This window comes from Macaca fascicularis, chromosome 10, assembly GCF_037993035.2.
Source record: "Macaca fascicularis isolate 582-1 chromosome 10, T2T-MFA8v1.1".
Lineage (NCBI taxonomy): Eukaryota > Metazoa > Chordata > Mammalia > Primates > Cercopithecidae > Macaca > Macaca fascicularis.
In genome coordinates this window covers 104,386,231-104,674,588 of record NC_088384.1, presented here as the reverse complement: position 1 = coordinate 104,674,588, position 288,358 = coordinate 104,386,231, and the positions used below count along the sequence as shown (strand labels likewise).

Sequence of the window (288,358 nt, the reverse complement as noted above, 5' to 3'; positions counted from 1 at the left end):
AGTCCCCCTTAAGAGAAAATAGCATATACACCAAAACATTGGAAAGATCTTGCTAATTTACATTGGCAGAAACCTGCAGAATATGTGTATAAATAGATGATAAGAGTGTTAGACTAAAGAGGTCAGTATATAACACTGCCTCATAGTAAAGGTATTGACGTGGGTGCACTTACTAGGAATTCTGAATTTCATGGTAAGTTCGTGAGGCTGGAAGTGGCTCTGATTACTTGGTTAATAACTACACTTGGTCTCAGCGGCAGCCCTCATTTAATAAGAGTGGGATAAGAGAATGTTCATTGCACAGTGTAAGGGAAACTATTCAAAGGCTTAGGGAGACAGGAATGTTGGAGTGGCTTTACCATGAATGACTGCACCGTCACTCCCCCAGCCCATTACATGCCCTCACAGGGACTGACAGACGCTCTGTTCACTTAGGCATCAAGAAATCTGCTAAGGAGGGAGCGCCTGCATCCTTAAAAATCTCCGTGATGGCTGCTCTGAATGGGCCAAGCAGGGCAGTGGAGATGCTGGGGGAGACGCCAGATGGGAGGTATCAGTGAGGATGAGGACATGTGACAGCATTTATCCCCTGAAGGCAAGATGGGCATATTTACCATGTTTTCCAGAAGAAAAGAAATGGTAATTACAATGTTTTGACTGTCGGGGAATCTTCAGCAATGGCTTATTCATTATGATGTCCTTAGACATGAAATAGATGGGCAATGTATCAAAACATTATTTGATCTACCTACATAATAGAAAAACTCCAGATCTGGTGGCCATGAATTGTCACTATGGAGTCATGGCCTCTTGCCTGATCTCTTTATAGAAGTCAAGTAATAAGTGGAATTTTGATCCAACTTCAAATCACAGTGGACCCCATAGGCCTGCAGACACGATCTAAAGCTGTTTTCCAGGGCAATGGGAAAGACTCACAGAGTAAAATCTGTTCTAGTGGTAAGACCCAAGTGGAATCCCTAGATAATTTCTCTCCTAGCCAGGATAGCATTTTTAAGGTGCATTGCAGAGATGAGTGCCATCCTCAAAGACTTGAAAGATGCAGAGGTGGTAAACACAATGGTCTCCCATTTAATTTTCCTGTTTGGCCATGTAGAGGCAGATGGTTCTTGGAGAATGGCTGTGGATTACTATCAACCTAATCAGGTGGTGAAGTGAATTGCAGCCCCTATTCTAGACTTGCTATCTTTGCTTAAGCAAATCAATAAACCCTCTGATACCTCAAATGCAGCTATTGACCTGGCAGATACTTTATTTTTTCTAGATCGGTTTGTGAGGACTATAAGAAGCAGTCTGCTTTTACCTATGAGAGCCAACATTACACATTCACAGCCTTGCCTCTGGGCTATGCTAACCTCTTCTGCTTTTGGCCACAGTATACGCTTTGCAGACTCTTGATGATCTTTTCATCGTATAAAACATCGCACTGGTCCACTACATTAATGACACTCTGCTCTTTGAACCTGATGAACAAAAAGTAGCAAGTACATTAAATGACTTATTCAGTAAGACATATGTGAACCATAATTGTGATTCTGATTTCTGAGTAAGGGTCCAGTCAGGGGATTTTATTGTTGTTAAAGGGTCCAGTCAGGGGACTTTTATTGTTGTTATCATAATCCACGCCTCACTGTGAATGAGGTTCCAATGATAAGATGGTTAGTCTGGCGCTCTGTAAATTTTTATACTGTGGTCGGCCGGGCGCGGTGGCTTACGCCTGTAATCCCAGCACTTTGTCCAAGGTGGGCAGATCATGAGGTCAGGCGATCGAGACCATCCTGGCTAACATGGTGAAACCCCGTCTCTACTAAAAAAATACAAAAAATTAGCTGGGCATGATGGTGGGCGCCTGTAGTCCCAGCTACTCAGGAGGCTGAGGCAGGAGCATGGCATGAACCCGGGAGGCGGAGCTTGCAGTTAGCCGAGATGGCACCGCTGCACTCCAACATGGGCGACAAAGCGAGCCTCCATCTCAAAAAAAAAAAAATAAAAAAATAAAAAAATAAAAATAAATTCATACTATGGTTTCTAAACCATACTAGTTATTTTAACAACAAAAATTGTGTGTGTATGTGTGTGCGTGTGTGTATAAACGTTAACTAGGTATTGAAGAATTGAAATGCAAACAGAACACTAAGGCAGGGGTGAGCTGTTTTTATAAACAAAGTTTTGTTGGAACATAGCCGTGCGCATTTGTCTATGTATTGTTTATGACTACAAGAGCAGAGGTACATAGTTGCAACAAAGATCATATGGCTTACAAGACTCAGTGTCACAAAGCAACAAAGGTGCATAGCCAGGCTTCAAAGCCAGCTCTCTCTTACTCTGTTCTTGCTACAACCCTGAGCATCCTGCCTTCCTGCCTTGCCTTCCAGGGGTCTTTCTTTAGACCAATTTACCCCCAGATCAGGATGGGCCAGCCCCAACCCCAGCCCCAGACAGCCCAAGAGTTTGCCCGAGACAGAAATCTGCTCTCCTCTTCATTTTGTTGATCGCACACAGGGTATAAATCTGACAATCTATTTGTGATCAGCAGCCTTATATATTTTTTTTCCTAAGAGGCAAATTTACGGGATGTCCATGCTTGGTTGGGGGGGTTCATTATTTCCTCATAGTTTTTAGTATCAAGGCTTCTTTATTTGCCCCAATAAATCTAATGTATATGGACTGGCAGATCAAACAGTACATTTCCTGGCCTGGGAGTCTGGGAATCACACGGTGCTTTAGGAAACTTGGGGAGATTAAGGTTTTGCATAATGCAAGTCAGGAGGAGAAGATGTTTGCTCTGCCTCGCTGTGGATGCAATTAGAGCAGTGAACACCAGGAGAAATTCACTTGCCTGGGACAGAGAAAGGTCAGGTTGGTATGTGAAAGAGCACACTTATTGGCAACACAGGGGCCCAGGACATGGTTAGCAAAGCACCCAGTGACTGTTTGATTTGCAGCTTTAAAGCATTTAATGATGAATAAAACACTGAATTAATTTTCAAAGATCCGTTGTCCAGTGGCGTAAGTCTGAGCCTCTGGGAGGGAACAAAAGTCAAGACTGTGCCTGTGATATCCCTGCTTTGGGCCCTGGGTTTTGAATCCCTTATGCTCCCTGGAATTTACTCCCACCAACTTTCTGCCTCTCTTAATCCCATTTTCCCTACTCAAGTCCTCTCTTCTAGGAAGTCCTCTCTGCTTACCTGAGTCACATTCTGCTGAGAAAACAGAGAATAAGCAAATAATCAAATAAGGTAATTTCGGAGAGTGATCAGGAGGCATGAGAGAGAGACGTGGAGAGAAGGTGTCTGGGAAATGCAGTCACCACTGGGCTCCAGGCCCATGATGCAGGCAGAATCCTCTCAGGTAACTCTTGTCTTCCCCCAATCCCATTTTGCAGATGAGAAAATGGAGGTTCCTTAGGGTCAGGGATCCTGGTTTCTGCTTTTTGGCCCTCTCCCCATTGATTGTGGAAATTTAGGACAGTAAATTTAACTCTTTTTTTATGAGGCCAGCACGAGGCTCTGGGGAGGTTCTGAGATAGGAAGCATCCTACGGCGTCTCCTACCAGGAGGGCCATGGCAGACGCTGGACCTGTGCTGCTACACGTTGAGGAACAGCTGAATTCTGGGAGTGGAGAATTCCCAGCTTGCAAGGGAACTCCCTAACCCTGACTCCCGGATGCCATCACTCTGGGGGCGAATAGCTTGAGGGCTCTCTGGGGCCCTGAGACCAGGCCTCCTCTCCTGGCGCAAACAGGCTGGTGGGGATGCAAAAGGCTGTGGTGCCTGCTCTGGATTGGCTGGAGCCAGCCTGGTTCAGGGGCCAGGGCAGTGTGGGGAGGGCCTGGCTGCAGAGGCAGAGCAGGGTTGTGTCTGGGCTCTGCCATCCTGGCCCTGACTTCAGGCCCAGAGGAGGCTCCGGGCAGCTGGTCTCTCCTCTGCAGGGGCCTCCTGGACTCCGGCTCCCACCCTCGCTGCCTGGGTTCCACCCTCTGCACAGCTTTAGGGACCTTTGTGGGATGCAGATCTGATTGTACCCTTCCTGCTCAGAACATCCAATGGCTCCCACCACACTCAGAGAGAGCCCAGGCCTGAGCCAACCCCAGCGACTGTGCTCTCTAAGCCAGGCCGTGCCAGGCACTCGCATGAGAAGCTGCATTTGTCCTTCAACAACATTTTTGTTTGTTTGTTTTTTGTTTGAGACAGTGTCTTGTTGTGTCGCCCAGGCTGGAGTGCAGTGGTGCAATCTCGGCTGACTGCAACCTCCACCTCACGGGCTCTAGTGATTCTCCTGCCTCAGCCTCCCGAGTAGCTGGGATTACAGGTGCCCACCACAACACCCAGCAACTTTTTGTATTTTTAGTAGAGATGAGGTTTCATCATCCTGGCCAAAAAGCCAGGCTGGTCTCAAACTCCTGGCCTCAAGTGATCCGCCTGCTTTGGCTTCCCACAGTGCTGGGATTACAGGCATGACCCACCATGCTTGGCCCTCCAACAACCTCTGAGTGGGCTATTGTCATCCCCTCCTTTCTGAGTGGGGAAACCCTGTCAGCATTTGCTGAATGAATGAAGGAAGGAATAAATGAAGAAGCAGTTGGGTGAACGCCAGTCCACTTCTCTTCCTGGAGACCCTGGGCCTTGTGAGGTGCAGAGGAGGGGCGGGGATCTGGGTGTCACTTTAAAATAAAGGGACTGCTTGTGCTCACCAGGCTGCAGGACATTCAGAGGCTGTGCTGACTGTTCCCATCCTGTGGTCGCAGAGCACTGGAGAAGGGGAGATAACATGTGTGATTTCTGTGCAGAGGATGGACAGGGCTCCAGGGACAGAGGATGCAGGAGTGACAGGCGCCATCAGAGGCCATTTGACCAGCGGCTGCTCCAGCCACCTGATGTGGACGTGGCCTGGCGTCCACAATGCCCAGTGCGCCTCTGCCTGGCTGTCCCTCCCATTTTCACGTGAAAGGCAGGTGGGGCAGGACATGGGGACTGGGGGCTGCCATCTGCTCCTGGGGGCTGCACTCTGCTGACAGCTGTGTGTCCCCTGTCAGGGGCTGCAGGGACAGGCCAGGCAGAGGTCAAGGAGAAGGAGGAAGCAACAGAAGGCGGCTCTCAGGGCTGGTCACACAGAGGGTGGATTCTGATGGACAGGGCTGCTGTAGGTGGCTGGCACCATCTATGTCCATCCCTGCTCAGGCAGCTCTGGGCTCCCCCAGCCCAGGCAGGCCCCCTTCTCACCCATGGCCCGGCTGTGGCTGGCAGCAGGCACTCACCCCTTCTCGGATGCTTAGCCGTGGAGCCAGGAGCTGACCCAGATCCTCTGTCCCCAAAGTCTGTGGCCACTAGGCCACCCTTCCCCAAACCCTTGATGGCCAGGGCCTACGGATGGTCCCCAGGCTGTACCTGGTCAGTGGCCAAGAGGCTGCACCTCTAGGAGCCTCCTCTGTCACTCACCCGCCCGGGCCTGGACAGCCTGGACACTCCAGCCAGAGGCAGCCCAGAGGATGCGGGAGGGGCTCTCCAGGGAGAGAGCAGGAGGGGACACTGCTGTGACCCTGTAGCTGCAGACATGTGTCTCCACAAAGGGAAGAGGCTGCCGTCCACTGTTGCTTTCTGCAGTGACATTGTGCCCTGGCCTGGGCTCTCTGCTGGATTCCAGAAGTACCTGGGTCGGGACAGCTTGCTTCCGCCTTTACCGCAGACCCCTCTCTGCAGCCCATCTGGGGCGATGTGGCCTCTGCTGTCCAAGACTCACTTTGAGGGGATCCTTTTCCTTGTTTTAGTCGAAACTTGGGGTCCTCCCTTTGAGCGCTTTTAGGGGCTGGGAAGGAGGTGGCTATCGGGGGGCAGTGCGGGGGCTTCATGCACTGCTTGCGTGCAGCAGAGACCACGGCTTCATCGGTGGGATTTGTCTGGTGACTGGGCAGGGGTGTTGCCTGGACACGTGCTCCCGGCCTTCAGATGTGACAAGGGGGGAACCATTTGTGGGGGTCCTGTGTGCTGGGGATGGAGCAGGAAATGCCAGGCGACACCATTTTTCTCCCTCCCCACCCACCTGTGCTCACTCAGAGGGAGTGTACAGATACTCTGTTTGTAATTAAAAAGTAATTTAATTATCTGCTGAAATGAGGTTTCGGAATTAATATTGAAATGAATTCTAGCTGTGCTGTACGATGTCTTTTCTCCCTGCTCATTAGAACATCGGGAGGGGTGAGGAGAGAAGGCCCCGGGAGGAGGGGCCGTTCTTCCTAGGCAGCTGTCACAGGTCCCCCGGTGAGCTCTCACGGCAGACATAGCCCAGGACACCCAGACCCAGAGTGACCAAGAGCCCTGGCAAAATGCGGAGGAGCAGGTACAACTCGTCAAGAGTTTCAGGTTGAAACTGGGCTCTGCCATGCAGTAGCTGTGTGGCCTCGGGGAAGTTACTGAACCCCTCTGAGCCTCCTGTGGAAAATAAGGATGATGATCATGCCCCTCACAGGGAGGATTTGGTGTCCTCCTTCTGGTCATGACCCAGATGTTGCTTCTCAGTGAGGTCATCCTTGGTCACCCCATTTCAAGTCCAGACCCGGCCCCTGCCACTTCCGTCCCCTCTGTCCCTCTGTCCTCTTCCTGGCTCCTGTCACCATCAAACTCTTCTCTTCCCTGTCTCAGCAGGGCCCTTGTCACTCTGGGTCTGGGGGTGTCCTGGACTGTGTCTGCCATGACAGCTTGCCGGGATCTATGACAGCTGCCTAGGAAGGAAGCCCCTTCCTCTCGGGGCCTTCTCTCCTCACCCCTCCCAATTGAGGTGACAGGGGCCAGGTAAACAACTTCTACCATGGAACTTTAAAGTCTTTGCAGGAATTTTGATTTGTTTTGCTCATTGCTTTACTCACAGAACCCATAGTAGCTGCTGGCACAGAGCAGGTGTTCAGCAAAGGCCTGTTTGGGTAAAATAATAAATGAATGAATGGGTGGTGAATGAATGAAGGCACAAGACACAGAGCCCTGGGAGCGGTGACTTTGCTATAAGGTTCCCTCAGTGTCCCAAGGCCAGTGCTGCCGTCAGCCCGTGCCTCCCTTTCCAGGCCTTTTCTTTCCATCTGTTTCCCCAACACTCATCCATGAGCACCTGTAAGTTCCTGGTGCCACATCCAAGCGGCCTGAGAACGTAGCAGTAGAAAAAAGTGCCACAAATTTCTGCCTTTCTGGAGTTGATATTTCAAGACAGGAGACAGACATTGAGGAATTGAATGGTTAAATATAAACTATAATGTCAGATTGGGATAAGTCTTAGGAAGAAACAATGGAGGGGGGCACGGATGGACTGAGAGTCTCAGGTGTTAGGTCAACAAGGGAGGTCCCAGGGGACTGCTGCAGAAGGAGGCCTGAGACCTGGAGGAGGTGAGGGAGCCTAGAAGAATTAGGGGGGTACAGTGGGCTCCAGCACAGGGAACAGCAAGGCCAAGCCTGGGTGAATGTGGCCTGGAGAGTTTAGGGGGCTGCAAATGGGGGATCGGCAGTGGGGAGTGACCCCGCCCCATGTGTCTGCAGCCTCAGCAGCAGGAGGTCCATGACACACCTGGGCCTGTGGTCCTTAAAATGGGGACAGTGCCCTGGGGAGACTGGGAAGAAGAAGAGGGCACTGTGAGCTGAGGGCTGGGTGCAAGATGGGTACAGAATCGCCATCAGGATGCCGTTGGGGGTCCATGGCAAGAGCAGGGCTAGAATTGAGGCCAGAGCCCTATAGGGCCTCCAGGTATTTGTAAGTCAGGGAGACTAAAAAGGCTGGTCTGTTCATTGCCTGTAATAAAGCGTGGAAAATAAGAATGCCTACTTTAGGGCCAAGATGATGGCAGAGCACAGCCCTGGGTCCTGACTTGCCCTGGGGTCTTCTGTGTGTGCCCTGAACCCGCCCTCCTGCCTCCTACGGAAGCCCCCGGGATGCTCTGCCCCACCCTGGGAGGGGAGGACGGGCTCCTGGAACCGAGGATCACTGAGTCTTGGAGGAACCTGGGCAGCTCATGGCCCCCATCGACCAATGGGCTGATCAATACTTTGTCAGCTGAAGCTTCCTGGAAGGCCAGAAGTGGGCTTTTAGAACTAGGGCTGTGACTGGCTTCCTGGATGTCCTGGCTGTTGGGTGGACACAGGCCTCCTCAAGTGACTCTGACAAGAGCCTCATCAATCATAGCAGGTGGGTGCCAGGATCTGCAGCAGACAAATGAGGGCAGGACCACCGGGCATAGCCACAGGGCACATGCCCAGGGCAGGCATTTACACAGCGAGCACCCACGGGGCGTTGCTGGTGTCTGTCCTGAGTTACTGAGTGTTGGGTGTGTGGAACATGCCTGGCCTTGCACACGCCCGTGGGCTGCATTTGAGTCTGGGATGTCCAGTTTTGACTCCTGCGGTGGGCCCTCCATAAATAGCTGTGGATTTGGTGGTGGAAGCCGAGCCTGGGGAGGCCCCTCTGGGTGCACCGTGGGCCCTCACAGCTGCTACAGGGGCGGATCTCCCAGGGATGCCAAGTATTTCCTTTTCCCTTGTCTCCTCCTCTGTCTCACTTCACCCCTCCTCCTCCCTCCTTCTCTGATCAGGCACAACTGACACTCGAGGAGGTCTGGGGATTATGGAATCTGGGCAGACACATGCTGGGGGCTGAGGAATTACCCAGCAGCTGTTGGGCCCCAGACTAGGGGGGGCAGGGGGAGGGGGCAGGAGTCTGTTCCAGCTCCCAGTGCCAGGGAAGGATGCAACCTCCTGACCCCCTACCTGGCAGAGGCCACACAGAGGCAGTTTACGTCCACCCGTGGGTGCTGGGGATGCAGGGAGGGAAGGGGCCCTGTTCCCTCCCTCAGGGACATCCCAAGCCTGCAACTATGAGCATTAGTCAGACTGTGGACTGACTCTGGTCCTCATACTCAGGTGAGTGGGAAACTCATCATCCCCGTCCTCCATGCCCGATTTAACTTTCTTATTCTAAGCCATTTTCCACTGGAGGTGCGGGAGTTTTATAGTTTTGCGTTGTACATTTAGATCTATGATACATTTTGAGTTAATTTTTGCATCAGGTGTGAGATACAGGTTGAGGTTCAGTTTTGTTTTTGTTTTTCGCATATAGATGACCAGTTGTTCAAACACCATTTGTTGAATATACTACCTGTTCTCCATTGATTTACTTTTTTTGCTCCTTTGTTAAAAGTCAACTGCCCATATTTGTGTAGGTTTGTTTCTGGGCTCTTTGTTCTGTGTGTGAATTCCTTCATCAATACCACAGTCTTGATACTATAGCTTTACTGTTAGTCTTAAAGTAGGGTAGTGATGCTTCTGACATTATTGTTCTTTTTGTATTCTAGTTTCCTTGCTTTTTTGTGTATATTTTACAATTAAGTTTGTATGTATAAAAATTCCTGCTGGCATTTTTATTAACACTGCACTAAATCTGAAGATCAGCTTGGGGAGAACTGACATTTTGAGTACTTTTGTCCTCCATCTTTACTACTACAATCCATGGACATGGTATGTATTTCCATTTATTTAGGTCTTCCTTGATTTCTTTCATCAATATTTTATAGTTTAATGCATACAAATCCTGTACATGTTTGTTAGATTTATACTTAACTATTTCATTTTTGGGAATCTTTTGTAAGTGGTATTAATTTTTTCTAATTATATGTGACTATCGTACAGAAATATGATTGATTTTTCTTTGTTGACCTTGCTAATCTCACTATTAGTTCTAATGGTTCTAGGAGGAGTTTGTTTTGTTTTTGTTTTTGAGATTTGCTGGAATTATCTATATAGACGAGTATGTCAAATACAAATAGGGACAGTTTTATTCCTTTCCAATATGTTTGCCTTCACATGATGCTTTGAAAATTTTTCTGCCAGTATTTTTTAAAAAAACAGGTTATTTCACATGAAAGACTCTGGCTTCTCTAAAAACAGAAAAGTAAGCTCCACAGGGTCTGCCTTCCCTCATACAACTGCTTGGCAGAGCTGAGGAGTGGCCACCCTTATACATAGGGCTCTTCTGCAGCCCCACTAGCCCGTCTACCCACTTAAGTCACTTGCCCACCCCTTTAGAAATCTGCACTTGTAACTCCTGCATTGGCAGTCGGGTCCTGAGGGTGGCAGAGTGCCTGCCCTTCACCTCCCTCCCCTGGTGCAGGATCTATGAGGTGTTTTACATGTGCCTCAAGTGGCATTGAAGTAGTAGAGATTGGCAGGAAGGACCATCAGTCAGCCCCAAGGAGTACCTCCATGGCAGCCACTTGAGCTGACACTCATGATCCAGGCTGAAGAATGGATGTCCCAGCAAGTGCTGGCTCTGGGAGGCAGTGCCTGAGGACCATGTTGGTCCCTGATGTCACCTGGTACCAGGTAAAGACTCAGAAAAGGGAAGCATCAATCCCAAATTGTCTAAGATTACATTTCCACCGCCTGTGCCGAATATTGACTCAAATAGAAATAATAAGATCTGTCACTGCAGGCATTGATCTAAGCACTTTTATGGGAAAGTGTTTTTAATCTCAGCCACACTAAGAAAAGATTCTGTTATCCCCACAACATGGATGAGGAAACTGAGGCACAGCATGCTCAATGGAGGCATAGTGTGTTCCAGTTAACTTGGCCAAGGTCACACTGCTGGGAGGAATTGGATGCAAACCAGGCATTCTAGATCCAGAATCTATGCTCAACCAGCTTGCTCTAATGCTGCCAAGATTAAGTGAAGTTTTAGAAAATAATGAAAGGTGCATTTCCCCCGACTTGAGTGGTGGACTGAGATTGGCCTCATCTGGTCTCTAAATAGGACCCGTCTGCACCAGCTGCTTTCTTGACATCTCTGACGCCCAGGCTGGAGTGCAGTGGCACAGTCTGAGCCGACTGCAACCTGCGCCTCCTGGGTTCAAGTGATTCTCCTGCCTCAGCCTCAAAGGTGGGTGATCAAACTTGCACCAACTTCCTGGGGCTATGGAGATTGAATGAGCTCAGGCACCTCAAGCACCCAGGCGCCAGCTGCCCACAGTGAACGCATCGATAAGCAGCAGCTGCACATGTGTTAGCGCTATTGTTCCTCAGCACTCCCTACCTCACCCAAGTCCCCACGAACTTTGGATGCCACTTCAGGTCTTCCTGTTCCAGAAGACTCTCCCTGACCATCACAGGCTATGAGCACCTCACGTAAACATGCTTCTGATCTTGATCAGTGCCCAGATCTCCCCAAGTCAGCATGTCAGGCGTGCGTCTCCACAACCCATAACAATCACAATGGTGACGATGGCAATGATGACCACATGGATGGTTATTGAGTCCTGAAAACAGGCCAGGAGTTGCATTTCATTCTCTGATCCACTTTATTTAATTGACCAAGGGCAGATGTGGACTCAGTTGTCATTCCTGCACCCACCAGGCCTCTTGGCAGGTGGGGAAAACCAGGACGCACATTGCAAGCACCTGCCGTGTACCATGCACTTTCACACATGTCCACTCCCTTAAGCCCCCCTAATCTAACCATTAATGGTAATAACGTTACCATTACCCCCATTCCACAGACCAGGAAACCGAGGCTGGGAGGGTGAGGTGACCGGCCTGGGGTCACACAGCCAGTGAGTGACGGAGGGTATCACGCACTCAGGTGTGTTTGGTGCCAAATACCAGGCTCTGCGCATATCTCCATGAGGCGTTTCCTCCAGGTGTGAGTGGGAAGAAGATTCTGCAAGGCTGCTGCCCTGGGTAGGCTGTTGGCACAGAGAACAGGACAACAGTTGGAGGCAGACATCTGGGTCCTCTCCCTGCCCTCTCATAAGCTCCCCTGGACACACTCCACATCAGGACCCTGGCTCCCCTGGGAGGACGTCTGCTCACCTCTGGGAGGGGAGGGTAGGGGAGCTGATGAGAATGGAGGGCCCTCCCTGCAGTACCCGGATCCCCGTCCCAGCTCCTCATGTCACAGATGGTGGAATCCCAGCACCTTGAGGATGTGGGTGAGAAGTGCATGGAGCCCTCATCTCTCTCCTCTACTCACCACCACGGCTCACCTCTAGGCTACCCCCAGCTGAGTGTTGGAATTAACGCTGACCTATGGTGTACCAGGTGTTTTCTTGTATTATTTTTTTATCTTTTGGCTGCAAGTGGCAGAATCCAAATCAAGGACTGCAACAAAACCAAGAACAAAGACACAGGAATGCCTGGTTTGCTGTTCCCCATTCACAAGGTGGCTTCAGGCACAGCTGCATCCAGGGGCTCTTACAGGGTCACTAGGGTGCCTCCTTTCTGTCTCTCAGTCCTGCTTCCTCTGTGTCAGGGGAGTTCTGAGACTGGCCCTTCAGGTAGTGGCAAGGTGGGTCCCCAGCGGCCAGGCTTCCATCCTCCAACTTAGCACCCTGAGCAGAAACTCAGCTCTTGCCCAGTGAGTCTGGCACAGTCTTGGGGTGACGTTCATTGGCCCAGACAGAGTCTATGGATGTTACTGGCCAGACCCAGGTCACATGACACCCCTGTGCAGAGAAGGGGCTTGAACCGTCTGGACTGAGTGGGAAGGAGTTTGCACTGTGACCCCTGGGTGGGTGTCAGGGTGCAGGTTGCAGTGTCTGTGGCCACAGCAGCAATGCTGGGTCCCCAGGGATCAGTCCTGCCAGGGATCCTATGTCCTGCTGCCTGCATAGCCCCCACACCCGTCTCTGTCCTCGCAGAAGTTCCAGAGCCCCTGACAACCCTTTAATCTATTCCTTTCTCTGCTCAAACCAGCTGGAGTGGAGCCTCTGGTTGCAAGAGGAGCACTGATGCTCTCATGGTAAAGCCTCATTTTACAGATGGGGAGGCTGCGCCCCAGGGAGGGGAAGTGACTCCCAGCATCACAGGTCCCATGAGTGGTGGAGACGGGATTTGAACTGGGGACTTAAGACAGCTGTGCCTGCTCCACTCCAGGCTGATGTGGTCTCCTTTCTGCAAGGCCAGGGCCAGACCCTCAGCAAGGCTGCCGGGAGGTCTTGGGGACAGAGCAGCTGCCCTGGCTGGGGTGGCCTTGCAAGAGGAACGGGCCAGCCTGCTGTCCTTCCTGGGTAGGCTGAGTCTTGCTCTGTCCTGGCCAGTTTTAATAGCCTGAGGGCAGAGGGGAGGCAAAGGTGAACTCTAATGAGCCATTGATTTCTCAGCGGGAAGCCGGCTCTGGCCCCAGCACGTTTCCTCCTAATGGATGGGAAGAAAACGTGAGGACAGCAGTGCCCTGGCACCGCTAGGTTTTTGTCTGGCTGTTTGTCTGGTTCCAGCTCTCACCCGCACCGTCCAGCAGGACCTGGATCCCCCCATTTGCTCAGACGTTCAGGCTGCTTCTGTCCAGGGACGGGGCCGTCACTCTGCTGTGCTGTTCAAGGCAGACCTGAGAGCCACCTGGAGTCCCTCAGTGTGGCTTTTCCACTCTGACCCCAGGCAGGCCGCCTCTGCACACCTGCCCTGTCCACACTTAGGCAGAGCCCCTGTCACTTCTCCCTGGGTTACCGCAGATGCCTCCACCCGGGGCCTCTGCAGTTTACTCTCCCCATGGCAATGACAGGACTCTTTAAACCTGCAAGTTGGGCCTTATCTCTCTGCCCGATATCCCCCATGGCTCCCCACCTGACTCAGAATGAATGCCAGTGCCCCAGCCTGTGCCACATGACTGCCCTTTGTCCTCCGGGTCCTCTCCCCACCTCCCCCTGCTCTGTGACCTGCAGGCTGACTGGGTGGCGCACACCACAAGGCTCCCTTGCTTCTGGCTCTGGATATGTCCCCTGCTGGATGAGTCCCAGCGGGAGGTCAGCAGGATGATGTTGGGGTTCACCTGGCTCCTTCCTTTCAGGGTCGCCTGGGGCTGGCTGCGCCCTGGCCTCCTTTCTATCCTCACTACAGGATGGTCTTTCCTGCCCCAGGGCCTTTGCACTGCTGCTCCCTCTGCCTGGCCTGCTCCTTACCCTGCCCCTCCAGCATTCAGTACACAGTGCAGCCATGGGCTGTGTGAGGCAGCCTGGGGGAGGGAGGGGCAGGTGGTGCAAGAGAAACAGGAGCTTCCCTCAGGCCATGTGGACCTGGGGCAGAATGGACTTTGGTGGCATCTGGAGCTCAGCACCTGGAGCTCGGAGAAGGGGACTGAGCTGGAAACAGATGCCTGGTGGTACCTGGGCCGATGGGTTTTCTTCAATGTCACCTCCTCAGGGACACCCTCCACAACCCTCCTGTCTGTCGTGGGTGCACCCTGTTCTCCCCATCGATCCCTAAAGTGCCACACTGTTTATTTTCTTTATCACACAAATATCATGATGGTATTATCTTACTTGGTTATTCGTGTACTTGGGTTTTGTCCATCTCTTCCAATAGACTAAATTTCATGAGGTCGGTGACTTTGACTGCCATGTTACCACGCTGAATCACAAGTGTGTGGCACAGTCGCAGACACACAGTAGGTGCTCAGGAAATACTAACTGAGTAAATAAGCGAATTAGGGAATACCTATGTGAGCATGAACATACACAATTACACTTACACCCATATCTGTTCATATACATATATTTATTTCCATAGAACCCATGGCCCATATGCATTTATTATTAATGCATTTTCTCAGCAGGATTTCTTGAGTGGATGCTTAATAACTGATGGTCAGCAATGCTTACAGCACAGGCATGGACACATTCCCACAGCACACTTAGGGCAAACATTCATGCATAGAATGGAAGAGACTGTTGACTTTTCCTCCAATTTTGTTCTCCCTTTCCTCTTTAGAGAAGAAAGAATTCAGCTGGCACATAGCTACCCAAAATAATGACTACATTTCTCAGCCTCCCTTGCAATTATATATGTGACTGTGTAATTAAGGTGTTGTCAATGGAACAGGAACAGAAGGGCCATGTGTAATTTCTAGAAAGTGTCTTCAGGGAACAGGAACACATGTTTCTGCACCTCCCTCCTCACTGCTAAGTGGAATGTGAGTGTGATGGCTGGAGCTCAAGCAGCCATTTTGGATTATGAGGTGTGCAATGCATTGTGCTTGACAGAATAACAGGTTTGTGCCTGAATCCTCTTTCCAAGTGAAACTATTCCATCAGCCCTGGTTACTTACTTCTGGGCTTTGCTTACCACAGAGGGAAATCATCCTATGCTTTCCCTAAGGTGCATTTATAATGGGTTTACTGTCACTTGCAGCTGACTCTGCTGCTAATTTACACACATACAGCCTTTAGTCTCCTTTCCTCACTGTGGAAACCGTTGAGAGGTGGGAGGGGCCTTTTTCAATGGGATCACTCAGATCCTTTGGAGAGAGCTGTGTGTTGGTCCCACCCATGTCACCAGTGCCTACCTACAGCTCCTGCTTACAACCATGCAACCAGAACTAGACATTGACCTAGACTCTCCCTCCAGAATAAGGATTGTCCAATTTCTGTGGATTTATGCTTTGTCTTTCTTTGTCTGGGGAAGATTTATGGAGAAACAACAGCGTGAAACCTGAGTGATGTAGAGCTTGGGGACATCGACCACAGTATCACGTGGTTTCTCTTGGCAAGCCCCGCCCCCCAGCTGCTCCCTTCCCAAGGCCCCACCTGCCTTTCCAGGCTCAGCTCAGTCCTGCCTCTTCCCTGGCGTCTCCTTTGAGCTTCTGGGTCACAGGGAAGGGTCTCCTCTGAGCCCTGAGACAGACCTGCCCACCCACCCACTGGGGTTCATTTCTGCTCAGAGCTCCTCCTCCTCCCCAGGGCCTCCTGTGGGGTCCTCAGAGAGCCGCTTGTCCCCAAAAAGCCCAGGACTGTCCTCAGGGTTTCTCTAAATGAAGACTGAGTATTAAACACATCACAGACAGGACCACAGTATCCCACACTACGCCATAAAAGGAAAGTTACAACTTTCAGCCTCTGTAAATATTTAAAAGTAATGAAATTATACTCCAAGTCTTATAAAGATGGCCATAAATCTCTAGTCCACGTTGATTATATGTGGGTGCGCCAGTGCTGTAAACATGCACACATCATATGTTATAAATGTACTGCTCCAGGCCCATAAACTTGATGTAAAACTAACCTAAGAGCTACAACAGGCATTATACATCTCATTAACACCGGCTTTGCTTGTCTTTTTAGAATTTAGGTGGTCTATTCTATTTTGGAATACTTTGGGTGGCCCGATACTGTGATGAAAAGCTGATGTGGGAATGTGTGTGAGTTTAGCGAGGAGGTAAGGCTCCTGTTGTTGACCTTGGAATGTGAATTTGAGAAATAGCCTGCAGCTCCCTTCCTTTTTCTGGCTGGCAAGCTCATGCCTGGGTCCTCCTAGGGGACTGAAATGTGAGTGACAGGTACGGAGACACTGCTGTGTGCTGTGTTCTCACATTTAGTTAGTTACACCATTTGTCCATGAAGAAATGTGGAGATTGTGATTTGTTTCAGTGTTGTAGTCTCTGTGTTAAACAGAAGGGTTGTTTTCATTGCAAAGGATGTAAGCCCAGTTCCACTGACTTAAGCCAAATGGGACATTGTTGGCCCGGCAGTGGGAAAGTCTAGGGGTTTCAGGAGAGGCTGGATCTAGGAGCTCTAGTGATACTATAAAGCATTTGTCTCCCTTTCTCATCTGTGATTCTTGCTGTTGGCTTCATCCCCTGGAAAGCTCTTCCCTCACAGGGATGGTGATGGCCTCCATCAACTCTGGTCTGCTATCCTACCGGCTCAGCAAAGCCCAGTGGAAGACACTTTCTCCCTTGTGAGAGTTCCAGCAATATCCCAGTGACTCTCAGTAGACTAGAGTGAGGCCCACTGACTGTTGGCTCCTCTGATTGGCCTGGCTTAGGTGGCATGCCCACCCTGAAGTAGACTGTAGGAGTCATTCCCCAACAGAACACCTGCACTGAGTGTGTGGAGGAGCTATCCAGTGGGGTTCTTTGGTTTCCAGCAACAGAAACTGGATCTGGCTCACTGAGGCCGATGGGGTTTACTGGATGCAGAAAGGAGGCTCAGATGATCAGCTAAGTCTGAGAAGCAGACTTGGGACAGGTGGGAACCAGGAGAGCTCCAGATGGCCCTGTGGCAGAGACTGCATAAGTGGTGACCCTGAGCCCAGCGTACAATGAAATGAGCCTAGCAAATATTTGTTTTGTGGGGTGTTTTCGGTCTGTTTGTTTTGGAGACTGGGTCTCACTCTCACCCAGGCTGGAGTGCATTGGCGCTGTCTCAGCTCACAGCAACCTCTACCTCCTGGGCTCAAGTAATCCTCCCACCTTAGCCTCCCAAATAACTGGGACTACAGGCATATGCCACTGTGCCCAGCTAATTTTTGTAGAGATGAGGTTTTGCCACGTTGGCCAGGCTGGTCTTGAACTGCTGGACTCAAGTGATACACCCACCTCGGCCTCCCAAAGTGTTGAGATTACAGGCATGAGCCACCACTCCAGGCCCAGTAAGTATTTGTTGGTTGAAAGAATGCATGGATGAATGAACAAATGAATGGAGGAAAAGGATGGGGCTTAGAAACTGCTCAGACAAAAGCACAGATACCAATTTTCTTTCTTTCCCCCAAAACCTTTCTCCACAACTCAGGCCCTGGAAATAACCTCCAGCTTCCGGATGCCCATCATTCCCTTTGCTTTCAAGATCCCAAGGCCAGGATGCGCCTCCTTTCTCACCACCTGTGCTAACTGTCTCCCTCCTAGGGTCCTCAGTGGCTCATGTCCTGGGACCTCTGCCTCCTCATCTCTCCTCATCTGCTTTCTTGTGCAGTCCCTCTTTGCTCGAAGCTTCAGGTGTCACCTTATTTCTGGTCCTAATCTCTCTCTCAGATTCTCTTCTGAGGTCTCCCAAATCTAATACCCAGATGCTATTTGTTAAACACCTTCTATCTGCTGAACCCTTTGCTAAGCACATGTGATGCCTCGTGTAATCCCCATGACAATCCAGAAAAGATGCCAGTTATTCTGTCCATTGTATGGATGGGGAACAAGAGGTTCAGCCAGGTAAAGGGTCACTGTGCCTCTAGGATCCAAACCCCAAAGCCTGTAATCCTATCCCAGCCTTAGCACCTGCAACTAAGTTGGCTGAGACTCAATTCTTCACCCATCCCCCTTCAGATGACCAAACCATCTTTTTACATGCCAGGATCCAAATTTGGGAAACTTCCTAATTGCCTCTCTCTGTCCACCATTTCCAAGCAAATACCTAGGGATACTATGTTCATCTTCATGGACCCCTTCTTCCTAAAAAGGAATAAACTTATATTTTATGACAATGTTGACATAAAAGCAAATGTAATCCAGGCTAGAGTATAGTCATTTTTTTTAGGTGGAGTCTCGCTGTCACCCAGGCTAGAGTGCAGTGGTGCTACCTCGGCTCACTACAACCTCTGCCTCCAGGATTCAAATGATTCTCCTGTCTCAGCCTCCCAAGTAGCTGGGACTACAGGTACCCACCACTACGCCCAGCTAATTTTTGTATTTTTAGTAGAGATGGGGCTTCACCATGTTGGCCAGGTTGGTCTCAAACTCCTAACCTCAAGTGATCTGCCCACCTTGGCCTCTCAAACTGCTGAGATTATAGGCGTGAGCCACCGCACCTGGCCCTGATTTTCAAAGAAATGAAAATATTTGTGTGGGCTCCTACAAGTGCCATGAGCCCTAAGTACTGCTCCCTCTGTGCCTAATGGAGAAGTTGCCCCCACCTTGTTCCTTTCTTGACTGGCCAGTGACAGTGGCTGACCTCTCATCTGCAGCCCATCCTGAACACACTGGCAGAGTCCTTCCACATCTGGGATAGGTGCCCATCAAGCATCTGTCTCTCCTCTGTCTTCTGGTGATGGTAGCCTGGTTTCCCTTGGAGAATCTTTTGTCCCCCACTCTCAGGCTGATTCTAATTCTGGCTCCAGGGGAGGACACATGACCCAGGCCTAGTCAGTCAGATCAGGGGTCCCCAGCCCCTGGGCCACAAGTCAGTACTGATCCGTGGTCTGATGGGAACTGGGCCACCCAGCAGGAGGTGAGTGGCCATCAGATCAGCAGCGGCATTAGATTCTCATAGGAGCGAGAACCCTGTTGTGAACTCCACACGTGAGAGCTCTAGGTTTCGTGCTCCTTGTTAGAATCTAAGTCATGCCTGATGGTCTGAGGTTGAACAGTTCATCCCAAAACCATCCCTCCCCCTGCCCCCCGGTGTATGGAAAAATTGTCTTCTACGAAACCGGTCCCTGATACCTAAAAGGATAGAGAATTGCCGTTGGGGGAAGCTGGGCAAAGGGGGACTCTACGTGGGATTCTTTGTAATATTTTTTGTAGTTTCCTATGAGTCTATACTTGTTTTAAAATGGAAAGTTAAAAAATTCCAATGAAATATGGCCACTTCTCTAACTGGCTCAGGTCTGGCTGCTCCCCGTTCAGAGACAGAAAACGCGAGAAGCGAGGTGTGGTGGAAGGAAGGCACTTTTATGGACCCAGTGCAAGCAGCTGGAAGACAGCCAGGCTTCTGCCTCAAAGAAGCCATCTCTGCCTTTAGGGCTGAGTGAGGGGTTTAAGAAGGAAACCTTGGGCCCAGCGCGGTGGCTCACATCTGTAATCCCAACACTTTGGGAGGCCGAGGTGGGTGGATCACCTGAGGTCAGGAGTTGGAGACCAGCCTTGCCAACACAGTGAAGCCCCGTCTCTACTAAAAATACAAAAATTAGCTGGGCGTAATGGCGCATGCCTGTAATCCTAGGTATTCAGGAGGCTGAGGCAGGAGAATCGCTTGAACCTGGGAGGCAGAGGTTGCGGTGAGCTGAGATTGCACCATTGCACTCCAGCCTGGGCAACAGAGTGAGACTGTGTCTCAAAAAAAAAAAAAAAAAAAAAAAAAAAAAAAAAAAAAAAGAAGAAGAAAGGAAAACTTGGTGCAGGAAGACTGCAGGAGTGGAGCAGGGGTGGAAAAGGAGTGGAACAGGGGTGGAGCAGGGGTGGAGCAGCAGTGGAGCAGGAGTGGAGCAGGGATGGAGTAGGAGTGGAGCAGGGGTGGAGCAGGAGGGTGCGGGGCTGTGGGTCTTGTTCTGATGGTCATCTCAAAGAAGTGCCCATCCCGAGGTCTGGTTTGGGTCGCCCTGGCTTCTGCCTGGTAATGGTGGGCTAATGGTTCATAACTCCTCCTAAGCAGGATGGTTCTACAGCTCAGTATCTCTGCCCGGTTTGTTTCAAAATGAGCCCCTGATACTTCTTAGGAAGCACACAGTTAGAGAAGAGAGCCCTGTGCCTAGGAGCACCTGGTGCAAAAAGGAGACCAGAGTGTGTTTCAAGGCTGAAAACAAGAAAGGAAAAACGTTTCAAAATGCATTTTGAGACTGAGATGCTCGGTTACAGCCCCACTCCTCAAGCATACCCTTCCCTTTCTCAGGTTTTTGTCCCTCTGTGTGAGTTTACACTGCCTGGGAAAACTTCACCACTGCCTTCTACACTTTCCCACCGAGGCTCAACCGTGTGGTTCAAAGCATGGGTCTTGCACAGGGTCAATAACAGTTGACCTGGATCTTCACGGGTTTCCATTTGTGGGACTGTACGTTTTCAAACAGACGGTCCCAGATAAACCAGGGTGAGTTGGGCACACTAGCTTTTGATCAGTCAGGGTGGACCTGGGTTTAAGTATTTTTTTTTTTTTTTGAGACAGAGTTTTGTTTTTGTTGCCCAGGCTGGAGTGCAATGGCACAATCTCAGCTCACCGCAACCTCTGCCTCGGGGTTCAAGCGATTCTCCTGCTTCAGCCTCCTGAATAGCTGGGATTACAGGGATGTGCCACCATGCCTAGCTAATTTTGGATTTTTAGTAGAGACAGGATTTTTCCATGTTGATCAGGCTGGTGTCAAACTTCCGACCTCAGGTCATCCTCCCGCCTCAGCCTCCCAAGGTGCTGGGATTATGGGCGTGAGCCACTGCGCCCAGCCGGGTTTAAGTCTTTACTCTGCAACTTAGAACTGTGTGTCCTGGGGAAAAACACTAGACCCCTCTGTTCTGCAGTGCTGTCATCTGTAAAATGAAAATAGTCTAGGACTCTCCCTCAAGAGCTGCCTGAGGATTCAGTGAAATCACACATGTGAACGGCTGACACATGGCCTGGAAACTGCACATTAAATCAGAAGCCTTCATTGTCACTCTGCTACACGGCTGTCCCTCTTCCCCCAGGGAGTCTCCCCGAGGCTCCAGGCTCTGCTGATCTCCCGGCACAGAGTCTCCGAGCTACCCCTCCATCAACAGTTAAAACAATGAACATACGCCTTGAGACTGAATAGCGCATATTGATTACACAAGTGGCCCCAGTGCGATAACACGTGTACACACAGTGCTTTGCAATACGACTCTCTCTGGCCCATAAATTTGACCTACAGCTTACACATGAGCTGGAGCAGACATCAAACATTTCATGAACGCATATTTGTTTGCCCTCTTGGAATTGAGAACAAGGCCTGGGACGCGTGTCACTTTCTGCTGGGTGATTCGGTTCTCGGCAGACACATCTATCCTCCCTGCTTGGATCTGCATTTCTGGAATTTGGCATTTACTCCAGTCTCCAACCAACCCTGACCCTGACAAGATGTTTTCCGTCTGCTCAGGACTCGAGGGGATTCACCCATTTGATGGACATTTATGGAGCACCCACTCTGTGCCAAGCAAGGTCTTGGGCCCTGGAAATAGGGCAGTAAGCATCATAGATCCAAGTCACGGTCCTCATAGAACTTAACAGTTTAATGACAGAAAAGGAAGGCAGGAAAGAAGGAAAGGAAGGAAGGAAGGAAAGGAAAGAGGAAGGAAGGAAGGTGGAAGGAAAGAGGAAGGAAGGAAGAAGGAAGGAAGGCAGAAGGAAGAAGGAAGGAAGGTGGAAGGAAAGAATGTGGAAGAAGGAAGAAGAAAAAAGGAAGAAGCAAGGAAGAAAGAAAGAGAAAGGGGGAAGGAAGGAGAAGGAGAAGAAGGAAGGAAGCAGGATAAAAGGAAGAAGGAAGTGGTACTGTTTGACTCCCATTGTTCATCTGAGACAACCTAAGCCCAGAGAAGTTAAGGTATTTGGTCAAAGTCACCCAGCTAGGAAGTGGTGGAACTGGTCATTGAACCCAGCTTTATCTGTCTCCAAAATCTCCGCTAGATCTGAAGTGAATGAATGAAAAAATGTAAGCAGAGACCCCAAGAGAGCCCTTTGGAGCCCCCAGGGAGAGTCAAAACCTCTCCTCTTTTTCTCCACTGTATGATTCTCAAGAGTCATTCAGAATCAAAGATAAGAAACATGGCCCTCTTTCGGCAACCCTCCTCCATAGTCATCATTGCTCCTGAACCAGTGCTTGCCTGGGCCCTGATGGTTGATGTCCTTACAGAGGGATTCTCTTGAAACATCTTCTTCTCCAGACCTTCCCTCAGCTCCCACCTCACTCAAAGCAAAAGCCAGAGTCCACCCATAGCCTCCACCCCCTGGTCTCCACCTCATCTCCCCTCCCCTACTCACTCTGCCCCAGCCACAGTGGCCTCCTCCAGGCTTCTCAAATACAACAGGCATAGGCTAGCCCCAGGGCCTTTGCACCTGCTTTTCCCTCTGCCTGGAGCACTCTTCTCCCTGACACCTGCACGGAGTCCTTCCTCTCTCTAAGGTCGTCATTCGTGTGTCACCTCCTCTGTGAAGCCCACCCTGACCACCTGATTTCCAAGTACAGCTTTGCCTCCCTTCCCTTCTTCATTTTCCTCTTAGCACTTTTCATTGTTTGGCATCTTTTTTTGTCTTCTTTACCCAGCTGGCAGTTTTTGTACACTTCTCCCACCATCTGGACCAGGATATAACTCCATGAAACAGGATTTTTGTCCATCTTGTTTGCTGCCATATCCCTAGGGCCTTAACTGTGGCTGGAACACAAAAGGTGTTTACCAGGTATCTGTGGATTGAAGGCATGTGAAGGGGATACATGGCAGCCGAGGACAGTGACATTCCCCTGAGTGGGGGAGTCACGTTTGAGTCAAGGCAAGAAAGATAAAATTGAGCAGCCAGGAAAAGATGTGGCAAACAGCATGTGCAAAGGGCCTAGGGCAGGAATGAGCAAGGCAAGGTGAAGGAACAGCAAGGAGGCCCATGTCGTTGCAATGGAGGGAGCCAGAGGAGAGGCTGGGAGGTCAGTAGAATCCAGGCCACGTGGGGCGCTGAAGGCCATGATGAGGAGTTTAGATTTTATTCTAACAGCAATAGTTTCAGCACCTGAGGGTGACATGATTTGATTTGCATTTTAAAAGCTCAATCTGGCTGGGCATGGTGGCTGGTACCTATAATCCCAGCACTTTGGGAGGCTGACGTGGGAGGATCACTTGAGGTCAGGAGTTTGAGACCAGACTGGTCAACATAGCAAAACCCCATCTCTACTAAAAATAATGAACATTAGCCAGGCGTGGTGGCAGGCGTCTGTAGTACCAGCTACTTGGGAGGCTGAGGCAGGAGAATTGCATGAACCCAGGAGACAGAGGTTGCAGTGAACTGAGATTGCACCACTACACTCCAGCCTAGGCAACAGAGCGAGACTCTGTCTCAAAACTAAGTACATACATACATTTGTACGTACATAAAGGAAGATTAAGAAAAAAAAAGCTCAATCTGACTGCAGTGTGCATTGCATGAATGCGAGTGTGGGGTGAAGGGGGCCAGAGTGGAAGCCTGGAGACAGAGAGGCGCTGTTATCATTACCCAGGGGGCCATGATGGATGATGGGACTCCACTCAGGGAGGCAGTGGCAGTAGGGAAATGTGGGCGGACTCAGGACACACGTTGGAGATAGACTTGGCATTGGAGGTTGCTGTGGGGAGTCTGTGTTGAAATTTGAGAACAGTGAAGCATGGCTTTGCCTGGTAAGTCTCTTGATTCCAGGGACCTTGTAGGAGGGAGAGGGGACAAAATGCAATCCTGATAGTGTGCCCAAAGCATCGCTTCCTTCAGGAGGCCCCAGGGGGTCCCTCCCAGGCTTCCCTCCTGGGCTTCCTGTCTCTGAGATCATTCTTCATTGCAAGTTTGCACAAAGCTCATTTTTGCTAATTGATATAAATGACTTGCTTTTCGCTTCCGCACATCAGCGCTGTGCACTTTCATATTAATTGGGTTGGAGGAGGAAAATTAAGCGCTCCAATTTGCCATCTTTCAAGATGACAAAATAGGAAGGGAGAAAATCACTCAGCTGAGAGAGAGGAGCTGTGAGCGCTGAAACCTTCTTTGAGGAGGGGGCGGAGGCTGCACTGGGGAGGCGAACAGACTCCTGTGAGGAGCAGCCCTGGGCAGAGGAAGGAGATGATGAAGTCAGAGGCTGCCAGCATCCCCAGCAGCCCTTCATATGCCTCAAGAGTTGAAAAAGGACACAGTACTTTTCAAGAGCAGGGTCTAATTTAGCTACAGGGCTACACTGCAAGGTGTCATTACTTCACCTCCTGGGTCAGACAAGGATCCAGTGGTTGTTCGTGACGGAAACTAAACCCCAGCAGACTTAGACAAAAATGGAGTGGATGGGCTCGTAGAACTGAAAGTCCCGGCCCGGCCTGGTGGCTCACCCCTGTCATCCCGGCACTTTTTGAGGCCAAGGCGGGCGGATCTTGAGATCAGGAGTTCGAGACCAGCCTGGCCAACATGGTGAAACCCCATCTCTACTAGACATACAAAATTTAGCCGGGTGTGATGGTGGGCACCTATAATCCCAGCTACTCAGGAGGCTAAGGCAGGAGAATTGCTTGAACCCAGGAGGCAGAGGTTGCAGTAAGCCGAGATCGCACCACTACACTCCAGCCTGGGTGACAGAGCAAGACTGTTTTAAAAAAAAAAGGGCCCAGAAATGGTTCCAGTCTCAGGGCTGGATCCAGAGACCCAGTTAGTTTCTTCCAGCCATGCAGTGGCGCTCCCGCCTCTTTCCTTGCTGGTCGGGGATGCCACCGACCAGCACAACAACCCTAGAAGAAAGACCTTCTCTTCCTGGTGGCCCCTGAGGACTTCACAGGATTCACCTGATTGAACATCCCTGCGTGTGCCAGCCTGGCCACGTGTCTGTCCCTGATTCAAACTCCGCAGTCAAGGTGATGGGATTTGTTCATGGTCAGGGCTATCCCTGAGTGCCTCGGTGTGAGTTAGAAAAAGGGTGCCCCTTCCTCTCAGGAGAAACAGCCCTGTGCCAGGACACAAGGCTTGGTGTGAAGGGTTTCAGTTCCTTGTGCAGGGCACAGCCTGCCCAGCTGTACCCACTGGTCTCAAATATGCCAATTGCCAGGGCTAGATCTTGTCCTTGAATGGAGCTGCACATGAACTGAGAGTGAAGGACAAAGGCTCCCCAAGGGGCAATCCGGGCACTGGGCCCAGAAGGCAGAGCTCATTCATTCATTTCCCATTTAGAAAATTATCATTATGAACATAGGAGAAAGTGGACCAAGGTCCCTGCCCTCATGGTACTGAGAGGCACTAGTTTGGGGATATAAACAAAAAAATCAATGCACATATTAGTTATATAATAATAGTGACTGACAGAGCTATGGAGAAAAAGAGAGCAGGAGGAGAGAGGATGGGGTGTGCAGTGTGGATGGGGCGGCTCGGGAGGGCCTCACTAACAAGGTGACATTTGAATAAAAATGAGAGGAGGTGAGTCATGTGGATGTCTTAGGGTAGAGAATTCCTATAAGATGGAAGGAAGTGCAAAGACCCTGAGGTGAAAGTTGATAGGGCAGTGGGGTGAGACCAGTGGATTAAGGCCTCATGGGCCATTGTGAGGACTTTGGCTTTTTTTTTTTTTAAGACGGAGTTTCACTCTTGTCGCCCAGGCTGGAGTGCAATGGCGCAACTTTGGCTCACTGAAACCTCTGCCTCCCGGGTTCAAGTGATTCTCCTGCCTCAGCCTCCACCTAGCTAATTTTTTTGTATTGTTAGGGTTAGTATGTTGGCCAGGCTGGTCTCGAACTCCTGACCTCAGGTGATCTACCCACCTCAGCCTCCCAAAGTGCTGGGATTACAGGCGTGAGCCACCGTGCCTGGCCCCTGACTTTGGCTTTTGTTCTGAGTGAGTTGGGAGCCACTGCAGGGCTTGAGCAGAGGAGGGATAGGATCTGAGATGGATTCTGGGAGACCACACCCCTAGAGGGGGTGAATGGCAGGTGCACCCACCCTGCCTTTAGGAACATCCAGGTCAGGGAAGGGGAGGGGAGGGGAGGGGGATGGACATTGGACAAATGACTCATATTCAATTTTTTTTTAGACAGGGTCTCTGTTGCCCAGGTTGGAGTGCAATGGCACAACCATGGCTCACTGAAGCCTTGGCCTCCCAGGCTCAAGCAATCCTCCCACCTCAGCCTCCCATGTAGCTGGGACTGCAGTGTGCACCACCACGCCCTCATATTCCATTTTTTCAAGCATGGTATGTGCTTTGCATACCTCTTCCTTCCCTCATCTGACTCCTGCCCTCTCCAGGGAGCCACCACCAATTACAGACACATCTGACTGGGGCCAGCTGAGTTCATTGGTCAGACCCTGCATGATGATTGGGAAGAGGGGCTGAGAGCCGGGCACTGAGACTCCCCATCATGACCTGAGCCCGAGGCCATCCTGGAGGTGGGAGGTGGGATTCAGCACAGCCCTGCCCCTCCTGGAGAAACTGCTCAGCCACCTCTGGTCCCCAGATAGGCAGGATACAGCCTTTGTGAAGCAGCAGTTTCTTCCATGGGTCTGCCTGTTCCCATCATTTAGGTGACCCCAGGAATAACTCCGAGCTCTCTTAGTCAAGATTCCTCTGGTCGCAAGGGACAGAAGCTCAGTTCAAACAGAAATAAGTGCAACAAGAAAACCTCCAAGCCCATGTAATGAAGTCAGGCATATTGGGCTTCTGACCCAGCTGGTTCCAGGGCTCCAACAATCTGGCCATGACGCAGTCCGTCTCCATCTCGGGGCTCTCCTGTCCTCTGTGTTGGCTTCACTCCCAAGTAGGTAGTCTCCATGGGGGACCATGATGACTGCAGGCAGCTCCCGGCTTCCATCCCCCAGCTCAGCAGCCCTCGGGCATAGAGAATGTCTCTTTCCCAACAGATCGGCAGAAGCCCCAGGGCAGGCTCCCACTGGCCCATTGTGGTCACGTGTCTGTGACAGGCCACAGAACAGCCACCAGGAAAGATGTCCACATCAAATACCTGGAACCTGTGGTGCCCACTTATTTGGAAAAGAGATCTTTGCAGATGTGGCTAAGCTAAGGATCTTGAGATGAGGAAATGATTCTGGATTATTTTGAGTGGGCCTTAAATACTGTCACAGGTCCTTATTAGAGGGAAGACAATAAGACAGAGGAGGAGGCAATGTGACCACGGTGGCGGAGACTGGAGCGTATGCACACACGCAGAGCCTTTCCTGACACGGGTCACATCACTGATTCTGAGACCAGACAGCCAGCCTGGGTCCAACCCTAGCTTCACCACGTCTGAACCTGTGATTTGGGTCACATGGTTTAACCCTTCTGAGTCTGTTTCCTCCAATCTAAAAAATAATCTCAAATAAAGCCGTCATGGGGCATGCGTGAGTTAATGCATGGAAAGTGCTTAGAAGAATGGCTGGCAAGCAACAGGCATGAAATAAATGTGAGCCGCAACCACACAGTCCCAGTGCACATCCACAGGCTCCCACTTATGCACACGTGCACCCACATGCATGCACCTGCATGGATACCTGGCCCAGGCACTGCACACGGAGATGAACATTCACATGTGTACAAACAGGCCAAGCCCCCAGAGACCACACCGTGCTGCGCCACACCTGTGCATAGTACTCATGCATCAGCATCCTCCCCAATCGCAGAATGTACATGCAGCTGTGCACACACAAATGTGTGTCCATGTGTATATGCCCCCCACCCCGCGCACACATCCCTCCTCTTCTCAGTGGGGCCAGCTGTTCTATCCCCACTGTCTTGGCCCGAAAATGGTGCCCTACAGACCTGGGCCTCATCAGGAGCTCCAGGCAGAGGGAGGTGGCTGCCCCTGGTTAAGTTCCATGGAACTTTCTTGGATTCTCTTTGTGGACTCAGACTCATGGAACATTTGTGCTGGAAGGGCCTTAACCTGATCAGGTCTCAAGTTGTAAAGATGGGGAGACTGAGGCCCAGGGAGGGGGCACCCCCTTGTCCATAGTCACCCATGGAGCAAATGCCTAGACCAGGAGCCAGTGCCCAGAACCCACCTGGCAGCCACTGGGCCAGGTCCACAGAAGGGAGAGGTGCGACGGTGATGCTGGGAGGGTGGCAGGGTGAGAGGCTGGGGCATTATGCTGAGATGGCCACACCACAGGGCTAGGGTGAGAGCCCCAAGGGGGCCTCAAACCCAGACCCAGGAGCCTGGATGACAGCAGGGCTTCCCCAGGGCTGGGGTAGGGTGAAGGCGTTTGTATATATTCAAGCGATGTTCAACAGAGGTACAAGGTAATTCAGTTGGGAAAAGCAAGTCTTTTCAACAAACGGTTCAGAAGTAAATGAATATTCAAAAAAGGTAAAAAATGAACTTCAACCTCTAACTCATGCCATACAAAAATTAACTTTAAATAGATCGCAGACTTAAACATAGAAGCTGAAACTCTAAAACTTCTAGAAGGGAACACAAGCATTCCTTAGATAGGACGTAAATAGCACCAGTCATCAAAAAAGATGAATTGGGTTGCATCAAAATTAAAAACTGCTGCTTTTTCTTTTATTTATTTAAACATATGTTCGACAAAAGGCTTGCAGTGCAGAGGCTGGCAGAGCTGTTTCTCTTCCCCAGGCCTTGCTCATGCCGGGCGGTGGATCCTCTCCTGCAAATGCAGCACTTGCTGGTTTCATCATCTTCCCTGGTGGCTTCAGGCCTGAGGTCCTAATGGCTTCCTTCCCTCTGAGGCTAGTCCTGGGGGCCGTCACCATCTCCTTTAGGGTCCTTTAACCTGGTATCTCTTTGTAAACACTCCCTCCATTATACACTCCTCAGTTTCCCTCTGCAGATCTGCCATCTGCCTCCTGCTGGGATCCTGCCTGGGACAGACCTGTCGCAGTTGCAGATACGAAGTTTGTCTGGAGGCTCAAACACAGATATGTCAGCAGAATAAATGTCAACTTCCTACACTGTGGGAGCAGGAGCAAGGGTCAAGGGAAAAGGGTTACCTTGGAAGCATTGGCTTTCAGACCTTGGGCCTCCTTCCCTCCCTCCCTCCCTCCCTCCCTCCCTCCCTCCCTCCCTCCCTCCCTTCCTTCCTTCCTTCCTTCCTTCCTTCCTTCCTTCCTTCCTTCCTTCCTTCCTTCCTTCCTTCCTTCCTTCCTTCCTTCCTTCTTCCCTCCCTCCCTTCTTCCTTCCCTTCCTCTATTTCTCTTTCTTTCTTCTAGGGTTTTGCTCTGTCACCCCAGCTGAAGTGCAGTGGCAAGATCATAGCTCACTACAGCCTTGAACTCCTGGGCTCAAGTGATCCGCCTACCTCAACCTCCTGAGTAGCTGGAACTATAGGTATGTGACACCATGCCTGGCTAATTTATTTTTAATTTTTTGTGGAGAGGGGTGTCTCACCACGTTGCCCAGGCTGATTTTGAACTCCTGGACTCAAGTGATCCTCCCACCTTGGCCTCCTAAAGTGCTGGGATTGCAGGCATGAGCTACCACGCCCAGCCCTCCTCTGCCTTTTTGTTCTATTCAGGCCCTTGAGGGATTGGAGAATGCCTCCCAGTACTGCGGAGGCCCACCCGCTTTTCTCAGTGTGCAGATTCAAATGCTCATCCTTCCGAGAAGCACCCTCACAGACACACCCAGAAATCATATTAGACATCTGGGCATCCTTTGGCCCAGTCAAGTTGACACATAAAATTAACCATAACAGTCAGTGTCACACTAAAGCTTGCAACTCAGCTTAGTCACATTAAATAAAGCAATATAGACAGTGAATGGCAAGTACTAGGTGATTAATATTGGTTCCTCCCCTTTTCCTGTCTTCTGCTTGGAGCCTTAGTTGTATCACCTGTCAAATGGGGCACTAGTCTTTGCTCTACAGTAGCTAGAGGTTACTTGTAACTACAAGTGGTAGGAGGCCCAACTTGCTGAAAGGGAACTTACTGGCTCATAGAAAGCTCAGCTCAATCCTGATGCTGACACTATTTTCTGAACTCTCATATTATCTCCATGGTGGCTTTATGCTAAGGCAGATTTTCCCCTGGGAGCAACAGGGACAATCTCTCAGCAGCTCTGGATTAATATCCCAGCTCAGCCACCCCAGCAGAGGCAGGCACCTCTTTCCCAACAGAGATGAAAAGTCCTTGGTCCAGCTGCTTTTGGAGTGACTTGGTTCACATGCGCAACCCTGAGAGCCAATCACCACAGCTAGGGAAATGGGACGCTCTGATTGGTCAGATCTTGATCCCATGATAACCTGGGTCCACTATTGACCCCGCTCCACTCCCAGGAGTCAGCACTGCCAACAAGTAGGTTGCTTAGCAACCAGCTCCTGTCTTGTTTCTGTCATCCAGGACTGGAAACGCCCTGCCAAGTTCCAAATATTGAATTTTAGGGCTGGTTATCTGGCTTTTAGCCACGGCAGCTCCCTGGAGGAAAGGATGGCAGAGTGATTAAAACAGAGACTGTGAAGTTCAACAAACTATGGTTCAAATTCTGGCTGTTTCATTTATTCATTGGGTTGAATTTCTTTACATGACTCAGTTTCCTTGTCTATGAAATGGAGTAATACTATGCACCACGTGGAGTTGTAAAGATTAAATAATATGTTTTAACCAGATGGCTTAGGGCTGGGCATGGTGTCTCATGCTTGTAATCCCAGCACTTTGGGAGGCCGAGGTGGGTGGATCACCTGGGGTTAGAAGTTCAAGACCAGCCTGACCAACATGGTGAAACCCCATCTCTACTAAAAATACAAAAAGTAGCCGAGTGTGATGGCACACGCCTGTAATCCCAGCTACTGGGGAGGCTGAGGCAGGAGAATCACTTGAACCCGGGAGGTGGAGGTTGCAAAGAGCCAAGATCATGCCATGCCATTGCACTCCAGCCTGGGTGACAAAGTGAGTGAGATAGTCTTAAAAAAAAAAAAAAAGGGAAGAAAAGATGGCTTAGAACCACACTTCATCCTCTGGAAGAGCCATGTGAGCTCACTAAAAGTGAGCTAAAAATCAGAAACTGGCTGGAGGTGGCAGCAGTCACACAAACCAGCCAGAGCCACCTCACCATTTCCACTCTACCCCTCCATCTCCCAGGGAGCAGCCTGCAGCCACGCGGTATTTCAGTTCATGTTATTTCTATACCAAAAGCCCTTTGGTATCTTGGTCAAGTATAGTGCCTGGCACGTAGGAGGTAAAAATATTTGTTGAAAGAATGAAACCAGGGCAGTCCAAGCAGAATCAACGCTTTGCCTGCTCTTCTCAAACCAGGATGAGGCAGCTGGTGATGAGAACTTGTCTTCTCTGGGCTGCAGATTCTGCCTTAGAAGCAAAAGGAGCAAAGCCTGGCAGCCTACCCGACCTGCCAGACTCTTCTGCGTGAATGCAGGGGAAGCTGCCACCTGGTGCATAATTCACCTGCTGTAGTCAGCAGCCCTGAATGCTGTGTTGGCAAAAAGAAGCCGACTGCGGAATGGTGTCTTTTTTTTTTCTGAGACGGAGTCTCGCTCTGTTGCCAGGCTGGAGGGCAGTGGCATGATCTTGGCTCACTGTAACCTCCGTCTCCTGAGTTCAGGCAATTCTCCTGCCTCAGCCTCCCAAAGTGCTCTCTCGATCTCCTGACCTCGTGATCCGCCCGCCTCGGCCTCCCCAAGTGCTGGGATTACCGATGTGAGCCACTGCGCCTGCCCAGAATGGTGTCTTATTTTTACCAGGCATAAAACCACTGTCTTGAGTGCTTATGTTTCCATGGCACTAATTTCAGAGGCAGTTCGCTGGGGGGGAGCTTGTGTCTGTAGCTCCCTTACGCATCTACTTGTTGGGTGCATTCACCCCTGTCCAAATAAGCCATTGAAGATTTATATCAACTCGCTATTAAAGTACAATTTTAACAATTCTTTTAAGTGACAGCAGCATCAATGCATCAGTGGCATTACATGTTAAGCCTCCCCTTGGGGACAGTAACCTGCTTCATTAAAACAGCCATAATAAAGAGGTTCTATAAATCAGCATCTTTTACACAAAAACAGGATCTACACTCCTTTGGCAGCTCAGCCCTAATGCAGACAGACAGCTCAGATGGGAGGTAAGAACCTGGGAGATATTGCTGTGAAGGGCAAAAGAAGCCAGTTTTAAATATTTTAAGCGAAGCTGGGTCAGCCAACCAAAACTTGTTTTCTCCATATTAACCCTGGGGACATGTGGAGAAAAACAGATCCAGTTTCTTTCCATGACTAAACCTTCCCACCAGCTCTGGGCCGGGGGTAAGGTCACCCTGACACCTCTTTCTGTGACTCCAATGGGCTGGAAGATCCTCTGCTTGCCTTGACCAAAGGAAATTAAATACCCAGGCCCAAACCACCCAGCTTGGCAGGAACTCCCCGTTTCTCAATGTCTTCCATTTGCACACCCCCTCATGAGTGCTGTTCGGGCCATCTCAGGGCACACCCTGTACGACTATGGAATATTTCTCTTGAAATGGACTTGCTCTTCTAAGTTCAACTTCGGCCCATTGAATTATGGCTGAGTCATCATGGATCTCATATCCTTGTTTTCTTTTTTTTTCTCCGAGACGGAGTCTCACTCCGTCCCCCAGGCTGGAGTGCAGTGGTGCGATCTCAGCTCACTGCAAGCTCCGCCTCCCGGGTTCACACCATTCTCCTGCTTCAGCCTCCTGAGTAGCTGGAACTACAGGCGCCCACCACCATGCCCGGCTAATTTTTTGTATTTTTAGTACAGATGGGGTTTCACCGTGTTAGCCAGGATGGTCTCGATCTCCTGACCTCGTGATCCGCCCGCCTCGGCCTCCCAAAGTGCTGGGATTACAGGTGTGAGCCACCGTGCCCGGCCTCTATTTTTTTTTAAATAAGATTGGTGCAAAAGTCATTGTGGTTTTTGTCATTGGGTGGCAAAACCTAGTAATATATATTGAAATAAATACATAATGTAAAAGAGGGCCTTTATCATATGGCATGTAATATTATCTCATCTGCTCTAGCGTCACTGCTCGTAGCCACTCATTTTTGGAAATGGTGAGTTCACTCAGCATTGTAAAGGACCAGGTCCAAACCACCACTGTTTTTGGGGGACTTGCCATTTCCCAGATACTTTGAATGTTTAGGCCTAATTTGCCAGTCTAGAGACTTCTACCCAAGAGAAGTCTGAGTAGCAGATGCCCACAGCACCCCCTCCAGATCTATTCCTGGGACACCTGACTCAGGTGACACAGGAGCACAGGGTGTGACAGATGACTAGCATGGCTATGTTTTTAAATGATAGATATAGCTAGAGTATGTGAGGTCAGGAACTCTTTGGGAAGGTAGAGGGAGGGAGGGTGGGGCAGGGAGAAGAACAAAGCTGGGGTCAGTCAAGCCAGGATCTGGACTTGACTGTATCTCACCATTGTCATCTCTTGCCTAGGCTAGTGTCCAAGTCTCCTAGTTGGGTTCCTGGCTCCGCCCCCAGCCACTGCCTTGTGTTCTTCATTCAGAGCCAGGGTGGGCCTTTCATCCTATTAGGTCACCTCATCAGAGTCCTCTAGGGACCCACCCTCTCACACAGAATAAAAGCCAAAGTCTTCCCCATGGCCTGCAAGGCCCTCCATGGCCTGGCCCCTCATCCTTTCTTCAACCTCTGCCCCTGCCATTCCCCACTTCACTCCTCTGCTCCAGTCACATGGGCCCCTGTGCTGCTCCCCCAGCCCCTTGAAAACCCTCCTGCCTCGGGGCCTTTGCACTTGCAGGTCCCTCTGCCAAGGCTGCGCTTCCCCAGATACCTGCCTGGCTTGTCCTCTCACTCCAGGCTCTGCAGATGTCACCTCCTCCGAGAGGCCCTCTCTGGAGTCACCCTCTAGGGAGCACCCTGTTGCTCTTTACCTTGGCCCCAAAACCCGTGTGTGTGTGTGTGTGTGTGTGTGTGTGTGTATTCTTACAGGACACACATCACATTGAGTAGGATACTGGTCTGGGGTGATGAGTGTGAAAACTGGGTAGGAAGTGAGGAACTACTTTTGCTTTGTCTTCTTTGAATTTTTAAAATTGCAGTTTATTATTTATGTAATAAAGATCACTTAGGAAGGGGTTGTAGAAAGAAGAAAAGCACCTGGAAACCCCAGTCCTTTGCAATTCCTTGATCCACATTCCTAACTACATGGAAATTGGATCCAAGAGGGAACATGTCTGTCCTGGCTCAGGTTGGAAAATTGTCCAGAAGCAGAAGTAAGTGGGGAACTGAGCTGGGAGCCTCATATGGTCTTTGTCCTGTTCTCCTGAGTGACTCCTGCTTCCCCTGGGGGCCCTGGGAGTTGCAGACACACCCTTGCCCATAGCTGAGTTAGTCGGCACCCCCAGGAATGGGCTCACATTGCAGCCCTGTGCTTCAGCAATCACTTTTCTTCCCAGATGTCACAGAGATGTTGCAAAATCATGAGACTGTAGGCAGATGGCTATTTTTTTGGGGACCTGAGCTAGATAATTTGCTCCCCAAGTCAGAGACCACACTCATCAGGGTGCCCCAGTGCCTGGCTGAGCCCTGGCACCCAAAGAGGCTTGTCAAAGGTCGTCTGAATTGAATTAAGCCAGTAACACCCTTGCAGGACCCACAACTGCCATGGCCTCCTTGACCAAAGGAAACCACACAACAAGGTCTCAGCTTCTAGACTTTTCTCTTCTTTCTTAACCTCCTGGTGACAAAAGCCTAAAGGTCTTTGAACATCATCCCCACAGATTTTCCTAATCGATTTGAAAATCTGATGACGATTTCGACCACTTTCTGACCAGTAAGCTCATAAAACCAGTTCCGCTGAGCTTTTGATACTTCCAAGAGGCAGCACAGGAAGGAGTGACCACTTCACATAGGGAAAGGAAAACCCATTCTCAGTAAAAACCTGTACACTCGACCCCCAAAATAGGAAACAGAATGAGCCCTTCATCTTGCATGTACGGCTTCATCCTCCTAACCAGACCCTAATGAGGATGGACGGCTGTTCTCTGTCCTGGAACTGGATGGAATCCTGGGATTATCTCAGTGGAGAAGTCTCTGGTCCTGAGGACTGTCAGAACTGCCTCACGGATGAGCAGAAAATAGCAAATGATAAATTTTTCAAGAGCCCGCCTGCTTGTTGGCTGTAGTCAGCTATGAGATAATGTGTTGGACTTTAAGGGATGAGCCTTGTTGACCTGGGTCTATTTAGAGGTTCAGGAGTCTTATCCTCCCTCCCCACCCCCCACCTCCTGGAAGGAGCTTGGCCACCTTCCAAGGCCAGTTCAGCTGTTGGGCAGTGGGCCCTGGCTCATTCGTAGAAAGGACTTTCAGGCACAGATGTGAGAGTGGAAGGCTGCTGGGTGGAAGCTGACAGACTCCACAGAACATGAGGGACTCTAAAACCACTGTCTCCACTCCCTAGAGAGTTTGTCTTCAGAAACACTTGCTCAAGGAGGCAAAGATACATGTATAAAGACATTCCCAGTCGCACTGTGTATTACAATGAAAAATAAACTTTCAAATTGGAGCAACTCAATATCCTCTGCCTGGAGACTGGTTAAATAGTGCAGTGATTAAAAAACATGGCTCTAGGGCTGGACTCAGTGGCTTACACCTGTAATCCCAGAACTTTGGAAGGCCGAGGTGGGCGGATCACTTGAGCCCAGGAGTTCAAGAGTAGCCTGGGCAACATAGGGAGACCCTCATCTCTACAAAAAGTACAAAAATTATCTGGGTGTGGTGGTACATTCCTGTAGTCCCAGCTACTTGAGAAGCTGAGGTGGGAGGATTGCTTGAGCCCAGGAGGTTGAGGCTGCAGTGAGCTGTGATCACGCTACTGCACTCAAGCCTGGGCGAAAGAGTGAGATCTTGTCTCAAAAAAAAAAAAAATAAATAAATAAAAATAAAAATAAGTAAGTAAATAAAAACATAGCACTAGGTTTAAATCTTGGCTTACTGCCTTCTGGCTGTGTGACCTGGAGCAAGTTTCTTAACCTCTCTGTGCCATAGTTGTTCCATCTTTATAATGGTGAGAAAAAATATACATCTATGTTGAGGCTTCCATGGTTTTCTTTGTGCCGCTCTCCTGTGTCCTCATCAGACTTTCTTACACCAGGATATTTTCTTGGTTTTCATCAAGAGTCACTGATACAAAGTTATAATCTGAGCTTAATACTAAGCTTATTTGATTCACAGATCCTGTAGCAAATGTTTATCGCTCCCAGGAGAGAAGAGCTGGGGCTCAATCATCAGCCTAGTGGCTCAGCTTAAAATGCAGGTGTCCTTCCTCTTCTCTTTGCCTCAACCCCACCTCCAGTCCCCCGAATACATACAGGGTCTGACTGCATTTCACCATCTGCACTAGGCACCCCGGTCCAAGCATCACAGTTCCTGCCTGACAATCAGAGTGGCTTCTCCTGTGGTATCTCTGCTTCCACCCTCCCCCTGACAATCTGTTCTCCCCACACTCAGCCAGAAGGATCCTGTTAGAATCTATGTCCAGTCATGTCCCTTCTCCATCTAAGCCCCCTAACCCATTTTCATTTTATGGGAATGTAATCCAAGCTCCTCACCATGGCCTTGGACAGTCTCCCCTGTTTGTCCATCTAACGTAGCCCCCTACCCCCCTTGCTGTCTGGCCCGTTGCCTCCCTTTGTTCTCAGCATTTATTTCTCTTTGAAATGACTGCGTGTATTAATTTGCTAGCATCATCACCTCCGCTTCCTGAGAGAAGGGATCGTGTCTGTCTTCATTACTGTAGCCCCAGGCTGTGGAATAGTGCCCGACATAGGGAGTACTCAAAAGATACTGGGTGGAAACATGATTTGGTCTGACCCTTTCTTCTTCAGGCTTTGGGGGAAACCCTTCTCCTTGTGAATCCAACTCGAATTCCATTCTGTGTCTATATGTGTCGTCTTGCACCAGGAACCCTAGGCTAGGCATGGCGACTCTGGGCAGGCGCAGCTTGTGATGTGAGCGGAAGAAGCTGGATTCTCTGAGCCTTGTGCCTCTGTTTCCACATTTGTCAAAAACAAAGAAACACAAAAATGGGTCTAACAGAAGGCTTTTCCTTCAAAGGCCTTTCTGGCTCTGGGGTCTTTGATGTGAAGTTAAGGGGGTCCGGGAGCTGCAGCCTGTGTCTGGGGCCCTGAAGCAGGTGGGACAAAGCCAGGAAGTGGGGCACTGCGGACTCTGTCCTCAGTGCCCTAGTGCTTGTGCTGGTTCCTTGAGAGCGCTCCAGGCACTAATGATCCCTCTGCGGGTTTCTCCGGGGTCAGCTGGGGCTTCAGCTCTGTGGGCAGCAGCTGGAGTGAAACCCGAGTGCCGTTCTGAGTAGCATGATAAAATTTTGCACCATGCAGCTCTGTCCCGCTCCATTCACTTGGGAAGTGAATCATCCCTTTGTTCAGTGAATTCATGCTGCGTGCGCCACCTGCCCGTTGGTCACTTGGCAGCTATCCCAGTTACCAGATATCAGATAGTTTCAGTATCATAGTGCCTGTGTCCAAGTTACCCTTATTTTACTTAATAACGGCTCCAAACACAAGTGTAGTGATGCCAGCCATTTGGATATGCCAAAGTGAAGCCATAAAGGGCTTCCTTTAAATGAAAAGGTGAAAGTTTTTAAATGAATAAAAGAAATAAAAATGGTATGCTGAGGTTGCTAAGATCTTCGGTAAAAATGAATCTTCTATCCGTGATATTGAGAAGGAAAAAGAAACTCATGCTAGTTTTGCCGCTGCACCTCAAACTGCAAAAGATATGGACACAGGGCACAAGTGCTTAGTTAAGAAGGAAAAAAACCATTAAATTTGTGGATAGGAGACATGACCAGAAACGTGTTCAGTCACGTTCTGTATTAGCTGTGGTTTCAGGGTCCACTGGGAGTCCTGGAATGTATCCCTCCATGGATAAGGGCTGATGACTGTCTGTGCCAATCATGTTTCTCCACCCAACACCCGGGGGAAGCCAGTTAAAATCCCACCTGACCCCAGGGCCTTTGCACTTGCTGTGCTCTGTGCCAGATGTCTTTGTGGCTTCCTCCCTCAGCTACCTCAGCTGTCTCTTCAAATGTCACCTTCTCAGTAAGGCCCTCCCTGGCTGCTCCATTTGAAATTGCAGCCTCTTAACGATTCCTGCCCGTTCTCTGTCCTCCTTGCCAACACCCAACACTATCTGACATGACACATATTTTGCGTGTGCTCATTTATCTTACTTCACTAGAATGTCTGTTTCAGGAGCATTGTGTGGCCTTCGTTCATGGGGCTGTATCCCACCACTGAAGCAATGTCTGGCATACTAGTAGGTGCTTGAATACATTTATTTGAAAAAATGCTTCCCCTCTGTTTTAAAGTACAATGGATTGATGGAAAATTCAAGGTATAGGAAGGCCAACAGGTCAGGAAAGGGGGGTTTGTTACAGGTCCCGACAGGAGGGGACACACCACATCATGGGGACCACCCAGGGAAGCGCTGGGATTGGCAGAGGCAGAAGGAGAGGGAGTGAATATGGGAAAGAGCCTTGATTGTGGCTTTGGAGGGAAGAATAAGGAAGGCGAGGTAAGCAGGTTTTGGAATTGGCTAGTTTGAATAATTTCAGGGGGCCCTGGGGCATAGGGACTGCCCCTAGCTATCTGGCACCTGGCCCTGGGGTGACTAGGGAATGGAATAGGAGGGTCCAATAGAGGAGGGGTTGGAGCATCGGCTCTGGGTTGGTTGGTTTGTATTTGAAAAGCATGCTTTATCAGGAACCGGCTAACCCTCAGATAGGCAGGCCAGGGTCAGCATGGTCCCAGATATCAAAGTGTCAGAATACAGAAAATAAAATACCTGGTTAGTGAACCCTCCTCCTGGTTATAGCCTTTCTCCTGGATAAGGAAGGTAACTCCTTCTCCCTTATCCACCTTATATATTTGACTGTAGGATGGAGCATGTGACCCAGGCTAAGCCAATCAGCACATTCCATTCCTGTAGCCAGCGATTGGCCCAGAGACAAACGTGACCCAGGTCTGGCTGAAAGAGAGAGGAACTCAGGCTCAGCTAAGGATGGGTTAGTTAGAGAGTGGGCTGGAGGCTAAATCAAGTGTGATCATCCTAGTTTCCTTTGTCAATGATTGGTATATGGGTGGATGTATTAAATATTACTAGGGCCAGATGAAGCATAGCCATGCCTAGTTACATTCAGATTTCAGACAAACAATGAATAATTGTTTAGCATAAGCTTGTCTCAATTTAAATTTAGAACATTTATTTGCTGAATATGGCAACCGTATATATAACCCACCCTGGGCAAAAAGACAAAGGGATGTCTGCTGTGGGAGTGGAGGGGCTGGGTTCCATGAAAGACTTTGATCCCTGCTTAAGAGAGAGACAGCAAAGTGTCCTCCCATTTCTTCCTACCCTGTGGGTGGATGTGATGTCTGGAACTCTGCAGCCATCTTGAGACCATGAGCCGTTAATGTTGAAGACATGATGAGGATGGTGGAACACAAGGACAGAAAGATTCTGGCTCTTAATTCCACCATGGTGCTGCCAAACCAGCCTGGAAAACGCCTTCTTCTGGACTTCTTGTTCTGTGCAGTAAGGAAAAGTCTCTATTGCTTAAGTCAGTGGTTCTTGCCTTCGCTGCACACTAGAAGCACTTGGGGAGATTTAAAATTGGCCAATTCCCAGACCACACCCACACCAACTAAATTGGAATTCTGGAGGATTCCAATTAAATTGGAAGCTCCCTATTAGTTGCAATGTACACCCCTCTGCTACTCAAAGCATAGTGCCTGGACCAAAAGCGTGGGCTTTACTTGGGAGCTTATTATAGGCGTCATTCCATACCTAATGGATTAGAAGCTGCTGTTTAACAAGGAACCCAGGTGAGTTGTATGCACATGAAAGTTTGAGAAGCACTGACTAAGCAACTGTTCATTTACTCTACTCCTTGCAGCTGAACAAATCCTGATTCACATTCAAATAGTCAGCACTCCAAGGCACTAAGAATCCCAGCCCATCAAGGGTTCCCTTTTTCAGAAAGAGCCAGCTGATCTGCATTCTCCTGGGAAAAAGGGTTCCCTTTTTCAGAAAGAGCCAGCTGATCTGCGTGGTGTCTCCTGGCTACTGTCCATCTCTACGGCAGGTCACACACAATTCTTTGGATGATCTGATTTTCACCAGAGCGTGAATCTCCTCTGGACTTCTGTGTGTGAACAGTTTTCTCAAACTTTTAGCCAAAAAGCTTCTCTCTTCCAGCCACTGGGGTGGGTCAAGTCACTCCTGGGGCCCTGAATGGGAGCCAGTGAGAAAGGCTGTTGGCAACTTTCTTCCCCTAACACACTTGGCTTCCACTTGGTCAGACGCTTCTTGGGTAGTGGTTATGGTCTCCAGGGATGGACCTGTCCATCAACCCACACGAGAAAGCTGCCCAAAACGACCCTGCAGTTGGGAAAGAGATTATCTAAGTCTCCAGCAGGGCCTAGGTGTACAAAACGGGGGGCTAGGTTTCTCATAAGATGAAGCCACGGGTCAGAGGCCAGGACCACTGGGCAACGCAGACTCAAAGTCATAAGATATGGGTTTCAAAATCATAAGCGAGCATGAAGAACTCAAGAGGAAGTGGTCTCTGGGTGGAGAGAATTCCCTGCTTCTGAGGGATATGATGTCTAAGAACTGGTAGTCTCTATCATTGGACAGGATGGGCTGAGAATATTCCCCATTCAGCCTAAATCAGGAGACTAGAACCATCCCTGTGATGCTGGTCTCAACACTTCAGTTCACCAATTCCAGACCAATGGAGAGAAAAATCACCCCTGAATCAAAGGGGAATGAGCTCCAAATGCCAGTAGTGTTCTCTGTGTGATTGTATTGCCTTTGCAAATACATTAACCAGGTGTTCAAGATCATTGCATGGGAACCATATTCTAGGCAACAGACACCCGCAGGTTCGTGTGGATGCACACTCGTGCACGCACACCCGGTAGCACGTTGTCATCCTCCAACCCGGTGTTTTATAGTCAACTCATCATTCAACTGATAAGTTTGGAAACGTAACATGTTATTAATGCTTCAGGAGAAGTAATATATTTAAAAAAAACTCCAAAAACAAAAAACCAAACCAGCAAGTATCACCAAAGCCTGAACCTCATATCCACCTCCTAAGCCATGGCGTGTATTTAAACTTGGCCTAGGGAAGGAAGGACCTTCATGAACAAATGTCCTATGTGCCACCAACCTAGCCCACCACCATTAATTACTCTTTGAGTTGCTTATGAGGACACTAAAGCACACGTCTTGTGGGCTGCCTTGAGTTTTCTCTCCTCCACGATGCTGCACAAGCAACAGGCCAGGGGTCTTCAGTCGGTCCTCTCCACCCCCTTTCTATATTTAATGAATGACTTTTTTTGGATATGGAGTCTCATTCTGTTGCCCAGGCTGGAGTGCAGTGGCACGATCTCAGCTCATTGTAACCTCTGCCTCCCGGCAGCTGGGATTACAGGTGCACGCCACAGTGCCCTGCTAATTTTCGTAGTTTTAGTAGAGACAGGGTTTCACCATGTTGGCCAGGCTGGTCTTGAACTTCTGATCTTAAGTGATCTGCCCACCTTGGCCTCTCAAGTTCTGAGATTACAGGCATGAGTCACTGTGCCCAGCCATTAATGACTTTAAGTTAATTAGAACCCTCCGGTGACTGTGTAACAGGAGGTGGAGATGCAGTAAGAAATCCCCTTCACAATTCACTACAAGGTGAACAAATCGGGGCGTGTCCTCTAGGGAAAGTCTGTCTCACCTGCTCTCTGTCTTCCCTGAGAACCTGCTTTAGAGCAGCCTCCTCTTCTCTTCCCCAGTGACAGGGAGCCTGGTGGGAAAGAGGGGCAACAAGAGGGGCGAGAGGACAGTGTCCCAACACGCACAGATGAGCAAATACCCAGATTCAAACATAAACCTAAGTTTATGGGAAAATTAATGCTCAAATACGTAAAGGGTCTTGCCCAAGGTCACGAGGCTGGCAAGTGGGGTTTGAACCAGGCGGAACTGTATCTTGCTGTGGAACTCATACCCTTTCCACCGTACCAGTGCTTTTTTTTGAGACGGAGTTTTGCTCTTGTTGCCCAGGCTGGAGTGCAGTGGCATGATCTCGGCTCACTGCAACCTCCAGCTCCCAGGTTCAAGCGATTCTCCTGCCTCAGCCTCTAGAGTAGCTGGAATTACAGGTGTGCACCACCACACCAAGTTAATTTTTTTATATTTAGAGATGGACTTTCACCATGTTGGCAAGGCTGGTGTTGAACTCCTAACCTCAGGTGATCCACCCACCTCGGCCTCCTAAAGTGCTGGAATTACAGGCATGAGCCACCATGGCCAGCTGCACCAGTGATTTTCTAATTGGACCCTTAGAGTCCAAGAAGGTGCCATCAGGGTCTAGGGGCTGGGGCAGGGAGGCCCAGGGGTAGGACCTGCCTTTTAGCTGCTTTTTATGTTGAGTCCTAGATAAGATGTGTAAGAGTGTGTCCGTGTGTGTGTGTGTGTGTGTGTGTGTGTGTTGCCAAATAAAATACAGGATTCTTGGTTAAATCTGAATTTTTGATAATCAAGAAATTAATTTTTTAGTATAACCATGTCCTATGTGATATTTGGTGCCTACTTATATGAAAAATTATTCTTTGCTTTTCTGAAATACATTTTTTTGTGTGCTGAATCTGGTGAACCCGGTTGTGTGTAGGTTTAGAGGAAAAATAGTTTTGGAAGCCACTGTGCCACCACGCATTACCTTCCCTCAGGCCTTGTGTTTTTGAGGCCTCTCTTCCCCACACTGGGCCCTGCCTATAATTTTCTACTCTATCCCTTTCCCGCCATCAAGGAAACACTGTGAAGGGGATGTGGCAAATTGTACTTAGCATAGCAGAGGGGGCTGTGGCTGGGCTGGTGGTATCGCTTGTGTACTTGCGTTTTCTTTCCATTGTCACTGTTCAAAGGCCGAATGTGGTGATGTCTGCATTTTGCCCCTTCTCTAGGGGAGAGGGGAGAGACTTTGTTTGTGACTGTGTGTGTGTGTATGCATGTGTGTATTTGCCTGTGCCTCTGTAAGTGTGTGCATGTCTGTGTGTGTGTGCGTGTGTGTGTGTGTTCATTGTAGGCAGGTGCTGTAGGTCGGGTGTTTTGAGCTGGACTTAACTCACCAGCTCAGACACCCATGAGCTCAGAGGGTCTGCAAAGCTCCTTCAGCCATGTTTCTTCCCCATAATTCCCAGCAAACTCCCTAGTCCTCTGGGTTCAAGGCCTCAGCCTGTTTTCCAGGTCCTTCCAGGCAGGTGGGGACTGCTAGCCACATTCTGGAGCTGGGTGTCTACCTGGGAGACTTAGGGGCCTCAGGGTCTCAGATGTCCCTGGCCTGGGAGGTCGCTCAGCTGTGACTCAACCAGGCCTGGGTGAGGCTCAGCAGAATCCTCGGGGCCCCCACGGCCTCCCGCTGCTCCAGCCCCTGCCGCCTCCACCCACAGTGTCTGGGACAGCCTTTCTCCTCCCATGTCTCTCGCCCCCCATGACATCTTTCACTGGTATCGTCCTGGATGGACAATTGGGACTTTCAGACTCTTCATGCCACCCTGACTCTCCCCCAACCCCCTCGAGGGGATCTTTCTTTTGATGTGTGTAAGGCATGCTATTCCTTCTACTGCTTTCTTGGCAGCATTTTGTGAAGAATGCCTGACTTATGTTTAATGACAGATGGAGAGAGAGAGAGAGAGAGAAAATTGCCGTTGCTCTGTGTGTCCTTCCGTTGAGAGGCTGAAATACAATCCGAACAGTTTGTCCGAGCATGCTCTGGCTGAGTTTGGGTTGGAGCTTGGAGCAGATGGGATTTTAGGAGGGTTGTAAAAGTCAAGCTTTTAATGTATCTCAACCAAATCAATGTGTAAAGGAGAAATGTTAAAAGTAGGGAAAATGACTGGGGTCTGAAGCACAAGGACACTAAACTGGGGCACAGGTGGCTTTAATAGCTCACGAAATTTGGCTGAAACTCTTCCACGAGAGCAGAAGAGGCTGCAGAGTCACCCTCGTGGGGTGGGGATAAACGTCTCAGCTCCTGAGTGGGGACAGTTGTGCACGGGGCTTTATAACAAAATTCTAGCATCATCCATATAAATACACTCTTGTGGTTAATTCTGCCTGAGTTTTCATTTAAACCCAGGCCATCTCATTGGTAGAATGCAATTACATTAGAGAAAAACTGTTTCTATGTCTTGAGATATTATGATTATGAAAAATAGCAACATAAACAACTATTAAGTGAGAAGAAATTTAATTATATTTTATGCCGCCTCTCTGGACTGGCACGCCGCTATAGATATGATTCACATCAACAAAGCACGGCTAATTTTTGCAGTACAGTACACGTTTTCTCCCTTAATTACAAATAATTGTGTAGTGTAGTTTATACTTATGCCCGAGGCCTCAAAGTGCACGTTCAGGAATAAAGGGTTAGTTTGGGGGTGGATTCTAAACAGGTGTAACTGTGGTCTCCTGGGGGCTGCGTGCCTTTAACCTTGGAAAGCAATGAGGTTTAATCAGAATTCCTACCAGTGAAAGACAGCAGGGCTGCCTCCAATTAGGAGGACAGTTTGCAGAGAGCTGTGACAATTTGTCTAGCTGCTTAACCATCCACCCATAGTTCTTTTTTGGATAAGCAGGGAAGGAAGATTAAACACGTGGATTTCACTGTGTGTTGAAACCGAGGCACATAAGCCTTGTTTAAGTAGCATTAATACACATGTAAGTGAATATTAAAATATTAAAATAAGGCGTCTCCAGGCAGCACAGCTTCAGATCTCTGTGGAAAAGTTAGAGTTCATGGATCTTTGGTGGACAAAAGTTCTTTAAAGGGGAAAAACAGGATCCATTTGACCATAAACGCAATTCAATTTAGGGCTCTCTCTAAGACAGCACACCGGGTTTGGCAATCCCCATCCAGAAAAACCACTTATGAACTGATATATTATGTTAGTGATTTAATAAAAGAGCAGTACAGCCCCAAGGCCAATGTTCTAACTAACCTGGGCTCTGCCTCCACCGGCTGGCCCCTCCTTCCTCCTTAGCTGACCTCCCTGGGCCTCAGTTTCCTCATCTTAAGAATGAGGTTACTATCAAGGACACTGCAGGCCGTCAAGTGGATTAAGATTAATGAAAGTAAAATGCATACTCGGTGACTAGTTTAGGGCGGTGCACAATGAGATTCATGGAATCAGAAATGTGCTGTCATATGGGGCCTTGGGATATTCTTCCATTGCCTGCAAAACTGGACTGTGAAAATCCAGGGCAGTGGGTCCTCATGAATCCAATTTCCACCATCAACCCTCTAAAGGGTTCCCCTGTGGATAAAACAATTTTTATAGCCTGTTTGCAGCTGCAGTCACTGAGATTCATAAAGAGTCATAAGCTGGGCTCTAGGAGTTAACAGCTGGTGTTGTCTGTTTAGATTATTAGTGAATTAAGGGCTTTTTTCTTTGACTTCTACGGGGACCATACTCCAGTGGGCCATTAACAGACACTATTTGGGACTGATGGCCACAGGGTCTCTGTCTCAGCAGCAAGGACCGCCCCCAACAAATAGGCATTGTTCTTGGGTTACTCGAAGGCTGAGTTCTGACCCTGCAGTGTCACTGCAGAGCAGGCAGCTGGCCTTCCCTGGAGGAAGGGCGGGGAAAGGGAAGATATCTGAGCTGCTTTGCAGGGCATCTGCTGCCGTCATGGAGCCCAGGAAGCAAAGGGCTGCTTTGTGGTTTGGAGGCTACCTGCTTGGGCTCCAGGAAGGTGTTTTGACCAAGGTGACCGGAGCGTGTAGCAGCCTTGGACATCTTTGGTGAGATCCTCATTTTTTCATTCAATCTTTAACAAATGTGCGTTAGGTTGTTAAGCCCTGGACCACAGCAAACATTGGGGTATAGAGTCTGACCCTGTTCTAGGGTTGCCAGATCAAACACAGGACACCCTGTTAAATGTGAATTTCAAATAAACAAGGAGTAGTATTTTAGTGTAAATACAAGTACAGGTCGGGCGCAGTGGCTCATGCCTGTAATCCTAGCACTTTGGGAAGCAGAGGTGGGCAGATTGCCTGAGCTCAGGAGTTTGAGACCAGCCTGGGCAACACGGTGAAACCCCATCTGTACTAAAATACAAAAAATTAGCCGGGCATGGTGGCGGGCGCATGTAATCCCGGCTACTCGGAAGGCTGAGGCAGGAGAATCACTGGAACCCAGGAGGTGGAATTTGCAGTGAGCTGAGATCGTGCCACTGCACTCCAGCCTGGACGACAGAGGAAGACTCTGTCTCCCAAAAAAGAAAAAAAAAAGTACGCTTCTTGGTAAACCCCTATCCTGCTCCCAGGGGATTAGATCAGAGTTTCTTAAGCTCAGCACTGTTGACATTTGCAATCGTGTCATTCTTCATTGTGGGGCTGTCGTGTGCATTGTAGAATGATTGACTGTCCCTGGCCCTCTCTCTACCCTTAGATGCCAGTAGAAACATCCCCCGCGATACGACACCAAATATGTCTCCAGATATTGCGACATGTTCCTATGACATAAAATCACCCCTGACTGAGAACTGGGTTAAGCCTAATAGGCTACCCCAAGTAAGCTTACAAAGAGTTTGTGGCTGCAACTACTGGTTGCTTACCCAGTATCTAGTCTCTCTTGTTAATAGAATTCTGCTTTTTTTTGGGAACACACGATGAACTTTCAGAAACTCTTGCTGAGATTCACACTGCCAAGGAATGGCTCTTGCCACTCCCCTAAGGAAGTGTCTCCCAAAACTTGGGGAACAAGAGGGCTTAGATGAGAAGGAACCAAAATGGTCAGAGTGCCGTCCACAAGTCTGGTGGCTCTGATCAGGCAGGTGTTGCAATCTTGCAGAAAGGAGCTTTCTTTGTGACTTGTCCACTGTGTCCATCATGTCCTGTTGTCAGAATGGTTGACTCAGAGAAGCAATTTGGAGGAAGTGGATTAATCTCTCAGGACCTGGGAACCTGGAATAGAGCTCAGAGCAGAATGTTATACTCTCCCCTCAGGCAGGAACCTGTCCCTCAATGGGGAGGAATCAACACTGCTCTGAGTGAACCAGTGCAGTACCAGAGTTAGCCTATGATCGATTCTGGCCAATGAGATGTAAAAGGAAGTGTCCTGGGCTTTGCAGGAATAATTGTTCTCTTCATTAAATCTAGAAGTCCTGAGCATCTGGAGGCCCCTGACTCCTGTGCCCTTTATCCTGCTTTAGACACTGTCACGTGAGGTGCTGAGGCTTGGAGTTATAGCGGTCATGTAGTGATTGTGGGCAGAGACTACCAACCTGAAGGCTGAGCAAAAGGATGGAGAGTCTGAGTGGCTGAACCAGCCCCAAGACCTCTTGTTAAGTCAGCAGGAAATGTCCTCAGAGTATTGTTACTTACAGTCAGAGCCCCACAAGGATCCAGGTTTATGTGGTCAATAATAATGTGAGTTCAGCCGTGTTAGATTTCTGTGGCCGCTTTAACTAATTGCTACAAACTTAGTGGCTTAAAAGAACACATATTCACACTCTTGTAGCTCTAGAGGTCAGAAGTCAGAAATGAGTCTTATGGGGCTCACATTGAGGTGTCAGCAGTGGTTCCTCCTAGATCTCCGTGAAGAATGTGCTCCTCATGTCTTCCAGCTTCCGGGGGCTGCCTTCCTTGGCTTCCTTGCTCCAATCTCTGCTTCTCTCATCATATCATCTTCTCCTCTAACAGAGACTCGTTGTGATTACATTGAACCCACCTGGATTGTCCTGAATCCGGGATAATCTCCCCAGCTCAAGATGCTTAATTTAATCACCTCTGCAGAGCCCCCTTCTAGCATGTAAGGTAAGATCTTGGCAAGTTCCGGGGATTAGGATGTGGACATCTTTGGGGGGTCATTACTGAGCCCTCCACAATGACGATTGACACGTTCCAGGGATTAGGATGTGGACACCTTTGGAGGGTCATTACTGAGCCCACCACATGACAATACTATGCTGCTAGGCTACTGAGGCTGTCAATCTTGTTCGATCTCTTTCCTGCTCTATGCCTTTGTTTCCTGATCCGTAATTAAAGATTCTCTTCCTTCCTTTACCATCTCCAGGCAGGTGGTCTTTATAGCTCATGTCTCTCTGAGTTCCAGACCCCTGTACCTACCTGGCTTCCTGGAATCTCCACTGGGATGTTTCAAAGGCACCCAAAACTAAGCGCATCTAAGAATGAAGCCAGGATCTCCCATCCCGGTCCTTTGCCTGCTCCCCTCCTAGGCTTGTCTTCTCAGACAATGGCACCTTCACCTGTCTGCTTGCTAATCCCCACCATGCACTCCATTATCCAGGCCTGTGGATTTCACCTGCCATGTATCTCCCAGATCTGGTCCCTCCATCTGCACTAACCACCACCCTTGTCTAAGCTGCCATCATCTCCTGTCTGAGTCTTTGCAATGACCTCCTGATCAGCTTCACATGTCCTTGCTGACGTTGCTCAAGTTCCTTCTCTACAGCAGCAGCCAGAGTGATCGTCTCTAATTGCAAATCTGATCAACTCTATTCCTGTTCTTGATATGAAAATATATAATGAACAGCAGCCTGCCCCTCCCAGTAGAAATCTCTAGGCAGCCCCTTCCTGAGCTGACTCCACTCCTGGTTGTCACAGTCAAGACGCCTCCAGGATTTTTCTGGACTGAATGTCACAGGTCTGAGGTTGGTAATAGGGCGTGGCATAGGGAGAAAAGCTGGGGAGACCCCTCAGCCAGTTTGGGAAAAAATGTTCTTTTTGGGGACAGTGAGATTCTGACCAATTTCCTAATCCCACTCTCTGTAAAAGATGTGCTTTTCTAGACTTTACAAGGTAGATTTGAAAGTTCTGATGTCAGGTAAAAGCAGTGGATCAGACCAAGAACCTCCCAGAGGAGGGAGGTCACGCAGGGCTCTTGGCTCCCCATATCTTATGAGAGGTGGTGCAGTCCATAGCATGTGTTACCGCCCATGGTGCCAGGTAAGTTAGTTTGGGCTCCCCAGAAGCAGACTCTGAGATAAGAAATTTTAAAAAATTGAGGTGAAATTCACATAACATAAAATTAACCTTTTAAAAAAAATTTTTTTTGAGACGGAATCTTGCTCTTCTGCCCAGGCTGGAGTGCAGTGGTGCCATCTCAGCTCACTGCAACCTCCGCCTCCTGGGTTCAAGCCATTCTCCTGTCTCAGCTTGCCGAGTAGCTGAGATTACAGGCACGCACCACCACACCTGGTTAATTTTTGTATTTTTAGTAGAGATGGGGTTTTGCTCGTTGGCCAGGCTGGTCTTGAACTCCTGACCTCAAGTGATCTGCCCGCCTCGGCTTCCCAAAGTGCTGGGATTACAGGCGTGAGCCACCGTGCCTGGCCTAAAATTAACCATTTAAAGTGAACAAAATGGCATTTAGTACATTCACAATGTTGTACAACCACCTCTATCTAGTGTCAAAATATTTTGTATCACCTATAACCGTTAAACCCAAACCCATTGCTCCCATTTCCCATCCTCGAGCCCCTGAGCTGCATTCTGTCTCTATGAATTGACCTATTCTGAACCTTTTGTATGAATGGGATCATGTGAGCTTTTATGTGTGGCTCCTTTCAAGCACTTAACATCATGTTTTCAAAGTTCATCCGTGTTGCAGCCTGGATCAGAACCCCATTCATTTTTAGGGCCAAATAACATTTCATCCCGTGGATAGATCATAGTTTGGTTCTCCATTCATCTGCTGATGGACGCCTGGGCTGTTTCTACTTTTTGGCTATTGTGAGTCATGCTGCTATGAACATGTGTATACATGTGTTTGGGTCCCTGAGATAAGGATTTGAGTGCAAATGATTCTTTTACCAGAAGTTGGGAAAGAGGGGAAATGCGACAGGAAGCAAAGAACCAAGAGGGTGCGAGAGGGTGTGTTACTAAGTGGGCTACTGCAGAGGGCTGTGGGAGCTTCATCCTACGGAGAAGGGCTGCGGAGAGCACGAGCCACAGGGCAGAGTGGCCCCACCTGCAGGTCAGGAGGCCTGGGTTATTTATGCTCCAACTCTCAGGACTCATTGGGTGGAAGTTGGTGGTGGTGATAGTGGTGGAGTGTTTTATTCCCTGTGATTTCCAGCTTGCCATGTGCGTGTGTGTGTGTGCATGTGTGTGCTGGAAGAATGGCCACCTTGTGTTCTGGAAGAAGCTCTCAAGCAAGAGATGCAGACATCAGCAGGCATGAGGGGGCCTGAGCCCAGTGAAGTGTTTGAGGATGTGGGTAGGGCAGGTCTTCCACGATTAAGGATGACACAGAACATCACTCCAGCAATCACACAGACACTCAGTGTGTAACGTGGAGACACATCGTGAGGAAGCTGGCCCTTCAAAACCCTCCTTTCTTTCAACTCTCCTTCCTTAAGGGAAGTCTCAAGTTCACGCGCTATGTCTTTAACATTTCTCCGAAACGTGGTCTTTCTTTTTAACCGGCCTCTGGCTCAGGGCCTTCAGAGGAAAATAGCGCCTAGCAGGGATTTATAACATTACTTTATTTTCCAGTTTATATTCCAATTGAGTAGGTAAGAGTTACCGTGGCCGGGCGCGGTGGCTCAAGCCTGTAATCCCAGCACTTTGGGAGGCCGAGACGGGCGGATCACGAGGTCAGGAGATCGAGACCATCCTGGCTAACACAATGAAACCCCGTCTCTACTAAAAATACAAAAAAAAAATTAGCCGGGCGAGGTGGCGGGCGCCTGTAGTCCCAGCTACTCGGGAGGCTGAGGCAGGAGAATGGCGTAAACCCGGGAGGCGGAGCTTGCAGTGAGCCGAGATAGCGCCACTGCACTCCAGCCTGGGCAACAGAGCGAGATTCCGTCTCAAAAAAAAAAAAAAAAAAAAAAAAAAAAAAAAAAAAAGAGTTACCGTTAAAATAAGTATATATATAATTATAAATAATAACTTGATCTTTAAAGTGTTTAATGCCGTCACAGGCTGCGCTCTGTGATCAGGTGGCAGGCGATGCCTAAATCAAGGGGACAGAGTCCATGCTCTGCTGGGGCGTCAGCGAATCCTGGCAGTGCGGGAACTGGGTATTCGGGCAGGGATGGGGGCTTGGAGGAGGCCCAGTGTGGAGCTTCCAACGTTGGATTCAGAGCCTTAGGTTTAGAGCTTTGGTTTGCACTCACCCCAGGGGCTTTATGTGTGTGTCTGCGTGAGTGTGTATGTGTGTGAGTGTTTGTTTCTGACTATGTCTGTTCATGTGTGAGGGTGTGTAACTGTGTATACATGTGAATGAGTGTGTGAGTATATGAGTGTGAGTCTGTACATGTGTGAATGTGCGTGATGTGTGGGAGCCTGTGTGTATGATTGTGTGTGTGAGTGTGTATGTGTGTGTGTGAGCCTATGTGTGTGTGGCAGACAGGGTGTCTGGAGGAGGTAGGCGGTGGGATATGGGAGTAGAGAGAGTAAGGTGACCTCTGAGAAGAAATGACATCCAAGCGGCCCCACGAGCCTGAAACGTGGCCCGGGGGTTACCATGGATGGGAGGGAAGCAGGAGGGTCGAGACGACTCGTGCTCTGGTCCTTGTCACTAAAAGCATCACTTACATCAGACATTGGCCTAAGCACTATGTGTGTGTTCTCTATATTTTTATTTAACAAATACTTGTATTGTGCTTGCTGTGTGGAGGCACTGCTCTAGTTGTTTTCCAAAACAAAACAAGAAGCATTGAAAGAAACATTGAAAGCAATGAAACATTACCATCGTTCTCACAACTGCCTTGTGCCAGAGGTGCTGCCATTATCTCCATCTGCAAAGGGGTCGGGGGAGCCTCAGAGCCTGCGGGCAGAGGGGCAGGTGGGCTGGAACTGGCATCTGCCTCCAGGGTTGGGCTCCTCCCATTGGTGATGCCTGGGTTTCATTAGGCTCGTAAAAGCCACAGGTCAATTACACTTATTACCAGTTCTATAGATGGAGAAACTGAGGCACATGGGGTGAGCAATTTGCTCAGCTTGGAAGTGGCAGAACCAGGACCTAGCCCAGGCCACGGCTCAGGGCCCACTCTGTAACCATCTTGCTGGGACCCCACAATGATGTGCTCTTTGAAGAAAGGTGAGTCACTGACTTTGGCTGTGCCTCCGCTTCTTTGTTTGCCAAGTGGGGCTCTGCTGCCCCTGCCTCTGCCCTGCTGACTTGCAAGAAGGGTGAGAGAATGGAATTGGGTAAAGGCTCCCAGAATCTTCCATCAAGAAAGTGCTCTGGGGTGGGAGAAAGCTGGTCTTGCTGGCTCTGCCTGCAACGCCCTCAGTGGCCAGTCATGTCCCACGTTGGCCTGCAGGTTCCTCACTGGAGTGGGGGTGGCCCAAGATGAGCCCTCAGACTCACCATGTCCACACCCTAATTGTCCAGCTCTGTTCTGATGGACAGGGGAGCTGCCTGCGGTGGCTGTCCAGGAACTGGGTTGCTGGAGACGGGCAGATCCGATGATCTGAGGCTCGTTCTAGGAGAGCGTGTTCACCAAGGCCAAGCTTGGTGACTAGCTTGTGGAATGGTTCCCATGGTCAGAAAATTGCAAAAAGATCCTCTGTGCTGAGAAGAAAAACACAAATGCAACCTTAACTCTTATCCTGAAGGGACACTGGACAAGGAGTTCAGCCCCTGGGTTCAGATACCCGGGCCAGGCAGCTTCTGTCTGTCTCCCTGAGTTCCCCATGGAGGCAGCACTTTCAGAAGAGTGCACCGTTCGTTCATTTGCCTGCTCTTTACAGAGCAGCTCCTATGTGCCAGGCACGCTCTAGGCACCAGCGATGCAGCTGTGGATGAAACAGACCAAGGCCCAGTCTTCCGGGAGGTGATGTTCCAGGGGGGCTCGGGGGCAGTGAACGATAGGCACAGCCCACCCCACCACAGATACAGTCACATAGACGTACATGTGCATGCATACACATATGCCACACACAAACATGCACATACATATATGAGTATGTGTGTTATTCTAGGTAGTAATAGATGCCATATAAAACAAGCAATCAAGCAGGGCTTTTCAATCAAGTGTCTGAGGCCTACTTTAGATCACGGGGTCATGGAAATCCTCTCTGAAGTATGCCATTTGAGCACAGGCTTGGAGGAATGAAAGGAGTCTCTCAGGTGCATATCTGGGGGAAGCACGCTCCAGATGGAGGGAACAGCCGGTGCAGAAGCCCTGTGGTAGGAGTGTGCCTGGCATGTTCTAGAATGAACAAGAATGCCTTTGTGGCCACTGTAGTGGAGTGAGCAAGGGGGAGGATGGTCTGAGTTATGTGGTGATCATGTCATGATCCTGGGGTGACCAATCCTCCTGGTTTGCCTGGACTGAGGTTTGCCAGGATACAGGAGTTTGAGCGATACAACTGGGATAGACTCCAGAAAGCTGGGACAAGTCGTTCACTGTATACAATATGGAATTTTGGATTGTGTTTGGCTGAGATGGCACATGACCAGGGGTTTTGGACAGAGGATTTGGTAGCGAGTGCCTCTGGCTGTGTGTGAAGAATGAACTGCATGGAGAATAGGAGTGGAGTTGGGGAGATGAGAGAGGAGGCACTGCCACAGTCCAGTGAAAGGCGATGGATGCCTGGGCCCCAGTATTAGTGGTGGAGGTGAAAGGGGTGGCTAGACCATGGGAAGGGCTGAGTTGCCATTTACTATTGAGGTAGGAGACAGGACTCAACTCCAGAGGCAGGGCTGAGACACCAGATCAAATTGGGGACTAGCTGAAAAAGGTCAAGGGCAGAAATAGCTTTCTATCAGACACACCCACTGGTGTGCCATGTCAACTTACCATTGCCATGATCACACTGGGAGTTACTGCCTCTTTCCATGGCAATGACTCGATCCAAAAGTTACTACCCCTTCCCCCAAAATTTCTACGTAAACTGCCCCTTAATCTGCATGCAATTAAAATTGGGTATCAATGTGACTGCAAAACTGCCCTGAGCTGCTACTCTCTGCCTGTGGGGCAGCCCTGCTCTGCGGAGGCAGTCACAGAGCTGTAAAACTTCAGCTGTAACACTGCTGCTTCAGTGAAGCTGTTTTCTTCTACCTCTGGCTTGCCCTTGAATTCTTTCCTGGGCAAAGCCAAGAACCCTCCCAGGCTAAGCTCCACTTTGGGGCTTGCCTGGCCTACATCATTGTGATAAGTAAGACTGTGGGAGGTGTAGGCTTTGGGGGAGATGAGATTTCAGAAATGTGTAGGGATGTGCCATGGAGATTGGGGGTTCCTGCTCTTGGTTTCCACGGCCTCCGTAAGATCAGGTCTACTCTGATCTTACAGCATGACCAGCAGTCCCCTTCCTGAAATCCTATTCTAAGGTCACCCAAGGGAGTCTGTATTTCCTCTTTGCAAGGCCCAGCCTGAGTTGTATCCTGGAGGTCAAGGTTTATTTGTGATAAGGATGGGTGGCCCTCACGGTTCATGGGGGGATGAATTGTGGAAAATCTCACTGGTGGCCCCGAGTCCCATTTTGGACCTATTTTGAAGATTTATCTTGGCAACCACCTGTCCAGATGTGCTTACTGGAATTTCTACATCTGTTCAAGAGAATGTGAACTTTAAAGAGGGACATCATTTGCTGGAAGAAAGTTACTGAGTCTTCAAATGCCGTTGACTGGGGAAAAAGAGGGATAGGGCGTTTATGGACATGCAGTTTATTACAACAAAACATCTTAACATTCGTCTCTACTAACATAAAAATACTTCCATGCAGTCAGAAAGAGCAGTTGAAGTAACAGTAATGTGTTTCTTTACATAAATCTAAAGTGGAGATACCTGGCTTCTAAATTATTCATTCATTTGTGCCAATACATCCACAAAGCCCCTATTAAGTATAAGGCCCTGGGCTCAGGAGGAGAGAAATGACTTAGATCTTACTCTCCATGGGCCCATGGCTCATGGGGGCGATGCACACAGACATAAATGGCGCACAGGATACAGCGGGTTAGTCTGGTGAGAAAAGACCCTGAGGTTCCGAGAAGGGGGTGTTTGCTGGTTACTGGGGGCTTCAGAGAAGAATTTTTGGAAAAGATGCTGTGTCAATTAGCTTGCTTTTTGCCTGCAAGTAACTGAAACCTCTAATGACTCTGACTAACATGGTAAGGGAACTTGTTATCTCCCAGTTCAAAGACCAGCCAGAAGCTGGACCTCCGGGAAGGTTGATTCAGCAGCTCTACAATGTCCGCAGACATCCAAGGTTAATTGGCCTCTGCTTTGCCGCTCACTTTATTGGCTTTGCTCTGAGGTTGGTTCACCTCATCACAAGACCGCTGCTACCAGCATCTGAGGCCACGTGGCACCACGTGCGAGTCCACTGGGTAAAGACAGGAGAAAAACTCCCTCAAAGCATGCAGTACAAGTCCTTTCCTTTAGTATATTTGGCCTGTTTTGGCATACCTGCCCCCAGCCCTGGACAAATGCCAATCAGCAGGGGCATATACCATACGCGAACAGGCTCAGACTGAACAGAATCACCCTGGAGTGGAGGATCCTAGGCCACAGGGGTTGCATGGAAACAGGTGAACCCCTTGACAACACTGAAGTTACCTTAGGAAAGGAGAATGCGAGCTTGTCTGCCCTTTTTGCCCTACAAGGATGTAGCAAGAAGGCGCCATAAGTGAGCCAGGAAGCAGCCCACACCAGGCATTGAATCTGCTGGTGCCTCGTTCTTGGGCTTCCCAGCCTTTAGAGCAATGGAACACAACTTTTTGTTGTTGAAGTCACCTGGTCAATAATACTTTGTTATAGCAGCCCAAACTGATTAAGACTCTGTCTTCGTTCATTTATGCTGCTATAAAGGAATACCTGAAGCTGGGTAATTCATAAAGAAAAGAGGTTTGTTTGGTTCATGGTTCTACAGGCTGTACAGGAAGCATGGTGCCAGTGTCTGCTTCTGGTGAAGCCTCGGGCTGCTTCCACTCATGGCATGGGAAGGGAGGTGGTGTATGCAGATCACGTGGTGAGAGAGGAAGCAAGAGAGAGAGGAGAGAGGTCCCAGGCTTTTTTAGCTAATCAGTTCTCACAGGACCTCATAGAGCAAGAACTCATTACCATGGGGAAGGTACCAAGCCCTTCATGAGGGAGCTGCCCCCATGACCCAAACACCTCCCTTTAGGCCCCAATTCCAACTTTGGGATCCCATTTCAACATGGGATTTGGAGGGGTCCAATATCCAAACTCTATCACACACCCTCCCAGGAATCGCCTTTCCGCCGTCCCTCTCTGTTGGAGTGGTGGCCAGGGGCTCGTGTGGATGTTTGCACGCTCTCTTTGAAGCTGTGGGACTGCAGCCACAATTCTGAGAGCTCTGGAAAAGTCTGTTCACTGTCCTGTTACGCTGGATTCCCTGTCTCAGAAGAGGACTATTTCCTGGAAAGAGGCACCTGGAGCAATAGTGGTATCTGGGGCTGTCACTGAGGCCCCTCTTCCATCAAGGAGTGCCGTCAGTGGTCAGTGGTGTGGACCTGGTGCTGGCCGGGGGTCCTGGAAGTGGCTCTGCTGTCCTGCAGCCATGGGCCTAGGAAGCATTGATTCTGCCCAGCCTGGCTCTGTTCATCTGTGAGCTGGATCCCAATAGCGTTGTCGAGTTCAGTGAGGATTAAGCAAGTTCACGCACCCGGAGAGCTCAGAACTGCAGTCCCTGGTCTGCAGTAAGCGCTGTGTTGTGTCAGCCCATTGTCATCTGCTGGTGCCGTCAGGGTCACAGATGAGTCGGGTCAATAGGCAGCCTGGAATCAAGGCTTTGGGCTTAGGAAGTGATTTCTGTAGGAGCGCTTTGCGATTTAGCTTGTAATGGGCAGCTTTGCTTCTAATCGCTCTTGAGAGAAACCATAAAATATTGGTTATCCCTAAACTGAGAGCAGAAAGGACTATGGGGAGGAACGGTGGCCCTGGCTCCCCCTGATGCACCCACTCTGACAGATGCAGACAGATGGAGGACGTTCCAAAGTCGAGGCTCAGGGCTGCTGCCTTTTCTCCTTCTGCTGCTTAATTTAAAAGAATTTATCCCAGAGTCTTCTTACTACAGATTCCCTGACACTCTGCTGTGGGCTAATTTTTGGAGAAAGCATCATGTTTTTTGAGTGCTTTTCTCCTCTGGGTATCCTCTTTTATCTTGAAGCCAGGAAGAAACATATGCTCTTGCTCATTTTTAAGCCTTTCCGTTTTCCCTTCATTTTCTGGCTAAACGTCTGGATTTGTGTTTATCTTTCTCTTTCGGGCAGGGCAGGTGCTTAAGTTCTGCGGGTCGTGAAGCTGGCTGTAAACACAGGTGACGTTAGTATTAACCCCCACGCTGCCGAGGGGGCGCTGCTCCTGCCCGCGGTCCTGGGCCACTTTGATTCATCACGTGCCCCACAAATGTCACTGAGCACCCACTGGGTCCTGGGCACTGGGGATGCAGCGGTGGCCAGCACTGCCAGCATCCCTGTCCTCTTGGGACTTACATTCCAGGAAGGGAGAGTGACCCGACAGATGGGAGGGGGTAGCTGATGTTGGACTGGGGTGTCGGGAGGGCTTTTGAGGCGGTGCCGCTTGATCTATCTGTGTAACGAGGAGGAGCCAGTTGAGGGTGGGCATATTCAGGGACCGTCACTCTTGATAGAAGGACCTGAGGTGGGACAAGCTGAGGTGGGGAGTAGGACACTGTGGTGAGGCTGGAGTGACCAAGGTCTAGTGTGAGGGGAGCCTGGGCAGAGATGGGAGCTGAGAGGAAGCAGGACCTGATCAGTCTGTCCCGTGATGGGGGCACTGGAGGGTTGCGGTCAGAGAGGTGCCTGGGGCTGATTCAGCATGAGAAGGATTCCTCTAACTGCTGTGTGGGGAAGGGGATGCTCGTGAGCAGGAGAGGAGGCCAGGGCAAGGCTGGGCAGCCATCCAGGGTCAGCAGATGCTGGAAGGGGGAAGGAGAAGCACGTGTTCTGTAGAGCATAGAGTGCAACCTGAGGGAAGATGGGCCAGCACCTGCCCTGGGCTCAGGGACATCTGTGGCTACTGATTGTGATAAAGATGGGGGATGACCTCAGAGCTCCCTTCCCAGCCTGCGTTTCTACAGGGAAAGGTCAGATCCAGGGAATGGAATTGATCCCATTTTAAGAGACATATGACACTGTAGGGCCAGGAATGAAAGTCATGAGAATGTTATCAGATGCCATATAATACTCAATATAAAACCAATCAGTAATAATCAGAATTAGTCAATATAACGGCAATAATCAATATAAAACTAATCAGTAATAATCAGTAATAATCAATATAAAGCCAATAATCAATATAAAATTCAATGCAACCATAATGAGGGTGATGATGCCTAACATTTTAAACCCTCGCTTCCCATGGGCAGACAGTGCACTGAGTGCTTTGCTGATATTTTTTGCCTTAACTTGTCCAATAATCCTATGTAACAGGAACTATCATTCTCAATTTACAGATGAGGACACTGAGCCACAGAGAGGTTAAATAACCTGCCCAAGGTCACACAGCTAGTAAGCAGGGGGCTGAGATTTGAACCCAGAGAATCTGCCTCCAGAGGCTGTGTTCTAGAAAGCTCAGGGTTCTAACCTGTTCACATCCGTGGAAAACTGTGAAAACGTTCTCACTGTGTTACTGTGAGTAGAATTTCTTCGCATTCCAACATCTGGTTTCTGAAATGACAAAATGTGAATAGCTTCTCCCAGGTGTTTCCTCTCCCCAGACGCCATCTTCCCCTCGGTGACCTCCCACTCTGTACTGCAGACTCCAGTCCCCGGCCCATCAGGAACAGGCAGAGGCACCTGATTTCCCCGCACCTGTGGAGCTGCAGGGGGTGTCTGGGCCTCCAACTCCAGTGGGGAATGATGTTCAACTTCCTGTTGTGCTGGGACCCACCTGCGGGTGAGAATGAGGGGCTTGGAGCCTTGACCCTGGATGGAGACATGTCTCCCCTTTCACAGATCATAAAACTAGAACTGACAGCAAAGATGGTCCTTCTTGAGGGTAGATATTAGGTGAATTCAAGCCAAACATCCCGTGCTGTGGAGACGGATCCCTCCCAGCTGGGCTCGAGCAGCCTTCTGAGGCCATCACCTGACTGGCTCACCAGAGGCAAATGCCAGTGATACGAGAAACTCCACAGCAATTCAGCCGTGAGTGATAAAGATGGAAACACCATTTCCAGGAGCAGGCAAATGAGGATTCATGTCGGGTGAACTTTGCATTTGGTGACTTTCTGCAGCATCCTGCTGTGTGGACTTCGCAGGTTGGGGGTGCGATGTCTACACAGCATGTCTGCCTGCACAGCAGGGTACCCCCTTCTGACCACATAGAATCCAGCAGCAGCCTCAAGACTCAGCTTGCAGGGGAACTGGGCCCTCTTTGAAGCTTTGAGGAATTTGTAACTGGGGGAGCCCTCTTCTGACCCTCCATTTAGGGTGTCATCGATTCTAGTTCAGACCCTTCTAAAGCCTGAGTGCTGGCTGTGACCTTCCTCCTGTGGGCTCATTCACAGGTGATACCCCAGGGGTCATTGCACATGGGGGCAAAGGCCAGTTTCTCTGGTCTGGGGCATCTCTGCAGGGGTAGGAGGAGCCGGTCTGAGTGGGTGCAGGGGCCTCTGGCACCATGGCCCATTCTTAGCACTGGTGGACTCTGGCCTCCCTGGGAAGGGGGTGTTGTCCTTTGCACAGGATCATGGGAGTAGGCAGAGGAAACCTTGTATTTGGAAGTTCAGGAGTGGGTGGAGGGGTGAGCCTGGATGGTGAGTAGCAGGGGCAGTCCCACCTGGCCGGCCGCCTGCTCCTCTGCCCTCCTTTCTTTGCTTCCCAAGTAGAACCTGGATGTTAAAAATGGCATTTCCCAAAATCTCGCGCATCTTAGGTCTATGTGTGAATTTGGCTCTGCCAACTGGATCCTCTTATCTAGATCTGGGAGGTAGAAGTGAGGCGAGGCTTCCCCTGCTGTCTGGCTTGCTTAGACCCTGTGGTCATGTCCCCGGAGTGAGGGGGATATCAGGGCTGAGGGTGCTGGTTTGAACCTTCGAAGGGCACAAGAGATAAACCCAGCAGCAGATGTGGCCAGGTGGGAAAGCTGACACCTCCTGGACCTGGAAGGCTGAACTGGAGACCCAGGGACAAGGATGGGAGGGTCCCATGGGAGTCCCCAACTCTTGTCATCCTTTCCTTGTTCATTTGTGATATGGTTTGGCTATGTCCCTACCCAAATCTTATCTTGAATAGTAACTCCCACAATTCCCCTGTGTTGTGGGAGGAACCTGGTGGGAGGTGGCTGAATTATGGGGCAGGTCTTTCCTGCACTGTTCCTGTGAGAGTGAATGGGTTTCATGAACTCCGATGGTTTTAAAAATGGAAGTTTCCCTGCACAAGCTCTCTCTTTTGCTTGCTGCCATCCATGTAAGATGTGACTTGCTCCTCCTTGCCCTCCACCATGATCATGAGGCCTCCCCAGCCACGTGGAACTGTAAGTCCATGAAACCCTTTTTCTGGTTCAGGTTACCCAATCTCGGGTATGTCTTTATCAGCAGCACGAAAACGGACATATACAATTTGTTCTTGGGAAAGGAACATCAGCCTCTCCCTCCCTAATTAGAATTCGAGCTCCAAGAGGGAGGGGTTTTTCTTTACTGTGTGTCTCTAGTGCCTGGGTCAGTTCCTGACTCCATATATGTTGAAATATTTTAATAAATGAGGGCAGCTACCTTATCTATCACTTTAACCCAGAACTTAGCAGAGTGCCTGGTGCATAGTAGGACTCAATAAATATTTGTAGAATAAATGAATGAATGAATGACATCTCAATCCTTCCCCATACCTGCCTCCTCTACTCTCTTCAGGACCTTCTCCTCCCCATCTTATTTCAGCATCCTTGTTTTCGGGCTTTCTTGGGTGGATTGGGGGCCCCATTGCACTCCCTCAGTGCCTGTTTTAAGTCTCCCTCTTGCCATTATGATGAATGTCTGTCAGCCCTGGAAGCTGAGGCTGCCTCCACTGTGAGGCTGAGCCTGGAACATGCTTCCTCCCACAGTTAGCTCTGCTCTGCTGTGCCCCTGGGGTTGCAGCACTTCCTCTGACTGGCACTTCACATTGGTCACACTCCTGGAAACAAGTTCCCAGACAGACAGACACGCTGTCCCCAAGAGTCTAGGATTCAGTTATCTGCTTGTACCCATGCTAAAAACAGCATTGTTTCCCCCAACTCGACCGCAGCTGCAGAGACTAGAATAAGACAGCATATTTTTAGCAGGTAACAGACTGTACATGGAGGCTATAATTAGCATTTCATTCAAAGGTGGGAGTTTCCCATCCAATGCAAGAGTGACTGACCATGAGGTCCTCTCACCGCAGCCTCTGTCTCAGATGTCTGGTGTGGGAAGGAGCCAGCAGCACCGAGGGAGACCCTGGGGTTCCCTGGTCACCCAGGAAGGAGGTGGGGCCTTTGGATATTGCTCCCTTCACTGCTTATGCCTTTCCCCTCTGGCCTGTCCAGAGCCTTGGTCCTGCCCAGACCCCAGTGCTGTCCTCCTATGAGGATGACCTGGCCAGGTCGTGTGATTAAGGTGCCCTGTCAGGTTGGTGTGGGGCTTGCGGGTCCTCTGTCCTACACTCAAGGCTGCCCATGGGGGACAGGGACAGGGTGGGGGTTACCCAGCTGTGGCAGAGACTGCTGGATGACCTCAGTATCCCTCCTGGTAGCAGGGAGCCCAGCTGCCCGGAATAAAGACTACATGTCCCAGTCCTCCCTGTGACAAAAACATGGCCAATGGGGTGTGAGCATTATCTCTTCTTCTCTTTTCTTTGGCTGGGAGAGAACAGAGGTGGGCAACCCAGGCATGGCAGGGTGTAAGGTGGAAGTACCCTCAGTGTCTTTATCTGTACAATGGGTGAGATGGAGCAGGGACCCCTTTTAGAGGTCTGCCAGGCTCCCCCCCAACCCCCACCCACATAAAGATAAAGGAAAAATGTTGAGTCCCTTCAAGGGAGATTCCAAGCACCTAGCTAGCTCTGCAGCCAGCAATTAGGGAAGTAAATGAATAACCTGCTGTATTAGTCCATTCTTGCATTGCTGTATAGAAATGCCTGAGACTGGGCAATTTATAAAGAAAAGAGGTTTAGTTGGCTCATGCTTCCACAGACTGTACAGGAAGCATGGCAGCATCTGCTTCTGAGGAGGCCTTAGGGGCTCACAATCATGGCGGAAGGCAAAGGGGGAGCCAGCACTTCACATGGTTGAGCAGGAGAAAGAGAAGGGGGAGTGGGTGCTACACACTTTTAAACAACCGGATTTCACGAGCACTCACTCACTATCACAAGAGCAGCACCAAGAGGACGCTGCTAACCCATCCAGGAGAAACCGCTCCCATGATCCATTCACCTCCCTCCAGGCCTCACTTCCAACATCAGGGGTTACAATTCCACGTGAGATTTGGACAGGGACACAGATCCAAACCATATCACCTGCTAAGCGAGAAGGTAATAACTTAAAAGCCGCCCAAGTAAGCCAGAGTCACAAGATGTTAGGTACCTGTATTAGTCAGGGTTCCCTAGAGGGACAGAACCAATAGGATCGATGTATATATGAAAGGGAGTTTATTAAGGAGTATTGACTCACACGATCACAAGGTGAAGTCCCACAATATGTTGTCTGCAAGCTGAGGAGCAAGGAAGCTAGTCCAAGTCCCAAAACCTCAAAAGCAGGGAAGCCGACATTGCAGCCTTCAGTCTGTGGCTGAAGGCCCCAGAGCCCTTGGCAAACTGCTGGTGTAAGTCCAAGAGTGCAAAGAAAGCTGAAGAACTTGGAGTCCGATGTTTGAGTGCAGGAAGCATCCAGCAGAAAGATGAAGGCTGGAAGACTCATCAAGACTAGTCCGTCCATGTTCTTCTGCCTGCTTATATTCTAGCTGCACTGGCAGCTGATCAGATGGTGTCCAGCCAGATTGAGGGTGGGTCTGCCTCTCCCAGTCCACGGACTCAAATGTTAATCTCCTTTGGCAACACCCTCACAGACACACCCAGAAACAATACTTTGTATCCTTTAATCCAATCAAGTTGACACTCAATATTAACCATCCCAGTTCCCTATAGAAAGTAAAAGAGAACATCTTGACCTATGTCCTTGAGTGAGTTGTTTTTCAGGAACTAGGACCCCACTAGGTGGAAAACCTGACTGTTCTCATGTAGACCTCAGATAAAGGGGAACTGAGGACTGAACCTGACCCCCATTTTTGTTCTAAATCTCTTCCTGAGGGGCCTGTAGAGAGTCACAACTATAGGCCAAAACTTAACATTCCTTTCAGCTGACCCTAAGTAGTTTAGACAAACCTTGTTTTTTTTAACCAATTGCAAATCAAAGAATCTCTGAATCCACCTGTGACCTTCAAGCCCCCAATCCAAAATATCCTGCCTTTTAAAGGCAGACCAATGTGTAACATTCATGTATTGGTTTATGATTTTGCCTGCGACTTCTTTCCTGAAATTTACCCCTGCCTTTAAAAACCCTGACTTAAAAGCCACTAGGGAGCTTGTGTCTCAAGCATTAGCTGCCTGATTCTCCTTGCTGGTGCCCTACCTTAAAGCCTTCTTTCTCTTGCTACAAACCTCAGTGTCAGTGCTTGACTTTGCTGCACCAGGTGAGCAGACCCAGCTTTGGTTCAGTAACGTTGGGAGGGTAATTGTACCTACCTCCTCTGGTTTCCATAAATTAGGAATTGTTCATTTGCTGAACGATGGAAAACCCAACCCCACAGTCCGAGGGAAAAAGGGATTTATTGGTGCAGATAACTGGAGGGTTCCAGAAAGGGACTGCTTCAGGCATCACTCAGGAAGAAGTGGGGACCAAAGGGAGGAATTTGTTAACAAGGTAAATATTTACCCCAAACCCAGGTTCCAAATAATAGTCTTTTGCTTTTGTGGCATATCCAGGTGAAATGAAATGATGGTAACACTGACAAATACAGGCGTAATCTCAGCAAAAGCTCAAGGAAAAAGCAGATTTGTGGAGAGATGAACAGCTGAGGTCAGAGCCTCTGTGTTCTTGGAATGCAGGACACATCCCCCTGTCTGTGTGTCTATGGCCTGAGGGTCCTGAGTGGCTTACCTGATCCTGTTATTTTCACAATAAATTCGTTTAGGTCACCAACAATTCCGGCTTGAAAGGACCACAGAATCTCATCATAACCCAGGTGTTTGAATCCCAAATGTAGACTGTCCAGATGTCCAAAGCTATCCTCAAGATTTCTGCAGCATGAAGCTGACATTTTTTCCTGCTCCTTCCAGCTCTCATTTCTGGCCTCTGCCGAGCTCCTACTCTCCCCATTATTTCTTGTAGCTGCCCCTTCTTGTTTCTGCAGAGTCCATTCATCTTAGGAAAAACAATAGCCCAGAGAAATCTGAGCTATGTTAGGTATGCAGAATTTATCAGGTCCAGGGAGACATGAGTATGAAACCTCAGTCACGCCTCTGGCCCCATGCCCAGAAGCAATAGTTTAAAGGCATTTTGGTCCTGACTAGCTACCTCACCTATTATCTTGATGTTCCTGGAGTCTGTGATACAAAGAAGAATGTATAGCCAGTCAATGGTTTATGTTATTTTAATGCAAATTCTTGGTGAACAACTTAGAAAGTGCCTCTTCTTTTTTCCTTAAAAACCCACTTGTAACTCTGGCTAATTATCGTGCACGTTCAGGGCAACTTGGATCTATGGTTCCGGGTGATCATCCTCAAGCTTTGAGCTCAAACGAACACTATAGTTAGTCATAATTTCTGAATCTCATTATTTAAGGTTGACACATCCAAGCATAGTGTGGGCTCCTTCTAGTATTTTTTTGTTTTTGTCTCCTTAGAGTCAGGGTCTTGCTGTCACCCAGGCTGGAGTGCAGTGGTGCCATCACAGCTCGCTGCAGCCTCGAACTCCTGGGCTCAAGTGATCCTCCCACTTCAGCCTCCTGAGTAGCTGAGACTACAGGTGTGTGCCACCGTACCCTGTTATTAAATATTTCTTTTTTTTTTTTTTTTTGTAGAGACAGAGTCTCACTATGTTGCCCAGACTGGTGTAAACCAAAAATAAAATTCTAAGGTCCCCAACCAAGTGAATGGACCCCTCCTCTCAGCAAAGGGCATTCCAAAATAAACCTGGAACGAGAGTTCAGGGCATGATGGAAATGGGTTATACCCTCCTCTTGTTGGAATTGAGGCACAGCTGACCAGCATTAACATTAAAGCAGAGACCTAAAGGCTGACAAATGACTCTTTGTAGCAATGTGACACATCACAAAATGACAGCAGGCTCTGAAAAAAATTCAAGTATTTTACCCCAAAATATGTTTATTGGACCTATTTTGAAATGGCCCTGCAAAGCTGTCTCTTGTAGGAATAATCTACATTCTGTAGAGAATCTCTTTCCCTTTCCAGGTCTATTTCCTGACCCAGGAGAGAATTAACTAAGAGTCTAGCACCTTTTTAGGTCTGATTAGAACTCTGAAGGCTGCTAGCCGGAAGCTTCATCTGTATGATAAAACTTTGGTCTCCACAACCCCTTATCTTAACCCAGACACTCCCTTCTATTGATTCCAGGGCTTTAGGTAATAAGTTAGCACTTTCAACCAATTGCCAATCAGAAAATCTTTGAATCCACCTATGACCTGGAAGCCCCACCCCCCATCCCCTTTGAGTTGTCCCACCTTTCCTGACCAAACCATTATATATCTTACCTGTATTGACTGATGTCTTATGTCTCCCTTAAACATATAAAACCAAGCCATAGCCCAACACCTTGCGCACATGTTCTAGGACCTCCTGGGGCTGTGTCATGAACCCCTAATATGGTCACTCATATTTGGCTCAGAATAAATATCTTTAAATATTTTACAGAGTTTGAATCCTTTTGTTGTCACTGGTCTTGAACTCCTGGCCTCAAGCTATCATCTCACCTTGGCCTCTTGAAGCTCTGTAGGCAGGAACCACCACTCCTGGCCTTTCCTTGTTATTAGTTTTCTCAGATTCCATGTTCTTGGCAGATGTGATGGAAAGATTTTACTGGTGACGTTGAAGCAACACAGGTGGGTAATTTTATCTGTGCCCCGGTCCCTTGGCCATTTCTGCCACCTCCAGCATCTGGATGTGTTGCTTAGCAACCCCATCCTCGTCTACCTCCTCCCTCTGACCTCACCTCCACATCCCCACTCAAGTCTGAATAGTTCTTCTCTGGGCAACTCTCATCTCAGCTGGTGATAAATGGATTTTCTCACCTCCTGCCCTGGTAATACTCAAAGTGGCCACTTACTGGCTGTCTACCTTGCAGCAGGCACAGACCTATGCCTTGCACGCAGTATCTCACCAGTCTGCACAAGAGCCTCATGTGGGGCCTGTTTTCCCATTTTACAGATGAGAGAGCCTAGGATCCTCCAGGAGAAGGGACTCAATGGTCTATAGGGGAGTTGGTCTATACAGCCTTATATTAAGGGACTTAATGGTCTATACAGCCTTGTGCTGTCTCACCCTGAGGTCCAAGCTCTTAACCAGGGCTCCCTGTTTGCTCAATTTAAATAATTCTCCTGCCACTGTCTCCACTTTCCCCAGGATGATCCTTTGCTCCTGGGGTGGCCAAACATTTTCTGGTAAGGGCCAGCGAGTGAATATTTTGGGCTTTGCGGGGCACATGGCCTCTGTTGCAAGTGCCCTGCTTTGCCGTCATAATGCCAGACAGCCATAGCCAGAGACGATTTATACACAGATCAGCACTGCGGTGTCCCAGGAAAACTTGATTTACAAAAACAGGCAGTTGGCCTCAGTGCTGTACTTTGCTGATCTCTGATAGCTTTCTTTAAATAAATCTGTTTTTTTTTTTTTTTTCACTAAGCAACTTTTATTTGAAAGAAACACTTATATCATCCAGAGTAAATGTGAAACCATCATCTCTTGCTGGAAAGGAAGGTAACTGTAAAAATAAAAACAATAAACTGAAGCAGAGGTGCCACATTCTGCAGTAAACCTGGGGGCTTCTCCTTCTTTGTTGGAAAGGATGAAAAGCTGGACTTGGAGAGGTGGGAGAGGCACATCAGCACCAGATCAATGTTTTCTTTGAGGTAACTGGAAGAACCAAGAGAGACTCTGTATAGGATGTAATGTTACCTAGTACCATGTTTCTTTTGTGCAAAGATTTCATACTCTGGGATTTGTGAAGCTCTGAGTAGGAGAAGGGAGCAGGGAGCGGTTTTGGAATGTATTATACTCACCCTGGAGTGGGGATTTGGGGGCATCTGTGCAGGCAGTGAGGATGTAGGATTTACAGGACAAAGGATGGGCAATGTGGCCTCACAGGACAAAGGATGGGCACTGTGGCCTTAGTGTGGCCTCACAAGACAAAGGATGGGCAATGTGGCCCTGGCTCCCTGTCAGCTCTAAGGGGCTGCTGTGGTTCCTGCAAAGCCTGGGACCTGGAATTGTGAGGTAGGAGGCGGGACTCAACTCCAGAGGTGGGGCTCAGACACTGGAGCAAATTACAGACCAGCTAAAACGGGCTTGGGTGGAAGCAGCTTTCCATCAGACATGCCCACCAGTGTGCCATGTCAGTTTACCATTGCCATGACAACACCCAGGAGTTCCTACCCCTTTCCATGGCAATGACCTGAATACCCAAAAGTTACTATCCCTTCCCTAGAAATTTCTGCATAAAACACTCTTTAATCTGAATATTTTTAAAAGTAGGTATAAGGCTGGGCATGGTGGCTCACACCTGTAATCTCGGCACTTTGGGAGGCCGAGGCGGGTGGATCACTTGAGGCCAGGAGCCTAAGACCAGCCTAGCCAACATGGCAAAACCCCATCTCTACTAAAAGTATAAAAATGAGCTGAGTGTGGTGGTGCATGCCTGTAATCCCAGCTACTTGGGAGGCTGAGGCAGGAGAATCACTTGAACCCAGTAGGCAGAGGTTGCAGTGAGCTGAGATGGCCCACTGCACTGCAGCCTGGGCACCAGAGTGAGACTCTGTCTCAAACAAAAACAAACAAACAAAAAAAAATAAAAGTGGGTATAAATATGACTGCAAAACTGCCCTGAGTTGCTCCTGTCTGCCTACGGGGTAGCCCTGCTCTGCAGGAGTAATCACAGAGCTGTAACACTGGCTCTTCAATAAAGCTGTTTTCTTCTACCTCCGGTTTGCCCTTGAATTCTTTCTTGCACAAAGCCAAGAACCCCCCTGAACTAAGTCCCACTATGGGGCTTACCTGCCGTGCATCAGGTAAGTATCAGCTATGGCTCAAAAGGAAGGTCAAAGGTGGCTTTTCAAGTGTATTTGTGTCACAGAAACTCCCACTGTAAGATCAAAAAATGAATACTTTTTTCAATTCCCTTTATTAGGGTTTCTTTCCCTGCACCCCTCATTTCTCCACTTCTTTATTTCTCTTGCTCTTCTCTCTGTGTCTATATAGTTATACTTCCCCCTCACACACACTCATTTTGCGTATGTTAAAAAATATTTTGGTTATCTTTTATTTCTGGCAACTGGTTCTTCATCCTCCCGCATGAGCAGCCAAGAAAAGAATTAATTTAGACTTTCTGCAATGTCAGGGCCTCTCTCATTCAATTACTCTCCCTGTCTCTTAGAAGCTCTGGTAACTTAGTTTAATGATCTCTCACACCTTACATCCCTAAAAAATGCCCCATGTGTCTCCTGGCTCAGGCAATCTTAATTATGTTGGCAGCTTTAGGTTTCCTTATCATTATCCGCACTCCAGGACCTCATCCCCGCCCCTTCCCCATCCTCATCTTCACCCAGAGCTTCCCATCTCCCCACCTCCCTTATCTCCCGTTTCTGTCTGTACTTTATCCACGGCATTCCCATGTTTTCTGCTCTTACTAGAAACCTTATTTTACCCAGCACTGCATTTTTAAACTGAAAGAAGATGGTGATTATTATGCTCTTATCAAAACCCATTACTTGAAAAGCTCGAGGTGGGGTTTGGGGAGGACTGTGGACTCCCATGCAGTTGGAGCAACAGATATGCAGCCGTTTAATTCCCTAAGACAGGCGCAGAGGGAAGGGACGTTATCTCCTTAGTATGGGCACTCCATAAACTGTGACGGAGATAAGAATTACACACATCCCCACAGCAGGCTGGTAAATAAAATTGAAGGAAGGGGTTTAAATCCTTTCACATCAAGCTGGAAGAAGCTCTAGATGAACAATTCCATGTGATTAAGCCTTGGGAATGTTGCCTCTGCAAATCCCCAAGGGCTCTTTCTTATGTACATTTCCATTTTGTTTCCGTAAGACTTTGGCTCCCAGGTGTCTGAGACTGCAGGAAAGTTAACCAGCAACAGCACTGGGGCTGGGGAAGGGCAAAGCTCACAGAAACCTTGAGAGTGAAGCTTGGAAGTCCCCACCTTCAGTCGAGCCTCTGGCTCAGGCTGGGAGAGAAGATGGAGTTGGTCCTGGAAGGTTCAGTGGTGAAAGAGGATGACAGAACATTTCTAAATTGTCATAGGAAGGTGGTTAAGTGCTCTACCATGGCTCAGTGTGCTGTGTGCCAGGGTTACACCCCAAGAAACAGGAGTGCTCATGGAGGACTGGATGTTATTTTATCCAAAAAGTATCTCTTGAGCCCCTACCATGAGCCAAACATTGGGATGCAACAGGGAAGAAATCAGACAACATCCCTGCCCTCAGGGAGCTTACACTCCCAGGGAGGAGGTAGACAAAAAGCACAATTCATAATATATTTTGTTGATTTGGAAATGCACCATTTGTTGTCACATTTTAATATTTAAAATTGGAGTGCATCTTATTAGTGACGTTGTGTCGTAGTTTATCAGTGTTTTTCCTTTCTCAGCAGTGTGTAAAATAATGGTGCATCTTATAGTTGTTGGCATCTTAGATTTGATGACATTCTCTAGTACTTCAGGTCTTAATAATGACTATGAAAGGAAACAAATAGCCAGGTGTACCTGTCAGAGAACAAATGGCAGGACACAAATGGCTCAATCACCAAGGTGTGGTTGAAGAGTTTATTTATTTGCTTTTATAAATCCAAGGGGCAGGAGTCCAGTTTTGTTATGTGGGTATGCCACATAGTGGTGAAGCTTGGGCTTTTAGTGTCACTATCGTTCCACTAATGTACATTGTACCCATTAAGGAATTTCTCAGCCCTCACCCTGCTCTAGCCCTCCCACCCCTTGGAGTCTCCAATGTGTATTATTCCACACTCTATGTCCGCATGTACACATTATTTACGTCCCACTTGCAAGTGAGAACATGCGGTTTTGACTTTCTGTTTCTGAGTTATTTAACTTAAGGTAAATGGCCTCTAGTTTCATCCATGTTGCTGCAAAATACATGTTTTTTGTTTTGTTTTGTTTTTTTTTTTTTTTGAGACAGAATCTCGCCCTGTCACCCAGGCTGGAGTGCAATGGCTTTATCTCAGCTCACTGCAACCTCCGCCTCACGGGTTCAAGCGATTCTCCCCCCTCAGCCTCCCGAGTTGCTGGGATTACAGGTGCCCACCACCATGCCCAGCTAATTTTTTGTATCTTTAGTAGAGATGGGGTTTCACCATGTTGGCCAGGCTGGTCTCGAACTCCTGACCTCATGATTTGCCTCCCTTGGCCTCTCAAAGTACTGGGATTACAGGTATGAGCCACTGCACCCAGCCGATTTCATTCTTTTTTATGGCAGAATAGTATTCTTATTCTATTGAATGCTATATATATGTATTTCACATTTAGGAATACTATGGCAGAAAGTATATATGCCACATTTTCATTATCCAGTCATCTGTTGATGAATGTTTGGGTTGATTTCATATCACTATTGTGAACAGTGCTGAAGTAAGCATACAAGTGCAGGTATCTTTGACACAGTGATTTCTTTTCCTTTGGGTAGACATCCAGCAGTGGGATAACTGGATTGAATACATCTCCATACTGTTTTTCATGGAGGTTGCAGTAATTTACATTCCCACCAACAGTGGAGAAGGGTTCCCTGTTCTCCACATCCTCACCAACATCTGTTCTTTCTTGATTTTTTAGTGGCCATTCTGATTGGTGTAATATGGTATCTCGCCGTGGTTTGAATTTGCATTTCTCTGATGATTAGTGATGTTGGGCATTGTTCCATATGTTTGCTGGCCTTTCGTATGTCTTCTTTTGAAACCTCGAAGAAAATTTAAGGAAGAGATGGCTGATGGGGTGGGACAGGGTTACAAGAACCCATGGGGGTGGTGCTGCCCCCAGGAGCAAGCCCTGGTTGCCTGAGGCCTGAAGGGGATGGGGCAGCATTCTTAAAAACGGGTTGAACTGAAACCTTAGAAAAAGGACACCCAAGCGCAGCCATGGGTATCAGGCAATGCGGCCACTGCAGGAACTGCCGTCCAGCAGTGTGGGAGCACAGGAAATCGACGTCTCGCCCTAACTACTTCTTGCTCTCTCCCATTAGCCAAATTCCTGGTGAGGCCAGAGGCCAGGAGCCTGGCTGAGGCAGTCCCTTGAGGCCAGCCCTCAGGGGCCCAAGGCAGGGTTGAGCGGGCTGGACATGGACCTGCAAACAGAAGTAAGTAGCACACAGCTTAGGGAAGAGACCAGGTGGTGATCAGTAGTTCTGTTCTGGTTTGCACAGGGCTGAGGGCTTTCCCGGAATGCGAGCTTTGGCTGAAACTGGGAAAGTCCTGGGTAAACTGGGGTGACTCTCACCCTAATAGACAGTTGCAGGGAAAGTCAGGAAAGGCTACTCTGCAAAGATGTGGGCCATGGGGACGTCTAGGGGAGAGCGTTCCAAAGAGAGCGGGACCTGAGTGGGCTGAGCATGGGGTGCAGGAATGTCACTGAGGAGCCGGTGGGCCTGGGTAAGAGGGCAGAGGGAAGTGAGGCTGGGGATGAGGTCCAAGAGTTAGGAAGATTCTGGATCGTGTGCAAGGCCTCGTGCCACGGTAGGGAGTGTGGATTTGACTCAAGCATGACAGAGCCGCTGGGGGGTTTTGAGCAGAGGGAGGACGTGATTCGATGGGTTTAACAGGAGCCCTGTGGCTGTCATGGAAGAAATGGCCCCATAGAGCGTGAGAAGGAGGTGGGGGCAGTGAGGAGGCTCCGGAATATTCCAGGCGAGAGAGGAGGGTGGCCTGGTGGTCCAGGGTGGGACGGTGGAGGTGGGGGGAAGTGGTGGGAGTCAGGCCTGATTTTGAAAATAGAGCCAGCAGGATTTTCTGATCAGTTGGAAGTGATGTGAGGGAGAAAGGAGTCGAGAGCAAATCCAAGGTCACTTCGCACTGTTCCTATGGAGATGCTCCAAACGTAGCACTTATGAGCTGTGATGAATTTATAATTAAGAGTATGTTGGCAGATGCCGCAAGCTTCCAGGCCTTCTCTAGAATGTTCTCATGGTGAAAAACAAAGCTTGAGCGAGACCCACACTCATGATGTTCACCCCTCAACCCATGAAATGTGTGCTGCAATAGCCCACAGGTATCAGTGGAGTCATCCTGTGGCCGTGTATGTGCTGGGAGGTGATCAAGCTGCTTGCTACAAACCCAAAGACATTGGTGTCAGGGGAAATAGAATTTCAGACAGAAAGATGGGGCCTATGGGGCCAAATGAGCCTAAGCAGCGTGTCTAGCACCCCGTCTAGAGAGGGAGGAGAGACTTATGGTCCCCCAGCCCCCAGCTGGGTGAGGTGACCCACCCAGACCCTGCTGTGGTGGGTCTGTTCAGGAGGAGGCAGGGCCGCATGTGTGCCTGCCCAGGGGAGCAGGTGCCATGCAGCCCATAGAAGAAAGGTCAGGGAGGTCTCCCAGGAGGAGCTGACATGTGAGCCAGGCTGGGCAGAGAAGGTGGGAGAGGGAGGAAGGGGGCCCAGGAGGAGAGAGGAAGACCAGGACATACAAAGGTACAGCCAGCCGACAAGGTCAGAGGGACAGGATCTGAGACACGATCCAGGATGATGGGACCATCTAGATCCATTTATATCCGTTAGGGCCCTTTGGCTGCAAGAGGCTGCTGTATAATTCAATCCAAACAGGAATGTAGTGGCTGCCTCTGTGTGGAGTTCTCAGACACAGGAGGGGCTGGGGACCAGGAGGAAAGAGGACAAGTCCAGGGTCTTACCAGGAGGTCTCAGCAGCAGGAACTGGGAGGCATCTTATGTAGGCCCCACCCTGGCATCCATGACCCGACTGATCTTTGCCTTTGAGGGAGAGGAGCCCACATAGCCATGGCAGCCTCATGATGTTACAAACGAGGAGCTGGAGTCCAAGGTCATACAGTGCCTCCACTGCCACACAGCCAGCAGGTGCAGAGGGAGGGTGCCTATCCCAGCCCACAGGCTCCCAGCCTCAGATTTTCCTACCGCAGCAGAGCTCTCAACCCCAGACATTCCCAAGCTACCTTCATGACTTTCGTCATTTGCATATGCTGCCTCCAATATTATGAAAACATTTTTTTAAAAAATCAGTTTACTTATCAATTCTTCTTAGGCAATAGTGTCAGTGAAATCATGTATTTGATGAGCTACTTTTTGTTTCTAATGCTCATCAAATTGTTTTATACAATTGAAACAGACAATAGGACAATGGTCATCTATTAAGAGCCCCAATCATCTTTGTGGAGACCTTTCCACAGTTTGGGAAACTGTGTAATATAACTTAGCAGTTTTTCTATTGGAGGATGAGGCAGATGGGTTATGTTCAAACATCTTTTTAGCCCCCAAATGCTCACTGTTAAAGAGAATCTTATATTGAGCTCTAATTTGCAAAACCAAGAAAAGGGGAGCCTTTGGGCTTGGAATGGAAGTTGGGGGGAAAGGAATCCAGCCCACCTGTCTTTCCCCTGGCCATGTGGAAGACCTCAAGACACCTCCTTGGAATCTAAGAAAGATCCTAGTTTGAAGACATTGGTGCTGATTACAGTACATGCTCTAGTGGTTGTAGGGCCAGGAACGGGGCATGAGTGATTTGGGCCTGTGCTAAGGAAAACAGACTCTAGTCCAAGGTGTAAGCGTGTGCTGAGCGTGGTGGGTGGGCACCTCCAACCCACAGGCTTCCTGGGCTGCAGAGGTGGGAAAGCTGAAACCTGCCTTTCCCAGGCTCCTCTGGGCATGGAGTGGGGTGAGGTCATCTGCTGCTGATGCAGAGACTCTGACTGTTGCATATGCTAACAGTTGGGGCATTAGCATGGCGGAAGGTTCTGAAAGTGTGTCCTAGATTCTGGCAGCCTTGAAATGCACTCTCATCCCAGATTCCAGGATTCCAGGGAGAGTGCTACCGAGATGTTCCCAGCAAACTGCTGAAACCGGAGGTGTTTTATGTCAGTAACAACTAAGTGTGACTGTGACTGAGGAGCAGGGACCGGCTGGCTTCCTTTCCTCCTCTGGGCTGAGGGGGTAAGTCTTAAGCGAGTTAGCAAGTTTCAGAGTCAGGAACTTGAACCCTGCAGAAGGCGGGGCAGGGTGTCGGCGACCCCTTTCTCGCCTCAGGAAGGACCTCTGGGGGCAAGGATGTCCCCTCTGCACAGTTCCCAGAGTGCCTGGGTGGATTAGCTGGGCAGCGAGATCACAGAGCAACCAGGCCACAAATTGCTCCAACGAGGAGGCAAGACTTTTCCTCCCTGCCCTTTTCAAACTTGCTGTGGTGGATTCCTTTTTTTAGTTCGGGGAAGATTGATGATTTCATTATTTGTGGCACTCAGCAACAAATCTCAGAGTTGCAGCTAAAGTGAGCTCTTTTCCCTCGCTGTAGCTTCTGCTCTGTTATTCATCATGTTTAATCATTCGCTTACTTCAGACCACCGCAGGCATTGGGAGGGCAGCGTATCATGGACTTGGGACAGTTTTTATTCTTTAAAGGCTGGAGTGGGGACCTTGTAGGAAGGGACAGGGCTGGGGTGAGACTGTCACAGAGTCATGGCTAGAGATGGGCTGGAGCAAGTAAAGCATCAACAAAGGCCACAGAATGACCAATAAAGGGAAGTGACAGCAGAACCCTCCTGGGACCTCAAAGGCTGGCCCTGTTTGCCAAGAAAATCTCTCATGGAAAAGGAAAGACTTAACACCAAAAAGAAAAGAAACAGCTGAAGGGTTCTCTGCCAAAGGAATGTCAAATACTTTAATTCGAGATGAAATGTGCTCTTGTTTGTGTACAATTAATTTTCCTCCCAAATGAAGGGTTTTGTCTATTACTTGAGTATTTCAACAGCAGCCGTTTGATTACGGTAGCATGTGCCTCTTCAGTTTGCGAAGCGGCTGTTTGTGTTGACGTGTTGGAAAAGCACACATTGCTTGGGTTACTTCCTGGGTCTAAGAAGGAAAAAACAAAGAGTCAATGAAAACACCTCCAAATAGAGACTTGGCTCCCGCGAGGATGATGTCATCTGGAAAATGTGAGCAGGACCGTTCCCCAAGAATGAAGGGGCTGCAGGAACTCTGCTCTGGCTGTGGGGAGCTGTGGTTAGGAGGATGGAGACTACACCTACAAACTGTGGGCAGCAGGGTCCTAATTCAAATGCCTCGAGAGGCCAGGTGGGACATGTGTATGAGGGAAGCCTGCTGAGTGTATTTTTTTTTCAACACAAATATATTTGTTTGCATAGTAAATACCCCAGGGGATTCATTTTCACAAAGAAATGTATGCTCCTACATTTCTTGAAACACGTGGCTCTCCATCTATTTTTTTTTTTATATATATAATGGAGAGGTGGGTAGAGAGATTTGTTTTCATGATGAAAATAAAGGCCAGCAGCCTGAGAGGTAATAAGTAGTGATGACTCTCACCTTCTCTGTTGAGGGACAGCAGGTGGTGAGGACTGTGGCAAGTCTAGGCTCACTGGCCAGTTCAATGAGGCGGCCATGACATCCTCAGGCCAGTAAAAAGGGCATCCAGTTTGTGTGTCTTTGATTTTTCAGAGGAAGGTGGAAATCTATATTTTAATATTAAAAAAATGTATTTTTGAGACAAGGTCTCACTCTGTCACCCAGGCTGGAGTACAGTGACGCGATCACCGCTCACCACAGCCTTGACCTTCCGGGCTCAAGCGATCCTCCCACCTCAGCATCCCGAGTAGCAGCTGGAACTATAGGCACACGCCACGATTCCCAGATCATTTTTTATTTTATTTTTTGTAGAGACAGGGCCTCACCATGTTGCCCAGGCTGGTCTCGAACTCCTGGGCTCAGGTGTTTCTCCCACCTTGGCCTCCCAAAGTATTGAGATTATGGCATGAGCCACTGCAGCTGGCCTCATTTTTTAAATGTTGAAAACAAACTGTACAGACCCGAGCGTTGTGGGCTGATCACATCCTCTAGCCAGATATGGCCTGTGGTCCTTCACTTTGTTTGGGATAGACCATTAATATGCAAATTGTAGGAAACATGCTTCTAATTTTGGTGAGTAATTCATTCCATCTGTTTAGGACTCATTTTTTCCACCCACCAAATCAGCTCCTTCTATTTCTGGCCCAGTTTATGTTTAACGGCTCTAAAACCTGCATATTTATCCTCAATTGAGTTTGATTGTGTAGAAAATACCCAGAGAAACCCAATCTCCACAGACCAGATCACAATATCCATAGGTCATCACTTGGTGTCTCTGGGCTCCAGATCCACTGGGATTTAGCTTTGGCTGCTGTGGTAGAGACAGTGGCTTTTACAAGCTGGAAGTGTATTTCTCACTCATGTCAACAGCTGAGCTGGTGTGCCAGTTCTAGTTTGTGAAGTTTTGAGGGACCCAGTTTCCCTCTCTTTTTGCTCGCTATCCCTAGGCCATTGGCTTCCTTCACTTGGTCCAGATGCCCCACCCATGTCTGCATTTCAGCCGGTGAGAAGAGAGAAAAGAAGAGCTGGGCACACCCTTTCCTCCTTGGGCACAACCTGGCAGGGGCGCCATGCCTGTACTCACATTCCACTGGGCAGCACTTACTCACTTGACCACACCTCCCTGCAAGGAAGGCTGGAAATGGCGGTCCTTCTCCTGGGCTGCTATGCACCAGCTAAAGTGCTGATTAACAGGGGTTCTATTACTAAAAGAAAGCTGTACAGATAATGGAGGACACCCAGTCATTGTGAGCACATAAGGTGGACAATTCCAAGTAAAGCACACAAACAAAATACCAGAATCTCAACTGGGATTCTCAGTGAGCTTTCAGTTTCACTCTTTACAGATAGAACATATTTTTTAACCTCTTTAACCAGTTTTGAAGTAAAATGGCTCTTTCAACTAATGTCACAATATCAGGTTACAAACCCTAGTAACTTCTGTTTTTCTTTTGTAGAGACAGGGTCTCACCATGTTGCCCAGGCTGGTCTCGAACTCCTGGGCTCAAACGATGCTCTCACCTCGGCTAAGGAGGGAGGATCTTTTGACTAAATGTGTGCACCATTTGAACTATGGTTTGCTTCATATTTTGTTCCAGTGTTTTGTTCAAATGAATTTATTTTGAAAGGGAATTTTGCCAAATGATAATGAAGATACAACATCAAAATTTGGGGGCTGCAGCTAAAGCAGTGCAGAGGGAAATAATTATAGCTTTCAATGCAATGTAATGTACTATAACAAAAAAGAAAGGTAAAAAATCAGTGACCTAAGATTCTACCTCAAGACACTAGAAAATAATCAAAGTAAACCAGAAGTATGTAGAATTAACGTGTAGGTACGTATCTACGAAATGTGTAAGTAAAGAGAAGAGCGGAGGTAAATGAAATAGTACATGAAAGTTAATAGATAAGATTAACAAAGGTAAAAGTTAGTTTCTTAAAGAAATCACCAGAATTGATAGACCCATAACTAACATTTTTCTACATCTTGATTTTATCACTTAGCTCCTTGTTGATATACCTTCAAGACATCTTATATAGCTCTAAATCAAAGTTATTCTTTACAATCGCTGTGGAAATTCCATTGGGTGGCTATACTTGCAAAATGCTCAGCCATTCTTCTCGTAATAGGAATGTGTTTTGTTTCCAGTTCTGGGAAGCTATAAACAACACTTGCAGTAAACGTCTGTGCATTTTAGGATAAGGTATGGGTACTTTTATTTTTACAGGATGCATTTCTAGCAGATCAAGAGCAGAAATATGCTCTTCTGTGAATTACCTCTTTATAGCTATCACCTCTTTTTCTTGTCAATTTGTAAGAATTTGTATATTACAGAAATTAGCTCATTGTCTAGTATTCACTTATAAATACTTGTACAGGTTTATATCATTTGTTTACATAATCATTTCATGTACAAAATTTTCAAATTTTTGTATTTTCAATTTTTAAAATATCAGGATTATCCATCTTGGTTTGTAAAGTCTTATCAATCGCTCTAGATTATAATTGTAATATCTTAGATTTTCTTGCACATTTTTTAAATGTAAGGGATAAAGCTCTAGAAAGCCCTCCTGTCCATGGTCATGACCTTTCCAGGACAGCCCACTCCTGGTGGCTGGGGCAGTCAGGGAATAAAAGCCTGGAAATTTGGGCCCAACATAGGTTGACTCCCACAAGCAATATTTGTTTCAGAACCTCTGCAAGTTTGCAGAGGGGATGTCAGGCCTGCCTTGAAGATCAACTTCTCCCCTGCCCAGCCTGCCCTTTCCCACCAAGTACCTTTCACAAGTGTTGGTCCTTAGAAATATTTTGAACTAAAAACTCCACTTCAGTCTCTGCTTCTGGAGACCCCATCCTGGGGCAAGAGCAATGGGTTGGTGTGGGGGCTACGGTGGAGGATCCATGGAGTCCAGCTCCAACAGCACAAGTCCCCATCTGGTTCCTAGTTTGCATCACAAGTCTATGTATTCCACAGATGGAGGGTTCCAAGATGGAGAAAAAGTATCTTGTGACATAGTTTGGGGATTTTGACCTGATTTGACTTTTATTTTTATTTTTAAATATTTACTTCTCTGTCCAGCCCAGACCTTTAACTGATGTCCAGGTTCATGCGTTCAGCTGTGGTTGGGCTCTCTCCAACTCAGATAGTAGTGGGTTTTCCTCTCCACTTCTCCAATTCACCCCCCACCTCCGTGATGGAGGCTCTTCCTGCCCAGGTGCTCAGGCCGACATGGCCAGCTCTGCTCCTCTCCTGGCACCCACCCTCTGACCACTCAGCACCTCCATCCCTCTGCTGTCCACATGAACTGATTCCTGCATTCCGCCCACCTGCCTGCTCCTGCCTGGCTGCTCTCGGAGGATGATCACACCATGGGCCTCCCTGGTCTCCCTGCCTAGCCTCCACCACAGTCTATTCTATTCAACAATTCAGATCAGCCACGCCCTGCACCAAGCCCGGGTCTCCAGCCTCACTTTCTGCAGCCACAGTGTTTCCCCAGTCGACAGGGCCCTGAGCCTCTGGTGCCTTCCACCTGCTGGTCTCTTTCCTGCTTCTCTCCCGTGTCCCCTCACTCTGGTCACATGGCCTCTTGGTCTTCCTAGGACAGGCCAGGAGCTCCCCACCTTGGGGTCTTACCCTCTGTCCTGGCTGCCCTGGGATGCTCCTCTCCGGGACATCCACCCGCTGAGCCCTCACCGCCTGGGCACCTGCTGCAAGGCCCCCTTCTTTGGGGGCTCCTCTGATGTCCATGAGCAATCATAGCCCCCCACCGCCACCCCCTCCCTTCCCAGCTTTGTCTTTCTCCAGTGCACTTCCCACCATCTGACATAGTTTGCGTGTTACACATGGCCTTCAGCTGGATTCTTCCGGAAGCTGACCCTGAGACTGGGCATGACTCAGTTCATCTGGAGAAGTCCCCAGGAAGCTCGGGCAAGACGGCGGGGAGGGAAAGGGGAAGGAAAAAATGCCCATTCTGGTGGCATAAGGAGCAGGTGCCCACTGTGGGCTGTTGGTGCTCAGCTGCACTGGAGACCTCAGGGAGACGCTGAGGAGCAGCGTCAGAGGAGTGCACTGGAGAGTCGAGGAAGCCAGGTCTGCTCCCCACCAGCTTCTGTTCACCCAGAGCAGCTTCCCAGGACTCCACTCCCAGGCCACAAGGCTCCTGCAGCCCGAGGAGGCCCCGCAGGAGAGCAGGGGCAGCAAGAACCCATTGCAGGGCAAATATGGTGAGGCCTGCGGGACCCAGGCAGCGCCGCAAGTGTCTGCTTTGCACACTCTCTTGGGCTGTCACCTGCTTGTCCTCTGTCTCCCTCTGAGGGTCGTGAGCTCCCTGAAGCCAGCGGTCCTTGTCCGTTTTGTTCTTTGCTGTGGCCAGAGACTACAACTGTGCCTGGTGCACAGTTGGCCCTGCTTAAATATGCCCTGAGTGAGTGACACCTCCTTGGTCTGCCTCTGCAGGCTTCTGAGATGAATATTTGGCACCTTTAAAGAACCCAGATTCCAGGCAAAGTCACCCCTGATTTGGCTGATGCAGACTCCACCTCCTGCTGCTTCTGGGCTGACTCCGAAGCCTGTTGCTACTATCTGCAGCCAAATTGGCTTTTCCAACAGCAGCAGCAATGGAGAGGGGCTCAGAATACTGATAAAAGCTCCCTTTACACCGGGTGCTTTTCCAGTGCTTCTACAACTGCCCTTTGATGTTGCAGTCATGAATCCTGATGGCAGAGTGACGATACTGGTCCCTATTTCATCCAATGTCTCACTTGATAGGATGACCAAGAGCCCACAAATCGTTCTTGAGTGCACCTCTAACAACAGATTTTTTTTCTAAACGGTTCCACCTGGTTTGATCAGGAGAAGAAACAACAGATATGTGCATTTTCATTCCTTCCTTTAGTAGAGGAGTCACAGTTGTTTTGGAAGCTGTCCAAGTGCCTGAGACCCCGGACACAGATTCCTGAGCATCCTTCCCATCCTTGAAGGCAAATCATCCCTCTCTGTATCTGCAGCTCCAGCACAGGGCCAGACAGGGGACAGAGCTGAAAGCAAGGAGTATCTGTGGACCACCCAGGTGAGGTGAGACAAGAGCCCATGTTGCTGGCCTGAAGAAGGGCCACAGTCTGCCCGAGTCTGCTTCTTCCCTGGGGAGGTGCAGGCCGAATGCCTTGGCCAGGATTGCTACAGAGAGAGGCTCTGCCCAGTTCATCGCAGCCAGAGCGAGGCTTGTGATGTCTGTTCACTCCTCGTGTTGAGCTTGAGCACTCGGTTAAAGTGCTGGCCATCAGATTTCTCTATTGCAAAGGATCCTTTTCCCTTGTGTATTTGCCAAGCAACATATGTGGTGATGCTTTGGGACCTTGTGGATATCCTGTTCTTCAAAATCTGTCCCCCAATGGTTTTGGCATCCACAGATGGTCCTCACATGAGTCAACTGTAACATTTTCAAATTCCGTCATTCCTCATACATATCAGCTGGTGTTATTCTGTAAAGAATTCTTCCTGGCTCCAATCAGCTTTTTTTAGTATCACTATGAACTCATAGATTCTTTTTTAAAAAATTCAGTGAGTTCATTCTTCCATATATTTTTTATGCTCAAATACTTCTACATTTGTCCATTGAAAGTCCTCTGACTATAGCTTCTGTTTCCTTTTGACCAATTTCCGTCATCTTTTGAGCACTTCTTGGCTTTCTGGTACAATCCAACTGGCTGGAATCTTCAAAAATGTCAACATCCCAGGAGGTGAAATGATGGACTCACTGTCCTACATTGCCGGGAATGAAAGAATCATGGCAAGCCATGCAGTGTGGTCCTAGATGGATGCTGAATTGAAAACAAAAGCTCTCACTTTGGACTGTATTTTACATTATATTCCTGCATCAATATTAAATGTTTTGGGTGGGAAAATAGCATTGAGATTATGTAAGAAATTGTGTTTTTCTTTAGGAGATATACACTGAAGTGTTTAGGGGAGAAATATTGACCTCTGCACCATACTTTCCAATAGTTCTGCCAGAAAAGGAAAAATACACACACAATTGTGCACACACATGCATGCACACACACACAATTTTCTTTAAATAATGCTCATGGAAATAGGTGACCCACACATATGGTGTTATCAGTTAATGAAGCTATGTGAAGGGTACGTGATGTTCACTGTACTACTCTGTACGTTTCTGAATAGCTGACATTTTTTAAAGCTAAGAAGTTGGGAAAATAAGATGAAAAAAACATCAGAAGGGACAGGTATTGTGGTCAGGACTGTGGGCAGCTGGGCTTAGCCTGCCCTGAGAAAACTCATCCTTTTACTGCAATTAATGCTATTGTTACCAGATGGAAAGTCCTGACTGTGAGTTGTCCAGGTTCTTGGCACACTGAACAAAGAATTGGACAAAATGCACAGACAAAGCAACAGAAAAAACAAGTCAATGAAAGAAATAAAAAAGCGCAGATTTATTGATGTGAAAGTACACTCCACAGAGTGGGAGTGGGCTTAAGCAAGTTGCTCAACAGCACCAATTACAATGTTCTTTATGGGTTTGTATTAAGCTAAAAGAATTTGGTAACTCCTCTAGGTGCTTTTTTAGAGGCCTCTGATTGGATACACCCTATGAAGGATTCGCCCATGACCAATCAGAGGCTGAAGTGGAACCTTCTGTCTCATTATTGCAGAAGTGAGGGTGTGGACTGTGTGCTGCCTAATCTTGCCTAAAATTGGCTGCACCTGCTGTTCTTTATGTCTTAACCCTTGGTTACCCCAATTCCCTATTCTTCTGCCTCACTATGACATGGGTAACTGACCAATGTTTTTGAACTTCCAAAGGATAAAATCTAGACAGCTTTGAAGAAAAGTTGTCTCTTTACAAGAGAAAGAGATAATGCAGAAAACAGGGAGAGAGGAGGACAGACTGAAGGCAGGTAGCTGCTGATAGAATATCTGAACCAGGCACTGTACTAGGTACTTCCTGCTATATTATTGATCTGTTTCCAATGGTGACCTTTAAGAGACAAGGAAGGCAAGGCTCATTGAAGTCACAAACCTGCCCCAGTAAAAAACTGCTCATCTCAGATAATGACTTCCAGTAAAGAAATATGATTAAACCAATTCACCAAAGATTGGCCAAAAGCTACCTGAATATAAAGATTTTAGAAGTCCTGGCCAGAGTTTATCTGTTTGTAAAAGGAAGCTTTGTAGCAGGAAGGGTTGTGTCCCTTGAGCTGAAGTTTCAACATGGGTAGGGACAGCCTGGCCCTCTCACCTAAGCTGAACCTTGGCCCATTGGGCAGGCCTTGGAAAGCAGGTGCTATCTCCTTTGCTTCTTACACAGTTTGTGGGACATGACCCTGGCAGGGCCATTCGCCATCAGGGTGCTCCACTCCTTGCTTCACAGTGAGTACTGGAGACCCCTGGGGGACTTGGGGTAAGCCCTGGGTAGAAGATGCTCCCGAGGAAGACTCTCACCCTCATGGACAGTTCTGGACTAGGGAGGAATGGCTGGCTGTCACGTCACAGTGGGGGCAGAAGAGATAAGGTCTGGGGTGGAGTGGACGGTCCAGGGAATTAAGGAGTGTCAGTGGAGGAGGGGAGAAAGGGGGTGAATGGGGAAGAGGGTGGGGCCAGCTTCCTGCCAGCTGAGGGGGGTTTTGTGGTTCTCCCTGACAGCTTGGGACCAAGGTGCATTCCCATGGATGAGCTTGGGAGGCAAGTGGCCAGAGAACTCCTATCCCACTTTGTTCCTGTGTCACAGTGAGGATACCACATGGGTTGGGATGTGTTGCTTGAATCTGGGTGAAGTACTGACTGTTCACTGTTGCTTCTTTGTAAGTGTCCCTGGATGACAAAGGAGAGGCCTATTTTATTGCAAACTGTTGCACTTCTTTCCTTCTCCAATAAGTGCATTCAGCCGGTCAAATGTCTGAGATTCCTGGACTAGGCAGCCTCTTGATTGCGCCTGATGAAATCATTTCAGCACCTAGGACAGCTCAGTGCTCAGTGCACATCTATGTAACTGCTGAATCCCTGTCTTAGAACAAAGGCCGGTGTGCTGTTAGTGAGCAGTGCTGATGCCTAGAAGTGGTTTCAGCACAATGGTTTTGAGACTCACAATCCAAAGTGGGTGAAGAGAGAAAGAGAAAGCTGGGATCTTGGATATGGGAGCTACTGGGAAGGGACCCCAAATAGGATAACGGTGGTTTCCATTCAAAAGTCAGGGCTGTACGTGTGGTATAACCTCAGTGCTGGGTTGATAAACCAGCACTTTAGGGTCAAGAAAAGCCCAGTTTTCCTGGTGTAAATACTCCCAACATGGCTGATTTCAAACTATCAGAGGTTTAACAACTAATTAGCAAAATTTCTGAACATTTCACCATTGGTTCTCAGAGCTGGCTGCCTGCACACCACTGGATGTGAATGACCGGTCCGGTCCCTACTCGGGGTTTCACAGCAGATATGGGATGGGTTCACCAAGGGGCTGTGGGTAAGCCTGTATATCCTGCCATGCAATAGGAAGCATTCCTTGAGTCATCCACAGAGTCCAACAGTGAGGACCTGGAACATGTAGACTGATGAACACTGAAGAAGTAGAACCAGCAGGGGTGAGGATCTCCTCAAATCCAGCAGGATCTCCCAAAGGGAATGGAGACCATGCCAGGGGGAAGAGAGGCCCCAGTGGAGGCTCTGGAGCCCCTGAGGGTTTTTGAAAATGACTCCTTTGATCAGGCTGCAAAACTCAAACCTGGGGGGAAAGAGGTTGACTGTGGCTACAGTTTTATCAGAAAAAAATACGCAAAAAGATTAGTATTTGATTCATTCTTTGATTGCTTAAGAATTGGGGTACATCTGCCACTATAACCCAAACGTTAGACAGGAAATAAAAACTTATTTTCATCACATTTAACTTTACTTTTCTAGAGAAAACCCTCATTGGGCCTTTTTTTGTTTGTTTGTTTTGTTTTGTTTTGTTTTTTAGAAGAAGTGGCAAGTATATGGCTGAGAGGAGGGGCCCTGGTGCAGGGTGACCTGATCCAGTCCTGATGATGCCAAGTCTACATGGGCAACCACCTTTCTGCGCCTCTGTGTTTTCCTCTGGAAAATGGGGCGGTGATGCAGTAGTGCCTGTGTTTTCCTCTGGAAAACGGGGCGGTGATGCAGTAGTGCCTGTGTTTTCCTCTGGAAAACGGGGCGGTGATGCAGTAGTGCCTGTGTTTTCATCTGGAAAACGGGGCGGTGATGCAGTAGTGCCTGTGTTTTCCTCTGGAAAACGGGGCGGTGATGCAGTAGTGCCTGTGTTTTCCTCTGGAAAACGGGGCGGTGATGCAGTAGTGCCTGTGTTTTCCTCTGGAAAACGGGGCGGTGATGCAGTAGTGCCTGTGTTTTCCTCTGGAAAATGGGGCGGTGATGCAGTAGTGCCTGTGTTTTCCTCTGGAAAATGGGGCGGTGATGCAGTAGTGCCTGTGTTTTCCTCTGGAAAATGGGGCGGTGATGCAGTAGTGCCTGTGTTTTCCTCTGGAAAACGGGGCGGTGATGCAGTAGTGCCTGTGTTTTCATCTGGAAAATGGGGCGGTGATGCAGTAGTGCCTGTGTTTTCCTCTGGAAAACGGGGCGGTGATGCAGTAGTGCCTGTGTTTTCCTCTGGAAAATGGGGCGGTGATGCAGTAGTGCCTGTGTTTTCCTCTGGAAAATGGGGCGGTGATGCAGTAGTGCCTGTGTTTTGGAGAGTACATGATTTAATACACATGGAGTACGGGAAACAGCGCCTGGCCTAAAGTGAATCCAAGGTAAATATTTGTTAAGTAAATCACAAAGCATTGGTTGTGAAACTTTGGTACTCAATTTAATTGAATTTATCTTGAATGGGCTTTTTAGTTGTATGGGTTGTCCTCAGATAACAATGGCCTTGTTTCATTACACGTGGTCCTGGCTGGGAAGAAAAGACACAACAGTGTGATAAGAGGGGCCTTGGGGGACCTGACCTGGGCCCTGGGCCAGGGTGAGGAGGTGTTGAGGACACAGGAGAATTCCCCAAGGAGGTGACATCCATCTGAGACCTAATAGGTGACGAGGCTCCTGGAGGTAACTGGGTGGGGATCAGGGTGGGGGTGGGGAACATATCAGGAGGAGGGGACAACATGTGCCAAGGCCCTGAGGTTCCAGGAAGCCTGGTCTGTCCAAGGCCAGCGGAGAGGCCAGTGTGGCCATGACTGAGTGGACACAGGGATGAGTGGTGGAAGGTGCGACTGGAGGGGGGCAGGGACCCGTGGGGGTTTGGACGTCATCCTGAGGGCCAAGGGCAGCCTCTGTGGTGTGATGGGTCTGATCTTTCTCTTTGGACGTCCCCATGGGAGGGCCTCTTTGTCTAGGGCTGACCCTTTCCTCCCCATTCCCACCATGGCCTGTATCACAGGTAAGAACCTGGGTGGGAGGGGAGACCTCTGTTTTACGGCCTTGGCCACACTTCAGAAGAAAATCTGAGAAGACTGATTTTCAGGAAATGCTTGGCTGGGAAGTCTGCCATGGGAAGCGGGCATCTGAGAGCCAGGTCAGGACCCTCCTGAAACACGTGGGCCTATCCAGGGAAGTGCCAGGGGTTCAGAATGAACGCATCTGGCTTTGGGAGCATCCAGTAGGAAGCAGCCCACGCTGGGAAGTGCAGATTTTACTGGAGCTGTAGGTTTTCATGAGGAACTTGGGGGGTCACTCAGGCATCTCCCTGCAAACAGCTGCCTGCCCATGGTGAACATCTAGGGACCGTGTCCCGGGGCTTCTCCTGGCTGCCCTGCCTCTGGTTCAGTCCCAAGAACAAGATGGTGTCGCTGACCTTGCTCTCAGACACCTGCTTCCCACGGCAGAGTTCCTGGCCTGCCTGCAAAGTGCTAACCACACTGTTGGAATTCCTCAGGGGTGAGCACGAACCTCTCCGTTTCATCTGTGCCTATTATGGACGCATTAACTATTTCATGAAGTAACACAAATAACATTTGGAGTAAAAAAAATTAACTAAAAATAGGCGAAGCAGTGAAATTTAGTGACAAGGATGCTCATGAATAATTAAGAGGCCGACACAGGACCGCATTTCAAGGAGATTCTCACTCCTAAGCCTGTCGCTTTTCCCTGCACGGCACAGGCAAGACCGGATTTTCCAGCAGGAAGGTTGTCTTAGTTAAATCTTGTTTGTCAAGAAGGCAAGATGTATTTGTGTTTCCTCGGGCTCCCGTTGTTACAAACTTTGCAGTTTTTCTCTGAAAAACGCTCCTTTTCTGCTCAAAAGAACTGACTGTTGCTGTTTTTCTCTCTTCCATTGTGAGGAGGAAATGCTACAAGTTCTTTGTCAGGTAATCAATTATCCTCCTTAAAGGATCCCCAAAGTCATCATTTGAAAATTATGGCTCCTGAAAAATAATAAAATGCCCACTTTAACATACTGTTGCATGTCAGAGTGAGTTTCTCTCCCCTGCAGAGTCATAGAGCCTGTAAATTGCCCGTGGTAATGACCTCTGGCTCCAAATGCAGTCACTGGTCTCTGCACAGATAGACACTGTCTGTTACTTCTGGGGTTTCACTATTGACACTGTGTCTCTTTTAGCTTCTAGGAAGCCCTGTAATGATGCTGCAATTAGCAAAGCATCCTTCCTTCTCTCCCAACTCCAATTGCTCTAATTTATGTCCCTCGACAATACTCACACCAAGCACACCATCTGTACCACTGTGTGGGGAAGGAAGTTCTCAAGTTCAAGGTCTCAGGGAGATAAACACAATTTCAAGTTCACAGATGTCCTCAGCAATCAAGATCAACTACCCCACCAAGAAAGCAAGACCTTGGTGTTGTTGGCGAGTAGCAGGTAATTGATGAGCTTGTCAACATGATCTATGGTCCCTGATCTGTATCAATATGAAATGAGAAACAATTTAAGAGGTGTGAGGAAAACATGGCAGGCCCCCACCTTCTCCTCCTACCCTTTGACAATGACTCATTCACATATGAAATTGAGTCTTTGTGATGGTGAAGTGTTAAATATCCTGTGTAGTCATTACTATCATGGAACCAACAAGTGGAAACAGGTTGTTAAATGTCCCTGGTTCCTCCTTATTCAAATGGGTAGAAGAAAACAAACAGAAAGCTTAGATGCAAATGTGACTTCATGCCCAAGTGTTTGGGAGAACCAATATACATCAAGAAAGGGAAAGCTGGGTGGTGCCCCAGATAATTCAGGTTAAACAGACTCTTATCAGAAGATCAAAGACATCCAGGCACAGCTTGAAGATGCAATCATGGTCCATCCATCATGTCTTCTTGCGAATAAGCTTCAAGTTTCTTGCCAATACAAGGACATGTTTAATGTCCCTGTGACATTTGGTGGGAATGCTAAAGCATCACTGAAATTCCTCGAGCCAAGGTGCACCTGTTCAGGTCCCAAGACCTTTTCTGAGAGCTGGGCAGACGATCTTCCCTTTCTGGGCCTCAGTTACCTCATTTATAAATGACTTGGTGTTGCCCAATGCAAGATAAGAGAGACAGAAGCATAAGAAAACCTGCTTTTGCAGATGTTCTCAGAAGGGCATTTTGATGGGCATCTCAAGTGTATCCTGGGGAGAATGGATCCTGATGTTATGTAGGAATCATGGCTCTAATGAAAATTCAAACTTTCAGACTTGTCAAAAATTCCAAAAAGAGGGCTCTGAAGTGTATATGGAATATTTATATATCTTTTTGCAAGTGCGTTACTCATTCATTCCCAAGGCATTGGGCTGTTCCACTGTAATTTACAGTTAGTTGGTTAATTGCTGCTGTAGACCCCAACATTCGGATATCCTACTTCCTTGCAAGAAGAGCCCTGATTTTCCTCAGATGTTGGGAAGCAATGTGCTCTCTGGCACTGGGGAATGGATTACCATTGGTCTGTGACAGAAGCCCTGCCCCGAGGGAACAGAGCTAGGTCCACTCCACCTGTGAACAGAGAGCTGGGGAGGGGTGGCTTTTGCAAAGGGGGCTCGGGACCCAGAAGAAGCAGCAGGTGCTGGTTGGGTAAACCAGGGGTGTCCTCCAACTCATGTCAGTCTCTCCTCCGGCTCATGGGGCATGGCCTGTGGCACCCCCTCTGTCCTGGAGAACTCAGCACTGGCCCTGCCTGCTCACTGGGGACCACATGGCTGGAGCACAAGATACCCATTTCCTGAGAATATTTTTTTCCCAACACTCCCATTGCTTCATTTTTAGACACCACACTTAATTCATGTATAAATCTGAAATCACATTGAACGAGAATGTGAGTTTTCCGAGTTCACTGAAATGGATCTGGGTTAGCAGCAGTAGCGAGGGGGCCTGGCCTTGCAGGAGGGAAGGTGAAGGTGACTGTGAACTCAGCTCCCCTCCTGCAGTGTCTCCTGCATTTCCCGGCACCGACGGTTGAAGAAGAGCAATAAACAACCAAATCTCTTTAGAAAGGCATTTGACAACATTTAAACTCCATCAGGCAGCCTAAGGAACATTGTGAATACAAAATTCATCTTGAGTTAAAGTTTCTGCCTTATTAAATTCATCTTTTCTGTAGTGGGTGGTTGTCCCTGCTACAGATAACTGTGACCCTGGATGGCAGGACCTGTGTTCACTGTGAACCAACTTTTCCTTCGAGAGCCCCAAAGACCCTGGGTGTGAATCGCCCGAGTGGGTGGGGTCTCTCACCTGTGAGTCCTCCCACCAGGGTCCCCATCCTTCCACCCACCTTCCCCCAGGTCTATTTCCCTTGAGGTCTGAGCTGGGCTGCCCAGTGAGGGGTCATCCCTGCTGTGAGATGAAACTGAGGCGTGACTCCCCACCCCTATGCAGGGCCCTAGAGGGCATGCGCAGCTTCAACCGTCTGATCAAGGGCGGATCCGACTCCCTGCTCGGGGCAGCAGGTTGTGGTTCATTCAGCCCCAGCGGCATCTCGATGGGGTGATGTGAGGGGCACAGAGAACCGAGGATTGGGTCTGATGGGATTAAACTCCCAACTGGTGTCCCCGCGTCTTCTCTTTCCTGACAGCAGACACCAAGAAGAAACAGCCCCAGACACACCGGTGAGTGCATTCTGAAGGGTGAGTGGGGGCCAGGCGGCCTCTGAAGGCTCCATGCGGGTTTTGAGCCTTCGCTTTTTGCAGCAGCAAACCCACTGCTCTGGGCTGGGAATTGGTGTTTGCTAAACACACAGGTGGTCTGGAGTGATGTTTTCCTTCCTTAGCAAAGTAACACATGCTCCTTACAGAGAGTCAGACATGCAAAGAGGCATATTTGTTAAAGATAAGTGAAACCTTCAGCAGGTTCACAGGGACTGAGTGAAAGGTCTCCCCGCAGGTCAACCCCTCAGCCTCCCAGTTTCTTCTTGGAGAAGCCAGTGCAGGGCCCCGCGGTGGGGGCGGTGGGTGGGAGGCGATCTCAAGATACCAGGACGTGATTAGAGGGTCTCAGTTCATTTTGATACCTGTGCTTGGGAGTCGCTGGCTGGGACTGGACTCCTGGCAGCACCCAGTGAGAAGGGGACAAACCAGGCTGTGACTCTGGCCGTTTTCTCCTCTGTGATTATGATTCCCTTGCTGCACCCCCTCTTTCTGGCCCATCCACAGAGCACAGACCTGTCCTTGCTGGCTGACATTTCTTTGCTCCCTGAGGCCGGGTGTGCACCCTGGGGATGCTCAGAGAGTGTCCCTGGATTGATTTCAGGGCCCTCACTTCTCGGAGGAGATGCCATTCCCTGCAGAGCTCCATTCACCTGCTCTGAGCACTCCTCGTCCTGCCCAAGGACATGCTCTCTGGTTTGGCTGTAATGAATGACCCCACCATGCCAACTCTGGGATTCAGGCAAATCAGAGCTGCTGGGCCCGGGCTGTGTTGTCCAGCTGGCCCAGGTGTTTGTACTAAAACACAGCTGTGTCCTCACTGGTTGGTGCAGAGATACTGTCTCTATCCCTGTGGAGACCCTGTGCTGGCACCCCAAGATACAGCAGCCCAAGGGGCACAATTGCTGGCCCAGCAGGAACTTGGGGACCCTACCCTCGAGCTACGGTCAGTGTCTAAGATGACTGGTCAGCTGCCAAGTGAACAAGAACATGAGGCTTTTTTTTTTTTCGAGACAGAGTGTCACTTTGTCACCCAGGCTGGAGTGCAGTGGTGCAATAGCAGCTCACTGTGGCCTCTGCCTCCTGGGTTCAAGTGATTCTTGTGCCTTACGCCCAGCTGATTTGTGTATTTTTAGAAGAGACAAGGGTTTCTCCATGTGGGCCAGGCTGGTCTTGAACTCCTGACCTCAGGTGATCTGCCCGCCTCGGCATCCCAAAGTGCTGGGATTACAGGAGTGAGCCACTGTGCCCAGTCTTGTCTGTTTTCTCTTAACAAGTGCATGATGTCAATGGGAGAAGAAACCCAGGCCTGAGCCTCTAAGTCAAACATCTAGGTGCACCTGGGGACAGTCAACATGGACCCGGTTATTGTGGCCCTGATGGTAGATCGTGGTCCTGGTTGGCACAGGTGGGTCATCACGGTTTTACTTACAGCTGGTTTATGGAAGGTCTGAACTGGATACGAGCAAGAAATGGCTTCATTTTTCTCCAGTCGCTGCCTTCCAGCAGCTTCTGTGGGGCAGGGCTGGGTTAGGGTGAGTGAGTGAGGCCAAATCATGCAAACGCAGGGTTGAATAGTATCTTAGTTGAAATGTAGATAACTTTTCCCACTAGGGTTTTTTTTGCATTAGATTTGATTTTTTTAAAAAAATCTGCATTAAAATATTATTTATTTTGATCAATGAATTTTTTGTTTGTTTGTTTGTTTGTTTTTGAGATGGAGTCTCACTCTGTCGTCCAGGCTGGAGTGCAGTGGCGCGATCTCGGCTTACTAGAGCCTCTGCTCCTGGGTTCAAGCCATTCTCTTTCCTCAGCTTCCCGAGTAGCTGGGACTACAGGCGCACGCCACCACACCCGGCTGATTTTTTGTATTCTTAGTAGAGATGGGGTTTCAACATGTTAGCCAGGAGGGTCTTGATTTCCTGACCTCATGATCTGCCTGCCTCAGCGTCTCAAAGTGCTGGGATTACAGGCGTGAGGCAGCACGTCCGGTCTGATCAGTGAATTTTTGGTGCCCCCTTAAATTTTATGACTCTCTTGCTGGACCGTGCCTCCCTCCCCTGCCTCATCCTAGTCCCCATCCTGCTGATAGGCCTCTGGTATCTGCTTCTTGATGACATCTGGGGAAGTTTCCCTAGGATTTTGGTCACTTTGGTTTATAATAACAGACTAGTTAATAATGAATAGAATATGGCAGGGCCTGGTGGCTCATGGTTGTAATCCCAGCACTTTGGGAAGCTGAGGTGGGCAGATTACTTGAGGTCAGGAGTTCGAGACCAGCCTGATCAACATGGAGAAACACTGTCTCTACTGAAAATAGAAAAATTACCTGGGCGTGCTGACACATGCCTATAATCCCAGCTACTCAGGAGGCTGAGGCAGGAGAATCGCTTGAACCTGGGAGGCAGAGGTTGCAGTAAGGATCACACCATTGCACTCCAGTCTGGGAGACAGAACAAGACTCTGTCTCAAAAAAACAAAAACAAAAATGAATGGAATAACTCATGTTTAGGTGTTACAAAATCTAGGCCAGACAAATCTAAACTTTTATCTCACACTCAGTTCCTAGATTACTCCTTTCTCCAGCTCAAGTTCAGCCTAAGCCTCAGGGGCCCTTAGTTGCAGGGGGAACCACCCCCTCTTTTCCCTACCTTTGTTCCTGTTTTTTCTCTGCTGGTTCCTGTGGGGTTGGGTGCATTCAGAGGTCAGGACAAGCTAAAGGTCTTTGGCTTTTTGGTTCTGTTGATGGGTGAGTTCCAAATACTAGCTTTCTCTTGTAGGATATCTCATTTATTTATTCGTTAAAAATATTTATTTAGAACACACCATTCATGTGCCAGACACTATTCCAGCCACTGGGGATAGGGTGATAAATGAGATAAACAAAAATACCTGCCCACATTAAGCTCCATGACATTGTCCATGACATTGACTTTCAAAGGGGTGCGTCATGTTATGTGGTTCATCCCAGAAACAATGAAGATATTTCTCTATCAGTCGGTCGTTAAATAATTATTGACAATGTGCTAGGAAGGTGGAGTGATTAGAGTAGATTTGGTCCCTATTCTCATGGAGCTTACTTTCTAGAGGGGAAGACAGATGATGGATGAATAAATATAAATTATTCTATTGGGTTGGTGCAGCAGTAATCCCGGTTTTTACCATTAAAGGTAATGGCAATCAAAAGTGGGGAGGAGCCGGCACCGCAGTTCATTAAAACTAATGGCAAAAACTGCGATGACTTCTGCACCAACCTAATAGAATAATTAGAAGTGTGCAAAATGCTGTAATGAGAAAGTTCCCATTACAAGTGATGGGGGCGGGCTGGGGGTGAAATTTCAGTGGAGACTCCAAGGATGAATGGTAGTTAGAAAAGTGAACCCAGATGGTTGGGGGGAAGTGTTTCAGGCACAGAGAACAGCATGTGCAAAGGCCTATGGTGGGAGGACATCCTGTGCTCATCGACCTGAGGGGCGAGCAGCAGGCTGGAGCGGAGCGGGTTGAGAGGAGGATGGAGAGCCGGGGAAAGGCACTCCACGCAGAGGGCACAGCAGGGGGAAAGGCCTGGAGTCAGGCCTGAGCCCATGTGGTTTGAGGAAGTGACAGAGGCCTGTCTGGCAGGAAAGAAACCGCAGAGGGGAGACCATAAGGCCAGGGCAGAGGGCAGGGCCGTGCTGGGCACTGTGGGCTGTGGATGGGACCTGGCATTTATTCTTGGGTGAGGGGAACATGTTAGAAGATTTTAAGGAGGGCAGGAACATTTGGGGATAATGTGTATTCTAGGAATCTCAACCAAGTAAATTCATAGTTCAAATATTCCCAAGACTTCTGCACAGGCAAAGTGAAAGATGGTTTCTAGAGCTGTGAGATAAGATCATGGTAAAAAAGAACAACTAAGTTTTTAAAGGTCATTTCAAATGGTGGATTTCCATCTTACAATTGAATATAAGTAGATTGCAAAGTTGATGGAAAGTAGAAAATTTCCTGACTTGCGTGAACAGAAAAGAAACATCAATTTGAAAGGAAAACATTTATTTATTTACTTCCTCTGCAGTTTTCCTGACTGCTACATTTCAGGAGAAGGGATGGTTTATGAGGGTCAAGGAGCCGGAGGCATGGGGAGGAGCTGGTGTTTTTGTTCCAGTCTGAGGGTCCTGGAGCTGGAGCCCACGGGAGGAGCCGGTGCTGCCACAGATGTCTTTGGGTCAAGGAGTTGAAGATCCCAGAGGATCTGGTGCTGCTGTTCCAGTTTGAGGATCGTAGAGCTGGAGACCCAGGGAGAAGATGGTGCTGCTGTTCTAATTTAAGGATAATGAAGCGGAAGAGCCAGACAGGAGCTGGTGCTGCCACTGCTCAAATCTGATTGGAGCTGGAGCCGGGGAGTGGAGCCGGTTCTGCCTTTGAAGTCTGAGAGTCATTGAGCAGGAGGTCCAGGAAGGAGCTGGTGCTGCTGTTCTAGGGTAAGGGTCATGGAGCTGTAGACCCAGGGAGGAGCAATGATGTTTTAGTTCGAGTAGGGAACCTGGTGACCCAGGAAGGAGAGGTCCTGTTCTAGTTTGAGGATCGTGGAGCTGCAGACCCAGGCAGGAGCAATGTTGTTGTAGTAAGAGAGTCTGGAAGATGTCCACCCAGGGAGGAGAGGTCTTCTTCTAGTTTGAGGGTCATGGAGCTGCAGACCCAGGGAGGAGCAATGTTGTAGTTCGAGGGTCTGGAACCTGGCGACCCAGGGAGGAGAAGTCGTGTTCTAGCTTGAGGGTCGTGGAGCTACAGAGCCTGGCAGGAGCAATGTTGTTGAAGTTCGAGGGTCTGGAGGCTGTCGACCCAGGGAGAAGAGGTCATGTTGTAGTTTGAGGGTCGTGGAGCTGCAGACCCAGGGAGGAGCAATGTTGTTGAAGTTCGAGGGTCTGGAGGCTGGCGACCCAGGGAGAAGAGGTCATGTTGTATTTTGAGGGTCATGGAGCTGCAGACCCAGGCAGGAGCAATGTTGTTGAAGTTCGAGGGTCTGGAACCTGGTGACCCAGGGAGGAGAGGTCATGTTGTAGTTTGAGGGTCGTGGAGCTGCAGACCCAGGCAGGAGCAATGTTGTTGAAGTTCGAGGATCTGGAACCTGGCGACCCAGGGAGGAGAGGTCTTGTTCTAGTTTGAGGGTAGGGGAACTGCAGATCCAGGGAGGAGCAATGTTGTTGTAGTAGGAGGGTCTGGAACCTGGCGACCCAGGGAGGAGAGATCTTGTTCTTGTTTGAGGGTCGTGGAGCTGCAGACCCAGGGAGGAGCAATGTTGTTGTAGTAAGAGAGTCTGGAAGCTGTCGACCCAGGGAGGAGAGATCTTGTTCTTGTTTGAGGGTTGTGGAGTTGCAGACCCAGGGAGGAACAATGTTGTTGAAGTTTGAGGGTTGGGAAGCTGGAGACCCAGGGAGGAGAAGTCTTCTTCTAGTTTCAGGGTCGTGGAGCTCCAGACCCAGGCAGGAGCAATGTTGTTGAAGTTTGAGGGTCTGGAACCTGGCGACCCAGGGAGGAGAGGTCATGTTCTAGTTTGAGGGTCGTGGAGCTGCAGACCCAGGCAGGAGCAATGTTGTTGAAGTTCGAGGGTCTGGAGGCTGGCGACCCACGGAGGAGAGGTCATGTTGTATTTCGAGGGTCATGGACCTGCAGACCCAGGGAGGAGCAATGTTGTTGAAGGTCGAGGTTCTGGAAGCTGACGACCCAGGGAGGAGAGGTCATGTTCTAGTTTGAGGGTCGTGGAGCTGCAGACTCAGGTAGGAGCAATGTTGTTGAAGTTTGAGGGTCTAGAAGCTGGCGACTCAGGGCAGAGAGGTCATGTTCTAGCTTGAGGGTCGTGGAGCTACAGACCCAGGGAGGAGCAATGTTGTTGTAGTAAGAGGGTCTGGGAGCTGGCGACCCAGGGAGGAGAGATCTTGTTCTTGTTTGAGGGTTGTGGAGTTGCAGACCCAGGGAGGAACAATGTTGTTGAAGTTTGAGGGTTGGGAAGCTGGAGACCCAGGGAGGAGAAGTCTTCTTCTAGTTTCAGGGTCGTGGAGCTCCAGACCCAGGCAGGAGCAATGTTGTTGAAGTTTGTGGGTCTGGAACCTGGCGACCCAGGGAGGAGAGGTCATGTTCTAGTTTGAGAGTCGTGGAGCTGCAGACCCAGGGAGGAGCAATGTTGTTGTAGTAGGAGGGTCTGGAACCTGGTGACCCAGGGAGGAGAGGTCATGTTCTAGTTTGAGGGTCGTGGAGCTCCAGACCCAGGCAGGAGCAATGTTGTTGAAGTTTGTGGGTCTGGAACCTGGCGACCCAGGGAGGAGAGGTCATGTTCTAGTTTGAGAGTCGTGGAGCTGCAGACCCAGGGAGGAGCAATGTTGTTGTAGTAGGAGGGTCTGGAACCTGGTGACCCAGGGAGGAGAGGTCATGTTCTAGTTTGAGGGTCGTGGAGCTGCAGACCCAGGCAGGAGCAATGTTGTTGAAGTTCGAGGGTCTGGAGGCTGGCGACCCAGGGAGGAGAGGTCATGTTGTGTTTCGAGGGTCATGGAGCTGCAGACCCAGGGAGGAGCAATGTTGTAGTTTGAGGGTCTGGAAGCTGGCGACTCAGGGCAGAGAGGTCTTGTTCTAGTTTGAGGGTAGGGGAGCTGTAGACCCAAGCAGGAGCAATGTTGTTGAAGTTCGAGGATCTGGAACCTGGCAACCCAGGGAGGAGAGGTCTTGTTCTAGTTTGAGGGTCGTGGAGCTGCAGACCCAGGCAGGAGCAATGTTGTTGTAGTAAGAGAGTCTGGAAGATGTCCACCCAGGGAGGAGAGGTCTTCTAGTTTGAGGGTCATGGAGCTGCAGACCCAGGGAGGAGCAATGTTGTAGTTCGAGGGTCTGGAACCTGACGACCCAGGGAGGAGAGGTCATGTTCTAGCTTGAGGGTCGTGGAGCTACAGAGCCTGGCAGGAGCAATGTTGTTGAAGTTCGAGGGTCTGGAGGCTGTCGACCCAGGGAGAAGAGGTCATGTTGTAGTTTGAGGGTCGTGGAGCTACAGACCCAGGGAGGAGCAATGTTGTTGAAGTTCGAGGGTCTGGAGGCTGGCGACCCAGGGAGGAGAGGTCATGTTGTATTTCGAGGGTCATGGAGCTGCAGACCCAGGGAGGAGCAATGTTGTTGAAGTTCGAGGGTCTGGAACCTGGTGACCCAGGGAGGAGAGGTCATGTTGTAGTTTGAGGGTCGTGGAGCTGCAGACCCAGGCAGGAGCAATGTTGTTGAAGTTCGAGGATCTGGAACCTGGCGACCCAGGGAGGAGAGGTCTTGTTCTAATTTGAGGGTAGGGGAACTGCAGACCCAGGGAGGAGCAATGTTGTTGTAGTAGGAGGGTCTGGAACCTGGCGACCCAGGGAGGAGAGGTCTTGTTCTAGCTTGAGGGTCGTGGAGGTACAGACCCAGGCAGGAGCAATGTTGTTGAAGCTGGAGGGTCTGGAGGCTGTTGACGCAGGGAGGAGAGGTCATGTTCTAGTGTGAGGGTCGTGGAGGTTCAGCGCCAGGCAGGAGCAATGTTGTAGTTCAAGGGTCTGGAAGCTGTCGATCCAGGGAGGAGAAGTCTTGTTCTAGTCTGAGGGTCGTGGAGCTGCAGACCCAGGCAGGAGCAATGATGTTGAAGTTCGAGGGTCTGGAACCTGGCGACCCAGGGAGGAGAGGTCTTGTTTTAGTTTGAGGGTCGTGGAGCTGCGGACCCAGGGAGGAGCAATGTTGTTGAAGTTCGAGGGTCCAGAGGCTGGTGACCCAGGGAGGAGAGGTCATGTTGTATTTCGAGGGTCGTGGAGCTGCAGACTCAGGTAGGAGCAATGTTGTTGAAGTTTGAGGGTCTAGAAGCTGGCGACTCAGGGCAGAGAGGTCTTGTTCTAGTTTGAGGGTCGTGGAGCTGCGGACCCAGGGAGGAGCAATGTTGTTGTAGTAAGAGAGTCTGGAAGCTGGAGACCCAGGGAGGAGAAGTCTTCTTCTAGTTTCAGGGTCGTGGAGCTCCAGACCCAGGCAGGAACAATGTTGTTGAAGTTCGAGGGTCTGGAACCTGGCGACCCAGGGAGGAGAGGTCATGTTCTAGTTTGAGGGTCGTGGAGCTGCAGACCCAGGGAGGAGCAATGTTGTAGTTCAAGGGTCTGGAACCTGGCGACCCAGGGAGGAGAGGTCATGTTCTAGTTTGAGGGTCGTGGAGCTGCAGACCCAGGCAGGAGCAATGTTGTTGAAGTTCGAGGGTCTGGAGGCTGGCGACCCAGGGAGGAGAGGTCATGTTGTATTTCGAGGGTCATGGAGCTGCAGACCCAGGCAGGAGCAATGTTGTTGAAGTTCGAGGGTCTGGAACCTGGTGACCCAGGGAGGAGAGGTCATGTTCTAGTTTGAGGGTCGTGGAGTTGCAGACCCAGGGAGAAGCAATGTTGTTGAAGTTCGAGGGTTGGGAAGCTGGAGACCCAGGGAGGAGAAGTCTTGTTCTAGTTTCAGGGTCGTGGAGCTGCAGACCCAGGCAGGAGCAATGTTGTTGTAGTAAGGCAGTCTGGAACCTGGCGACCCAGGGAGGAGAGGTCTTGTTCTCATTTGAGGGTCATGGAGCTGCAGACCCAGGGAGGAGCAATGTTGTAGTTCGAGGGTCTGGAAGCTGGTGACTCAGGGCAGAGAGGTCTTGTTCGAATCTGAGGGTCGTGGAACTGCAGACCCAGGGAGGAGCAATGTTGTTGAAGTTCGAGGTTCTGGAAGCTGATGACCGAGGGAGGAGAAATCATTCTGGTTTGAGGGTCATGGAGCTGCAGAACCAGGGAGGAGCAACGTTGTTGTAGTAAGAGAGTCTGGAAGCTGTCGACCCAGGGAGGAGAGGTCTTCTTCTAGTTTGAGGGTCGTGGAGCTGCAGACCCAGGGAGGAGCAATGTTGTTGTAGTAGGAGGGTCTGGAACCTGGCAACCCAGGGAGGAGAGGTCATGTTCTAGCTTGAGGTTCGTGGAGCTACAGACCCAGGCAGGAGCAATGTTGTTGAAGCTTGAGGGTCTGGGAGCTGGCGACCCAGGGAGGAGAGGTCATGTTGTAGTTTGAGGGTCGTGGAGCTGCAGACCCAGGGAGGAGCAATGTTGTTGAAGTTCAAGGGTTGGGAACACGGTGACCCAGGGAGGAGAGGTCATGTTCTAGTTTGAGGGTCGTGGAGCTACAGACCCAGGGAGGAGCAATGTTGTTGTAGTAAGAGGGTCTGGGAGCTGGCGACCCAGGGAGGAGAGGTCATGTTGTAGTTTGAGGGTCGTGGAGCTCCAGACCCAGGCAAGAGCAATGTTGTTGAAGTTTGAGGGCCTGGAACCTGGCGACCCAGGGAGGAGAGGTCATGTTCTAGCTTGAGGGTCGTGGAGCTACAGACCCAGGCAGGAGCGATGTTGTTGCAGCTCAAGGGTCTGGAGGCTGTCGACCCAGGGAGGAGAGGTCTTGTTCTCATTTGAGGGTCACGGACCTGCAGACCCAGGGAGGAACAATGTTGTTGAAGTTCAAGGGTTGGGAACCTGGTGACCCAGGGAGGAGAGGTCATGTTCTAGTTTGAGGGTCGTGGAGCTACAGACCCAGGGAGAAGCAATGTTGTAGTTCAAGTGTCTGCAAGCTGTCGACCCAGGGAGGAGAGGTCATGTTGTAGTTTGAGGGTCATCTAAATGAAGACCCAGGCAGAAGCAATGTTGTAGTAAGAGAGTCTGGAAGCTGTCGACCCAAGGAGGAGAGGTCTTGTTCTCATTTGAGGGTCATGGAGCTGCAGACCCAGGGAGGAGCAATGTTGCAATTTGAGGGTCTGGAAGCTGTCGACCCAGGGAGAAGTCTTGTTCTAGTTTGAGGGTCGTGGAGCCACAGACCCAGGCAAAAGCAATGTTGTTGAAGGTCGAGGGTCTGGAACCTGGTGACACAAGGTGGGGAGGTCTTGTTCTCGTTTGAGGGTCGTGGAGTTGCAGACCCAGGGAGAAGCAATATTGTTGAAGTTCGAGGGTTGGGAAGCTGGCCACCCAGGGAGGAGAAGTCTTGTTCTAGTTTCAGGGTTGTGGAACTGCAGACCCAGGCAGGAGCAATGTTGAAGTTTGAGGGTCTGGAACCTGGCGACCCAGGGAGGAGAGGTCATGTTCTAGTTTGAGGGTCGTGGAACTGCAGACCCAGGCAGGGGCAATGTTGTTGTAGTACGAGGGTCTGGAACCTGGCGACCCAGGGAGGAGAGGTCTTGTTCTGGTTTGAGGGTCGTGGAGCTGCAGACCCAGGGAGGAGCAATGTTGTTGAAGGTCGAGGGTCTGGAAGCTGGTGATCCAGGGCGGAGAGGTTTTGTTCTGGTTTGAGGGTCGTGGAGTTGCAGACCCAGGGAGAAGCAATATTGTTGAAGTTCAAGGGTTGGGAAGCTGGAGACTGAGGGAGGAGAGGTCTTGTTCTAGTGTCAGGGTCGTGGAGCTGCAGACCGAGGAAGGAGCAATGTTGTTGTAGTAAGAGAGTCTGGAAGGTGTCGACCCGGGGAGGAGAGGTCTTTTTCTCGTTTGAGTGTCATGGACCTGCAGACCCAGGGAGGAGCAATGTTATAGTTTGAGGGTCTGGAAGCTGGCTACCCAGGGAGGAGAGATCTTGTTCCACTTTCAGGGTCGTGGAGCTGCAGACCCAGGGAGGAGCAATGTTGTTGTAGTAAGAGGGTCTGGAAGGTGGCGACCTCGGGAGGAAGGGTCTTGTTCTAGTTTGAAGGTGGTGGAGCTGCAGACCCAGGGAGGATCCGTGTTGTTTTGAGTGTCGTGGTTCCGGAGACCCACGGAGGAGCTGGTGCTTCCTTTCAAGTCTGAGAGTCATTGAGCTGGTGATCCAGGGAGGAACCGGTGTTGCTGTTCTAGTCAGGGCAGTGAATATGGAGACCCAGGGAGGAGCGGATGCTGTTGTTCATGCCTGAGGCTTGTGGAGGTGGAGAACCAGAGAGGAGCTGGTGCTGGTGTTTAAGGCTGAGGGTTGTGGAGCTGGAGACACCGGAGGGAGCTGTTATTGCTATTGTTCAGGTCTGAGGGTCACGGGGCTTGAGGTACAGGGAGGAGCTGCTGCTGCTGTTCAAGTCTGAGGGTCGTGTAGCTGGAGAGCAGGGAGGAGGTAGTCTCGGTGTCTAGTGTGAGGATGGTGGAGCTGTAGACCTGGGGAGGAGCCGGTGCTGCTATGTAGTTTTGAGGGTCGTGGAACTGGAGACTTAGGGAGGAGCTGGTGTTACCGCCATTTAAGTCAGGGGGTCGTGGATCTGGAGCTTTGGTGAACAGCCCGTGTTGCTGTTTAACTGTGGGGAGGATCTGGTGTGTCAGTTGAAGTTTGAGGGTTTGGGAGCTGGAGACCCAGGAAGGAGCCGGTCATGCCATTGTATTTTGAGGGTTGTGTATCTGGAGACCTGGGGAGAGGCCGGTACTGCTGTTGTAGTTTGAGGTTCAGGGAACTGGAGACAGGGGGAGGAGCCGGTGTTGCTGCTGTTCATGTCTGAGGGCTGTAGAGCTGGAGACCCAAGGTGAAGCCCGTACTATGGCTTTTTAAGTCTGAGGGTCATGGAGCCTGAGACCCGGGGAGGAGCCGGCGCTGCTGTTCAAATGGCTCCTCCCTGGTTCTCCAGCTCCATGACCTTCAAACTAGGACAGCAGCAGCAGCTCCTCCCGCGGTCTTCCAGCTCCATGACCCTCACACTAGAACAGCAGCACCGGCTCCACCCTGGGTCTCCAGATCCACGACCCTCACACTAGAACAGCAGCACTGACTCCTCCCTGGGTCTCCAGCTCTACAACCCTCAGACTTGAGGAGCTGGAGACTCGGGCAAGAGTCAGGGCTGCTCTTCTACTTTGAGGGTTGTGGAGCTGGAGACCCAAGGACAGCAGCTGCTGCTATTCTAGTTTGAGGGTCTTGGAGCCAGAACCTTTGTGAGGAGCCGGTGCTGCCTTTCAAGTCTGAGAGTCATTGAGCTGGAGATCCAGGGAGGAACCGGTGTTACTGTTCTAGTGTGAGGGTCGTGGAGCTGGAGACCCAAGGAGGAGCCGGCGCTGCTATTCTAGTTTGAGGGTAGTGGAGCTGGAGGTCTCAGGAAGAGCCGGTGCTGCTGTTTAAATCTGTGGATCCTGAAGCTGGAGCCCTGGGGGGGAGCTGGTGTTGCTCTTGTTCAGGTCTGAGGGTCATGGGGCTTGAGGTACAGGGAGGAGCTGCTGCTGCTGTTCAAGTCTGAGGGTTGTGTACCTGGAGAGCGGGGAGGAGGTAGTCTCGGTGTCTAGTGTGAGGGTGGTGGAGCTGTAGACCTGGGGAGGAGCCGGCGCTGCTGCGTAGTTTGATTGTCGTGGAACTGGAGACCTTGGGAGGAGTTGGTGCTACTGCCATTTAAGTCAGAGGGTCATGGATCTGGAGTTTTGGGGAACAGCCCATGCTGCTGTTTAACTGTCGGGAGGGTTCAGTGTGTCAATTGAAGTTTGAGGGTTTGGGAGCTGGAGAACCAGGGAGGAGCCGGTGATGCCATTCTATTTTGAGGATCGTGGATCTGGAGACCTGGGGAGAGGCCGGTACTGCTATTGTAGTTTGAGGTTTGTGCAACTGGAGACAGGGGGAGGAGCTGGTGCTGCTGCTGTTCATGTCTCAGGGTTGTAGAGCTGGATACCCAAGGAGAAGCCCACACTACGGCTTTTTAAGTCTGAGGGTCATGGAGCCTGAGACTTGGGGAAGAGCCAGTGCTGCTGTGTAGTTTGATTGTCGTGGAACTGGAGACCTAGGGAGGAGCCGGTGCTACCAGCATTTAAGTCAGAGGGTCGTGGATCTGGAGCTTTAGGGAAGAGCCTGTGCTGCTGTTTAACTGTGGGGAGGGTCCGGTGTGTCACTTGAAGTTTGAGGGTTTGGGAGCAGGAGACCAAGGGAGGAGCCGGTCATGCCATTGTATTTTGAGGGTCGTGGATCTGGAGACCTGGGGAGAGGCTGGTACTGCTGTTGTAGTTTGAGGTTGGTGGAACTGGAGACGGGGGAGGAGCTGGTGCTGCTTCTGTTCATGTCTGAGGGTTGTAGAGCTGGACACCCAGGGAGGAGCCGGTGCTATTGTTCATGTCTGAGGATTGTGGAGCTGAAGGGAGACCCAGGGAGGAGCTGGTACTGCTGATCTAGTCTGAGGGCCGTGGAGCTGGAGATCCCGGGAAGAGCCAGGGCTGCCGTTCAAATCTGTGGGTCTTGGAGCTGGAGCCCTGGGGGTGACCTGGTTCTGTCATTCATGTCTTAGGGTCATGGAGCTGGAAACCCAGGGAAGCGACGGTGCTGCTGTTCTTGTTTAAGGATAGTGAAGCTGGAGACCTGGACAAGAGGTGGTGCTACCACTGTTCAAATCTGAGGGTCGTGGAGCTGGAGCCTTGGAGGTGCCGGTGCTGCCTCTCAAGTCTGAGAGTTGTTGAGCTGGAGAGCACCGGTGTTGCTATTGTTGTTTGAGGATTGTGGAGCTGGAGGCCGAAGAGGAGCTGGTGTTGCAGTTCAAGTTTGATGGTTGTGGAGCTGGAGACTGAGGGAGGAGCTGATGCTACCACCGTGTAAGTTGGGGGTTGTGGAGCTGGTGGTCCCGGGGAAGAGCCAGTGCTATCGTTGAAGTTTGAGGGAGCTGGAGAGCCAGGGAGTAGCCGGTGCTGCTGTTCTAGTTTGAGTGTTGTGGAGCTGGAGCCTTGGTGGGGAGCCGGTGCTGCCTCCCAAGTCTGAGAGTCATTGAGCTGGAGATCCACGCGGGAGCTGGTTCTGCTGTTGGAGTTTGAGGATGGTGGAGCTGGAGACCCGGGCGGGGCTGGTGCTGGAGTTGGAGTTTGAGGGTCAGGGAGCTGGAGATCTGGGGAGGAGCCAGTGCTGCTGTTTAAGTCTGAGGGTCGTGGAGCTAAACATGGAGCCAAAGTTGGGGAAGTAGAGAGAGAGAGTTACAGGATGACCCTGGAAACTGTAGATGTAGCTGTACCCCAAGCAAGCTGAGCTTGGGAACTTCTAAATGCTAGTGATAAGTGTCTTCTTTTTCCTCTTACACAGTTTGGATTTGTTTTCTGTCTCATGAGGCAGAAAGATCCTGATTGATAGCCTTAGGAATTGAAAAGCTTAAAAAAACTAAAGGATGTTGGTAATAATAATAGGAATTAAACTATGACTATCCTGACTGGCAGAGACAAAATCACACACACATAATATATATATATATATCTTTTAATCAGTTAATAAAATAAGAAATACATTGAAAAATAGACCCAAGCAAAGCTATAAAATGTTGTTTCATGGAGAAGTGATGGAGGACAGAGATTCATCTGAGAGGTGCTATTAATGGAGAAACTGAGAACTTACCATTTTTCCCGTGAGGTTTTGGTGCAGAATGATATTGTGTGAGTTCTGGCAGCTGAGTCACTTCCCACAGCCCGGTGATGCCGTCGGTGTCACAGAAGGACCCTCTCCCAGCTGGTCCTGCTTCTCTGCTACGATGAGTGTGGCCTCTGATCCCCAACAGCTGACTGCGTCTTGAGACCAGGCCCATGAGCACAAGGGTTTCCATGGTGAAGGTTCCTGGATGGAACACCGTGGATGTTCCTAATGTTCCTTCCTGATGTTCATCTGCCATCTTGCTATTTAATGCAATGTCTTCTAAATATTGAATAGAAAAAAGTATTTGTACAATACGGGTAAGGTATAAAGAATATCCACACACTGGACACATGGACAGGGAGGGGCACCCACAGCAAACTCCCTTCGCCTGGGAGCAGGTGTGGTCCTTGAGTCCTGTGTCGCCTGTTTCTTCCTCCGCCTTGGTCTACAGTTCCGATATGATCTACCTCTCCCTGCCTCTCCGACTCCATCTCCCCTCCCGCTCCTGTTCTTTCTAACAATTATGTTACAGCCTCAGTGAATGTGACAAGGACCCTGAATCACGGTGGCTTTACTGAGACAGAGGTTCATTCCTTTCACATGAAAGTCCAAGCCAGTCGGGTGATTCTTCTCTGTGCATTTTTCAGGGTCTTGGCTACTTCCATCTTGCTGCTCTGGCTTCCTTAGGGTGTAGCTTCCCCACAGTGTCCATCCTATCTGCTGTCAGCCAGCAGGGAGGGGAGAAGAGAACAAGAGGACACAAACCTCCCTTCCTGTAAAGGCAGTTGCTGTGCACTGGCCTCATGTGCATTGGCCACTGCCTGGTCACATGGCCACTGCTTGCTGCAAGGGATGCTGGGAAGTTTTCATCCTGGATGCCAGTGCCCACCTGGGTGACTCCTGAGGTCGAGGGGAGAGAGGACATGAAAGAGAGTCACTGACTCTTCCCACCATCATGCATGTTGCTCCAGTCTAGGGCGACCCACTGCCTCAGCTTTCTCAGGACTGAGGGGGTTTGTGAGGCACAGACCTTTCAGTTTTATAACAAGGGCAGTTCCAGGCAAGTCATCCCAGCTTGGCTGAGACTCAGAAGTTTCCTGGAATGTGGGATTTCTAGTGTTAAAACCAGGAAAGTTTTGGGCAAACCTGGACAAGTTGGTCCCCTCTACTCCAGACACACTGGTTCCTTTCTGCTCCTCCAGCAGGCCAAGCCAGGGCCTGCCGTGGGGCCTTTGCATCTACTGTTACCCCTGTCTGGGATTCCGTTTCCGCAACTCTGTGCAGTGCTCACTCCTCTTCTGTTGAGGAAACGCTGCTCTCTGGGTGCCCCTGGGAGCCTGGTCTGCTGTACTCAGTCAGCACTACATGCGCTGTGAAAATCCCTCCATGCTCTTCATAGCATGAGATCAGTTCTTTCCACCCTTTCCTGCCCACTTCAGTTTCAAAGTCTCTGAGGATTATTAATTTGTATTCTCTTCACCGCTGAAAGGTACATCCCTTTCCCTGAAGCTGTGGCTGGGTTCATGCATAGTCAGATAAATCTGATATCAGTAATAACCTGAACGAAAAATGTGTATTAAATCCCAAGATTATGATGTAGGAAGCAGGGATTCTGAAGAGATGTGTAAGCCTAATAAAGGCCAAAGGGTGTGGATTAAAAGGAAACGTGGAGTGGAGAAACATTTCATGCAATAGAACCCCACCTCTTGGGGAGTTCATTGGTATAACCTATCTAGAGGACAATTTGGCAACTGACCAATGAAAGTGCATAACTTTTGGTCCCAAATTTCATTTATAGGCATTTATCCCTAGGAAATAGTCAGAAAAATATGGAAAGATGGATCACTAAGGATTTTTATAAAAAGAAAGAAGTTGGAAGCATGAATGCCCACTGGTGGTCTCGCACCCTGGCACCAGTGCTCCCCTCTCACACAGGCTACATTTTCCCAGGCTTCCTTGCAGTTGAGTTGTGGTCATGTGACCAGGTTCTGGCCAATGGGAGGTAATAAAAGCTTTGGGTGGTATTTTTGGAAACCCCCTTCTATAACCTCTGTCTTGATATGGTTTGGATGTTGGTCCCCTCCAAATCTCATGTTGAAATGTGATCCCTGATGTTGGAGGTGGGGCCTGGAGGGAGGCATTTTGGTAATGTGGGCAGATCCCTCTCACAATGGCTTGGTGCTGTCCCAATGGCAATGACTAAGTTCTTGCTCTGAGTTTATGGGAGATCTGGTTGTTTAAAGGGCCTGGCATGTCCTCCTCCCTCTCTTGCTCTTTCTCTCGCCATGTGATGTACCTGCTTCCCTTTCACCTTCTGCCATGATTGGAAGCTTCCTGAGGCCTCCCCAGGAGCAGATGCTGGTGTCATACTTGTACAGCATGCAGAACTCTGAGCCAATTAAACCTCTCTTCTATAAAGAACCCAGCCTCAGGAATTCCTTTATAGCAACACAGATGGACTGACACATATCTTTACTGTCATTTCTTAGTTGTTCCATCCTTTGACCTGTTTCCTGGAATAAGCATATGATGGTTGGAGCTATTCTTGTCACCTTGAACCTTGAGGATTAGGCTTCTACCCTGTGGATAGCAGAATGTCTTCTGGAAGGAAATGAAAGTCCTTTACGCCAGCCCTAGACTGACAACCTCCAGTTTTGTTTTTACTTTTTTTGTTTTTTGAGACAGAGTCTTGTTCTGTTGCTCAGGCTGGAGTGCATTGCAGCTCATTGCAATACACTCCAGAGGTTGCATCTCAGCTCATTGCAACCTCTACCTCCTGGGTTCAAGTGATTCTCATGCCTCAGCCTCCCGAGTAGGTGTGATTACAGGTGTGTGCCACCATGTTCTGCTAATTTTTTTTATTTTTGGTAGAGACAGGGTTTCACCATGTTGACCACGCTGGTCTCCAACTCATGACTTCAAGTGAAACACTCGCCTCAGCCTCCCAAAGTGTGGGGATTACTGGCATGAGTCACTGTGCCCAGCCCAGTCTTGATTTTTATGAGATAAACTTCTGTCTTGGCTGAAGTTACATCACTGATAGGTGATATAACCGTAACTGGATAAAAAGGAAATTCATTTAATAATTATATCTATATATGCCCACACCAAAAATGATAGTGATCTGTTGTTATCAATGTGTAAATATGGACACAAAATATATTTAGTGTAAATAAACCTTTTTTGTTTTTGTTTTTGTTTTACACTGTCTCACTCTGTTGCCTAGGCTGGAGTGCGATGGTGCAATCTTGGCTCACTGCAACCTCCGCCTCCTAGGTTCAAAGAATTCTCCTGCCTCAGCCTTGCAAGTAGCTGAGATTACAGACGCATGCACCACACCCGGCTAATTTTTGTATTTTTAGTTGAGACGGGGTTTCACCATGTTGCCCAAGCTGGTCTCAAACTTCCAGCCTTCAGTGACCCACCCATATCGGACTCCCAAAGTGCTGGGATTACAGGCATGAGCCACTGCGCCTGGCCCAGTAAAGCTTTATTCTATTTTAATAAAGCAAAAACACAGAAGTGCATAAGTGTGATAATATGCGTGTATTGTCTAACAGGAGCACTACATAGCAAAATGCAAATGCTGCTTATCTTTGGTGTTGGAGTCACTCATGATTTAAAAGCTTGTTTTCTTCTATTTTTAAAAACCTTTGAAATGAGTTACGACTTTATTAGAAAAAAATACTATAATAATTGGGAGGAAAGAAAACCTCACCTCTTGTTGAAACTGACTGGAGCTGGGAGAAATGAGAGATTCCTTTGCAGGTGTCACCTCCCTGCCAGAAAAGCAGCCTTGCAGGACCATCCTACAAGCCCCATGTGCCTCTTTCCCTCGTCCCTGTACCTGGTGTGAGGTCACACAGACAGTGAGTGTCCTTCACAGAGTCTGACCTGCCAAGGTTGGGAGGAAGCGGGGATCTAGTGACATTCAGCTGTGACTGTGCCTTGGGAGGGTGACCTCTCCCCTCAAAGAGCAACAAATAACTCTCCTGCAATTTCTAAACATTTACAAGAGAGAATTTTTAAACTTTTCACTCCTTTATTCCAACTAGCACATTTGGAAGCGTAAAGTGCACAAAGAAGACCTGCTGTTTACAATCCCTTTCCCCAAGCCAGCGTTAGATTCAAAAGCAGCAGATAAAGCTCACGGCTTTGATGAAAGGGGAACTTTTTTCACTGGAAACAATAATACTGCTCCCCGTTCTGGGAAGAATTTAAACAAAATAATTCGGAAGGACTTTTGGTTTGCTATGAAGCAAACAATTGATTTCAGATCACAAATGTAATCATTTGATCTTGCTTTAAAACCAAACCTTTCACAGAACAATCTAGCATCACATTCTCTTCTGAGTCTGTGAAACTCTGAATTCTGGGTGAGTCTGAATTCCCAAGGCAGGACTGAGGATAGAAAAGATTTGATGGCAGAACCCTGGTACTGTGGTTATCACATGGTTAAAGACGTAGGCTTGGTTAACTCACTGCACCTGCTTATCTATGAGGCTCACCTGAGAAGGTGATACTGACAAGCCCCTCCTGTGGGTCTGAGGGCTCTTCACCAGGAGTGGAGCAAGGAGGATGGCCTCAGTGTCCCGTCTCTGAACACGTTTCGGGGGAGGGCTGTAGAGCCTGGACAGATCACCACTGGCTCCATGGGGAAAATTTCAGCAGCACTCATTGCCTGTGTCTGTTCTGTGCCAGGCTGTGCTCAGGGCTGGGATTTGGGATTCGCCAGGACACAAGGCGATGTGCCTCTGTCCTCACGGAGCCTCAGTGCTGGTGGAGACGGACAGTGCAGATGTCAACCGCAAATGACAAGGCACTCGCAGGTAGGAGTCACCGCCAAGAAGGAAATGAAGGGTGCGTGTCGCTGACTGTGGCTCTGGTGGGGGCTACTTAAATAGGGCCATGGGGGAGGGCCTCTCTGAGGAGGTGACCTTTGAGCTGAGGCTTCACCAATCAGAAGGAAAAAGCTGTAAAGGGTCTGGGATAAATGCAACCTGAGGACTTTTAAAATAATGGAAGCTGTTCCAGCTCTTTCAGAATTTGTCCAGCACGTTTTCCGGTTGTCACTCCCAGGTGGGCTCGGGAAGAGGCATCTGTGCCCAGGTCGTGGCCTGTTTGTTGCACTTGGTTGGGGGATTCCCCATCTCCCACAGCCGTCTCCCCGGGGCCTGCTCCCAGGTGGGGTCACGTTTTCACCAGAAAGCCCTCCATGCAAACAATAATAATAATAATAATCTGAACTAGTTGCCAACATTTACATTTTAGTTATAAAAATCTGTATTTTCGACTTCGTTGGAAAGTCAGACTATCTGACCAGGGCGGGCTGGGATCTGGTGGATTTCGGTTTCTGGTTAGGGAGGGTATTTGTGGGTTTGGCCCTCTAGCATCTGTCCCAGTGTGGAGTGGGGGTGGCCAGGCTCAGGTGGGAGAAGTGCAGTGGCCGAGGTCCTTGGCTGTCTCCAGACGGCGGAGGGATCCTGCCGCCTCCTGCTTGGGGTGGGCTGGGTTCTCTGCTGCCCCCCCTCCCAGCCCACACCCTCTTGAACTCCACTGAGACCACCCCCATGTGAGGCTGGGAAGGGAAACCTGCCTTCATAAGTGAAATCAGGTGAAATCGGGCTATGACTGTGTCGGAAACTAAAAGGCCCTGTCACACTTGCGGCTAGGAAGACCGTCATCACGGTGGCGTGCAAATGACAGAGACATGTGGGACAGCGTCTGCCAAGAGACCAGCCAGGTGAGGGCAGGTCGTCGTGGAGGGAGGAGGGGCCCTCCCCGCAGCAGCAGCGCCATCCCGCAGAGAAACAGTCCCTTGGGGAGGGACGCGTTCTGAGGAAGCCCCGTGCTGTGCGGAGTGGTGGTTTGAGGCCTGAATGCCGGGCACACGGAGCCGTCAGTGTCCCCATGGGAGCAGGGGTGCTCTCAGCCAGGTGATTGGGGTCCTTGGATGCTCAGCCCCTGTGTGTGTGTGAGGGGGTGGTCCTCTGCTCTGTCCCTTCTGAAGGCAGCCGTAAGGGAGGGAGGCCAAAGAGCTCAGCGTCAGACAAGACTGGGTGCAGGTCCCACTTCCTGCCAGACCAGTGCCCCTGAGCCTCAGTTTTCTCATCTGTATAGTGGGGCTAATCCCAGCCATCTATACTGCCTGCCTGCCATGTGCCAGGCCCTTCTTACACATCTTTGATTCCTTGAGGGCAGGGACTTTATTATCCTCTTTTAGAGTTGAGAAAGAAGAGGCACAGAAAGGTTAAACCACTTACCTGGGGTCACACAGCTGCTATCGCAGAGTAAAGTCTCCAGACTCAAATGGAGCAGTAAGCCCCGCCCTGGGCGCCAACAGGTGCTCCAGGAATGTCCGGTGCCATTTATCACCCTCATCACCTGCTGCGAGGGCTCGTCCCATCATGCAAACCCTGTGAGTGTGAAGTGAGGGGACATGTGCAGGATCGAGTGTACTGGTGGGTGACGTAACTAAAGTAATAACCACAGGATGATATTAACAACCCATATTAGTGCTACCAGCAGCCTCATCTGTCTGCTTCTCTGGGCCCAGGATTGTCTGCAAACTCCCAGGAGCTGGTCCTGAGTGGGTCAGAAGAAAGGTCTGAGGTTATGGGAAGGAGCAGCTTGCCCAGCTCATGGCCCGTTCTGTGCATTGGGAGTCCCTGTCCCCACAGCTGTCCCCCAGGGCCTGCTCCCAGGTAGACTCAAGAGGCCACAGGGCTAAGTGGCTTCAGGCCAGGGTTCTGCTGTGTGCTGTGTGCCTGTGGGAGTGACACCCCCACCCCCAAACTTCCCACCTTGCCAGCTGCTGGACATACAGCAGCTACAGGGCACAAACCCTGAGACCACGACCTCTGCGGGTCCCATGGCACAGAGCCATCCCCGCAGCGCCCGACTGAGAAGGAGGAGACGCGCCTCAGGGTGAATCCTGCTCTGAGGTCGCTGCAGGATAAATGGCCTCTAGGTCGAACACCTCACAACAGGATGTGTCTTAGCGTGGAGTTTATGAAATCGCAGGCTGTGATGCATTAGTGGGTCTTGAAATCAATTTAGAGGGTTGAGCCCGGCATTGAAAATTTGCAACAGATCAGAATAGACTAGGTCAGGAGACATCAGAGTGCGTTGTGTGCAGTGAGGGTGAGTGTCGTTTGGGGAAACGTGTTGCGTTTCTGTATAAATGGATGTGCGTGTGTGCTGGGTGGCAGTTTGCAATGGGTTTCTTACGGGGGGTTGCACTAAAAACGTTAAGAGAATCTCTGTCTTACGGCCTGACGGTAACACAAAGGGGAATCACCTAGTGGTGACCATTTTCCTCAGAACCTTACATGTCCCTGATTTGAGACCGGTTTATAAGACTGAGAAACAGGTCTAAGCTGCTGCCAAGAGTTTTGGTTACGTCAGGGATAAGGCTGTGGCTGTCTCATCCCACAGTCCACGATGAGGGGTGGAGGGGAATTGAACCGCAGGACGAAGTGATGAACGTGTGAGAAATGAGACCGGGAAAGGCAGAGGCTTGGAAAGCAAACAGAGAGGGGGAGAGGAAGGGACGTGGGGAGGGGCAGGTGACTGTGAGGGAGAGAAAGTAGGGGTCATTCCTGGAACTCCAGGAGCTGCCTTCCTGCATTGCTGAGTCAGCGCTGCCTGGACTCAGAAATATTCATTGTCCATTCATTGACCTTTGGAGCCTAAGAGCTCTGTTAGGATCTGAAATGTGTCCAGCAGATCTTTAGAGCTATTCAATTTTCATTCCATGTGGGACCTGGACACCTGTGCATGCAAACTAGCATGCTTACACATACGCATACACAGATACACATGCCCACACACATTCACGCATCCATGTGCTCATCAAACATATACACACATGCACATGTGTACAAACATGCCCATGCACATATGTGCACTCATACATACACAGACACACTCATATGCACACACTAACACACATAGCCACACTTACATGTGCACTCACACACGTGCTCACTCCCACACCCACACACGCCCACGCACTCACAGACACGGTGAGTCGGGTGTATTTAATATGCAGTTCGTGCCTGTGCCTCCCCCCAGATCCCCATGTGACCTGCTCATCAGAGGAGACCCAGAGTCCTGGGGGGAGCCCTGGTGTCCCTCCCCCTGATCTCCATGACAACCCAGCCGGACGCCGGTTTGTGAGTGTGAAAGCTTCAGGGCCCACACAACCTCCCACATGAATTCATGCACATCAGCTGTTCACTACTCAATGCGCCCATGTTATGTGAGGCAGTGAGGCACAAAACTGGCATCTGTTGTGGGGCGTGTGTGTGTGTGTGTGGTGAGCTTGGCACACAGGATGAGGTTTGGGGCAAAAGAGCATGAAAGATGCAGCCAATAGTAATTGCATTACAGCTGTTGATTGCTTTCAAAGGACTTAACATAGAATATGAATCCCAAAGACACATGACATCTGGTGAATTAGAGCATCTCACGGACAGAGTGGGGGTAAAAGGAGAAACAACACACTTGCAAATTTGATGAAATTTCCCACATGGTCCTGAAATTGCTGGTGGAATGGGGGATTGCAGTCCGGGTATGAGGCGTTCGAGAGAATCTGAAAGTGTCCCCCAAAAAGGGCTCCCCAGAAACTAGCACCGATCAGGCCATGGAAAGCCCAAGGGCCCACACGACAGGTTCTGGGCTCTGCCTTCCTTGAACACAGGGGTGGAGGGGCTGGGGAGAGAGGCAGAGGCTAAGAATGGCTGGAGACAAATGGTCGAATTCAGTTCTTTTATCTGTAGCAGGGACTCAAACCCAGGTTGTCCTGGCTGCTGGAAGGTTGAGCAATGCTGGGCCGTATTTCGACACATGGCTTCACTGGCTGAAGCAGGGCTGGTCCTGTGGCCGAGATACCCTCTTCCAGCCCTGCACAGGTCCCCTGACCCCTAGGCCTGCAGGCATTCACACACCCCCATGCAAAGCCCCCAACCCTCCTTGGACAAGGACAGGCATAGCTTCAGGACATCGTCCTCCTGCCCTACGTGGGCAGAGTTGAGCCCCCAGAGCTGAGAGGGAGGCTCCCCAATACCCATCTCCTGACAATGGCCACTGCTCCTCAAAGGGTCACTTCCAAAGAATGCCAGGTGGCAGGCACCAGGTTTTGGCGTCTGATACGCTCCCATCCGCTCCCTGGGTCCAAAGCAATCATCCTTTGTAATCTCTGACAGGGAACAACTGGCCGCTGTCCTTTAATTAGCAGGGGACGCACTGCAGGTCTCCTGCAGGCTCTGTAAACGTCCGTGAAATCAGCCTGGTGACTCCAAGCTCCATGCAGACTGTGGGGCGCATAGAGGCCAAGGGGGAGCCCCCGCCCCCGGGCTCTGAGAACAGCCTCCAGGAGAAAATGCCAAGTCACCACCACTCATGGCAGCTGCTCAACCCAGCAAGTTCTTTCTTGCAAATTGAGATCCAGGCTGTGATCTGGGCTGGCTCTGCACATTCTGGGTGCCCGTTACCTGCTGGTTGGAGCTGCCTTGGTACCTCTGAGGGCTGCTTGTGCATGAGTAGGGGCTGCTTTTGAACACATGGCGGCCCCATCAGCTGCGCCTTCTCCACTTCTTCTGGCCTTATTAAATGATGGTTATTGCAGGGAGGATGCAGCACCAAGCATCCTCTTAGGCAACACCTTGAGATGCGGGGTTTCCAGTGTCCCAGGAGAAATTCAAGCCTCATGTCCCTCTGAGACACTGGGATGGGGCCACATGCAGAGTCTCAGTGCCTGGATCCCGGGTGCGTCGTCCGAGGCTGTGCATGAGGTGCCAGGGCCTGGCCCTGGGCTGTGTGGGACGGGATTGAAGCATGTCTGATGAGAGGGCCCAGGTCACACCCACCAGGGGCCAGGAGTACCAGATGTAGATGCCAGTGCCTGCCCAAGTCACCCAAAACAGAGAAAGGGAGGGGCTGGGAAGCCCTCGGGCCAGAGGCTGATGATGTGGAGTCCTCGAGGGGACTGCCTGCTGCTCAGGGCAGAAGGGGACATCCTGATGCGGCACCCGTGACAGCCCCCCAGTGTTCCTGTCCCCTGGACCCACTGTCCCCGGAGACCTGCGGAGGGAACCACTGCTGACGAGAAGGCGTCTCTGTCACTTGCTTTGTCTCCCCTCGGTCACCTCAAACACATGCTCACAGCCCTCGGGGGACAAGCCTCTGTTTCTGCCCCCTTCTGATGCCCCTGCCCCATGGGTGTGGCCACTGCTCCTGGCTTGCAGTGTCTGTGCGGCTATGACAACCCGGGTTCCTCTCAGGGCGGGTGTCCCTCCTGCAGAAAGCTCCCCCTGTCTTCTGGGCCCTGGCCCTGCTCCTGGACAGAGGAGGGAGGACTGGGGTGGTGGCCGATGGATTCTCATGTCACCTCTTTCCCGTATTCCCCTGGGCTCTTCCTTCAGAGCCTCCACCCTGCACCCTGATGACTCACTGCGTCTCGTGTAGGAAGCCCCCGGTGACATCTCATGCCCTGTACACAGGTCCCTGCAGCCCGGGCCCTTCCCCAGCTCTGCTGCCTCTGGGGGAAACCCCACTTTCACCCCTGCCTCCCTCCTTACATCTGGCGGGGAGTGCAGGGGACTTGCTGGGGGGAAGCCACATGTGAGACCCACACGATGCACCAACCCCCACCCCATCTATTTCCTTCCGTCTCTTCTGCAGTCAACACAGCCTTGGCTCTGCATTCGGCCCTCTCTTTACGGGGCTGTGTCTGGGCAGATGGGGCTGGAGAACAACTCACTGGGCCGAGCTGGGGTGTGTTGTGGATGTCACAGCCTGGAATGTACAATAGGAGGCTCCAGGATCCCTTTAGGGGTAGGGTGGGGGGCAGGAGAGTGCAGGTTAAATGGGATGGGCAGGGGCAGGCAGGTAGCAGGGGTGATTAATTTTTCTCAAAGCGTTGCCAGGCTACGTTTTAATTCCTCATCTATGGCTCAGGCACGAAGAAAGCTGATGTTCTGCTGCCAACCTGGCTTATCTTTTAATCACACCCTTTGCTTGTCAGTTAAGACACCCTGGTATACTCTCGTTGCTTTTTAACAATCTTTGCAACTTGCTGGACTTTTCCACCCAAATAGGAACAGGAGACCATGTGTACCGTGTGCCAGGCACTGTGCTAAATGCATTAGCTGTTTCAATCCTCACAATCCTTATTCTATAGATGTTTCAATCCTCACAATCCTTATTCTATAGATGAGGAAATTGGCACAGAGAGGTTAATTAACTAGCCCAGAGTCACTCAGCTAGTGAGTGGCAGAGCTGAGATTTGAACCTAGGCAGCCTGGCTTCAGGGTCTATGCTCTTAATGTCTCACTGTAGGGCTCTTAAGTGAGTTCCCAGCTTCCGTGACTTCAGTTGAAGGGAATTCTCTGTGGAGGCCGGGCTAGATGGAAGTTTATCCATGGGTCCTACAGCGGCCATCTGGAAGGATGGGATTGACTGTGACTCAGACTCTACCCTTGCCGCTGCCTCCGCTGGGAGCTCTGTCCCCTGGCTCACCCCAGGATCTGCTCCTCCTCCCTCCTCAGGACTCAGGTGCAGCATTGCAGAGGGTGTTTGCTGAGCATCTGCTATCTGCCAGCCACTGTGCTAGGTGCAGGGGATCTCACAACAAACAAAATTCCTGCTTTTATGAAGCAGACATTCAGTAAGTGAAGAGGGATAAACAAATCAGTGAAAGGTACGCATGTCAGCTGCTAATCCCCGCTATGGGGAGACATTCAGCAGGCTTGGGGATAGGAAGCTCCAGGTATGTGGGAGGGTGCGTTAGCTTCCTGTGGTTGCTGTGACAAATCACCTCCAACTTGATAACTTCAAACAACACAGATGGACTCTCTCCTAGCTCTGGAGGTCAGGAGTCTGCCCTCAATTTCACTGGGCTAAGTCAAGGGGTCAGCAGGGTTGGCTCCTGCTGGAAGCGCTGAGGGCAGGATTCTTTGCATTTTCAGTGTCTGTATTTTTCCCTCCCCTCCCTTCCCCTCCCCTCCCTTCCCCTCCCCTCCCTTCCCCTCCCCTCCCCTCCCCTCCCCTCCCCTCCCCTCCCCTCCCCTCCCTTCCCCTCCCCTCCCCTCCCTTCCCTTCCCTTCCCTTCCCTTCCTTTCCTTCTGTCCTTCCTTTCTTCCTTCTTTTCTCTCTCTCTTTCTCTCCCCTCCCCCCCCAACAACCTATCCTGCTCTCTTTCTTTGTCTCTCTCCTTTTTTAAAAGGTGGAATCCCACTCTGTCGCCCAGGCTGGAGTGCAGTGGTGCGATCTTGGCTCACAGAAACCTCTGCCTCTTGGGTTCAAGCGATTCTCCTGCCTTAACTTCCCAACTAGCTGGGACTACACGTGTGCGCCACCATGTCCAGCTAAATTTTTTGTATTATTATTAGAGATGGGGTTTCACCGTGTTTGCCCGGGGGTTGTCTTGAACTCCTGACCTCAAGTGATCCCCCTGCCTCAGCCTCCCAAAGTGCTTGTCCGGCCTGTATTTTCTTTTAAGCCCCTCATATTCCTGGGCTCATGGCCCCTTCCTCCATCCTCAAGCACATGATTCCAGTCTCTGCCTTGTCACAGCTCCTCTGACTCAGACCCTCCTGCCCCACTCCTATAAGGAACCCTGTGATTACACTGGGCCCACCCAGGTCATCCAGAGTCAGTTTCTATCTCAAGATCCTTTACTTAACTACATCAGCAAAGCCTCTTTGCAATGGACATACCCACAGGTCCCAGGTGTTTGAATGTGGACACATATGGGGGGCCCTTGTTCAGCCCCCTATGGAGGGTGGTTGGTGATTTTCAGTAGGATGGTCAGGGAAGACCCCGCTGAAAAGCCACCATTTGAGCCAAGACCGGAGGAGCTGAGGCTGTGGGCCAGGATGACATTGAGGGTAGGGCCTTCCAGGCAAAAGCGCAGTGAGTCCAAAGCCGGCCACAGGTGCGCTGGCGTGTTCCAGGAACACCGGGGAGGGAGCCACAGCTGCGGCCGAGCGAGGAGAGGAGCAGCGGGAGGTGAGGCCAGAGAAGCTTTGGGGGCAGAAGTTGGGGTCTCATGGTTGTCATGAAGCTCGGGGTTTTATTCTGAGTACGTGGGAGCCATGGAGGGTTCTGAGCAGAGGAAGCACAGGACCCGACCTCGGTTTCACAGGCTTCCTCTGGCTGCTGTGTGGAAAATAGGGAAATGGGGCAAGAGTGGAAGACGGGAGGCCTGTGGGGAAGCTTTTGCACAATGGCCTCGGTGAGAAAGACTCATGACTTGGGCCAGATGCTGGGATGTGTCCCCCACATCCCCTTTCAGGAGCAGGCATGCATGCCCCACTGCCAGGGGGTTGCCTGCTGTGAGCTCACAGCTGAGACCCACCCCAGAAAATGCCCCTGGCCAACAGGAGCTGCTGGGGTCACCCTGGGGTCCATCCATCTCCAAAGACTGGTAATAAACACAGGGGTGTAAAGGTCCAGCCCCTTGACTCAATTCATCGCAGTTCTGAAGGGCTGTCTTCACTGCAGACTTCCTCGAAGGATGGATTGCAAAGTCATGCATAGAGCGTGCAGGGCCCAGGCGACTATCTATATGTCTCTCTATATTTTAGGATCCCTGTCTACATTAGCAATTTCTTTAAAAATATATTTCAAAATTCCTGCACCCACATGAGGTCTAGTGATTTATCCATGAAGGTATAGAGTAACGGATAGAGAAGGGGTACTTATGTGGTTTATTGTCCAACAGATTGTGTGAAAGTTTTTTGTCATGTCCAAGCAGCATCTCTCTCTGGTCAGGCCCATGTTATATACGAGAACAATGGAACAAGTCCAAGGCAAAGCAACACATCCCCCTGTAAAAACTATCAGTGTAACCATCCACTTCCGTATCTGTCCAGTCACTTAACAAATATTGACAGACCGCCTTTAAACACAGGCCGCTGTGCTGGTATCTGGGACACAGCGGTAAGAGCCATCTGATCTCATGACGCTCTCAGGAAGTTCCAGTCTCTGAGGATGGACAGCATACAGGTCAGCACATAAACATCATTCAGATTGTGAAAAATAGAATACAGGACACAGATTGGGAGATGGGATAAAGAGTCGTGGGGGTGGAGCTACTGTCTCGTTTTGGGTGGTCTGGGAGGGCCTCTCTGAGCAGGTGACATATGGGCTGAGTCCTGAAGGACAAGATGGGGCTGCCGTGGGTGATTTGAGGGAACAGCATGCTAGGTGGAAGGAACAGCAAGTGCAAAGGCCAGAGATCAGGAGGATCAGATATGGGGTCAGAGTATCTAAGAAGTCGGGAGAGTGGTAAGAGATGGGGATGCAGAGACACTGTCAGGTGAGATAGAAAGAGAAGGGAGCCAGGCGTGGTGGCTGACTCCTGTAATCCCAGCACTTTGGGAGGCAGAGGTGGGCAGATTGTTTGAGCCCAGGAGTTTGAGATCAGCCTGGGCAATGTGGCGAGACCTCATGTCTACAAAAAGAAAAAAAATAAAAGCCAGATGTGGTAGCACATGGCTGTGGTCCCAGCTACTGAGGAGGCAGGAGGATCACTTGAGCCTGGAAGGTTGAGGCTGCAGTGAGTCAAGATCATGCCCCTGTAATCCAGCCTGGGTGGGTGACAGAACAAGAAACTGTGTCCAAAAAAAAAAAAAAAAAAAAAAGAAAAGAAAAGGGAAGAGAATGGTCACATTTTATTGCAATGACAGTGTTTTGTTTCATTTAAACAATTTTCTCTCCGCTTTGAGTCCAGCCTGACTCAGGAGACGGGTAGAGCCTTCCTCTCATTCCACTTCACGAGGAGCTCGAACCTGCTCCCTGAAATCCCCATCAGCTCTGGCAAGTCCTCGGGCTCTGCTGCCTGTAACACAGCTCCCTGCTTACCAGAGGCTTTTGCAGGCACGTTAAACGTTCACTCAGACCCTGAACTAGATCGAGCCACAGAAAGCTTTGACTCACGGAGCTGCCGGTCCCCATTACCCCAAGATACGCATTCTTTCTCTTCCTTAAGGAATTAAGGTGCCATATTGAAACTTTAATCTTTAAATACAGGTAAATAAAACATGATTACAGAAATCATTTTCACTAAAAAATTTATCATGAGCTAAAATTTCTGCCTTACAGCATTCATCTTTTGGGAGTGGGTGGTTGTCCCTGCTGCAGATAATTGTGACCCTGAATAGCTGGACCTGTGTTCACTGTGAACCAACATTTCCTTCGAGGGCCCCTAAAGACCCCGAGTGTGAATCGCCTGAGTGGGTGGAGTCTCTCACCCTGTGAGTCCTTCCACCAGGGGCCCTGTCCTTCCACCCACCTTCCCCCAGGCCTGTTTCCCTTAAGGTCTGAGCTGGGCTGCCCAGTGAGGGGTCATCCTCGTGGATCTGACTCACTGCTCAGGGCAGCAGCTCATGGTTCATTCAGTCCCAGCGACATCTCGATGGGGTGACGTGAGGGGCACAGAGAACCGAGGTTTGGGTCTGATGGGATTAAACCCCCAACTGGTGTCCCCGTGTCTTCTCTTTCCTGACACCAGACACCAAGAAGAAACAGCCCCAGACACACCGGTGAGTGAATTCCGAAGGGTGAGCGGGGGCCAGGCGGCCTCTGAAGGCTCCACATGGGTTTTGAGCTTTAGCTTTTTGCAGCAGCAGCAAACCCACTGCTCTGGGCTGGTAATTGGTGTTTGCTAAACACACAGGTGGTCTGGAGTGATGTTTTCCTTCTTTAGGAAAGTAACACATGTTCCTTATGACAGACATGCAAAGAGGCAGGCATGCTTTTTAAGGATAAGTGAAACCTTCAGCAGGTCCACGGGGACTGAGTGAAAGGTCTCCCCCCAGGTCAGCCCCTCAGCCTCCCAGTTTCTTCTTGGAGAAGCCAGTGCAGGGCCCCGCGGTGGGGGCGGTGGGTGGGAGGCAGTCTCAAGACACCAGGACACGATTAGAGGGTCTCATTTCGACCCCTGTGCACGGGTGTCACTGGCTTGGACCAGCCTTCTGGAGGCCTCCAGTGAGAAGGGGACAAACCAGGCTGTGACCCTGGCCATTTTCTCCTATGTGATTACCATTCCCTCACTGCACACCCTCTTTCTGGCCCATCCACAGAGCACGGACCTGTCCTTGTAAGCTGGCAGTTCTTGCTCCCTGGGGCTTATGTGGGAGAAACCTGACCATGTTGATGGGCGGTCTGTACTTTCCCCTCCAAATAGAACCCTAGCAACTGCTGCTCTTTTATTACAGAAATGCCAGGCTCATGGTCAGAGATGACATAACAGAGAAAGTGAGTAAAGATGGAAATAAGAATCATTCCCCTTCTTGGCCGGGCACGGTGGCTCATGCCTGTAATCCCTGCACTTTGGGAGACCAAGGTGGGTGGATCACGAGGACAGGAGGTTGAGACCATCCTGGCTAACATGGTGAAACCCCGTCTTTACTAGCCGGGCGTGGAGGGGGGCACCTGTAGTCCCAGCTACTTGGGAGGCTGAGGCAGGAGAATGGTGTGAACCCGGGAGGCGGAGATTGCGGTGAGCGGAGCTCACACCACCGCACTCCAGTCCAGGCGACAGAGTGAGGCTCCATCGCAAAAAAAAAAAAAAAAAAAAAAAAATTCATTCCCCTTCCTACTCCCACACGGGGCTGCATTTTAAATAAATAAACTCCTTGATTGCATCCCTTGGGAAGATCTGACTTCCTATAACTGAGACTTACTTCTCTTAACAAGTTCTTGATGTCAATGAGAGAAGCAACCCTGGCCTGAGCCTTTAAGTCAAAGTGTCTGAGCGCAGCTGGGAACGGGCAACACGGACCTGGTTATTGTGGTCCTGATGGTAGATTTCAGTCCTGTTTGGCCCAGGTGGTTCATCACTGTCTCACCTGTAGCTGGTTTATGGAAGGTCTGAACTGAATGCAAGCAGGAAACAGCTTCACTTTTCTCCAGCAGCTGCCTTCCAGTAGCTTCTGTGAGGCAAGGCTGGGTTAGGGTGAGCAAGTGAGGCCAAATTGTGGAAGTGCTGCATTGAATACTGTCTCCTTTCCCCCTCCTCCTCTCCTTCCTCCCCCTTTCCTCCTCCCCCTTCTCCTCCCTCTCCTCCTCCCCCTCCTCCCCCTCTTCATCCTCCTCTTCCTCCTCCTTTTTTCTTCTTCTTCCTCCTTCTCCTTCTTTCTCACAAAGGATCCTGTCTTTACATTTTTAATATTTTGTTAATCACAGATTTTTTTGCATGAAGTTTGAGTTTTAAAAAGTACTGTGTTAACGATGTTATTTATCATGATTATTGAATTTTTTGGTGCCCATTTAGATTTTACACCTGGGGTGAGTGTCTCCCTTGCCTCACCCTAATCCCTGCCCTATTGTTAGGTCTCAGGCCCCTGCTTCTGGATGACATTTTGGGAAGATCCCTTGGGTTTTTGTTCACTTTTATTTATAAGAACAAGTTCATTAATCATTATCACTCTCATCTAGATAGTAAAAGCCTTGGCTGGTCCAAATCTAAATTTTAATATCACATTTAATTCCAAGCTTTTCCTCTCCCCCTACCCACCTCTCACTAAGGCTTGGGGTCCCCTTCTCCGCTGTTCCTTCTGGTGGTTCCAGGGCTGGGACAGGTACAGAGATGAATGTCATACAGGAGAAAGGGTCTTTTCCTTTTGGATGCCATCAGTGACTGATGTGTAGCAGGTGAACAGATGCTGGTGCTCTTGTGTGGTACATTTCATTCCTTCATGTATTCATGTAGTCTTGTTCCCCCAATTCGCACCCCAGCATAGGGAGGCAGCTGGAGGCTTCTCTGTACTCTACAGGGACTGTCATTTCACTAAACCTGCAGGTAGCATGACAAAGGAAATTCCACTCAGGTAAAGTGGTTTCATATACAAGCAAAGAATGATTCCAGCACAGGGCACAAAGGCCTAAATGCTGTGCAAATCCACCAGTCATTCAGTTAATCTTTGTTAACAGACAACCTTCCTGGGGTGAGCGCATGACTTTCATTCTCTGCCCTCATGGAGTTACCAGAAGAGAAGCCAACTATTCAAAGACTCAATAAAAATATCATCCAGTAACTGAATGTGCAAAATGCTGCAAAGGAAACATTTGGGGGATTATAGAGTTTGATCCTGGGTCAGGGGATAGGAGCTTAGGGCATAGGGAATGGAGAGAAAGTCTGTCAAAGGGAAGCGGGAATTAACCAAGTAACTGCAGGCGATGGGAGGGGAAGAATGTTTCAGCAAAGGGAACAACGTGTGCAAAGGACTGGGGGTAAGGAGGATGCCGTGTCTTCTTGGGACTAAGGAACATCCCACAGGCTGCAGCTGAGCGAGGCAAGAACTGGATGGGAGCTCTGCAAAGCACAGCAAGTGCCAAGTGCTGGGTTGGGCTGAGCCTGTTCGGTTTGAGGAACTGTGATAAGGCCAGGGGTAGCAGAGAGGGCAAGGTGGCCAGATGCTGCTGGGAATGTAAGCTGGTGAGGAATCGGGTCGTCCTAGAGCAAAGGGATGATATGAAAGGACTTGAGGGAGGAAAGTAACATTTGGGGATGATGCATGTCTTGGGAATCTTGGTAAAGTGAACTCATCGCTTGAATGTTAATAAGTCATTTGCATGTGCGGAGACAAATGGGCCTGTTTCTATTGCTGTGATCAAATCCTCTAAAAGCACTCAATAATGATTTCACAAAGGTTATTCAAATGATAGATGGATTTCAGAAATTTGTGGTAATTAAGCACTTTAAGGTTGGCAGGGAGCAGATAGGTTACTGAAGTCACATGAAGGTGTTAGAGATAGCAATTTAAAACGAAACCAACAATTTTTAGGCTTTCCAAAGTAATTTGACTCTCTGTGTCTTTCTCAAACATGAATAGAAGATGATAATGAATACTTTGAATGTTTCTTTCCTTATTTTACATCAGAATTTGTATTGAAAATTTCAAGATATCACTTATTAAAGGACCTGTATATGTTATGAAGGATCCTGTATTTTGCAGAAATTGCTAAAGAATATTGTCCTTTTCACCTGGTAGCAACTGGCAACTTTAGTTTTTTTCTTGTGATTTTAAAAGACCTGATCATGCTTGAAAATTTGAAAACATACAACTACTATAAAAAAGAAAATGAAAACCATTTATAATGTTACCACCGACATGTTACTACTGTTGGTACCCTGATTTGTCTCTTATTTAACTATTTCCTCTGAATATGGATGCATGTGTGATAAGAGTGTAAAGTCCATGTTTTTGTATCCATTTTTTTCACTTCACATGAAATCACGAGCGCTTTCTACACTATTGAAAATTTCAGGTAAGCATATGATCAAATCATCCTTCAATATTTCCCTGTTTGGAAAACCTGTGCACCCTTCTCCATTCCTATATTATTGGACATTTGTACTGCTTCCAATTTTTGCTGTTGCAGTTTATGTGGCAATGATTGTATTACTACATAATCTTAGTTTGCATTTATGAACAGCTCCTTAAGATAATATCTTATGTGTGTGATAACTGCATCAAGGATTAAGTGCTTTTTAAATTTAAGCTCTTGATACATCCAGCAAATTGCTTTTGGAGACATCGGGCCTGGTGGTCCCCCACTGATGGGCATTCTGTGCTCATGTTTCTGTTGCCTCACAGGCACTGTGTTGAAGAGTGTTTGTGTTAATCCTATTTGATATGCTTTGTTATTCTTTTAATTTTCAGAGAATTCACGGCTGGGACCAGCTAGTCCATGGCTCCACCTTCTTGGGAGCAGATTAGATCCGCTTTCAAGCCAGTGAGGTGATCTGAGTCCCAGCAGCCTCATCTGCCAAGTCAACCCCTGCACTGCATTGAGAAAGCTGCGGTCAGAGATTCAGAGTGAAGACAAGCGCTGTCCCACGCCAGAGCCCAAACCTGTCCCCGGGTTGGGAAGCTGAGGAGTGATTATTTGGTTCTCGGATGCTTCGAGGGTGCCTCATGTGGTATGCGATCAGTGCACACATCCCAGGTATGTCAGCTGCGCCCCGACCAGCCTCCCGAGTTTGGGGTGCTACCGACACAGGATGCATCTGTGGCACATCGTGATAGGCCTCCCCAAGTACCCTGTCCTGCTGGTGCCCTGTCTTCTGACCCCCCCATCAGATCTTGGCGCCAAGCCCTGACAACCACTTCACCCTGGAGGCCGTTCCCAGAGCCTATTTCACGGCTCATTCAGAAGGAAGATGAGGGGCCTTTTCCATTTCCAGTATTAAATGATTTAATTCACAAGGGACTTGGTCAACACAAGTATCCCAACAGAGCCCAGGCCCTGTATCATTTGCAATTTACCATTCTGATTAAACCCAACCCAACCCCATCAAGCTCCGCATGGGGTGAACCAACCGAAACTGCACCACAGGCCCCAGGGGGGCATCCGGCCCAGGGAACTGAGGCTGGAGAGGGGAGGGGGAGCTGGGAGTACATCTGCCTCGTTTCAGGAAATCCAGTAACCTCTTAAGATGGATGTTTCTGTAGAAATACATCTGATAAATGTTTAATTACATGTTAAGAGGGACCATTATTCACGGAGCAGTCATTAGCCCCAGAGAACTTCAAGCCCCTCACCTTGTTAAGAGTCACGTTCATATGCAGATCAGCCCCAAATTCCAACATTCCCTGCTCCAGGAGGAGAGCAGGTGGGAGAGCCTGGTGAGGTCTCCATCAAAACAGTGTAACACAGGGCATCAGTGGGGTGGCCAGCGGCTTGGCTGTGGGTGGGAGATTTCAGAGAGGTGGGACCTAAGCCAGGAACCTGAATCAAGGCGCCAAGACCTCAGCCTCACCCCGACCTACCTGTTCTAAGGGTCCCTGCAGGGCTCCGTAATCCCTACCTGTGAGGGGCTCCCCTCCTGAAGCTCTTGATGCTTCCCAGGCCCCCCGAAGTCCTGCGGTTCCCTGGAGATGCTGTCGGCTCACAAGGTGCCAGGAAGGACTCTCCTGGGATGGAAGACTTGGGTGGACCCGTCCTGGGTGACAGGCAGTGGGTGTATCGCTCAGGGTTCTGAGGAGGCAGGTGACAGAATCCATTTAGCTCCTGAAGCAAGGAAAAGCAGAACCAACCAGAAGGCCCCAGGAGCAGGAGTCCCAGGTCTTGGAGGGGCAGGAACTAGGGCATCCTGGGGCTCTTGGTGGCAGGGGCAAGGGAGAAGAGCTTGCTGAGGGCCGCTTAGTATAAGCCCAGGTGACTTAAGTCCCAGAAAAAAAAGCAGTGGACCCTTACCCATAGAAGGCAGCAGAGCCAGGCCATCCCCCTGCACTCCAGGAGCCCCAGACACCACACTGCCTCTCAGCCCTGCCAGGGAACTTCTCCCTTCCTCCTTTCCCTCCCCCTCCTCTACAGGCGGAATTAATTAGCAAAAAATCACAAACACAAAAACACACTCTCAATGCCTAAATAGCATTGTTTATTTGTCACTGACTTGGCCTTGTATTTGTCTGTCTTTTTGCCTCAGTCTCTAAAATGAGCACAAAATCAACATTCAAGGGAGAAGTGTGCACTGGCGTGGGGAGTGGGGGGAGACAGCTTCAATCTGTCAACCAGCCTTTTCCATGTGAGAAATGTCAGCAGGTAGAAATGGATTAAGTCTGCCACTGAGTTGGTTACAATCCAGAGGTGAGGGTCTTTGGAGTGACCTTTATTTAAGAAATATCACGGCAGAGGCTGTTGGAAAGACGCTTTGGTGAATGATGGAGCCTGATGCATGGTGTGTTCACTGGGCTCTCCAGAAAAAGAGCCGGCAGGAGGTGTCCATATCCTACATACAGAGAAAGAGGCTGAGTTTAAGGAATTGGCTAATGTGATCCTGAAGGCTAGCAAGTCTGAAATCTGCAGGCTGGGCAGGTTCAAGACCCAGGGAGGAGTTGGTGCCACCGTTCAAGTCTGAAGGTCATGGAGCTGGAGACCCAGGGAGGAACTGGGGCTGCTGTTCAAGTCTGAAGGTCGTGGAGCTGGAGACCCAGAAAGGAAATGGTGCTACTCTTCAAGTTTGAGGGTCATGGAGCTATAGACTAGGGGAGGAGCTACCGTTCAAGTGGCACTTCCCTGGGTCTCCAGTTCCAAGATGCTCAAACTTGAACAGTGGTAGCACTAGCTCCTCCCCAGGTCTCTGGTTCCATGACCCTCAGACTTGAAGAGTAGCACCGTTTCTTTTCCGGTTCTCCAGCTCCACGACCCTCAGACTTGAGGGGCTGGAGACCCAGGGAGGAGCTGGTGCTGCTGTCCTAGTTTGAGGGTCGTGGAGCTGGAGACCTGGGGAGAAGCTGGTGCTGCTGTGCAAGTCTGAAGATGGTGGAGCTGGAGACCCAGAAAGCAGCAGGTGCTGCTGTTCGTTTGAGAGTCATGGAGCTGGAGACCTGGGGAGAAGCTGGTGCTGCTGTTCAAGTCTGAAAATAGTGGAGTGGGAGACCCAGAAAGGAGCTGGTGCTGCTGTTCAAGTCTGAGGGTCGTAGAGCTGGAGACCCAGAAAGGAAATGGTGCTACTCTTCAAGCGTGATGGTCATGGAGCTGGAGATATGGGAGGAGTCAGTGCTGCTCTTCTAGTTTGAGGGTCTGGGATCTGGTGACCCGAGGAGGAGCCGGTGCGGCGGTTCAGGTTTGAGGGTCGTGGAGGTGCTGACCCAGGGAGGAGCTGGCACTGCTTTTTAAAATTGAGGGTCGTGGAGCTGGGGACCTGGGGAAAAGCCAGTGCTGCTGCTGTATTTTCAGGGTCATGGAGCTGAAGACCCGGGAAGTAGCTGGTACTGCAGTTCAAGTTTGAGGTTTGTGGAGCTGGATATCTGGGCAGGAGTCAGTGCTGCTGTTCTAGTTTGAGGATCTGTAGCTGGGGACCTGCAGAGGAATTGGTGCTGCTGTTTTAGTTTAAGGTTTGTGGAGCTGGAGACCTGGGCGGAACTGTTGCTGTAGTTCAAGTATGAGGGTCGTGGAGCTGGAGACCTGGCGAGAAGTCAGTGCTGCTCTTCTAGTTTAAGAGTCTGGGAGCTGGTGATCTGGGTAGGAGCCGGTCTGCTGTTCTAGTTTTAGGGTCTTGGAGCTGGCGACCCGGGGAGGAGCAACAGTTTGAGGGACGAGTAGCTGGAAACCTGGGGAGGAGCTGGTGCTGCGGTTCAAGTTTGAGGGGTGTGGAGTTGGATACCTGGCAAGTCAAGTTTGAGAGTCTTGGAGCTGGTGACCTGGGTAGAAGCCGGATTGCTGTTGTAGTTTGAGGGTCTTGGAGCTGTTGACCCCGGAGGAGCGGGTGGTGCTGTTATAGTTAGGGTCGTGAAGCTGAAGACCAGGGGAGGAGCCGCTACTGCTGTTTTATTTTGAGAGTCGTGGCTATTGAGACTTGGGGAGGAGCTGGTGCTGCAGTTCTAGTTTGAGGTGGGGAGCTGGAGGCTGTGGGTGGAGCTGGTGCTGCTGTTGTAGTTTGAGGGTCTGTTGCTGGGGACCTCGGGAGGAGCTGGTGCTGCTGTTTTAGCTTAAGGTCAATGGAGCTGGAGACCCAGAGAGGAGATGGTGCTGCTGTTCTAGTTTGAGGGTCAGGGAGCTGGAGACTCGGGGAGGAGCCAGTGCTGAAGTTCAAGTTTGAGTTTTGTGGATCTGTAAACCTGGACAGGAGTCAGGGCTGCTGTTGTAGTTTGAGGGTCTTGGAGCTGTTGACCCGAGGAGGAGCTGGTGCTGCTGTGCTAGTTTTAGGGTCGTGGAGCTGGAGACCTGGAGAGGAGCTGGAGCTGCTGTTCTAGTTTTAGGGTCATGGTGCTGGAGACCCGGAGAGGAGATGGTGCTGCTGTTGTAGTTTGTGGGTCTGCAGCTGGAGACCTGGGGAGAAGCGGGTACTGCTGTTTTTGTTTAAGGTCCGTGGAGCTGGAGACCTGGGGAGGAGCGCGTGCTGCAGTTCAAGTTTCAGGGTCATGGAGCTGGAGACCTGGCGAGAAGTCAGTGCTGCTGTTCTTGTTTGAGTCTTGGAGCTGGTGTTTTGGGTAGACACTGGTCTGCTGTTCTAGTTTTAGCGTCTTGGAGCTGTTGACCACAGAGAAGCAAGTAGTTACTATTATAGTTAGGGTCGTGAAGCTGAAGACTAGGGGAGGAGCCGGTGCTGCTGTTTTGAGGGTCGCGGATATTGAGACTCGGAAAAGAGCGGGTGCTGGAGTTCTAGTTTGAGGTGTGGAGCTGGAGACTTTGGGTGGTACCAGTGTACTGTTCTAGTTTGAGGGTCTGTAGCTGGGGATTGGGGAGGAGACAATACTGCCATTTTAGTTTCAGGTCTGTGGAGCTGGAGACCCAGGGAGGAGCCAGTGCTGCTGCTGTTTAAGTCTGAGGGTTATGTAGCTGGAGACCTGGGAGGAGCCTGTCGTGCTGTTTAAGTCTGAGGTTCGTGATGCTAAACATGGTGCCGGTGTTGGGGAAGGAGAGAGAGAAGAGAGGAGAAGAGAGAGAGAAAATGAATCACAGGATGCCACTTGAAACCACAGGTGTAACTGTTTCTCAAGCAGGTTAAACCTGGGAACTTGTGAGTCCTGGTGATCAATGCATTCTTTTCTCTCTTAAACAGTTTGGATTTCTCTTCTATCTCACACGTCAGAAAGACCCTGATTAATGCCCTTAGAATTTGAGAAGCTTAAGAAAACTAAATGATGATTGTAATAATAATAATAATAATAATAATAATAGGAATTATACCATAATTATCCTTACTGAGAGAGACAAAAATCACACACACACAATATGTCTTTTCCATCAGTTAGTAAAATAAAAAATAAATGGATAAATAAACCCAAGCAAAGCTATAAAATGTTGTTTTGTGGAGAACGGATGGAGGACAGAGATTAGTCTGAGAATTGCTACTAATGGAGAAACTTCACACTTACCATTTTTCCTGTGAGGTTTTGGTGCAGAATGATACTGTGTGAGTTCTGGCAGCTGAGTCACTTCCCACGGCCCGGTGATGCCGTCAGTGTCACAGAAGGACCCTCTCCCAGCTGGTCCTGCCTTTCTGCTACGATGAGTGTGGCTTCTGATCCCCATCAACTGACTGTGTCTTAAGACCAGGCCCATGAGCACAAGGGTTTCCATGGTGAAGGTTCCTGGATGGAACACTGTGGATGTTCCTAATGTTCCTTCCTGATGTTCATCTGCCATCTTGCTATTTAATGCATCTTGTGTATAACTGTCTTCTAAATATTAAATAGAAAAAAGCATTTATACCATGTGGGTAAGGTATAAAGAATATTGACACACTGGACACACAGGACCTCCACCAAGTTTAGGGAATAGAATCTGAAGAGACATAACTTTGGATGCTCCCTCAAGGCCCCTCCTGAATCCCAGTCCCTTCCCTTCTACAGAGAGAATCACTTTCTGCTTTAGTCTTTATTATTCCCATACTTTACTTCATAGTACGTTTCTTTCACCAAGTATGTATACATCCCTAAACAATATGCCATTTAGTTTTTGAACTTTCTGTTGTCTTTTTGAGACAAGGTCTTGCTCTGTTGCCTCGGCTGTAGTTTTGAACTTTGATGTGAAGAAATTCTCCTGTGTGGCTGCTCCTATGCTGCATTGGGTCTGAGCATTTGCTCAATGTCTATTTTTGTCCTCCATTCTCTTCCTGAGACCCATACACATTGATATGGTTCATTTTCATTGCTGCGTGATCTCCCGTAGCATGAGGGGAACATGGGAAATGTCTTCATTTTCCTGTGGATGAGGGTTTGGCCAGGTTGGGGCCCTTAGGACTGTGTTGCTAGAACATTCTTGGGCATTTCTTTTATATACAAGTGCAAGTTTCTTCTGATCAGTAGCTTTCAATTTTCAAAATTTCATCCCAGTTAAGAAATGTAATTTTCCTCATAACCCACAACACATATCCTTTCATATGCAAGCATAACAACAACAACAACAAAAATTCACAACCTTTCTTAGCAGTGGCTGAGTGTTCTTGTTGCTCTCCATTCTCCCCAACCCTTGCATTTCTTGGGTTGTGGGAGTTTTGCCAGTCTGGTGGGTGTCACATGATACCTCATCCTGTTAGGTTGTGACCCTCTTCATGTTTTTATTGGCCAGTCCTTCACATTTCCTCTTCTGTGAAGGGATGGTTCAAATCTTTTGTCCAGTTTCTGTTTAGCTGTTTGAATTTTTGTCTTTTTCTTTTTAAATTATTATTATTTTTTGAGACAGAGTCTTGCTTGGTCAACCAGGTTGGAGTGAAGTGGCGTGATCTCACCTCCTTCAACCTGTACCTTCCAGGTTCAAAGGATTCTCCTGCCTCAGCCTCCAGAGTAGCTGGGACTACAGGTGCGTGCCACCAATGCCCGGCTAATTTTCATGGTTTTAGTAGAGACGGGGTTCTACCATGTTGGCCAGGCTGGTCTCAAACTCCTGACCTCAGATGATCCACCCTCCTCGGCCTCCTAAAGTGCTGGGATTACAGGCATGAGCCACTGAGCCCGGCCTGCCTTTCTCTTTTTCAAGAGGGCTGTTTGTAAGGTTTATGCACATTCATTTGGTGACTGTGTAACAAAGTTTGAATCCACCAGGATGAACCTGCAGGATCCCTTCTTTGTGGTGGGAGGGGAGACAGAGAAGAGTAGAGGGGCACGGAGAATCAGAGCTGAGAGGCGGCCGAGTCAGGTGGGGGTTGCAGGCTGCTGTGAGGACTTGGCTCCTCCTCTGAGCCAGATGGAATTAGCAGGGGATTTAACTAGGGGAGTCATCGTCTCCCTTATGTATTTCTGCCATGTTTGGCTCAGTTGAACTCACCTGTTGAATAAGACTTGGCCTTGGCCACCCAGAGGCCCATGGCTAGGGCTTAACTCCCGGCATGGCCACTGACACATCCACGTTTGGCACACACATGGCTGGGCAGCCCTGAGACCTGCTCTGCCTGGGCCTTTCATTTATACAATATGGGTAAGGTATAAAGAATACCTTAAAGTTTCTTGCATTTGTCCCCTCTCAAGTCTGGCCTATTTATGAGTCTGATTACACCTCGGCATGAAGAAGGAGGTTTGGCAAATGACTCATAAAGCATATTTTTAAAGGTCACTACTGGGAGGAGAAGAAAGGGCCACTGAACATGGATGCTCTCTTTGCTGATGTGTTTTTTTCAATTAAGTGAAAATAAAGAGTCATGCCTCTTTGCACATACCTGGTCTGATTACCAAGCATCCAAGGAGGTCTCAGGTGTCTTGGAAGCTGGAACCATCAGCCCTGTATGAACTACATGTGCTTTTATATAAGGCGATCCCAAGCTCTGCTTCCTGCTTGGCATGAGTGAGCTGTGTATGAGGAGGTGGTTGTGGAGGAATCCCATGGTCTGACCAGACCAGACAGTCACCTGCAGGAGGGCAGGGGTGATGCTGTTCTCACATTCATCATCCACAGTGCCTGGCACCTGCTCCAGGCTATGGCAGGTGTACAGGTGTCCAGCTGATCTTAGATAATGTGGGCCCTGCTCAGCAACCCCAGGGGCTAGGAGGGAAATCAGCTTGAGAGCTTTCCTGGATTATGCCTTACCTAACTTACATGGCATTTCCAGGAGAGAGGGCTACTGGTTGTGTCTGTGTATCAGTCAGGATGAGTAACAGCAGCCGCTACAACAACAGCTCCCAACGCTCAGAGGGCATGCACACAAGTGTTCTGTCCTGCTCTTGTTACAGTCTCACTGTTGGGGCAGCTCACCTGAAAGGTCCCTTAGGAGACAAGTACCTGTGACTGTGATGTGCATCTTGCAAAGTCCTAAGGGAAGTGGGTAAAATTCGCTTACTCCAGCAGACAGGGAGGGGCACCCACGGCAAACTCCCTTCACCTGGGAGCAGGTGGGGTCCTTGAGTCCTATATCACCTGTTTTTCCTCTGCCTTGGCCCGATGTGATCTGACTTCTGCCTGCCTCTCCGACTCCATCTCCCCTCCTCTTCCTTTCTTTCTACCAATTAGGTTACAGCCTCAATGAATGTGACCAAGGACCCTGAATCACAGTGGCTTAACCAAGATGGAGGTTCACTCCTGTTTCACAAGAAAGTCAAAGCCAGTCAGGTGGTTCTTCTCTACAATTTTCAGGGGCTCAGCCTCCTTCCATCTTGTTGGTCTGACTTCCTTAGAGTGTGGCTTCCCTGCCAGTATCCATCCTGTCTCCTGCCAGCCAGCAGGGAGAGGAGAAGAGAACAAGAGGACACAAACCTTCCTTCTTCTAAAGGCAGCCACTGTGCATGGGCCTCACCTCCCCATGATCACAGCCTGGTCACATGACCTCTGTTTGCTGCAAGGGATGCTGGGAAATGTAGTCTTCATCCTGGATGTCAACGCCCAGATTTGTCACTCCTGAGGCCAAGGGGAGAGAGGACATAGGAGAGAGTCACTTGTTCTGCCCACCCTTGCACACATTCCTCCAGCATAGCATGACCCACTGCCTCAGCTCGTGTAGGACTGAGGGGGTTTGTGGGACACAGACCTTTCAATTTTAAAACAAGGCAGTTCCAAACAAATCATTCCAGCTTGGCTGTAACTCAGAAGTTTCCCTGGATGTAAGATTTCTAGTGTTAAAACCAGGAAAGTTCTGGACAAACCTGGACAAGTTGGTCCCCTCTACTCTAGACACACTGGCTTCCTTTCTGCTCCTCCAGCAGGCCAAGCCAGTGCCTGCCTGTAGGGCCTTTGTATCTGCTGTTACCCCTGTCTGGTATTCCCTTTCTGCAACTCTATGCAGTGCTCACTCCTCTTCTGTTGAGAAAAGGCTGCTCTCTGGGTGCCCCGGGGAGCCTGGTCTGCTGTACTCAGCACTACAGGCTCTGTGAAAATCCCTCCATGCTCTTCATAGAATGAGATCTGTTCTTTCCACCCTTCTCTGCCCACTTCACTTTCAAAGTCCCTGAGGAGTTTTGATTTTTATTCTCTTCACCACTGAAAGATACATCTCTTTCCCTGAGGCTGTGGCTGGGCTCACACATAGCCAGATAAATCTGATATTAATAATAACCTAAATGAAAAACACGTATTAAATCCCAAGATTATGATGTAGGAAGCAAGCATTCTGAAGAGATGTGTAAGCCTAATAAAGGCCAAAGGATGTGGAGTAAAAGGAAATGTGGGATGGAGAAACATTTCATGCAACAGAACCCCACCTCTTGGTGAGTTCATTGGTACAAACTTTCTAGAAGGCAATTGGCAATTGCCCAATGAAAACGCCACTCATCTTTTAGTCCCAAATTCCATTTATAGGCATTTATCCCTAGGAAGTAGAAAAATATGTAAAGATGAATCTCTAAGGATGTTTATAAGAAGAAAGTAGGAAGCCTAAATGCTTGCTGGTGGCCCCCTGCCCTTCCTCTGGCGCTCCTCTCTCCCCAGTGGCTGGACACTTGCTACGTTTTCCCAGCCTCCCTTGCAGCGAACTGTGACCATGTGACCAGATTCTGACCAATGCAAAGTAATGAAAGTGTTGTGTGGCATGTTTTGAAGCCTCCTTACGTCTGTCATCTGCCTCATTTCTTAGTTTTTTGTTTCCTCTCTCCTCCTTGGCCTATGGATGTGATGGTTGGTGCTCTTCCCATCAGTTTGGTCTGTGAAGGTGAGATTCACATCCTAGGAAGTACAAAACACTTCACTGAACAAAAACAGGGTCCGTCAAATTTTGCATAAACACTAGACTGTCAAGCTCCAGCTTTGGTTTCTGTGAAAAATACACTTTTGTCTTAGTTGAAGTTAGAGCTCTGCTAGATGCAGCTGAATCACATCCTAACTTGATTAAAACACAAAATTCATTGAATACATTGTGGAACGTCCATAAATACCAGTGCTAAAAAACAATAATGTTGATATGTAGAGTTCTCATTGTCAAAATAAGTCCATAAAATATTGTTGAGTGCACATGAGGCGGGTTTACATCTGTATGTATTAAAACCACAATTCCAGTTTCATAAGACAAAAAGCACGTATGTGTATCGTGTGATATGTTTTTATTAGGTTGCTCTATCCATCCATTCATCCATCCATCCATCCATCCATCTGTCCATCCACCTATCCATCCATCCATCTAGCCATCATTCATCCATCCTTCCATCTGTCCATTCGTCCATCCATCCATCCATTCATCCACCGATCTATCCAACCATCCAGGTAAGTTGTACACCAAAATAATGTTGGTCATCTTTAGTTGATTGTGTCAATGGTGATGTTAAAATTTTTTCTTTAAGTTTTACTTTATATTTGAACCTCTAAGATACCCTCCAAATTCTCCCTCTTCTGGTATTCATGCCTGTGTGTGATCCCTTCCCCTTGAGTGTACATGAGGCCTGTGACTTGATCCTAAGCAATAGAATATGGAAAATCAAATGGGATGCCGCTCCCATTTGACAGATGGTTATGTCACAGAAGGTTGTGACTTCTATCTTGCTGCTAGCTGACTCCTTCCTTTGCTTCAATGAAGAAGTTGTCATATTGGAAATGTGCTTGTGGGCAGGAACTGAGGGTGACCTCTGGCCAACAGCCTGCAAGTGAGTAAAGCCCCCATTCTGAGGCCTACCAGAACCTGACTCTTGCCCAGAGACATGTGAGCCTGGGAGCAGACCCTTCCCTGGTGGTTTCCTCAGCTGAGCCTCCACCCTTGGCCAACACCTTGATGATCGCCTGCAAGACCCCCTGGGGCAGAGGACCCGGTCGAACCATGCCCAGACTCCTGACCCCTAGAAACTGTGAGATAATAAACGTGTGTTTCTGTAAGCTGCTAAGTTTGTGGTAATTTGTGAGGCAGCAATAAAAAAAGCATACACCTACTTAATCCCAGTCACTGAGCTGGGCCTTATAAAAACGTTCCACTAAAGAAAACAGCTTTGGAAATGCTCTGACATTTGTCACACGTAGGCAATTTCAACCGAACACCTCTTATAACCTCTTTCCATGTTTGGGTGGAAAAACAGTGATTAACAAAGACTGGGAAAGTGTGAGGCATTTAAATGTATGTGCAATTTCAAGCCTTTCAGAGCCGGCTGAGAGCTGCTGCACTGATTAAACGGCTGATGATAACTTCTCAGCAGAAAGGTTAACGGGTGTGTGTGATTTTATCTGCAGTAGAGACTGAGGAGGTGGAGGGGAGGGGCTTCAGAATGGTCTTCAAGTTGATGATGGGTTGTTCAAAAGTGCTTTAGGGGCAGAACAAGAGAAGGAATGACATGGGGCTCAGAGGAGGCAAATTAGTCACTAGAAAGCTCCAAAGATCAGCCTTCTCTGTCTGCCATTCCCACGTGGCCACCTGGTCTGGCCTCTTTTCTGGTGGATGCCAACAGCCTGAAGGGGCCTCTGGATTCCTCTCTCGTACTCTGTTGTAAATTCTCAGTACTGTAGCTAAATGGATGTTTTAAGTTTCTCAAGCTACACATCCTCCCATTATGCTTTGGATGAAATCTCAGACCTGACCATGGGCACTGTGGCGCTGGGTCATGGGGTCCTGCTGGCTCCTCAGGCCCCGTCATGACCCGCTTTCCGCTGGGCTTGCGACAGTGTCCACACAGCCTGCTCTTTATCCACAGACGTGGCACTCTCATACCAGTTCCAGCCTGAGTCGCTTTCCCTTTTTCGCCTTCTCATCTTTCACATCTCCCATCCAAACCCCCACCCTCAGGAACCTTTCCCAGTTGCTTGCACTGACACATGCAACCCCATGACACTTTGGATCACATGAATGTGCTTCATTCTGCTGCTGTTGGAAATGACTTCTCTGCTTTCTATCGTCACTTGCCTAGCAACAGTCTTCCCCAGTGACCTGCTGAGCTCAGGGGTGCAGGGAGCTTGTTTTGTGTCCACATCCCCCCTATGCTGAGGGCACAGCCTGGCACAGAGTAGTCACCAGTCAGCATTTGCCAGATTAATTGTCTGTCTTCAGGATGGGTGGTGGGAGAAGTGAAGGAATCTTTTAAGATGACCTTTATACCTAATAAGGAGAGACTCCTGGCGTCGAGGCTGGTTTCAACATGGAGTCTGTAGAAGGTGACGTGAAGGCCTGCAGGACCCCTTCCGGCCCTGCTCAGGCTGATTTTTGGATTAGGAGTGATTGCTGTTTTCCAGACCCGCTGACATCTGACAAGTCGCCATCCCTGGGAGATTTGCTTGCTCTTTGCCAAAGGATTTCGTTCAAATCTCCACCTGGCTGCGACCCAGATGAAGGGCACCAGCTGCCCAGCTCATTCCCTTCTGCAGTGATTCATAGCCGTGAACACCTCCCAGAGGGGCCTCCTGAGACTTCCCTGTCCTGTGGGTCTGGCCTCTGATGACCAGGAGGGGAGCAGTTGGGATGACCCAGTGTCCCTGTCTCTGAACGTCATTCATTTGGGTGGGAAGGGAAGGTTAGGGAACCTGGACAGACCATCGCTGGCCCCATTCCCTGAGGTGCATATGTAAGAAGCACTGCCTAAGTGTCTGCTCCATGCCAGGCATGGTGGCCGTGCTGGGCTTCATCAGGGCACAGGCAGACGTGTTCCCATCTCATGGCACTGGTAGAGGGTGACAGCGAAGACACAAACTCGCAGATGAATTAGACCCTGACCTGCAGCGCTCGGTGCTGTAAAGGAGATAAATGAGGGCTGGGGCTGACAGTGACTCAGCGGGGGGCCACATCGATGAAGTGACCAGGAGGACCTCTCTGAAGAGGTGGTATCTGAGGCCTGGATCAGAAAAAGACAGCCGTGTAAAACTCGGGGGCAGTGTTCCCGGCAGGGGGAAGAGATAGTGCGAACGCCCTGAGGTAGAAAAGGGTTCAGCAAGTTCAAAGGTCAGAGAGAAGGTCTGTTTGGGGCGCACTGAGGTTGGAGCAGGCCAGAGAGGCTGGCAGGGAGCAGCCTTGAGTGCCATGATGAGGAAGGAGGGTTTTGTGCGATGTCATGAGCATCGTGGATGTCTGAGCAGGGGGCACTGCGACCTTCACACTCCACAATGACCTCTCTGGCTGCCACATGGACAACAGGCTGGAAGGGGCAGGAGTGGACCCGGGAGAAAGAATGAGGCTGGTGCAGTAGCAATTATGCCCATCAGGATGGTCAGGGGAAAGAAAAGTAGTCCAAAAACGTCTCTGCTTCTCCTGTAGCCCACGGTTATCTCTTAAACAACTATGCAGAAGGTAAACACTCCAACAGAACCCAAAACCCAAACCAAAGCAACATCCCTATGGCTTCTGAAGGTAAGGGGTAGAGATGAATATCTGTGAAGCATTTACCACCACGTGTTTCAGGAGGAAAAGATAAACATCTTATGATGTTGTTCCCTTGAGGACCTTAAATATCGAATTGAAAATATACTGTATTTCAAAATGATGTTTGCCCGAAGAGTGGAGGGGTGCCCACCAAAGATACATGAGATAGGCCGGGCATGGTGGCTCTCACCTGTAATCCTAGCACTTTGGGATTCTGAGGCAGGTAGATCACCTGAGGCCAGGAGTTCAAGACCAGCCTGGCCAACATGGCAAAACTCTGTCTCTACTAAAAATACAAAAATTAGTTGGGCATGGTGGCGGGTGCCTATAACACCAGCTACTCAGGAGGCTGAGGCAGGAGGATCGCTTGAACCCAAGAGATGGAGGTTGCAGGGAGCTGAGATCGCGCCACTGCACTCCAGCCTATGTCAAAGAGCGAAACTCCGTCTCAAAAAAAAAAAAAAAAAGATATGTGAGATAATTTTGGGTGGTCCCTGAACCAGCATGAAACACTGTGGAATCCCGCCGTGTGGAATGTATTCTCTTACCCAGTGTCTTTCAGCCGATAGGCATGGAGACAGTTTCAGTTCAGTGCTCATGTGACTGGAGTGCCTCTCTCGTGCTTGAGAGACAGAGGTGAAACTGCCTTTGCAAAAATTATAACTGAGGAAATTATGACAGTCAAAGGCATCGCACCTAACTGACTCTGTCTTGCTTTAACCTTTAAACTGCCCTTGTTCCTTCCTGGGCACAGGCCAAACTAACTCTGGGAAAGAATTCAGTTCATGATTTGACTCTGGAACAAAATTGGTTATAGCCTTTTCCCGAAAAGACTCCCTTCTTGCCTGGGGACCAGTCTGCCTTTGCAGGACTAACAAATTGCAGCCTCTGGCTGCAAGAGTCTGAACCTTCCCAAATTGCTCCTGGGGATAACATCACTAAGGTCAGTGCTTGAGATATTTTGCAGACCCTGCACTGGATGGATCTGCTGACACCACCCAGATTGGTAATCTGCCTCAACCAGTTCTGCCATCCAACCCAGGAACAGAAGACAGCATGAAAACCTCACTTCAACCCCCTAGGATTCCATCTCCAACCTGACCAATCAGCTCTCCCCACATTCGGAGCGCCTACTTACCAAATTATCCTTAAAAACTCTGATCCCTGAATGCTCAGGGAGACTGATTTGAGTAATTATAAAGCTCCAGTCTCCCGCACAGCCAGCTCTGCATGGATTACTTTCTCCATTGCAATTCCCCTGTCTTGATAAACTGGCTCAGTCTAGGCAGTGGGCAAGGTCAACCCCGTGGGTGGTTACAAAGGGAGCACAGGTTTCAGGTTCATGTCTTTAGCAGCCTCTGGCTAGAAAGTAATAACATGGCTTTGTTTTTGTTGTATGTGTTTTCATGGATACTCTTCTATTTATGGCAAATGATACTGATTTTTCATTTGCAGTAGTGGAATATCAAATTTCCTTTTAAAAATTCTAAAAATGTAACTGATTTAAAGATAAATTCTGACTAGATCAGAATATAGATGAGATGCAGCTATTTCAAAAGTCATGATGGAAGCAGACGCAAATCAGATCATGTCACTCACATCTCGGCTCACTGCCCAGAACCTTCCAATGGCTTCTTCCCCCACTCAGAAGCAGATCCACACTCCTGGCTGTGGCCTGGAGAGCCCCACATGATCTGGGCCTCATGTAGCTCTCAGACCTCCTGTCCTCCCTCACTCTGTCACTCCACTGTGGTCACACTGACCTTTCTCCGCGCAGGGCCTCTGCACTTGCTATTTTCTCTACTTGCAGTCTCTTCCTCTAGAAACGTGTGTTGCTCGTCACACAGTCCATCCAGCTCTCTGCACAGGTCTCCTCCTCCTAGCAGCCCTCCTGGACCACCACATCTAATATAATTCCTCCCCTGACTTTCAGGCCCATGGTGTCCTCTCATCCAGGGGTTCCCAACTTTATCCAGAGCCTGAAGTGGGGGCATGTGTGCAGGATCAAGTGGCTGGGGTAAAGTAAGTAAAGTAATAATAACCACCAGGTGATATTCACAACCCATATTAGTGCTACCAACAGCCGCATTTGCCTGCTTTTCTAGGCCCGGGATTGTCTGCAAGCTCCCTGTCCGAGGAGCGTCAGCAGAAGGGTCTGAGGTTATGGGAAGGAGCAGCTTGCCCAGCTCATGGCCTCTTCTGTGCACTGGGAGTCCCTGTCTTGCCAAGACCAGCTTGGTCAGGGAGACCCTAACCCAGCTGTGCTAGAGGAATTAAAGACACACACTTGGAAATACAGAGGTGTGAAGTGGGAAATCAGGGGTCTCACAGCCTTCCAAGCTGAGAACCCTGAACAGAGATTTACCCACATATTTATTAACAGCAAACCAGTCATTAGCATTGTTTCTATAGATATTAAATTAACTAAAAGTATCCCTTGTGGAAATGAAGGAATGGGCCGGATTAAATGAATAGGTTGGGTTAGTTAACTGCAGCAGGAACATGCCCTTAAGGCATAAATCGCTTATGCTATTGTTTGTGGCTTAAGAATGCCTTTAAGCAGTTTTCCACCCTGGGCTGGCCAGGTGTTCCTTGCCCTCATTCCTGTAAACCCACAACCTTCAAGCTTGGGTGTTAGGGCCATTATGAACATGTCACAGTGCTGCAAAGATTTCGTTTATGGCCAGTTTTGGGACCAGTTTATGGCTGGATTTTGGGGGACTTGCTCCCAACACCTGTCCCCCACAGCTGTCCCCCAGGGCCTGCTCCCAGGTGGGATCGGGAGATCCTAGGGCTGAGCAGCTTCTGGCCAGGGTTCTGCCCTGTGCTGTGTGTCTGTGGGGGTGACACCCCCACCCCCAACCCTCCTGCCCTGCCAGCTGCTGGACACACAGCAGCTACAGGGCACGAACTCTGAGACCAGGACCTCTGCAGGTCCCATATCACAGAGCCTCCTCCTCCCCACCCGACTGAGAAGGAGGAGGCACACCTCAGAGTTAATCCTGCCCCCCGCTCGCTGCAGGATAAATGGCCTCTGGGTTGAACACCTCACCACGGGATGTGCCTTAGCGTGGAGTTTATCAAATCGCAGGCTGTGATGCATTAGTGGGTCTTGAAATCAGTTTAGAGGGTCCAGCCCGGCATTGAAAATCTGCAATAGACCGGAATAGACTAGATCAGAAAACATCGGAGCGCGTTGTGTGCAGCGAGGGTGAGTGTCGTTTGGGGAAACGTGTTGCTTTTCTATATAAATGGATGTGCATGTGTGTGTGCTGGGTGGCAGTTTGCAATGGGTTTTGTGCAAGGGGCTGCACTAAAAATGTTAGAGAATCTCTGTCTCATGACCTTAGGGTAACACCAAGCAAAACCACCTGGGGGCCCGGCAGGTCTGGGCTCTGTTATTCTGGGGAGGAGATTGTAAAGCCTGAAAAACAAAGGTGAAGAGAGCAAGATGGCAGGTTAGAGGTCCAGCGACATGTTGCCATGGCTGGTATGTGGACGGCGGGCTCCCTGGGCCTCTCCCCTTGTTTCCTCCCTGGTCAACCTGCTCTGGCTTCCACTGTCACTCTCTTTATCCCATGTGCCTGCTCTACCCTGTTCATAGCTGGTCACCATCTGACGTTACCTTCGTGATTTTGGATTTCTCTGCCTCTTGCCTGCCTGCCCTACTGTTATGTCTGCCCAGCCAAGGGAAGGAGGCTTGTCTCTAGATCTCTGATGTGCTCTTGTGCAAGGACAGTGCTGGCATAGAGCTGTGCTCAAGGGCAGAGGAGCCCGGACTTACCCCTGGGAAATGGAGCTCGAGCCATTTGCAGGGAAGTCCAGAGTGGCTGGTGGGTGGAGACGGGTCCAACTCAGGAACTGAGCAAGGCGAGCTTTCCCCAGAGAGGGGGCCTCCCTCAGCTGAGCTGAGACATGTGGCAGACCCTGTCGAGGTCCCCACGTCCCCTGGGCCTTCCCCTGCTGTGCCCCTGCCCCCTGACTTGGACTGCAAGCATCTGCATCTCCTGCTGCCAGGGTCGGGGCTGCATGGGCTGGAGAGACTGAGGTGCTGGGAAATTAATGCTTCCAGGGTATCGCCCAGTAGCGCCTGATGGAGTTGGGGGTGGGCTCCAGCCCCCTGTGGCCCTTGGATCGATACCTCTGAGGTGCGTGTTTATGCTGCAGGGCCCTGAAAGACTGTGCTCTGTTTACCACGTTGGTAACTTACCTGTGGTGGGCATGGCAGCCTCTGCCCCAGGCCCATCTCCTGGCTGGCACTGCAAGGCCAGGCTCTATGGGCTTGCAGACCAGGCCTGGGCCATTTCCCAGAGAAACAAGCAGAATGCCTTATTGGCTTCCGCCTTGCCGACCTCCCTGCCCCACACCCCAACTGGTATTGCTTATGATGACTTCCCAGATAGAGAAACGACTTGAACTTGAAAGCTTGCCTCAGAGTCTGCTTTGGGGGAAACCAAAACTAAAACATTGGGTGCAGGGCTTGATCGTGGCCTGTTTCAACATTCCTTGTATATGATTCATGTATTATGTACAAATGTATGTATGAATGTGATTATTTTCCCTGAGTTGGGGTGGGCTCCCAAGACTGAGAAATGAGTACAAACCAGTGTCAAGCATCTTCCATGGCCAGGTTGCAAGGCTGTGGCTCTCTCATCCCACAGTCCACGATGAGGGGTGGAGGGGAATTGCACTGCAGGACAAAGAGGTGATGAACGTGCAAGAAATGAGACCAGGAAGGGGAGAGGCATGGAAGGCACACAGAGAGGTAGAGGAAGGGACGTGGGGAGGGGCAGGTGACTGTGAGGGAGAGAAAGGGGGAGGGGGGTTATTTCTGAAGCTCTAGGAGCTGCCTTCCTGCATTGCTGAGTCAGCGCTGCCTGGACTCAGAAATGCTCGTTGTCCATTCAATGACCCCTTGGAGCTTAAGAGCTCTGTCAGGATCTGAAATGTGTCCAGCAGATCTTCAGAGCCATTCAGTTTTCATCCCATGTGGGACCTGGACACATGTGCATGCAAACGAACATGCTTACACATACATACACACATACACATACCCCCACATGCCACGCACATGCATACATGCACTCACAGAGGCAGTCTCATATGTATACACACACACATGCACACGCATACGTACACATGCCCGTGCAAATATGCACACACATACATGCACAAAGACACACTGATATACACATGCTCACACACGTAGACACACTCATACATACACTTATACACATGCCCACACACTCATGCATACACACACTCACACAGATACACTCTTACATATGCACATGTGCCCATGCATACATACATGTGCTCTTACACCGACACACTCTTGTGCACACACTGAACACACGCAGACACCCTCATACATATACTCTTGCACACACACTACACACAGTCATACAAACACACTTATATGTGCACTCACACACGTGCTCACTCCCACACCCACACACGCCCACACACTCACAGACACGGTGAGTCGGGTGTATTTAATATGCAGTTCGTGCCTGTGCCTCCCCTCAGATCCCCATGTGACCTGCTCATCAGAGGAGACCCAGAGTCCTGGGGGAAGCCCTGGTGTCCCTCCCCATGATCTCTATGACAACCCAGCCGGACGCCGGTTTGTGAGTGTGAAAGCTTCAGGGCCCACACGACCTCCCACGTTAATTCATGCACATCAGCTGTTCACTACTCAACGCGCCCATGTTATGTGAGGCAGCGAGGCACAAAACTGGCATCTGCCGTGCGGGGTGTGTGTGTGTGTGTGTGTGTGTGTGTGTATGTTTGTGTGTGTGTGTGGATAGTGAGCTTGGCTTGAGGTTTGGGGCAAAATAGCGTGAAAGATACAGCCAATAGTAATTGGATTACAGTTGTTGATTGCTTTCAAAGGATTTAACATGGAATATTAATCCCAAAGGTATATTACATCTGGTAAATTTTAAAGCATCTCACACACAGAGTGGGGTAAAAAGAGAAACAAACCACTTGAAAATTGGACGAACCCTCCCCCACAGTCCTGAAATTGCTGGTGGATGGCGGATTGCAGTCCGGGTATGAGACGTTTGTGAGAATCTGAATGTGTCCCACAAAGGGCTCTCCAGAGACTGGCACTGATCAGGCCGTGGAAAGCCCAAGGCCCCACACGACAGGTTCTGGGCTCTGCCTTCCTTGAACACAGCGGGTGGAAGGGCAGGGGAGAGAAGTGGAGGCTGAGAATGGCTGGAAGCAGATGTTTGGATTTGGTTCTTTGATGTGTAGCAGGGACTCAAACCCAGGCTGTCCTGGCTGCCAGGACAGTCAAGCAATGCTGGGCGGTACTTCCACACATAGCTACACGGACTGAAGCAGGGCTGGTCCTGTGGCCGAGACCCCCTCTTCCAGCCCTACACGGGTCCCCTGACCCCCAAGCCTGCAGGCATTCACATCCCACCGTGCAAAGACCCCAATCCCCTTTGTTTGAGGACAGGCATAGTTTCAGGCATCATCCTCCTGCCATATGTGGGCAGAGCTGAGCCCCTGAGAGCCAGGAGGGAGGCCCCCCAATACCCATCTCTCCCACAATGGCCGATGCTTCTCAAAGGGTCACTTCCAAAGAATGCCAGGTGGCAGGAACCAGGCTTTGGCATCTGACGTGCTCCTGTCCGCTTCCTGGGACACTCCAGATAACAAAGCAATCATCCTTTGTAAGCTCTGACCAAGAACAACTGGCTGCTGTCCTCTAATTAGCAGGGGGACACGCTAAGCTATGGCCTCCTGTAAGCTCTGTAAATGTCCGTGAAATCAGCCTGGTGAATCTATGCCCGGTGCAGACTGCGGGGCCCACAGAGGCCAAGGGGGAGCCCCCGACCCCAGTCTGGCTCTGAAAACAGCCTCCAGGAGAAAATGCCAAGTCACTGGGACTCATGGCAGCTGCTCAGTCCAACAAGTTCTTTCTTGCAAATCGCTTATCCCTGCTGAGATCTGGGCTGGCTCTGCACATTCTGGACACCCATTATCTGCTGGTTGGAGCTGCCTGGGCACCTCTGAGGGGTGCTCCTGTGTAGGCAGGGGCTGCTTCTAAACACGTGGCTGCTCTGTTAGTGGCACCTTCTCCTCCACTTCTCCTGGCCCTATTAGGTGATGGTTATTGCAAGGAGGTCACCGCGCCAAGCATCCTCTCACACGGCGCTGTGAGACACCGGGTGTGCGGTGTCTCATGAGAAATTCAAGCCCCATTTCCTCCCGAGACACCGGGATAGGGCCACATTTCTGAGCCCGGGCTGTGTGAGACAGGACTGAAATGTGTCTAAGGGGAGGGCCTACTTTATGTCACTCAGGGGTCAGGAGTGCACAGATGGAGATGCTGGTGCCCACCCAAGTCCCCCAAAACAGAGAAAGGGAGAGGCTGGGAAGCCTCCAACTGGAGGCTGATGACGTGGAATCCTCAGAGAGTGCCTGCTGCTCATGGCGGAAGGGGCTAGATCTCGATGTAGCACCCATAAGAGGCCCCCACTGCTTCCTGCCCCCAGACCCACTGTCCCCAGAGACCTCTCGGGCTTGCTGAGGAGCGTGCGTCTCTGTCACTTGCTTTGGGTCCCCTCGCTCACCTCAAAGACAGATGCTTACAGCCCGTGGGTGACCTGCTGTTTCCACCCCCTCCTGATGCCCCTGCCTCATGGGCATGGCCACTGCTCCTGGATTGCAATGTCTGTGCGGCTATGACAGCCCGAGTTCCTCTCAGGGCGGTGTCCCTCCTGCAGAAAGCCCGCCCTGTCTCCCAGGCCCCAGCTCTGGTCCTGGGCAGAGGAGAGAAGGACTGGGGTGGTGGCTGATGGATTCTCATGTTGCCTCTTTCCCGTGTTCCCCTGGGCTTTTCTCTCAGAGCCTCCACCCTGAATCCTGACTGCTCACTGTGTCTCATGTAGGAAGCCCCCAGTGACATCTCATGCCCTGTACACAAGTCCCTGCAACCTGGGCCCCTCCCCAGCTCTGCTGCCTCACTTTCACCCCTTTTTCCTTCCCTCCCCACATCTGGCAAAGAAGGCAGAGTGCTTGTTGGAGGGAAACCACATGTGAAACCCACACAATGCACCAACCCCCGACTGCCCAGACCCCCACCCCATCATCTTCTGTCCTTTCTGCAGTCCACAGCCCAGACTGCCACACTGGGCTCTTCAGGGGCTACATCTGAGCAGACGGGCCAGGGAGACAACTCTCTCAGAGCCCTGGAGGGGCTGGGCTGAGCTGGGATGTGTTGTGAATGTCGCAGCCTGGCCTGTGACAGGAACCTCTAGGACCCCTCTGGGAAGGAGAGTGGAGGGCAGGAGAGTACAGGTTAAACAGGGACAGGCAGGAGCAGGCAGCAGGGGTGATTAATTTTTCTCAAAGGTTAATCTTAATTTCCATGTTGCATGCAAAAATGTAGGCACAGGCTCAATTAAAAGTGATGTTCTGGTGCCAGCCACGCTTCTCTGTCAATTGCACCCTCTGCATGCTGATTTTGACATCTTGGTTGAATCACAGCCTATTGTGCTGCTGTTGTGGAATCCTTGTGTAATTTCCAGAGCTCCCCTACATCTCCAGGCCTTTGGGGAAGAATTGAGACAGGAGTCACCCGGCGGCACCCCTCCCCTGCAGTGCTTCTGAACAGTGAGAATGTGATGATCTCGCCTTTGCTGGGTTACTTTCTAAGGAATGCAGGTGACAGACACAGTTCGAGGTTTCCAGAGGATCTTGCACTGAGGTGTTTGAAATGAAGAATCCATCAAGACAGGAGCAAAGGAGCTCACAATGCAGGGAAATGTGGACAAGGCTAGAGGCCTGGAAGGTGGCAGTTCCTGGGGTCTGTCACTTGTGTAATCAAACAGCGACGGGGAGGAGCCCAACAAAGTCCTGTGGCACCAGAACACAGGAACGTGGGCCCCTTCTTAGCTGTGGCTGGCAGATCAAGGCTGAAGAGGTCTCAGTGGTTTATCTCCCGGCCCCAGTGATGACCGTGATGAACGCGGGTGGGTCTCCCTCCTTCACTTGTGAGGTTCTGCCTGCAAACCTCACCAGTCTCAAGGATTTCAGGCTGTCCTTGTCCGGGGTGATGACAATAAGTTGAACGATGATGACTCACATTCATGTGATGCTATGTTACATGAATATATGGATGGATGGACTCAGGAAATGTATTCCTTACAGTTACTCTATGATGACTATCGCCATTCTACAAATGAGGAAACTGAGGCCTAGACAGGTTAAGAAACTTGCTCAAGGTCACACAACAGGTAAGGGGTTGGGGTGCCTGTGTGGCAGTGCCACTGGGTGGTCATGAGCACAGCCTCGGGGGCCACCTCCTGCCCCCTCGTCCTGTGGCTTTCTGTGTCTAGTGTGCAGGTTGGATGGGGCCGCCTTGGCGGTTTCTTCCAGCATCTTCCAGGGGCAGCACCTTCCACTCATCCTGCAGGTGTTTGTTGAGCAATGCTTTGTGCCAGACATGGTTCCAGGTACTAGGGATGCAGCTGTGCCCAGTTCCTGCCCCCATGGACCTGACACTCACAGTCAAAGACATGCAACAAGCAAGAAGTCAAAGTGACACCCAAGATGACTTCGGACAGTGAAATGTGCTGGAAAGAAATTTAACCAGGCTGAGGTGGTGGAGTGACAACCGGTGGGGACTCAGTGAATGGAGCGGGGGCGGCATTTGACCTGAGTCCTGAAGGAGGAGGTGGAGGAGATCTTGAGACGGGTCTTGGGGGGTGACTTCCAGCAAAGACAGCAGCAAAGCTGAAATCTGAATCACAGCCGACCTCACCCTTCCCGATGGGCACTGCAGGACCCAAGGAAAAACTGACTCCTAGCCCTGCCCCCGTAAAGATGTCAGGGACAGGCAGGAGCAGGCAGCAGGGGTGATTAATTTTTCTCAGTTGGAGCCTGGGACACATTTCAAGGGCCACATGGTGTAGTGAAGTGTGTGGACCTCCTCAGCACCAGGCTGCCTGGGTTCAAATCTCAGCTCTATCACTGACACATTAACTCAATTAGCCTCTCTGAGCCCATTTCTGGGTTTATGAATGGGGATGATTATGGAACTATTGTGAGGAACAGATGAATAAATTCTCATGCAGCGCTTAAGCACACAGCGGCGTGGAGCGTGAGTGGCTGCACACCACGTTAGCTGATGTCCTTGGAGGTCAGAGCAGGCACTTTTAAACCAACCCACAATTACACTGGACCTCCAGGGCATCTCTGATGATTAAATGGCTTCTTTTCAGAAGGAACAGAGAAATGACTGCTCAGACATGGAAACATCTGTGTTCTGTCCTGACAATAAATGATATTCCAGAAAAACCGAGGCTTGCTCTACCTACTTGGACTGGGGATGGCAAATGCCTGACTTGTCTCCCTTGTACACTTAAACCTAAGTAAGCTGGGGCTACGGGTGAGATGCTGAGATTGGGTCTGTGAACCACAGGCTCTGATATGGTTTGGCTGTGTCCCCACTCAAATCTTATCTCGAATTGTAGCTGCCGTAATTCCCATGAAATTGTGGGAGGGACCCAGTGGGAGATAATTGAATCATGGGGGTGGTTCTCGTGGTAGTGAATAAGTCTCAAGAGAGCTGATGGTTTTACAAGGGCTTTCCCCTTTTGCAGCTCTCAGTCTCTCTTGTCTGCCACCATGTAAGACATGCCTTTCACCCTCCGCCATGATTGTGAGGCTCCCCGTCAGCCATGTGGAACTGTGAGTTCATTAAACCTCCTTTTCTTTATAAATTAGTCTCAGGTATGTCTTTATCAGCAGTGTGAAATGGACTAATACAGGCTCTAAGAACAGGAAGGACTCTGGGGACTGTTGTCACGGTTATGTGTCAGGGCCCTGAGGCCAGTCAGTCTGGGTTCAAATCCCAAGCCCAACAGAGACCCTGGTTTGTGACTTTGAACAAGTTTCTTTGTCTAAGCTTCAGTTCTTGCTGGAAGGTCATGGATTTCGTAGTGTAATGAATACACATGACACGGGTCATCGTGGATGCTTCTGACCTCCCAGCAAAAGAGAAGCCATCTGTGCCCAAGACTTGGCTCAGTCTCCACTAAGTCCACTTCATGCAGACACCCTGAAATCAGCAAACCAGGGCGCTGTGCCCCTCAGACAGACACTGAGATGGAAAGGACCCTCTTTCACACACTCCTGTGGGAGGGATGGAGCGCGGAACATAGACAGGGGTGGAGGGGATGTTTGCCGACCCCTGGACAGGACAGTGTCTCAATCCATAGCGCCTGGCACGGAGTAAGTGCTCCAAGAACGTCTGCTGGCTGGGTACCATGAATCCCTCTCTCCTTTTCTCACATTTTGTTAGAACTGTCTCAGTTTAGGATGCTGAATGCTCAGTAAATAGCCTTCCCTTCTCTTTGCAGAAATAGTGAGGATTTACTGAGATTCTTTGACAGGTGTGAGAGCTTAGAACTAAATGGGTTGGCACCCTGTGGAGAACCCTGCCCAGCTAGTAATGCTGTTGGGAGCATGTCTGCCCCTTCCCCCACTTAGTTTTAAAGGCATTTTTGAGTGTCAGATTTGCATGCAAACCCATGTGAGTGGGAAGGGGTGAGGGTGTTTTATGCTGTTACAGTGGTTAGGGAAAGAAGTGATCTACTGACCTCTATTGAGCATGAGCCAGGACATGAAATGTTCTGCAGTATCTCAGACAGTTCCACACAATGAAAATGGCCCTGCAGGAAATGCCAAAGGCACCCACTATTGAGACGCTCTGAGTGGGACTCAAAGTGTCAGAGTCAACTTTAGAGTAGAAGAGGCCACAGGAGAGTTTGCTTCATCTCCTCCCGCTCCTATTTTATTTCTTTGCAAATACTGGAATCAGTAAGGTTTACATCCAGGGAGGCTGGACCTGGGACAACTGGTGGGAATGTTTTGGAGAACTGCCTGGCCCTGATATACCAGCCAGATTCGGCTCCCAGAGGGGCACATCCCGACAGATTCAAGCTCCTCGGTCCCGGTGGATAGAATGCACTGTAGCTCTAACTACCGTGGAGGGAGGGAGCCACGCTCCTTCGGCTGCAGTCACGCCTCAGCATGCCTTTCTAAGTTCTAATCACTCCCCTGCCACAGCAAATGCATCCCTTCCCTGTGCACAGTTTTGGGGGCTCTGAGCTTCCTGGGAACCATCTCCCAGGAATGAGGGAATGCAAAGCTCAGACTCTGCTACCCTCTTCCTACCATGGGCTGGGCTATGAGGGCAGGTAGATTGGCTCCTCCTTTCAGAGGCAAAGCCAGGAAGTCCCAGGCAAACCAGGGCCACTTGGTCACCCTGTTCTGCACAAAGCCCCTTGAGCTGGGGTGTGGCTGAGTGGAGTGAGGCAGCTGGACTTTCATAGCCAGAGTAAAGAATTTCATTCCAGGGCCGGGCACGGTGGCTCACGCCTGTAATCCCAGCACTTTGAGAGGCTGAGGCGGGAGGATCACCTGAGGTCAGGAGTTCGAGACCAGCCAGGCCAATGTGGTGAAACCCCATCTCTACTAAAAACACAAAAATTAGCCGGGCGTGGTGGTGCACGCTTGTAGTCCCTACTACTCCGGAGGCTGAGGCAGAAGAATCGCTTGAACCCAAGAGGTGGAGGTTGCCGTGAGCCGAGAACATGCCACTGCATTCCAGCATGGGCAAAAGAGCGAAACTTTGTCTCAAACAATAATAATAATAATAATAAAGATTAAAAAAAATAAAACTTCAATTCCAGGCAGGATGGGGAGACACTGAAGGAACGGAGCAGGGTGTCATGCATGTGACTTGCTCTCTTAAACAGCCCCTGGCATCAGTATGGTGAACCAATCCTAATGAAGACAGAGTGAGAACCTGGAGACCAGTGGGGCTTGTTGCAGTCATCCAGGTGAACAAGGCTGGTGGCTTGGATGAGGGAAGTTGTAGGGGATGTTGTGGTTGCCACCAGATCTTCCCTTTGGAACCTGGTGCCCATTGCCCCAGGAGCTAGGAGTGTTGGCTGCAGACAGCTCACAGCAGCGTCCCTTGCCAGGAGTTGCCAACCTGTGAAGGAAGCTGCCATGCCCTAGGCGGCGACCTCTCCCTAAAGGCAGCCAGCATCCCACAACTGGGTGACTCAGGAGTGCAAAGATTCAGCCCCTGTCCTCAACCACGCGTAAGGCTGAAGGGCCATCCCAGTGCCAGGTCCAGTGGATTTGCTGAGGCCTTAGTTGTAACTTCTGCCTCTCCCTCCACCCTCCTCTGCCTCCTTAGCATCCTCACATGTGCTATGCTGGAGACACCTCAGTAAACCATCCACTCACCAATTCCATATCAACCTCTGAGTCCTGGTAAACCTCATCTGCAGGGAAAGCTGTGAGAACACACACACACACACATACACACACACACACACACACACACACACTCACTCACTGAAGTACAATCTACATAGACCTAAATGCACAAATCTTAAACACACAGCTTGCTGAATTTTAAAATACACATTCATCTTTGTAATTCAGAAGATTTTTTTGCTACTAGAAAATCCCCTTGTGGCCTTTTGCAGTAAATAATACCCCCAAGATAACTACACTCCTACTTCCCTAATACTTGATGATTGTAGGTTAATTTTCTGTTCATTCTTGAGCTTCATATACATTTCATCATAAGAAGGCACTCTTTTGCCCTCCCATGCTTTGAGATTCCTCCGTGTTGCTGGGTTCATGGACTGTTTGTTCTTTTTCACTTCTGTTTCAAGTCTGTTTCTTGTGAACAGCTTGTAGCTGGGTTTAGCTCTTCGTTGGTTTTCTTATTTTAACCTTCTGTGATGATCTCTGCCTGTTAAGTGAAGGATTTAGTTCATCTCACCTACTCTTTGTTCTTTTGGTCTTCCTTTCCTGTCTCTGATTAATCAAGCGTTTTTCATTACTCCAATGTATCTCCTCTGCTGTCTTTGCACCCATACGTTCCTAATTTATTGCAATTAATCTTCAATTAGTACCATACTTATTCATGTGCCTAATAAGAACTTTACAACAGTACAATTCCATTTTCCACTCTTGTCTGTTCTATTATTAATGTCATATGTTTTCCTCTACGTATGTAATAAAACTTACAATACATTGTCATTACTGTTACTTTAGATCAGTGCTTTTCAATGTAGTAGTGTTTTCTATTCAGCCACATAGTTATCCTCTTGCTGTTCTTCATTCCTTCTATGGATGTGTGCTTTCGTCTGAGATCATTTTGCCTGGGTCTGAAGAACTTTCTTTACAATTTCTTATAGAGTAGATCTGTTGGTAACAAATTCTCTCAGATTTTATTTGTTTGAAAAATGTCTTTGTTTCAACTTCCTTTTTTTTTCCTTTTCTTTTTTATTAATTTTTTATTTTTTTGAGATGGAGTGTTGCTCTTGTTGCCCAGGCTAGAGTGCAATGGTGCGATCTCGGCTCACTGCAACCTCCGCCTCCTGGATTCAAGTGATTCTCCTGTCTCAGCCTCCCAAGTAGCTGGGATTACAGGCATATGCCACCATGCCCAGCTAATTTTGTATTTTTTAGTAGAGATGGGATTTCTCCATGTTGGTCAGGCTGGTGTCAAACTCCTGACCTCAGGTGATCCGCCTGCCTCAGCCTCCCAAAGTGCTGGGATTATAGGTGTGAGCCACCGCGCCCGGCCTCAACTTCATTTTTGAAGATTTTTTATACCGGGTATAGAAATCCAAGTTGGCAATATGTTTTTATTAATCCCCTAGCACTTTTGTTACTTTAGTAAAAGGAGCTTGTTGCCTGATGCATTAGAAGTCAATATTATGACACCAGGTTTTTGAGAAAATGGAGGTTTTATATTGCAAGTCAACTCCCAAGAAGATGGGAGTTGGATTAAAATCTGTCTTCTTCTGCCAGCTTCAAGGCAGTATTTTCATTAGGAAATGCATGCGGTGGATTTCAAGATTAGTAAGCGTTGGCGGAAGAAAAGGGGAGGTCTGGAAAATCCTTGGGCATGTGTAGTTTTCTTTTATGTTAACTCATGGGTAGCACGTGTAAATTTGGGGAAGAGTTAGTATGAAACGTGGTAGAAAGTTAGGCTGTGACATCAGCAAGCGTGTCGTGCAAACTCTAGTTGGCCATCTTGGTTCTAACTGATATTAGCCAGTTTTTACATTTTATAAGTTGAGGGAGTTTCAGCATTTCTGAAAGTTGTTTTTTCTTCTTATCTGTTATCTTGTAAACTCAATTTTCTTTTTCTTTTTTTTTGAGACTGAGTCTCGCACCCTGTTGTCCTGGCTGGAATGTAGTGGCGTAATCTCTGCTCACTGCAACCTCCACCTCCTGGGTTCAAGCGATTCTTCTGCCTCAGCCTCCTGAGTAGCTGGGTTTATAGGCGTGTGCCACCACACCCGGCTAATTTTTGTACTTTTTGGTAGAGATAGGGTTTTGCTATGTTGGCCAGGCTGGTCTCGAACTCCTGGCATCAAGTGACCTGCCTTCCTCAGTCTCCCGAAGTGCTGGTATTACAGGCGTGAGCCACTGCACCCAGCCAAGAATTTTTGTTAGTTACTTGTTACTTATTCTTTAGGAGCACAGTTTCAGTTTTTTGTTTTTTTTTGTTTTTTAAATCTGTTTTAAAAATTAGATATTTTGTTTGTTTGTTTTAAAAATCTGTTATCCTGTAAGCCCAAGAGTTTAGCCACTGGTTTCTTTAACCCTTTGGGACACAGTTTTACTTTGAAAATACAATTTTTATCCTTATGATTTCCATGATTTCTGAGAGAAGTCACCTATCATTCTGATTGTTCTGATGTATAGGATATATTTTCTTTGGCTGTCTTAAAGATTTTTTCTCTTTATCTTTGATTTTTAGAAGTTTGATTATAATGTACCTAAATGTAACTTTCTTTGTATTTGTCCTACTCAGCATTCACAGACCTTCTTCTTACTGTTTTAAATTGTTTTGTTTTAGACAAGGTCTTGCTTTGTCACCCAGGTTGGAGTGCAGTGCCACAATCTTGGTTCACTGCAGCCTCGGCCTCCTGGGTTCAAGTGATTCTCCTGCTTTAGCCTCCTGAGTAGTTGGGCTTACAAGCATGCACCACCACCCTTGGTTAATTTTGGTATTTTTTGTAGAGATGGGGTTTTGCCATGTTGGCCAAGCTGGTCTCAAACTCCCGACCTCAAGTGATCCACCCACCTCAGCCTTCAAAAATGCTGGGATTACAGGCACGAGCCACCATGCCAGGCCACAGAGCTTCTTGAATCTGTGGCTTAATGTCTTTCATAAATTCTGGGGAAATTTCAGCCATTTTAACTGTCAAAATTGTTTCTTCTCTATTGCCTCTTTTCTTTCCTTCTGAATCTCCAATTATACATATGTTTGACTGTTTGATGTTGCTCTACACTTCTTTCTTTTTCCACTTCAGTTAGATAATTATTATCAATTTGACTTTGGATTTACTGACTCTTCTTTTATGTCTGGTCTACTATTATGTTCACCCAAGAGATTCTAATTTCAGATACTGAATTTTTTAGTTCTAGAATTTCCTTTTGGTTTTATTTCAGAGTTCTCAATTTTTTGTTGTTGAAATTCTCCATCTTTATATTTATTCTGTCTTTTCCTCTAAATTCTTTTTTTTTTGTTTTTTATTTTTTATTTTTTATTTTTTTGCGACAGAGTCTCGCTGTGTTGCCCAGACCTATCTCAAACTCTGGGGCTCAAGCAATCCTCCCACCTTGGCCTCCTGAGTAGCCGGGATTATAGGCATGCACCACCATGCCCAGCTCTTCTATATTCTTTAAAACGGTTATGATTTTGATGTTAAAAAGTCCTTTTGGTATTTTCAGACCCTTTATAACTCTGGTTAAGAGCACAGATTTTGTTGCGGACTGCCTAGGTTCAAATTCTGGCTCTGGAATTTACTAGGTGAGTGATTTAGGAAAAGCGAATTCTCTGATCATCGGTTTTCTCATCAGTAAGAAATAGATGATGATGATAATAATAGCTACCCAACAGATTTTCTGTGGAGATTAAGGGAGTCATGGGAAATAAGTAATTGTCAAAACAATATACTGAACAAATACATATTTTAGTGTTAGCTGCTATTATTACTAACATTTATTTATTGAGCTTGCCCAGGGATTTATATGGACTTCTAGAGTACCAGAATCCAACCAAAGTGGACACACTTTCTTCATTTCCAACATTTCCAGAGGAATTTATTGTTGCTTTCACTTACATTTCTTGAGTTTGTAGTGACATTGAATATCTTTTCTCACTGAGGGTTCACCATTGGTTTCCCCCAAAACCAGTCTGGGCCCTGATTTACTTCCAGATTCCCTGATGGAGCCAACTTACTCATCTCTCTCTTTAGAATAAAAACAGGCCCCCCATGCAATACCTACAGAGCCACCAGGATTGTCATTTTCTTTTGGTGTTTCAATCCCTGCTCCTCCTGGAGGTCTTTCAGTGGCTTTCTTGAGTGGCTCCTGTGGGCCAGGACATGCTCTTTGCTCTGGAGTGTGGCTGGAACAAAACAGAGCTTCTGCTTTATGAAGCCCCTGCCCTTCCAGCCTGACCGTCCGCTTCCTCGGTGCTGCCCTAACCTCCATCGTGTCCTTCACGGTAGGACCTGTCAAGCCTGATGTTTTTTGTTCATTTCCCCTGATAGATATGAGTTCTTTGAGTCCAGGACTGGGTCATGCTGTTGCGGATCTTCAGTGCCCCGAACAGGGGCCTGTATTTCACAAGTACTCATCAAGTCCTTGATGAGTGAACTGAAGCACTAGCAAAGGTGCAATATTTTAGGAGAGTGATGGTCTGAAATCCTCAAGGCAGATAAAACCGAAGAGCGCTTTCTCATCCAACAAGGGTACATTGAGCACTCACTTGGTGCTTATTATGACACTAGTTTAATACAAGGATTCTCTACCAATGACAATTGTAGAACCTAGGGAACATCAGCAATATTTACAGACATTTTTGGTTGTAACAATGGTGTGTGTCTGTGTGTGTGTGTGTGCGCGCGCACATGCATCCATGCCTGCTACTGGCATCCGGTGGATGAAGTCCAAGGATGCTAGTTAATGTTCTGCAGTGTAAAAGCCACCTCCCAGCAGCAAAGAATTATCTGGATAAAAACGTCAGTAGTGCTGAGGCTGAGAAGCTCTGGGGTTATTCCAGTGGTTGAACCCCTCAACCTCATCATTTTGCTAGAGATCAGAAACACACAAAAGAAATGGAACAAAACAACACATCCCTAAAAAGATGTGTGATACCACATTTCATTGATGAGGGAGTACATTCATTCAACAAATATCTATTGAATGTCTCTTTCACATCAGCTACTGGGTTAGGTGCTATGGCCTGAATGTTTGTGTTCCTGCAAAACTCATGTGATGAAGCCTAATTAGCGATGTGATGGTATTACAGGTGGGGCCTTTGAGGGGTGATTACATCAAGAGGGCAGAGCCCTCAAGAATGGGATTAGTGCTCTTGTAAAAGAGGCCCTGGAAAATTGCCTTGCCCCTTCTGCCGTTTGAAGACACAGGAAGAAGGTGCCATCTGTGAATCAGAAAGCAGGCCCTCACGAGACACCAAATCTGCTACTGCCTAGATCGTAGGACTTCTCAGCCTCCAGAACTGTGGGAAATGAATTCCTATTGCGTATAAGGTGCCCGGTTCATGGGATTCTGTTACAGCGGCCTAAATGGACTAAGAGACTAGGTTATAAGCAAACAGCAGTGAACAACGTAGATGAGGTTCATCTGTTTCAAGGAATTTCAATCTACTAGGACCGGAATCTTCGAAGGACCAGAACTGAGGCCAGTGTTTCTGGGGTATATGGAGTGAGGAGTGTGGTGGGAACATGGAGAAATTTCACGAATTGTTGATTGGGACAGAAAGAGAGGGGAACAGAAAGAGAGGGGAATAGTGATATTTGGCTCCTGCAGCCACACTGAGGTTTTTGCTTCTTAATCCTTTCTCTCCTTTTTTGATCCACTCTTATTATCAGGGGATAGGATAATTTTCTCATGGACACCCCAAGGAGCCTGTTCTCTGTAGCCAGTTTCCGTCTGTGGCACCGTTCTTTACTTAACAGAGGCTAAGTGCAGACACATGAGCAAAGCCCTGAGTCAGATACAAGATTTAGAGAGAGCTTTAGCTTTAGATCAAATGGAGCTGATGATCCACATTATATAAAGACACACATTCTTTCTCTCAGTTAAAGAACTAAGCTACAAAACTGAAAGTTTAATATTTAAAACAGGTAAACAAAGCCTAATCTCTCTATAGAAACCAGAGATCCCGAGGGAATAAGGATTGAGTATCTTCAGTCTTCAGCGGTAATTTCCACATTGCCTTTTGTTTGCATAATACATTACACCTCACAAAACACTTTCGTCCTTTTCAAAGCATTGACGTGTTACACATCTTTACAATTCTTTTCTCAAACAATAACAAAATACCCACAAATACCAGCCCCACTCACTTTCTCATAATCGTATTTTTTCCCTGCCTCTGATTTCATCGTCTTCTTTCCCGTAGTGCAGCAGTCCTCAACTTTTTTGGCACCAAGGATCAGTTTCACGGAAGACAATTTTTCCATGGACTGGCGTCGGGGGGATGGTTTCAGGATGAAATGGTTCCACCTCAGATTATCAGGCATTAGATTTTATAAGGAGCACACAACCCACATCCCTCGCTTGCACAGTTCACAATAGGGTTCACGTCCCTATGAGAATTTAATGCTGCCGCTGATCTGACAGGAGGCAGAGGTCAGGTGGTAACGCTCACTGGCCTGCCACTCACCTCCTGCTGTGTGGCCCTGTTCCTGACAGGCCATAGACTGCTACTGGTCCGTGGCCCAGGGGTTGGGGACCCCTGCTATAGTGTGTTGAATACACAAGTTTCCTACCTGTTTCATTCACAGAATGTCATGGGGTCAGCTGTTGCTTCTGTCTGCAGGGCGTCCGTTCCTTCTTCTCCCGGAAGCCCAGTCCTGATTTTATTTTTGGCGACCTCTCCTATTGCCCCTTCACTTTATATGGAAGAATCGGCCCTACTCCTCTCCAGTTCCAGATATAGGCTCGTGATCCAATGACCCAGGCCTGGCCAATCAGTATATTCTACTCCCCACTTCTCCTTGGCCAGAGTGACTCACTGACCATCACATGATCCAATCAGGTCAATAAAAGCTAGTGGGAAAGATAACCCAGGATCTGTTACTGTCAGGATGTAAAACTGGACCAGCAAACAGAGAGGGACTGGCCTGTGTGTGTGGAGAACGCAGAAAACAGTGCAAGTAATGGAGCCTTGAAGACATGATTTGAGCTACCGGATCCAGCCATGCCTGAAACCCCTCACCCCAAACTTTTTTTTTTTTTTTGAGCTGGAGTCTTGCTCTGTCACCCACACGGGAGTGCAGTGGCGCGATCTCAGCTCACTGCAACCTCCACCTCCTGGGTTCAAGCAGTTCTTCTGCCTCAGCCTCCCAAGTAGCTGGGATTACAGGCACATGCCACCATGCCCAGCTAATTTTTATATTTTTAGTAGTGACGGGGTTTCACCATGTTGGCCAGGCTGGTCTTGTACTTAGCCCACCTCGGCCTCCCAAAGTGTTGGGATCATAGGCGTGACCCACCTCACCGGGCCACCAAACGATTAATTATGCAGACCACATATATATTTTTTGCCTATGCCTGTTTGAGATGGATTTCAGTGACCTGCTGTTCTTAAGGGGCTTTTTGCCCAAAAAAGAATTTGCACCTTTAGGATGAGTAGGGGGTATCTTTGCAACTAGAATCCCGGGCCTTCCAAAAAAAAAACGCTGCCCCTCTGATGGTCTATGGTGAGAGGCAGTGTCTATGTTTTAGGGACATCACTCAGGGAGAAAGGCACCAGATGGGTTATGGAGAAAGCACAAAGGAGACATTCAAGCAGTAGGCACCATAGGCAGCCAGGAAAGGAAAAGATCTCAGAGGAGTTGGCAAGTAGGGAAGGCTTCCTTGAGGAGGTAAGGCATGAGCTAAGTCTCAAAGGATTCGTACAAGCAAGATGGAGGGGTGGGGGACATGGCAGGTGGGAGAAACCCATGAGCATGAGGTGCTTAGTTCAGGGGATGCTAAGAAAACATCTGGCAAAAATATGGTTGTTTTAGATAGTAGTCATGTTGGGAGCAAGACTAGCTCAGAGAGTCAATATTCTTTTTTCCAAACTAATTTAGAATTTATCCTGTGTGTCAGGACTTTTCAGACTTTAATAATCCGTTTACTACTACCATCATTTGTCCCTACCTGCCTTCCATTTGGATATTAATTTACTTATTATATTTATTTGAATGGATTCCATATTCTTTACTTCACCTACAGCTGCATCCTAAGCATACATATTTGTGAAGACATGAGTTTCATTTTCCGACTACTCTTTACCCTGAAACTCATTAAAATAAACATGGGTCTTTCAAAAGATGTTCATCTGGGTTATCCTGGAAATCATCTTGTGTATTCTCAGGAGTCTGCTTTGGGCCAGATCGCTGGGGTGAGGAGGGGCATGTAAGGCTTTTGATCAAGGGAAGGAACATGCTGGAAAAGGCTGTTGTTTTAGTGAACTCCATAGCAGAAGAGCAAACCTCATGGGGGTGTGGCAGAGGAGACAGAGTTAGGGTTGCAATAGTCAGGTGGGGTTTGCAGTAGTCAGCAAGGAGAGGCAAGGAATGAGCTTTAGCAGAGGTGTGGAAATGTGGAATGGGAGGAGAATCCAACTGGATAGGAAAGAAGAATTGTTGGGATCATTACTGCTTGGACGGACAGAAAGCCAGAACGTGGTGAGAGGAATATGCCAAGAAAAAACAGCGTTGCTGAATTTGTGGTAATTTTTTAGTTCATTAACTTTTTTTGAGACAGGATCTCCCTCTGTCACCCAGGCTGGAGTGCAGTGGTGTGATCTCTACTCACTGCAACCTCTGCCACCCAGTTTCAAGCAATTCTCCTGTCTCAGTCTCCCGAGTTGCTGGGATTACAGGTGCATGCCACCATGCCTGGTCATGCTGGTCTCGAACTCCTGACCTCAGGTGATCCATCCACCTCAACCTCCCAACGTCCTGAGACTGTAAGTGTGAGCCACTGTGCCTCTCCCTGCAGTAATTTATTATGACAGCAAATAGGAAACTAACAGAACACTCCAGATCGTCCCCCTCTACAAAGGAAATCCTTTTTCACCATCTCAAAAGAGGAAAAGAGTGAGGACCTTGCTGTGACTTCAGCAGTAGCCCCTAAAAAGACATGTCCACATCCTAATGCTTAGAGCCCAAAATACGACCTTGTATGGCAAAAGAGTGACCATTACCTTATGTTGCAAATAGTGTCATTAAGTTAAGAATCTTGGGGAGTTGATTCTTTTTTTTTTTTTTTTCCTGAGATGGAGTCTTGCTCAGTCACCCAGGCTGGAGTGCAGTGGCGTGATCTAGGCTCACTGCAAGCTCCGCCTCCCAGGTTCATGCCATTCTCCTGCCTCAGCCTCCTGAGTAGCTGGGACTACAGGCACTTGCCACCACGCCCAGCTAATTGTTTTGTATTCTTAGTAGAGACAGGGTTTCACCATGTTAGCCAGGATGGTCTCGATCTCCTGACCTTGTGATCCACCTGCCTCGGGGAGTTGATTCTGAATTATCCAGGCCGGCTCTAAGTGCTAGCACACATGTCCTTACAAGAGAAAGACAGAGGGTGATCAGACAGCTGGTCACAAGAGGAGGAGGCAATGTGACCACAAAGGTAGAGATTGAAGGGATGTGGCCACAAGCCAAGGAATGCCAGCAGCCACCTGAAGCTAGAGGAAGCAAGGAATGCATTTTCCCCTAGAGTCTCTGAGGACTGGAGAGACTTGCACTAGGAACTCAAATTTAGGATTAATTTATTATTTTCTTGATGTCAAATCTCATTTTAAAATGTACAACCATGTAAACCCTGGCTTATTAAAAGAATTCTGGCCAAGTGTGGTGGCTCATGCCTGTAATCCCAGCACTTTGGGAGGCTGAGGTGGGAGGATCACTTGAGCTCAGGAGTTTGAGACTAGCATAGGCCAACATAACAAAACCTCATCTCCACAAAAAATACAAAAATTAGCTGGGCATGGTGGTATGCACCTGTCATCCCAGCTACTCAGGAGGCTGAGGTGGGAGGATTGCCTGAGCCCAGGAGGTGGAGGCTGCAGTGAGGTCTGATTGTGCCACTGCACTTTGACCTGGGCAACACAGTAAGATCTTGTCTCAAAAAAAAAAAAAAAAAAAATTCTAACAAGCCAATTTAAATAACAAATCAGCACAATTTGCATATAGCCACTGAGCCATACTATCACAATATTCTTGCATCTGAATAGTTGTCTCACCTGGGCTGGGTCACTGATGGGAAAGTACAACCAAGCCAGCTGACCACAGGAACAATCAAACCCTAATTCCAGGTACAAACCTGTTTGGGGTTCATAAATCCAGCCACCAAAATTCTTGTAAATTTCCCTCTTTGGAGCCATGCCAGCTCATCTGTCAATTTCATTAGTTCAGTTAATCAGACTCATCCTCTGTCCCAAAGGACCCTCCCCTGTGTCTTGCAATACATTCCAGAAGAGAAGAGTATTTCTCAGGTCTTCAGAAACCAAGAGAAGAAAACTCATTTTATGATCTGAGAGATGAAAAGCATATTTTAGCAGGGCATTGCAAATCCATTCCGTGCTCATCACAGAAGCATCTACAATACCTACATTATTTAGAATGCTGCAGGAGACAGAATAATGAATGTAGAATATGTGAACGATTCATTTTGATCTTTAAAAATGCAACCAAGCTAGAGAAAGCGTTGCAAGGTATCTGAAGACAAAATAAAATTTCTGCTGTTTGTAAAGCTACAAAATTAAAAAGATGATTAAACGAAAGCAAACCTGAGATTTAACCTTAAAGGAATCGGGCATTTTAATTTTTGAAAAGGTGGCAAAAAGTGCTGTAAAGAGTGTCTGAAGGTTAAGGAAACTGTTATTAAAATGAGAATTATGTGCTCTGAGCTGTTCGCAGCTCTGTCCCTGGAGTGTGAAATTAGTGACTGAAGGCAGATTTCACAGGCACTTTGTTGGAACGTGTTGGTGCGGCAGTGGATTTGTGACGGGGCCTCTCCGCCAAGTCCTGCCCACTTGCAAGCTGCTGTCGTTATTCATGCACAGCACAGATAATGATGAATGTCTGGAGCATTTTGCATTTATATTGAACGCAGCCTCTCTCCTTCCCAGCCGGAGTGATTCTAGGGCTGTGTGCATGGGTGGAATACATGGGAGGAAGCAGCTGCAAGACCAGCATTCCTACCAAGGCCATATTTTCTTAAAAAGAAAAAGAACTACATAAATTACATTAGGAATTATATTGAGAAATTATACTGAGGAATGTAGTTAAAATCTGAAGCATCAAAATCTCTCCAAGGAATTCCCTGTTTGTGTGGGTCTCAGGACTAAGCCATTGATGACATTGTCTCCATCACATCACAGTACTTGGGAGGGGGTCAGAGGAAATTTAATAGATTAAAAAAAATGTGGGAGGTAATGTTTTTGGACGAGTGAGCTGTACTTTTCTCACTCTCTCTGTCTCTCCACGTGACCATCACTCATTCGTGTTGTAAACACACAATGATCAAATGCAAAATGTAGGCTGGGCGTGGTGGCTCACACCTGGAATCTCAGCACTTTGGGAGGCCGAGGGCTCAACTCCCTTGAGCCCAGGAGTTCGAAACCAGCCTGAGCTGGTTTCGATAGGGCCACCCCGTTTCTACCAAAAAAAAAAAAAAAAAAAAAGCCTGGTTTCGTAGCTTGTGCCTATAGTCTCATCTACTCTGGAGGCTGAGTTGGAAGGATCTCGAGTCCAGGAATTCGAGGCTGCAGTGAGCTATGATCATGCCACTGCGCTTCACTCTGGAAGACAGAGCAGGACCCTGCCTCTGGGAAAAAAAAAAAAAGGAATGGAGGAAAAGAAAATAACATTTTAGAGATATTGGTGAATCGAGCTGCCCTGGCAGAGGTGCATGCTGAAGATGACTGAGTGGACTGGAGACTGTCCCCTGGGCCACTGTGAGAGGCCTGTGCTGTAGATGAGAGGCCCACAGGTGGGAAGAAGCCTGGTCACTGTGTCACCCTGGGGGAGAGGGGGTTGTGCTCCTTCTGTTCCATTTTTGTGTAAACCTAAACACAGCTCTAAAAATATTAAGCCTTTTAAAAATTCCGAAACAAAAATGTCCCAGAAAAAAAGATACTTTTAAGTAACTTAGTTGCCCATAGAGCCAGAGGAAGTTCCGGTCTTAGTTACAAATCATCTTAGTTCGTTTACCACCTGAGGAAGCACTTGTGAGTTTTAAAATTCATCAATTAATAATCATGTTATGTTTCAAACTCCAATCCACTGGTGATCATTAAAAAATCACCTCTATTTTAAAATCTAGTGTTTCCCTTATACAACATTCATGGTTATAACGATGGTCTGAATATTCTTGGTAAAATAATATTTCAACCATGGTCTGAGGGTAAAAAGCAGAGAGTAAGAAAATGAACAATGATAACCACAACAAAATGTAAAACATCAGCTCAAAGCCCTCTGTCAACACTGTAAATGGGATGAATTATGAATCAAGATAGCTTTGCCTGCACTCACAGAGCCCACATTTCACAGAGGCTCCATCTGTAATGTAGTGTGCTGGCTCGTGTATCTCCACCAGTAAGGTAGGGCGGGCTGCAGGCTTGGTTCATTCAGCTACCTGAAGATGTCCCTGAGGGCCCAGATGTTTTCCATCTTTCTGGTCTGCTGCCCACAGTCTGTGCCTGGTTCCTGTTTGACCTCTGTTCCCATCCAGCAGGAGTAACAGAGTCATTTCTGGAATGTCTTCCAGAAGTGCGAGGAAGGCACTGCTTGCAAGGCTCCAGCAGACGCCTCCTAGAACACCCGTGGCTCAGGTGGGTCTCCTGTCCACCCTTGACTCAATCAGTCCAGGAAGACGGGATTAACTTTGAGCAGCTCCACAGCTAGAGTGCAGTCAGCATCTCAGAGGCCCATGAGATGCAGAGGGGAGCAGGAGGCTCCTGAGCAAGTTCAGGACTCTTGGGAATGAGGACGGGGTGGGGCGATGGATGCTGGCTGCGCCATCTACGACACCCCACTCCTGTGCAGTCACAGAGAGGTCTTGGGCAGCATGTAAGTGCATTTCATGTGTGTGTTGGGCTGAACTGGTCAGGATGTCAAATGAATTTAATGTAGTGTTGAATGGATCTTTCCTCCTCCAAGACAGAGTTCCTCAAAGAATGTGCAAAGGATGAAAACTACACAAACTAGAACTTAGAACAGCGTATGACATGTGGTACCTTGTAAGTGTTGACTATCATTATTTTCTCCACTAGGATGTAAATTCTGTGGTGCTTAGTTTCTATACTTGATGCATAGCAGGTGCTCAATAAATACTTGTTGAATGAGTGAATTGCGGTTAGACCAAATGACATTCAAAGTCTGGGCTGGGCCAAGTGTAGGGGCTCATGCCTATAATCCCAGTACTTTGGGAGGCCGAAGAGGGCAGATTACTTGAGGTCAGGAGCTTGAGACCAGCCTGGCCAACATGCGGAAACCCCATTTCTACTAAAAATACAAAAATTAACCAGGTGTGGTGGTGGGCGCCTGTGATCGCAACTACTCTGGAGGCTGAGGCAGGAGAATCTCTTGAACCCGGGAGGCGGAGGTTGCAGTAAGCTGAGATTGTGCCACTGCACTCCAGCCTGCAGGAGGCAAGAGTGAAACTCTAGCTCAAAAAAAAAAAAAAAAAAAAAAAATCTGAAAGTAAGTTATCCCCTGCTGAAATGGTAATTTCTTTTCCTCATTTATCAATTTTGGAGGGCTAAATATTTGGCATATGAGGTTTATTTATTTTCAAGGGAGCATGTAGCAGACATTAAATTCTCCAAGGGAGGCCCTGTTGAGATGAAGTGCCCCTTCATCCCCACTCCGCCTCGAGAGCCTTATTGCTCTGCGTGGGAGAGAATTCCCTGTTCTTATTTGTGAAGGGAAAAACAAAGGGTGGTAGGCGGGGGCAACCTTCAAAGAAATGCCTGGAGTTTTGGTGACTTTTAAAACTTTCCTTAAATAAAACTATCTTCTATTAGCGTTGATGAAAAGAGTCAACCGCTGTCAAGTATTTGGAGAGATTTATTCTGATGTGAGTGACCACGATCCGTGGTCACATTCAGATTTGAGTGACCATGACCCATGACAAAGCCCCAGAAGAGCCTGAGAACATGTGCCCAAGGGGGCCAGACTACAGCTCGTTTTTATACATTTTAGGGAGACGTAAGACATCGATCGATACATGTAAGATGGACACTGGTTTGGTTCAGAAAAGCTGAATGACTCAAAGTGGGGTGCTTCTAGGATTCAAAGATTTTCTGATTGGCAATTGGTTGAAAGAGTTATCACCTAAAGTCTTGGAATCAATAGAGAGGAGTGTCTGGGTTAAGATAAGGGACTGTGGTGACCGAGGATCTTATTACGCAGATGAAGCCTCCAAGTAGTAGGCTTCAGAGAGAATAGATCATGTTACTTTTAATAGCATTACAATTACTTTTAATGCCATTACTTTAAATGGCAAAAACTGTAATTACTTTTGCACCAACCTAATACATGTTTCTTATCAGGGCCATTTCACAATATGTCAAAGAAATATATTTTGGGGTAAAATACTTTGCTTTCTTTCAGAGCCTGCTATCTGTCATGTTGGTATCTTATTGCTATAAAAAGTTTATTGTCAGTCTTTAGGACTCTGTTTTAATGTTAATGCTGGTCAGCTGTGCCTGAATTGCAAAGGCATGAGGTGTAATGAGGCCTGTCCAGCCACCTGTTCCCATTGTGGCTTGAACTAGTGTTTCAGGTTGATTTAGGATACTCTTGGTTGAGAGGAGGGTCCGTTCAGTCGCTTGGGGGTTTAGAATTTTATTTTTGGTTTACAATTCAGAAGAATAGAAGAAATCCTTCATTTTTTTTCAGGTGGGAAATCCTGCAGACTCATGCTAATTGCCACTTGGACTTGGCATTTCCACGAACCTTCAACAAATGGCAACTCAGACATTTTAGGGGCCATTCAGTCACTGCAGCCCCTACTGAACCCACCCGCTGAAAAATTCCTCCTACCCTCCAAGGGTTAAAAAAAAAAAACCTCCAAAGATGGATTCATCCATTTAGTCAGCAGACACACTGGGAATGTGGAGGTGAAAATAAAGCCAAGCCTGGTTTTGTAGGAAGCACGTAAACCAGAGTAGCTCCATCTTAAACAGGAGCTGGGTAAAACGAGACGGAGGTCTACTGGGTTGCATTCCCAGACAGGCATTCTAAGTCACAGGATGAGACAGAAGGTTGGCACGAGATACAGGTCACAAAGGCCTTGCTGATAAAACAGGCTGTAGTAAAGAAGCCAGCCAAAACCCACCAAAACCAAAATGGCCATGAGAGTGACTTCTGGTTGTCCTCACTGCTACACTCCCCCCAGCACCCTGACAGTTTACAAATGCCATGGCAACGTCAGGAAGTTACCCTATATGGTCTAAAAAGGGGAGGCATGAGTAATCCACCCCTTGTTTGGCATATCACCAAGAAATAACCATAAAAATGGGCAGCCAGCAACCCTCAGGGCTGCTCTGTCTATGGACTAGCCATTCTTTTATTCCTTTACTTTTCTAATAAACTTACTTTCAGTTTATGGACTTGCCCTGAATTCTTTCTTGTGTGAGATCCAAGAACCCTCTCTTGGGGTCTGGATTGGTACTCCTTCCTGTAACAGTTTTAACTACTCGCAGACTCACCCCAGCTGCAGGGACGGTGTGACAGAGGCTTTTGTGCCTGGTCCTTAGGCTCCTGGTTTGCATCTATGCAATGGCTTCCTATAACCATCCCCTCCAACTCTGGGCCAGGGGCTTTCTCTGGCTGGTGGGGCATGCTCAGCCCATGTAGGGGGAAGGATCAGGCAGTTATGACCCTAGGAACCTTCCACAACCAGTGAGAGACAGGAGTCAGTCGACAAATAGCCCAGCTCTTCAAGAGGCCCCCAGTGGGAGGAAGCCCTAGTGGCCCAGACCAGAACCTCCTTGGGTCCTCACTCTGTACTGACTTCCTTCCTTCTCCTCGGATGCTCACTCTGTACTGACTTCCTTCCTTCTCCTGGAGTACTCACTCTGTACTGACTTCCTTCTCGGATACTCACTCTGTACTGACTTCCTTCCTTCTCCTCAGATACTCACTCTGTACTGACTTCCTTCTCAAATACTCACTCTGTACTGACTTCCTTTCTTCTCTTGCTTCAATTCCCCTCCTGGTGCTTCCTGACATCGCCTCCCAAATCAACCCAACTATATTCAAATTCTTTCTTTTTTTTTTGAGGCGGAGTCTCGCTCTGTTGCCCAGGCTGGAGTGCAGTGGCCGGATCTCAGCTCACTGCAAGCTCCACCTCCCGGGTTTACACCATTCTCCTGCCTCAGCCTCCCGAGTAGCTGGGACTACAGGCGCCCGCCACCTTGCCCGGCTAGTTTTTTGTATTTTTTAGTAGAGAAGGGGTTTCACTGTGTTAGCCAGGATGGTCTCGATCTCCTGACCTCGTGATCCCAAAGTGCTGGGATTACAGGCTTGAGCCACCGCACCCGGCCTCAAATTCTTTCTTAGGGATGCTTCTGGGAGATCTGCATTCAGGCCATGACTGTTTCTACTGCAAGTGACAGAAACCCTAGGTTGGAGTTGTTTCAACAAATGAGGCATTTAATGACATACTAAAATATAGGGGTGGGAAGTAAATCTGAGTAAAGGCATGGCTCAATCTAGGGACTCAACTAGTGCCTTTAGCCCTAGGTTTCTTCTTTGTTCTCAGAAACTCTGGAAACTTCCGGTTTTCCCCTCAGCCTTAATCAAGCTGCCTCAGGATCAGCCTGATCCTCCTCTCCCGCCTCTCAAAGTCTTTCCTGACATCTTCCATAAAAGTCATAAGACTCACCCTGATTGCACCAGCTTGGGTAATGTGACAGCCACTGACTCAATCACTGTGGCCCAGAGAATATGACACAGAATAGGCTTTAAAATTTTTTTTTTTAAATTTGTTAGAGATGGGGTCTTTGTCACCCAAGCTGGAGTGCAGTGGCATGATCTTGGTTCACTGCAGCCTGGAATTCCTGGCTTCAAGTGATTCTTCCACTTCAGCCTCGTAAAGTGCTAGAATCATAGGCATGAGCTACTGTGTTTGCCCAGGACAGGCTTTTACTTCTAACAGTTAGGAAAAAGGCACCTCTTGATCACATGAATTGGGAAACAGGGAGAGAAGGAGCCCCAAATGTTATTGTCAGAAGAAGGAAGAATGGATGTTGGGAAAGAAAACACAGTGTCCGCAACATGTCTGTAGATGTTGACAACGTAATGAAAGACATTGAATAATGCACGTAGCATCATTGGTCCCTCGGGGGACCAGGGGAGGCAGCTCAGAGGAGCTATCGTGCACAGAAGTGGAAGAACAGAGGCCAAAGAGGAAAGGTGAGGGGTCAAAGAGGTCACAGAGTACTTTCCACCTGAGCTCGTCATTTCCTTCCACACGTGACTTTATAGCCTGAGTTCAGTCTTCTTTTCATGTTGCTTTTGCTGTATCAAGAACCATGTCATTTAAAAATATGGTAAGAAAAGAAAGAAATAAATGAAACCTCAGTTGAGACAAGCTGGGATGATTACATCAGCTCCCTTCTTAGTCCCATATATTGAAAAGCGAACAGCAAAGCTCTTTGGCTCTGCAGACACAGACTGTTTTCTTATTTCATTCTGTGGCCTCTTGGTGCATTTGACATCTCTTATGATTGATGAGAAACAGATTAAAATTAAAATATTTGTAGGATTACATTCTGCTGTGAGTGACCCAGGCCCAAGATAACAAGAGGTTGAGCACAGTATAAATTTATTTTTGTCTCCTGTGTGACAGGCTGAGGTAGGCAATCCAAGGTTGGGTGGGGGATTGTGCTCTACCAAGCCCTCGTGGTGCCACATTTATTTATTTTTGTTCCTCTGCCATGAGTGGCCTCCATTCCCTGGGACACCTCATGGTACAAAATGGTAGCCCCAGCTCCAGCCATTACACCCACTGCCCAGCCAGCAGGAAAGAGGAAGAGATAAAATCGAAGGGGCACAAGGGATACACAACAGCCTTTTTCTAAGTTACTTAAACTTTTTCTAAGTTTCCTTCGGTTACAAACCACACCTGGCTGCAACATTTTTTCTGATGGGTTCAATATTTAAAAAATTGATTTATGAACACTACATAACAATAATGATAATCATAATATTAATTATTAATGCCTAATTAATGATTACATAGGTGCCAGGAGTGCTTGTAAATGCTCAACATATTTAATCTTCATAACAATTCCATGACGGTGGGTTAAATAATGTTCCCTCAAATATGTCTAGATCCTCATTCCCAAAACTTGTGGAATATGTTATTTCACATGGCAAAGAAACTTTGCATGTGTGATTAAATTAAGGCTCTTTAGGCAGGGAGATTCTCCTCACTTAGCTGGATGGACCCAAGGTAACCTCAAGGGATTTTATATGAGTGGGTGGTAGGAGGTCAAAGTAAAGAGAAGAGTCTATGCTGCTGGCTTTGAGGATGGAAAGAGGGACCATAAGCCAAGAAATGCAGTCTGTCTCTAGAAGATGGAAAGTATAAGAAAACAGAGAGGACCTCTAGAAGGAACACAATTCTCTAGACTAGGGGTCCCCAACCTCCGGTTCATGGACTGGTACCGGTTGGTGGCCTTTTAGTAACCATGCTGCACAGCAGGAGGTGAGCGGCGGGCAAGCAAGTGAAGCTTCCTCTGTGTTTACAGCCACTCACCATTGCTCACGTTGCTGCCTGAGCTCCACCCTGTCAGATCAACAGAACATTAGATTCTCACAGAAGCGCAGACCCTGTTGTGAACTGTGCAGGCGGGGGATCTAGGTGGCGGCCTCCTTATGAGAATCTAATGCCTGATGATCTGATACTGTCTCCCATCACCCCCAGATGGGACTGTCTAGTTGCAGGAAAACAAGCTCAGGCTCCCACTGATTTCTACATGATGGTGCGTTGTATAATTATTTCATTGTATGTTACAATGTAATCATAATAGAAATAAAGTACACCACAAATGTAATGCGCTTGAATCATCCCGAAAACATCCCCCTCCCTGGTCTGTGAAAAAATTGTCTTCCACGAAACCAGTCCCTGGTTCCAAAAAGGCTGGGGACTGATGCTCTAGACCCATTTTGACTTCTGACTTCCAGAATTGTAAGATCATAAATATGCATAGCTTTAAGCCACAGAGTTAATGGCAGCCTGTCAAAGCAGCCATAGAGAAGGAGTACCCCAACTCCACTGTGTAGATATAGTATTCTTATCCCCACTCACGAAGGAGGGAACTGCAGCACAGAGGGTTACATAACTCTCACAGGGTCACACAGCTTACAGGTGAGGGGCAATGTCTGGATCTGTACCCAGGCTGTCCCACTCTGGAGTCCACCATTATAACCATACAACCTGCCACACTGGTCACATATGCCGTCTGTTTGGGGTTTGATTTGGTTTTGTCTATGATTTTTTAATGTAGTAAATTTCTCCAGTCTTTTCAAAATTTTATTTCAGATTTTAGAAAGTTTCAAATGCAAAAGTAAAAGGAATGATGGAATGAACCTTATATACCCATCACCCAGCCTCAGCCCCCGCAGCCAAACTGGTTTCAGCTACAGCCATCCCTCTTTGTTTTTTTTTTTTTTGTCCCCTCGTTCTATTATTTTGAAGCAAATCTCAAATACATCTGTCCATCTGTAAATATTTCTAAAAGATGAGAACATTTTTTGTAATATAATTATCACACTTAAAAATAATTAATAATGTTTCTTTCATAGCCTCCAACACCCTGTTTTCAAATTTCCCCAGTGGTCTCAATTTTTTTCAGTTGGTTTCTTTGGACTGTCGGTCAGTTCCACAACAGTACCATGTGAGCCACATGCATCATTTAAAATTTTCCAGGAGCCAACTTAAAAAAAGGTAAAAAGAAATAGGTAAAATTAATTTTGATAATTTAACCCAATATATCCAAAGTACCATTTTAACATGTAACAATAAAATTATTAAACAAGATACTTTACAATCTTTTTGCATGCAAAGTCTTCAGAACCAGGTGTGTATTTTATACTTAGAGAACATCTCAGTTTGGACCAGCCCGTAGTTCAAGTGCTCAGCGGACACATGTGGCTTGTGGCTGCCGGATCGGACAGCACGAATCTATAACATCCTCCCTTTCTAAAAATAATTACTTTTTGAAACAACCAGGTCATCTCTTGCGTTGTGGGTTTTGCTTACTGCATTTCCAGAGTCATAGGAATTTTTCATTGAACAGAATCTATTATTTCTTGATGCTGCGAAGCGAGGCTTCCAGAGGAAAAGTGTCCAGCTTGTCTCCAGGGATCTCATCAAGTGAGATACCTGGTGGGGCTTGGCTTTCCATGATGAAAGGACAATGCCATCATACAGCACCGTTTCCAAACCACGCCTGCCACCTCTTAATGGATCATGAAATCAATTCAATTGGTCTAGTCAGCATTAAAAAAAAATGAAATTGAATGAAATATACCAGAAAAAAAAGTAAAAAGGGATAGGTAAAATTAATTTTGATAATTTGATAGCATAGAATGCAATCGAAGAGAAAATGCCCTGTGCCTATGTGTGATAAGGGTAACTGTTGTTTCCTGTGCTAACTCTCACTTTTTCTCTCTCTCTGTCTCTCTGCAAGTGCACAAGTGTATTTACACCATGTCTGATAAAACATGTATCTCTAACTGAGGGTCACAGTAAAAGTGAGAAGCCCCGATCTAGAGAATTTGCACACTCATCTTTTCCACAGATGGTAGCATCACCCTCCCTTGCAAGCTCCTCTGTCGGACTGAGCTGTCATGTGATCTCGGCCAAGGCATCCTGTCTGACTCTCAGGGACCAAAAGGTATTTCCCCGCTGGGGAAAATGCAGGAAACACGGGTCTTGTGCATTTTTTTAAAAGGCAAATGCTTGTAGAGAATATACTACAGGTCTTCCCCTCCCCTCAAGTGACTCAACATGCTGGTGACCCCAATTTTAGAGGCAGAAATAATTACATAAAGGGGCGTAGATCTTTTTGCATTTTTAAAGCCAGATTCGTGTCTGGGAAAGCCAAGGTCTGCCATATCTGTAATAACCACCTTAAAAATGCAGGAGGGAGAAGGGACGTGCATGGAGTTGAAAAGTGTCGAATGCAGAGCAAGTCAGTAATTATGGCACAGAGTGAGGGCAGAAAATGTGCCTGATTATGCAAATCCAGGTGGAATGTGGATGCCAGTGGTGTTCTCATCTCCAGCTAAGAGGGCGGCTGTCAGGACGAGAGCCCTGAACTGAGGGAACAAGAGGGAGGGGGCAGGCCAGAAGGGGCAGGAGCCCCGGAAGCTGGTTGTGGTCCTGGGTGGGCACAGCTTTAGGCAGTGAGGGGCCTTGTTTGCAGGAACAGCCAGATATGAAGTGTGTGCAGGGGCCCCAGGTGGAAATAAGGGTCCACCAGCATCGGGCAGGTCCACTAAGGTGAGCAGACCGGGGCCCCGAGGTAGAAAGCACCTGAGGCTGGATCGATGCTTCCAAAATTGTGATCCTGCTGCCACTGGTGGCTCATGGAATGAGTTAGGCAGCACGCGGAGAAGTCTTGCTATCTGGAGTTCCATTTGTGACTGTGTTGCATGACAACAGGATCCAGGGAGCAAGCAGCTGGATCCCTTCACTCATTTACTCACCCATGCTTGCTGCGTTTCTATGTGCGCCAGCTCTGTTGGAGCCATGGGGGCTTCGTAATGAGCAAACCAGACCCATTTCCTGCCCTCATGCAGCTTTCATCCAGTGCAGGGGGCAGGCAACAAAGATTTAACTAACATTCCTAATATAGGGTCCAAAAGGGATAGGGCTTTAAGAACAATTAAGGAGGGCAACAGGTTGGAAAGTGATGGTGTAGTCTGCTATTAGAGTCTATCTGATTAGGTGACATTTGAGCAGACTCCTGAAGGGGAGAAGGAGTGAGCTATTTTCCTTCCTTCCTCCCCTCCCCTCCCCTCCCCTCCCCTCTCCTTTCCTTTCGAGATGGAGTCTCGCTCTGTTGCCCAGGCTGGAGTGCAGTGGCACGATCTCGGCTCACTGCAAGCTCTACCTCCTGGGTTCACGCCATTCTCCTGCCTCAGCCTCCTGAGTAGCTGGGACTACAGGCGTCCGCCACCATGCCTGGTTAGTTTTTTTGTATTTTTAGTAGAGACGGGGTTTCACCGTGTTAGCTGGGATGGTCTCTATCTCCTGACCTCGTGATCCGCCCACCTCGGCCTCCCAAAGTGCGGGGATTACAGGCGTGAGCCACCGCACCCGGCCTCTTCCTTCCTTCCTTCCTTCCTTCCTTCCTTCCTTCCTTCCTTCCTTCCTTCCTTCCTTCCTTCCTTCCTTCCTTCCTTCCTCCCTCCCTCCCTCCCTCCCTCCCTTCCTCCCTCCCTTCCTTCCTTCCTTTCTTCTTTCTTTTCTTTCTCTCCCTTTCCTTTCTTTCTCTTTCTTTCTTTCTTTCTTTCTTTCTTTCTTTCTTTCTTTCTTTCTTTCTTTTCTTTCTCTCTCTTTCCTTTCTTTCTTTCTTTCTTCTTTCTTTCTTTCTTTCTTTCTTTCTTTCTTTCTTTCTTTCTTTCTTTCTTTCTTTCTTTCTTTCTTTCTTTCTTTCTTTCTTTCTTTCTTTCTTTCTCCCTCTCTCTCTCTTTGTTCCTTCCTTCCTATCTTCCTTCCTTCCTTCCTTCCTTTCTCTCTCTCTCTTTCTCTCTTTCACTCTTTCTTTCCTTGCTTCTTGTCTTGCTCTTGTTGCCCAGGCTGGAGTGCAATGACACGATCTCGACTCACTGCAACCTCCACCTCCCAGGTTCAGGTGACGCTCAGCCTCCTTAGTAGCTGGGATTACAGGCGCCCGCCACCATGCCCGACTAATTTTTTTTTTTTGTATTTTTAGTAGAGATGGGGTTTCACCATGTTGGCCAGGCTGGCCTCAAACTCCTGACCTCGTGATCCACTTGCCTTGGCCTCCCAAAGTGCTGGGATTACAGGCGTGAGCCACCACGCCTGACCGGAGTGAGATACTTTCTTATAGGCAGGAATAGCATTCCAGGTGGAGGGACAGCAGGCACAGAGCCCATGAGGACAGGTGTGCCTGGATTGTGCAGGAATAGCAGGAACTCTGTGTGGCTGCCTTGGAGTGACAGAGTGAGGGGGAGTGGTAAGGGGTGTGCTAGGGGGCAGTGGGAGGAGAAATGGTAGGTAGAATGGTATGGGAGTGGAAAGCAATGCGCCAGAGGGGCTCCCGGGCTCAGGGATAAGCGCCCTGTGGATCATTACAAGAACGCTGGCATGTACTTTGGCTGTTGTGATAATTCAGGTGAGAGATGACCAGGACTTGGCTGGCACCTGTGGAAGGGGTAGGAAGTGACCGGATTTGAGATGCATTCCGAAGATGAAGCCAGCAGGATTCCTGATGGAGTGCATGTGATGAATGAAAGGGAGAAGTCCAAGATAACTCTCTGGTTTGGGGCCTGAGCGACTGGAGGATGCAGTTGCCAATTATGTGAAATTAATGTTTATGTCAAATTCTCAGAACAGAAATTGACATAAAGTAGGTGCTATGTACATTTATAGTATTATCATCTGGTAACTGGGGAACCAAAGAATAATGTCCATAGATGGATGAAGAAATAAGATTTTCAAGTTTGACTGGTCACAGTGACTCATGCCTGTTATCTTAGCACTTTAGGGGGCCAAGGCAGGAGGATTTCTTGAGCCCAGGAGTTCGACACCAGCCTGGGAAACATAAGGAGACCTTGTCTCTACACATAATTTTAAAAATTAGTAGTCCTAGCTACTTGGGAGGCTGAGCTGGGAGGATCACTCAAGCCTAGGATGTCAAGGCTGCAGTGAGCCATGATTATGCCATTACACTCCAACCTGGGCAACACAGCAAGACCCTGTCTCAAAAAAAAAAAAAAAAAGATATTCAAGTGTTACTTAAAATGTCAAAGAAAAACAAAGAAATCATCATGTATGAACTGTTCCCTATATACAAGAAGCTCTTCAAATTGGTTTTGCATGAATTAACACACGCAACCTTCTCAAGGACACTATGAGACCGTTTCTGTTATTGTTCCGTATTACAGATATAAAAACAGAGGGACCAAAGAAGTAAAATAACTTATTTACCAGAAAGTGTTAGTATTGGAATTTCAAATCCAGACCGTTTAGCTTCAGAGAAGTGAACTAATAAGCTCCACTACTTCTAAAGCAGAATATAAAAATTATATCATTGGCAAGATGTCAGCCTTCTTAGTCAGTAGCCACTGTCTCAAGTTGACAAGTCTAGAGCTAGAACTTGAAGGCTAATATTTAGAGTTCCAGAAGCACCAAAAATTTTGAAATTATCAAAAGGGGCCAACCCTAGGCGTGGACTGAAGGTGAACAGATGGGAGCAGGAGACTGTCGCTTTTTGTTTCCAATCCGATTTATTTTAATAAAGTATAAAACCTTAAAAAGCGTGTTTTTCTTTTCTTTCTATTGACTCTGAGCCAAATGTCCATTAAAGAACTAGAAACTCCATCTACTCAAGTTCATTTCAAGATGCAGAGTAAGGAGGAGCCAGAGGTCACATTTACAGAATGGCTCAAACCAGAGCAATTAGACAAAGCCAAGGAAGTTAATTATCTAGGTCAGTAGTTGACAAACGTTTCCTAAAAAGAACCAGAGCATAAAACAGAAAATATTTTGGCTGGCTGTGGTGGTTCACACCGGTAATCCCAGCACTTTGAGAGGCCGAGGCAGGCGGATCCCTTGAGGTCAGGAGCTCAGCCTGACCAACATAGTGAAACCCCGTCTCCACTAAAACAAATACAAAATTAGCCAGGCATGGTGGTGCATGCCTGTAGTACCAGCTACTCAGGAGGCTGAGGCAGGAGAATTGCTTGAACGTGGTAGGTGGAGGCTACCTTGAGCCAAGATCATGCCACTGCACTCCAGTCTGGGCAATAGAGCGAGACTCCATCTCAGAAAAAAAAAGAAAATATTTTAGGTTCTGTAGGCCATTCCGCCCTCAATTCTCCCCGTTGTATTGCAAAAGCAGCCACAGTCAATACATAAATGAATGAGTGTGTCGTGTTGCAATAAAACTTTGTTTACAAAATCAAGTGTAATCAGGTTTGGCCCACCGGCCATAGTTTGTCGACTTCTGAGCTAGAAATTCAGAATGCAATGGTGTAGGCCAATGGATGACTCTGCAGGACGTACCTTCCTGGAGAAACCTACCAGAAGGGATGAGTTGGGAATATCTGGGAGTTCACCTAGTCTCACCATGAGAATGGAGACCCCCATATCTGCAGGTCATTTGTGCACACCTGAAGGATGCCACCAAGCTTGACAGACTCCCGGCCAGAGCCTCAAAATAAACTAAAACAGAGTGGAAAGTGAATTTGCTGTTTTGCATAAATTACTGATGCGTTGAGAAGATGGTTTTTCATGCTGATTGGCAATGGGTCTCTGGCGGATTTAAAATGTCAATGTAAACAACCTTTGCTGAACCAGAGTGCACTGCCTTTAGAAAACCAGACAAAGAATCCAGAACTTACAGAAGATGAGGCAAGAAAAATTGGGGATTTGTTGCTTATATTATGAAAGCATTCATCATTTTACACCAAGAAAGATTTCTAAAGCAGCAAATAAAATTATATCATTGGCAGGAAGTCAGAATGTGATTTGTTTCACAAAAATTGGATTAACACACCTCCTTCCATAAAAATCCCTGCAGTACTGACCTGTCCACTGTCTGTCCCCCTCATATGCTCCAGGAGAGCAGGGACCCTACAGGTTCCTTTTCCATTCTAACGCCACTGTGCTCAAGTTGGAGCTCAATGGGTATTTGCTGTGCAAATGGATGACTGACAGGTTTCTTTCTACCAATTAATTTATGAATATTTTATGCAGAAATTTCAGAAAGACCTAGATCTTTTTCTTTTGTGTGCTCAGGGCTCTTTGATTAGGATGTAGATACCTGGGACAGAAACTCGAATTAATTAAGGTCATACAAGGTATCCAACAAACTCCAAAATGTCAGTGGCTTTACATCAAATAAAGGTTTGTTTCTTGTTCCTCTAATTGTCCAAGTGAATGCTCTTGGTTGTGTATAGGGAGGGTCCCCCTGTGGTCTGGGGACCCAGGATCCTTCTCTTCTATGGCACTGCCACCTTCAGCTTGTGGCTCTCAAGGTAGCTCTGTGGGGCGTTCATCTTTGTTCTGGATGCCCTGAAGTGTTCACCACGAAAGCTTACGCTCCATAGCCGCACCTGAGGCAGAGGACGCTGGAAATGTGGTCTCTATGTGAATCCAGGAAGACGAAATGGGTTTGTGATGAGCACACCCTTTGCCACATGCAAAAATATCAGTATGTTCAGATAGAAGTTTATTTCTCTAGCACACAATAGTCAAAAGCAATGGTCCAGGTCTGCTGTGGCAGCTCCATAGTCAGGGACCCCAGCTCCTCCTGTCTTCCTGTTTTGCCATCGCTAGGCTGTGACCTTTGGCAGCAAGCTCCAAGATGCTTCCTTTCTGTACCCAGAGTCCTGGCAGCAGGACTCTTATCTCTAAGGGCACATACAGCCTGCATTCCTCGCTTCTCACATCCCTTTGGCCAGATCATGGTCAGATGGCACATCAGCAGCAGGGGGACTGGGAACTGCAATCTTTAGCCTAGGTGACCAAGCATCCAACTAAAAATCACTGTCTGAAAGAAGGGAAGGATACTGGGGTACAAGGAGCCGTCTCCACCCGGGAATTAAACAGAAAAGACCTTTCTGGAGGAATGGAAAGAGCTGGAAGGAGAACTGAGAAATGAACTAAAACAGAATAGAAGGGGAATGTGCTGTTTTGCATAAATTACTGATGCTTCGAGAAGATGACTTCTCATGCTGATTGGCACTGGGTCTCTGGGAGATTACAAATGTCAACGCAAACAACCTTTGCCGAACCAAGACTGGCCATCAAGGCCATCAAGACTGGGTCCAGTAGGGAAATATTCCCCACAGCAAAATCAGGATGCTCTTACTGGAAAAGTCCGATTCTGGGCCTCTTAGCAAATGTCCACAGCAGAGTTCCACGGGAACAGCGATCCTCAGCCCTATTAGACAGAACTGTATTTTATGATATTATCTTATGATGACTCTTTACTATTCTAAAATGAAATTCATTAATAATAGGAAGTACTTGTATGCATAACTTAAAAACAAATCAGGATGATGCCTTAATTGTAATATAAAAGGGGGAAAAGGAAACAAGCTTGTTATAAAATAATACTCATAATACAAAATAATAAATTCTATAAAATGAACTTATCATAAATATGTGAAAATGATTGGGCGTAGCTACACTGGACAAACCCCAGAAGCAGCGAGACGTCTGCACCTCCAGTGATGAGTACGCCAATCAAAGAGCAGCAAGTCACACCGCTCAGCAGCACTCTGCACAGGCAGTTAGGGAAAAAGGAACAGTGGTGTCTGTGGGCAGAGAGTACAAACTCTGTGTTCGATGTCCTTTGAAAGGTGCCACCAATACCTAGAGTTCTGGGTAAAATGGAGTGAGTTTCTAGGCTCATGAATTATTCTAAGGGACATGGATTAGTCATGGGACTTTGTTGTATCTGTCCTGAATGTGGCAGAATTCCAGTGTCCCTGGATTCCTATTGAATAATTGAATACATGTCAGTGTCCCCGATGAAAACACAACAAAAACCATCCCCACAATATCCAAAATACTCCCAGGAGGGTATGATGTCCGTGGTAGATCAATACACTGAAGGGCTGGGTGTGGTTGCTCAAGCCTGTAATCTCAACAATTTGGGAGGCCGAGGTGGAAAGATCACTTGAGCCTGGACAATATCTTTGTTCCATCTTTACTAAAAAAAAAAAAAAAAAAAAAAAAAAATTAGCCAGGTGTGGTGGTGCATGTCTATAGTCCCAGTTACGTGGAAAGCTAAGGTAGGAGGATCACTTGAGCCCAGGAGAGCCACCACTGCCTGCATGACAAAGCAAGACCTTGTCTCAAAAAAAAAAAAACAAAAACAAAAACAAAAAAACTGGAATTTACAAACCTAAAAAGACTCAGTCCTGTTTTCTCAAATGCAGCTATGTAGTGCAGTACTTGGCCAAACAAATTATTCTTGTTTTTCAAATGGTCCCTTTGGGAGCTTAGGATTTGAAGCCTCAACCCCAAGGAGGAGTCCTTAAGTCTACACTCTACTTACATGTGGCCTACTCTGTGTCTCTATTTAAACAAAGCTTCATTTTTCAGCTTCTTGCAGCAAAGTCATAGCTCCAGGGGTGACACTCTTCAGTGTTTATGTGAAAGGGAATTACATCCTGTGTAATTGTAGTCTTTTCAGTCATGGTTGTTTCTTTGGTGTCATGGGGGTATGTTTAAGCATCAAAAGGAAAAAGAAGGAGAAAATCCAAAGAGGCCACCACTAAGTCTGAAATCCTGTTAAACCTTAAACAAAACCAAACCCAACAGGCCTTGACAGAAAAAGCTCATAAACAGCACAGACCACAGTCTCAGCAGTGAGACCCTGTGGGGTCCTTTGTAAGCCCAATTCCTTCCATCTGGACAGGGGGAAGCTAGGGTTTCCTAGTTCCTAGATATTCTTGTCAGGCTACTTGGAATGGAAGGGACCAGTCTTTGATCTTTGGTTTCTTTTTTTTCTCATTTTAAGGTTACTTACATAATAAAACGTATTTTTTTGTTTGTTTTTTTTAAGTTTGGAGATACAAGTGCAGGTTTGTTACATAGGTAAACTTGTGTCATGGGGGTTTGTTGTCCAGATTATTTCATCACCCAGGTATTATGCCTAGTACCCATTAGTTTTTTTTCCTGATCCTCTCCTTCCTCACACCCTCCAACCTCTGAAAGGCCCCAGTGTGTGTTTTTCCTCACTATGTGTCCACGTGTTTTCATCATTCAGCTCCTACCTATAAGTGAGAACATGTGGTGTTTGGTTTTCTCTTCCTGTGTTAGTTTGCTGAGGATAATGGCCTCCAGCTCCATCCATGTCCCTGCAAAGGACATGATCTTGTTATTGATTTATTTTGTTTATGGCTGCGTAGTATTTGTGATGTGTATGTACCACATTTTCTTTATCCAGTCAATCACTGATGGACATTTAGATTGATTCCATGTTTTTGTTACAAGGAAAAAAAAAACATTAAAAAGTGGGCAAAAGACATGAACAGACACTTTCCAAAAGAAGACTTACATGAGAAATGTATTGTTCTAGGCTGGGTGCGGCGGCTCACGCCTGTAATCCCAGCACTTTGGGAGGCCAAGGCGGGTGGATCACAAGGTAAGGAGTTCAAGACCAGCCTGGCCAAGATGGTGAAACCCATCTCTACTAAAAATACAAAAATTAGCTGGGCGTGGTGGTGGGCGCCTGTAATCCCAGCTACTCAGGAGGCTGAGGCAGAGAGTTGCTTGAACCCAGGAGGCAGAGTTTGCAGTGAGCCGAGATTGTACCACTGCACTCCAGCCTGGGCTACGGAGCAGGACTCTGTCTCAAAAAAAAAAGGGGAGAAAAATGTATTATTTTTAAAAATAGTTCTGGTTTGTTTAAAAGGAAAGGGCAGAAACTATTACCTCGCTCATGTAGTAGAGCTAGAAACAAGGCTCAGAAATACGCTGTTTTAAGTGAACATCCTGACAAATTCGGGGTCTGCCATCAGGAGATGGGGAAGGGGAGAGAATCTCCTCCCTAAAATCCCTATATGCTAATCAGTGAAGGACATATTCCGAACACGGAGCAGAACTTCCGTCTAAAGCACGTTTCTTAAAGTCATTACCATATCTAGAGTGTAATTGCTGTGAAATTCTCAAAAATAACCCGAAGACACAAAAATCGAGAAGCTTGAAACAGCCCTAATGTTCTCCAACAATGAGTGAAAGGATAAATAAACTGGGATGCCCGTACTCCTCAATGACGCTCAGCTGTGGAAAAGAACGAACTGTTACCACATTGCAGCCATGGGCCTGAGTCTCAAAGGCATTATGCTGAGGGGCAGAGCCAGTGTCCTAAAATTATGTACTTTATGATTCTATTTATTTGGCATCCTCAGAAAAACAAAGGTATAGTGATGGAGACAGATCAGCAGTTTGCAGGGGTTCACTATAGGGATGGCACCGGACGATTGTTGGGGGGTTGAAACTGTTTTGGATCCTGATGTTGCTGGTGGTTATATGAATTTCTACATGGGTAAAAAATCCTTAGTAATCGACTGGGCGCAGTGGCTCCCACCTGTAATCCCAGCAGTTTGGGAGGCTGAGGCGGGTGGATCACTTGAGGTCAGGAGTTCGAGACCAGCCTGGCCTACATGGCGAAACCCCGCCTCTACTAAAAATACGAAAATTAGCTAGGTGTGGTGATAGGCACCTGTAATTCCAGCTACTTGGGAGACTGAGGTAGGAGGATCGCTTGAGCCCAGGAGGACGAGTTTGCAGTGAGCCAAGATTGTGCCACTGCATTTCAGCCTGGGCGATGGAACAAGACTAAGTCTCAAAAAAAAAAATAAAAATAAAAATAAAAATAAAAATCCACAGAAATCTATACCAAAAATGTCAACTTTCCTATATGATAATTTCTTTAAATTAGGAAAATAATCATCTCAGGGAGTAAAATTTGAATTCACAGTGGCATCTAACCCGCGCGTCAGCTTCCATATACTGTGCGCATACCTGCCCATACTCCCCAGTGGACTCGAGCTGCCTCTGCTTCCCTCCCCACCCTCCTCGCCACGCTCAGCCTCAGGGGCCCTTCTTCTTCTAACAGGCCAAACTCACTCCATCACAAGTCCCTTCCACTCCGTGTTTCTCACGCTTGACATTCTTTCCCTGGGTACCCTGGTTCGCCTGAGATTGAGGAGCTTTTCAGGACCCAAGACTTTCAGTGTTCGGAAAGTCACCAGAAAGCTGGGACGGGTTGGTCGTCCTTTGCCAGATTTATACCCTCACTGCATCCAGATCTCTGCTCAAATGTCTCCTTCTCAAATAGCACTTCCCTGAGCACTCCCCCTAAATTACTCCCCCATCTCCCCGCCATCCTTGTACCCCACTTCATTCCCCTCCCTCCTACTTGTCACGTCCTGTCATGATACAGCCTGTCTGCTTTTATTTGGTTATTCCCTATACATCCAGTGAGTGTGTTATAGGAGTTAAGTTTGAATAAGAAAGCAAGCTGTTGAAAGTGGCAAGCCGTTTGTGTATGGTTTAAACACATCAACTGGACAGTGTAACGTTTATGGGCACATATGTTTGGCAAAGCATAAAGCCCTGCAGAGGAACAAGGAGCACCAAGTGTGGATCTGTGGGCAGTGGGAGAAGGGACTGGGTAGAAGGGGCACCAGGGACATTAATCATTCCATGTGTTTTATTTTGGAAAAACAATCTGAAGCAAATATAGCATGATAAACTTTCACCGAGCTGGTCGATGGGATCACTGATATTCATTACATTCTTCTTTATATTTTTCTGCAGGCTTGAACTATTTCCTAACAACCTGGGCCTAGCAGCTCATGCCTGTAATCCCAGCACTTTGGGAGGCTGAGGTGGGAGGATCCCTTGAGGCTAGGAGTTCAAGACCAGCCTGGATAAGTTAGTGAAACTTTCTCTCTACGAAAAATTTAGAAAGTAGCCAGGTGCCTGTGCCTGTAGTACCGAGCTACTCAGGAGACTGAGGGGGAGGAGTGCTTGAGCCCAGGAGGTTGTGGCTGCAGTGAGCCACGATCATGCCACTACACTCCATCTAGCCTGGTTGAAAGCAAGATCCTGTCTCAAAGAAAAAAAAAAAAAAAAAACAAGAAAAGAAAAGAAAAAAGTATTTTATAACAACAAAAAAGTAAGACTAGAGATCTGCTGCTAAAGAAAAACTGATTGCGCTGACGTCACACCTGAGATGTCATCTGAGCTCCTGCTTCATGAAAGGGAGACATGAAGATGCATACAACACAACCCTTGCCTTCATGGAACTCTCAGTCTAGCAATGGCTCCAAAAAGAAGCCAGAATCAAACATCTGTGTTCACGGCATCAATAGGTGATCGCTGAGCACATGTGCATGGAATTTGCTGCCCAATTGATTTGGCAAAGAAAAGTAGAAAGTATCATTAGGGCCTTTCTAGGCAACAGAAATGGTGCCGGGAAAAGTTTTTGACTTCCCTGGCGTGTTCCCACGGCTGCCTCCTGTGGCTTCACACTGGCAGGCCCAGGGCTGCCAGGACGTGGGGTGGAGAATGGACAGTACTCATTGCTGTGGGGCTTTGCTGTTGCCAATTAGGTCACATAGCCTGCAAGATGGGGGTTCACATGGGCCTCAAGGAAGAGCACTCAGCAGTTCTAGGCAAATGACTCAGTTACAGAGGTTTACTTGGCTCTGGAGAGAGAGCAACCAGGATGTTCATTCATCCATTTGCTCATTCACCAAACAAGGATGTATGGAGTACCTATACTATGTGCCTGGTATGCTCTAGGTGTCTGGGAGAGAGAGGCAAGCAGGAAAGATGAGATCCCTGCCCTTCTGGAGCCCACATTGAGAATACATCCAAAATAGAATAGTGATGAGGGCTGTGAGGAAAATGCAACAGGGCCATGGACTAGCGGAGGGTGGGGACAGCAGAGTGGGGACAGAGAATCTTAGATACAGAGTGGGGGCAGAGAGCCCCTCTGACTCCTGTGAGGGCTAAGCCCTGAATGTGGGGGATGAGGCAGACATGCAAAGGTCCCGGCAGAGGAACAGCAAGTTCAAGTCTGGGAGGTGGGGACAGCCGTGCGGATGTGCTTGGGGAACAGCAGCACCAGTGTGGCCAAGGAACGAGAGGAGACTGGAGTTACCATGGGAGAGACAGGCAGGGGCCACCTTGTTGGTCTTGGGGATGCAGAGAATGAAATTCATCCTTTTCAATTCACTGCTTGGAGGGGCCCGTTCTTTCTCTAACTGGAAACTTGTGGCATGAAGAAAGCACTGACAAGTTTTAATTTAACTTAGATTATTAAAGCCCATCACATTATTCTATTTCCATCCCCTGGGCCCTTCTGTTTCCTGCCCTTGAATCTCATGCTTCCACGCGGTCTGTTGACAGGGACGACTCACTCTTTTGACGCAGAGTCCCTAAGCCATCCAATTTCCTGTGCGTTATTAAAATTATTAAAACACAACACCCAGGTACAGTTGTTATCCTTTTTTGTTGTTGTTGTTGATCCATACAGGAAAGAAACAGGCAAAGAAAAGAAAGAAGAAATCATGTGACCTTGGATCCTATGGACCCAGCACAGCAAAACAAAGGCTGGGAGGATTTTCTGGTTGATGTGCAACTGTTCAATGGGGCATTGGGAAAAATGATGCTTAGAAACCATGATTTCAGCCATAGCTTTTATTTATGGAGGGCACACAGGGTCTGTCTCGTGCTGGGGAGTTAGGAAGTAAACCACTTATGCATGGGGCATTTATGATATCAGCAAACCTTTATTGAGCACTTACTGTGTGCCAGGCATGCCTCTAAGCACTTCACACAGGTTATCTCGTCCTCCAAACAGCCCTTGCAGAGGGCTGACCTCATCAGCTCCGTTTTACAGATGAGGAGCGTGCAGCAGGCAAACACCACTGTGGGAGGAGTGCTGACCTCCAGGCTGTGCAGGTCAGTGAGACCTGTGAAGGTGTTCTGCGCTAATTGTGAGTGAATTTCAGCTCTTTGGTTTACAATCACATGCAAGTAGGGACTAGGTAGCATGAAATCCTGAACTCTGTAATTTCAAAACTTGATCATCTGCTTTATTCCCTTCCAAATGGAGGCTCCACAATAAGCTGACTGTGATCAAATCCTGGTACTGTCTCTTACAAACCATGTGACCAGTAGAAAAATTCTTCTCTCCGCCGGGCGCGGTGGCTTACGCCTGTAATCCCAGCACTTTGGGAGGCTGAGACGGGCGGATCACGAGGTCAGGAGATCGAGACCATCCTGGCTAACACGGTGAAACCCTGTCTCTACTAAAAACATACAAAAAAACTAGCCGGGCGAGGTGGTGGGCGCTTGTAGTCCCACTTACTCGGGAGGCTGAGGCAGGAGAATGGTGTAAACCCGGGAGGCGGAACTTGCAGTGAGCTGAGATCTGGCCACTGCACTCCAGCCTGGGCAACAGAGCAAGACTCCGTCTCAGAAAAAAAAAAATTCTTCTCGGGGCTTAAATTCCCATATCTTATGCGTGCATGCACGTGCATGTGTGTGCACACATGCATTCATGTATGTACTTACAGGCCAACATGTGTGTGCATGCTTACAGTATTTATGAGTGGGGCTCTGGCGTCAAATAACCTGGATTTGAATTCTGGCTCAGCCACTCACCGGCCCACAACCTCAGGCTAATGACTTAACCTCTAGGTGCCTCAGTTTCTTCCTCTGTCACATGGTGACAATCAGCCCTCACCTCATAGGGTTGATGTAAGAATTAGATGAATTGGTCCATTTAAAACTCTTAGAAGGGAGCCTGGAACAGGGTTAGTGCTGGATGAATGTCCCTGTTATTACTGCTCATGGTTCTGCAGTGTGTCCGTGTGCAGCTCTGTGCAGGGCACAGTAGGCATCAGGGGTGAGTGCATTATGAGCCCTACCTCCCCCACCCGACACTGCCATCATCAGTGGAGGGGGTAACATCTTGGTCCCACCACTAGCCAGGTAACTTTGGGCCAGGTGCGTCATCTCCCTGTGCTTTGGTTTCCTCCCCCAGAAAATGAGGACAATGATCACACTTGTCTCCTGAGCTGCTGGGAGGATGTGCATCAAGTCCCTAGAGCAGTGCCATGCCTGCAGTCAGTGCTGTGCCTGCAGTCGGTGCTGTACATGGATTAGCTACTATTCCTATGCTTATTAATACTATTAGTGCTTGTCCCATTTAGATTCATCCTAGAGGCGTATTGGCCAGTATGCTAAGCTCATTTCTGATTTGGGGCCTTGCCATTTCCTCAGCTTGGAATACCCTTCCCCTGCATCTTCACCCAGCAGCTCCTGTTCCTAGGTTGCCTCCTCAGGGAGGCCTCCTGGACTGCCCTCTCTGACACTGTACACTCTCTATCATGTTATCCCATGTTCCCATTTGCTTTCCACACGGCTTTGGTTTCCCAGAAGCAGATCCCAAGACAAAGAGTTTAGTGCAAGTATTAGGTAGCTGCAAAAGTAATTACCATTATGCAAACACCGCAATGACTTTTGCAGCAACCTAATATATCAGTTGATGTGGGAGGTGGTTCCAGGAAATACCAACAGGGGAGTGGGGAAGTGAGACAGGGTGTTGCCACTGTGGGCAACTGGAGCTTAGTCCTCTACCAGCTGAATGTTTAGCCTCCAATTTATTTGTCCCATTAGCCGAGGGCTTGTCCCAGGGACGTCAACTGTCAGCACTTCTGGCCACAGGCTAAGAGAAAGCTCTCAGGGAGACAGTCTCAGGATGCCCATGACGGTGGGACTGTGTCTATTTTTTCACTGCTGCTTCTAGGACATTGCTTCACATTTAGAAGATGACCTCTAAATGCATGTGGAAGGAAGAGAAAAGAAGACAGGAAGGAAGGAAGGGACAGAAGATGGACTTTGCCCTTCTGTAACGCCTTAAGAAGAAAGAAAGAAGGAACGAAGGGAGGAAAGGAGGAAGGGAGGGAGGGAAGGAGGAAAGGAAGTAAGGGAGGGAGGGAAGTAGGAAAGGAAGGAAGGGAGGGAGGGAAGATAGACTTCTGCCCTTCTACAACACCCTAAGAAAAAAGAAAGAAGGAAGGAAGAAAGGGAGGGAGGGAGGGACACCTTTGTTTCTTGTGGTACAGGTTAATCCCAAAATTGGAGCTCAGCCTGGGAGGGTTCCTGGTGTTGCGGAGGAGGGAACTGAAGAGTGAGCCGGGAGTGAGAAAAAGCAGGTTTATTAGAGCAGCAGTGTGCAGCAGAAGGACGGCTCCATAAACTGAGCAGGGCTACCTCTTAGGCAGAGCAGCGCAGAGCAGCAGTCCCTGCAGACCAGGGCTAGCTGTATTTATACCACTCTTAATTATATGCTAATTAAGGGATGGGTTATTTAGAATTTTCTAGAAAAGGGGCAGAGGGTTCCCGGAACCATATAAGGTAACTTCCGGGTAGTTTCCACGGCATTCGTAAACTGTCCTGGCGCTGGTGGGGAGGTGGGAGTGTCTTTATGCTAATGAGCAGTGAGGGCAACTAGAGGTCACTTTCGCCACCATCTGCTGGTTTTGGCCAGTTGCTTTACTGCATCCTGCTTCGATCAGCAGGATCACGATCTGTGCTTGGAAAACAAGCCCTGCTGATCGCCTACCTCACTTGCAATATTAAGGGAGCCATTCTCTGCCCATTCCCCATCACGGGTGGGATCTGGATCGTCAAGGCTCTGAGGTTGAGCCTATAACCCTTTTTGAGGCACCACCACTTAGATTCCAAGTGTGACTCCCGTCAACTTGACTGGACCATGAAGTGCCCAAATATTTTGCTTAAACATTATTCTGAGTGATGCTATGAGGGTGTTTTTGGTGAGGTTAACATTTAAATCAGTGGGCTGAGTGAAGCCAGTTGCCTCTCTCAGGAGGGTGGGCCTCATGCAATCAGTTAAAGGCCTGAATAGAACAAAAAGGTGACCCTCCCTGAGTGAGAGGAAACTCCATCAGCCTGTCTGCCTGTGAACTGGAACTCAGCTGTTTCCTGCTTTTGGACTAGAACTGAAACACTGTCTTTTCTTTGGTCATGAGCCTGCTGGCCTTTGGGCTAGAACACTCTTGGTTCTCCTAGGTCTCCAGCTTGCAACTCACCCGGCAGATCTTGGGATTTATCAGCCTCCATAATCATGTGAGCTAACTCCTTATAAGAAATCTCTCTCTCTCTCTCTCCCTCCTTCACCCCTCCCCCTCTCTCTCTTCTCTGTCTCCCTTCACACACACACACCCTGGTGTTTCTGTTTCTCTAGAGAACCTTGACTCAGACAGAAGGTAACTGAGATAACTAGGGATGGTTCAGCACAGCCCTCTGGTGTGATGAGCACAGTGGCTAGGAGGACACAATGGCTCCCTGTGATCATTTGCCTAAAGAGTTTAGTGGACATTTGTTCTTCCTTTTTGCCACCCCCTGATGGGTGATTTCTATGGAAGGAGCTACAGTTAGTCCCACAGGGGGCAGTTGCAGGATTCTGGACGCATCTTCACTATCTCATACCTGTGCTGTTGGCAGCATGAGCTGGGGTGTCTGTGCCCCGTGAAGGCACCAGAGACATCAAGGGACCAGTTATGATTGGGGAGTGTGTAATTTGGGGGCCATGTTTCCTGGCTGTGTGGCCTGCAAGTCTAATTCTTTGGTAGGCATGAGCTCAAGCTACCCAACAGGATTTCATGAATAAATCCCCTTCCTAATTGAACTGGCTGGAGTAGGTTCCATTAGCAACTAAAAGCCCTGATCCATATGTGGTACAAGTTTATGAAACATTTTAATCAGTACAAAAGAAATATATAGTAAGGAATGTGTGACTTGGCTCTGGATTTAACTGGAAAGGCAGGGCCAGCAGGTGGGAAAGAGATGAGAGAACAGGCCAACAAGTAAGGTTGTCTACAGCTGATCCATTTCCTCAGTGTATTAGTTCAACCAGTAACCACTGAGCTCCTCCTATTCCAGGCATTGTGCTCCGTGCACAGGATTCAGTGATGTTCAAGGCAGATGAAACCCCTGCCTTCATGCAGCTTCTGTTCTAGTGGGGAGACGGCAAGAGACAAGCACACAGTGAATAACTAAGACGATTTCAGATTGCAGTGAGTGCTTTGAAGAAAACAAATCAGAGCGGGAATAGAGAGTCCTCTCCTTCGGACAGGGCGGTTGTGAAAAGCTTCTCAGAGGAGGTGACACTTGAGCTGTGACCTGGAGGGTGAGAAGCAGACATCTGGGCTAAGTGTCCCAGGCAGAAAAAAAGTATGTGTAGAAGCCTTGAGACTAGAAAGAACTTAACATGTTTCAGAAGCAGCAAGGAACCCATCATGCATGGCCTTGTGGCCACAGTAAGGAGACTGGATTTTACTCTAAAAGCTTGGGGAAACCACTGAGAGTCTTAGGCAAGGGAACAACACAGTCTCATTTTCCTTTTACAAATAGACTTTGACTGCTGAGTGCAGGATGGATTATGAGGGGTTGGTAGACCAGGTGACCAGCGAGGGTTGTTGCAGTTGTCCTGAGGTTGGGGGTGGGAGATGATGGCAGCTTGGGTACAGGTGGGGGTGGCAGAGGGTAGAGAAGAGGAAAGTGGGCAGATTCAGAATCTACTTGGGAAGCAGAGCTGTTAGGATGTGCTTATGGGACTGGGTGTGGGGTGTGAGAAAAAGGAAAGTGTTGGACATAATCAAATGGACATAGATGATCATAAGAAGAATCTATTACCATCTACCAAACAAATCATAGCATTAAACACTTTAGAGTTCAGAAAGCCCCATCATATACATTGTTCTCATTTAATTGTACAAAGTTCACAGGGAAGAGGTCTTAAGGATCATCTAATGCAGCTGCTTAATTTGAAGAGAGGAGGAAACTAGAGCCAGAGAGGGGAAGTGACTCACCCAAGGTCACCTGGAGAGAGAATTCCAGACCCCAAGTCAGAGTCTAGACCTTCCAATTTCCAAATCATTACTTTTTACACTGGAATTTGGTTAGGAAGACTTCCTTTCCGTCGGTTTCTTTCTCTTAATCTACACTGTTGACTGCCTTAGGGATCACTCTTGGGAGCACCTTTCTCGGCCCATGCATTCTCCTTGCCCTTCACAAACTCAGATGGCTCCTCCAGCAAGAATCAAGTCCTGTCTTGCCCTAGGCGGAGTTCATCACTCCAGTGCCTGTAGTTTCAACATATGCATATTCTTCCACCCAACAAATCCTATATTTAGAAACGTATCCCATAGAAACCAAAGTTCTATAGTACAAGAATACATATTCAAAGATATTTATTCCAGTGCTGATCATACTTAGTTGATTATAGTTGAATCATTGAATCTGAAAACACTCTGAATATCCATCAGTAGGGGAATGGTTGATTAATGTAAAGTGTATTCATATTATTGAATATTAGATGGTTATTTTGAAATACTAAGATGGATCCTGATATATCAATTGAGATGATGTCTGTACCATATTGAGGATTAAGAAAACACAGTGTGAAGTATTTATGTAGTCAAATTATATTTTGCAAAAGAAACCCAAACCCTTATAAAGAGAGGTCAGGGAATCCTTGTCAGTATGTATATGTGTGTGTATGAACCTGTGAGTGTATAGAAAGTTGTGGAAGGAGACACATTTGGGAGTGGGGTTGGGAAGGAGGAGACAGGCAAGGGGCAGGGAAATTGGAGAAGGATTGAAAAGGAAGTATGGTAGAATCCTGGGAGAAAATGTAGACAGAGTCTGCCTGTGTGTGAAAATTGACCATGTACATAGAAATGCACCAAGTTGACGAGATATGGCTGCATTGGCCATTTTTATCCTGACTTATGTGATTATCTTGACATATTTCGGTAACAAAGATAATACACAAGTGAATGAACAAACTGATCAATAGGAAAGAGCTGCTTGGTGGAGGCCCTCAAGACCCACACAGAAGGTACAGTTAGCTTTGAGGGATTTCCCAAGACAGAGCTATAGGAGTGAGGGTGTCAGGCCCCGGGGGAACCGGGAACAAATGTGTGTGCAGCCCTCAGACCCAGGAGACTGATTCAGTCTGTAGGGACAGCGTTTCAGGACTCTATTCTTCTCTGCCTGGGGAGGGGGAGAGGGTGGGTGAGACCTGAGGTAGCTGAGATGTCCTTGGATTCCCTGCCTCATTCTAGGCAGGGTGGAGAGCCAGCCAGGGAAAGGTTACAGGACAAGAAAAACTTTAGGTGGGGACAACAGTAGGTTTCAGCCTCTGTGAGCACATGTGGCTGTGCAAGGGGTGGTGGTTATCAATGGCGGTCTCGCCCCTAAAGAGGTGCCTTGGGTGCACGATGCTGAGAGGAGCGTGATGTCGGCATTGGGGTGTGAGCTGAGGATACTACACGGCGGTAATACACAGGACAATCCCATGCCATGGAGAATTTATCTTGTATCTTGCACTAATTTTGAATGTTTCACTGGACACTCATGTAAGCAAACCCTCTTTACAATGATCTGAGCCTCCAGCGAAAAGTCCGGTTTACATAGAAACGATCATAATGTTTTAATAATCACTGACTTTCCTGGGACAGCAACTCTGGTGTAAATCAAGGGAAGCTTGTGTTTGTTTTTTTCAAAAGTTCACCAACAGCGGGTCAGCATCCTGAGCTCTCTCCTCACTAGCGGCAATATGCATGACATTTGAGGTGGCAACTCAACAGGCTTGTCACCAGTCTGCATTTACAGCTTCGTCACTTGTAGTGCAGTCGGTCAGAGCATTTGCATGTTGAAATATGCATTAATTTCTTACAAATTACTTTACATAAATTACTTTTCTTACACTTCTGTCTTTATATTATAGTTAGGGCATTATGTTGAACTTTTAAAAAGACGTAGATAGGCTGTATGACCTTTGAAGTATATTTCAAGATATGAAGGTGAAAATTATAAAATATTGGTTTAAAGAAAGGTGGCATAGGTTCGGACACAGCTGAGAACCACATTTCTAAAACTCAGCAGTACCTTCTCTTTCCCCAGGGAAACTGCAGCCTCATTTGGAGAGGCTTTTGAGCTTTTCTGTTACATTGAGCCAGATCTTTTACCATGAAAGAGGATCTTTTCTTTTCTTCTTACCCATCAAGTCTTCCTTTGCCAAGATTCCCCTTAATGAGTCTGCTGGAGGCCAGTGTAATTTTGATCATTACAACCTTGGGCCATATAAATTCTCCTGGAATTGTCCCTACAAATACAAGTATAACTGTCTGGCTCGTTTGCTGCAGACATGGTTGGAGCTTCTGCCAAATTTAGGCCACTGCCTGGTGGGCGAACGATTTGTCCCTCCATAGGGGACAGATCAATAATCAACAAACAAACACATTAAAAAGATAAAAAGGCAGAAAGCTTAGTTATGCAAATCAGGGTGGAAGAGAGAGAGGGTAAAGAAAAGGGCCTTATTCATATTCTGCAGCTTCAGCAGGCCCTGGCCCATTGGCCGATTTCTATTAAAACACTCGGCCCAGGGCAGCCAACACTCCGGCTCATTAATAAAGGTTTGTCCCAACCGGAGTAAACACCACCCGTTCCCAGGACACCCAGAAGCAGAAAATTAACAAGAGGTGAACTGGGTCATTAGCTGCGGCACAATATGGGTCATCCTAGATTAATTTAGTCCCCTTCAAGTGGAGGCTCAAAGAGAGTGACCGGTTCTCATGGAGGGGAACAGTGACTTAGCAGCGTGTTGAGGTTTCTTGGATACCAGGCCAGGAGCTGTCATTATGATTCATGGCGCCTCTGACATCACTCGGTGGTTTTTGTGATGCAAAGTTTCATGTTGTCTAAACACACACTAGGGAACCGGTGAGTTTGTGTGAGGTTGTTGTGTGCACACCCACAGAATGGGACACACAGAGACACACAAACAGAGGCCTAAATGACCCACCGGGTTCCTACAAGTGTCATCATGCCACATTCCCTGAGTAGCCTGTTATACAGTGGTGTTCTTGAACTATGTGAATATTTGGGCGATTGCAGGGATAAAGTTAAACAAATCCAAGCGTTATAATTCTGCATTATGCCTATGTTTTGACTTTTCATCTTTTATTTGGAGAATAAGAAAGCCAAATAAAGAAAAGGAAGCCCAGCCAACCAGCCCAGTTTCACGTGGCCAGAACCAGGAGAAAATTCAAAGGGGAGGGAATCCCCCTCGCCAGAGTCGCCTCCGCGTGCACCAGGAAGCCCACCGCAGGCCACCATCTGGGCTGGGAGATTCGTCAACAGACATTGGCCTGTGACAGTCACACTTCCTGCTCCTCAGTCTGAGATGTCCCAACCAGATGGCGGAGGCCCGATGGGGAAGGAGCAACCTTGGCGGGGGCCCGCCTGGTTTTCCAGCCCTGGACTTGCAGCCGGGACATCAGGGCTCCCTCCTGCTCCCCCACCCCTCCTGCTCGTGAAGCAAGCCCCTCCTGCCCAGAGTGGAGGCTTCTCTGCCCTGGAAAGATGCTTGGAAACTTGGCGATGCTTCCAGACGTGCAGGCGCCGGGGGCCTGCCCACTCCTCCTCCTCTTCTCCTAGACTCGCTGACCTTCCTTCTGTGCCACAAACGGCCAGGTTCATTCCCCTGTGTGGCCGTGCTCCTGTCCCCAGCCCTGTGCATGGTTGTACCTTCTCACCTTTCAGGGCTCTGTCATTTGTTACCTCCTGAGCACCTCCCTGACCACCCTGTCTCCAGGAGCCCCCTCCACCCAGGCACTTCCTAGCATGTCACCCCATTTCGTCTTCTCAGGACCCCTCACTACCATCTGAAATGAACTTGAGCGCATGACGAGTTGGGGAGCATCTCTCGCCCTCCTTACCTGTGTGTGAGCTCAAGGAGGCAGGGACTGACCTGACTTAAGAACCTGTGTGCCCAGCACCTATGGCAGCACCCGGCATGGAGGCACTGGCTGCCCACCACGCTGATGACTCATGGGAGAGCAGGACATCCGAGTCTTGCTGTGGCTGTTCACAGGCACCTGACTGTGGGAGGGACCCTTCCTCTAGGGGTCAAGGTTTTTTCCTTGGTAAAATAGAGCTAATTCCTAATATTCATCACTCATGACTGCTGGCTCAAAGACTGAGGTGACATATGTCAAAATGCTTGGCCAACTCAGAGAGCTAAGGAAAGAGAAGCGGCCATGTTAATTTGCTGGCCCACACCTGAGTAGAATTCAGGGCGTGGGCTAAGGGAGAGCAGTGATGGGCAGTCTGGTGGCAGTCAGCCATGTGTGTGCTGAACACTGGTTAATATTGACCACCGGGGAGAGGGGAAGACAATACTGGCTACCCTCTCCCTACGAACATTAATTCATGCCTACTGCATGCTGGGCTCTGTTCTGAGAGTTTCATAGGAATTCCCTTGTTAAATTCTCACCACTATACTTGAGATTATTATCATCTCCATTGCACAGATAAGTAAACTGAGGCACAGGGAGGTTAGGGTACCTTCCTGTGGCCATGCAACAAGCAAATGGTGGAGCTGGGACTTGAACCCAAGCAGCTGAGCTCCGAAATCCATACTCTAAACCACTGTGTTGCGCTCCCTCTCCAGAAAAAAATGCATGGAATAACAGATTAAATTCTGTTAAAGTCAAGGGAGAATGGAAATGCGTCTCCTTAGCTTATTAATCAAATAAGGACTTCAGTGTCAGATGGGATCTTGACAGATTCTCTAAATGCATTTTTTTTGAGCAGCACTTCTTTTCGCCAAGAGGAAGTACGTGACTCTGGTGGACACAGGTGGCATGGCCCCCAGTGTGTGTGACTCAGGGTGTTTCAGCAGGGTTTCAAGGACCCAGCTTCTGCATGGGCCCCAGTAAGAGGCAAATGTGGAAATGGCTGAACCATTTCTACAGATGTGGAAATTCTTTGTTTTAATTTTTCCTTGAGCTTGGCAAGGCCTAGGTGGCCCGGCAGTAAGATAATTTATCTAGCCACATGTCTCTGTGCAGAAACATCTAACTGTGGCTCAATGCCCCTGATCTCTTCTTTGATACCAACAGAACCTCAGGCTGCCCAGAATGAAGTCCACCTTCTCTGGCATCCCTCATCCTGGGGTGGGCCCGTGACTCAGTTCTGGTCAATAGGATGGAAAGAGAAGGGATGGGTCTGACTTCTAGGCTGCGCCCTGCAACACAAGTGTCTCCTTCCTTCCGCCACCCACCGGCTGGAATGCAGACTGGGTGGCAAGCCATCCTGGGCCACCTGGAGGAGAGTGACCCCCCAGGAAGCGTGGCCACAAGGCGGGCAGAGGCTGGGCCCCAGACCCTGGCAGCTGCCTGTTTTCAGGTAGGGGCGGATTCAGGGATGATATGGGGTCAGGGAGGGCACAGGTTAGGGTTTTAAGTTTGGTCTCGCCCATCGGGACCCAAGGCTCTTCTCTCCCTCCTCCCACAAAGAAACCTCCTCTGTCCCTCCAGGGTTAGAACCCCTGCCCCCTGACTTCCTGCCCCACCTTCCACCCCCTTGTCTTCCAAATCACCCGATGGTTCCTGCTCCAGGGCAGTGATGAACCTGCAACCCATTGCCTCGAGAGCTCAAAAGCAGCCCAGGGTCTCCCTCCTTGTCCCTTCCCTGGCCTTGCCTGTGGCTCTAACACTGGACAGAAATATCGAAAAAACCCTGGTTCTAATCTGCAGGAGCCCTGCCCTTGCCTCTGGGGATGAGGGATTAGGGAGGCTGAGCAATCACGAAAGGCCCAGACAGCTCCTAACTGGCTTGAGCTCCAGGGACCACATCCCCAAAGACAGGCTGTCAGGCCCCCTGGAGGGGTGTGTTTGCAATGGAAGGTGTGCACTCTGATGAACGCAGGGTTCATGAGCCATGCACCAGGCCGAGCTGCTGAAAACCACCCAGTGACCCCGAGTCAGAAAGAAGCCCAGCTGCCTGTAATGGGTGGAGGAGAGACACCCGAAGGACAGACACAGCCTGTATGTGGAAGAGGAAGGCACTGCGAAGGAAGCTTAGGGCTCGACACCTCTCTGCACTCTGAGCTACAGGCCAACCTTGTATCCATCACTAAAGACTGTCCGGAGGCCCCTTGGACCCTGCTAGGCAAGGCTGCTCTAGCATCCTAGATAAAGGAGAAGGGATGCTATGATCAGGAGAGGCTGGATTGTAGCTCAAGATAGTCTACACCCACCAGAGGGTTGCAGTTCTCAAAGCCCCAAATGATGGCTGGAAGTTTCAGGCAGTGTGGATGCCAAACTTTCTCTACTGGGGCTCAGGGGGACAGTCCCACTGGAGGGGGCTCCAGAGGGTCGTGGAAGCTCTCTTTGTATTAAGCACTCTTGTTGGAGATAGATTCTAGGATTATCTGGGGTAGCTTGGGGAGGGAAATGGAAATCATAGTTAGGTCTAAAACCTCCCTTAGCACCCCTCAGCCCCTGCCTAGTTGTAGGGACCTGGATTTCTTTTCAACACAAGGAAGAACTTTCTAACTGAACTCTCTAATGATCATCGGAGCTCCCTGGGAAGAAAGTGAGCTCACTGTCACTGGTGGTAATCAAGAGGTGAATGACGCTTGGTGGGATGTGTGGAGGAATTCCTGCATCACTGAATAACTAGAAGGAAGAACTTTGAGGTTTGTGATCATTTTTGCAGTGCCGTGAACTATACAATGGTAAAGCCCCAGAAAGATCTATTTCCCATTCATTTTGCTCACCACACAGGGCTTAGTGCGATGCATGGCTCAGAGCACCCATGGGATAAATGCTTGTGGAAGGACAGAGCCGTATCCCATTTATCCCATCGGATGCCACTGCTCACGGTGATCTCTGGGGAGTGGGGTCAGTGGGGGTGGAAAACAGGATCCCCAGAGAGTACGACTACCCACTTCATGTACTTTTGTACATATTTTATGTAAATTGTGCACATTTACTTAGAGCATTATTACTTCTAGTTTGTTTTTCAATTATAAAACTAACAAATACATGCTTACTTTAAAAAATCACACAAGCCGGGCATGGTGGCTCACGCCTGTAATCTCAGCACTTTGGGAAGCCGAGGTGGGCAGATCACCTGAGGTCAGGAGTTCAAGACCAGCCTGGCCAACATGGTGAAACCCCATCTCTACTAAAAATACAAAAATTAGCCGGATGCGGTGGCACATGCCTGTAATCCCAGCTACTTGGGAGGCTGAGGCATGAGAATCACTTAAACCCTGGAGGCGGAAGTTGCAGTGAGCCGAGACCGCACCACTGCCTGTACTCCAGCCTGGGTGACAGAAGGAGACTCGGTCTCTAAAAAAAAAAAAAAAAAAGTCACACAGAGAAGCATGGCAATCAATGAAAAGTGAAATTCTTCCTCTTTCCCAGGCATTGATTCCCTTGTAACTTTTAGTTTTAGCCTTTCTGGTGGTCACTGCCAATATTCTAGATAACCTATTCTCAGACAGTCTAGTTCTAGCTTTGTCATCTTTAGATAACATATATCAGTGCTCTCATGATGAAAAATGAACATTTTAGCTCCTTTGTGGCATCTCACCTTTCTTTCCCCATTCTGAGATGTATTAAGGACATACCATTTGAAATTCTTCTGTTGGTCAACTTGACAGTTTTAATAACTTGAGTCTCTCTTTCCCCTTCCACTCAGCTTAGACAAGAGTGCTGTACACCCACAGCACTTGAGGAGGAAATTGGCTTCTCAACACTATTCTGCATCTTTCCCGGAAATCCCCCTTCCCTGTCCCCATGCTCTACAGTCCTGACCGTAGTCTATTATAGCACTACCTGTAGTCATCAAGGTTTATAAGATCCAGCTTCTTGTCTACAGCCAAGTGAGGTCTTCTGGGCTTTGACCATTGGGGGATTCTACCAGGGGAAAAGCAGTAAGTGCACTTATAGCATCAGGATCACCTGGGTAGATGGTCCCTTAATTGCCTCCCTCCTCAACTGTGAGCCTTGTGAGGACAAGGGCTGTGCCCATCCCAGGCACTCCCCCATCTCTGGCACCAACACAGGCCTGGCACTTGGTAGATATTCCATAAATATCCACTGCAGGAGTGAGTGAAGTCGGAAGTGTTTTTCGAAGAGTCAGGAGACAATATTAGGAGGACCATGTAAAGTTGCTCATATTGAACTATTATGACCTATAAAATCAATTTCATTTGATTCAACTTAATGTCAGCGAAGCCCTGAGCACAGAACGTGGCCCCTGGGAGGTCTGTGATAGGTGCTAAAACTCCTTCTTTCCACTTTTTCCATTTGACTGTGAATTTGACCTGGGGCTTCGGGATTGGTTTTGACATACAGATGCTGGCCTTAGAGAGCTGTTAGGCTCTGACAGTCTTTCTCCCAACAAGTGACAAAACAGGAGGCAAACGGTTTGCAGAAATGACTTTCGGGTGGAAACATACTCCTTGCATGTTCTGGGGTCTGCAGAATGACAACAGGGGTGCACAGCAGGGGGAGTAGCGGGTGCAGGGGGTGACGGAGAGGGTGATGAGAAATTCACGGAACATCTGATCTCAGACCAGATATTGGAGCTTCCCAGGACTGTCCGATCTCATTGTTAAAGCAGCTGGGGCAGAGGCTGTGGGTCCTGTTCACTCCCACGCAGGAGGGAAGCGATAAACACCCGGAAAGGCCCTCAGGGATGTCAGGCGGTGCCCGGCCTCCTGGCAGAGGCTCAGAGGGGATGCCCTGTGGGACTAGACCCCAGCAGGTGGAGGCCCAGGGCGACCCCTCCACATGTAATGGGCAGTTTTGCCAGAGATGGGAATGCTAGCAGGGAAATGCAGGGCCCGCCCTCCGAGCCCAAGGCCCAGGTTCCTTCTCCTCAGAGGAAGGGAAGAGGAGGTGAGAGTGAGGGGCTAGCAGGCCAGGCCACGGAGGACGGGGACCGGAGGCTCCTGGGTGACCTGCAGCTGGGCTTGCTTGGTGCTGCTTCTGTGACGTGCTCCGTGCTGCGTGTTCCTTGCTCTCTGCTCTCCCTGAGCTGTTCTTGGAGCAAGGCTAGGGGTTCAGAGCCCAAGACTGCTTCGAGGCCACCCCCAGGTGTTGCCGGAGTAGCCACAGAGGGGAACCGTCTGCTGGGTCACCTGGCCATGCCTATTTGAACACCTCCTCCCTCTCTGCAGCCTCTCGGGCTGTCTGGAAAAAGCAAAGGCAAGCTGAGGTAGGACATCTACAGTTCCCTAGCAGAGCCGGTCACTCCTCCAGACCTCGGGGGAGGCCCTTCCCCTGGGGACCCATGGCCAGCGTTCCTCCTGCTGGCTCATTCTGGAGTGGCCTTCCCGGACCTGCACTGGGCACAGTCGCGCTCCCCAGCAGACACCCCTGAACCCTGACAGCCATCCTCAGCTCTGCCTGCTCTGGTCTGTTCTGTAGGCCCCTGCCAGGCTCCCTTGGCCTGTGGCTTTGGATCGGTTTCAGTCAGTGGGAGACACCAGCAGGAGGAGAGGGGGCAGAGAAGCGACAAAGGGGGGCTCTTTCTTCCCTGGCCCCCTGCTTCAGTGTCCTGTCTCTCGGGGCCCCTCTGTCCTTCCCTGATGATTGGTCGGGTGAGTGGCTGCTTCTGCTTGTCCCATCCTCCCCGGGGACGGTAATAGCTTCCAGCAGCTGCTAATCTCTGTGTGTCTCAACTTCCCAATTCATTCTCTAGCCCTGATTGCCCCTCTGCAAAGGGTCCCTTCATTAATATCTGATTTGAACCATCAGGGTAAACTCTGCCTCCTCTTCAGACCTTAACCCTGATGTCTCTGAAGGATTTGGGATCCTCTGGTGTGAACCTAGTCCTGTGCCAACAATTGATAAAGCTGGCAGGAAAATATGGGATTAGAGTACTAATTATCAAATTCATACTTAATCCAAGGTTAGAGTAATAATTATTAATATGACTACTAACAAAGCACATATATATGTAATTTTGCTTATTCTTGCAACACCACCTCCAAAAACTATGCGGGACACATGTGATTATGTCCATAATGAAAGTGAGTGTATTTATTAATCAGTGTTCTTCAGAGAAACAGAACTAAAGGGAAATGTATGTATATGCATGCGTGTGTGTGTGTGTGTGCGCGCGCGCGCACGCACAGAGAGAGAAAGAAAAGAGAGAGAGAGAAATGTAAGGAATTGGCTCACGATTGTAGAGGCTTGGTAAGTCTAAAATCTGCAGGTTAGGCCAGCAGGCTGGAGACAGACCCAGGGCAGAATTGCTGTTGAGTTCAAAGGTCATCTGCTAGGAGAATTCCTTCTTGCTTGGGGGCCCTCAAAGCAGCTGCAGCAACAGAGTCTGACCTCCCAGCAAGGAGCTCCTGCTGGAGGTTTGTTTACTTTGAACAAAAGCTCACAAAGATGCCTACGATTCCCTCTGCACATAGGAACTTTCCATTTCTGCATTACGCAGGGCATACGTGTGTTATTTAGGTGTTAAAACAGACCAAAATGTGTTCTCCTGTCCAGAAGCAAGCAAAGCCAACTCCAGCTGCGTTCCCTGACAGCCCAGTTAATTAGGCCAAAGGAAACGGCCCCACTGGAGGTGGGCGAGGCCCACAGAGGACGGTCGCGGTGGGAAACTCAGCAGGCGGAAATGTTCTCTTGGTTTCTGGGAGGCTGGAGATTTCCCAAGGGGCCAGTGAAGTTTCAGTCCCCACTGGTGGCAGCAGCCTCTCCAGATGGCCTCCCACTGCCATCACACCAGCCGTAGCAGGGAGGTGTAGCAGGGATGTACAGCCGGTGTTGCCCGCTTCATGGAGTTGACGGGAGCTGGGGACCTTGCCCCTTCCAAGCTGCGGCAGGAGCTCCCCAGGTGCTGCTGCAGCTATTCATACCATGGCTGCAGGCCTGGGCTTCCCACTCGAAGGAGCACACAAGAGCCCCACCCTCCTGTGAGGTGTTGCACCAGCCCAAGTCATGGCTGCAGAACTGAGCCTCCCTGTGCTCTTGGGGGTCCGGGAGCAGGCAGGAGCCCTGCTTTCCAGGTGCATCTGCAGCCGCCCAAACTCTCACTGCAAACGCGGGCCTGCTGCTCCATGCAGCGGGCAGGAGCCTCACCACTGGCAACCCCCGCAACCCGCCGCCCTCTCCGGGTATAGCTGCAGCCACCCAAACCCTGGCTGCAGACTCAGGTATCCCTGCACTCTTGGAGACCCAGGGAGGCCCCCTGACGTCGCAGGCTCAGAAGTGCCTGCTCCTGCTGCCTGGCTTCTCCCTGCTGTGGGTGCCAGCTTCATTCTTGGAGCAAAGTCTGGGCTTAGCCCGGGTGCCATGAAAGGCAGCAGGAGGCAGACAGATTCCTGGGTGGAAGGGGATAGGTCTCCGGTGATTCCCAGCCACATTTTCAAAGAATCTGGAAGGAATAGGATGGCTGGTGCAGAAAAAGGCTTGTGAATTATGGATTTAGCTTTGAGGGCTTCAGCCGACCTGGAACGTATACCTGTGCAGGTGGTTGCTGGGTAGGGTGACCACTATCGTCTCTCTCCATCACCCAGGGCTGTGCTCAGCTCAAAGCCACAGAAGCCCAGGCACGGTGGCATCTCCGGGGGGAAGTTGCCTTATTCCAGATTCACAGGTCCAGGGGCAGAGGGGCCAGGGCAGGTGTGGGGCCGCAGGATATCACCCAGGGCCTGGCTCCTTCTGCCTTTCTGCTGCCATCTTCAGCTGGTGCCTTCACCTTGAGGCCTCTTGTGGTTGCTGGTGCTGCTGCGCTTGGCCTCCTGTCTGCCTCCAACCGGGCGAGGAGAAAGGAGGAGGTAAGAGGAGGGAGGGGCTTAAGTAGAAGGCCACACTTACCCAGAATCCCTAGTAGCCGCCTGTTCCGCAACCCCCCTCCTCATACTGCCTCCACTGGGCTAGAGCTGTGTCACACAGGCTGAGTGGCCAGGGAGCTGGGCACCATCCAGGAGCGTGTGATCGTCAGGGTCCTGCTGGTAAGAAAAGGGCATGTGGGTAGACATCTGGAGTGCCTGTCATGGTCCAATTAACTGGCTAAAGGGATTTGTGGGTATGCAGCTGTTTTCAATCAAAAGTACGTAATTCACATCTTCCCAAACACAGATTCCTGCTTTTGAGTAATGAAGGCGACCAAACCACGTGACCCTGCCTGCAAAGATCCCACCTGGACTCCCGGTTCCTCCAAGGAGCCATCGTGTGGTTCAAATCCATCAGAAATTCTCCAAATCTCCACCCTCCTCAGGGTGCAGAGTTGGCTGCTTTTCTGTGTCCCCTGCTGATCACCGCAACCACTGGGCACCTTGGCCTGCGAAGCCTCAGCTGTCCTCCGTCTGCAGACGAGCCGAGGTATGAAAGCCTCCTTGCTGGCCCGGGAGCCTGTCATTGTCCTCCAGCAGCTCTAGCCTGGATGCGGTCCCAGAGATAAATCATATCCCTTTAAAATGCCATGGTGGCCCATTATTTTTGCTTGAAAATACCCCTGGCTGTCTGTTGGCGAGCTGGGTGACAGGCCCCAGCTGTTGTGCTCAGCGCTGCATAGAGTCACGTCAGTCTGTCGACTTGTGTAGTGAGCAAGCCGGTAGCTTTGGATGGCATGCACATGAAATCCAGTCCTGGCATGCAGGACTTGGCCGGGGGTCGCAGGGAGCCATGTCTACTGAACAGCTAGTAATACTTGACAGTCCCGGCCTCATGCCCATGTGAAACGCCCTGTTCATACCCGGCTACATGGGCAATAGCAAAAAATGACACAATGGCAATCCCTGGGCTACGTTTCGCAATATTCAACAACACTTGCTCAAAGAAATTGCAATCTTGAAAAATGAACTGAATACAATTAAAGAATTACTCTGGATATCTCAACCAGAAGAACACAGTGAACCAGCATATACCCATCACATAGGCTCAACGGTTATCAGGGTTTGCTCCTTCCTTCAAGCTCTCTCCCCTCTTCCTGCCAACTTATTTTAAGGCAAATCCCAGACCTTACATGGATGTTTTCTAACATAGCTGCAATATCTTTATCACCTCCAACAAAATTAAAAATAATTCCCTATAATTGTCTAACATTCAGTCCATGTTAGAATTTCTCCAGTTGTCTCCCAAATGTCTTTTTCCTGTTGCTTTTTGGCAATCAAGATTCAAGAATGGCCACATGGCATCTGGTTGTTAAGTCTCCAGTGTCTCTTTGGTTGACAGTGATCCCCTGTTCCTCATTTTACTCTTCATTCTTGTTGAATTTTACTCTTCATTCTTGTTGAATTCCCAGGAGCAGTTGCCTCTGGGGTGCCACAGTTGCCCAGAATCCCTGGCAGCCACCTGTTCAAAGAATCTTGAAGCAATCAGATGGTTGATGCAGAAGAAGGTTCGTGAATTCTGGATTTAGCTTTGAATGCTTCAGCCGGCCTGGAATTTGTCTGTATTTGTCTGCCTGCTGCCTCATGGTGGCCCATTTTATTTCCTCTACCTGAAGGACAAGTGGATACCTCTGAGCAATCTGGGGGAAGAGAATCATGGTTTCCATTAAACCCAGCCTGGGGTTTGAAAACTCTGGGCAAGGGAAGGTATGTGCTTCAAGAAAATTTCCTGGATTCTTGCTGAACTAACAAGGCAAGGGTTTGCTCTTAAGCCTTACCACCTCATTCCCTAACAGCTCTGTTCTGGGTTAAGTCACTTTAATGAACTGCCCTGCCATTCCCAGGTGAGATGTAAATTAGAACCTGCAGTCCCAATACCAGAGCCATGTTCTCAGTATGTGAAGAAACCCTAACAGCCGAGACAGAATGAATGCCGGACTGATAAAGGGGCCAGGTCTACACAAGCACACCCATGGGACAACCCGAGGGCACGTTATTTTGGTCGGAGTTATCTCCTGGGTCACGGGCATGAGACTAGGAAGGTCAAGGTTCGCTTGTTATCGTTGTGTGCTGGGCTCTGCTGTGGGCGCCTTCTTATTACATCCTCAGAACAGCCTCAGGATGACTCATGATTTCCTCACTCACAGACGAGGACCTGAGGCTCAGGAAAGATACATTTGCACGAGGTCTCGCATCTTGTAGGTCTGGGTTCAGCCTGGACCCACGGTTTCCATTCTTGCCCCAATCCTCCATTCCCTCCATTCCCTCCCAGCAGCCAATCAGTGGCTGTCCAGACATGCACGCCAGCTGTGTTGCGCCCCCACCATATAAACTTCTCCAATCACTTCCCACTGCTCCCCATGTGAACCCCAGGGGGTTCACCCTGTTCCAGGAGGCTCTGCCTGATCCATACCCCACACCCCTTCCTGCATCCCTGCAACGTGCTTTCTCCAGCTCCCCAGTCCTGGCTTCCTCTCTGTTCCCTGCACTTGTCCAGTCCAGTTCCGCCTCCAGGCATTGGCACCTGCTGTGCGCTTGACCTGGCGTGCTCTCCTGATGGCCTTTACTGGGCTAGAATCTTCTCAGTGCTCAGCCTGAGCTCAAAGCTCACCTCTTCAGAGAGGCCGTCCTCACCTCCCCATCCAATGTGGCCTTTCTTCCCTTCGCTCTTTCAATTCCCAGTTTATTTCCTGTAGAGCAGTTTCACCCTCTTCACCAATCTTGTTTTGTATTTCCTTGTTTATTGTGCCTCCTTTACCAGAACGCCCACCCTCTGAGGGCCCGGGCCAGGTCTGTGCTGGTCAGAGCTGTATTCTAGGACCTAGAAAAGTGCCTGGCATGATATCTGCTCAGAAAATGAAGGAATGGATGGATGGATGGAAGCCTGTCTTTGCTGAAGGCCCACTTACTGAGCCTTCAAAGTGAATCTAGGCCCTTGGCTGTTTCTATCTCTTTTGTGGTTAAATTCCAAAGGGCCTTGACAAACCCTTGTTTTGTTTTATGTTTTTCTTCTGTCTCAGTAGCCTTCTCTGCCCATCGGTCCACCTCGAGGAGTTGTAAGACACCGAGGGCTCTGAGCGGCAAAGCCGTTCCTCAGCAACAAGGAAATGATGTGTGGGATTTCTCTTCCTGCCTCATCCATGAGTTAGGCTGAATAAAGGCAGCTTCTTCTCCCCACTGTTGTATCAGCTTCCTAGGGCTGCCATAACAAGTTCCCACTCAGTTGGCGCCTTAAAACCATAGAAATTCGTTCTCCCACAGTTCTGAAGGACAGAAATCCAAAATCCCAGGGCTGTGTTCCCTCCAGGGGCTCCCCAGGAGACTCGGTCCCTCACCTCCTGCCACTTCTCCGGCTTGTGGCTGCTTCGCTCCAGTCTCTGCCCCCCCTCCTCTGTGGATCTGTGTCATCTCCCTCTGCCTGTCTCCTGTAAGGACTCTTGCGATAGCGTTTAGCATAATCCTTCCATGTCAACGTCCTTAACTTTATGACATTTGCAAACCCTTTTGACAAGCAAGGTTGCATGTACAGGTTGCAAGGATGAGGACTTGTGTCTCTGGGTGGCCATTATTTAACCTCTGGTGCGGCTCTACCTTCTCCCGTGACCCTCCTGGAAGTTGGGCTCACTGGCTGCTCTTTCTCTGGGACTCCACATTCTATTCATGATGTTTTAATCTCTAACCACCTCAGCACCTGAGGGAAAAGGACCTTGCTATAAAAAAGAAACACTTCTCTTAATTACCCTTGTACCTGGAATACACTCTGGGCAGGGAGTGGCGGGGCCTGGGGCCATCCATCACCCGGTCCTGTCTCTGGCTCCGAGCTGCCTTCCGCAGACCCCATCACCACTCTCCTCCGTGGCATTTAATCAATGGCCTGTCTGGGGGTTCTGAGTGATGCTGCCTCTTGTGAGATGAGAAGTTGCAGCTGCCTCTGGAAAGACTGTTTCAGAAGAGGGGGATCCCAGGTTCTCCCTCTGCTGGGTGGGGGGCAGGTCACAGGAGATTCTTTGGCCCCTGGGCAGCCCTTGGGGCTCCTGAAACTTCACAGAGGCAGCAACACCATGGAACGTGCTGCGGCCCAGGCTCCTCTAGGCCTGGCCCAGGGACGGGACAGAAGAGATGCCAGAGCTCTGCGCCCCTGCAAGACCCAGCTCCCTGGTTTGCTCACAGCCCCAGCCCTACCATCACTTCTCTGGGGACCGGCAGGCTGTTCCCATCTCCCCTTTATCCCCGGGCAGCCAAGAAGGCCCAGGACCCAAGCCCTCCCTCATCCCCACTCCAGTCTTCCCCAGCTCTACGGCATGAGGATCCCCTACTCTCCCTGAGCCCCTTGACCCCTCCCACTCCCTGAACCCAAGCCCCTTCCGGTCCTCCACCCCCTCCCTGCCTGCTTTGTCCCACAACCCAGCCACCCCTGCACATACTCAATTTCTCAGTCATTTACTTGTTTTGAGTTCTAGAACACATGCTCTGGGCAGCGAGAGCTTTTGTCTCCAGAGTTTTGAGCTCACGTAAAACAGGCAGTGGCTCTGGAGAGGGGGAAGCCCCATGGCTGCCCATCAGGGAAGCAGCTCAGGGCAGCAGGCACCTGCGTGGGGATGGCAAAGGGCACAGTCCACTTGGTCTTGGCCAGTCCTTGGTGACCAGGGACAGAGAATGGTGAGGGGCACTAAGACCAGGGCTCTCCAGGGCCTCCTATGGCTGTGGGAGAGGCCTAGCAGGGCTCGTGCTTGGAGGTGATTATGAGGCATCAAAGTCATGGAGGTGAGACCAGTCCCTCCTCCGGTTGCATCCTGTGTTCCCTGCATCTTTGTGCCTGTACTTGGTGGGGTAATTGTCTCCAGAACCAGCCCAATTGTCACATAGAACTGATGTTTATGGTTTCTTTTGAGTAAACATAGAAATTGACCCTCCCAGTCTTGCAACTTGAGAAAGTTACATTTGTCTTATCTGAGCTCCTTTCTTAAAAAAGCAGCTATCAGTCCTCCCACATGGCATCAAGAAACTGAAACTCACCAGATCACTGCATCTGGACAATGAGAGCCGCCAGATCCCTCACCCATCAGGACTGCTGACCACCTGCCTCTTGTTGACCGACTCTTCTTCCCTAATTCCTGTTTTCCCACACATGGTTACATTTATTCCCTGCTGTATAAACCCCTAACTGTAGTCAGTCAGGAAGACAGATTTGAGACTGATCTTTCACTTTCTTGGCTACAGCACTGATGAAAGGTTTCCTTTCTGGTAATACTTGTCTCAGTGATTGACTTTCTGTGTGGTGAGCAGGAAGGTCTAGACCAAACTCCTGGGGTTTCAGTAACATCCCCCCATTACTGTCTACTGGATGCAGATAGGTAGCTGGTTTGGTCCCGTAATTTACAATATGATTAGAGAAGACATTCAACCTCTCCAAATTTAAAGGGACATAGACATGATTTTTTTTTCCTTTTTCTCTTCTTTCTTTTTATTTATTTATTTATTTATTTATTTATTATTATTATACTTTAAGTTGTAGGGTACATGTGCATAACGTGCAGGTTTGTTACATATGTATACTTGTGCCATGTTGCTGTGCTGCACCCATCAACTCGTCATTTACATCAGGTATAACTCCCAGTGCAATCCCTCCCCCCTCCCCCCTCCCCATGATAGGCCCCGGTGTGTGATGTTCCCCTTCCTATTTGTTTGCTTTTCATTTGTTTTTCCCTTCAGAAGGAGAGCTGTATTTAGAAGCATACTCACTAACATGCTATTTTCTAGTAGCAAAATTCTGGAAACGAGAGGGAATAGGAGAATAAAGTATGGTATGACTGAAACCAACCCGATTGCCGCATAGACACTTCTTTTTGATAAACATAGACATTGGCCCTCTGGTCTTAAGAGGCTTGAAACATACTTGTTTCATCGGAGTTCCTTCCTCAGGAAATGACCTTTGGGCCTGTCACAAAAAGTTTCAAAGAACTGAAACCAGATCACTGCGGGACTCCTCATCCACCATGATTGCTTCCTTGCCCCTTCCAAGTTCCTGTTTTCTTGCACATTGTTACATTTCTTGCCTGCTATATAAACACCTGATTTTAGTCAGTCGGGGAGATGGATTTGAGGCTAAGCTCCCATCTTCTTGGGGGCGGCACCTGATTAAAGCCTTCTTCCTTGGCAATAGTTTTCATCTCAGTGATTGGCTTTCTGTGTGATGAGCAGCAGGACCTAGTCCAACCCCCTGATGTTTTGGTAGCATAACTGCTCAGTGGACTATTATGCAGGCAATTCAAAGTAACTCCATGTCAAATGTGAAGTAGTGTGAATTATGAAAACTAAGACCACACAAAAACATTTTAAAGGAGAAATAACCAATAGGAGATGAATATACATAAAATAAAAAATTGGTTTGCACAATTATGGAGACCGAGAAGTCCTACAATCTGTCATCTGCAAGCTGGAGACCTAGGAAAGCCAGTGATGGTGTTCAACAGACTGAGCCAGAGCAATTGGTAGATGGCAGTTCAAGTCTGAAGGCAGGAGACTCATGTTTCAGCTCAAGCAGTCAGGCAGAGAGGCAGAGAGAACCCAACCCTTCCTTCCTTCCTTCCTTCCTTCCTTCCTTCTTTCCTTCCTTCCTTCCTTCCTTCCTTCCTTCCTTCCTTCCTTCCTTCCTTCCTTCCTCCCTCCCTCCCTCCCTCCCTCCCTCCCCTCCCTTACCCTCCCTCCTTTCCTCCTTCCTCTCCTCTCCCCTACCCCCTCCTTCCTTCCTTTTCCCTCCTTCCTTCCTCCCTCCCCCCTCCCCTTCCCACCTCCTTTCCTCCTTCCCCCCTCTCCCCTACCCTCCCTCCCTCCCTTCCTTCCTTCCTTCCTTCCTTCCTTCCTTCCTTCCTTCCTTCCCTCTTCTCTCCCTTTTCTTTCTTGTTTAGAGATGGGGTCTTGCTCTTTTGCCCAGGTTGGAGTGTAGTGATGTGATCATAGCTCACTGTAGTCTCAAATTTCTGGTCTCAATTGATCCTCCCACTTCAGCTTCCCAAGCAGCTGAGACTGTATGTGTGCATCACCACACTTGGCTAATTTGTTTTTTAAGTTCATTTTTTGTAGAAATGGGGTCTCCCTATGTTGCCCAGGCTGGTCCCATAGTCCTGGCCTCAAGTGGTCCTCCTGCCTTCGCCTGCCAAAGTCCTGGAATTACAAGCATGAGCCCCTGCACCCAGCCAGAATTCGACCTTTCTAAGCCCTTTCATTCTATTCAGTCATCCTCAATGGGTTGAATGATGCTCCCCCACACTGGGGAGGGTCTGCTTCTATGCTCAGTCTACTAATTCAAATGCTAATTTCTCTCAGAAAAATCCTCAGAAACATACCCAGAAATAATGTTTAATCAGATATCTGGGCATCCCCTGGCTCAGTCAACTTGACACAAAATTAGCCATCACACACAGTAAGAACCTATACCAATAGCCAGACTCTGTCAAGTCCCTGCCAGTCACCTAGCAACAGGCAAAGTGTTTAAGGCAGTGCTTCTCACACTTCGATTTGCTCACAAACCACCTGGGGGTCTTGCTAAACTCGAATTCCCATTCAGTAGGATTTGGGTGGAACCCCAAACTCTGCATTTTTGATACGCTTCTAGGTGATGAAGAGGCTGCTGGTTTACAGACTGTACATTGAGAAGCAAGGTCTTAAGATATACTGACCTTGAGCTTTCCCAACAATCCTTGAAAAGAGAGGGTTCTGCGAAGGGAAGCGACCTGTCAGGTAAGGGACCTCTTCAGTTACCCTACATTGTCAAGTGAGTGATGTCCTTAGGTAAGTACCCTCCCTAGGGTCACACGAGTAGGTACATGGTAGAGCCAGGATTTGAACACCCATATCCCCCATTCCAAAACTCCCATTATTCTCAAATCTGCTATAACTGCAACCACATGGGTGATTTCTCTAACATTTTTCTTAAAGTGTGTTTTGCATCATTATCTTATTAGGTAAAAATTGATTAACAAGATGACTTCTCTTCTCCCAATCACCAGACTTTAAAAATTGCTTTTGTGTTAAACTCTTCTGATGGGATTGTGGGAAGTAAGTGAATGTGAAAATTCCTTGGAAGGATGGCAGATAATGAGCATCTATCACACAAGCTCTTACTGTCTGTAGCTCAGCACAAGCCAAAGACGTTTTACAGTGGCCTAAAATTGCAGTCATTTTTACCATAAAAATTTGTCACTGCAAGAGTAACACAGTCTTGACGGGTCTGCTATTACCTTGATAAACATTTTCCACCGGGCGAAACTCTGAGCGCCTGTTCTCACTTGCACACTGACACTGTGCTCAACAAAGCTGTAGTATGTCTGGCTCCTGCCTTCTTCACCCTTGGACACGACCATGTAGAGAAAAATTCCAATTTAGGATGCGTCTTTCCTGGTCATGCTTTAGAAAACCGGGAGAATATATATCTCAGTCTATGTGTTCTTATTTTAGGAAAAGTTGGGAAAGAAGAAATTATTAAAATAAGTAAAATGAAAACCAAACCTCAGCATAGTCAGAGAGTCCATAGGGAGTGGGGGCAGAATGAAATGGATATTATTTCACATTTCTTCTTTGCTCTGTTTTAAGATTTTGTATTTTTATTTTTTGATGAAAATATGCACCTAAGGTGACACTGAAAATCTATACCCAAGGAACAGTATCAATTACAAAAAAGGCCCTGTCATCTAATTTTTCAAGGAAAAGCAAAAGTACGTTTATATCCAGATACTTGGGACAGAGAGGTTTTATTGCTGATTGATCTACAACGGCCACTGTTTGCCACTTCATTCTGGGTGTGCAGACACAGACTTTGCATTGACAGACGAAGCTCAGGTTGTCTTGTCACAGGTGGTCTCTTAGATCATGTTAACCTAAGAACAGGAGCAATCAGGGGTAGAAAGTCCAGCCCTGTGATCTGGGCTCACGACTTCTTCCCAGGCCTCGCTTTGCTCAGGGGTTACACTAATGGGCTTCACGAGGTGACCTCTAGGATCTTTTGTGTGACTGAAGTTTAGAAGTAAAGAACCAGGTTGGCTGTGAGAAGATGTGTCTTGCACACAAAAAGCCAGCCAGGGAAGGCCTTGGTTTAATAATCTACCCCTTACTATCGTGTGACACCAGGGTCAGAATCAGATAGAGAGCTATGGCTGCAAGGAACAGAAAATTTAGTGGGAACAGGTGTGACCAACAGGGAAATTTGTGAGCTCAAGCCTTCAAAAATCCCAGAGATAAACAGCATCAGGAATGATTGGATCAGGCTGTGGCTCAGTTTCCCTCAAGTTCTCTCAGTTCTTTTCTCTCTTATGGGTCATGATTTCAGGCTGTCTTCTCTCACGGCAGCAGAGAAGGCTGCAGTGGTTCTAAGAGCTGCATCCTGTCCAACTTATCCAGAGGAAACCATGGAAAAGCCAGGAGCCCAGGCAACATCTTACCTTTCACTGGCCCACCTGGGCCAGGTGCCCATTCTTGAATCAGTCAAGGTCAGAGAGTGGGAAGAGCTGGCTGCATCAGGCCAATCATAGCCCACTGCTGGAGCTGGGGGCAGGGTCGGGGCTACGGGCTACTGGGCTGCGAGATTTGGGGTTGGGTGAAGAAGGGCCTGGTGAATTGTTGCTGTAATCTTCGAACAGGGGCCCAGCGCAGGGAGAAAGTCACTCCACCTCCTTCCACAAAAGATAAACAGTCATAATCTTCTTCCAACCTTGCCGCGTTGTTGTAAGGACCGAAAGAGGTCGTGAGAGGCAAAGCTTTGGTATGAGCAAAGCCCTGCATAACTGTTAGCAGGAGGAGCAGGCACTGCAGCTGCTGCTGATCTTGTTATCAAGGTACCCAAATTTGTTTACTGTGAAGTTGGTTCTTTCTGAATGACGAAGTGCCTGGTGTCAAATATCTCAATCAAGGAAACTAAAAAATTCTATTTCTTTATTGTGAAATCGATATTGCATGAAATTGATTTTTTAATTAAAATTAGTTTTCATGACACAATTAATACATAAGTGTATTTCCCTGTAAGAAAACCAAGACATTAAAGACAAGCTCAGGTCTCCATTGATCTCCCCCAGGCTACCAGCCTGCCCACAGTCATTGCTGGGTTGGGCGTGAGCCCTCTCAGGGGCTTTTCCTAAGCAGTCGTCTATATGGTTACTCAGACAAGATATAGAAATAAATTCAACAAATGCTTATTAAGTACCCACTGTGTGCCAACCATCACCTCCATGGAGCGTACATTCTGCTGAATGAGGCAGATGAAAAATAAAATACAGAGCAGAGTCAGAAATGGAAGGAACCCGGGTGGGGACTGGTGGTTATGGCCAGGGGAGGCCTCTGGGAGGAGGTGGCATCTGAGCAGAAGGAGGTGGTCATGGGTCACCTGGAGGAGGACTGGTCCCCCAGAGGGGACAGCAGGAGCAGCAGCCTGAAGCGGGAACATGCTGCATTTCCAGGGCATGGTGGCTGGTGGGTGGCATTTGGGGAATGGCAGGAGCAGGGCAGAGAGGACAGGAGAGGTGGGGAGCAGAGAACAGCTGGGCAGGGCCAGGTCTGTGCAGCCTGGGCTTGGAGTGGACTCTAGAGGCTTTTGGGCAGTTGATATATTTATGTAAGTGTGTCCCAGTCCATCTCATGTATTATATAGAATGCTCTTGAGGGGTTCTGAAACACATGTATATCTGTGTCCATATGTGTGTGTGTTTATATGGGTGAATTTATGCCTGTGTCCGTGTGTGTGTTTATATGGGGTGAATTTATGTCTATGTCCATATGTGTGTGTGTTTATGTGGGTGAATTTATACATTGTTTGCATCCTCCTACATTTTTCCTTTTCACGCAGGGCAGCCCAGACCCCGTTGATGTGAGGGTTGCACGAGGTTCTGCCTCATTCCTCACTGTGCCTAGTGTTCCTTGGGGAGGCTCCACCAGGGCTGGCTTTGGCCCTTCTGTGTTGATGGGAGTTCCAGTGGGTTCCAATTTTCTGCCATTACAAACAGCCCTGCAGGTCCACGTCTCCTCATGGACGTGGGAGGATCCTCCAGGGCACAGCTGGAGAGGTGGAGGTGCTGGACCCAGGGCATAGGCATTTGAAATCTTTCTTGTTCCTGCCACTATCTCTTCTGAAAGGGACATTTGACCTGAGATCGTTCCCTCTGGGGTGCTCATCAGTGGGGACCCAGCAGACACCCTCTCGGGGCTAAAATTCCTTTAGATATGAACCAAGTTGGGTTCACCCTGAGAATGACCCCTGAAGGCCAGGCCGAAGTCAGGTGCATGCAGGTCCCCCAGAGAATAGCAGATTCTTTCTATCCATGTCCATGCAGGGGCTGTTGGGTATGAGTTGGCTGTGGGGAGGCAGGACATGCCCTCTTTGCAGAGTGGTGGGAGCTGGCACACACCAGGCACTATTCCCCATGCCCTTATGGGGAATAAGGGCTCACTTAGTCCTCACACCAACCCCACGAGACACGGCACTATTACTAAGCTCCCCATGCTACAGATGGGAAAGCTGAGGTAGAGTGGTCGAGGCACCTGCTTAGGGGGGCAGTTTGGCTCCAGAGACCATGTTCTTAACCGCTAGGCCATTTGGCTCCATCCGTTGAATCAGGCTAGGAGGCAGGAATCCTAAATCAGGGACTTATACACAGTCAACCCCAACACACACGCACCCCTCCCACACAGACACACACACCACACACTCCCCGCCACACACCACACACATCCACACACCACACACTCCCTCCCACACCACACACACCTACATGCCACACACATACACGCCACACACACACCACACACACGCCACACACACACCACACACATACATCACACATACCCCTCCCACACATACCCCCCCACACACCACATACACCTACACGCCACACACTCACACCACACACACCCACACGCTACACACAAACCCACACACACATACCACACACACGCCACACACACACCACACACATACATCACACATACCCCTCCCACACATACCCCCCACACACACCACATACACCTACACGCCACACACTCACACCACACACACCCACACGCTACACACAAACCCACACACACATACCACACACACGCCACACACACACCACACACATACATCACACATACCCCTCCCACACATACCCCCCCACACACCACATACACCTACACGCCACACACACCACACACACCCACACGCTACACACAAACCCACACACACATACCACACACACGCCACACACACACCACACACATACATCACACATACCCCTCCCACACACACACCACACACACACCACACACACCACACACATACATCACACATACCCCTCCCACACACACACGCCACACACACACCACACACATACATCACACATACCCCTCCCACACACACACGCCACACACACACCACACACACGCCACACACACACCACACACATACATCACACATACCCCTCCCACACACACCACACACTCCCCACCACACACCACACACATCCACACACCACACACTCCCTCCCACACCACACACACCTACATGCCACACACACACCACACACGTGCCACACGTGCCACACACATACATCACACATACCCCTCCCACACACACCACACCACACACACCACACACTCCCTGCCACACACCACACACATCCACACACCACACACTCCCTCCCACACACACACCTACACGCCACACACACACACCACACACACGCCACACACACCTACACGCCACACACACATCACACACACATACATCACACATACCCCTCCCACACACACCACACCACACACACCACACACTCCCTGCCACACACCACACACATCCACACACCACACACTCCCTCCCACACACACACCTACATGCCACACACACACCACACACGCGCCACACACACACCACACACATACATCACACATACCCCTCCCACACACACACCACACACTCCCTGCCACACACCACACACATCCACACACCACACACTCCCTCCCACACACACACCTACACATCACACACACACCACACACATGCCACACACCACACACACATACATCACACATACCCCTCCCACACACACACCACACACACCTACATGCCACACACACACCACACACTCCCACACTACACACACCTACATGCCACACACACACCACACACACATATATCACACGTACCCCTCCTACACACACACCACACACACTTACATGCCACACACACACCACACACACCACACACACATACATCACACATACCCCTCCTACACACACACCACACACACCTACATGCCACACACACACCACACACACATACATCACACATACCCCTGCCACACACCACACACATCCACACACCACACACTCCCTCCCACACACACACCTACACGCCACACACACCACACACACGCCACACACACCTACACGCCACACACACACCACACACACATACATCACACATACCCCTCCCATACACACACCACACACACCTACATGCCACACACACACCACACACGCGCCACACACACACCACACACATACATCACACATACCCCTCCCACACACACCACACACCACACACTCCCTGCCACACACCACACACATCCACACACCACACACTCCCTCCCACACACCTACACACCACACACATGCCACACACACCTACACACCACACACACACACACCACACACACATACATCACACATACCCCCCCACACACACCACACCACATCACACCTACCCCCACACACACCACACACACCCCGCCACACACCACCCACATCCACACACCACACACTCCCTCCCACACCACACACACCTACACGCCACTCACACACCACACACGCCACACACACACCACACCACACCTACCCCCCCACACACCACACACACCCCGCCACACACCACCCCCATCCACACACCACACACTCCCTCCCACACCACACACACCTACACGCCACTCACACACCACACACGCCACACACACATACATCACACATACCCCCCCACATACCACACCACACATGCCCCCCCACGCACCACATACACCTACATGCCACACACTCACACACCACACACACACCACACACACCCCTACGCCACACACACACATCACACACACATACATCACACATACCCCCCCCCACACCACACCACACATACCCCCCCACACACCACATACCCCTACACGCCACACACACACCACACACACACGCCACACACACACCACACACACACACCACACACACCCACACGCTACACACAAACCCACACATACATCACACATACCCCCCCACACACACACCACACACAGACCCACGCAGGCATGGTTGGCTGGAATACTGGGGCAAATCCATGAATGTTTCACAATTCCATCTTCAGATTCCCTACGCATCCAGAATTAACCTTCCCATCACTCGGCTTAACCCCACCTGTGAGTCTGTTTCCCTTCACGGCAGACAATGGAAACCCACCGACAGGACTGGCCAGGCCGAGCAGAAGGGACAGGGCCATCCCTACGGCCCAGGGTGGTGGAGGCTGGACCATCTCTTAGCGTTTGCACACAGCGGGACCTGCTGTCTCTTTCTGAGGGGACACAGCCCCTGTCTTACGTTCCCCGGGCCGCGGTGGTGGGGTCAGGACTGAGCATCCCCCGCGCCCAGCCCCACGCTCAGCCTGAGTCGAAGCCTTCGAGGCTCCCCAGTGCCATCGCCTCCAGGACTCTCAGAAACTCAGGGCGGTCCCCGAGCAGCTCGCATCTCCTGGGGCTGAGCGTCCGCAGATGCTATAGGAAGGAGGCGACTGGGTGAGGAGTATTGGGAAGCAGAGTTTGGCCAAGGTTTTGTCAGAGCCACTGGTCCCACGCGCACGAAGCTCTGAGTGGTTCCTACCTCCCTGAGACAGGGACGGGCCAGGCTTCCCATCGACCTCTCACTCTCTGGACTTGGGTTGTAAATCGCCCAATGGGGGCAGAAACCACCCAGAAAGCCGGGAGCTGCCCCAGGAGCTTACAACTGGGGTGGGATAATCCGCGGAGTGGTCACCCACTTGCTCGTAGCCCTGGAGTACCTGTGACCAGCCCTGGAGACGTCACCCCAGAGGGAGGGGGCTTTGCCCGCTTCCTTCACCGCTGGGGCCAGGACCTGGAGCTGGGGCACAGAGCAGATCTCAGTAGGTATCTACTGAGTGATGCAGAGTCTGCCTGTCCCAAATACACAAATACACTATGAGGAGGCCTGCAGGACGTCAGGAAGGGAGGCCCCTGGGGCAGAAATGGAAGAATTCCTACCAGGTTTCATCTATACAGAAAGATAAGACTGAAATGCCCTCCGAGCCCTTTGGAAAACTGGCAGGGTCTACTACCTTAGCTAAAAATGTGTTTGCCAGGCTGGGGGCGGGACCGGCTGGGGGTGTGGCCAGTGAGGAGGCGGGGTCAGTCTAGGAGGCTGGGCTATGGGGGGAGGGGCCAAGCTGTGGGCGGGGTCAGGCCAGGGAGGGGTGGGGCGGAAGGGGCGGGATAGCCAAGTTAGGGTGTGACCTGGCTGGAGGTGGGGCCAGGGCCTTGTAGATTACAGAAGTGCTGAGCCCACGTAAAGGATGTGCTCTGTTAGGGCCTTCTCCCGGTGTCTCATGGTGGGTCCTACATTTTTCACTGCCTCTGCTAACATTTTTCATGATAGTCTCAGCAACTGTCATGCCAACATCTTGCTTTGAAAATCACTACTGAAAGAGGCACCACTTTGGAGAAATTTGCCGTTAGCTTTGCCTGCTTGCCTCTTAGATTGTGGGAAATTTCTGGAATGGAATAAATCGGCTCAGTGCCTTTTCTTTAGCATGGAAAAAGCCAGCACCATGACTTGGTAAAGCTGACATACATCCCTCTCTCTAACAGAGAAGGGCACAGCACATTGGAGAAGAGCCTCTCCTGAACTATCAAGTGTTTCTAGTCTGGTGACTTTCAAACATTTTGGAGAGCGACCTACAATAAAAGAAATACATTTTACATTGGACCCCAGTATGCATACATGCACGTGCGCGCACGCACACACCCACCCACACACACACAAATGCCTACACAAATCAAAATGAAATTTGTACAAGATAACACATGCCCTTACTCTGTGTAATGTGCCCTGATAGTTTCCAATCCATTTATGCTCTCATCGTTTAAAGTGTTGGTTCAAACTCATCAAATTAGTGTTATGACCCACTTCTAGGTCACCGGGTGGCTAGGCTCGAGGCTGAATTCCTAGTGAATGCATGACTATCTTTGTGAAAATCCTGCCACTTCTGTTATTTATCTTTTCTTCCTTCCTCTTTCTCCAAATGCCTAAAATTGCACTATTGCTGCAGGTGAGATGACATCATTGCCATCACAGTCAAGAGAAGTCTGTCTTTTCATAAAGATGCACACGTCTGGAGGAGATAATTGATTTGGCTAAGTGATAACGTGCCCCATTTATTAAACAAAAATTTTCAATAAAAAGGATTTTTTATGATTCACTGATACAAAATGTGTCATAGGATACAGGAAGGTTGAATTATTTTTATAAACTATATACAGCTCATGACCTAGCTCCATGGTTAACAGCAGGCCCCCAAAACACTCTTAGCCTGGTCATTTCAGCAGAAAGCAGATCGTCAGAACAACAAACTCCAGAGGGACATGTTCTTCCTTGGAGGACTGCGACGCCTCTCCCAACTCCCTCACTCTGTCCCTGCTCCACTGTGTCTCTTGCAGTTGGCAGAGGGGCTTTCTCTGGGCACAGTCCTTCCCCAGTCTTCCCCATCTCTAAATGGCAGCCCCACTCTTCCGGCTCTCAGGCCAACACCTGGGAGTCATCCTCCACTCCTCTCTCTTCCCCACTCCACTTCTCATCTGTCAGAAAATCTGCCAGCTGTACGTGTGAGACGGACATCATCAGAGCCCCTCACCCCTATCACTCTGACCACCTGGCTTAGGCCACCATCTCCTTCACCTGGCCTCCCTGCTGGTCTCCCTGCCCCAGCCCATGCCTCCCATCCATAGTCCTTTCTCCATCTGCAGCCAATGGAAACTATTTAGAACCTGAGTCAGACCCTGTCCCTCCTCTGCTCAGTACCCTCTTGTGGCTCCTATTTCAGAATAAAACCCCAAGCCCTTTCAACAGGCTAACATTCTCATGGCCAGGTTCCCTGTTGCCTCCCTGACCCACCTGCTATTCCTTTCCCCTTGCTGTTGAGCTCCGTCTGCACTTGTCTGCCTGCTGTTCCTGGCATCTGGCAGACATGCTCCTGACTCAGGGACCTTTGCCTTTGCTATTCCCGGTTCCTGGAATGCCCTTCCACCAGACATCTGCAAGGCTCACCTCCTAAGTCTCTACTTAAAGGTCACCTTCTCAGCGAGGTCTTCTCTGGACCCTCAGCATGCACCCCAATTGCATTCCCTCTTAACTTTCTTCCTGCTTTATTTTCCTGCATAGCACTCATTACCCTCTCACGTCCTCACTACACTTAGGCATCTGGTTGATAAATGTGCACCTCCCTCCCCTACAACATGACCTCTGCAAAGGCAAGCTTTTGGCTCACTTCTGACCCCTGCCTCATCCCAGATGCTCAAGAAGTATTTGCTGAGTAAACCTTCAGCCTCCCTGCTCTTCCCCTTCCCACCCTCACCTGCCTTCTGACCTCTGCTCAACATACTTACTGGCTTTCCCTTACCATTCTGTGAAAGGTGAATATTTAACATGGACAGCAAGGCCTGGGTGGTCTGGCCTCACCCTCACCGTTCTCAGCCTTACCCTCTCTTCTCCACCCAGGCAGGCTCCCTTCAGTCTCTGACATCCACCCTGTCTTGCCCCCTCCTGCCATGGGGCCTCCGCAAATGCAGTTTCCACTGCTGGAAGCCCCCTCTTCACCCTTCCACACCTCTGTGGTCTTTGTCTTTGCCTAGTTAACTCCTAGGTGCCCATCAGATCTCACCTCCTCAGGCAAGCTGACCCTGACCTGTGTAGGTCAGTCTCCTCCCATTCTAGGTTCCCATAATTCTCTGTCTCTTTCCTTCCCAGCACTCACGATGGTTGAAATAATCTCTTTGTTTTTGCGATTATTTGGTCCGTCTCTTCTACTGGACTCTGAACTCCACGATGGGTGAGGCTGGGTCTGTTTTGCTGCCCAGTATATTTTCAGGACCTGCAGCTGTGTCTTGGATGGAGTAGGTCTCAGTAAATACTTTGGAGTTAAAATATATAAGACTTTGGAGACCCTGAAAGTGACAATTGAGATTCAAGACTTTTAACAACTGTTTGGCAAGAGCACAGGCGTCTCAGAACAGACCTGGCTGGAGGCCAGCAATGCTCAGGTCATCACACCGTCAGGCCCAGGGCGCAGTAGGCCTATGTCTCAGGGCAAGCACTGCTGCCTCCCTTTCAAAGCCTACCCTGACAGTGAAGGGCCTTCCCTGGGAGGTCAGCACTTTGGGAATGAACTTTGGAGACCAGTGCACAGGGTGACCTCAAGGGAGACCTGAGCTGTGATTAAGGACCCCAGGACGGATGGAAGAAAGGAAAGCCTTTTAAAGTGCAACCCAGATAATGGCCTATTCTCCAGACCAAGATTCCTGAGTTAGAGAGCAGCCAAGCTTAAATAGTTATGCTTTAGTCACAGAGAGATGGGGCCTGGTGTCTTTCTGTTTTTGTTGTCCAGATTTTTTCCTTCATTCTATGTAAGTCCTGAAAGGCAAAATTAGGTCATTCCTTTTCCTGAACCTTAAAATCTGAACACTATGAAGACCAAAACTTAAAATACCCAGGCCAAGTGCAACATCTCTATAGAAAATCTTCTCTAATGGGCTTTTAGGTACAAGTTACCTTCCAATTCTTTCAGGGAGAGAATGTCAAATAGGCTAAGATCTCGGCCTGAGAGGATCTACTAAATATTCATGAAATAGCAGGATATTAGTGTCTTGGTTATTCTAATCTCATTATAACTTCATCTATCCAGTAACCTGATACGGCAATGCAGCCATGCGAGAGTGCACAAATGATTCTGCTCTCAATGTCAACCGTGCAAGTTCTTTCTTATAAGATACAGCTCTTCCACTGATTTTCCTCAGTACAGGCTGTAAAATTCCATGTCGTCAATCTCTTCTTAGAGCACGGCTCCAAAATTCCCTGCCTCTTCCCCAGGCACACCCTGGGTTGGGGGCCCAGTCTCCCACAGCCCCTACACACTCAAGAAAGGTAGAAGAGGTGATAGCCCTTCTACTCTTCATTACCTCTTCCAAATCTCTAATCCTTAACTCCCATAAAAACAGAAAAAATATTCTACATCCTGGCATCTTTATCTGGGGAAATATGTTGGACAAAGCAGGTTTCCTAGAGCAGGAGAAACATTTTAAATCATCACAAATTATGCTTTATTTTCCTTTTTTCCCCCTACAAATGAAATAATTTTATTATAAAATTCCACTGAAGGAAAATCCACTAGAAAAATTTTAGCCTCTGACATACAGAATCATATACATTGAGACATTAAAACATAAAAGTAGGTGTTTATTCCTGAGCTCAATCCATTGTCTCATTTTGTGAAGTGAGCCCAGGCCAGAGATTTGCTCACTCAATGGCCTTTAAGGTGAATTTGGTCACTGGTCAGAATGAAAAGGGGCCTTTCCCTGACAGATCCAAAAGGGACACATTTTTGTCTAATTTACTAAGAAACCTTGATGCACAGGCTCAGAAAAGGAATTAGTGTGGGTCATTTGTCATTTAAAATGTATCATCTTCATGGAAGGTCAGTTCACAAGTATGTGAGCTGTTATAGGTCCAGGGTAGTTAGGACTTTCAGGCATTTTTCACCCGGAATTCCAGCAGGAAATATCAAACCAATTATATATATATAAATCTTATTATTATATATAATAAGGTATCCCATTAGTTTATACATCTCCATTTATGTATGTGTCTCTCTGTGTGTGTGTGTGTATATGTCTGTGTGTGTATATATATGTGTGTGTGTATATATGTTTGTGTGTGTGTATATGTGTGTATATATATGTCTAGGTGTATGTGTATATATCTGTGTGTGTGTGTATATATATGTGTCTGTGTGTGTGTGTATATATATATGTCTGTGTGTGTGTGTGTGTGTGTATATATATATATATATGTGAGAGAGAGAGAAAGATGTTTACTATCAAGAATTGGCTCATGTGATAATGGAGCCCAAGAAATCCAGTATCTGCAGGTGGTGAGCTAGAGAGAGAGGAGAGCTGGCAGTGTAAGTTATAGTCCAGGTCCAAACGTGTGAGAACCAGGAAAGCCAACGGTGTGAGTTCCAGTCTGAATCTGAGTCTGAAGACAGAAGATGGCCAGTGCTGCATCTCACAGACAGTCATGCAGAGATGAAGAATTCTCTTACTCAGCCTTTTTTCCTATTCAAGCCTTCAGTGAATTTGATGAGGCCCACTCTCCCTGGGGAGAACAGACTGATTTACTCAGTCTACCGATTCAAATGCTGATCTTATCCAGAAACAATCTCACAGACACATCCGGAAATAATGTTTAACCAATTTAATGTCTAGGCACCCAGTGACTCAGTGAAGCTGATACAAAATTAACCATCATACCTAGTGACCCAGAACACAGTTATATAGAACTAACATTTCAAGAGATAATACTCTTACTTTGTACAATGCATTTGATATTTTACATTTTCTTTAGTCTATTTCATTTGTAAATGGTGGTCAGGACCCACCGATGATCTCCTAATGGTGACTATTTGTAGTACAACACATATTCCAAATACAGATGAAACTGTTTAGGATGAATTCATTCATTTGTTCACTCAGTATTTATGAGTCACTTATAGAGCATCAGAAGCATGCAGGAAACCGGGGACACGTAGATTTTGCTTTCATGGAGCCCACAGTCCGGTGTGGGACCAATGGGAAATCCATCGGGGGTGCACAATGAGAAGAACAGAGGGAAAGGGAGGCATGGGGTCAGCATGACAAGAGGCATCTTAACTAAGCCTTACATGGGGTACAAAGTGGCAGCGATAGAGGGGCTCATCATGGAAGGGTGTCTTAGTCCACTTGCATTGCTATAAAGGAATACCAGAAACTGGGCATTAGGTTGGTGCAAAAGTAATTGCAGTCTTTGCCATTAATTGTAAAGTCAAAAGCGTAATTCCTTTTGCACCAATCTAATAATTTATAAAGAAAAGAGCTTTACTTGGCTCATGGTCCTTCAGGCTGTATAAGAAGCATGGTGCCAGCATCTGCTTGGCTTTTGGTGAGGGCCACAGAAGCTTTCCCTCATGGTGGAAGGCAAGGAGAGCTGGCATGCCACATGGTGAGAGAGTGAGCAAGAGGGAGGGGGAGGGGCGGGAGGCGCCAGGCTCTTTTTAACAATCAGTTCTCAGGGGGACTAACATAGTGAGAACTCACTCATTACCACGAGGATGAGGATGGCACCAAGATGTTAATGAATGATCCACCCCCATCACCCAAACATCTCCTACCAGGCCCCACCTCCGACATTGGGAATACCATTGCAACACAAGATTTGGAGGGGACAAACATCCAAATTATATCAAAGGGGTGACCACCTGAAGGAGACACTAGTAGGTCTCAATTAGGAAGGGACAAGGTGAAGACAGGAAGTACAGACCACCACCAGGTGTGCGGGCAAAGCTAGAAGCCATCTGGCAGCTTTATAGGCAGCACCTTGGGAAAAATGTATCTTCGGTAGGACTGAAACACAACTAGGATGTACCAGAACCTTAGTGAAATACAGCCCATCCTCAATATTCACAGATTCCATATTTGTAAATTTGCCTGCTTGCTGAAATTGATTTGTAACCTCAAAATCAATACTTGCCAGGTTTTTGTGGTCATTTGCAAACAGAGGCAGAGCAGAGAAAATCTGAGTTACTGGAAGTGCAGAACACGCTGAGGTTGAACAAGGCAGTGCTCTGACTTGCTTTCGCTTTTATACTGTAAACAAGCATCTTTTCATGGTATATGTAGTGCCATGTTTTTTGGCATTTTTGTGCTTTTCTTGCTTGCTTTTGCTTTTTAAAATGGCCCCCAAGAGTAGTGCTGGAATGCCGTCTGGTGTTCCTAAGGGTGGGAAGGCTGGGGTGGGAGAAATGTGGGTTGGCTAAGCTTGGCTCAGTCATGGGTTGTAGCATTGTTGGCCGTGAGTTCAATGTTACTGAATCAACATCTATTAAACAAAGTGCCTTTAAACAGAAACACACATAAAACAAGGTTATGTATCGATCAGTGGATGAAAATATTGTGACCACAGGCTCATGGGGACCTAACCCTGAAGGAGCAATGGCTCAGTATTTGCCAATTCATTGTTTGCGGTGACTTTATAGAACGTATCTACCAGGAGTAACAAGAATAGATTGTACTGAACTGGGGTAGAGAAAGATAATCTGTCTGCATTTGGCTACTACAGAGCCTGGATATTTGCATGAGGGGGCAGGGAACCTGAGGGTTGCCACTGCTTGTTGTCAGCAGGGCCAAGGAGAGGGTGAGCTCTTTGGTGGGGGTCTTGTGGGAAGGTGGGACTCCAGGGGGCACTTGGCTGTGATGTGCTGGTGGCATAGCCATCTGTCCTTGTCTGTAATGACTCCTCGGTGCCAGAGACCTAATGACCATTCATTTAATCAAGAGGCGGTTGGAAGAGGTGGATGTGGCTCCCTCCATCCATCAGGTTCAGATAGGAGCATCGCTTGGCTAGTGGCAGCTGTGCCAAACAACACATTATACCACCAATGTTTAAAAACCGACAGACAACCAACAAATTAGTGAAATAATTGGATGAGTGATTTGTGCTACAGCTTACATCTTTCTTAGTTAAGAAGTATCGTATCGGAGTTTAGTTTGCCTAGAAAATGAAAGCAAATATATTTTAAAATTTATTTTACTGCATTTGTTACTATTTTGATGATCACTGCTAAGATCTAGGCTTATGACTTTTCTTAGCTCCAAGGACCTGATCGGAGTGTTTGGCTGGGTAAGGCAGAGCGAGTTCTTAGGTAGGGATCCCAGAGCGCCGGTGTCACAGATGAAAGGGGCTGAGGCTTGGTGGAGGAAACGGTGAGATTCAGGGGCTGGCCAAGGATTAAGGCAGCGGTATTTTAGAAAGCTTGTGACTACTCTGTAAAGCAATGGCTACTGCAGAGAGATGGACCAGGAGGTAAGGAGGTAGCCAACACTCCAGTTTACAGTTTTTTTTGTTTGTTTGTTTGTTTTGAGACGGAGTCTCGCTCTGTCCCTCAGTCTGGAGTGCAGTGGTATGATCTCGGCTCACTGCAAGCTCCGCCTCCCGGGTTCACCCATTCTCCTGCCTCAGCCTCACGAGTAGCTGGGACTACAGGCGTCTGCCACAACGCCTGGCTAATTTTTTGTATTTTTAGTAGAGACGGGGTTTCACCGTGTTAGCCAGGATGGTCTCAGTCTCCTGACCTCGTGATCCACCCGCCTTGGACTCCCCAAAGTGTGAGATTACAGGCGTGACAGTTTACACTTTTATATCCCAAATAACCCAAGTATCACAGCAGGGTGGTCATGAGTGTAGCCTCTGCCCAAGTCAAACCCTGACTCTGCCTCTTGCTAGTGTAATCTCTGAGGAATGGATTTGGTCTTTCTGTGTCTCAGTCTTCCATTAAGAGAATGCATACCTGCCTCATAGGCTCATTGGGAGGATAACCAGTTAATCCCAGTGAGAAGGGGTATCTGATAAGCCTTTGACAGCTCTGGGATGGTATCATCCTTCTTAGCAAACCCTGCCAGTGCTCTACCTCCAAAACAGATCCAGAATACGGCCATTTCTCACCTTCCTCACAGCTACCCTCTGATCCAAGCCACCATCATCTCCTGCTTGGACCATTGTAGTAGACCCCACTGGTCTCCTTCTCCAGCTCTGACCCCACAACCCCAGCCTGTCCTCAGACAGATCATCCCATTAAAAAATAAACCAGACCATGTCCCGTCTCTGCTGAAACCCTCTAATGGCTCCCACTTCCCTCAGAGTAAAAGCTGAAGTCTTCACAGGATCCCCTAAGGCCAACTCCGCACACCCCCCGAGCCCCGCCTTGCAGTCACCCATCACTCCTCTACCCTCAACTCCCCTGGCCCCAGCTACACGCGGCTCCTAGCTGCTCCTCGGCCTCATCCCCCCACTCCCTCTCCAGACTCGGTCCTCGCTGTCCCCTCTCCTGTATTGCTCTGCCCCCAGGCCCCAGGCAGCTCCCGCACCTCCTCCCAGGGACTAGAGTCAACACCAGATACACACGTTTGCTGCACATTTGAACAAATGAACAAAAGAAGGAATGGGAGCAGACATTCTTAGCGGGGAATACTGCTCCCAAGGGGGCCAGAGCTGGCTCCCAGAGGTGAAAAGATTTTTCTCTCTTTATGTAAAAATGCAGATGTCCACACAATGCATAAACCATTCTGCAGTAATTATGTAGTATTAAAATTCACAGGGGGGCAAGTAAGAAAAAATTGCCTATAAAGGTTCCTTAGGGGGTGATTATGAAATAAAGCTTGAGAAACGCTGAACTAGAGGACAGTCCACTGAAATCACAGGCTTCTCTCCCGCACGTTGCCAGGGCACTGGGGAGACTGTGGAAGACAAATCAAGACCCGTGCAAGTGCCTGAAAGAGTCACAGCCATTCTTCCTGGCATTTAAAAGAGTAGAAGGAATGCCTCGGTGCTTTAGGGAAACCTTTTTTTTTTAAATTTTTTATTTCCTGCCAAGGGACAGACTTACAAAAGATGATATTTGCATTTTCCTGAAGTGTCTAATTTTCCCATTTATCATTTGTCAGAGCCCGAGGCCCTTCCTCAGCTGCATGGAATGTTTGCAAACATGTAATGATCCCTTTTACCAAAGAACGTCACAGCCTCCACAAGGAAATGTGTTTGTGTTGCAGAGGCTGCTAATTTAATGCATTAATGTCACTCCGCACCATGGCGGTGTCTCAGGGCATCTCATGTCACCGTGAGAGAGCTGGTCTAAGACACAGGAACCATGGAAACCATCGCGTGCCTGGTTAGTGAGTAGATGCACAGTGGGGCGCCGTTCACTGCCTTGAGGGTGAATGTGGACTCTAGGAGTGAGGGCCAGGCCTTCTAGAGCTCCACCCACCTTGAGGTCACGGGCCTGGCCCAGGCTTGCTGGACTTGCCCAATGGGGAACTTTCAGGGGGGAATTTAACCAGCTTGAGGGGCAGGCAGAGCAGCCAGAGGCCAAAGGCACCCGTGGGGCTCCCCCAGGACCGCTGTGAATCCCTTTCCCTCCCTCTCTCCCTCAGCGCCTCTGTCCTTCCCACCTGCCCAGCCCAGGTGCTGGCCAAACACCAGCCTCGTCCGAAAAGTCCACCTGGGCCCAGGGCAGTGATTCCCAGACCCAGCTGATCCCGCACGGAGCTTTGGGTCCTGCTGGTCCCCGGGTTCTGGTGACAAAGGGACATGCAGGAGGGCAGAGTCCCCTCTGGAGTTTTCATCGTGAGCCGCCCTAGGTGCTGCACACTGCCAGGCTGCCGATTCCACCAGGAGAGCCTCAGGAAATGAAAACTAAGATTTAGGTTGTTAAATTTCAGGAGTCGGGGCTCTTTGAGATTGAAAACACCTGGAGGAGATTGAAAACACCTGGAGGTTGGGTGCACCATGGAGGAGGCGCTGTGGGGACGTTTCCTCTTGCCAGTGGAATCCGTGATTATTTACCGAGCAGCCTGGAGAAGCCCAGTCTTCATGGAGTGGAAAAGCTGAGCCGGGTTTTCATGCACAAACCGGAAGCCGGTGGTGCCTTCACAGCAGAGCTCCTGACCTCCCTGCCTCGCACGTCCTGCTGGGGCACGGGCCGGGGGAGGGCGGCTGCCTTGGAGACAGTTTATTGTGTGACGAGGAGGAAGACAGGAGAGTATAAGGCAAAAACAACAACAAAAACCAAATGGCTACACCTTAAAAACTACCTTTAAAATGCCCAATTCAGGCAGTTTTCTGGCATTTTACCAAATGAAGCAGGTTTTTTTTTTGGCTTTTCCCACCATGTGACTGGGTCTACCTTGCCCTGCCCCACCCCTGCTTGGGCAATCAGCAGCCTGGCATGAGGCGAGGTGTCTGTGTGGCTGCTGGTAGCAAACCCACCATTCCGGGGATCAGCGGCTGGGAGCGGCTTCCCTGGATGGTGATGTGGCCGTTACCTAACTGGCTTCTGGCCCAGTGACCTGTGGTGCCGCAGGAGCTGCTGTGGGGTCCGGGCAGCAGCAGTGAAGGGCTTTGCTGCTCTCTGCAGTTTCGATGTCGCCCTCATTGTCCATTTCCTCAGCTGATGAAGACCCAGTGGCCTGGTGGACCTGGCTTCCCTCTTTCAGCTCAGGGGGACGTGCATTTTTCCTCCTTTGAGTCGAATTAGCAATGAACTTCCCCTCCCCAGATGGATAGCGTGGCATCGTCAGGGCCCAGCTGCGGCTTTCCGGGCCGATGGGTCTTCGTGCCTTGTCTGATTTGGTTCTGACAAGCGCGCGAGGCCGTGCGGTCATTATTCCCACTTTACAGATGAGGAAACACAAGGTAGGGAACCTGCCTGGGGTCACGGGGACGGCTGGATGTAAAACAGACTCCTGTGTGTACAGATTTAAAGATCAATAAGAAGAGAATTTCAAATCACAGCCAAAGCGAAGGTCAAGTCACCGAGGCTTGGGGATGTTCCCTTCACTCCCCAGAACATTCCAACATGGTCAGTGAAGATACTGTGTCCCCCTAACCCTGGGGGAGAAGAGGACGGGCTTAATGCAAAGTAGGTTTCCTCTTTTCCACTGTTGGAGATGCTGGCGTCCCCACATCACTGCCCGCACTGCATCTGGTCCACTTCTGGGCCCCATTTGGGTCCCTGGGCCGGGGCTTCCTGTGGCTGAGCCAGGATCACGCAGCGATGTGGGATTGCTCAGGGCGCCCCGTTCACTCCAGAGTGACCCCTGACCCAAAGTCAGTGCTGGGCGATTGCGGAAACCGAAACCAGGGCAGGTCTGAATCAGACCCTGCAGAACAATGAGACCTTTTGTGAGAATGAGGCGGGGGAGGGGCAGAGGGGAGACCAGGAGCTTCCTGACGGGGTCTGCAGCGCAGGCCACAGCGAGCAAATTCAGGGGGTGACCCTCAGAGGTCAGGTCACAGCCGAGCAGCACAGGCGCTGAGCTAAGTGTCCACAAAGGAGACAAACAAAGCGGCCGCTGTGGGAACAGAGTCAGTGTCCGTCAAGGCTGAGTCCAGGAGCTCGGGCCAGCCCGGCAGCCATGGGGGCTTTGTGCCGGGTCCCCCCACAGTCAGGAGCGTCCTCAGCATTGCCTGGACATGGGTTGGTCGGTTCCCTTGTGTTTTCCTAAGAGGAAGTTTGGTGCCTCTGACCCCTCACCCTGACTGTTTTGCTGCTCCAGAGTCCCCCACATGGTCACCTGTCCCAAATGGATGAGCTTCAGTCACTCCAAGATGATTGTGATTGATGCCAAACCCTTGTCATGCCCATGCTGTTATCTAGCGTTTTCTTTTAAATTAAACCGGCTTACACTTTTACTCATGGTAAAAGTAAAAACTGTGTTACCTACTTTATGGTGTTACCTACCTTAACGTCCTCTGTGGCCATAATGAAATCGCAGGTTTGATTAATAAGTTGGAAGTTTTTTCTAATACACATTAAAGTGAATAAATAACTATTGAAATAAAAAATACTCCCTCTACTTATTGGTATACAAGTTCATTGGCTTGTGCAGAGGCCCCAAATACCTGCAACTTCATGAACCAGAGGTTTGCTTTTCTCCCACATGACAGCCTTGGCATTGGGGGACTGTGGGACGGAAGGGTTAGGGGGAGCGGGGGCGGGGATGGGGGGTGGGGGCGGGGGGCGAACTAGTTGGGCAGCTCCTGGGGCTAAGCCTCAGCCCTCCAGTCTTGTGCTCTGTCATTGACAAAGGCTGTTTTTGTCCTGCTGGTCCAAGGAGGTGCAAGTCACATCAGGCAGGAGGGAAGAGAAGAAGGGAAACTGGGGCGTACCCATGCATTTAAGGGTACACTGGGAAGGTACACACCAGCTGCAAGGCAGGATGGGAAATTCAGTTTTGGTCTGGGCAGCTAAACTTTGGGATTTCTAATGTTAAATGAAGGGGATGAGGGGTATCAAGGGTCAGCCTGCAGCCTCTGCTCCCTCTATGTGCTCCTGGAAGTCATCTGCTCTCCTACCAGGGGATCCCACCAGGGCATCCCACATTTTGTGAAAATTAGCTGATTAGGAGAGCATCCTTTCTGCACTACTGTGGAGGGGATGGGGGCTTAGGCACGAGCAGTTCCCTAAGTCATGGTTCAGGACCTCCCCCATCTTGGGAGAGCGAAGGCTGTCTATGGTGTCTGCCCACCCCGATGCACACCCCCACAGCTTTCCTGCTGCCTGTGCTGAGCCAGGCACTGTGCTTGAGACGTGCACGGTATTAGACGTGGAGTCAGCGTGGGTGGTGCCCAGACTCCCAAGTCACTCCACGGTGAGAGACTCGCAGGGTTCCAAGGACAAGTCAAAATAATTTGGCCGAGCCTCTTTGTTTTAGAGGTTGGTCAACTGGTGTCAAAAGCTGGAGAGGGACTCATTCAAGAGCCACCTGGGTCCCTGGGCTCTTTCCAGTGAACACCACCATGACCTCACTGGTCCTGAATGATCCCTTTTTACATTAAAGAGATACATGGTGACCAAATCAAACACCATTGAATCTTTCTGTTCCCTGCCCATCTCGTCCCAGAGACATCCACAAGTAAAGACACTTTACTGCTTCTGCAAGTGTCTTCCAAATCTTGTAAGAGCAAGTGCATCATGGGGCTTTTAAGTTGCTCTGTGATCTCTCAGTGGCTGCCCCCCCAGAGGAGGGGTTAGCTCTCTTCCTTCACTTGCCACCATAACTCACAGCCTCCTACATGGCTAAATTACCATTTTCAATGACATCATCATAATCAGCATTTATGTCATGTGGCCAAGTAGATGTTATTTAGAGCAGAGCCAAGTATGGCAATATGGTTGCATTTTCTTTCTTACACTACTTTTGATTTCTCTTGAATTTCCTTGTTCTTTTCACTGCAAAATTTGCTTACAAATATTTAGTTTTTACCAAATCCTCCAACATTTCATCTGCTTCCATATTTTTCAAGCTGTTTTGAATACAACCCATTGTAAAAAGTATATTTTACAACAAGGCCTGGCGCACACACACACGCAATATAAAACTAAAATTTCATAGAATATTCTTACCTTGAATATAAGTAATGCCCTTTGATATTTTCTACTGAGTTCTGTTATTTCACATTTTAAAATGCTGGTCAAGACTCACTGAATGGAATTCAGCCTCCATTACAGAAGCTTAATCTGCAGTTTGGGAATCGAGAAGCTCGGGGTTATCCCCCAAGGCCCAGCCTCTCCTGCGGTCAGTCTCACCCTGAGCTCTATTGACTGCAGCTTCTGACCATAGTTCGAGTCTGTCATGGGTGGGCTCTTGGGTGATGGATGCAGGCCCAAATGGAAAGCCCTTTGAAGGCTTCAGTCTTTAACTCTGTGGCTGCTTTAAACTGACAATAAACAGATTACCCAGAGGAAAGTCATACACATTTATTACCGTGCGCATATACCCAAGAGCCACACAAAACAGGAGACTCGTGGAGAAGCCAGATGGTTGAAGTCTTTATAGCCTGTAGGAGTGGAGGCTTGAGGCTTTTGGGGGAGGTGGTGACAAGTTAGAAAGGAAAGAGGGGGAACTGCATGGTAAACAGAGGTTGCCTTGTTATGCAGATAAAGTCTCTAGAAGAATGGACAACAACCTTTCTGAGTGCAGTGAGGTCTTCCCTGGCTGTTTGAAGAGATTCCTAGGGAGGAGGTCACGCCTATCACATTTCTTCTGGAAGTACATCCCTCAGCCAGATAAGGGAACTCCAGAGAGATCCCCCGGTCCTGTGCTTTGGAAGTGAAGGAGAGACAGGAGAAGGTCAGAGAGAGACCTGAGTTCTGAGGCCCACTTCTGAGGTCTTTCAATATCCTTTGTTCAAAGCACTCAGCTTTGAACATTGTCTTGGGGTGTTGTTTTCTGAGCCCTGACACTGAGCAACTCTCATCTGTAGACTTCTCTTTGCTCCTTTCCTGGGATGCTGAACTTTTTCATGGTATTTTCTGTCTTTATTAATTTTCTGCTGTCCAAAACTACCTTTTTTTTCTTTAAATTGAGGAACACATCATTGAGTAACTTCCAAATTACTTCTTTTTAATTGAGGAAAACACAATTTTGAGTGACTCTCCAGCCTATTCTTTTTCTTCTTCATTTCTCTAGTAACAATAAAGAAGGAGGGAAGAAAAAATTACAATAGGAAGGAGGCAGGAGAGCAAGTATGAGAACCGATTTGCACACGGCTTTGGTTCTGCATGAGGCTGGTGATACCCAGATGAAAAGCCAGACGTCCAGCTACGTACATCCCTGGAGAGATCCTGATGATGGAATGCAATGTCCACTGTGGCTCTAAGTCAGAGCATCTCACCCTGACTCTGTGGACAGTCTGGGCAGGATACGACTGTGTGAGGACTTCCCTGTGTGTCCTATGAGCACCTCCTCTCCCAGCTGTGACAATTGCAAACGTATCCAGACGTTGCCAAATGTCCTCTGGGGGGCAAAGTTGCCCCAGCTGGGAGCCACTGCTCTACAGGTTTGGACGCTGTGCCTGCAATTCCATGCAGCATCACGGCCTATTGATCATGTGTCAGACGGAGCTTAAATTGGTCGATCGCATCCTCAAGCAGCCACTCCAGAGCGTGCTTATCTGACACCTGTAATTTACCATCCTGGTTACGTGGGGGGCAAACGTGGAATTATGCACATCAGCAGGCCCAGGGCCTGTTTTCCATGGACTTGGTGTTCCTGCTGAGCACGGCCTCGGTCTCCCCGAGTTATTAAAGACATTGATGCCTCAGAACTGACTCTGCCTCCACTTAATCGGCTCACCAGAAAATTACAATAAAAATCATCTGCCACTTATGAAATTGCCGTTCAAATGGATATTTCCCACCACTTGGCGACAGGCTGCTGTTTCTCTTTCAGCATCGGTGTCTGAGATGCTGTCTCTGGGAAAGAGCGATCATAGATGTTGTTGAGACAGTCCGTTGGCCAAGCTGTGTCCCTGGATTGAAACCAAAGTCACAACAATGGGTTTGAAACGTACTGAGGAATCTGTTCCAAAGATGGCAAGAGCAATTTCAAACAGTACTGCGAGGGCCCTTTGGGGTTAGGACAGGTTGTTCCTGGCTATCAAGGCGTTGGTCAGCTGAGAGCACAGGCCCTGTGCAGCCACGACTCCTCCAAGCCAGCACTGCTCACTCCACCCGTGGAATCCCAGCCAGGAAGGCCAGTGTATCTGCGCCAGTGCCTGAAATGTCAGTATCACAAAGCCAGCAGGAGGAGTGACCCACTGGATCTCAGCAAAGATGACATAAAACAGGCCACAAAGCTGGTTCACCAGGATGCAGGAGGATTTGTCTGTTTTCTCCTGAGAACGGCTGCTCAGCTCACTCCACACAGCATTTCCATGCTTCATCTGTTAGCCCTGGAACGGGTCCCCTGGGACCCACGGACCTTGGCAAGCTCCACTATAGGGGACCCTCATGCTGACAGTCAGCTCACCCTTGTGGATGAATCCTGACTCTTCCCTGCATCTGGAGTCATCCCCAAGAACCCGATCACACAGCACACAGGAGGGCTGTGAGCTGAGATGAAATCTGGGCATTGTCTTCGTTGTTATTAATTTAATTGTCATTCTGTCTGAGCAGTTTCATTTTCGGAGAGTAATTCGATCGCCCTTTTAGAACCTTGATCATCTCGGTGTCATGTTCTTAGAGGGAGGCATCCCTGGAAGAGGTGCCCACTGTGCTGTTCTTTTAATTAAATTCATCTGTTCCTGCAATAATGTGGATGAAACACCTGCCCTGAAAGCAAAATACGCACTTGCTCCTATTCCTGGGACCCAGAGTGGAGTGGAGTTGACCACAGCGTGTGCGTTAGATGCCACTCTTCAGGCAGGTTCACTCCTGAGTCTGCACTCAGGGGACTCCCGCTGTTTCCCATTGTCGTGCTCACACCCACCCGGTTAGCAAGTGTGCATCGGGAGACGGATTTCACAGGTGCTGAGCTGCTGGGTGGGTGAGCCGGGAGATGGTGGAGAGAACACAAAGGCCGGATTTCGTTCGGTTCTTACCTGGAAGATTTGAGGTTGCAGAGAGAGAACTTTCCTTCTCTGCAGTCAGGCAGAGCTCAAGGCCGGTCCTCAGCCTTGTGAGGTCAGCTTTCCAGCTCTGTCTGGCCGCTTCTGCTCATGGAAGTCATGTCAGGACGCCTGTTTGTGTCCGCGGATGAGGGGCTTCCCCTGCCCCCAGCCTCATGAGTGGCAGCTGATGCTTTCCCGTCCCCCGGGTGAACCTGCTTCCATTTCTCACGGTGCTGAACCAGGAGCAGGGGGAGGCTGTGATCCATGATCTCCCACAAATCCCGGCAGACATGTTTTATAGTTTAAAGTGGTTATACGAGTTCTTCTTTTTGGATATTATTTGTGTGTGATCAGTTTACACGGTGTTTATTGGGTGTTTGTGTTTTTTATAACGTCGGTTTGTGGGATCTGGGAGAAGAAGGGTTTTTAATAGGAAGATCCTTGAGGAGACAGAACCTTGATGTGGGGAGCTGTGAGCGCTCCACTCAGGGCGGGGAGCACATTCAGGGCGAGCTGGGCAGAGCCTCGGAGGCTTCTGGCTGCCCCTCTCTGGGTGTGGGGCCTGTGGGGAGACTCCATTCAGGGAGGATCTGGCCACTTGAGGCAGGAATAACCGCCTGCGCCGCAGCTGAAGGAATGATCCCTGTTTGTTCTCTAAGAGGCCCCTGCAGGCGGGAGATGTCTTAAATAACCACCCACAGGCAGAGAGTAAAGGGCTCAGTGAAGAAAGAAACTGGAGCTCAGTCCCTTGAGGGCAGAAACGCATCCCCCACACCCGCCCCGAGCTGAGCACGGCCATACCTGGGCTTTGTGGGAGCCTGACCAGGCCCAGCGCCTGCCCTTTGCTGAGCAGTGAGTAAGGGGAAGTTAGACAGCCGCAGGGACATCCTTGACCTGACTGGTCCAGCCACCTCACTAGCACGTGGGGTGGATGAAGCTCAGGGAAGCCAAGGGACTTCTTCCAGATCCCTGGGGAATAGGACCGGAGGTCCCAGCTCTTGATTTCCCATTCAGTGCTCTCGCTACGGCCCAAGGTTGCTCAGCACCTGCCAGGCCTGTGCGGGGCACTTTAGAATCATTAGCCCACTTAACCCTGACTGCCACAGACACATGCCAGACACACATTAGCCCATTTAACCCTGACTGCCACAGACACATGAATTGTACCCATTCTACAGATGAGGAACCGAGGCTCAGAGAGGCAGGTAGGAGGAGGGATGAGATCCAAACCCAGCACTGTGATTCCAAGGAGCCCTTAACTTCTATATGCTCATCAGATAAATATTCTATCCTGGGACAATTAGTATTTTCTTAGATTCAAACAAACAAACAAACAAAAACAAAAGAAATGTTCATTGTTGGGGACATGATTCTCTAATTAGACTTTCAAGGAATTTCCCAGAACTTTGTGGGTTAACAGTGATGCTACTCATTATTATTGGCTTCTGTCCCTCCTACCCAGCCCTGCCCTAAGCACTTTCCTGGCATTCAGTTGTTTAAATGTCATCACAAACTTATAAGATATGATTTGATGCGACATCACTGCCCCTGTGTTAAGGGTGTGGAAACTAAGCTGGGTGAGCAGAAATTGCTTGCTTTAAAACCCTGAACCCATGATTCCGTTTCCTTGGAAATATGCCCGGGTTGGGGATTTGGAAACCTGTGGGAGGTTGTGTTGTTGAGGGTCATTGTTCTCATTCTCCACCTTCCTTCCCTGGATTTGTGTCCTCTGTCTGTGACTCTGTAGTTTGTGCACCTAGAGGTAGAATCTGTTTCCTTGTCCTGTTGATGTTGGCTTTGGTTGTCTGACTTACTTTGGCCAATGGGATGTTAGCAGGTGTGATGTGGGCAAAGGGGTGCCATGTGCTAGCACAGCTGGTCTTGCCTGCTTGTTCTCCTGCCTTCCATCATGAAAGAAATAGGCCTGTGATTGTCACTGGCCCAAGGAAGATGGGAGAGCCTTGGTTCAGCAGACGTGGACTCAGCTCTCAGCTTGCAGCCAAGAAAAGCCAGGCCTAGCTCAGATGGGATGAATCCCAGTAGACCCATGGACATGAGAATGAGAAATAAATATCATTGTTTGCAACTGAGTTTGGGGGTGTTTTGTGACACAGTGTGATTGTGAGAGTAGCTGACTGATACAAAACTAGAGACCCAACATGCTGTGGCACTCACTAGCACCCGAATGCACCTGCCCTCAGGGCCATCTTCTCCTGACATACCGTGCTTTCCAATGCCCTCAGGGCATCTTTATGTCAGATGATGGGTCCTTGCCCAGCATGTCATGTTGGCCCCTGTTCCCAAGAGGCAGGCCCAAGTTCTTCTGGTCTAGTTCAATGGAGCGGCACCTCTGTGCATCGGAGGAGCTTTTGCTTGTTTGTTTTGTTTTTCTCTAACCAGACATACAAGGGTCCATTGAGCTCTTCTAATGCAGAGAAAGCCTGTTTGGCTATCATTATGTCAGTTTCTTTTCCACTTTTGCAAACTTTCTTTCACTAAACATTCGTCAAACCTAGAGCTGGCCTTTCCTGGTGACAAGAAAATAGCAGGGGTGTTTGTGTCTTCTTTGGATCATGCTGACATTTCCGTCCATCCTGACATCTTCGCTGGACAGAATCCAACTGTGTCCTCTCCTGACGACTGTTCCTGTTGGGAAGTTTCGTACTAAATAACCATCAGCATCATTATCATTGTGCATCTTTGGGACAGCAAGAAGGGAGGGCCAAGTTTTGTCCCAGTCTATTAGGAGTCAAGAGGGAAGGGAATGGGAACTGCTGACCTCTGACGGCTTCCCCAGGTGGCTCTGGCTGGGCTGCTCAGCTGTGTTGTCCCACTGTGTATAGTTTACAGCTCCCTAGGACCTCAGTGTCATTCTTACCTTAGGACAGAAGATGACAGCAAAGCTCAGAGAGGTTGTGTAACCAGCCTGAGGTCACACAACTACAGAATTTCCATATGGAAGAAACCTTTGGCAGTTTAACTAGAAGGGGCTTCCGGGGTGTTGTGCGCTGCCTCTTTTTCAGAGCAGCCTCACTGTGTATTTGTGGTGGATGTGGAGATGAGATGAAAGTGAACAGATGGTTACACCCATGGTAATAAATGGTCATCAGCTCTCATGTCAGGACCCAGGGGCACAGGCCTGGGGAGGCTGCTGAGAGACGCCATCATGTCTCAGCTGTTCAGTGTTCTCACGATCCCTAGTGGGTATCACCTCATCCAAGCAGGTGCCCACTCATCCATTTTCTCCTTCACTTCCTCATTCTCTCTCCCACTCTCCCACTCACTCGCTGCTCACCTGCCATGTCTTCCAGGCAAAGGCGTCTGAATGGGACCATTCATCGGTTGGCTGCTTCTCTCCCACCCTTTCCTCTCTCACTGTCTCCACACCAGACCCCACAACCACAGGGCCTCCAAAGACTCACTTTGCTTCAACTGCTCTCCCTTGCCCTGGGTTTGACTTAAGCAACACCTTTGCTTGACCAAGCATGAAGGTTGCTGAGAGAGAAAGAAAGCCTTCATGCCTTGGTAATCCGTCTGGTCTAGGGCTGCCCATCAGCCTTTGTGTTATCCTTTGAGAACCATCTGAGGAGTGATGAGGCCTATCCTAGCAGAAAGAAGACAATTGTCAGGATGGCAGGATGACCCTGTGGGCATCTCTTTACTGCTAGCTTGAAAGCATCCTCAATGCCTCAGTGCCTAGTTCTGTATATTTCTTCAATCAGAAGTTCAATAATGGGGGAACGGAAAGTAAGCAGGAAATAGAAGAAACAGGACTAATTGATCGATGAGGAGAAAGGAAGGCAGGTGTAAAAATAGTTGCTGTAAAGGTTGTTGATATCTGTTGTGAAAGCATCTGGAAGAATAATATTCTCTATGGCCACTGGAGCTCAGTAAGATCAAGCCACAGTTTGAATACTATTAGAATAAGCTATATATAAAAATACATTTTTTTACATACTGAGGCAGTGGGGCAGTTATATAGTCATTTTATTAGTGCCTTGTTTTAAGTAAATACGTTAGAACTTAGGGAGGAGTAAGGACTAGCCTCAGGTTCAGGAAAGATAGGATCATCTTCTCCCAGATCTGTAGCAGGTGTGGAATGCTCTTTGTTCTGGACTTGGAGCTATGAAGATGAGGGTGAGAGCCTAGAGCTGCCATTTACTATCTTGCTGCAGAGGAAAAGAGTGGCCCAAGAATGGAGCCCAAACCTGAGCAATCAGAGCCAATGATGGAGAGATCATGGGTCCTGAGAATGTCATTTGACACCTGGATCTACCCATGCCTGCAACCCACACTGCCCCCAGAGTTCTCTGCTAACAGAATCAACACATTTAATTAGAAAACTTCTTTTAAAAAGCTGGGTTGAATTGGCTTCCTGTTGTTTATAATCTAAAATTCCAGACTCATACTCACCTAAAATTTCAGGAGTCATTGATTAAAAAGCAACATCATGTCCAGTTAAAATAGTTTGTCCACCAGGTTCCGTAGCAAGGCTCTAAGAACTGTGAAGTCAGAGCTTATCCTTCCTGAAAATGGCATTGTGGTGACAATGGTGCAATTGACCCCTTAGATATACAGCCAGAGCCAGAGTCTTACTTTTTTTTTTTTTTGAGACAGAGTCTCACTCTGTCACCAGGCTGAAGTGCAGTGATGCAATCTCGGCTCACTACATCCTCTGACTCCCTGGTTCAAGCGATTCTCCTGCCTCAGCCTCCCGAGCAGTTAGGATTACAGACACGTGCCACCACACCCAACTAACTTTTGTATTTTTAGTAGAGACGGGTTTTCACCATGTTGGCCAGGATGATCTTCATCTCCTGACCTCGTGATCCGCCCACCTTGCCTCCCAAAGTGCTGGGATTATAGGTGTGAGCCACTGCGCTTGGCCACCAGAGTCACTTTTTATAAAAAGAAGAGACACTTGTGAGAAATCATTCATGATTCCATGAAAGGAACAATTCAATGTTAAACAGTAGGCCAAAAGCTTAAACTTTTATATTAAATCCAAATGAGCTTAAAACTATATTAAATGGGCCTGGCAGGGTGGTTCATGCCTGTAATCCCAGCACTTTGGGAGGCCGAGGTGGGCAGATCACTTGAGCCAGGAATTTAACACCAGCCTGAGCAACATGGCGGAACCTCGTCTCTCCCAAAAATACAAAAATTAGCCAGGCATGGTGGCACATGCCTGTAGTCCCAGCTACTCAAGAGGCTGAGGCAGGAGGATCGCTTGAACCCTGGAGGTGGAGGTGCTGAGATTGTGCCACTGGACTCCAGCCCGGGTGACAGAGTGAGACCCTGTCTCAAGAAACAAACAGGCCGGGCGCGGTGGCTCACACCTGTAATCTCAGCACTTTGGGAGGCTGAGGTGGGCAGGTCACGAGGTCAGGAGATCAAGACCATCCTGGCTAACACAGTGAGACCCTGTCTCTACTAAAAATACAAAATATTAGCCGGGCGTGTTGGCGGGCACCTGTAGTCCCAGCTACTTGGGAGACTGAGGCAGGAGAACAGCATGAACCCGGGAGGCGGAGCTTGCAGTGAGCCAAGATCGCGCCACTGCACTCCAGCCTGGGCAACAGAGGGACTCTGTCTCGAAAAAAAAAAAGAAAAAGAAAGAAAGAAAAGAGGAGGTGCTGGTGAGGTCACTGGGAACCAGCGCTCACTCCTGGTGGAGACCCGCAGTGCCTTGGTGCAACTGCAGCATAGTGGGTTCAACAACATCCTTCATACCCACCTTAACCTCAGCAAATAGAACTGCAAGAAAGCATTAGGATTTGGTTTCAAACTTAAAGTTAGGTTTTCTTTCTTCCTGTTTATAACCTGAAATTAGGGTAACAAAGCGAGACCCTGTCTCTACGAAAAAATTTCTAGAAACTAGTGGGGTGTGGTGGTGTGCGCCTGTAGTTCCAGTTACTCAGGAGGCTGAGGTGGGAGGATCGCTTGAGCCCAGGATTTTGAGGCTGCAGTGAACTACGATTGTGCCATTGTAATCTAGCCTGAATAACAGAGTAAGACTTTGTCTCAAAAAAATACATTAAATTAATACATAAACTGAAATTATAATGAGAGTGATTCAAATCTTTCAAAACTAAGCAAGTTCATGGCAGTGTTATTTATAACAACAACAACAACAAAAATCTGTCGTCCAGCAATAGAGGACTACTGAAGGCAATTATCATATATCTATGTGACGGAATATTCTGAAGCGATAAAAATTTCTGTTTTGAAGCCTGCTTTATGACATAAAGAAATATAGGCAACTAGCCTGACCAACATGGCGAAACCCCATCTCTACTAGAAATACAAAAAATTAGCTGGGCGCCTATAATCCCAGCTACTCAGGGAGACTGAGACGAGAATTGCTTAACCTGGGAGGCGGAGGCTTCAGTGAGCCAAGATCACGCCATTGCACTCCAGACTGGGCAACAAGAGTGAAAATCTGTCTAAAAAAAAAAGAAGAAGAATAAATAAATGTAGGGGATGTAATTCTATGTCAACTCAAGGCAGATCCTGAAGAGTACACGTTCAAACTAAATCCCAATTTCATAAACCAAGTAGAGTTCTTACATGTGCATTAAAACTACTGGATGAAGTCTAATTTTATTTTTTGTCTATTTTCTAGGAATAGTTTATACACTCTCTATTACCTTTTAAATCAGAAAATAAATAGCCTTAAGCATAAAACTATGAGCAGGACGCGGTGGCTCACGCCTGTAATCCCAGCACTTTGGGAGGCCGAGGTGGGCGGATCACGAGGTCAGGAGATCGAGACCATCCTGGCTAACATGTTCACACCCCATCTCTACTAAAAATACAAAAAAATTAGCCGGGCGTGGTGGTGGGCGCCTGTAGTCCCAGCTACTCAGGAGGCTGAGGCAGGAGAATGGCGTGAACCTGGGAGGCAAAGCTTGCAGTGAGCCGAGATTGTGCCACTGCACTCCAGCCTGGGCGACAGAGGAAGACTCCATCTCAAAAAAAAAAAAAAAGAATAAAACTATAATAAAAGCACAGAGCAGCCTTGAGGTGTGACGTGTAACTGTCTTATCATCTGGGACATTTTTAATCTTCACAAACTCTCCCTTCTTCGTTGGGATGCCCCAGGGCATGGACTCTGTCTCCTCTCTGCCTTGGTGGTGCCAGGAACATATCAGGGCTCAATAAATAATTAACAACAAAGACCCCCAAAGGAGTCCCTTCACTTCCGGTGGCCGGCTAAACTCCTCAAGGCTTTCCCTTAAGTGCATTTCATTTGTTTTGATTTTTTTTTCAACTTAAGTGGTTGAAAATCAAAGCCAGGAGAGCGCTGTTGACTTGTGGAGAGCCAGAAAAGAGAAAAATAAATGAGTGAGTACAGTCCCTGCAGGGCCGCAGCGTGGGGGCTGGACCTGGGCACCTGCCGCTTCTGAAAGTCCCTTCTCAGGAGACGGAAGGAGAGGCTTTCATTCACATCCTAAAGCAAGGTGAAGCCGTTTTCCAGTTTCTTTTTTGAAAACGGGTGTTTTTGTGCCCAGATGGGCTCTGAGGCACTATGATCTAAGAGTCAAAAAAGATTGGATGGGGTATGAAAAAACATTGAAAATCCTTAGTATAACATAAGAAAGGTGGACTTGGAGATTAGAATGGCCCCTGCATCTGAGTCACTGGCTAACAGGTGTGTACCGAGCACCCACCCCTGCCAGACACTGCTCTGGGTGCCGGGACAGGATAGGAAACAAAACAATGCCACCCCCCTCCTCACTTTCGAGTCCGGAGGACAAGCAGTAGCCATTGAACCTGCAACTGCTTGATGTGCGGGAGGTGGGGGCTGTTCTAAAGGACGATAGAGGTGAAGGGCAAGGCCGTGTCAGGGGTCAGGAGGCCTCTCTGAGGAGGCGAGCGAGTCCTGGGAAAAGCACCCTAAGCAGAGGCACAGCAGGTGCACAGGCCCCGGGGCAGGAGAGACCTTGGCGATCCTGGCTGAGGAACGGCAGGGAGGTGGGTGTGGCTAGAGCCGCGTGGCCGAGAGGGAGGTGGGAGGAGATGAGGTCACAGGAGAGGGCGTGGAGTGAAGCAGTGAGGGGTGACCCGTGGCCTGTGGTCACTGTATCCAGGTGGGCAGGCTCCGGTGGAGAGCCAGGGCTCTCGGGGTGGTCCTAGGGGCAGCAGCATCAGCACCCCGGGACCCTGCTGGGAAAGCCAGCTCTCAGGCTCTGCTGAGATCTCCTGAATCAGAACCTCAGGGTGGGCCCGGCCATCGGAGTTTTAACAAGGCCTCCAGAGGATTCTGACACTCACTAGAGTCTGAGAGACACAGCAGAGCTAGAACTCAGGCTCCAGTTTTCACCCAGGAGACAGGAGGATTCTGGGTGGAAGGGCAGGAGGGGCTGGGGTCCCCCCCAGAAGGAGCGCCCCAGGAGGACGCCAAACAGGGTGGACATTCGCTCCTCCTGGGAACGTTCTCTAAGGGTTCCTTGGACAGGAGAGTGGCTCTCTGGGCTGCCTGGCATTGGAGATGCTGGGGGGCGAGTGCCCCAGGAGCAGGCCTGCACCCGTGACTGAGGGGCGGGGAATAAAACCCCAGCTTCCCCTGTGTCTGGGTGACTCTGAGGGGCGTCCCGTACACAGATCCCAGGCTGCTCAGCAGGATCGAGTTAGGAAGGGGGTTCCAGGACAGGAACCAGCATGACTAGAAGTGGAAGAACCTTGGCATATGCAAGGCACTGTGTGTAATTCCATGGGGCTGCAATGTAAGCTTGCAGACAGGAAGAGGGAGAGTGGCGTGAGATGGAAAGTGACTGATGAAATGTATGTCTCCCCAGGAATGTTGGCCACAGATAAGCCTCCAGTGAAGGGACTTAGGAAGCCTCTCCCCCTTGGTGCTGTTTCCCCAAAGAGTCTTCAGAGACTGGAAATGCTTGCCAGGAAGGAAGAGCCACTTTCTATCTTTGCCATCAGAAGCACAGAAGGGTGAAGCTGGGCCCACGTAGAGAAGCATCTCATGCTGTCTGTGGCTGCTGCAGCGCTCTCCTGGGCCGCGGGGCAGGAGACGCTCAAAGGTCAACAGGACTTGGGAAAGCAGCTGTGAGTTAAGTCCCCAGTCCTGGTCCTGGACTCACTGCACCAGGGACCCCAAGGAGCTAAACATGACTGGATTGTAGCAAGCCTTCTCCAACATGCAAAGAAGCAACCAGGAAGAAGGTCTAATTAAAGATGTGCTATTTCTCCCCTCTTTCTTCTTCAACTTTCTCGTCACCCTCAGTGACATCACAGCAGCTTCCCCTTGTCCTGTGACAAACCTTGAGCAAGGTGCTTTGGGTGGGAGTCAGAGTGACATGGAAGACCCTGAGTTCCACGTGTCTAAGCTCATATTTCCCTCCTTCCTCCCTAGTTCAAGGAGGTAACCAGGCGTGGTGACTCCTCCTGGCAAGCATGTTCACAGGACAGAGGCAAGAGCTACTTGAGAAAGATTTAGCTCATTGGAGTGAGGGGCGGGGCGCAAAGGGAAAGAGATGGAGGAGAAGATTACTGAAGAATGGAAAGGTGCAATGTTCCCCAGGTCCTAGGGATGTGCTGCACTGCAGAGGGTGGCTGTGAGGTCCCACACCTGCAAGGAGTCACTGGATTCCACCAGTGGCTGACCTGCTGACCAGAGATGTGAGCCCAGTTTCCTCTTCTGTAAAATCAGGCGTAGCCCAGTGGCTTTCAATCCTGGCTGTATGTTAGTGACACCTAGGAAGGTTTAAAGATTCCTGATGCCCAAGCTGGACCCCAGATCTATCAGATCAGATCATCCAAGTAGAGCACAGAGATGCTAGAGTCGTGAATGTCCCTCAGGTGACTCAAATGTGCAGCCAACATGGACAGCGCTGACCTAAGCTAAGTCCTGTTTACGAGAATTTTGAGACCATGAAATGCTTAGAGCAGGCAGGGCCCTAAGAAATCACGTGACCCAACTTCTGCCGTTCACAGGGGAGGAAACTGGTGTTCAGAGAGGCCAAATCATTTACCCAAGGACACACAGCACATGAGTGGCAGAGCCATTTCCAGTGTTCCCTCCCCCTCTCGACATCCATACATGACTAATCTGAAGCTCTCAATTTCACAAGAGAGCCGGGCCTGAGACCCACATGGAATCCCTGATTTTCAGGATAGAATCCTAGGCCTCTTGGTGGTTCAGCAGGCCATCCTGTTACATGACCCTGAGGTCCCTCCTTGGAGAAAAATTCCAGGAGGCTTGAAATGTTCTCCAAGGTGTAGAAAAGGATGATGTGCCTGGAAACTGGAAAAGACTGGGCAATAGATGACAATTTGGGTTTTGTGGCTTCTTTTCCAAAAAGAAAATAAACATGGCAGAATTGCTTCTCACTGAAGGGGCATCTGGGTTTCATAAACAGACCATAAAGAGGCAAATAAGACCCAGAACAGCCCCAAGTCAGCATCTGTCCCTGCCATCTGGCTCTACCTCCATCCTCCTCCATCTCTCTCTCACCCAGGCTCACAACACCAGGAAGCGCTCTTGCCTTTTGGAAGGAGGATGGTCTTCTCCACACACACTTGTCTCTTGGCTCCTCCTACAGGTGGAGGAGGGTAAATCTGATTGGTGAGAAGATGAGACTCTGGGTTCCATCCAGTGGGTGGAGCTAATAAGCAAATGGTCAAAAGAGTTAGGATGCTTTTGGCAGCAAGTAACAGAATATGCAGCTAAAAGTGGCTTATAGTCTCACGACTCAAAGTGGGGTCCATGGACCAGCAACATCAGCCTCAAGAGTTTGTTAGAAATTCAGAATCGTATATTTTACCTAATATCTACAGAATAAGAATCTGCATTTCGCACAAAAGCCCCAGTGATTCATGTCCACATTAAAGTTTCAGAAGCACCGTCTTAGGTTAAAAAGACATTTATTAACTCATTTAACAAGAAGCCCAGAAAAGACAACTCTAATTTGGTTTACTCTCTAGCTCTAGAATGTCAGGCCTCTGTCTCTGCATTTCTGAGATTCTCTGGCCTTCACCTTGAGGTTTCCAGTGGCAGCCATGGCTCAAGCATCACCAGCCTTTGTCCAAAACAGAGGATGGGAAGGAGAGCTGGGGGATTTTTATCCTGTGTGACTTGGGAATTCTTTCCCAGAAAACTCTAGTAGATGTCCCTTAAGTCCCTTTGGCTAGAAGGGATGACAGGCCTGCTCGCAAAACAATCACTAAGGGGAAGAGGATTACTATGCTTTGATTGGCCTTGAACCATTGGCCAGTCATGTTTGTACCTTAGGGCTAAGGCAGGGCCACCTTTCCTCAGCACATTGTTTTCTACTGGAGGGGTGAACAAAAGAAGGCTCTGTTACCAAGGAAGTAAGGAGAGTGGCTGCTCAGTGTCGGCCATGAACCTGGTTGTCCGTACATGTCCTCTTTTGTGTGTGTGTGTGTTTATGTGTGTGTGTGTATGTGTGTGTTGCTGCCATCAGTGCACAGCACAGCACAGTCCTCCATTCAGCAGACTATTTTTCTGCTTGGTTAAACCAGCTGTCCCCAGAGTCAGGGTCCAGGCACGAGAAGACCCAAGCCACAGACTCCCAACCAATGTTGAGTGAAAGCAACAGAAACCAACTCTGGATTTCTTGATTTAATTTTTTTGAAGACATTTATTGGCAATATATGAGGTAAGTCACAGAACTCTAGGAAAATTAAAGTGAAGAGCCAAATTCAGAGGGTCGGAGCATCAGGGCAACTCTTGGTTCCCCTATGCTGGCAGTGATTCCACTCTAACCTCTAGGGTCCTCTTGTCACTGTTGGTGATTCAGGTCCCCAGAGGAGGACGGGATGGTCCTGTCTTGGCCACATATAGCCCCCTGGATTGGCAGAGGTTGTAGTTTGACTGAAAGTCCCTCCTGACCACATGGACAGGGATGGGGAGCTTTTCAGAGGAAGCCTGAGGATTTGCTCAGGCCTGGAGAGCAACCCCCACACGCCCTCCACATGTCACCTGCACAAATGCCCCTCCAGCTGAGTCAGCCTCTTCATCGCCCCTCAAACATCCTTCTCTCCCATCCTTGCTTGTGCTGGGACCCCTCCTGGAAGGCTTCCCTCTCCTGTTTGCTCTTATAACTTTCTTGGTCCTTCAAGACTCAGATTAAACCACCCTCCTCCCCAACAAACACCAGCCATTGCTGCTGCCCTCTCAAGGTTTCTGAACCTCAGAACTATTGACATTTGAGGCTGGGCAATCTCTGTTGTGGGACTGCCCTGCATATTGTAGGATGCTTAGCAGCATTTCTGGCCACTACTCTGTAAATGTCAGTTATGCCCTTACCCAGTTGTGACAACCAAAACTGTATCCAGACGTTGGGAAGTGTACCTGGAGGGAAAAATTGCCCCTGGTTGAGAGCCACCCCTTTTCTGAACCTGAGTCCCTAAGATTTACTGCCATAGCAACTTAATTACATTGTGATGTTTACTTAACTTCTCACTGCTCCTTATTGCCTTCACAGACTGTAACCAGCCAGAGAGAAGCCAGTTTTGCTACAACCCACAACCCTGCACTAAGTTGCCTCCCACAGTGTGGAGGGATGGCTCAGGGCAGAGGGAGCATGGCAGACCACATGCTTTGGGCTTTATGTCTTTAAAGCCTCTGCCACACTGGGAGGCTCACAGCTTGGTACCAGGTCTGGATGCAATGCCATATTCCTGAGGCAGAATGGTCTTTATGTACTTAACAAATTAAATAAGCAGAAGCCGTTAGCCTAGGGCTATCCCCTATTTTAAGCTCTTAAGTAACAAATTACAACCTAACTTGGTAAGTAAACAAACATAAGCCTAACTTAGGAATATATATATATTTTTTTTGTAACAAGTAGCCACATTTCAGACAATCAGAAACAGTTAAGTTTCAACCAATCACAGGCAGCCCACTCATCACACCATGCCCAAATAAGGCAGATGCCTAGTGGTAGCCAACCAGGTGATTTCTCTACTTTGTTTTCATGTTCAACCTATAGAAACTCACTGTCTAGACTACTGGGTGGCAGTCTCTGAACCTCTTCTGGTTCTGAGTGCTGCCCAACTCATGAATTATTCTTTGCTCAAATAAACACTGTTAATTTGTAATAAGCTTTTCTTTTGTCATGCTGTAGACACTCTTTCTGGCTCCATTGCCTGTCAGCATTTTCCCTGGACCCAGTGGGAACCAAAACTTGCTGTGACTCTCCAATAGTGACAGCCACCCCCTCCCACCCTCTGAGCTCCAGGAATGGCTCACAAGAGCTCTCTACATGCACTGTCTCGTTTTCAATGAATTAGGTACTAGTGTCCAGTTTTTAGAGCTTGGGAAACTGAGGCATGGAGCATTTCAATGTCCTATGCACATTAAGAGTGAGTAAGGGTAGAGATGGCTTTGTCCTGAGGGGTCTGAGTCCAGAGCCAGTGCCCACAGTCATAATTTTCACAGGTCACCACAGCCCCCCATCTCTCTGAGCACCCACCCACATTCTTCATGCAGCATGTAACTTGTAGGAATTGAAGGTATGTTCCAGACTTTGCCTGTGTCCAATGTTAACTCATTTCCTATTTAGCACAAAGCATTTACTAAATGAGAGTTGCTGATTTAGTGTATGCACCACTTTACTCTGTCATCTCTTCACTGATAAGATCTGCATTTTGCTCACCACCTCATCTCAGAATCTAGCAGACTTCTTGAGGCATGGCAGGAACTCATCATTATTTGCCTCATTTAATTGAATTGTATTACGCTTCTTTTTACACTTCATCACACCTAACAATGTTTTGCACAGAGAAGTCATTCAAAAAATACTTGCTGAATGACCATATAACTGATCAATTAGTCACTTTTCAATTGAACAGTTTCCATTGTACTTACAAGTGAATAAAGTAAAACGACTGCAAAAGTGCTTTTCTTATTTCACATTGATTGCTCCAATTAAATGGTTCTCTAAGCTTCAGAGAGCACAGTGATTCAGCTCTTCTGATTTTAAGCTCAGGCCTTTTCAGTTTTGATACATGCAGGTTTGGAAATCTGTGAAATGTGTAATGTGGATGCCATAAAGCAATGATACTGGTAGCCAATTTAAATATTTCCTAAGGAAATTTATATCATTTAGAAATGAGGGAAAGTTCTGAATTGGGACTCAACAGAGTCAGTTTTAGGAAATTTGTTTCAGGGAGATAGCTGAAGAGCAGCAGGCTGAGAAGCTAACCTGGATGTGACACCCCGTGAGAGAAAAACTCAGTTTAATGAATGAAGCAAATCCTGGTAAAGTGCATACAGCTGATCTCAGAGGGGCTGCCTATTTTCTGACAATTGGCAATTCTATCTGTTAACTACAAGTGTGTCATGGGACAAGCAGGAAGATTGCCTGCAGCCCTTGGAGAATAGGATAGTTATTCTCTTTATTGGCACACAATCATGCTTCTAAGCAATGCTTTAGAGCTCATCAGTGGTGAGACCCTTGGGTATTTAACTATATCCCTCTGAAGGCTGTGACCCAGAAGTGTGGAAATATATCTTGGGGACAGAGAGGAAAGGAAGCTGAAAAGTAGCTTTTATCCTGAGCCCATTCTTCAAAATAGGCTTTATAACAATCTTTGCACGTGTGATGGGGTGCGTGTACACATATGCATGTGTTCTGGTGGTGTGTGTGCCATGGTGTGTGCATGAGTGCACATGTGCTGTGTATGTGGACATGGACAGATGTGCCGGAGTGTGTGTGTACATGGGCATTTGTTGCCTGGGGTATGTGCCAGGGTATGGGTGTGCTAGGGTGTATGTATGTACATAAGCAGGTGTGTTGGGGTGTGTGTGCACATGGGCAGGCGTGTTGGGGTGTGTGTGCACATGGACACGTGTGTTGGGGGTGTGTGCACATGGACAGGCGTGTTGGGGTGTGTGTGCACATGGGCAGGTGTACTTGGATATATGCATGTATACTGGGGTATTTGTGTATGCCCACGTATGTGTGCACGTGTGTGCATGTGGGCATGTGTATTGAGATGTGGGCAGGCTGGGGTGTGTGCGTGTACTGGGGTGTGTTTGTCTATGTGGTCACACACGTGTGCGTCTTGCTTCTTCTATTACCATGAAGGGCCTTGAGGCCAGCTCTCTGCATCCATTTCCTCTGAGTCCTGCAGCCCCCACCTCTAGGACTTAGGGGTGTTTGGTGAACTCAGGAGTGTGGGAAGACGAACTGGAGGCAGTGTCAATTAGTTTCTCAGTCTGGATCATCAAAAGTGGCTGAGATAAAAGAAATATTTCATCATGAAAACATTTAGCAATCTTTTTTTTTTTTTTTTTTTTTTTTTTTTTTGAGACGGAGTCTCCCGCTGTCACCCAGGCTGGAGTGCAGTGGCCGGATCTCAGCTCACTGCAAGCTCCGCCTCCCGGGTTCACGCCATTCTCCTGCCTCCGCCTCCCGAGTAGCTGGGACTACAGGCGTCCGCCACCTCGGCCGTTTTTTGTATTTTTTAGTAGAGACGGGGTTTCACCGTGTTAACCAGGATGGTCTCGATCTCCTGACCTCGTGATCCGCCCGTCTCGGCCTCCCAAAGTGCTGGGATTACAGGCTTGAGCCACCGCGCCCGGCCTAACATTTAGCAATCTTAAGATGGGTCCACAAAAGGACTACATTCCTCTAACCACTGTGATTGATTCAGGGGTGATCACATGACACAGTGCTAACCCAGTGAGCATGTAGTATTCCCCTTCACCACTGGAATTGGTTCAGAGCTGAGCACGTGACCCACAGTCATCCATTTAGAGTGGATAGGACTTTTAATGGATGGAGTCTTGGGAATCAAAACCTCCTCTGGCCAGGCACAGTGGCTCATACCTGTAATCCCAGCACTTTGGAGGGCGAAGGCGAGAGAATCGCTTGAGGCCAGGAGTTTGAGACCAGCCTGGGCCACATAGTGAGACCCCATCCCTAAAAATAAATAAATAAACAAACAAACAAACATTTAAAAGTTAGCCAGTCACAGTGGCATACATCTGTAGTCCCAGCTTCTTGGGAAGCTGAGCTGGGAGGATTGCTTGAGCCCAGGGGTTTGAGGCTGCAGTGAGCTATAATTGTGCCACTGCACTCCAGCCTGGGTGACAGAGTAAGCCTCCATCTCTAAAAATAATAAATAAATAAAATACAATAAAAATTGACCAAAAAATAAACCTTTTCCCACCTGGAGAATGGGGAGTGCAGACAGCATCTGGGGCAGTGACAGCCATTATGTGACCGTGAGGAAAGCCAGTGGGAATAGAGGCTTCAGAGTTGAGGACAAAGCAAGGCCACCAGAAGAAATTGAGTCCAAGGCTGTAGAGCCTGCCTGAGCTTCCTCCAACTCAATTTCAGCAGCCAATACATTCCCTTTAATGTTTTGTTCAGTTTGACTTTTTTGTTGCCATTTGCAACCCCAAACTTACTAAGTGATACTCTACTCACCCCTGGGACATTCAAGGAAAGAGAGGCTGAGAAGGCTCCAGGGATGCTGAAAAAGGAATTTCTGTCGCGGGTTGAAGACCAGGCTAAAAGCTTGGTAAGGTTTCTTCCAACTCGATGACATGACAAAAGCCACTTAACCACTGGAAAATGGGTGTGTGTGTGTGCATCTGAGTATGTATTTTCCAACTTAAACTGGCCATTTTGGTATACCTAGAAAGGATATTTAATTATATATTTATATACATATGTGAGAGGAATATTAAAAGAGGCAAAATACATAGAATTAAAGAAATAAAAGGAATATGATTTTCAAACCTCAGCCAAGCTGGTGGGAAGAACAGCTTAGATGCATTTTGTGAGCTGAAGGTTCCATGAACCCAGCTGGGGCCTGGTCACCTCCAGGGAGGATGTTTGGCTTCTTGTTGTGGGATGGGGCACCCGTGGTCTATAGAGGAAGCTCCTGGACTGCTGTTGACTAGAGTAACAACTTGACCAATGAGGAAACAGAGCAAATGCTTCAATATGTTTGCATCACTGTTTAGGCTTGACCTTGAAGAGGGCAGGGTGGAGCCCTTCAAGCACATCCCCAAGATCAGAGGGGCTGCCAAGTTCTCCCTGTTGACTCCATTTTGTTGGGTCATCACCATGGCAACCACAGGGACCAGGGCCCTGGCCTGGCTGGCGAGTGTTTGCAGCAGCGCCTCCTGCTGGTGATTGCGGAGCATACCAGATCCATGCAGTCTGCCTGCAGTCACTGCAGCTTACCCTAGAGCGTTACTCTACCCAGCAGCAGGTCCAAATTATCTGAGCTAGAGGCCTCGATGTTGGCACAAATTGACAACATGGGACTTGCTAGGAAGCATTCTTTTGTTTAATCATAATTACTATTCAGTTCAGTTCCTCTGTTCTGGCTTCATGAAGCTTAATGATATTTCTTGTATCTGCTATAAGTAGAGCCAACACCTCCACCCACACGCTATCAACTAATTGTTGCTAAGTAACCTCTCCTCTCCCAGCCCAGATCTAAGTTGTTAGACTAGATCATGGCTAGACTTCAGCCATGGAATAGGAGTGAAATGTAACTGCTTTCATACATACTAATCGATATGACACCATCAGGTCATCTACTGTCCCTAAGTCTGAACACAGAGCATATCTCTGTGTTTGTGAACACACCAAAACCCAGGAACTCCTGTGAAGCGTTTGTGGTTTCAAACCCAGGAGCCACACAGCCGCATCACTGGGCTGGAACGAGTTGCTTCTTCCAGAGCAACTTGCAGGAAATCTGTGTTCAGTCCACCTGGGGCTGGGGGCATACATCAGGTATGTTTAAAGTCTTTGTGGAAACCCATAGGAGAGAGACCACTTTTAAGTAAACTGTTTAGTAAATATAGTACACAAGCAGAATAGTGCACAGTTCATAAGTGTAAAACTCAATAAATTTTCCCCAATGGAACACATTCATGAAAGGGCATCCAAATCTAGAAAGAGAATGGAATCAGCACCCAGAATCTTCCCTTCTCCCTTCTTGTCACTGCCTGTCCCCACAGGGATAATCACTGTCCTGATTTCCATCCTCGGTAATTAGCATTGCCTATTTTTAGACTCTGTACAAATGGAATCACACAGTGTTTCTTTTGTTTTTTGTGTTTCTTTTTCTCAGTGTTTTTTGTGTTTCTTTTTCTCATTCAGCTTTGTGTTTGTTACCCATGCTTTGTGTGCAGTTGTGGTTAGTTCATTCCATTATTTTATACTGGCCTATTACGGGGAAAATCACAATTTAATTATCTTTCCGTTGCTGATCACCATAGAATCCTGGAGTGCTTTTAAAGGAAAAAGGCCAATAAACAAACTACAAGCCTGTAGTTTTACCCACAATCAAAATAAGCAACCCTCTTAATGCAACCCTACTCTCCGTCGCTGATTGTGAATCCATTTTTCAGGAGGCACAGCTTTTATGGAGACCTTCAGAAATTGCAGATCAGCTCTGTTCCATTGGTTAAGACCCTGCTCATCTCTGGCCTCTTTTTCCTCTAAAACGATGGGCTTAGAACTGGACATCTTAAAGTCCCCTCTGATTCTAGCATCTGAGTAATCTACAATTCTGAGAAGAGAAAGCAATTGCTTATGAGAAAGAGAATATGGCTTCTTAAGCCACAGATTGCACACTGGCAGTGCTTGCAACATACCTGGCCTGTGCACAAGTTTTCTTTGGCCCACCCAAGAGTTTTTTTGATTTTTTAAAAATAAGATGCAACATTGTATTTAACATAAATGATCTGGACATCGGCGGGGATAGCAGAATAAGGACCTGAAAATCTTCTCCTTCATCAATTCAGTGAGCAAACTGCCAAAATTGTCCAAGTCATTTTTTTTCATAACTCTAGGAAATTAACCAGAGGCTTGCAGCAACCGAGGGATGTTTATTTAACAAAAATGGTTAGATCTTGGTAAGATCAACAAAATTTACGGATTTTAAACTAATCCAATTATCACCTCCCTTGTCCTAGCTTTTCAAAAACCAACAGCCCACAATTTTGGTGAGAACCAGCAGCCAGGTAACTACCAGAGGGATCAAGACAGGGTTGGAGTTCCTTCTGAGCCCCATCCCCTGCCTGGTGGTTCCCTGAAAAACCCCATTCTCAAGGCTATCTTTACCGGACTTGATTCTTAATGAACATAAACAGCCTTTTCCCCCAGCAACATTTGCCAAAACAATCAGAGGCAATTGTTTAGCATCTCAGCTGCCTACAGTGGTAGTAACAGTTGGGGCAAACAATAGACTAATCAAAAAGCATAAATGTGAAATCTGGGGAATTAGATGCCCACAGGGGGTTCTGAAAAGTTCCCATGTTCTCAATCTAGAAGGGCACATACATGTGCAGGGCTATGTGCATGCCCAGGAAAGAATGGAGAGGGTCCTAAACTCTCATCTCTGGCTGACCTTAAAGCTGTGCTCAAGCAAGAAGTGAAGGCCTTGCCAGAGTTATCAACGCATCAGTGTGAAGATACACCCCAAGGGATATGGAGGCCCTCGCCAGAGGCTGGGAAACATTCGTTCCAGGCACTTAAGGAAATCTTTCTTTAATCATGCAGAGACTTCAGTTTCCATACATGACAAGGAATACAGACTTTACAGAATTGATTCAGAAAAGCCACTAAACAAACATCACAACAAAAAGCAAAAAGCAACAAACTCTAGGGGAGGAAAAGAACCAGATTTCAAGAGTTGCCAAAAAATATTATCTAAACAATCTATTTTTCAACAACAACAAAAAAATGATAAGCTATGCAATAAAAAAAGAAAGTATATACCACACACAAGAAACAAAAGCAGCCAATAGAAACTGTCTCTGAGGACATCCATCCATAGGACTTAACTAGACAAAGACTTTAAGTCAGTCATTTTAAATTTGTTCAAAGAATTAAAGAAAACCATGTTTAAAGAACTAAAGGAAGTAGGAAGATGATATTCGCCATTAAGAATAGCAATAAAAATACAGAAATTATTTTTAAAATATAAAAAAGAACGAGTTAGAAGTTCTGGAGTTGAAAAGTACAATAATAGAAATAAAAATTGACTAGAAGGTGCTCAAGAATATATTTGAGCAGGCAGTGGAAAGACTCAACGAACCTGATCATCAGCCTATTGAGATAATACAGTCTGAGGAACAGGAGAAAAGAATGAAGAGATGTGAACAGAGCCCAGGGACCTGTGGGACACCATCAAGTGTGACACATAATAGGTGTCTTAGGAGGAATGGAGGGACAGAAAGGGAAAGAAAGAATGATTGAGCAATACTAGCCAAAAACATTCCCAAGTTTGACAAAAACCAGCCAGGAAGCTCAATGACCTCCAGGTAGAATAAACTCAAAGACATCCACACTAGTCACATCATAATCAAACTGTCAGAAGACAAAGGTAAAAAAAAATCTTGAAAGCAGCAAAGGACTTGAAAATACATTTCTGAAAAGATATACAAATGGAGACTAAGCACAGAAAAGATGCTCAGTATCATGAGTCATTCGAGAAATGCAAGTTAAAAAAATGAAATCCATTTCACATGCACTAGCATGGCTGTAATAGAAAAGATGGACACTAACAAGTATTGGAAATAATGTGGAAAAATTAAACCCTCATGCATTGCTTATGAACATGTAAAATGGTACCGTTACTGTGGAAAACAGTTTAGCAGTTCCTCCAGTGTTAAATATAGACGTAATATATGATCCAGCAACATATGCCATTCCCAGACATATATGTAAAATAATTGAAAACATATGTCTACACAAAAGCTTGTATATAAATGTTTGTAGCAAATTGTTCATAATAACCAATAAGTGGCAACAACACATATGTCCATCATTTTATGAATAAGTCATAACAGAGACAATATATTTAAATATGGATAGGTAATAAATAATAGATTTAAAGGTGGTACACCCATTCAACAGCATTATACAGCCATAAAAAGGAATATAGCACTGATGCATGCCACAATATAGATTAACCTTGAAAACATCATGCTAAGTGAAAGAAGCCAGTCACAAAAGGCCATATATTGAGCAATTTCATTTATGTGATACATCCAAAATAGGAAAATTCATAAAGACAGACAATAGATTAGTGGTTGCTGGGGCTGGGAGGTGTGGAGAAGATTGGGAAATGGCTGCTAATGAGTGTGGGGTTTCTTCTTCTTTTTTTTTCTTTTCCTATTTTATTTTATTTTATTTTATTTTACTTTTTTGAGACGGACTCTCACTGTCGCCCAGGCTGGAGTGCAGTGGCATGATCTCAGCTCACTGCAAGCTCCAGCTCCCGGGTTCACACCATTCTCCTGCCTCAGCCTCCCGAGTAACTGGGACCACAGGTGTATGCCACCATGCCCGGCTAACTTTTGTATTTTTAGTAGAGACGGGGTTTCACTATGTTGGCCAGACTGGTCTCAGACTCCTGACCTTGTGATCCTCCCACCTTGGCCTCCCAAAGTGCTGAGATTGCAGGCGTGAGCCACTGCGCCTGGTGAATGTGGGGTTTCTTTTGGGGATGATTAAAATGCTCTAGAATTGAAGCCAGGTACAGTGGCCTGTGCCTGTAATCCCAGCTACTCAGGAGGCTGAGGTAGGAGAATCCTTTGAGCCCAGGAGTTCCAGATCAGCCTGGGTGACACAGCGAAGCTCCACTTCTAAATAAATAATAACAAATAAAATGTTCTAGGATTAGACAGTGGCGATGGCTATGCAAGTTTGTGAATATACTAAGAACCATTCAACTGTCTACTTCAAAATGATGAAGTTTAGGGTATATGGATTATATAACAATAAAAAATTACCTTAGAATAAAATTAAATGATGTACAACCAAGAGAGATATATTAAATTAAATTAAAGCAGAGAGAGAGAGAGAAAAAAAAGGTCCAGATTTCAGGCAGTCATTGAAAACCTATAAAATTGTAAAATGTGGACCCATATTTTCCCACAGTAACAGTGGCTGAAGCTGAGGGGTCAATGCTCCTTTAGAGGGTGCTTGGGCTCCCCAGTTTGCCTCATTCCACACCCCTCACTGTAGTCACCTGGTTTCATTTGTTTATGTTGTCATCTAGTTCCTGAGGAACCCACAGTGTGACACTTGCAGAGACAAAACCCTGGGGCCACCACGTTGGACAGCCCAGTGGCACCACTGACATTGTGTTTCCTGGGAGCAGTGCCCCAAGCACTTTACCAGAGAGGTGGCCCTGCTGATTTGCCCCTACTCATCTCACCCTAAGAAGCTCCTACTAGCCTGGAATGTTATACCAGCATTTCTGAAACCCCACCCAGGCAGTACAGCCCAGTGGTTCCATGTGGGAACGCAGGCTCCAGACCCCTGAGGTTGCAGTCATCCTCACTACAGTGTCTGGATTTGGATACTTGGACAAGTTACTTGATCTCTCTGTGCTTGGTTTCATCCTCATAAATGCAGATGATAACAAGACTGTCTCCCTTGGAGGAGTTTGGTGAGAATGTAATGAATTGATATAGGCAAAGTGCTTAATCTGCACCTGGCATAATAAGTAAACGGTGGCTCTTGTTATTATTGCCTGGAAGACAGCACGCATCAATGAGATGCGGTGAAAGCAACTGTGAGCTGCTGAGAAATGCAGCAAACAGTCCTGGTTCCGCCCCTCCCTCCCTGAAGCACCCTGGACAAGCACCCCAGAAGGGACCCCTTTCCTGTCCCTTTTCCTCCCTGTGAAGTGGTAGGACAGGTCACTGGTTGACCTCTGTTTGAGGTTCCTTTCAGCCCAGATAGTCTAGGACTCTGTCATTACCACTGTACTGTTCACTAGCTGAACAGAAAACTAACCACATTAATCAGGAATGCTTTCAGCTTCCAGGAACAGAAAGGCCAGCTATAGAAACTTAATTACATAACTGTTTGTTTTTCTCAAATCATGAGAAATCTGGGGTAGGAAATTGCTGGTATTGTATCTTGGAGATGGCATCACCGAGGCTTCCACAAGCCTCTTGGCCTTTCCCTCAAGGCTACAAACCTGCTGCTGCTGCTCCAGCTATCACATCCATCATACCCATCACATCAACTGCAGGAAGATGGGGAAGAGAGGGAAAGACAGTGACTAAATCAGGAAAGCCAAACAGTTTCGGGAAACCCACAGCAGACTTCTACTTATATTTCATTGTCCACGACTCTGTTACCTGCAACGCCTAGCTGGAAGGTAGCTAGGGAGAGAGGGTTAAGAACAGATGATAGGTGAGCTCAGCAACAGTATTGATTATACTAACTATGAGATAACTCCCCAGAAACAAATCAACAGCCTGAGATGAGATGGATGGTAACATGGACCAAGAGTCTCCAGACCTGCTCCTGGAATAGCTCTGCCAATGACCTCCACTGTCTGGATGGGGTGACTGGGGGTGGTGGAGAAATCAGTCCCACTCACATCTGATGAACTGAGGGGTTTCCCAAAGGAAAGCCCAGTCATTTTAGCAGAAGACGGGAGCTTGTTGCGCAAAACCGGCACATGCCCATCACAATGTTGTAAAGAGGGGTAAGCCAAGGGTTGTGGGGGCCCCGGGGGAAAATGTGCAGAACTCCGCCTTGAAGAGTCAGGAATGAAATCACTTCTGAGCTGGGCCTCGGAGCGTGAGTACTAGTTCTCTAGGAGGAGAGAAAAGAAGGGGAACTTGAAGTCCCAAGATGGGAGTCCATCAGATGAAATAGTAACTGTCCCACGCTGAAGCCTTAGCTAATGAGGCTTCGAGGGCTGTCCCCTCCCACTTCTATTTCCTTAGACTTTTCCAGACCCAGGAGAAGTGCTGCGGGAGGGGTTTCTGGCAGAGGACCACCCTGGCACCTGTCAGGGATACCCTGTTACCTTTGAGGTCTCAACTCCAAGGGACCCTTAGGGGCCCACATTCAGGCAGCTCCGGGAGTGCTGGAAATTAATACCCGTGGGGCAGACATTCACGAATGGAACATGGGATCTGGTGAGCAAATCCCTCTCCCTCTTTTCCAGGTAGACTGAACATACAGCAGCTGCTGTCCCATCTCCGAGAATGTTCTGCAAGACCGTGCAGTGGGGCTGGCCCCGGTCTATGCCCAGCTTGGTAGAAGCTTCCTTGTATTTTCTTTTCATCCTTTTCTGCCTCCTTCTCCTTTTTCCTCACTCCTGCAGCCTGGGATTGCACTTCTCCAACAAGTTTTAGCACATAAACTTTTGCCTCATCTTTGTTTTCTGGGAAACACAGGCAACTATGATTGTTGTTATTTTTCAGGAAACTCTGTCCAAGCTGAAATTGGATGATCCAAAGGACTTTGTCCCCGAAGTTTGATGGATAGCCGTGGTTTATTGGAAACAGCACTGAACTAAGATTCAGAAGACCCAGAAGGGGTCCCAGTTTCTCCACTTAGTGGCTGCCTGTGCTTTTTTTTTTTTTTTTTTTTTGAGACGGAGTCTTCCTCTGTTGCCCACGCTGGAGTGCAGTGGCACAATCTTGGCTCACTGCAAGCTCTGCCTCCCAGGTTCACGCCATTCTCCTGCCTCAGCCTCCTGAGTAACTAGGACTACAGGCGCCCGCCACCACACCTGGCTGATTTTTTGTATTTTTAGTAGAGACGGGGTTTCACGGCGTTAGCCAGGATGGTCTCAATCTCCTGACCTCGTGATCGGCCCGCCTTGGCCTCCCAGAGTGCTGGGATTGCAGGCGTGAGCCACCGCGCCCAGCGTGGCTGCCTGTTTTTAAGGAATCAAAGTGAACTTACCACGCGGCTCTGGGACCTGGAGCTCAGCACTCCACATCTTTACAACGTTCCCTGCAGACCTCACTGCCCTGACTCACAATTTCTTCCCCCAGTCTCTGACACAGTCAAGGCCATGGGTGTTAATCTGCCCATTTGACTGATCGAGAAGCTGAGCCCAAGGGAAAGGGGAAGAGAAAAGCTGGAGCCCACCAGGGTGGAGCGAGTGTGGGCAGAGCTGAGGTGCCGCACCGGAGACCCTGTCTCCAAGGCCATGGCCACGGCAAGCCACGGGACACTGACCGTCGGGGCAGCTGTGACATCACTGCCCTCATGTCCACCTGGTCCCTGGGCCAGTCCTGGTCAACGTTGACCAGGAGGGCCCCTGACAGGCCCTCACTCCAGCAGATTTTGGGGGAAGTCAGCTTCCATCAGCACGCGGAGGCCTTGCTGATCCCCAAAGTGCATTCCAAGGCTCTGGGAAACTGGAGGAGGAATCACTGCCACCACCTCCAGAACTTCAGTGTGGGTGCGATTCTGGGCAGGCTGGGCTGGCTATGGACCTACACATTTCCTCTCTGCTGAGGCTGCCTCGGGCACAACCTACTTCAGAAAGGCAGCTTCTCCCCCTTTCTGGGGCGTGGACCCGATGGAAATACCCACAGGTGGTGGCATTTGCTCCATGCCCTCAACACGTGAAGTCACTTCTGATTTCACAGGAGTTGCTGGTGACATTGGGCTCTGATTGCCATGGGCTCAGTGAGGGGAAGGTGCTGCCTTCTGTCCTTCCCAGGGCTGCCTTCGAGGGTGACTTTCACCACAACTGGAAGGAAACAGCCACAGACTGCAGGGGCTGAGCTGACTCAGTCACTCAGTCAAATGTTTGTGAACTGTGAGCTGTTGAGGGGAGTCCAGAGAATTTGTCCCCAGTGACTTCCCCAGGAGCTCGTGATCCAGCTGAGGAGCCCAGAGGATAAAATAACTCTTTAATTCACTCTGCAGACATTTGCTGAGACCTCCTCCCACCGCCCTGTGTCAAGCACTGTCGTGGGCAGTGGGCCAGGGGTCACCGTCCTTTGCTCATGGAAATGAGAAAGCACCCAGCAGTGACACCGCAGGGCTTATCTGTGTGTGTGAGCAGCTCAGGTGTTATGGGAGCAGGTAGGAGCAGCAAACCCAGGACGGATTTCCAGGAGGTTGTGCGGCTGTGATGATGAGGACTCGGGCAGATGAAAAGAGCAGGGAAAAGAGTTCCAGGCAGGGGAACTGCATGTGCAAAATCCTGGAGGCAAGATGGTGCAGCAAAGTGAAGAACCTGAATGAAGTTCAGTGGGGTTTAAGCAGAGTGTTGGGGTGAGGATGACGAGGGAAGAAGGCAGGGGTTGGGGCTGGAGGAGCAGACAGTGCAGGGACTTCCCAGCCGTGTTGTGGCACGGGGGGTGTCTTTAAATGCAGTGGGAGACCTCAGTGAGGTTAGCAGGGATGTGATGTCGCCGGAAGGTCCTTCTGCCCATGGTATGGGGAATGGGGAGGAGGGGCTGCCCAGGGCCAGGGTGGTCTGTTAGGTGGTGAGGCCATCATGTGGATGAGAGAGGACAGTCACCTGAGCTAGGAGGGTGACCGCAGAGGAAGAAGGAATGGAACAGAGCCAAGAGCCATTTAGCAGCCGACTCAGTAGGACTTGGGTTTGAGACAAAAGGGAGAGGAAGGAGACAAGGGATGGGAGAGCTGCCCAGGGTTCTGGATGGGCCTGGAAGGGATGGGGTCACCAGTCACTGAGGCGATGACCCCCAAAGAGCCTACTTTGGGGGTGAATTTATAGGATTGAGTTGAAGGTGCCATGGGACTCCCATATGGACCTGCAGGTCTGAAGCCAGGAGAGTGGCTGGCTGGCGTGGCTAAGGAGGCCCCTGTGTGTCAGTAACCCAAGGGTGGCTGAGACCCCCAGGAGGGGGAACAGAGCAAATGTGAAGGCAGACTCCATGGAACCTGAGGGACGCCTGCGTTTAGGTCCCCTGCAGGAGGACGAGATGACAGAAGTTGCTGAGAAGGTCTGGCCAGGTGGAGAGAGGAAGGAGAGGAGACAAGGAGGAAAGAGGCCCCAGGGCCACCCTCTGTAGACACCCAGGAGGGACTGGGCAGGTCCTTGTGGGGAGCACAGGGAGCTCCACAGGAAAGGCTCCGGGGAGAAGGGCCGGGAAGCCCAGTGGGAGTGCCAGAGTGAGTGGTGGTGAGGCAGGGGTGTGGACACTGCCTGGGAGACGCGGAATTTCCTTAAAGGCAGGGATGAGGGCTGCAGGGGGACTTGAGGAAAATGTATATGCAGTCATCCCTCCATATCCACAGGGGACTGCTTCCAGGACCTCTTGCAAATACCAAAATTCACAGATGCTCAAGTCCCTAATACAAAATGGCCTAGTATTTGCATATAACCTACGCACATCCTCCCATGCACTTTAAATCATCTCTAGATTACTTATAACCCCTAACAGAATGTAACTGCTATGTAAATAGTTGTTATACGGTATTGCTTAGGGAATCATGACAAGGAAAACAGTCTGTGCATGTTCAGTACAGACGCACATTTTTTTCAAAAATTTTTGATCAGCAGTTGCTTGAATCCATGGACGTGGAACCCACCCACAGATGCAGAGGGCGGATTGAATAGGGAAGGGTAGAAACCTGTGCAGTGTCCATAGTCTACAGAGAGGCCTGGGCTGCGGGAGGCAAGCTAGGCAGGGCATTCCGGGCACAGGAAAATCCCCAGAGCTCAGGTTTACTGAGCCCATCCTGTGCAGGTCTGGATCTGAACGCTGTGCCTGCGGCATCTCACTGAAGCCCCTCCCACCCCACGAGGCAGGTCCATCACGTCGTCCATTTTACAGGGGAGGAGACTCGGGCCAGAGAGGGCAAATAACCTCCCCACAGTCACACAGCTTGGAAGGGGCCGAGCCAGGGTTGCAAGGACAACCTGCAGCCCCCCCTGCTGCTCTGTAGCCTGGCTCAGCTGCAGGAGCCAAGCCTCAGGGCAGGTTGTGGTTTGGGGCACCCCGTGGCGATGTGTGCACAGGGCCAGTGAGGCGCAGGACTGGGGATGGGGGCGGCCATGTGCAGCGTTGCTGGTTTCCGTGGCAGGAAGAGTCGCAGCACCCAGGGCTGCAGACTCGGGTTCCTCTCTGCTGAGCCTCCTTTGGGTCAGCGACTGGGTTCCTGATTGCCCCCTGGGCTCTGGTCTAGCAGATTCTTTCACACCCAGTCCTGGTGGGAAACAGAGGCATGCAGGGCAGGGGTTTGGGGCAGAATTAAGGAAACTGGGAGCACCCGGGACCAGCAAGAGAGGGAGCTGCCCAGAGCCCAGGGCTGGAGGGGTGGGTGGAGGGGAGTGCATGGGCAGCCCGGGGAGAGCCCTGCAGGGAAGGGGCTGCCCACAGGGCTGCGGTCACACCACAGGGAGACTAAGGAAGAGGCACCCCGACCTTTCCCCTCCTGTCCTTAACCTTTAGGGGAACCTCCCTTTTGCTGAACCCCAACTGGACGCCAGAGGGCAGGGAGACCAGGAGATGCGGTTCTCGGGGGTCAGTTCTGGGACAGGGAGCCCCGGGCAGAGAAGGAGTCCAGGCCTTGGGGAGGGAGAATGAGAACCAGCAGCTGAAGCATCTGCATCTTGTCCCCACACTTGTGCCCCAGGCTGCAGGCACGTCGGGTACCAGCCAGGAGAGGAGAGGGAGCTTTGGAGCCCTGGGAAAGCAGGCAAGGAGGAGGAGATTTAAGGGGAGCGGGAGATTTGTGACCAGGGAGTGGAGGGAGGGAAGCAGTGACTGAGGAACACTGAGTGAACACGCTCAGCGTGAAGTGAACGTGGGTTATTCTCACAGTCTAGTTGTGATGCATTAATTTTTGGGTCAGCGTACACACTCTTGTTGCCAAGGTCCAACTGCCCGGCCCATCTGTGTGCCCTGCCCAGCAGCTGTCGTGGCCTGGGTTCTCCTTTGCGGGGCTTGTAAATTCTGCTCAGATGAACGCAGTGTGGAGACCTGGCAGCCTTTGTGTGTGTGGTGGGGAGCTGAGGGGAGTCCAGATAGTAATATTGCAGGATGATTCCACTTTTCCATCTACTTGAGTTTACGAATCATTTTAGACTGTTAGGAACTAGGAATTTTCCAGCAGCTCCACCTGACCAGGTACAAATTGAGAAGTGATCTTAGGTTCACACTGCGGTCACTCTCGGCTGTGACACGAAGCGTGAGTCATGTTTCATGCCTGGGCCTCCTGCCTGAAAACAGTGTCAGCTTCTGAGAAAATACAGCCCACGTGCAAGGGATCATTACGATTCCTCACAATGAAGACACCCCGTCTTTGTAACCCTCCCAGCCCAAAGCGAGATCTGTCTTCCCGGGCTTCCCAGCATCGTTAGGTTGTCAACCAAAATTGACTGAGGACTTCATATTCTCCGGCTGGAGAGGTGGTAGGTGATGCTGGGACCATTAACACTTAGAATGGGAATTCTAACATCTACAGGAGAAGGAAGAAAACTTAACTAAAACACACACTTTTCAGAAGACACCGGTGTAACCACAACAAAATACATCATTTATTTTATTTATTTTCTTTTTTGTGAGACGGAGTCTCGCTCTGTCGCCCAGGCTGGAGTGCAGTGGCTGGATCTCAGCTCACTGCAAGCTCTGCCTCCCGGGTTTACTCCATTCTCCTGCCTCAGCCTCCCGAGTAGCTGGGATTACAGGCGCCCGCCACCTCGCCTGGCTAGTTTTTTGTATTTTTTTAGTAGAGACAGGGTTTTGCCGTGTTAGCCAGGATGGTCTCGATCTCCTGACCTCGTGATCCGCCCAACTCGGCCTCCCAAAGTGCTGGGATTACAGGCTTGAGCCACCGTGCCCCGCCAAAATACATCATTTATAATGGAAGCACTTTCCTGGAGATGGAGACTCAGGGAACTGGAAACTTTAGCATGTTCATCTGGTACTGTGACATCACACATATGTCCTTCTTGTACATTTTAAAATCTTGTCTCTGTCTACATCTTGAGGGTGCCCTGAAGAGACACTTCTCTTTGCGTTTCTTTCATAACTTCTAAAATGTCCCCATGACACTTACTCCTTTTTGAGAAATTTTTAAAATTTAATTTAATTTTTAAAATTTTTATTTCAATAGTTTTTGGGGTACAGGTGGTTTTGGGTTACATGAATTAGTTATTTAGTGGTGATTTCTGAGATTTTGGTGCACCCGTCACCCCAGCAGTGTACACTGTACCCGGTATGTAGTTTTTTTTTTTTTGAGACGGATTCTTGCTCTGTCACCCAGGCTGCAGTGCCGTGGCATGATCTCAGCCCACTACAACCTCCATCTCCTGGATTCAAGCCATTCTCCTGCCTCAGCCTCCCAAATGGCTGGGATTACAGGGGTGCACCACCACACCCAGCTAATTTTTGTATTTTTAGTAGAGATATGGTTTTACCATGTTGGCCAGGCTGGTCTCGAACTCCTGACCTCGTGATCCACCGGGCTCGGCCTCCCAAAGTGCTGGGATTACAGGCGTGAGCCACCGTGCCTGGACCTGGTATGTAGTCTTTTATCCCTCAGCCCCTCCCAACTTTCCCCTCTCGTCCCCAAAGTCTATTATATCACTCTTATGCCTTTGCATCCTCACAATTTAGCTCTCACTTACAAGTGAGAACATAACGATATTTGGTTTTTCATTCCTGAGTTACTTCGCTTAGAATAATGGCCTCCAGCTCCATCCAAGTTGCTGCAGAAGACATTATTTTATTCCTTTTTATGGCTGAGTGGTATTCCATGGTGTATGTATACCACATTTTATTTTATTTTTTTAAGATGAAATCCATACTTTATTTTTTTCCAACTTTTATTTTAAGTTCAGGGGTACAGGGGCAGGATGTGCAGGTTTGTTACATAGGTAAACGTGTGCATGGTGGTTTGCTGCACAGATCATCCCTAGGTACGAAGCCCAACATCCCTTAGGCATTCTTCCTGATGCTCTCCCTCCTCCCACTCCCCACCCTCTGACAGGACCCAGTGTGTGTTTTCCCTCACATGTGTTCATGTGTTCTCATCACTCCGCTCCCACTTATAAGTGAGAACATGTGGTATTTGGTTTTCTGTTCCTGTATCAGTTTGCTGACAATAATGGCTTCTAGCTCCACCCATGTCATTGCAAAACACATGATCTCATTCTTTTTTATGGCTGCATAGTATTCCACAGTATACCACTTTCTCTTTATCCACTCGTTGGTTGATGGACATTTAGGTTGGCTCCATATCTTTGCAGTTGCAAATTGTCCTGCTATAAACATGCGTGTGTGTGTGTCTTTTTCATATAAAGACTTATTTTCCTGTGGGTAGTCACCCAGTAATGGGATTGCTGGATCGAATGGTAGTCCTACTTTTAGTTCTTTAAGGAATCTCCATACTGTTTTCCACAGTGGCTGTACTAATTTACATTCCCACCAGCAGTGTAAAAGTGTTCCCTTTTCACCATATCCATGCCAACATCCATTGTTTTTTGACTTTTTAATTATGGCCATTCTTGCAGGAGTAAGGTGGTATCTTACTGTGGTTTTAATTTGCATTTCCCTGATGATTAGTGATGTTGGACCTTTTTTCCTATGTTTGTTGGCCATTTGTATATCTTCTTTTGAGAAATGTCTATTCATATCTTTTGCTCACTTTTGATGGGATTATTTGTTTTTTTCTTACTGATTTGTTTGAGTTTCTTGCAGATTCTGGATATTAGTCCTTTGCATGTCACTTGTTTCTTGACTTGTCTAGATTTTGACAGGTGGCCAGAAAGACTCCTTTTTTCTGAATTGGGAGAAGTTCTACTAAAGGAAGATCCTTCTTGGAGAGCATCGGAGAGTCATTTGTCTGTTATTTTGGTCTTTTCAGGGATATGCTGAGTGTTGCTTTTCTACTAGTTACAGACCCCATATCTCTGCCCACATGTATGCCAAAAATTAGGCCATTCCCATTGCAGTGAGTCAGCAGTGAAGAAGTCACCCATCTCGGGTTTAAAATTAACTGCAGTATGTGAAAGAGAGAGTTCCGCCTGGAGGAGAGGTAAGCGGTAAGCACATTTTGCAACATAAAAAACATTCTGGGATGGAAATCTGGAAAACTGGAAAGTGGAGGAAGCAAGAGCTGCCAATTTAGGGGCAGAAAATGTTATGTAGCTTAAAACTCTTTAGGAATATATTATCAAAAGATCTTTTCCCTGTGATGTTATTTTGGGAATCTCTTTTATACTGGCTGACGGGCTTCCACTTAGCATTTCACTGACTTGAAAAATCACAGCGCTCAAATTACAGCCTCTTACAAAAAAGGGAGCAGGTCTGTGAATGGTGCCTAATCAATACATTCATTTCTATACCCATCTCCGTCTTATCTCAGATGATCGGGGTGAAAATGTTCATGAGTGATTTACTTTGAAATCAAAGAGCAGGAAGATGAAAGGAGTGAGCCCGGGAGCATGCTCCTCTCTTCTTCTTTATCCTCTTCTTCTTCCTGGCCCATCCACTGTTGGAGGAGGTGGCTGGACACTGCCTGGCTCAAGGGTGGTGAACTTGACTGACCTGCTTGGAGGTTTCAGAAGGACTGAGAAAACCAGGAAGACCTGTGCTTTCTGCTATTGATGGTGAGAGAAAACCAGTCTCTCAATGTGCCCCGACCCAGTGCCTTTGTCTATCCGTAGCATGAGATGCTTCTTAGGAGCCCATTTCCAAGAAATGCAGACAAGGAAGGACTCAGTTTTAAAATACAGAGATATGTTAGTTTTGCCATCTTGTTAATATGTAGCACAACAACCCAAAATTCAGTGACATGCAACAACAAATGTTTATTTTCACACTCAAGGGCCTAGAGTGGAAATGGGTTTGACTGATCCTGGCTCAGGCTGCGGACCAGTTGGGCTTGGCTACAGGCTGTAAGATGATCTCAGTTCAGTTTTATGCCTCTCTTGTTCTGGGACCTTGGCTAGAAGAAGAACAATTGCTTGAAGAAATACTTACAAGTGCAATTTGTGTTGGATGTACCAGCTTTGCTCAGGTGGATTCTACGCAAAGTCCTCTTACATGGCTCAAAGCAAGTTACACGACGAAGCTCAAAGTGTGTGGGGTGGGACATCCCCTCTGCCCATGTGGGAGGGCCCTGCAGAGGTACATGACAAAAAGTCACAGTGTATAACCCTCTTACAGAGGCACGTAAGATTAGTATCAATTACCGGATATGCTACAAAAATCTGCCCCCAGTGTATCTTCAACAAAGAATGCTTTCCCAAAATAGCTTCATAAGTGATCCACTTCAATTGTTTCCAATTCATGGCATGACCAGCTTTGAACTGAAGTAACAGAAACCTCCATGGGAACCATTCCTATAACACCCATTAAAGAGAACGCAGCCCCGGAAGTGACTGCCATATGGGTTTGTCAGGCTCAGCTGGGAGTCGTTTCTGGCTGGTTAATTTTCTCTCATTAAGATTTTTAAGTGATTATTCAAGAATAGCTCAACAGAGTTAAAACTACAAATGAATTTCCTAAGGAGTCAAATTGATATGTTAAAATGAATATTTTTGTATCCATTAGTATAAATTTATATGCATAATGTCCTTTATTTCAACCAATATTTCCTGATGGGTAGTACCCATTCACTGTAACAGGAAAAATAACTGTACGCATTATTTGGACAGGTTTTGTTGTTGTTGTTGTTGTTGTTTTGTTTTTGTCTTTTTTTTTTTTTTGAGATGGAGTTTCACTTTTGTTGCCCAGGCTAGAGTGCAATGGTGTGATCTCAGCTCACTGCAACCTCTGCCTCCCGGGTTCAAGCGATTTTCCTGCCTCGGCCTCCCGAGTAGCTGGGATTACAGGCACCTGCTACCACGCCTGGCTAATTTTTGTATTTTTAGTAGAGAAGAGGTTTCACCATGTTGTCCAGGCTGGTCTTGAACTCCTGACCTCAGGTGATCCACCTGCCTCGGCCTTGCAAAGTGCTGGGATTACAGGTGTGAGCCACTGTGCCTGGCCTATTTGAACAATTTTTAAGTTATGTATATGTCCTTATAGTGTATTAGTCTGTTCTTGTGCTACTGATAATATCAAGTGTTCTGTTTGAATATATTTATTTACATAATATGTCTTATTAGTAATTTAAAAGCAAAAGAAGTTTAATTGAGTCACAATTCAGCATGGCTGGAGAAGCCTCAGGAAACTTACAATCATGGCAGAAGAGGCCAAACATGTCCTTCTTCTCATGATGGCAGGAAGGAGAAGTGCAGAGTGAAGGGAAGGAAAAGTGCCTTATAAAACCATCAGATCTCGTGAGAACTCACTCACTATCACGTGAACAGCATGGAGGTAGCTGCCTCTGTGATTCCAGTACTTCCCTCCAGAGTCCTCCCACAACATGTGGGGATTATGAGAACTACAGTTCAAGATGAGATTTGGGTGAGGATACAGTCAAACCATATCATATAGTAACCTTCAACTTATAGCAAATAATAATAGTTTTATTTTACAGTGGTGATATCAAGTGTTCTGTTTGAATATATTTATTTACATAAAAAAGTGAGTCAAATTAAAGAAAAAAGTAAAACATAGTACAAGTGTGGTATAGATAGGGCAAAAATTTTGAGGAAGTTTTTGAAACACTTTACTGAACGCTATGCAGATGTGCCTTGAATTTAGGTGACCAGTGTCTCTTCACAAGGATGCCTGTTATCATTTTCCTTCTAGAAGTAGCCACACATTTCAACCTGCTCCTTTGGTCCTCTTGGTGTGCCTCGTCACCCTCTTCACAGGTCTCATGGTGACTATATCAGTCCCATGGGCCACGTTTACTGCTTTGTCTCTGGTCATCTCTAGAGGACCCTGTGGTGGGCCATGCTGTCAGCACTGGAGATGCAACTAACAGATAAGATTGCCAGATTCAGTCCAGGACCATGCAATATTTAAACATTCGTTGTGTAACTGGGCAGGCATCCTGTGCTTTTATTTGCTAAATCTGGTCACCCTACAAGACTCCCTTACAAAGGTGATGCATGGTTATTGGCCCAAGCTCTGGAGCTGGAGTTCTAGGTTCAAGGTGAGGCTGTACCACCTACAAGTTAGTTACATGAGCTCTTGGGGCCTCTGCTTTCTCCCGTTTGTGCTTGGGATAGAAGATAACAATATCTTCTTCAGAGGGTATTGACAGTATTAAGTAGATGAATACCCAAATAAGCACTTGGAAGACTGTCTAGGCACAGAGCAAACACTCAACTTGATGTTGTTGATAAACTTCAGGTTTTCTGACGTGTAGACAAGGTGGCATCCTCTCAACCCACAGTGCCATTTGGTTGTATGAGAATCCAACCAGCAAGGCGACAGTCTATCTTGTGCTTTACTTGTCTACTTGAGGAGCTTTGGGGGTATTCAGGACATGGGGTGTCCCAGCACTATCATCAACTTATGAAAAAACCCATTTTAAAACAGCTTTGCTGGGCATAGTGGCTCACAGTTATAACTCAGGGAGTTATAACTCCCTGGGGAGGCTGAGGCGGGAGTTCAAGACCTGCCTGGGCAACATAGTGAGACGCCATATCTATGAAAAAAATATTTAAAAATTAGCCAAATATGGTGATGCATGCCTGTAGTCCCAGCACTCAGGAGGCTGAATGGGGAGGCTTGCTTGAGCCAGGAGTTCAAGGCTGTGGTGGGCTATGATTGTGCCACTATCCAGCCTGGGTAACAGAGCAATACTCTGTCTCTAAAATAAAAAAAATTAAAAACGTAACAAAATAGCGTCCCCTAAGTAAGATAAAGTAAATCAACCAGAAGGCCTCTTTGAAATAACTCCTAAACCAGCGAAGATTTTAAGCATGTGAACTGCTCTTTTGGGCAAAAAAGTCACAGGTTGCTTCTTTTAGGAAAGGGAAAAAAATCAGGGCCTAAGTATGACCCAGGTGAATACTTTAACATAAACCAGCATTGTATGCGACCTCCAGTTCTGAGCTTTATTTGTCTGAGGTTTATGGAGGTAAAGTGACTCAGCAGAGAAAGCAAATTCAAACTCTCAGGCGATTTCTTTTTAATGGGCTACTCAGATGTGTAATTTGAGTCAAACCAGACCCTGTCACGTTGTAACAAAAGGATTATAAAGTTAAATAAAAAAGGGAGAGCAATGTTTCATCTCCCTTTTATACATGCTGATGCATCTGAAAATTAAGAAAGAATTAAAAGATAATTAAAGAGCTCTTCCAAATTCTGCAAAGTTCAGGGAACACAGGCAGTCACTAATGCAAGAGACGGGAAAAGTAGAAGGTAAAGTAGTCTTTTGAAAGAAAGCAGAATATATGTTTATGTTGGAATTCACGCCTGGGTGAGTTTCCTTTTTTCTGAAGGATAATGACAAATTCCACCTGAAGCACGTTCAGTATAGAACTCACTTCCATCTAAACCAAACCATAAGCCTGGAGGGGCTGTGGTCAGTGTCTTTGCCTGGGATCCCTCACATGCAGGACCTGAGACAAGAGCAGGTAGATTATTTCCCAGAAATGATCCCAGGATCTGGATTTGGGGGACTGGCAAGAATAAACTGTGGGAAGAGGAAAAGCCAATCTAGGATGTGTTTTGAGCTGACTACCAAATATGTTGGTTTTTAAAACATGCTGCATGGTTTTAAACACTCCTCCCATGAAAGGTGGGTTTAGGTACCTTGTCCTTCAATCTGAATGGGCTCATTTTGCTATGTCACCTCCTTGTTTTGCTAAGTTATGAAAAGCCCCATAGTAACTGGTAAGTTCTCTCTCCTTCCTTCTTGCAGCATGGCTCTTCTAAACAGCAAAACATTGCTTCAAAAGCTTGAGTCTGGGTTCTTTTGCTGTAACAGCAGTAAATTTGAGCCATTAGAAAATTCCATGCCCTTGGACAGAGATTGGATCACAGTTGGGCATGTGAGACTCAATTCTGAGACTTTTGTTGAAACAGTGGGACAGAAAATTTATTTTTCTCTCAGAGCTCCTGAAGATGTGAATAGGCGCTAGGACAAAAGACCTTGCCCAAGAATGGGATTCACAGAGAACAAGTCATAGCTAGGAGGTTGGGGGGCAGGGGGTATCACTTCCTGATACCATCATTTGAGTACCTGGATCCAGCCATGCCTGAAGCTGTTGCTCTTGGACTTTTTAATGATATGAGCCAATTACTCCTCATTATGCCTTTTTTAGTAAGATAAATTTTTATTTAGATTCCATCAGTTGGAATTAGGACAGTCTGACTAAAACAGACCAACTTGGGAAAGATCTTAGATTCTCTGATACATGCTAACTTACTGGTAGGAGACTTCAACTATAAGACCACACAGAGAAAATCCCCCCTGGCCAGAACAAAATATTCCCTCTTAATTCAGACTAATTGGGGTTTTCATTTTAACATTGTTCTCACTTTTGCAGGACTCAAAGTAGACCATGGTGTTCATTATGATCCCCTGATGTTGTAAAAATCCAGTGGCTTCCTATGAATATGGAGACTTCACAGGCTGAACCACGCCTGAAACACATTCGTCTCTTTATCCTTTATCTTTTCTTATAAGACAAAGAAAATAAATACAACATGTAAAATTACGAATGTTCATCAGAAACAGATACATAAGATGAAAGTTAAAATCTTAAGTTTTTGACATTACAATGATATTATTTTGTCTGGGCTTCCTTTTTATAATCCAAGTGCTTTCTTCTCATCCGTTGTGAGATCGAAAATTAACTTTAGTGTAGCTTTTTATTCCTTCCTAAAGACTGGCTTTAATTCTCCCATGGCTCCATGTCTACTAAAGACATTTGAAGAGGATGCATTCAATGCTTGTAACAATGCTTAAAAATTTTTCTTCAAAACGATTTTAGTTTTGGCAAGATTTAGAACCCATAAACACACGCTGATATGCATTCTCTTACTATTTGCACATCTCCTTAAAACCCAGTGATTTTCCTTCTGTTTTAGAGTTAGATTTATGCCCATTCTTGTTCATCTCATAGTTTGCTGCCACAAAACAAAAATCAGTTTAAAAAGAAAAAAACAGTTCCTATGTCCTTCCCCAATAACCTCTGAATATATATAGATATATCTCATATATATATGACAAATCTGCTCTGAGTTTATGAAGCCTCTTTTTTTCTGGAAGGAATAAAAAATGGACCTTGAAAATCTATATCGCAATGTGTCTATCACGGAGGAGGAAAAGGCCTTCAGGCATTCATAGCTTCACATTCAGGGCTGCCAGGAGCTGCGATGGTGAGAAGCAGGATTGCATCCTTCCCATGAGAGAAACAGGCACCTTCAGGCAGGATCTTAGAAAAGTGTAAAAAAATGACTCCTTCATGGAAGCTGGAACTTTGCTTAACGTGAATAAGGGTGGCTCATCGCTTTGTGAAATTGTATATCTGTAATAATAAAACAAGCCCTACAGTGTCCATTTATAAATTTTTTTTTTTTTTTTTTTGCTTTGCATTCTTTTTAGCTGGGGAAAATGTACAATGACCCCGTAGTAGGTTCCTGACATTCTTCACACAGGCTGACTTTCATCTCAAGATGCTGGGACGCATCTTGAGGACCTCTTGCCTTGTGGCTGCAACATAAGAGGCAGCATGGATTCTTCACCTCTGTCTGCCTTTGGGTCCTACAGAGCAGGCGGCTGTCTGGGGGCTGGTGGACGAGGCCTCAGCAGGGTGAGCACATGGTCTCTGGGCCTCCTCTACCAGGAAACCTAAGCTTTACTTTGCCAGGTTCCCGCTGCTCTGGCTCCATCTGGAACTCCCATGAACTCACCAAAGAGTCAGTCCCGCCCTCCTGGCAAACTCAGGGCAAGTCCTCCAAAGACCACGGCCAACCAGGAGTGAATCCTTTATCTGGCCAGGAAAAGAAGCCCAAGACTTTTTGGGGGGGCGCTGCTTTGTTGGAGAAAGGCCTGTGGGAGGGAGCCGTGGGGACACAACCTGCCCTGCAGGCCCACCTCTAACCTGGGAAAGTTCCCCACCGCCTGTGCTTCCCCAGTAGGGAGTGGGCTAAAAGCAGCTCTGTCTTCATGGGTCCTGGGAAGCATGAACTGGTTGGTGCGTGCTGAGCATTGCAAACTGGCACGTGGTAGGGCTACCCTGTCTCAGTTATTTTTATGTTGGTAATTATTATAGCCAAAGGGGAGTTACCAGTGCTGATCTGAGAAAGTTACCAGCGCCCACAAAAGGGAAAAAGTAGACAGAGGCTGAATTCTTAGCAGGATGCTCTTGTGCCCAATATCCAACATCAAGGAGCACTCATGACATAAAAGCTTAAACAGGCAAAACCGGCTGAACATGTGGTGCCCCGTCAACAGAACATCAGAACACATCTGTGAATCTTTTGTTATCTGAATGTTCAGAGTCCTCTCTCTCCTGTCTTACCTTCCCCTTCCTTCCTTCCTTCCTTCCTTCCTTCCTTCCTTCCTTCCTTCCTTCCTTCCTTCCTTCCTTCCTTCTTATTTCATTTACAAGATGACTCAGTTTCTCATGCAATCCCTTGGGTCTCCTGAGAAGTACAACAGCCTGGCTAATGAAGCATGTGTCCTGATTAAGCCGGGTATCTGAAATCTTGACGTGTTTCTGCAGTGAAATTTATTTCCAGTTGATAGCCCAGGCTTAGGGGGAGGGTTGGGGCTAAGAAAGCACAGCCTTGTTCAAATGCAAATGGCGATCTTGAAGGACTCTGTACGAACGCCATCCTCTAACCATTCTCCCTCCTGCGATTGAGGGTGCCACTGAGGATGGTGACAGGCGAGACGCTCTCTGAAGGAATTGTTCCGCTCCTGCCCGTTTCCTTCATATATCCCGGGCTCGGCTCTGCCCAGGCAGCAGCAGATCTGGGTCTCATGCTGTTCTGCGGTCTGCCTGTGGCTCAGTCCCTGGCTTGGGCCTGGTGTATGGGAACCAGGGTGCTGGTCCCTCCATACCCACAGCCTCCTGTCCAGAAGGCCCTTGGGAGGGCAGCCTGGAGGCTCAGTCATTGGTGCCTCTCAGGCTTTCAGATCTGGCAACTTTTCAACAAAACTGCGGAAGACAGTGTCCACTTCCCAGTTGGTGGCGCCACCAAACGCCCGGTTCCTCAAGCCAGTGAGCAGGCGGCATCCTCAGGCCCTCCCTCGTCTTCCAGCTGCCATGGAATCCATTCAATTGAAAATGCACCCCTGTCTGTCCACTCCTCTCCACATCCTGCTGCGGTCCCCAAGTCTGCACCTCTGTCCTCACCTGGGTCATTACAACAGCCCCCATGGGCCCTCCTGCTCCCACTCCTCTTCCCACGCCTGAAATCTACTCTCTGCACACACCCAGAGTGAGCTCCTGAAAATGACCACATGACCCTGAGCGGATGTTTCAGCGGCTCCCACTGCACTGGGAACAGCACACTCCACCTCCTCATCACCTCCTACAAGGCCCAGCAGAGTCCTGCTGGTTCCCCAGATCACTTCCTGCTACCTCCCGTCATTCTCCCATCCCAGCTGCACTGACCTCCAGCTCCTCCTCCTACTCCCCAGTCCTCCTGCCCTAGGGCCTGTGCACCTGCTGCTCCTGTGTCCTGGAATGCTCTTCCCACTGCCGCCCTGTGACCTGCGCCCTCTTGCCCTTTGTTCTTCACTCGGGTGTCATGCACTCAGAGAACGCCCCTGACCTTCCCAAGGAAGTCCTCTGCACTCCAACACCATGTCCCTGTGACCTGCACAAAACTGTCACCATCTGGAATTGATTCCCTCTCTTCCTGTGGTGCTATTGTCATTTGCACCCACAGGAATGTCACCCGCATAAGAGTGGAATTTCATCTGTCTGTTCGCTGCTGGATCCCTGCTGTAAGAAAGGGCCTGTGGCAGAGTGAGCTCTGGATGAGGATTTGCTGAGGAATTGAATGCAGGAAAGACTCAGAGAATGGAATGCTGAGAATTCTACAATTAATATTTGAATCCTAGAGTGTTGGAGTCAGGAGAAGCCCTTGGAAGACATGTAGGCAAACCCATTCATTTGCAAAGGAGTAAACTGAGGCTGAGGAGGAAAAAGTGACTTGCTCCACATCCCAAAGCCCGAGGGTCTTCTCCCTGCTCTGATGGGAGATGGACCCGCTTTGTGCTGTTGTGTGTTTAAGGGTGATGTGTGGCTGGAGGGTGAAGGGGCTTCTTCTACTCTATGACTGGTTGCTTACGAAAATAGGGACAAAAGGCACAAGTTTGTTAAAATGCAAATGACTGAATGCAACCTCATTTAGGAGAGACAGAGCTGTTGTTTGGATTAACAGAGGAACAGAGAGGCTGCCCTGAGGATGAGGAGATAAGAAGGGGCTTAAAGGTAGGTGAGCCCCAAATGTGACCTTCAACTCCTGGGAGGCCATAGGCAAAGACACAGCCAAGGCAAAACCCTCAAGAATTTAATTCACAGACAGAAACATTCACTGACCATCCTCCCAGCCTGACATCTTTCCAGAGACAAGTCCGAGTTTGTGTTCCCGGCCGAGACTCTTCCTTCGGCTTCTGTGTAAGCTTCCTGGGTCCGCTCTAACAACCAACCACAAACTGGTGGCTCAAACCATCAGAATGCTTTTCCTTACAGTTCAGAAGGCCCGAAAGCTGGAGTCCGGGTATTTGCAAGGTCGGTCCTTCTGGAGGCTCCAGGGAGAACCTGTTCCCCACCTCCTCCCGTGCTCCCGCGGTCCCTGCAAACCTTGGGAACGTTGGCTGGCAGATGCTTGGCTTTGATCTCTGCCTCTGTGGTCACACGATGTCCTCCCCATGTGTCCTCACGCGGCCTGCTTCCAAGGACACAAGTCACTGCATCCAGGGCCCACGGTAATCCAGTGTGGCTTCGGTTTTACTTAACTAAGTACATTTGCAAAGGCCCTGTTTCCAACTAAGACATACTCTGAGGTTCTGGATGGACATGAGTTTGCCGGGGACATTCTTCAACCCAGGACAGCTTCCCGTTACCCCCCAATTAGCATCCAAACCCCTCCCATGACTGAGGCTGCAGGGCGGATGTGGGTGAAGGTGCAGAGCTGGATGGCCAGGTGAGCACCCAGCGGGTCACCACCCCACCTGCCTGTGCTCAGCAGGTCAGGGTCCCAGCTCTCCACTCCCTGCAAGAGACTGGCACACCCCCTCCTTGCCCTGTGCTGTCCCAGGGCCCCCTCCTCGCCCTGCAGTGATGGGGGCTGGGCCAGGTGACCTGCTCTGGGAGATGCAGCCCTTGTGGTTCTGATGCAGGCGGGGGCTGGGGATGCGCCTGGGGCTCTGGTTTGGTTCTGGGCTTCTGCCATTCACCACAAAACGACCCTGAGGAGCGGCTGCCCTGAGGCTGATGAGAGCTCCGCAGGGTGGACTTGAACCTGATCCCGGGGCTCAGCCCTGTGCCTCTCAGCAGGAAGCAGAGTTGCCCAATGGAGCCCAAGAGAGCCCAAGGGAGCCCAGCTCAGGTCAGCTGACCCCCGACGACCTGCAGCCCCAGTAGTTGAGAGGTGGCGGCGGTTGTGCATCACTGAATTTGGGATGGTTTGTGATGGGGCATTACTGTGACAACAGCTGAGTAATACAAAACTTCCCAGGAGGAAGGTTGCAGAGGATGATGGGACCAAGGGGGATGGGCAGGCGCTCAGGGAGGCCTCTTTGAGAAGGTGACATGGGGCAAGGATGCTGAAGGAATGGGGGTCTCATGGATTCTGGGGGAGATGGTCCAAGGCAGAGGGACAGTCAGTGTGGGCCTGGACAGGTGTGTGCTGAGTGTCTGAGGGGCAGGGGCCAATGTGGCTGGAGGAAGATGGGCGAGGAGGACCCCAGGGGCTGAGGTCAGAGGGGACAGGACTGGATCTGTGCGTGACCTTGCATGCCACTGAAAGGGCGCCGGCTGTCACTGTCATGACCAGAGCCTCTGGGCAGGTTTTCACAGAGGTCAGGCTGACTGCACTTGCGGATGGATTGAACAGCAGTAGTAAGAGGACAGCATGCATGGATCAGGGAGGACTCCCAGGATTTGAGCTGTGCAGCTGGAAGAAGGGAGGAGCTCCTGACTGAGGAGTGGGAGGTCCGGGAAGGGCAGCTTTGGTGGGGAGAGATGCCAGGACCTGCAGAGAAACCCCCTGAAAAGAACGGGGCTGAGCCAGCTTTACCCCAGGCTCAGGGCCTTCCTTCACTCTGTCAGGACGGTCCACCGTGCTGTCACCCAGAGAGTGAAACCAGCCTGACTTTGCATTTGTATCTCTGAGGGATAAAGGTCAGTGTCACAGCAGACTCCACTCTGATGCAGTCTTCAAGCCAAAACCTTCATATTCAATGAGAAATCTGCATTGATGAAATTTTCATTAAAGAAACTTTATCCCTTTCATTCCCCTTGTTATTTGTGGCTTTGAGTATCAGGCTAATTTGGGTTTGATTGCCCCAGTGATCTTCAGATTGGAGCATTATTAAACATTTAGATGAGCAACGATGAGCCTGAGCCTCCCCCTCCTCTCCCAGCCGGAGCACAAGGGGCTCTGCTAATGATCACAATGGATTTGGGGCAGACGCGGGCAATCAGAGAATTATCTATAGTTTGAGGGAGATTTGCCTTCAAGGGAAATTAGCTACTTGGCTTCCAGAGTACACAATTTAATTGATAAAATGCATCAAAAGAAAATTCCAGTTCCACCTCCCGTTTTACATCTAACCACCTGTGCGAATGCCTGAGCCGTCCCCTTCTTCTTTCTGTACCTCCTCTTATCCCTATCTGTAGAGTAAGGAGGGCTGGACCAGGGCAGAGGCTTCAGTATGGTGGACTGTGAGCTGAAATCAGCTTAGAGAGGGCCTCTGTCCAGCAAGCTGTTTGGTTCATTTGTTTCATGAATGTTTTCCCAGCACTCATGATTTTGAGTTCTGTGTGTTTCATGTATGATAACTTGTCTAAATCTCCCAGCATGCCTTGCAATTGGCATACTTATCTTTTCCATTTTAGAGACGGGAAAACTCTGACCAAGAGGGGTTAAATAACTTACACTGGCTAGGCAGGAGTGACGCAGGACTTAGACCCAAGCAGTGTGACCTCAGAATCTATGCTTTAATATCCATGCTGCAATCCTTCACATTTCTTAACTTTGATTATGTTTTTCAAGGACCATGTTTCAAAAGTAAGGAGGTACCAAAATTTAAAACATTCGTATTTTTCTATAAACTTAGAACCTACAGATTGAAAAAATGGAAGCTCCGCATGGGTGCTCTGTGTTTGTCCATCTCTGGAATATTGGCATTTTGGACTTTCACGAGGCCCTAATAACTAATGTGATTTAGCATTTATCTGTTTTGAGAGATGGCAAGTTTCAAAAAGATAATCTCATCTTTCAAAAAGACCCACAGAACAACTAGCAGGATACTGGGGAAAAGACCTATTTGAAAGTATCAGAGAAATTTTGGCTGCCAGGACTTAAAGGACCAGGGCCTTAGAGAGAAGGGAAATGCATTGATCTAATAAGCCTGACATTCTCGGCTTCTTTTCCCCTTTGGGAATTTGCCAGTTTGTAAATAAGGGGAGCTATGAGTCACAAGAACTGAGCTTTTCAGCAAGTTACGGTTCTGGGGACACAAAATTTGATGTTTGGGGCTACCAAGAAAGCTAGGGTCTGAGACCCCGAGATCTTAAAGAAAATAGAACCTCTAGCAGTGAGGCTGCTTTTCTGCAGTACTTTCCTTTTGTGGCATTTATACATTCCTAAGTTGCACAGGGACAGAGTGAGAGACTCGAAGCCCATCTGAAGCTGTGCAGCTGAGAGGCTAAGAAACGAAGCTAGGTTTCCCCCAGTGTCATGATGCCATCGCAGCACAACTTGGAGTTCAGGGATTCATCACTAAATAATTAGAGCCATGGAAAATAAACAGTGGTTTCTGCTGAGTACCTCAAAGTACTCGATCTAGGGAAGGAACAACAAATCAAATAAAACAGATCTCAGAAAGATGAAAAATCAACCTTGAATTATTACAGTTATGGTAATCTAGCCTCACTATAGTGGTGGTCAGGAAAAAAAAAAACGTTAAACCTTCCCTGGGGAAAGGTACATCATCCAGAGATGTGATATTTAAAAAGAATGTCCCACATTCATAAAAATATTATGAGGCATATCAGAAATAAGACCAAATAACCAAAACCATACAAAAAAAGACAAGGAAAACTCACAGATGATTGACTAATGAGGCTATCGCAGATAAAATTTTTAAAAATCTATTATTAACATATTCAATAAAAAGATGAAAAGATGGAGAATTTTATTAGAGAAATGGAATATCTAAAACTGAATTACACAAAGAGTTGCCAAATGAAATGTAGAATAACTGTAAGTGAAAATACAGTTGGTGTAACAGCAGATTAGCCAAAGCAGAAGACAGGTTTGCTGGAAATAACCACATTGAAACATGAAGACCAGAAAGACTTGCAAATGCACAAAAGAGCATTAGACCACAGGGAGCGTGATTTTTAAAAGGTCTAATATATGTGTAACTTAAATTCAAAAAAGAACGGAAAGAGAAAGACAGGAAGAAGTGCTGTATGAAGATATTCAACTGAAGATTCTTCAAAGATGATGACACATTAAATCACAGAATCACAGAATCAAGAACCCTTAGCAAGATAAAGAGAAAGAAATATATACCTAGCCACATTACAATAAAACTGCTGAGAACTGCAGATATGATTATTAAAAGACAAATGGTAAGAAAACAGCTAACTCGCCAACAGGAACAATTGAACCGGAAGATGATGGAATGATATATTTAAATGCTGAAAGAAAACAACTGTCAGTCTAAAATTCTATTTTATTAAAAATATCCTTTGAAAGTGATATAGTTTCATATAAGCAAAAATGGATAATTTATTGTCAGCAGATGTGCGTTAACATAAATACTGACTGCAGTTCTTCAGTCAGAAGGAAAAATAATTTTAAATGGAAAATGCAATAAAATGAAGAGCATTAGAAAGGGCAAATATATTGGGAAATTTAATCATGAGTGCACAGAACAGCAGTAACTATTAGCTGTGGAAATTTATATATAGAATTAAATTATTTGACAAGAATAATACAACAGTCAGAAGGAGGTTAAATGATTTTAGAGAGTTCTGAAGCTCTTCCATTGCCCAAGTGGTAATGTTGTGGTTTACAGAGACTCCAATAAATCAGAGATATATGTTGTCATCTGTAGGATGTTTACTAAAGAATAGTAGGGTTGGGTGTGGTGGCTGATGCCTGTAATCCCAGCACTTTTGGAGGCTGAGACAGGCGGATCACTTGAGGCCTAACTAACATGGCAAAACCCTGTTTCTACTAAAAATACAAAAATCAGCCAGGCATGGTGGTGCATGCCTGTAATCCTAGCTACTTGGGAGGCTGGGGCATGAGAATTGCTTGAACCCAGGTGGCAGAGGTTGCAGTGAGCCAAGCTCATGCCACTGCACTCCAGCCTTGGTGACAGAGCAAGATTCTGTCTCAAATAATAATAATAAAAAAAAAGACTAGAAGTCAAACTTACAAACTAATGGAAGATTACAAAATAGGAATATATATATATTTTAAAAATACCTCATTAATGCAAAATAGAGAAGGAAAGAAGAGAAAAGGGTGCAAATAAAAAACAAATCCTAAGAAGGTATCATGAAATAAGACTAATTACATTAAATGTAAACAGATTAAATTCTAAAAGAGAAGGGCCAGTCTTTTTTTTTTGTCTTCTGTCGAAAAACATAGATCTGCTTCTCATCTGCTTCAAAGTGTTTCAAAGGCAGATGTGCACATAAGTCACCTGAAGAACCAGCAAAGATATTTGATTCCCTGGCCCAACTTCTATCACTTAGGGTTGGGATTTGAGAACCTGCATTTTTTAATGAACTCAGATCACTCTTGGAGAAAGAATGACCTCTCCTATGGAATGGGAAGGATCAGGATGAGGGATGAACTGTTAACATATTGCTTTAGTTGTTGTGGAGCTTAGAGCTTAGCAAGGGGCTGATACCAATACACAAATCAATACACATGCAAGAAATTGTGAAATAGTTGTCTTCAGGGAGGGACGTTTGCCCTCCTGCAAATGGCCCAGATGAGAAGAGTCAGAAGATTTCTCTTATCTTAACTATTCAGATCTTGGCAACTCGGGAGCAGACCAGCTGGGGTTAGGAATCCAAAGCGGGCAGGATCCGTCCACACACTCCTGTGTTTATTTATTTATGCAGCTCCAGCACAGAAGGTTAAAAATAGGGCTGGCCCCTGGCTGGGAGACAAAGCCTGACACTGCCTGTGGATCTGTGAGGCTCCGTCTGGTCCAGGACTGACTTCCTGAGGCCATCAGTGCACCAAGACAAGGCCCTGCTGGCCACAGAACACGGGAGGTGAGGGCTACACAGGGAAGGGCTGTGGTTTCAGAGGCTAATGCAGCTGGCTGGCCTCCTGCTCCTGGCCTCCCAGAGGTTCTCTGTCCTCAGCAATAGAAGGTAAGACAGGGATCATGTCCCAAGGTGCGAGGGGGCTCGTGTCAGCCTTGAACATGCTTGGAAGGTCCTTTTGTGGCAGCCGGAAAGGGCTGGCGCTACTTCTAGGTCCACAAAGCTGCTCAGATAGGGGCCATCTCGTGCAGAGGACCACGAGGAGTGGGGAGTACAGCTGTGCTCTGCCTTGGGCTGCCCAGGCGACATGCCCAGGGGTCTGAGTTACTCCAGAGTCTGATGAGTTTGGAAAAGCATTGAGGGAGCACCAAGCATGATGGCCCAAGGTCCAAGGTCCAATCCAGGATGGCATTGGTGTAGGTGAATCTGGCCATGCTAACTTTGCTTAATTTTGCTAAAAAAAAAAAAAAGTGAGATATGTGTGATTTTCCCCTTTGCCATTTTTTGAATCTTACAATTAATTTATAATGACACAATTAACAGATAGATGTACTTTCTGGGCCCTCAGGGTGCCATAATAACTAGTTTTAAAAGACCCAACACTGGCAACACCATCATGTATTCATAAAAATCCAAGAAGAAGAGAAAATCCTCAAAGCCTCCAGAGTGATGGAGTTGATCTCAAATTAAGGACTGAGACCAAGAATGCAACTCTAGAGGCAAAAATGCAGCAGTGCCTACAAATTTCTTGGGAAATTTACTCCCATGTGGAATGGGAAGCACTAGATCAAGGGCAAGGACAGAATAAGGACATTGCAGACCTGCAGGTTCATGAAGAACCAGCTTCTTGGGCCCTTTCTTAGAGCTGTGAGAGGAAGATGTGTTCCACCCAAAGGAGAGACAGATCTAGAATGGAGATGCTGTGGGAGCCCAGACACAGGATGTAGGAAAGGGTCCTCAGGCTGGATCTGGAGCACCACGGAAATGTCTAGCTCACTGTTCTGAAGCAGATCCAAACAGCAGCCATTACTCCGAGGAGCGTTGCCAGAGAAACACAAAACCATCCTAAAAACACAAAACTAACCCGAGGGTGTGATCACATTGAGACATGGGTTATAGACAGGAGGAAGAATTTAAGTATGGATGAGTGACAGCTATGGAGAAAACTAAAGAAGTGGAAGTAGATCATTTATATCTAGGGAAAACAAAAATGCTATAGAAACAAGGCAATTAAAGTCTACACTGCATGAGTCAACTATGAAGACTTTTTACTCCATTACCTTAGTGTGGACACTGCATGAAGTCTTGGTAACTCTACCAGCGATGGGCCAGGGAGAATGGGTAGAGGAGAACCTCTGTGAAGTAAATATTCATTGATCATAGCAGATAGCTGATAGATAATGTTGTTTACAGAAAAAAAACTGGTAGCAACAGAAACATATTATTCAGAAATACAGAGATAGGGCCGGGCGCCGTGGCTCATACCTGTAATCCCAGCACTTTTGGAGGCCAAGGCAGGCAGATCATGAGGTCAGAAGATCAAGACCATCCTGGGCAACATGGCGAAACCCTGTCTCTACTAAAAATACAAAAATTAGCTGCGTGTGGTGGTGGGCACCTGTAATCCCAGCTACTTGGGAGGCTGGGGCAGGAGAATGTCTTGAACCTGGGAGACAGAGGTTATAGTGAGCTGAGACTATGCCACTGCACTCCAGCCTGGTGACAGAGCAAGACTCCATCAGAAAGAAAGAAAGAAAGAGAGAAAGAGAGAAAGAGAGAGAGAGAGAGAGAGAGAGAGAGGAAGGAAGGAAAGAAAGAAAGAAAGATGGGAGACAGAGGTTATAGTGAACTGAGACTATGCCACTGCACTCCGGCCTGGTGACAGAGCAAGACTCCATCAGAAAGAAAGAAAGAAAGAGAGAAAGAGAGAAAGAGAGAGAGAGAGAGAGAGAGAGAGAGAGAAAGGAAGGAAGGAAGGAAGGAAAGAAAGAAAGAAGAGAGAGAGGGAGGGAGGGAGGAAAGGAAGGAAGGAAGGAAGGAAGGAAGGAAGGAAGGAAGGAAGGAAGGAAGGAAGGAAGGAAGGAAGGAAGGAAGGGAAAGGAAAGGAAACAAATGATAAACAGCTAAAAGAGATAAAAAGTGGTCCTTTCTGGAGAGCAGAAATCCATGGTGGGGATGACATGGGCCAGGGTCTGCAGTTTCCCTGCAGAGGCTTAGAGTGCTGTTTGTTCAATGCTTTTTCTGTTTTCTCTCTGGTGTGTAGGATAGGTCATTTCTACTGGTCGATTTTCCAGCTTGCAGATGCTTCCCTCTGTCTTTTCCATTCTTCTATTGAGCCCAGGTATTTGGTATTTTTAAAAAAATTGGTTATTGCGTGTTCTCAGTTCTAAAATTTCCACTTGGGTTGTTTGTTATATTTTCTATTTCCTTACTAAAACTTTTCTTTTCTTCACGAAAACTTTCTATATTTTGACTCATTTTCAGCACATGAAAGTATTTTTACAATGACCATTCTAAAATAACTATGAAATCATTCCGACATCTGTGTTATTTTGATGTTGGCATCTGTTGCTTGTCTTTTCCTATTCACTTAAGCTGCTCCTGGTTCTTGGTAGAAGGAGTGATTTTTGATGGACTCCTTGCCACGTTGGGCAGCATGCTAGGAGACTCGAGATCTTACCCAAATCTCCAGGTGTTAGCAGGCCTCCTTTCATATCACGCTGGGGGTGGGGGGTTCAGCAACAGCGCCTCGTTATTGCTAGGTTGGGTGGAGTCCCAGTTCCCCACTTGGCCTCCACTTATACCCTGGGGTGGGAGGGACACCGCATTACTACTGGGTGGGGGATGAGGACTCAGTGTCCCACCGAATCTCTGAGCACCCTGGCTTGGAGGTGCAATGATATCTCCTTAGGGTTCCTCACCAGCCTCCACTGGCACCATGTGGGTTGGAGGCTCCTTATACCAGGCGAGCGTGGAAGTCTAGGTTCCTGCCCAGCCTTCTCCAACACCACCCCAGTGGGGGTTTGGGCTCCCTGCTACTGCTAGGTGGGGGTGGAAATTCAGGTTCCTCACTTGCTCTTCCCTGGCATGGATGAGGGTGGGCTGAGGTTTTTCCACGTTGGTTGTCTGCATGGGGTGGTTGTCCAAAAGTTTTGTGTCTTGCTAGGCTGCCCTACTTCTTGTCCTTCAGGTAGAGAAGGCAGGGTCTTCCTCATATGTCCCTTTTGTCTGTGCTTGTTGGCATTTCCCCGTCGTCAGCTTCTCTAGCACCCAGTCCACAATAAAGAAGGCAAAAGAAAACCCCAGGAACTCACTGTCCTATCATTTCTCCTATCCCAAGGGCCCTGCTGGTCTGCCTTCTTCTCTCCGCTGTTCAGAGGCTTAGGTTTGTTCTATACATAATTGCAGGGGTTCTAGCTGTACTTAGCAAGAAGAGCAGGAAAAATGTATCCACTCTCTCTGGAAGTGAAGGCCTGAACACTTTTTTTCTCTTCTCTTATTTTGCCTCAAACAGTAACCATGCTTCCTCCGTGGCTTCAGCTTCTAAAGAAGAGCCCCTGTGTGCTTCTGTCTTCTCCTGGGTCACCCCAGATGTGGGTGCCAGGAGTTACACTTCTTCATTTTCTCGTTATGCCTAGAGCTGCTAGAGGCTTCCTTCTTCTCTCTCGACTAAGTTTCCGCCATCTGGCCCCTAGCCTTTCCATCACCTGTGGAACTGACGCTTGCTCTCTGTTTTTCAGATTGGAGTGGTTTCCATCTTCCTGCGTGGACCCTGATTTACACAAAAGGTCTGAGCATTCTTATTTTAATTTGACAGCTATTGCCGAGTTACCCGTCAAGATGCCCGCACCTATTTAGTTAGAACAATAGGAGTGTCTGTTTACCCACAGCTTTGAAGGGTTTGTCTTGCCTATCTGATAGGCGAATTTAATAGTCATTTCCATTTGTTTAATTAAAGGTCAAATTCTCATCTTTGATGTGTTTATTGGTTATTTGCATTTCTTTTCTGTAAACAATCCATTCATATCCTTTATTCATTTTTTCTATCAAATTATCTGTATTTTTCTTGTTGCTTTACAGCATATTAAATTAATCCTTTGTAATGTATGAGCTGGATATCTCTTCCTTGTCTTTGTTTATACCATCCTTTGTTATGCCGAAGTTATAAGTTTTGATGTTTTTAATTATAAAAAGCACTTACACTTTGGGAGGCGGAGGCAGGCGGATCACCTCAGGTCAGGAGTTTGAGACCAACCTGGCCAACATGGTGAAACCCCATCTCTACTAAAAATACAAAAATTAGCCGGGCATGGTGGTGCACACCTGTAATCCCAGCTACTCGGAAGGCTGAGGCAGGAGAATTGCTTGAACTCGGGAGGCGGAGCTTGCAGTGAGCTGAGATCGCGCCACTGCACTCCAACCTGGGCGACAGAGCGAGACTCCATCTCAAAAAAAAAAAAAAAAAAAAAAGTGCATAACTCCCCATTGAATTAGCAAAAAGAAAATGCATTGGCTCATGTAATGGAACAACTCAGAAGTAAAGTTCCAGGTACAGGTGGATCTAGGGGCTCAAAGAAAGCCACCGAGCCACTGTTTCAGTCCTGCTCTTCTTTATGATAGCGTCATTCCAGGGCTCAATAGGATAGCAACATGGCCCCCAGTAGCTCTCTTTATGCATCAATATAAGTAACAGAATCTTGTCTAAAAGTAGCTTACTTATAAAGTTCTTTTTTTTCTTTTTAACTCTGAGAGTGATTTAGTAACTCCAAATGTAAGCACTCTGAGTATATATGTACTTTTTCTTTTTTGTGAAAAAATGGCTGCCCTAGCTCTAAGCTTGTGGCATTCACCCAACAGCATCCAATACAGGTAGAAAGGGATGACTCTTGTCAAGAACATCTCTTTTACCAGATGGGGCAAGTCCCCCCCAGATCCCTCCATCTCCCCACCCCACACCCCACCAGATGCTCCCTCAGATTCCACTGGCTGGACTGGGTCACGTGACTCTGCCCTCTCTGCAAAGGAGGATGGGAAAGCAAGGAACTGGTGCTCTCAGTCACTGGACTAGGGGAATATGGAGTGGGGAGCTATTGGGTGGACATCCAGCAGCGCCTGTTCCAGGAAGCATCTCTCCTGGTCACTCCAGCTCCGGAACCAGGGCTCACTCTGCTTGGGTTAACTCATGTCATGTGCTCATCCTGAACCACTTCCTGGTCAGGGGGATTTACCAGCTGATTGGCCAGACCCGGTCACATGCTCCACCCTTAGATCCCAACATGTAGCTCCTCCTGACCCCAGTGATGGGCAATGGAGAGTGACTGCTTAATTACTAGGGTCTGGTTACCAGAAGATGGGAAAATGGCTGCCAGGAACTCAAATTAGGAAATTTACACTAGAGAAGCCATGTGAACGTAGAATAATCATTATTGGTGATCATGTCAATTTCTGGGAGTTAATTTCTGGCCAATGCTAGACAAACCCTAGCTTTCATCATTCTCTCATCCCTTCTAAAAAGGGACTTATAAATGAGCTATTTTCCTTCTTCTCTGGACTGCCCATGCCTCCCTACCCTGCAGCCATGCCAGTAATCACCCATTTGGGAATGATCATTATTTAAGTGGAACCCAGGTTTCCCTGGCCTGACCATTGTCTTACTGGCCAAGTTGAGTGCCCAGTAAACAACACAGTCGCTTAAAAGTTCTTGCTTCCCACCTCTAGAGGTGTGGATGCCATTGTGAAGGTTAATGATGATTCCTCTACTTCTGTTCAGATTTCCATTCCTGCCATCCTAAATGGAAGCCATCCAATCTCGCTTTATGCTCCCCACGTACCCATTATCGGCTTATGAAGAATCAGAGCTGCACAAAGGCTCAAAATTGCTACGTTCTAGAATAGACTCAGCTCTGAAGCAATTTGAATGTTCACAGGTTTAAAATGACTTGGCAGTCTGTCTATAACATGTCCTGTGGCCTGAAAGGGAATGAAAACTCATCAGCCTGCATTTGTTACTGATTAATTGATCTGCTGATGGAGCTCAGTTAATCTTTGCAGCCAAATGGAGAGACCGGCTCAGACCTGAGCAATCAAAACAGCTGTGAAGAATCCTGCCTAGACCACAGGCCTGCTCCATCTCAGGGTACTAGGGAGAAATTATCACGGGGAAGAGGAAAGGGGTTTTAACCATAAATGCAGGCAATGTGCAGAGAGGCCTGGGCAAAGGTTGGCAAGGCTGAAGACTTCACTGCATGGGCAGTTTGTGACTTTTCCTAACCCCCTTCCTGGGCTAAATACAGGGGAGCAAAATGCAAAATGACATTGGGGTTCAGAGACCAGGGGACACCCTGCAAGGTGATTGTCTGCCATTTCCTGCAGCCGTAGATTTATACACAGCAGAGGGTGCACATTTATGGTCAGGAAAAATAAACACAGGGGAGGGGGCTGGGGAAAGGATGCTGAATTTGTCTCTTCTCAGCAAGAGGTTCTCTGTGAGTCCTTTCCAGCCAAGTGACTCAAAATTCACCATCCCTGGGCTAACTACAGATTACAACTGTGCCTAATTCAACAAAAAGCCAGGTGTGGAGAATGGATGCCAATTACCTGGAGCTTCATATTAAATGGGTAGTGATGGATTAAATATTTAAGTTCAGGCATTTTCAAAATTTCCAATGAAATTTCATTTAGCAGAAAGCTTCTTTTTACTCTTTGAGAAGAAAATACAGTTTCATGCAATACATTTTTTTTGTTTAAAAATCTAACTTGGAGCAACACCCACACAGGTTAAGGACAAGTTGAGAAGGCTGTTCATTGCAGCATTGTTTATGTCAGAGAAACAGGGGAAGAATTTGCATCCACTGGGGTAGATGAGGTGCTGCTGCAGTAACAAACAACGAAATCCCAGGGACCTGAACAGCTAAGGTTGCTTCTTGCTCACACTGCCTGTGTGTCTCAGGGAGGCTGGGCTTCTGCTCTACGTCATCTCCACTCAGGGGTCTAGTGGAGGGTAGCTCCTTTCTCATGCTCCTGTGACAGCCCAGGCAGGACAGAGGGCCCCTGGACAGAGGGTCTCTTAAGCTTCTGCCCAGAAGCGACACACGGGACTTTGTGCTCCCGTTCCATTGGTCAATGTCAGTCCCGTGGCCATGACTATCTTCAGTGCAGGGCAGAGAAGGACAGTTGCACCATCTAGGTCTAGAGAACTAGAACTAGTTCACAGACATACTCATGACCACTCACAGCCTAAGTGTCCATCCTCAGGGGAAAGGGGATGTGAACTGGGAGGTTCACCCTTAGACATAGACACATACAGACCACTGCGGTATAAGGGAAGAGGTATCTGTATGCCGCAAGGCGGACAGGTCTCTAGTGCATATAGTTCGGGGGGAAAAGCAAGATGCTAGACCATATGTGATGTGAGAAGCTGTTTATAGAAACATGTGTGCACCAAAATATGGTCTAGTTTCTTTTCTGTTGTTTTTTGTTGTTTCTTTTTTGTTGTTTGTTTGGGGTTTTTGTGGGACGGAGTCTCCTTCTGTCGCCAGAGTGGAGTGCAGTGGCGCGATCTCAGCTCACTGCAACCTCTGCCTCCCGGGTTCAAGCAATTCTCCTGCCTCAGCCTGCCGAGTAGCTGGGACAACAGGCGTGCACCACCACACCCAGCTAATGTTTTTATTTTTTGTAGAGACAGGGTTTCACCATGTTGGCCAGGATGGTCTTGATCTCTTGACCTCAGGATCTGCCCGCCTCGGCCTCCCAAAGTGCTGGGATTACAGGCATGAGCCACCACGCCCAGCCAATATGATCTAGTTTCTATGGAAAGTCATAACTGTAGTACTTTGGAATCATGTCCAGAAGCTGATACACTGTTATCAACACAGTGGTGACCCTTGGGAGGGGGTCAGGCCAAGGACGGGGAGATGGTCATTAGGACTGGAGAGGAGTAGCTGCGGCAGCAGAGAGGGCTTGTGTGCAGCCCCTTCTACCCCCAACCTCTCCCTGTCTGGCACCTGT

The 288,358-nt window shown here is 48.5% G+C and overlaps 3 long non-coding RNA genes across 5 annotated transcripts; 2 read left to right on the top strand and 1 right to left on the bottom strand.

Moving 5' to 3' along the window:
* The first annotated feature begins 45,699 nt into the window (after positions 1-45,699).
* On the top strand, positions 45,700-85,031 carry LOC141407935 (uncharacterized). 2 transcript variants are annotated; one of them, XR_012419514.1, is made up of 3 exons: positions 45,700-45,921; positions 47,824-47,937; positions 84,859-85,031. It is a non-coding gene; the product is annotated as an uncharacterized lncRNA (long non-coding RNA). The 2 variants fall into 2 exon arrangements; XR_012419515.1 differs by having other exon boundaries at positions 84,862-85,008.
* On the bottom strand, positions 56,575-62,964 carry LOC123567147 (uncharacterized). Of its 2 annotated transcripts, XR_012418328.1 has the most exons (4): positions 62,712-62,964; positions 58,898-58,976; positions 58,671-58,753; positions 56,575-57,369 (listed from the first exon to the last, which is right to left on the bottom strand). It is a non-coding gene; the product is annotated as an uncharacterized lncRNA (long non-coding RNA). The 2 variants fall into 2 exon arrangements; XR_006689920.3 differs by lacking the exon at positions 56,575-57,369 and having other exon boundaries at positions 58,249-58,753.
* Positions 85,032-85,544: 513 nt separating the features above from the next.
* Positions 85,545-208,780, top strand: LOC102117826 (uncharacterized). Its single transcript, XR_012419513.1, has 6 exons — positions 85,545-85,666; positions 123,971-124,256; positions 201,285-201,527; positions 202,450-202,545; positions 202,654-202,744; positions 208,653-208,780. It is a non-coding gene; the product is annotated as an uncharacterized lncRNA (long non-coding RNA).
* The last annotated feature ends 79,578 nt before the right edge of the window (positions 208,781-288,358 follow it).